Consider the following 288,358-nt stretch of genomic DNA (forward strand, 5'->3'; position numbering starts at 1 on the left):
ACCCCCTTTCCCCTTACTTTCTTGTAGGGCAAGATAGATTTCTATACCCCATTGCCTGTATATCTTATTTCCCAGTTGCATGAAAAAACAACTTTTTTTTGAGCACTTGTTTTTAGAACTTGAGTTCCAAATTCTCTCCCTTCTTCCCACCCTACCCACCCTCCCTAAGAAGGCCAGAAATTCAACATAGGCCACACATGTATCATTATGCAAAACACTTCCATAATAGTCATGTTGTGAAAGACTAACTATATTTCCTTCCATCCTATCCTGTCTCACTTTATTCAATATTATCCTTGACCCTGTCCCTTTTCAAAAATGTTTGCTTTTGATTACCTCCTCCCCCTATCTGCCCTCCCTTCTATCATTCTCCTTCTCTTATCCCCTTCCCCCCTACTTTCCTGTAGGGTAAGATTCCCAATTGAATGTGTATGTTATTCCCTCCTTAAGTTAAATCCAATGAGAGCAAGATTCACTCATTCCCTTTCACCTGCCCCCTCTTCCCTTCCAATAGAACTGCTTTTTCTTGCCACTTTTATGTGAGATAATTTACCCCATTCTATTTTTCCCTTTATCCTTCTCCCAATATATTCCTCTTTCACCCCTTAATTTTATTATTTTTTAAAAATATTATCCCTTCATATTCAACTCACCCTGTGCCCTCTGTCTATATATATGTATATTCCCTTCAACTACCCTAATACTGAGAAAGGTCTCATGAGTTATAAATATCATCTTTCCATGTAGGAATGTAAACAAAATGGTTCAACTTTAGTAAGTCCCTTATGATTTCTCTTTCCTGTTTACTTTTTCATGCTTCTCTTGATTCTTGTATTTGAAAGTCAAATTTTCTCTTTAGCTCTGGTCTTTTCATTGATAAAGCTTGAAAGTCCTCTATTTTATTGAAAATCCATATTTTGCCTTGGAGCATTATACTCAGTTTTGATGGGTAGGTGATTCTTGGTTTTAATCCTAGCTCCTTTGACCTCCGGAATGTCATATTCCAAGCCCTTTGATCCCTTAATGTAGAAACTGCTAGATTTTGTGTTATTCTGATTATGTTTCCACAATATTCAAATTGTTTCTTTCTGGCTGCTTGCAGTATTTTCTCCTTCACCTGGGAACTCTGGAATTTGGCGACAATATTCCTAGGAGTTTTCTTTTGGGGATCTTTTTCAAGAGGTGATTGGCAGATTCTTTCAATTTCTATTTTACCCTCTGGCTCTAGAATATCAGGGCAATTTTCCTTAATAATTTCTTGAAAGATGATATCTAGGCTCTTTTTTGATCATGGCTTTCAGGTTGTCCAATAATTTTAAAATTATCTCTCCTGGATCTACTCTCCAGGTCAGTGGTTTTTCCAATGAGATATTTCACATTGTCTTCCTTTTTTCATTCTTTTGTTTCTGTTTTATAATTTCTTGATTTCTCATAAAGTCACTAGCTTCCACTTGCTCCATTATAATCTTTAAGGCATTATAATCTTCAGTGGTCTTTTGGACCTCCTTTTCCATTTGGCTAATTCTGCTTTTTAAGGCATTCTTCTCCTCATTGGCTTTTTGGAGCTCTTTTGCCATTTGGGTTAGTCTATCTTTTAAGGTGTTATTTTCTTCAGGGTTTTTTTTTGAGTCTCCTTTATCAAGTCATTGACTTGTTTTTCATGGTTCTCTTGCATCACTCTCATTTCTCTTCCCAATTTTTCCTCTACTTCTCTTACTTGCTTTTCCAGATCCTTTTTGAGCTCTTCCATGGCCTGAGCCCAATTCATATTTTTCTTGGAGGCTTTTGATGTAGGCTCTTTGACTTTGTTGACTTCTTCTGGCTGTATATTTTGATCTTCTTTGTTACCAAAAAAAAAGAATCTATAGTCTGAGTCTGCCTGTTCATGTTCCCAGCCAACTACTTGACCCTTGAGCTTTCTGTCAGGGTATGACTGCTTATAGAGTAGAGAATGCTTTGTCCCAAGCTTTAGGGGCTGCACTGCTGTTTTCAGAGCTATTTCTACGCAGCAAGCTTCTGCTGGAGCTCTGGAAGCAGCCTCAGGAGCTCCCTGCTGCTGCTGTACCACCTCCACCACCCCTGGGGCTGGATCCACACTCCTCTCCCCCAGATCCAGCAGTTTTCCCACTGACGTGCTTAGTTGTCTTTGGCGTTTGTGGGTTGAGAAGTCTGGTAACTGCCCACAGCTCAGTGATTCAGGGGCCTGAGGAATGCTCCCCCTGGTGCAGCCCACTCTGGCCTGTGCTCCACTCCCAACACTGTGCGATAGACCCTTCCCAGCCACCATCCAGTCCGTCTTGGGCTGGAGTCTTGTTTCTCTCTGTTATTTCATGGGTTCTGCAGCTCTAGAATTTGTTCAGAGCCATTTTTACAGGTGTTTAGAGGGATTTGGGGGAGAGCCTAAGCTCTCCTCCAAACAGTCCCTGTTTTCCAGCTGCCATCTTGGCTCCACCCCCTGCAGCAGTCCTTATTCTTAAGGAGCTTACATTCTATCAGGGGAGAGAACAGAATCACATTAATTTGGTTGACAAAATGGGCAGCACTTTACATGTACATATATAAAAATAAATATATATATATATATATATATATAAAAGAAATGCAAGGTAGTTATACAAGGTAGTTAGGGAGGGAAAGGCACCAGCAGTTGGGGGATCAGAAAAGCTTGTGCTTGAATTGAGTCTTGAAAGAAGGGAGGGGTTCTATGAGCCACTGCAAGGAGAAGGGTAATTTCAGGCATGATGGAGGATTGGTGCAAGAGACAGAGCACTGAATGTGAGGAAGAGAGAGAAGGCCAGTTCAGCTGTACTGTACAGTTTAGAAAGGAGATTAAATGCCTAAGAGGATGTAAATATGGGTTGGGGACAGGTTGTGAAGAGCTTTAAATGCCAGAATTTAGAGGTAACAGGAACCACTGGAGTTTATTGAGTTGGGAAATGATATGATCAGACCTGGGTTTTAGGAAGTCCATTTTGCAAGCTATGTGGTGGGAGGATTGAAGCTGGGATAGACTTGAAGCAGGGAAACCAATTAGGAGCTACTGTAACAGCCCAAGGAAGAGGGGATCATGGGCTTGGCTTGTATGGGGGTGATATCATGTGCGAGTGAAGAGGAGACAGGTATGAGAGATGTTGTTGAGGTAGAAACTACAAAAATTGGCCATGGGTTGGACGGAGGGAGGGTGAGGAAGATTGAAGAGTGAAGGACAGCCCAGGGTTTATGGACACGAGAAATTAGAAGGATGGTAGGTTAGGGAAGCTTGGAAGAGGGGATGGTGGCAGGGGGAGGGAACAATGAGGTCAATTTTGGACATGTTGAGGTGGAGATATCTCTGTGACATCCAGTTTGAAATGTTCAATAGGCAGGCGGTGCTGCATGATTGGAACCAGGAGAGAGACTAGAATGACACATATTGATCTTTGAGTCATCTGAATAGAGATCTTCAAACCCATGAGAGCTAATGAGGAGAAAGATACAGAGAGAGAGAGAGACAGACAGACAGACACAGATACAGACAGAGACAAGGAGAGAGAAAGAGAGGGAGGAGAGAGAAAGAACAAAGGGGGCCCAGCACAAAACCTTGGAAAATTCCCCTAGTGAGGTATCCTTCCTTACTGAGAGGGAGACCCAGAAGCACCAGCTCCATGTATGTATAAGAGGTGGAGAGGAACAGGGTGGTATATGTGTGTGTGTGTGTGTGTGTGTATGCATGCATATATACATATATACATATATATATATATATATATATATATATATATATATATATATATATATATATATATACATATATACATATATATATATACACATTCACACACACGTATGGATCTAGGAAACACGAACTTCTGGGCCAAGGGCACTGGTCCAGGACCACAGGGCCGGAGAAGATGGAGGTAGAAGGAATTAATCCTAACATCCCCTTCCTTCTCACAGAGAGGCCTCCTCAGGTGGGAGGCTGTGAAGCCAGAGAGAGCCGGGAAAGGCCACTGGGCTTATGAATCCCAGCACCTGGGTTTGTCACACTTGCTGCCCGTGTGACCTTCCTCTTTTAGGGTCTCAGTTCCCTCATTTGTAAAATGAGGGGGTTGAACTAGATGATCTCTAAGGTTTCTTAGTCTCTTCAGAGGCAGCTGGTGGTGCAGGGGACGGAACCCTCGATTTGGAGTCAGGAAGACTTGAGTTCAAATGTAGCCTCAGACACTAGCTACGTGGTCTGGCCAAGTCATTTAACCTCCTTTTGCCTTCGTTTGCTCAGCTGTAAAATGGGGATAATGATAGCATGTACCTCATGAGGTTGAGGTAATATTTGTAAAAAGTATTCACACAGTGCTTTGCACATAGTAGGTGCTATACAAACTTGTATTCCCTGTTCCCCTTTCTTCTGGTTCTCATGTTCTAGATCCTATGACTGGCCTAAGATCACACAGTGAATTTGTGTAACTTTACAAAGCCCTGGGACGGATGACTTACATTTCTAAGTTAATAATTCTAGCAGTGGTTTATTTTCTTTAACTTAAATGGTATTTAACATCTTTCCAAGCCCTTTTCAGGGAAAAATAAAGCATACCTTCTTCAGGGCAGCTAAAGGGAAGGCAGACTCCTGGGCCAGGTAAGAGTGGTTCCAGAGAAAAGAATAATATGGAAAAGGCTGAACCTCAAGGACATCGGGAGGGTGTGCCTGGCCTTGTGTCTCAGGGACTGCAGTGAGGGCTGGTCCCCAACACACACACACACACACACACACACACACGTGTTTCCCCCCCCTCTCCCTCTCCCTCCCTCCCCTCCCTCTCTCTCTGTCTCTGTCTCTCTCCCTCTGCCTCCCTCTCTCTCCCTTCATTGTTGGAAGGACATCTAGCCCACGGGTTGATGGACAGATTTCATGGGACCTGTGAACTTAGCTGGGGAAAAAACTACATCTTTATTTTCGCTAACCACCTACTGAAATTTTGCATTTCCTTCGATTATTTGCAAACATCATTCTGAGAAGGGGTCTGTAGGTTTCACCAGAATGCCAAAGGGGTCCATGTCACACAAAAAGATTAAGACCCTCTGCTCTAATGGGCAGCTAGGTAGCACAGTGGGTAGAGCACCAGCCCTGAGGTCAGGAGGAACTGAGTTCAAATCTAGCCTCAGATACTTCCTAGCTGTATGACCCTGGGCAAGTCACTTAACCCCAATTGCCTCCCCACCCCCAAGTAAAAGAACCTCTGCTCTAGTCCAACCTCATCATCATCTTAAAAATAAGAAAAGTGAGGCCCAGGGAATGAAAGAGATGAAGAATCTAGCTCAGGGTCTGATAATAATTCATAGTAACTAGCATTTTAAGGTTTACAAAGTGCTTTACAAATACTATCTCATTTGATCCTACTAATGAGTGGGACAACTCACTTCTTATGTTTCTCCTACACAAAATCCTTTACTCCAGCCAGGACAATGTCCTCAAAGCTCCCCACAACATTCCAGGCTTATTCTGACTCCCACGCCTTTTCTTACTCTGTTCCTCGTTCTCCCCTAACCCTAATCTTTACTATCAAGGCTTCACTGAAATACTGCTTCCCCAGTAATCTCCTCAACCCAGGGATCCCTCCCTCTTTTAAGATCCAAATGCCCTCCCTAAAAATACTTATAGCAGCTCTTTTTGTGGTAGTAAAGAATCAGAAATTGAGGGGATGCCCATCAATCAGGGAACGGCTGAACAAGTTGTAGCATACGAATGTAACGGAATACTATTGTGTTACAAGAAATGAGGAGCAGGTGGACTTCAGAAAAACCTGGAAAGACTGACATGAACTGACGCTGAGTGAAGTGAGCAGAACCAGGAGAACGCTGTACACAGTAACAGTCACGGTGTGCAATGACTGACTTTAGACTTAGCTCTTCTCAGCAATGCAATGATCTAAGACAATTGCAAAAGACTCATGATGCTATACACATCCAGAGAAAGAACTGTGGAGTCTGAATGCAGATCAAAGCATACTATTCTCTCTTTTTTTTTTGTTTTTGTCTTTCTTGTGGCTATTGCCTATGGTTCTGATTCTTCTTCACAACATGACTAGTATGGAAATATGTTTAATATGAATACATAAATAGAGCCTATATCACATTGCACACCATCTTGGGGAGGGGAGGAGGGAGGGAGGGAGGAGGAAAAATTTAGAACTCAAAAACTTTTAAAAGTAAATGTTGAAAACTAAAATAAGTAAGTAAAAAGGCGGCAAAATCAAGTGCCCTCACCATACCAACAATCTCACACATCAATTTATCCTTTATTGTGCTGTCAGACGTGAGTCTTTTCTTTGTAGCCAGATTGGGAGCCGCTGGGGGGAGGGCTTGTGTCACCTTCTCTGTGCAGACTCCGCCAAGGTGGCCTGAACTCTGTATATGGCAGGGGATTCTATAACAACTTATGGAGGAGAAAGTTGATGATTTGGAGGGAGAGGAGGGAAGGGGCTGGGGCTTGGGCCAAGCAGTGGCAATAGATTTCCTTGTAAAGAGATCTGCCCATGTCTGAAGCCTCCCCTACTATCCTGGCTCTTGGACCACAACCTGGGTCTGGACCAAGAGCAGGAGAGAACAGTGCCCCCAAACAGCTGTGATAAGTTTAATTTATTGATGATTCAAAGGTTTTCACACATACTTGTGTCTGTGGGGTCCATCGTGGGCAATCACGGGAAGTAGGAGACTAAGACCCTGGATCCAGAGCCCAGCTCCTGGACCCTGTACTTCAAGGAAAAAAGCACTGGACATTTTAGGTATTAAAAAAAATTCTTTAAAAAAAGGGGGCGTCTGTTTTGCTGTCCGTGTCAGGGCTGGTGCTGGGGCTCATATGTGAGGTGGGGTGAAGATGAACAGGGCCAGGAAGCAGCATGGAATTCCTTAGCCAAAGACACTCTTGGGGGGTCCAGACTTGGGCTTCTCGAAGACAGTCTCTCCTCCTGTCCGACTTCGGCTGAACACAGATGGGGCGGTTGAACCAGCTTCCTCTTTAGGAAGAAGAGAGTGGGAAAGAAGTGAGTAAGGGGGTCCCTAACAGATCCCCAAGCACTCAGGGAGCCAGGCCTGGCTGGTTGTTCCAAGTGGGAAGAGACTCCAAGGGCAGGGAACGATCTTCCCTCTTCCTCGATCCTTGGACACGCTTTCTATTGGCTCCTCCCCACTTTCTCCCAGCACTGACCGACTCCCTCCCTTCCAGGGTTCTTGACGTGTGTACACACCTTCACACACGGAAGCTTACCACATTCTCGCATGACCTGGTAGGTCTTGGATTTGATCTCTTGGTTCTTAGTGAGAGTAGCTCGGGCTCCCTTCAGGTCCTCTTCCTTCATGGGAGGTCGTTTCTTTTTGATGGGGGCTTCCTAAGAATGCCAAAAGGAAAGAAAACTGAATCTTACATTATGTCAGACATAATGACTTCCTCAGACACCAGAGTTAGTTCTTTGGGAATTCCTTTTAAATGAAGCAAGAGGCTACACACAGATACTTGGATTCATAAAACCTGTCTTATATTTGATTTTTTGTTAGCCTGAATATTTGCATTTGATCAAAATAGTTGAATCTGAGCAAAAAAAAAAAAAAAGACAAGCATTTATTAATCCCCTACTATGTGCCAGGCACTGTGCTAAGTAAATTTTATTTGATCCTCACAATAACTCTAGGAGGTAGGTGCTATTACTACCCTCGTTTTACAGTTGGAGAAATTATGGCAAACAGAGAGTAAGTGACTTGTCCCGGGTCACACAGCTAATAAGTATCTAAGGTCAAATTTGAACTCAGGTCTCTGCCTCTCCCTCTCTCTGATTCCAGGCCCAATGTTCTTTACCTTTATGCCTCTAGGCAAAATAAGCCATTTTCTAATGTGCCCAAGGAAAGCCCTAGATGAGAACGAAATGAACTATACAGAGTGTTATGATTAAGAAGCCTACAAGATTGAAACCAGTCCATTGGAGTGCAGAGATTTAGTTAGGAGTCATGGGTTACATTTACGTCAGCTCTTTTTTACAGTGACCTTCATGAGGGTAGGGTCTTTATGTACTTCTCGTGTCTCTCCCAAGACTGGGAGTGCCCAGAGGCAAGTCCCCTGCTTCCCCCAGACTCGGAGCTCCTTAGATCACAGCACAAAATTGTTTTCCCCTCTTCTTCCTCTAAAGCCTAAGAGCACTCTGAAGGCAGGGTCCATATATTCTATTCTTTTGGGTTTTTTTTTCCACGTCACTCTACTCTGTATACATTGTGTTTGTATCTAGTTATTTGGGGGGCAGCTGGGTGAATAGAGTGCCTGAGTTCAAATCTGGCCTCAGACCCTTACTAGCTGCATGACCCCTGGGCACTTAACTCATCTAAACTCATCTAAAAAAAAAAAGTCACTTAACTCATCTAAACTCATCTAAAAAAAAAAAGGCTAGATAAGGAAATGGCAAACCACTCCAGTATCTTGGTCAAGAAAACCCCAAAGAGACTGACTGAACCACAACCACCATCTAATTATTTACAAGTTGTCCCCCTCATTAGAATGTGTGCTCCTTTAGGGGAGAGACTGTTTTTGCCTTGCTAAGCGGTTCCATGGGTAAAGCACCTGACTTGGAGTCAGGAAGACCCGAGTTCAAATTTTGCCCACGACATTTATAAGCTGTGTGACCCCAGACAAGGCATTTAACCTTCTCAGCCTGTTTTATCTGTAAGATGGGGATAATAACAGTATCTCCTCACTGGGCAGTTGTGAACATCAAATGAAATAACATGGAAAGTGCTTTGCAAACTTCAAAATGTTACACAGTACTAGTTAGCAGTATCATTGGATTACCAGGCACCTAATAAATGTTTGTTTCTGGTTTTGCTTTTTCTTAAAATTCAGTTTTATTTTATTTTCAGATCTGAGTTCTCTCCCTCCCAACTCCGCCTTTCCCCAGCCCCCACAAGAAAGAAAAACAAAACCTCTGGTACAAACTATCTGTATAGTCAAACAAAACAAATACCCAAATTGGTCATGGCCAAAAAAAAAAAAAAAAGAAAACTCTTCTCAATCTGCACTATGAATCCATCCCCCCTCTCTCTGTAGGCATGTTAACACCTTTCTTCATGAGTCCTTTGGAATTGTGATGGATCATGGATGCTGATCAGAATTCCTGAGGTTTTCAAAGTTGTCCAAAGGTTTCTCTAAAACCATCCCTCTCATCCATTTTTTAAAGCACAATGATACTCCATCACACTTACATGCCACTACTTATCCGGCCATTCTCCGATTGACGAACGCCCCCTAAGTTGCCACCACGAAAAGCTGCTGTAATTTCGTAATTTTGAAAAGAGATTCTTTTCCTCTTTCTTTGATCTCCTTAGTATAAATCTCCTTAGTGGTCTCACTGTCAAAAGGGATGCACAGTTTGATATCTTTGGGGGCATAGTTACAAAATTGTTTTCTAGAATGGTTGGAACAGTTGACAATTCTGCCAATGGTGCGTCGCTAACGTATGTTTTCCCATAGCCCCTCCTGCATTTGTCATTTTCACGTTGTGTCAGCTTTGCCAGTCTGATGAGTCAGAGCTGTTTTAGCTTAATAATTAGATTTAATTTCAATTATTTCATTATTTATTTAATTCTCATTAATTAGTTAATAAAATATTCAATAATAACTAGATTTCTCTAATTATTAGTGTTAAGGATATTTTTCACATGGCTATCGATAGCTCAGATTTCTTCCTCTGAAAACTGCTTATTTATATCATGTGGCCATTTATTAATTGGGGAATAATGCTTCTAATAAGTGCTTGTTGATTGAACACAGGGACTCAGGACCCAGAGACCTGTTGACTGGTAGATTAAAGGAGGCCAAGAATCTTCCTGTTCCAAGAGGCTAGAATTCCCTAGCCAGGCCTGCTTGGGCATGTGGCTGGAGGGGGCTCCTGGGCCAACTCTCATTCAGTAAGCCAGCCAGATGGTGTAGGTGTCTAACCCAATGGGTCTGATATAGAGCTCCTGAGTGCCTGTTTCCAAACACCCCTCCTGCCTGTCTGGTTTGTCATAGAAGCCCAAGGACATTTTGTGAGCGACTTCATTGAGAGTCTGAGTCATGCTGATGTATGGTAAAGCCACCTTTTTCTGTCCTCAGAAGTTCTCTCCTCACCTGCATCTATCCCTAGGAGGGATGGGGTGTCTAGGCGGTCAAGGGTAACTCTGGACCTCCAGTGGCCAGGTTCTATGGCTAAGTGTTCAAGGGCTCTGGTCCCTGGTGTTGGGTAAGGGACCAGGGGCCAGTGACTCCCTAAAACTCCTGCCTTGGCTGCAGGTTCCAATCTCAATGGCTGGGCTGAACCTCTCTCTCCACGGGGCTGGTCCATTTGTCCCCAAGGCCCCCACCCTGGGCCCTTCTCCTCTCTTCTCCTCTGCTCCTCAGAAATAGTTGGTCCATATGGCGCCTGAGTGATGGTTGGCTTCCTAATTCAACACTGATAGAGTGTACAACAGGTACTTTTCACCAGAGAGCTGCTTACAGTATAAAGGATGAATATGACAGGTACATGACCAGTAGAAAAGCTAAGAGTGAGACGGGGGGAGATAAGAGATACATTCAAAGAGTGAGCAAAATTTGAGGGGGAATAGTTCATCAGGGGAGGGAAGGGGAGAGAATTAGGGAAGGCTCCTTGGAGGAGGTTGCACCTAAGATGGGTCTTGAAGAAAGAAAAGGATTTCAATGGGCAGAGATGAGAAAGTAGCATTGGGTTGCAGGGACAAAAGTGTCCTCCAAATGCAGGAAGTGGGTGGGGGCTGGATAAGATTATCCAGAAGTCAGGCATCCAGTTTTGCTGGAACCTGGAAAATGTGAAGGGGAGAGACATGAAATAAGGCTGAAGAGGTAGTCTGGAGCCAGACTCTGGAAGAACCCACACGCCTAGTGGAGAGATTTGCATTTGGTCCTGGAGGCAGTGAGTAGGAACATCCTGAAGCTTTTTGAACAAAGAGTAACATGACAAAGCATATGCTTTAGAAAGATTATTTTGACATGTGTGTGAAAGATGGATTAGAGTGGAGGTAAGACTGGGGGAAGTGAGACCAGGGAGAAGGGTGTAGCAATAGTTCAGGTAAGAGGTAATCATAGGAACATGGATTTAGAATTGGAAAGAACTTTTAAGATCACCTAGTCAACCCTGGGGCTGCTAGTTGGTGCAGTAGATGGGGCACTGGACCTGAGGTCAAATCCAGTCTCAGACACTTACTAGCAGGTGTGCCCTGGGCAAGTCACTTAACCCTATTTGCCTCAGTTTTGTCATCTGTAAAATGAACTGGAGAAGGAAATGTCAAATCGCTCCAGCATCTTTGCCAAGAAAACTCCAAATAGGGTCATGGAAGAGTCAGACATGACTGAAAAAATGACTGAACAACAGTCCAAGCCCGATTTTTAGATGAGACAGGGCCTGCACTTGGTAGAGCGGTGACCAGGACTTGTAAAGGCATTGAATGAAGGTTTGAGAAATTCCTACTCAAATTCAGAAGGTTCAAGCCATGACTGGGAATGGGCAGAAGTCGTTAATTAAGGCAAGCTGAGGCAGAAGACTCTAGGTTCTGCCCCCATTTTGACTGTAACTCTGAAATCATGTGTCTTAATATCTCTGGATTCGATGTATTCCAAGGTCCCTTCTGGCTCTCAATGTGAAGATCATTCTCCCTGAGGCTGGTTTTTTTTTTCTTTATACAATGAGGTTAGTCTCTATATGGTCTCTACAATCCATTTGAGCTCTGATTCTTTTCCTATGATCACAATCTGGGCTGGGCTCTTTCCCTTCTCTGTAGCTGGTTTGAGGTGGGCTGTATAGGGTGGCTGTCTTTCTTTCTCTCATTTGTATCCCCAGGTCTTAGCACAGTATCTGGTTAAGTGTACATCATTGGATGCTTAATAAAAAATCTTTTTTGTATTGTACTGGCTGGAATCTTTGCTTGTGTAGGGAAACCTGGAGATTTCAGGACTGATACCTGGGACTAGAGAAGGGTGGAGGAAAGAGGCATCTACTTCCTATTCGGAGAGGTAGGAGTGGATCCAGCTATATGGTGTGATGCTTCCCACCATATGCTCAGCTATCTCCCAGCCACAGAACAGAGACAGAGACAGAGAGACAGTAACTGTCCACAGTTACCCACTTATCCACCATCCGTCCATTCCCCACAATCTTACTATATTAGCTACAAATCCTGATCATTTAAGTACACGGACATACAGGGAGGGAGGATTCAGGTAAGGCTGAGGGGAAGGAGGACCAAATCTCTCCCCTTATATACATATGAACATACTCAGATACACCAGTACACAGCTACACACACTAGTTCCCCAACCCACAAAAACAACCAAGTTTTCCCAGCAGTCTTGCGTTCTTTCACTTTCCAGCCAGCTGTTCACACCTTCCCTCCCAGCAGACTTCACATTTTTTACCACTTATTCCCCCCACCCTTCTCCCACAGCCTCAGGAAAGGAAATATTTCCTTATTGGAGGCAGTGGATGGCTGTGGTCAACTTTGGGTCTTTGCCTACCTGGGACATTGCTGGAAGTTGGATATGTGTGGGCACCAGCAGCAAAGCAGTCTGGCTCTCTCCTCTTGGACTGAGAGCTGTGTTAAGTGTCCTTGTTTACAGTGATCTAAGCAGAGCTGGGCTCATGGGGGCTTATATAGCCAGCCCATCCCTGTGAAGTCACTTTCCTGGCCCGGCTCCCCCCGTGAGTCAAGTCCACACAGGCTGCTTGGGTCCCGAGTTTATTCTTAGAGATGACTGGGGGTCTGGCCAGCTAGGACCCCGACGCCTTGATGAGAAGCAACAGCTGGGGGGGACCCCAGTCCCTGCGGAGCAAGATGTTTTATTTATAGCTGAGGCTTAGGCTCCTGAGATGTTTGTCTGTAGATGTGAAAGTTTTTGTGTGTGTTGCGTGTGTGTGTGTAGGAAAGGGAAGAAACCCCGAGGAGCTGAATACCATGGTTTGTGTGTGTTGCGTGTGTGTGTGGCGTGTGTGTGTAGGAAAGGGAAGAAACCCCGAGGAGCTGAATACCATGGTTTTTCTTCCCCACCCATTGTAGCCCAGTTTCCTCTGAGGAAAAAAAAAATACAAATTTCAAAGCACTTTCTCCATGGTTGGGGGGATGGGGACTCAGAGGAGGGATTGACGGCCAATCTATCTTGGGGTCCTGTATTCTCTGACTTTCCAGCCACCTGTTGGAGAAGGCAAGATACTCAGAGAAGTGGATGATGGCTTTTCTATTTGGGTCTCTAATGATCATCCTCACCCACAATTACCAAATTACCAAGCACACCTTAGGTTCTAGTTCTGGCTTTGCCACCAATCATGAGCCTTTAGGATTAGCAGTGACCCTCTGAGGCAGGGTGTGGACTGTCTCCCAATCTCTAGAATTACCCACATCCTTCCTACCCTTCAGGGCCCTTATCAAACCCTATCTCAGCCTCCAGGACGTCGTCTCTGGATATTCCAGCCCATGTTAATCTCTTGCCTTCCTTTGTACCACACATTTAAAGAGTGCTGAACTGGGAAGCTAACTTACTATTGGGATTGCTCACAAACTTCCTTAATTTGTGGTCATTAATAGTGAGCTCTCGATTAGTAGGTCTTCAAGCAGGGTGCACCCCACATCAGGAATTTAGAGTGAGGTATGGGGGAGACTGTGACGATTGCTGAGGTCCCTTGCAGCTTGGAGAATCTACTTTGAAATTTATCCATGAAGAATGGGTATGATAGAAATTCCGAAAAGATGGCATTAAATCCAAGGGACAGTTCTCTTAGATATAGCTTTGACACACCACCAATTTAACTTCTTTTCACCCAGCCCCTCCCTAGTCTACCCAGGGCCAATTGAGGTTCCAGGCTGAAGAAACTCCGTCCAAGTTCAAGGATCTTACATATTGTTGTGTAGGGCTGGGGTGCTGGCCCACTTGGGTTTAAGACTGTTTTCTATTTCTAGCAGCTCTTTGTGGTGGCAAAGAAGTTGAAATTGAGGGGATACTCATCAACTGGGAAATGGCTGAACAAGATGTGGTACATGAATGTAATAGAATACTATTGTGCTCTAAGAAACGACGAGCAGGCAGATTTCAGAGAAACCTGGAAAGACTTGCATGAACTGATGCTGAATGAAGTGAGCAGAACCAGGAGAACATCGTACACAGTAACAGTATTGTTTGATGACTGACTTCGTTAGACTTAGCTCTTCCGAGCAATGCAATAATCTAAAACAATTCTAAAAGACTCACGATGGAAAATGCCATCCCCATCCAGAGAAAGAACTGTGGAGTCTGAATGCCGATCGAAGCAGACCACTTTGTTTTTTGTTGTTTTTTCTTTCTCATGGTCATCCCCTTTTGTTCTGATTCTTCTTTTCCAACATGACTAATGTGGAAATATGTTTAATATGATCACACGTGTATAGCCTATATCAGATTGCATGCTGTCTTGGGGGGGGGGGAATATTTAGAACTTGGAATCTTAAAAAGGCAAATGTTGAAAACTAAAAATAAAATAAAGATTGAATGTTTTCTCCAGAGGGTAAGAGGACATTCCACGGTGCCTTGGAGAAAGCCTCTGTGGCACTGTTCTCCCCTCCCCCACCCCCAGGCTCGAGCCCAAGGGCAAGAGTTTGCGGGGTAACTTTGGGCAGGTGATTAATTCTTGACTGTAATATGAAACTGACACTCAGTCCATCCCACTTGGCAAAGGGTGGCTCCTGTCTTTTCCATCTACGTAGGAATACTTCCATGGGGTTTCAGAGATGGCTTCTCTTAGCATTCCTTTGCTTCCTAACTCGTTAATGTAATCCATTCCTTGGAAGAGCCAATTCTTCAGCTCCATAAAAGAGAGCTGATATAAGAGACAATGACATCCTTTCCCTTCTCTCCTAGTGCCATGAGTTTTCTGGGAATCTCCCATCAGCCCCTTAGGCTCCCTTTGCTGACTGTGCAGTTGGTCCTTGACTCAGCCAGAAACATAACTGGGAGTCAGTCCCTCTTCAGGCCTGTTTCTCCTCTCTGTATAAGGAAGGGCCTGGATTAGGCATTTTCTGGGATCCCCTTCTGGCTCTGACATTCAATGCCTTCTGCCATACCTGCAGTTGAACCCTAACAAGAACACACAATGAAAATCTTTTTTAAAAAATTGGTAATAAGGTGTCAAACTTTATTGTAAACCATTATACAATGTAAGTACATTATCTTCCCTTACACTTAAAAAAATTTGCTTTTTTTTTTTTTTTAAAATGTAACACCAGTGATTGGACAATACCATTGAATGCAGCAGTATTCTATGGCGGTTTTTTTTGCTCACACAAAGGTCCAACCCCTAATTTACTCATCAAAAGAAAGCTCAAATAAAACCTCTTGAGAACCCAAGCTTCAGATAACAATAACCCCAAACCAAATGAGACAAAACTCAACCTATTCTCCCATTAAGAACTAGGTCCCACACCAAAGGACAACAATCCCTTTGGAAAAGCGACAGTCGCTACATTCTGTACAACCAGATGATTCCGTTTTTCTGCTGGGAATGCTTGGAAACTTTCCTAAAGAAATTTCCCCTAGTCCGTAGTACAGTTGGGCCACTCCACCCTTCAGTTTATTCTGCTGCCAAAAAAAAAAAAAGCCCCATGGATGGCAGGTTAGTGAAGCACAGTGGTGGGCATCGCTGGTGGCCACGTTCTCTGGAAGCTCCCAAACGGAGCCTTCTGAGGCCTGGCTGCGAGCCGTGCCTGGGGCTAGTGCCAGCAAACAGCACCGGTTTGCACTGTCTGGGAGAAGCTTTGCTTCTAAGACTTTCTTATTTTTCCCTGAAGAAAAAGGCAAGATACGTCGACATTAACACATGACAATCCAGTGGAGAAATAGGATGGGGAATGTGGTTTGGTTGACCTTTGAAGCTTCCTCAGTGAAGCTCAGCCACAGATGGCCCTTTCTACACAAGGCTTTGTAGACAGATCGATGCTACCTACTTTCACATCTCACCAAATGAATGTTAGTCTTGTCCCCTTGTTTGTGACAAATATATCATAGTTACCAGGATCACTTGGAGCAATACTCTCTAAATCCAATTTTTATGCAAGGGACTGACCACCATTCAAACTTGGACAATGGACCAGCTACTAACAAGAATTCAGTCGGCATTACTTTGCTCCTTAAAAAGTCCAACTACCATGATGGGTAATGCTTCCCTCACGTTATCTATGAGAATGGGGAAGAGCACCACTGTAGCTAATAGCTATACCATATGCAGTATCTTATACAGCATGCTTCCAGAGAACTCATTCTATTAAAGAAAGGACATCCTGGATAGAAGGAAGCCCTGGCCATTGTCTTCCAGTGTCTTCTTGGGATACTGCATTGAAAGCTGGAGGCTACCTGTTTAAAGTATGGTCAAAAAATGGTGGAGTCATGCTGGACAAACCAATCACCTTTCAAGGAAACACTATATCCTATCCTCAGAGATCAGGGAACCCACATTCCCAAATAGTCTTTGGCTTGCAAGGCCTTACAATATCACCCTGTTAGTCAGCTACAGGACTGTAATCCAGAGATCTCAAAGCACTTATTAAAAAACATTTCAGAGAAAAAAACATACCACATTCTCACCACCTCTTCCCTCCTTTTCCCTAGAATACCACTGCTCAAACTGAGCTTTGGATCATCTGAGGTCTGTGTTAACACATATTTTAACACATGTTACATGATTAAGGCTTTTAAAAATAGGGAACAGACGTATAGACTTAGCTCAAGGTTAAAACAAAGCTCAGAATCAGACACCCTGTGTGCTCTGAATCCAAAGGGACAGAGTGAACAAAGTAGGTATGTGTGCTGTTCAAACTACCAGGTAAGAGGGTCAGGGAAAAGGGTATTAAGAGAGGCCATGTGTCACTCTCCTATAGGTAGGAAAATCAGTTCCAGTCTCCCTAAATCCTGGTGCCTGTGAATACAGAGTCTCTTTTCTGGGTTTCAGAGATAACTACTCAGATATAAACACTGGAACTCACTTCCCCAAAAGCTGTTTTCTCTCCTCTCCTGGGAGAAGCTGCCTGTATAGCCATGGGGGGAGAAGGGGAGTAGAATAAGGGAAGGAATAAAGGGCAGGATTCTCCTTCACTTTCAGCCCTTTGCAACCAAGCTCTCAGATGGAACAGATTACACAGGAACAATGAACCACTTCTTATTGCAAAGAGGATGTGTAAACGCACAGTTACAGGTCAGTGGCTCCACTCAGTTCTCTGGGTCAGGGTTGGGAACAAGTCCCTTGCTGGGTGCTTGGCAGACAAGGCCTAGCAGTACACCTGGGAAATCTCCATCAAGGTTTGCTTGTTACCCATAGGTCAACAAACAGGAATGTCAGAATAGCAAGAGAATGTGAGAGTAAACATTCAATATTCTCTGAGGTCCCTGTGGGAGCCCAAGCAGCAGTCTATTGAACACACCACAATTCAGACCTAATATGTCTAAGTAAAACATTTAAACATGCCTTTTAAAAAGCTCCGAGTTGTTTGTCATTCGTGAATCTGTCTGGCTTAAGGCTTGGAACAGCTGCTATCCGGAGAGCAGAGTAGTCATTCCGCTATTTCTTCCTACTGTGTCACTTGGGTGTCTCAGCTGTGACAAATGCCTCTGCTACTTCTCCCTGCCTGAGGCTCCACACAGGGTAAAAAAGGTTCTGCAAATTGGTCTGTTATTTAAGAAATGAGTCCAAGTGCCTGAAGCCTGGCTAAGCACATGAGTCTGCCCTGTGAAAATGGTAAAAGCAAACCTGGAAGCTCCTATCTGCAGATCCAAAGATGCCTGGGACTTCATCTCACCTCTGAATCAAAAGAATCAAAGAGCATAGGGAAGAGAAGGTCACCTGGGAGGGAGGAGCTTAGGAAGAGAATGATCAGGGTATGCAAAATAGGTGGCAAACATGGGATCCAGGAAAGCATCAAGGGAGGTTAGCAATGTGGGACCCCCAGGCCAGCTCTGCAGCCTGAGAAGAGATCTGGGTTTAAACTTCAGTCAGGTTTGTATTTGGGGAGAATGAAGGAAGAATTCGAAGGGAGGAAGATTTGAGAACAATGGGAAACGTGGATTGGGAATGTCGATTCCCACAGGGACTTAGTCCCTCATTTTTACTGTAAGGTGCTTGTCGCCTAAATCTACAGAGAAAGTGTGGGAACTTTGGCCAGACAGAACAGTGATCCCATTGCTTGGGGTTGACATGTAGCATGTACAGGATCTGGTGATTACAGCTGAGAATTGGCTCCTTTCGTTATCCTTCCGCCTAACTGCAAAGTCATGAAATAATTAAATTATTCTGAAGCAAATCTTTTGACCTTTCTCCCCCACCTAAATGTTACTTGAAAGGTAAACAGACCATCTCTTTTTTTTGGTGGTGGTTAAAAAAAGAATCCTTAAATAGAACAGTATGAAAATATAACTTAAATTATAAAAGTCAAATAGGATAGAGAAGACTTTAAAAAAAAAATCTACATTCTGCCTATCAATCCCATAGGTACCTTAAAGGAAACAAACACGGAGACTTAAAGACATCAACATGGTTAAGGCTCATAACCACAAAACGATCCTGGGTTCTAGGTATTAATTGTTGCAAAAGCCACTTTTTAGTAAGAAAACACACTGGCTCCAACTTGATCAGTCTGGATTACTTTTTCCTCCAAAAGTGACGCATCCTGTCATTCCCCATGGAACTGAAAGGAGGCAGCTGCAGAGAGAGAGAGAGAGAGAGAGAGAGAGAGAGAGAGAGAGAGAGAGAGTGTGTGTGTGTGTGTGTGTGCGTGTGTGTGAGAGAGAGAGAGAGAGAGAGAGAGAGAGTGTGTGTGTGTGTGTGTGTGTGTGTGTGTGTGTATGCGGTGCAAGCACACACACGGATGCTCATCCTCTTCGGCAGCTCTGTCGAGTCAGACAAAGACCGGTGTAGTTTTGGTCCCTGACAACACTGGATATGCCGGATGGATGGAGAAAACCCAAACCCAACCTCCGTTGCATATTCGGTCAGTATCTGTAGTGCAACTGAATTGTAACCTTCGCTGCCACGGCCTCTTCAGGGCACTCGTTCCTTTCACAGGTGTCAGAGAAGGCAGGAAAGGGTAGAAGGAAGGGCAGAGATGAGGAGGAGGGAGGGAAAAGGTCAAGTGACACTGCAGAATGAAAACCCGACAATCCAGGAATGACCGTGGCCCCCAGACCCGCCGGGCCCCAGGCCAGGAAGTGTGTCATACGGGCAGCCCGAATCGGTGTTTCTTTTTTTTCACAGGCTTCAAGGTGGTCAGTCTTCGGAGGTCCTCCTCTGCATCTGACTCTTCCATCTCATCATCAGCAGACATCAGAATCTGGATTGGAAATGGAAAGGCATGGCCACTGAGTCACAGGATCAAGCCTGGGGTGGCAGGGTTTTGGCTCTCTCTACCCACCCCATGTCTCTGACTGCCCAAAGAGGGTGCAGGATCGAGCCTCCAGCCCTATACCCAAGAGCACACATGACCAGCCACAACATTCTCACTAGGCTGGCATCACGTGACCTAGATTCAAATCCTGACTCTTCTACTTAACTACTCGCCTGAGAGACCTTGGACCTGTGGCCTCAGTTTCTTCATCTGTACTAAAACAAGGGGAGTTGGGCTATGGTCTGAACCCACCCTTTCTAACTCAGCCTGAAAAAAAAAAACCCAACTAGACAAGCACTGGGACAACTCCTACTGAACGTCACTCTGGCAAGCAGACCCAGCCTCGAATTCCAGGCACTCCTCTGAGCCCGAGAACCACAAACTCACCCTGCAGTGTAACGACCTAAAACAGCCGGACGGGGACCCAGGGGATGTGAAGAATCTCTTGGGGTTTGTGCGGCAGACTGACCAAGAGAGGCAGTTAGCCCAGCGGGCAGTAACCCGGATGGAGGCTCAAGCCCCCTGATGACAGGCCATAACTCTATGCTTTTAGTACCCAATGCCAGGAACAGCTGCAGATCTTTTTGCATTGACCAAGGGTTCCTTACTGAGGAAGCCACAGGCCCAGACCACTCCTCAGATAAAAAGTGACCCATATCAAAGGCAGGGTGCCACAGAAATAAATCTTTATGTAGGCAAACCGCAGGCGTGGGCCCTCCACCCTCAAATACAGGCAAGCCCCTGGGATTCAGCCATCTCTACTGGAATCCCATTGATTCCTAGGCAGAGCAGGGTGACCTGGAGCCCAGGGACAACCCGTTTATGCGTAGGATTCAGGGGGGTCCACAAAGCAGGGTGTGACCTGCCACTCTCCCTGCACTCTTGGGAAAGTCACCTGAGGGTCAAGAGCCCAGAAACCCAGCTGGCTTGGAGAATGTACCAAAGCAAGGCAAAGTAAAGGAGGAGTTTGTGGGAGTCTGCTGGAGTGCTGACCGAATTCTACTGTTCTGAACGTGTGAGCCAAGTTATGGGGCTATACAGGACCAACATACAACCCTGCTCCCCAAGCCCATTCACTTGGACTCGGCAGTGTACTCACTGCTAGGATGAGGAGGTGCCTTGAGAGTCTCTAGAGGATTTAATCGCACCATTCCCGAGCTGGGGGACGATGCAAAGAATAAGCACATTTATTCCTAAATACCAGACAAGTCCTTGCTGGATTCTTCAGAAGAGATCAGTCCCTTTCCTGTCCATCTTAATTAGTAAGGTGCCAGGGTCGCTAAGCCTGCAGCTGAATGGCTGGGGATGGTCTTGTGTTTCAGGCAATGCTGCTTACTCAACAAGTAACTCTCATGGTTTAGCACTTACTGGGAATGTGTGTGAAAAAAAGAGAGGATGTGCCAGCCTAGCCCTAGCAAGTCCTGGAGCAACAACGTTGGACTTTTATGAACGATTAAAAATGCTACTTACTTCAGACTCTGACTCTTCATGGGAGGCAGCCCGCCTGTATCGGACTTTGCTTCCATTTCTTGAGTCCAAGCTGGCTTCTTTTTCTTCTAGCTTGGCTTTCGTCTTTCCCTTTTTCATAAGGAAATTATCCACAACCCAAAACATTAATGCCTGCAGGAGGATGAAGGGAAACGTAATGATTTGGCATGTTAGCCACTTGGAAACATGACATTCTCAACCCACTTCTTTACCCTGTCAAGTTTTTGTAAGAGATTATTTAGAACAATACAGGAGACCTTGAGAGTCCAGTCCTTTTCATTTAAACACATGAGAAAACGGAGGCAGAAATGACAAGATCAGAGATTTAGAGCTGGAAGTGACCCCAGATCTACTCCAACCCCCTCATTTTACAGATGAGGAAATGGAGGCCCAGAGAGGCTGAGTGACCTGCCCATGGTTACACAGCCAATAAATGGCAGAGGCAGTATCTGAATTCAGGGTCTCTCGTTCTAAACCCAGAACTCTTTGAAGTGACTTGCTCCAGGTCACAAAGGTAACGACAGAGCCAAGACCAGAACTCATGACCTTTGACTCCCAGTCCACAGTTTCCACTACTACCATCACACATCCTTGGCCTCTCCTCCCCATTTCTGGCAACTATGTCCTAATTTAGTCTTCTGTTCATTCTAGATGCTTTCTGTGCTTCTTTTGCTAATTTCTAACTCTTGTCCACGTTTGGTACTTCAATTTCTTTCTCAAATAGAGAATTTTGGTGATGGTTTAGGTGAAATCTCAAAAAGATAGACCAACAAGAAGAGATCCTAATAGGAGAAAGGAATCTCAAGAATATTCCGCTAGAAGCCTGTGCTACAAATTGAAGACTTTGGGTCAACACTGTATAAAACTGCCTGTGGCCTAGAGATTCTCAGGGCACCTCATCACCCTAGCAGTGACTAGACTGCTAAATCCAAGTGAATTATCCAAAGAAAGGCCACTGACACAGCTCCATTCCCTACATTTACCCTCTGGGGAGTGGGTGGCAGTGATAGAAAGGTTACTCCAGCTCTTGCATGACAAGCATCCAGAGGCCCATTTAGACTTTAAGGGGTGGTACAGTGAATACACAACAAGTCACAAGAAAAAGCACTGGAGAGCTATGAGGAGGACACTATCCACGTGACTCAAACTTTCAACCCAGAATCTTTTAGGTAGCAGAGAAAAATGAGGAAAAAAGCTGTCCATACTAACATTGACGAAGAAAGGGACTATCAGCATGACGATGGCCAGTTCCAGCTGAGGGTTCTCAATGGGATTCAAAAGAGCTACCTGTGAAGAGAAGAGGGTCCAGTTTAGTCAGCAGAAAGTCTGAGGTGTGAAAGGGAGAAGGCAGCTAAACACGCCCCTGGACCTGCTAGCTTTCTCCCCAGTCATACCCTTAGTGACTGATGGGTGAGCAGGAGAGTTGGCTTTTTGGAGCCAGGGCCCATGTTTCTAGTTAGCTTTGTGAAGAGACAAGAAAATCAGACCAGGAGCATTACAAATGGGCTACCAGTGACCTTTCTGGCAGCTTAGCTCAGGCTGGTAAAGGAGAAGCAGTTGTGTTGGACACAGCATGGGAGGGAGTTACATGGGTCCTTCTTCAGAGGCCATCATCTAGATTCATGTAAGGTTGGTTGGTGGTTCTCCTTTTTACAGGCTTAGTTGACCTCTTTTCAATGACTGCCCCAATAGGCCAGCCTGAAGGATGTGCCAGAAGGTCTACAACATGCTGCCATGATGCAATGAAGGCCAAGAACTAAACCACCATTCTCACTGGCACATGGGGAAGTAATGCTGACACTAGATGCTCAGCTAGATTAGAGTACTGGGCACATATCCCAAGAAAGAAGCCATGCAGCTAGGCAGGACTAGGCTCCTATCTACTGCAAGTCACAGGATGGGGACAGTGGATGAAATGGTAGGTTTAGGCATTGAATACCAAACCAGTCAAGCTACTTGGAAAATAGTACACATCACTAGACCAAGAGCCTTTAAAAAATCTAGAAGGAAGCACTTCAGTAAAACTGAGTTAACACCTCCCCTAAAAGGACTTCTCCTGATGCTATCAGGCATTGAGAGGGGCGTGCCCAGCCTAGGGATCTGAGTCCACTGTTGGGTCTGACTGAATCTGGGGATACATCTAAGGAGCTCAGAAGTCTGAACCACAGAGATGGTGAAGCCAGAGCTGCAGCAAGGGTAGCGCTCGGTAGCTTATCTTGTTCGCAGACACATTTCCCTTGGCCAACAGTGCTCTCAGGGAACCACCTGAGGCAGGAAGAAAGATGCAAACCTTTTTCCACTGAGGTATTAGGAGGACGATGATGATGATGGTTTTCTCAAACATCATGATCACGATGTACAGAGCACACTGCCCAACCCAGGCACCACACTGCAGTGGGTCTCCTGAAAATACAATGGCAGATACTAAATACACACAAAGGGCACTCCCCCAAGAACATGGAGGAGTGCCCAAGCAAAACCAACTCCCAGTTCATCTCCTCTTCCTTCCCCCACACTCACTTCTCTCTCCTTTGCCCTCTGCTCCCAGCGCACTGCCTCCTTGGTAAAATCCTACACAGTACAAGAGTCCCATGTGAGAGATTTCAATGTGACTTAATGAAATAGCAACATCTATTGGGAACAATAGATCCTAGTGCTTCATATATGAAGGGCCAGAGATGTCCTAATCTGGAGCCTAAGTTGGCTTTCTCCTTTTGTCTTTCCTGGAGGGGTTTCCAAGGTATTTCTGGTTGGCACTCCAGAACAGTAGATTTGTTGTCCTTGGCTGCACATTAATAAATAGCCTGGCATCAGAAGCTGTATTAAATAAGATTATCTTTTTCACCCACTGTTAACTGTTTCAAGCCACATTCAATCCGAACATCTGTAACTAACTTACTCTTTCTGAATCCTGAAAGAAACTATCAGACCCTAGGTAATACTCTGTCCTACACCCTGGGCCTTTGGCCAGAAATCAGTTCCCCTCACCTCCCAGGCTTAGACTTGGCTCCTTAGCAGAGGCCCCAAGTAAAAGGTAGTTAACTAGAAGGGAGGATTGAGAGGGAGAAGAGAAAAACTCTCAAGGCAAGGTGGAAGACAGAAAATATATCAATTTAGCCCTGGACCTTCAAGGAGGGAGGGAAGGGAAGAAGGGAGGGATTTATTAAGTGCCTACTTATGTGCCAGGCACTGAGTTAATTGCTTTACAAACATTATCTCAGAGGAACTAGACCATACTGAGGCCCTATTCACTGAATTAAATGCCTCCTAAGTAGATGAATTCCAGAAGACCAGTAACTATTGGGAATATCAACCCAGATCCTAAGTTACAAATAGAGGAAACAGGCTATTTGCAGTGCTCAGAATCCCCAAGAGAACAGATGGCAGGCACTTTGCCCAGCTGTCTTTGGGGCACTGGTACTGTCAGGCCTAGCAGAGCTGGCCTTGTAGCCAGTACCTGATCTGTGCTCTGGGCAGCTTAGTCCTAGAGGCAGGAGCCTCAGAGAGTATTCAGACAGCCTAAGCAAGATTCCACTTGAAAAGCAACAGAAACAGACAACTTGCTCTGGGGACCAGGCTTTGAGAACGAAAACTTGGCTATAACAAGAAAATGACAGTTTGATTACATGATTCCACTATTTATAAAGCAGCCTCTTTGTGGACATTTGAGCAATAGGCCCCCATCCCTGCTAGATGGAACGTGCCAAGGGTACAGAGCAGAAATACAAGTGAATGCCTTTAGATAGCTGTAATGGCTAAGAGACCAGGACCATTCCCTTTTCTGGAAAGCCTTAAAAGAATCTGAACATTTGATGTGTTCAAACTCAGTAATTTTCCATCCTTAAGTTTTCTGTCTACTTTAATAAAAAGGACAACAGACATTTGGGCCTAAAACAATTACAAGGGTATAATGCCTGCCAGGGTTTTTTTTAAACAGACTTTAGTAATCTTTATATGATCCTTGGCCCATTTTAGAAAAAGTCCAGGAAACTATTAATCAAAGGAGCTTGTTCAAAGTCACAAAGCAAGACTCCTGAGACTCAGGCACACAGAGCTATGAGGAAAGCTTCCTGAACCCTGATAGGTGTGTTTTTAATCCATAGCCAAGTACAAAAATTCATTTCAACCAAAAGAAAAAACAAATCTTACTTGCTTAAAGTTTCTGCCCTCCATTATCTATTTCCAAATAGCTGACTGTGGTAGAAATGAATTCCCTGGCTTCATAACAGAAATACCCACAAGATGGCCAAGCCACAGTCTTTTAGGATACTTTAAGGACACTACCTGTCACAATGAGGCAAAACCTGTAAACCAGAGGGACCTCTGAGTGAACACTTCTTGACTCTGATTCCACTGAAGTGGTGTAGGGATCCAGAAAACCAAGCTTTCTATTATCTTCAGATAACACTGCAGACAATGCCCATTTATTTACATCAGACCATCTTAGACCCAGCAGGCAAACCTATTTTCTTCTCAGTTTTGGGATAGTAAATACAGAAGGGCATGCAATGGAAAGAGTACTGGGCAGGGAGTCAGAAGACTTGAGCTTAAGCCTTGGGTCTCTCATGTGCTGTGTGGCCTTAGGTAGCAAGAGTTCCCATCTATCACACTCTGTGAGGCAGGTACAACCTGTTCCTATCACCATTTTGCAGGTGGGGAGATGGAATCTCAGAGACACTGTGCCTTGGAGCAGGGTGATACAGAGAACATGTATGTTCTGCAGTAGAATCTGATCCCAGGTCCTCCTCCCTTCAAGTCCAGGGCTCTACGAACACTACCATACTCTCCAGTGACCGCCTCAGCTTTCTCATCTGTAAAATACCTGGCCTTTGGCTATTATGAAAGCAGCTTTTGTAAACTTGATCAGAAATTACTGCTGCTGCTATTGCCAATGATGGTGATAAAACCATAAGCTTCCAAAGAGCAGGCAAGGGACGACCCTTAGGTGAGCTACGGGAGTAGCAACTAGCCTCAGAGAATCAGGGGGGTCAGGATGGAGATGTTGGCAGACCTGGCCAATCTGGGGTGGGGGTGGGGGGGCAAAACCAGGGGCCAGGACTAAGTCTACCCTCTGGGAAGAATGAATGTCCTGGGCCCTGAAATGATGGGTGTAATGACCCTTATTCACCAACTCACTCACTTCCCTTTCAAATGGTGTAACAGAGTCAATGACAATTAGATGCCCAAGGCTCTTCTACCAGCAATGTCTAATCACAAAGACTTCCCTGACTGCCTCAGCCCAGAGACCTCTCATTTGGATCTTTTACAGGCCCCACAATAGCCTGCATTTGAAGCCTACTGAACACCCAGCCTAGTACTGCCAGTTATCCTTTTATTCATACATTTCCCTATCTAATCAGATGCAAATACATCAAAGGCAGAGACATTTTTCATAAATGATCCTACCAACAAAGTTGTAAACATTCACATACTTGACAATTTTCAAACCCTGCTGCACATGTAGTCTCTCATCCTGTGCTGAGAGCTGCCCCATGAGGCAGGACTCCTTTTTCCTATTCTACAAGTGAGGAGATAAGCGAGGCTGCATGACCCAAGAGCACACAATAACTAAGCATTCGAAGCAGGGCTTTTATCCAGTTCTTTACTCATGGTCTACAGCTCTTACTCACAAATCTAAATCTTCCAGCTCCAAATTCTATGATCAGGTTGTCTCTAATTTCTACCCCTTACGGCCCTAAGCATGGCACCTTCACAAAGTAGGCACTCATGTTTACTGACTGACTAGCTGAGAGAGCATAGGGTTTGTTTGGGCTACATGCCCACATCCCACTACCAAAAAAAGAGCCCCCCCCCTTCCAGAAGTTTTTTTAACAACTGCATGTCTTAGCAGCATCCCTATTATCTAGTAAGAATAAATTAATAGGCCAGTCTTGGCTCTAGCTATGTTGGAAAAGAACAGCCAGCTAGTTATATAATCTCAACTGGAATACAATGAACACAGTGAGCAGCACTTGGAAACCTGCTCTGTAACCCTGAGGGAGAATAACTTATGTATATGCAGGTGAGGAAGCAAGAGGGAGCTGGGGGCAGGAGCCAACCTGTGATCAGCTGAGGGCCTGTCTGAAGGTACTGCACCTAGGACAAGACCTTGCATCTACATAGGGCTTTAGAAAGGGCATCTACATAGAGTTTACAGAGCGCTTTCAAATCCATTATCTCACGGGATCCTCAACGCTCCATGAGGGAGGCAAAATAGGGAGTACCCATTTTACAGGGAAAAACGAAGCTCAGAAAGATGACTGAACCATTCTGAGATCAAATTACTAGTAAGTAATGGAGCCAGGACTTGAATCCAGGCTTTCTGACTTCCACTGCTCTTCTTACCATACCACACTGCTGCTCTTGTCCTGAGGGTCTTGGCACAAGGAAGATTGAAAGAGTAGATTTGGAGGGTTTGCCTTTCCTGACAGACAAAGCAGGTCAGACATCCCTACCCTACCCTGCCAGCCTCAATCAGTGCCTGCCTCCCCATTGAGATGCGAGACTCAAATAAGACCAGGGTCTCCGACTAGCCAAAGTACCAGTATTGGAATAGCAGAGAGAAAGCTTGGCTGAACAGTGAAGCGCTCAGGCTCCCAGCTCCAGCCAAGATCACAAGAGTCATCTTTGTCTTGAATGCACTGGCTTCCTGGAGTTTGGGGCTCTTGACAAAGGTTGTCTAACCAAGGAGTTTCAAAGGGATCATGTACAAATAACCAGTCTTTCTCTTGAGTGAAGGAAGAACAGAATAAAAAGAGAAAGGACAAATAACGAAGCACAGCATTTGCTCTGCTTCTCTGGACTGAGGCAGGACACAAATTTAATTTATTTTGACTCAGGCCATGGTCACAAGAGAAAAGGCCTATGGGGAGATGGGTCACTGGTGTCATTTTCCCAAACCTTTTTAAAAAGCAAACTTTCTTTTTTTTCAAGGACATAAAAGGACTGGCAAACAGGCCATTAGAGTACAACTTTTTACATAAGAGAAAATCTGAAGCCAAAGAGGAAGGAGGAGTCTGGGGCAGGGGAGGGCTGGGGGGGTGGTTCATTCTGGTTGCAGAAAGGGCAGGTTTATCACAGTGACCAAGGGGCAGGTTTATCACAGTGACCAAGGACACCTTGGCTTTCCTAACTGGACCCATTCCAGGATTCTCAATCCTACTTGGAAAAGAATAGGAAAGAGACAGGAGGGAATGCTAACAAACTAGGCACGAGGTAGGTTTCAAAAAGATCGATAGGCTAAACCCTATTAACATTAAACCTATTAAAATGAAATATAAAGGATAAACTGGAAGCACTTTGCTTGTGTTCATAAAAAGATGGGGGAGATGTGACTAATTAATAGTTTTTGTATGAACATGACCCGGCAGTTTTCGTGGACTTCAAGCTCCATGAGAACAAGTCTGGGCAGCAAAGTAAACTGATCCAAACTTCTCCACACCTGGAGTGCCATCCCTCCTCCCTTCTGCCTGTTCTAACCCGGAAGTCCCCTGAAGGTTCAGCTCAGGTGCCCCTTCCTTCAAGAGCCTTTCCTGATTTCCCCAGTTGTTGGTACACCCTGCCCACCCAAATCACTCTCTCTACATCCAGTATTTAATTCTCAGTGACCATGTTTTGTGTGGTTCCCCTTCTCCCAGAGGCCAGGAATTACCTCACTTTGGCATCTGTATCCACAGTGCCCAGCTCAATAAAGGCTTATGATTGACTGACTAAGGAGGTTAAAATACTGCTGTACTCAGTTTAGTTCTAGACACCACATTTTAGGAAGAGCATTGGTAAGACAGTAACCAGGATGGGAGGAGCCTTGAGTTCATGCTAAATGAAGATTAAGTGAAGGAAATGGTGATATTTAGCCTGGAGAAGAGGAAAATTAAGGCTTGATATAAGGAAAACTTCCTAACAATTAGTTATCCAAGGGACTCAGCTGCCTTAAGAAGTGGTGAGTCATTCACTCCCCATTCTCTCTATCCCCACTGGAATCTTCCAAGCAAAGATCAGATGAGCACTTGCTGGGGATGCGGCAGAGACTGCTGTTTGGGTATAAGATGGACTGAGATCCTTTCCAACTCCGAAATTATGTTACTTAAGGTAATCCGTTCAAACCTCTTGTGGAGTGGGCTAGGGCTAGCCTATCTGTTGGCTCTTGAGAGAAATGTGGAAACCATTTAAAATGATCCTGAATTGCCAGGGGTATAGATACTCTGGGTCTTGGTTTGCATATAGTAACAAGCCTAAAGTTCCTCTCCTCCTACCAATTCTATCATGTAAATTCACTTAGAGCCTGTAAGCTAGGAGACCCCAGTGGCTCTGTGGCAACCTAGAATAGATGTGAATGGTTCACCTGGAGATCTTGCGGAAGAGGAGAAGAGGAAGCAACAAGAGGGAGAAAACACAAACTACAGCCTATTCGCTCATCAACCCCATAAATATAGGTAAAATGTATTTAGGTGTATAATGCAAATAAATCAATTTCCACATGAAGTTTGACCTTCAGTCCCATATTCATTCTGATCATCAAACAGAAAAATGTTCTGTGTGAGGGATGCACTGAACTTAAAAAAATAAAAAAGGTTTCCTCTATTCAAGCAACTGATATCTGCAAAGCAAAAATAGCAGGACTATAGTCACCAATAAATATCTTTACTGAATTCACTTAAGGGGGAACTGAGAGACTACCTGGCATAGCAGAGTGAAGGCTAGACAAGGAGGCAGGAAGCAGCCGTCCTATTTCCAGATCAGCTGTATTTCCAAATTAGCTATGTTATTTTGATAAAATCAGTACATCACCGGCCCAAAGGCAGGGGGGGCTGGACTCCATTTTTCAGATCTGAGTCTGCATCTGGGCTTCTCACCACAGAGAAGCCGTCTTCAAGGGGAACAGCAGGAATAGTATTTCTGTTTGCAAACATTTCAAGTAGATGACTCATAAAGCATCGAGCAATGGGACTAAGAAAGTACGTTCTCTCAGCTCTGCTAACAGGCGATACATAATTCCAGCTTCTAGAAATACACAAACAATTCTGAGCTGAGACTTACGGATCAGCTTTTAAAAAAGACGTACACATGTATTCTGGAGGAAAATGCCACTGCCTTTTGAGTCCCTAGCTGGCCAAAGCAGGCTTGGGCTTTGGGCCTAGAGCCACAAGGCTGTCTGAACAGGACGCTGATGAGGAACAGGCAAAGAGGACTTAGAAATCTTGCTGCATACCTCTTTTGTTAGCTAGTGTACTTCCTCTAGAAAACACTTCATTAGTTCAGCTCTTCCTGATAAGGAGAGCTTTCCCGTAATGTAAACAGAAGGAAAGGCCCCATTTTCTAGCAGGAGACAAATTCTCCTGTGCCTGGCAGGAAAAACTGCTCAGGCTGTGCCAGCTGAGGGCAGCAAAGATGCCTTACAATGAGGCACCTCTACCTCTACACTCTCTGACGAATTTGCTCCTTACACAGAGTTACTATGAACGAAAAACTAAAATCCACCCCATTCTTGCTCAGTACCAACTAACTTTATACATCAGCCTCTATCTGCTTTTATGGTTTTTGAGTATCTCTACAGCACTTTGTATCTCCCTAATGACTCTTTTCATAATCTACCTAATATAATTATAATCAACATTCACTCAAACATTGAGTACTTACTGTGTGCAAAGCAATGTACTTCGCTCTAAGAGAGATAGAAACTTCAGGTAAGCTATGGTCTCTACCTTCAAACAGCCTACTAGTTGGGGAGAAAGACACAAAGGGACAGCTATGCTACACAATATTACATAAGTGCACTGGAAAGATGGAAAATAAAGTGCCTGGAAAACCAGAATCATGGAAGGGATAGCATTTGAAGTGGGCTTTAAAAGACAGGGAGGAATATAACAGCCAAACAGGGAGCGAGGAAGACATTTTGGTGATAAGGCACAGTGGAGAAGGGAAAGGTTATAGCAATGCCAGCTTGCAGGGGACCCTAGCTGCCAGGAGAGCTGGAACTTCTGAGTAACCACAGACAATTTTTGAGCAGAGACATCGCATACCCAGATTTACAGAGAAGAAAGCTTATTCCAGCAGCAGAGGGGAAAAGAGCGCAGGCAGGAAGACTCGTTAGGAGACTGGCAACAGTCGAGGTCAGTGACGGCGAGAACCTGTGCGATGAGGGCGGTGTCAGCGGGAAGAGGAAGGAAAGGACAAATGTGAGTGGTGTTGATGAGGTTCAATCAACAACTCTGACCTAATTACTTGCGGGAGGGAAGAGGTAAGTGGAAGAGAACCAAAATTTTGAACACAGCAGGTAAACGGTAGTGTTCCAGACAGACAACAAGGAAGGTGAAAGGAAGAACAGGTCTAGCACAGAAATTAAGATCTTGGTTTTAGACACATTCAATCTGAGATACAGGAGGATATCCTGATGTGAATGTCCTGGAGACAGTCAGAGAGACAGATGTGACACTCAAAAGCGACAGAGTAAGGCTGGAGATAAAGATTTGGAATAGCAGACAAGTCTGACAGCAGAAGCCACGGCAGAAAATGAGCATTCTGAGGAACAGTCACACTAAGGGCTTAGGAAGAAAGGAAGAAGCCAGTAATGAAGAAGATAAGAAAACAGAAAAGGAAGAGTGAGAACCATGGAAGAATCAGGAGAATGAGATATCTCTAAAACCAAGCAAGAAAAAAGGGCCTAGTAGGCATGTCAAAAGCTGCAGAAGGCCAAAGGATGCAGCCTACAAAAAGAATGTGAGACTGGGTGACTGGGCAGAGGCAACAGGTGGTCTCTGAGAGAACAGCTGCAGGTGAATGGTGTAGACACAAGTCAGATCACAAAGTACTGAGAAATCAGGGAGTGAGGGAGTGGTAGTAAAAGGTTTAGACTACATTTTCCAGGAAGATCAGCAGTAAAGGGGAGCCAGAGATGGAACAGTACTGTCCAGAAACATGCCCATGTCTCCCTCATCCTCAAAACACTCTTCCATGATCCACCATCCCTGCTAGCTGTCATCCCATACTTCTTTTCTCCCTTTTGGGGCTAAATACTTAAAGAAGGTTGTCTGCAAATGATGCCTCCATTTCCTTTCTACTCATTCTCAATTCTGCAGTCTGGCTTCTGATCTTTGGATTTTATTCTCTCCAAAGTTACTAATAATCTTTTAATTGCCAAATCTAATGACCTTTCTCAATTTTCATTCTTCTTGACCTTCGCAATCTCTGACATTGTTACCCCCCTCCCCACCCCGCTTTTCTCTTAAGTTTTCATGACACTATTCTCTCCTAGTCCTCTTGCTGTGTAACCTTTCCCTGTTTGGCTATTCCTCCTCAGTTTCCTTTGCTGGATCTTCATCTAGGTCAAACATATTACTATGAGGTCACCAAAGGCTCTGTCCTGGGCCCTCTTCTCTTCTCCCTCTACACTGTTTCATTTAGAGATTTAACTATCATCTCTATGCAGATTTACTTATCTAAGCCTAACCTCAAGTTTCATATCTCCAATACACTACTGGCTGCCTATCAGGCAAACCAGATGGCCTGTAGGCCTCATAAGTTCTCATTATCTTTCCCCCAAATTCTCCTCTCTTCCAAACCTCCTGTTTCTGTTGAGGGCCCCAGTCACTAGGATTCACGGCCTAGGTATCACCCTCGACTCCTTACTCTCTCTCACCCTTTGCAGCCAATCAACTGCCATAATCTGTCATTTCTGCTTTAGGGACATTTCTCATAACTGAGAACTGTCTTGTGCAGGCCCTCATAACTTCATGCTGGGATAATGGCAAATGGTTTCCGTGGCTCAAGTATCTCCCCACTCCAGTCCATTCTCTACTGAGCTATGGAATAATCTTCCTAAAGTGTAAGTCTGACCATGTCATAGCCCCCTCCCCCCATTCAATAAACTCTGGGGTCTCCCTTTTGCCTCCACGATCAAATATAAACCTCTCTGTTTGGCTTTTAAAGCCCTCCATAACCTAACCTCTTTCTATCTTTCCAGTCTTCTGACATCTTACACCCTGTCTCTCCTGCCCCACCCCCCACCCCAAAATACAACAGTGACAATGAACTCCTTGTTATTCTTCACACACAACACTCCATAGCCTGATTCTGGATATTCTTGCCAGTAGTCCCCCATGCCTAGAACTCTCTCCTCATCTCCCCCTCCTGGCTTCCTTCAAGCCTCAGCTAAAGTCCCACCTTCTGCAAGAAGTCTTTCTTGATCCTCTTTAATGCTCACGCCTTCCCTCTGTTGCTTACCTCCAATTTATCCTGTGTAGATCTTGTCTATTCATAACTGTTTGCATACTGTCTTCCCCATTAGACTATGAGCTCCTTGAGAGAAGGGAATGGCTTTTGCTGTCCTTTGTATGGCTAGCACTTAGCAAAAGGCTTGGCACACAAAGGGAAGAGGTTAAAAGCTACTTGACTGATTGATAATAGTTGGGAAGGATAGAAGGGTCAAGGTAAAGGTTTTTTAAGGAATGGGAAAAACTAAAAATGTTCGTAGATAAATGAGAAGGAACCAGTGCAAAGAAAGGGAATGGAGGCAAATAAGATGACTGCCGGAAACATCAAGGAATGGAATCCAGAGCACAGGGCGAGAGATCACCTTTAATGAGTCAGGAGGCTGTTTCCTCTATGATCAGAGAGAAAGAAAGAAGGCGTAAGGAGTGCTGAGACCTTCTATGGACTGAAGGGAACCCAAAGAAAACTAACCCAAAAAATAAAATCTAGCTTGACTTTAGAGTTCACCAATGAGGATAGAAACAGCCCCACTATTCTTTACCCTGATCAGATCGCATCTGGAATAGTGTTTTCTGTTCCAGGTGCCACATTTTCAGAAGGACACTGACAAACTGGAGCATATTCAGAATGGTGAGTGGAGTAGAGACCGTTCCACTGAAAGGACTGGCTGAAAAAACTGGCTACTTACAGTACAAGATGTTGGAGGGTATTTAGTGCCATAATTCGTTCCCAGCATACAACTCTGCATTTGTGCTACTGTGCAGCTGAGAAAATCACATCACCATTCTGGCTGCAAGTGGGAACTCACTGTTACATGGCGAAATGTTTATTTTTCCTTAACTGACTCTATCCGTTCACCTTAGCAGCTATTCTAAAACTTTTTTCCTCAAGGGCCTAATGCTTCCCCTGCCTGCCCTTCAGTGGGCATGCTTGGTTCTTACGTTCTACTTTATTAAGAAAATTCAAGATTATCCATTAAAGGTTCTTTTCCTCTGCTAGTCTGAATTTCAAAACTCTTCTACATCTTCACCCATCTTCTCCTCCTTTACTCCCATTTCTGAAGAAGAGGTGGCCCTTCTCTTTGCCAAGACCACACCCACTACCTGTGCCCTCAGCTCCTTCCCCTCCAGCAATCTGCCCCTCCATTTCTACTCTTTTCCTCTTCAATCTTTTTCTCCCTATCTATTGGCTCTTCCAGGTCTACCCTACCCTTAAAAATTTTCTAATTGACCCTCCCATCCCCTCAAAAAATCCCTCTAAATCTTTTCTTCTTTTTACTGTCACTTAATACCTCCCAATCTCCCATTCACATATGACTGCTTCCCGCCCCCCCCCCCCCCCACTTCATTGAAACTGCTCTTTCCAAAGCTACTAATGATTCAGAACTAATTGGCTCTCCAGACTCAAAGAGTAGCTATGAATGGCTGAATGTTAATGCAGCAGGAGGTCCCCAGCAGAGTACTTCAATCAATAAACATTTATTAAGTGCCTACTATATGCCAGTTTTGTGCTTGTCCCTGTGCTGTTTAACATACCATGCTCATCAAATTTGCAAATGAGACAAAGTTAGCAGGTACTTGACTGTCAGGATCCAAAATATCCTGACAGGCTAGAGTGCTGAATCTTTTAAGATCAAAAATCATTGAAGATAAAGGTAAAAATCTTATTTTTATGCACAAAAAATCAATCTCACAAGTACAAGATGGGGAAGGCATGGTTAGACAGCTGTTTGTCTGAAAAAGATCTGGGGGTTTTAGTGGACTGCAAGCTCAAGAAGTCAACACTGTGTTGCAGCAGCTTCCCAAAATCTAGTAACAATTGTGGGCTGCATTAGATCAGCACAGTTCTCAAGAATAAGGAGGTCCTAGTTTCCCTTTGTACTGTGCCCTTCATCTGGAGTATTTTGTCTAGTTCTGGACCCGACAGTTTAAGGACGACATTAATAAGTTGGACAGTATCCAGAGGAAGGATGGTGAAGTTTATGTCATGCAAGGGTCAACTGAAGAAATTGGTCAAGTTTTTTAAAGCCTAAAGAAAATAAGATTTAAAGTGGTGGAAGGGTGAGAAACAGAAGATATAATAGCTGGTTTTGCTGCCCTGTGGAGAAATGATTAGTTTGCTCTCCTGGGCCCAAAAGAGCAGAGTCAGAAGAAATGGGTAGAAGTTGCCAAGAGACAAATTTAGACTTAATGCCAGCAAATACTTCCTAATAATCAGAGATATGCAGAAGTCGAATTTGCTGCTTTGAGCAAAACTGAGTTCCCTGTCCTTGGAGGTCTCTCAGCAGAGGCTGGATGACCACTTGTCAAGCATAATCACAGAAAAGGTTTTTTTTGTATAGGGGTTGACCTCCATGCATTTTGAGGTCCATTCTAACTCTGAAATTCTGCAATTTACAGCTAAATCCAGCAGTACAGTCCTCTGTCTCCTTGACCTCTATTTACAGCTTTTGATGCTAATGACTACAGCCTCCTCTGGAACACTCTCAGCTTCCAGGGTCCTCATTTCTTCTTTGCTATCCTTCTCAGTGTACTTTGCTGGATCATCATTTAACTCCTGTCCCTTAGGGCTCTCTTCTTACACATCATCTTTTCCTTGGTGTTGCTATATGCTCCCATGGGTCTAAGCATTTATATCTTCTGCCCTAATATTCTCTTGAACTCACGACGAAGAAGAAGGAAGAGAAGGAGAAAGGGGAAGGGGAAGGGGAGGGGAAGCAGCTAGCCTGTAGGTAGCGCTTTAAGATTTGCTAAATGATTTACATGTTACCTCATGTGATCCTCACAGCCCCCTGTGAGAGAGGTTCTATAATTGTTCCCATCTTATAGACGATGAAACTGAGGCTGAAAACAGGTGAAGTGATTGGGCCTTCCTGACTCTAAGTCCAGGATTCCATCTACTGACCCACTTAGCTGCCTCATGATCAAGTACCCGCTAGACATCTCAAAAACAGCATCTTCCCCCTCAGACCCATTTGTCTCCCAAACTTCTAACCCATCTTCCACAAAGCTGCTAAAATGATCTTCCTAAGACAAAGGTCTGACCATGGCACTTAACCCCCAGAAAACCTTCAACAGTGGCTCTTTGTTACCTACGGGATGAAATACACACTCTTTAGTTTGGCAGTCAAGGCCTTCCAGTCTGAGTCCAACCTACATTTCCAGTCTCATTTCACATTATTTGCCTTTACAAACTCTTCTTTCCAGCCAAAACAGACTATCTATTCCTTGAACTCAACTCTCCCCCTTTTTGTGCATTTATAGAAGCCAGAACCACTCCATCGCTACCCCCCATACCTAGAGTGAACTCTCTCCTCCTCTCAGCATCCTTCTTTTTCCCCAGTTCAGACACCAATTCCATGAAGACTTCCCTGATCCACCCCTCCTATTTTCCTCACGTACGTGTCTATTTGTAGACATATGTGGTATAAATTTCCCATTAGTATATAAGCTCCTTGTGGGAAGATTTCCTGCTTCGTCCTAGTACCTGTTGCCCCAAGCACAGGGTGTGGCAAAGAGGAGGTACTGAACTGAAAAGGAGAAGACGTGATCATTGCACACAAGGATGGGTGGAACTGTGGAGAACGGGTTTGTCTGCCCCGATCTCCTCATCTCTTTATAGCTGTTAAAGCACAACCCTGACACTCTCCTACTCAGTAAGCTCCAATGGCTCCCTATTGCCTCTAGGATCAAACATAAACCCTCCATAACCTGGATTCTGTTCATAAATGACATTCCACCTCTCCACCGGTGCCTTTACACAGGCTGTCCCTTGCACCTAGAATGCCCTCCCTCCTCACCTTTGCTTCTTAGAATCAGTCACTTCCCTCAGGGCCACTTTCTGCAGGAGACCTTTTCCCATTGTTCCAGACACTAGTGCTTCCCCCATGACAGCAGCTTGTGTTTCCTGGGTATATCTTTTTTATACAGAGGCAAGAAGACCTAGTTCAGTTCTATTTCTGACACACACCTGACTGTGATTCTGGGCAGGTTATCTCACCTCTAAGCACTCCTAGGTAGCTTTCTAAGCCTTGCAGAAGAATTGACAACCTGCATTAGAAGGAAGTAATTTCCTCCTACACCAGTGAGATCACAGATCTGGAATCTGTGGCCTCCCTCCTTAAATTTCTGTATATACTTGTATGTTATTTTCCTTGATAGACTGTAAGCTGCTTGAGGGCAGGAATGCTTCCATCTGTGTCCTCTTATCCCTAGTAGATATCCCAGGGTCTGCCACAGAGTAGGTGCCTAATAAATGCTTGCTGATTAATTAGCTGGTCACTCATCCTAAGGGAAAACTTCCAGCAACGAGAGGTGTCCAAAAAGGAGTGTTGTTCCATGAGGTGAAAGGTTCTCCCTCAGGATGCAGCTTGATCATTACCATGTGTTCAGGATGCTACAGAGGAGGTTCTGGTTTAGGTCTAAACTGAACTAGATGACCTCTGAGGCCCCTTCCTAGCTGAGATTCTGTGGATTTGAGGGAACTAACACTGGAGACTGTTATTCAGTATGGGAGCTAGGGATGTAATTGGGAAGAAGAGAAGAAAATAAAACATCTGGAATAGTTGCTATAGGAAATAGCTTTTTTTTTTTAAATGATAATGGCAGCATAAAAGACTGGCAAAAAACGTGGAGAATCTAACAGAGGTTATGCAAGGACCCTTCCCACTCTAAGTCTATAATGCACTGATCCTGTGCACCGTGACTGGTATGGTCAGAGGACAGAACAAAGCCAACCCTCCTGGTGTAAATCCTCACTGGACCCTGGCCTCCTTAGCACTGCTCTAACTAAGCGAGCTGACCAACCTCACATCATCGGTACAGAGAGAATTCTGCCATCTGTTGATGTCACCTAAACCTGACAGAAATTTGTGCACAGATGACAACCTAAACCATGGGGGAAACGGAGGAATGGGAAGAGTTCCAGCCCTGCTTCCAATGATGTGACCGGGTAAGTCTCTTCATTTCTCTACTTTTTCATTTGGCCTGAGTCCCTCCCTGAGGCATGAGGATTCTGCAGGGATCTAACGATCTTCTTCTTTTCTAACACTAGAGTATCCCATACAGAGAGCAGTTCATAGCCCATACTCCACAAACCTGCCGTATAAATGGCTCACTGAGCTACTAATATTCCACAAGAACTACACTTTGCTAGCTTGGAGGGAGAAGAATCAAGCCAGGTATTATCTGTATCACATGCTAAACTATACCAATGAGTTTTTTCTCTCTTCTCTGAAGTGCCATTTGGTCTTGCTAATTAGCAAAGGGCTAGGAAGTGAACTCATTCCAGTCAGTCTCCTTGCCAGAGTACAGTAGCAGAAGGTTTGTGTATGTGTGTGTGTTTTACCATATTCGCCAAATCGAAGGGACTCCCATTGTTGCCACTCCACCAGAACACTGACGGCTCGCACACCCGCATAGATTAGCAGCATCCCCAGGGTGGCATCGAGGAGGAAGTTGATAAGATACCTAAAGGAAAAGGTACACATAGACATGGTGAGGAAAAGCAGAAGCATCAGCTTCCCTAGCCTCAGAAAAAGGGAGCCTCATTTACAGGGACATCATGCTTCCAGAAAGTGGTATACCACAGAGCAGTGATGGCCAATTTAAATATACTGCCTTGAAGAAAGGCAGATAGTTAAAGCACCACTGTGGGCTAAGTTTGGGGTATTTGTAAGATGTTATACAATTTTCGTAAGGCATTATGTATTATGTAAAGATAACCCAGCAGTATATCCAAATTAGTCCCCAACAAGTACAGTAGGATTCTTCAATTTATGAAAGGATTCACTTACGTCCCCTTCCTTTAAATATGCTTACCCTGGTGAACTGAGGTACTGGTTTACAAGTCATTAAGTACAATTAATACCTGCTGGATTGAATTAGATTGGGAGGAAGGGCAGAGAAAGGATAAAAGTAATTAATAAAGCTAAAGCTGAATGACTGTACCCAAACAAGAAGTGATTCAATAGAAATTTAAAACTATCTAGAAATGAGGACAGAAATTAATGGGAAAAAGGATTTGATTTACTAATATTAATTCATTCAACCCATATTTACTGAGCAATGTCTGTGTACAAGGTACCATACTAACTTTACAGGAAGGTGATGATAGGAACCACACAAAACAACGTATGTCCATAGTCCCTATCCTAAAGTCTAGGAGGAGAATATCATGGTAAAGATAAGTATCACATCTTCAATTTGATCTTTTTCATTCTGTTTTGGTCCGGCTGCCATCATACTGACCATGAATTCTAATTCTGTCCTTCTGAAATCTCAAGAGAACAATCTGGCTTGCCTTCTCCCTTTCTCCAACTCTGTCATCCCCTGAGGCCCTCTCTGACGGGGATAAAGGCTACAACCGGAGGCAGTGCTCCACCTGCTGGAAACACCCTCATAAAGCAGACATATGCTCTCTGCATATCTTTGGGGGCTTTTTAAATGGACAGTCAGAGAAGTATTTCCATTGTGGCACGAGGAGTGAAGAGATCCAGGGTCTTCTACTAGCTCTGCCATTAACTAGCTAGGTGACTCAGCACCTAGGACTCCATTCACTGGTAACAGATTTAAAGATGGAATGGACTTATAGGCCTCATCTAAACTCTTAGTTTTAAAGACAAGGAACCTGAGGCCTGGAGAGGTTGACTTGCTCGAGGTCACACAGATATTGAGGGGAAGGGCCAGTGGCCTTGGAGTCTGCCCTGCCTGTAACACACATTAGTGCCCCAGGTAATGCTCTCAAGATAAATTATACAGGAGCTGCTGATGTGCATCTGTGGGGGGGTGTTCCTACTTGTGGAATTCCCCAGGCCAATAAAACTGCAGTTCTGGGCTCCTGTCCCTGCCCAAAGAAAATGCTCATTCAATTCTGCATTTTTAAATACTTACTACATGCAAAGCACCAACTGATTTTCTATGGTGCCCTAACAGATACAACACTGTGATTTTGTGAAGAAAAGCAGCACCCTGAAAGCCCTGACCTGGGAAAGCTGGCAATGCACATTTAACATAAGTACATCCATTTCTCCTATTGGGCAGCACAGGTGGGAAGTTGTCCTACATTCATTAACAGGCAGAAGAAGCAGGTGGGCTCCTCAAACTCATTTAGGCATAAATCACTCTAGCTGCAACTCACCATCTCTAGAAAGCCCACAGGGGTGGCCCTATCTGCCTGGATTCTTCAGGTGTCTAAGGACAGGGAACCTCCTTATGACTAGATGACCTAAGATTTTTCCAGCACTAACAGCACTAGGCCTATGATCTGATCATTCCCAGGCCGAAATTCCTAAACCCTTAGAGCTTTAAACTGACTTCATTCATCCTGCCCAACATTTCTTTCCATAAAAAGGCTGACTCAGCTTGTTCTAGTCTACGTCAGTTCCATCACAAGTAAAGGTTAACAAAGGACACATCAATAAACAAACTTTCATTCAACGCCTCCTGTGTCGGCCACTATATTTGGCATTAGGAATACAAGGGAAAAAAATGAAATAGTCCCTGCCTTCAAGAAGATTACATGCAATCAAGGGAACCAACAGGGGTGTGTGTGCACGTACGTACATGCATACACACACACACACACACACACACACACAAACCACATAAAAGGTCACTGGAGGGGGCAACAATAGGAGCTGGGAGGCTCAGGAAGAACTGCATGTAAGAGGTGACATGTGATCTGAGCTTCCACAGAAAAGGAATGCAAGGAGGGAAGGGAGGAAATAGATGCTTTGCCCCCCTACTTGTCTTTGCCCTGAAAAATCACAAGAGGTCACTCTTGGATCACAGATGAAAAGAACTACCAGCTTGTTTTCATCATCATAACCTGGAATCAAAGAATACCAAAACCTAAAAGGACCACTGGAGATTATCTAGACCACAATGCTTGTTTTACAGATGAGGGGGTTGGGTGCCAGGGAGCGAATGACTTGCCCAAGGTCATAAAACTAATGGTAGGGCCAAGATCAGAACTCAGTTTTGTTTCTCAGTGTTTCTCAAACTGCACTGCGAGGAGCCCCGAAACAGGCCAAATTATTCTTTTTTTTTTAAATGAACATTATGTCATTTGTTAACTGGCATTAAGAACAATAATTTGAGGATTTTACTACAAGGGTTCAGCCAAAGCTTTGTGTAAACTGAAGGATTCTACCACTGTGGGAAGTTTGAGAAGCACTGCATTATATCATACAACCTCCCTCATGAGTTTGTAAACTAGCAGCAATGCCCACCCTGAACTTCAGCTACAGGATGTATTATTTCTCTACAGAATTTCAAGGCTGGGAGGAGTCTGAGAGGTAAGTTAGTCCAACCCACTAACTGATACAAGAATCTCCAGCAAATGGTGTTTCAACAACCAGGCTAGCAGCTGCTGTGGGGGTGTAAAACCACCAACAACCAGCACACAGAACACTGCAAGCCCAGGTTCTTTCAATCTGCTTTACTAAGGAAAGCAATGTTAAGGGGTTAACAATCTTACTTTAATCCAGCATACAAATATCACTCACCTAGTTCAGGGGAAAAAGCCAGCACCCTGAACTTCAGAGCAAATACAAACAAATTACAAACATCAACAGATAGACCTTGATTGATTCAAATCTCAACGCATAGTTACCAGAGTTTAACAAAGTCCGAACATCCGGGTTTACAAGCTGGAGGGCTCTTAACTACAGCTGCCCAGAGTCTCCACATCAACGTTCCTCCAAAAGTGAGAGCCCCAAGCAAAAAGCTCTGTTCTCTCTTTTTATACACTCTTTAGCCGTCATCAAACGTCATCTGAGTGATCAGAACTCAGGCTCCTACTATTGGCTCTGGTCTTAGTAACTCCCCTTAGGACCCTGAGGGCTTCACACCCACATAGGCTTAGCACCTAGTAGCTAGGGGTTTTGGGCCTACTTGGGAGTGAAGATATAATCAGACCTCCCTTCATTGGCCCCACCTGGAACCCCACCTTAGTTACCAATGCAAATGATCATATAAACTCTACCCGAAGTCCTCCAGTGACAGAGAAGTCTACGTCTCTTATTTGAGCCTGCTTCAGAAGTTTCTTGCAACAAATTACAGATCTCTCCTAAAATAACAATGGTACCTGACATATGCATTGCATTTAAACATTATTTAAGTAGGTATACATCTGTTCTCTTGCAGTTCCTGTAACATTCCTGTGTAGCAGGAAGGGTAGGGTCAGGCCTTATTATCCCACTTTACAGCTAAAGAAACTGAGGCCCAAGAGAGCAAGGAATCTCTCCAAAATCACAGAGAATCAAAGTTTCTTGATCCTTAAGACATGGCTTCCTCTGTGATGTACAAGGTACTTCTGGCCATCTCAGCATTACAGTGATGGGGTGACGGGACCCGGACCCCTAGAAGGAAAAGACCATGTCTTTGAAAGCAACTCAGTCCCTGAACTTTCCTATACATTTCAGCAGCCCAGATCACTGGTGACTCTGCCCAAGGCATCTGGCCCAGCCCAGCCCACCCAGATCACCTACTTAGCCTACTTGATAGTCCTCTCACCATTGCACCTGGCCCACCCCAAGACTACTTACCACTTCTTAATCCCATCCAGATCCTTTCTGTCCTGCCAATGGCGTCCTGCCCCTGACATGTCGGGGTTCTCAGCAACCCCAAACCGCATGAACAGGACCATCCATGTACTTTTGGCCTCTATGAGCTAAAGAGGTGAGATCTACCCAAACATATGAGGATGTGATCACTTTGCCTGCTTTAACCAAATCAATAAACTGTAAGACTACACTGAGGATTCTCCCCCATCAATTTGCCAGGGAGATGTCATATCTCAAGAGAGGCAACAGGGTGCCTACAAAAGGCCCATCCCCTGCTGCAGTCTATGCAGCACCTGAACTCTCCCACACGGGCCGGCAACTGTTCCAGTTCTAAAGACCACAGGGAATAAGGATGAGTTTGGCAATGATAACATCAACAACAACTGGCATTTATGCAGCACTTCTGACTTGTTACATTAAATGTAAAGTGCTTTATAAATGTTATCTCATTTGATCTTAACAGCATCTACTGGGCAACAACCCTGTGAAGTAGGGGCTATTATTAACCCCATCCTACAGAAGAGAAAACCAAGACAGAGATGAAGCCCAGGGTCACTTAGGTAACGATAGGCAGGATTAGAATTTAGGTCTTCCTGACTCCAAGTCGGGTGTTCAGTCCACTATGCCATCTAGCTGCCGGATGAGCTAATACAAGTAAAATACTTTTAAAACCTCAAAATGATGCATGAATGAGGAGCAGAGTCCTACTCCAGTTCTAATCTCATGAGAATTGGGCTTCAGAGGGGAAAAGAGATTATCCCGTAGGAGGGGTGGTCTATTAACATGTCAAAAGCTTCAAAGAGAACAAGAGTAAGGCCAGGTGATTTGATGACTGCTGTGTCCACACTTAGTGACCCTGTGGACCATATCACACCAATACTATCCAAGGGGTTTTCTTAGTAAAGATACTGGAGTGGTTTGCCATTTCCTTCTCCAGAAGATTACAGCAAACAGAGGTTAAGTGACTTGACCAGGGTCACACAGCTAATGTGTCTGAGGCCCAATTTGAATTTCAAGTCTTCCTGACTCCAGGCCCAGCTCACTATCCACTGAGTGACCTAGCTGCTTCTTAGGATTTGATAACTATGTGAAAAATCACCATTAGGATGTTGCTTCTGCATAGTGCTCAACAGTGTGTAAGAGCTTACCTGGCAGTTAGAAAGTCCCACCCTCCCCCAAACAACAATAGGGAGGCCTCACTTAATACTGGGACTAGCCTGGTTAAAGACTGGGTGAAACTGGCTTTGCAATCCAGCATGTCCACTTACAGCTATAGGGAACTATGATCAAATAAGGTAAAAAGAAAATAAGGGGAGGGGGCTCTGAAATGTGGGGAATGGGAGATGTAAGCAGGGGTGGAAACTCAAAGTGAGTGGTTTAGGCATTCCAGATATGCTGTAAACCCTGCAGTACCCAGCCAATGGGGAACAGGAGAGGGAAATTTGAATAAGGAACAGGGAATAAAAAGCTGCATATGTATTTGTCTTAAATAGGTATGCCCACTTGTGGGTCACCCACTCTTGCAAGAACATCAATAAAAATCTTTCCTGGATTCACCATGGGCCACAGAGTTCTTGGTAAGACACTTGTTTCTTACAACTAGGTGGCTGCAAATATTTGAGAGAACAATTTGAGCAAAATGGTAGGGATGGAAGCCAAAACTACAATGAGCTGAAGAAAAACTAGGTAGTGGAAAAGTGGAGACAGTGGTATAAACAGCTTTTCAATAAACAGCTTTTCAAGTGGAGAGAGAAGGGACCTTAAATTAGTCCCTCATCACTCCTACCATAATAGCCTCCTAATTGATCTTCCAGCCTCACACGTCCTCCACAGAGCTGCCAAAATAATCTTCTTCAAACCTAGTCTAAGCTAGCACAGTTCCTTATTGCCATTAAGATGAAAAAAAAAAATACAACCTCCTCAGCTTGGCATTCAAAGCCCTGAACACTCCATTTACCTTTCTAAATTTATCTGACACTTCTCCCTTTCACACCCTCTAGATTCCAGCCAGAATGCCTCTTAGCTATTGCTTTAATTTGTCATTCTACTCCCTGCCTTTCCCCAGGCAGGTCCCAAGCCTAGAAGCTTCCCCAAAAGGTTCAAATTATCTACTCATCTACTTATCCCTAGCAAGTCTAGGTGAAATGTAAATTCTTTTAGGGCAAAGGCTGGGTGTTTTGGTCCTGGTATTTCTAGTTTCCAAGCACAACAGGTGTTTAATTAGTGCTAGGTGAACTGAACTGGAATAGAGAGAGGCTGAACAGGGATGGCTGATTGCTTGGGCTGGACTTACACAACAGAACAATAAACTCCCAGCTCCTGACAACAGTATATAGACTAAATTTCAGTTGAATTTGCAACAGTTGGAGAAGTAGTTGGTCACCTGTTTTAGGAGTGCTCTACCAGAACTCTAGGCTCCTCATTAAGTGACAGAGGCACAGGATAAGCTTCACACAGAGTATAAGATATGGATAACTAAGAACCTATTGGCAAATGATCAGTTTTGTGACACTACATATGTTTCCTCCACACTTGAACTTTACATTGTATACCCCGAGTGAAGGTCTCCTACAAACCATGGCCACTCTGATCCAAGCCCTAAAGCCTCTCATCCCTACTACTGCAACTGCCTCCCTCTTGTGCAAGCCATAAATTCTGCTCTAGTAATTCTCATTTCTCTTCTGAATCATTCAGGAACACGATGTCAGAGTTCCATGTTCTCTTCACATTCCATAGGGGCCTCTTCTTTCTTCCTCTATCAAGTACCAGATCATTTTCCTTTGTTTTGCAGTATTTATTCAGAGATGCCTGACCTTGGTTTCCTTGGGGGCTGGATCCTCAAGCAGCTTAGTCTCTTCCCACCATGGATGATTCATAACTCACTGGCTCAGTTCTGTGTATCTGTCTGTCTCTCTCCTATCCTGGTGTTCTGTCTTCTCCCTCCATTTCTTAGCTCTCCGGCCCAGTACTGGCAGGCAGTTTAGACCTGTGCAATGCTGGTGCTACAGGGCTGTGGCCCCCTGCAGGCTGTTACTCCTGAAGGGCTGCAAACTTCCAAAGCAAAGAGCTGGGGCTTCCATGGCACTGGAAAGAGAGACCAGGGATGGGGGGGGGGGGCAGTTTCTGTTGTAAGCCTGTGTTGGGTCCTCAAGTGTGCTAAGGCAGCCTTGCTGCTGGTAGTGTGGGAAGTAGGGAGAGGTACTGGGAGAGCTCAGTATCAGTGAGCATCAGGTCATGGGTTCTGTTTTGTTCTTTAATCCTTCTAGAACATGGAAATAGCTGAAATTGCTTTATCTTTGGCCTACAATTTCTGTTCTGGAGAGGTCTGAGAGTGTGGGGATCGTCCTTCATCTTGTTACTCACATGACTCGAAAGCCTGCCACAGCCTCCTAAATGGCCTTCTAGTCTCTTTCCTCTCTCATCCATCACCGACACAACTACCAAACCGATGTTCTTTAAGTGCAGGTCTAATAACCACGTCATTCCTTTGCACTGGAACCTTCAGCACAATGGCATCTGTTTGGCATTCAAAGCCCTGCAGAGCCGGGCCTTAGCTTTTATCCCTCATATGCCATAGGCCTCCTTGTCATTTCCTGTTACCACATCCCAGCTCCCAAGTCTACGCCTCTACTTCCATTCTGCTCCTCACATATGGAATGCTCTTCCTCCTCACCTCTACCTCTGGGGATGTTAAGTTCCCTTCAAAGCTCAGCTCAAGGGCCCATGCTTTCAATTGGCCTTTTCTGATTCCAGCAGCATTTTCAGGTTCCTTCTCAGTCCCTCACTCCACCCCATTCCCCCAAGCGAATCACTGTTTTGTTTTTGTACACATCTTGTATTCACTTATCCGTAAATATGCTGCATTCTCCTACTAAAATGTAAGCTCCTTCAGAGCAACCATTCACTTTCAAATTTGTATTCCTAGAACTTAGTACATAGTAAATGCTTAAATCAATGCATGTTAATTGATCTAACGGGCAGAGAGATACTACAGGTAAGAATTAGAGAAAAATGGATGAAAAGCTCTCCAAACTGAAGGAGGTCTAAGAGGAAGAACAGAGGCCCATCATTTGCCTGTAAGAAGCCCAAATTCTTACGCCTCCTCGGAATGTAATAGATGGAGGCCAAGAGTATGGGCAAGGGAACGTTAGGCAATGTTATGTCAAACACAGAGTACTTACAGTGAACAAGGGTCCTCTTCAGTAAGGTCTGATAAATAGACATTTGCAAAGTGGATGAACAACATTCCTATGGCTTGTTTTGAAGTGTCTAGAAACCTGTACAGAAAAAGAGAGAGCAATCAAAAGGAATGACTGAAAGAACCGGGATACTTTCATCTCCCAAAGACAAGCACAGTATCAGGGAATTACTGGATGTAAGGAAAACTGAGAGATGCAACAAGTCTATAAGCCCACACTGGAGAAATATTCTCACTAGGGTGGTCAAAATGTATGGTTAGCATTTTGCCAGCTTCAGATACCATCAACAACATGACATTTCACAGGCCCACAATTACTACCAGTCACTAAAATTAAAAATAATTTTTGCTCTTCCATCTGATTCATTCATAATTTTTATCTACTTGCTTCATACTGAAGTCCAAGAAACCTCGTTTTAAAGATTGATCATTCGAGACTGGTCGGTAAGGTCTGATTTGGTGCAAGACTGAAACGTGCACAACATCAACAATCTGAGTTGCTGCCATTTAAAGAATGAGTGAGTGATAGAAGACCAACAGTTTGCCAGACCTTTCTACTGGGCTTGAAGGAAGTGTTGCTCTGTGCACAACACAGGTGAGGCTAAAAGGCACAGTGGAGGATCTCAGTTTTTTCCCACAGATCTCTGACTATAGGCTGGACCCTGCTGGTGTCTGTGACTGCCCCTTTACCTCCCAAGCTTGTGTGCCCACTGCTGTGGTTTCCAATGGCCTCCAGCTGTGCCACATCTTACACTGACAAAGGAGATGGATGAGAAGTGAAGACTGGAGCACAGAATGTTAAAGTTGTGACACATGTGAGAGAAAGAGACTGTCTTTCTTGGCGTACCCACAGTCTCAGTCGCTACTGGGCCTCTTTGCTGCCATGTTTCCTGAGAGGTGATTTTTAGTAATAAAAATGGCCAAGACAGTATATAAGATATTCTAACAGAGAATTCACAGGGAATAGCAAAGAAATGAACATTGGTGAAGTACATGGTGCTAATTCTCTAAAGAACTTGACAAAGGAATGTCTTGCAGGGATTCTGTCAGAGAATTTTACCCGTGTGGAGACTGGCTGCTTTATTGGTGGCAGGGCAGAAGTGATTTCAAAGGTCATCTCCAGAAGAATTGCCGCTTTCCTTTTAAGTGGCTCTGGGCAGCTTTCTTTCAGAAGCACAACCACTGCACCCCCAAGAAAAAATGCTGCAGCATTATTGGCCAGCCTCTGACTTAGATAACATTGAAGACTAAAAGGACCAAGAGCCAAAGCGTGGTATTAATATAAATTTGGAATGACAGACTTGATCTCTAAATTACAACTATTACATATTCAAGTTCACAGACTGTATCATAAGTGGATTCTAACTCATTAGCCTATCAAACTCTGAGAAGTCATCAAAAGAAGAGCCTGCAGGAGGAAATCAATGAATTTCTATTATCTTGTCTTCAAAAACTGGAAAGCAGAGGGATGGTGCAATAAGAAAAGAGATTTTTTTAAAATGCCAAGAAAAAGGCTCTCTTTTATCTTTCATATTCCCCTGATGTCTGACTCTATAAAAGGCTTCCAGGTATTTTATGTTCCATGTTAGTGGTAACTCTTCTTTCTTCACAAAATGAGCAGCTCACACACATAAAAGCATTCTAAAGCCATTAATACTTAAAACTTACCATATCCTCCATGGACGCCGTTCATGCTTTGGTTCTCTGAAGCGTTTGACTGAAAGAAAGGTAAAGACGGTCACTGTGGATTCCCCAAGAAACAAGATAAAGATGGGTGATTAGCACACTAAGTGTATTCACAAGACTGAATTAAAGTCTTTATAGTGAACAAGTGTCAAGATAAGAAATATCCAACAAAAAGTATACATGCTCTGTATGTCTACTACTCTAATGGAGCTATAACTTCTGACAATACTTTAAGAATGTGCAATTTTGAGGCAGAGCCAAGATGGCAGAGTAGCAGGAAGCAATACAGTAAGCTTCCTTCAACAGATTTAGAAAATTTGTCTAGGCCAGTTCAGCATAAGGAGAAAGACAGGGAGGTCTGTGGTCACTGGCAAAAAGGACTGGACAAAAGCAGATTGTATTTGGAGCACTCTGGTGCCCAGGGAGAGGTTATGCAACAGGGCAAGAAAAGATACCAGACTAGTACTGGGACACCTCCAGACTAACGCTGATCTAGAGATGCTCCATCATGCCATAGGGAAAGGTGCCTACTGGTAGCTTTGCTTCCTACAGCTCCAGGTCACAATGCCAAGTCGGATTGAGAAGGGGACCTGCACAGAGGAGTGGCATTCTCAAGTGGGAAGGACCTGGGTGGGACACTGAGAAAAGAGGAAGTTTAGAAGCCAGCACCTGCAGCAGGGTGGCTCACATTCCAGGTGCTGAGCAGGGTCTCATTTAAAGCATCCAGGTCAGCCTGCAGAGCAATAATCAAGGCAGAAATCCCAGACCAAGGGGGGGGGGGGCCTACAATTTTGCCACTCTGAACCAAGAGAGCTTTCCAGTTAGCATACAGGGTTATCTGTTCAATAGTAGACTGAAGCAGTCTACTATTGAACAGATCTAAACCCAGGCCTGAAACTTGCAGAGCTCAGACAGGGGAGGCAGCAGTGGATCAGACCACCCTGGGAACACTGAAAGATGCTGAAAAAATCCCAACTTTGTCTCTGAGATGCTAGAATAACACAGCACTCAATACTCCCCAAAAAGCAACAACAGAATTAGCCCAGACTTTCCTCTAGCAGTATGGAGGCCCAACCCTAACGTTAAATCTGAAGTCAGGAAGTTGGCTGAAAGAGTGTGTGTGTGTGGGAACTCTGCCATAATGGATTATTATGGTGACTGGGATTATCAAGATACAAAAGAAGAATAAAATAATGACAAAACATCTACAAGCAATGCCTCAGACAAAAACATAGCTTGGGCACACACTTGAGTAGGACTTCTGGAAGAGATGAAGCAAAGAGTTGAAAAAAATTTTTTAAATGGTTTTACAACTGGAATGAGAATATGAGGAAAAAACTGAAAAAGAAATGAGAGCTATGGAAGAAAGAATCAGACAGGGATTTAACAGCTTGACATAAGAGGTTCAAAATCTTGTCTAAGCAACAAACTCTCTGAGCATTAGAATGGGCTAATGACTCCAATGAGGTAACAAGAAACGTTAAAACAAAGTCAAAAGGCGGAGAAAAAAATAGAAGAAAATGTAAAGTATCTCATAGCAAAAACAAATGACATAGAAAACAAGTCAATGAGAAAAAAATTTTAGAATCACTGGACAATCTGAATGCCCTGACCAAAAAAAAAAAAAGATCCTAGACATCATATTTTAAGAAATCTCAAAAGAAAACTGCTCAGATCTCTTAGAACCAGAGGGCAAAGTGGAAACAGAACCCATCAGTCACTTCCTGGAAGAAACCCCCAAAAGGAAACTCCAAGGAACATTCCAGGTCAAAGAAAAAAAAATTTAAGGAACCACAGTCAAGATTACCCACAATTTAGCAGCCATCAATATAAAGGACTGAAGAACTTGGAATCCAATTTTTCAGAAGGCAAAGCATACAGACTTAACAGTTAAGAATAACTTACCTAGCAAAAACTGAGTTAATAATGCTAGAGATGGGAAAAGTGGATCTGTAATAAAATCTAGAACTTCTAAGTATTCCTGATGAAAAGACCAGAGCTGTCCAGAAACTGAAGTTCAAACACAGGAGTGAAGAGAGACATAAAAAGGTAAACATGAATGGACAATGATAAAGGATCAAACAAGGATAAATATAGATGAGACACATGTCCCCTCTGATCCCTATCATCATCAGGGTTTACAGAGAGTATCTAATTGGACATGGCCTAGGAGTGGTTCTGCTGTGGCTTGATGATATTAAGAAAATAATGGAAAGAGAGAAAAGGGGCAGGGGGAGTTGTAGGGGAAGGGAGAGGAAGATTAGGGGAAATTATCTCACATAATGAGGGTGCACAAGACATCTCCACCAACAAGGGCGGGGAGTAAAGAGGAGTGGCTGGCACATGAACCTCACTCTCTCCTGAACTGGTCAAAAGGACTTTTTCCCCTGTAGCATTATTCTCAGTTTTGCTGGGTAAGTTTTTCTTGGCTATAAACTCATCTCTTTTGCCATCTGGAATACCGTATTCCAAGTTCTCTGCTCCCTCACAGCAGCAGCTGCAAAATAGCAGGCAGGCAGGCACGCGCGTGCACACACACACACACTCACAAACACGCTCTCCCTCTCTTACTCTCTCTCTCCCTCTGGTATAAAAATACAGTTTACTCAACAGAGAAATAGATGGTAAAGAAAAAAAGGGAGGAAGGGGAATTCTAATGTCGGTAGTTTAAGGGAGGGAGTTAGCATAATAAATGCTAAGGATGTAAAAAAATATTTATAGCTCTTTTAGAGGGGGCAAAGGATGAGAATTTGAGGGGGGGGGTGCCCATAAATTGGAGAACAGATGAACAAGTTATGGTTTGTAAATGTGATGGAATACTATCATGCTAAACTCTTATTAGCATAATGACCAACTAAGACTCCAAAGGACCAATGATGAAATGTGCTACCCACATCTTGATAGAAGTGAAAGATTCAGAATGCAGAATGAATTTTTTTTTGCACATGGTAAATGTGGAAGTTTGGTTTGCATGGCTATACATGTAATGGGTTTTGTTTTCCTTGTGTTCTCAATTGGCAAGGGGGTGGAGTGAGAAGGTGGATCTTGGCTGGTTGAAACAAACTTTAAAATAAATTTTTACAAAGAATACAGAACTCTAAATCAAAAAACGAATGTAAAAAAAAGAAAATTGAAAAAAAAAATTTAACTCAAAAAGAATGTGCGATTTTGCAATGCAGTGTCCCCTCGATCACTATAGAATGCAAACCCCCTATAACTCAAATAGTACTTAAAGAGTTGCTGTGGTAAAAAAATTAATCATCCTTTGGCCAACCTTGTAGTGAGCCTCTCTAAACTTAACTAGGTTGATCCTTAGGCATAGACATTATAGTCTGTTGCTGAACTCAAACCTGGAGGCTTTCCAGTTTGTGGGACCTTCCAGAACTTACATCTAGCTAATATAATCTTGAGAGAGATGTCACCCTTCCATGATGAAGCATCAGAATAACACTTCAACTGAAGAACTTTCCATAATATGGGAAACCAATACCTCCCTTTTCCTTAAGGCAAGGCATACAATGTAATAAAAGCTAAATAAAACCTAAGGCTAGTAGAGCAAATAATAGCTCACACTTATATAGTGCTTTAAGGATAACAACCTTGTAAATTAGGTGATCTAAACAGTTTTATTCCTATTTTACAGATGGGGAACCATTCAGAGTGATTTGCCTAGGGGCAAAAAGCCACCAAGCGCTAGAGTTTAGGTTCAAATCTAGTTCTTCTGACATTATTTTATACCGCACAGAAGACCAACTTCTAACTTCTGAATGTCTTCCAAAGACAAGTATCTCTGTATTAGCCCAGAAGAGGTGGCAGAAACATACAACTCAACAGCAAAAAATCTAAACGCAGCTCACAAGGAGCCATCAATGGGTCCTTGCAAGGGGAAGTCAGAGCATTAGGCCTTTACTGTGGCAGATCAGACTACAGAAAAGAAAATAGAGGGTTTTTGTAGTTGTTGTACTCACTTTGCCAGCCACCAGGCAAAATATTTCTTCATTAGATTCCATTAATGTAAATATCATGAGTGCTGCTTCCCCACACACAAATAAAGTAGTGGGAAAAAGATACCAACAAAAGTCTATAGAAGATGTGCGCTCCTATCTGTAACAACTAAGAAACACAAGTTCTGCTTTGCCTGCCACTCCCTCGTGGCGAGCAGGCAACCGGGGAAGAGCCAGCGCCACCTCAACCATAAGGCTGCCCAACATCCTGCTCACAGGTCCACCAGGGGTCAGAAAGACCACACTAGGTGAAGAACTTGCATCAAGAACAGGATTGACATACATTAATGTGGGCAGTTCTATGATGGCTTTGATGAAGAATATGAAAGCCCCATTTTGGATGGAGACAGAGTAGTTGATGAGTTAGAAAATAAAATGAAAGAAGGTTAAGTTACTGTGATTACCACGGCTGTGACTTCTTCCCTGAAGGATGGTTTCATATAGTTTTGTGCTTCAAACTGATAATTCTATATCCTATCTAAGACTTGAAAAGGGGGGATACAGTGTAAAGAAACTGCAAGACAATACTGAGTGAAATTTTCCAAATTCTTTATGAAGCAGCCATGGAATAGTACACTGGCTGCCCAGCAACGTGCCAGAAGAACTAGAGAATAATTTAGATCAGATAATGAAATGGATTGAGCAGTGAATAAAAGATAATAACTGAACCTTTAGAGCCAAGGATGGAGTTTCTTTTTTTTTTTAAATGGGTATATATACTTTGGGGGGGGGGGGCAAGGCAATTGGAGTTAAGTGACTTTCCCAAGGTCACGCAGCTAATAAGTGTCAAGTGTCTGAGGCTGGATTTGAACTCAGGTCCTCCTGACTCCAGGGCAGGTGCTCTATTTACTACACCACCTAGCTGCCCCAAGGATGGATTTTCAAGGTTTTCCACATGATGGTTAAAGATTTTCTTGATGATCTCTCCTTCCCCATGCAGGAGAAATTAAGACAACACAGACCAAATTTTACTATCCAGGACTATGTTGTAGAAGTAGCACATAGACAATATATAAAGTTAAATTACGACTATATTTAATTTTTTTTTTCTCCATGAGAAAACTGAAAACCCCCAAATACAATGAACAAGATATTAAGGACTTTTTAAGTTTAAGAATATTCAGCATTCTCATCTATTTTGGTTAACTCCTAAAGAATAAGCAAATTTGAGAAAATAGGTAGAAATCTTTAATACTTGACATGAAAAAGAAAATGAAGGCTAGGAAGAAATGCTGACTTATAACTAAAAGAGTCTAAGGATAAAGCTATAAACATTACAGTAAGTGTTGAAAAAAAAAGAAAGGAACACAACTTCTGGCAGATTCATGAGCTGCTAATCATGGTGCAGAAGGAAGAGAGGAACATGGTTGGAAGAAAGCAGCTTCCAGAGCCAATGCTAGCTACTTCTCAACAAAGAACTAACCTGCTGGGTTGCGACAATTTTTTGATGGTGAAATAAAGGAAAAAAGCGTAATCCTAAAACGACCTCTTAACTGCCAGTGCATTAATAAAAGTAGATACTGTGCTAAGGACCAGGGATACAAAGAAAGGACAAAACACAGTCCCCCGCCATCAAGAAGCTCACATTCTAAAGGTGGAGACCCCATGCAAAAATTACGTTCATACAAGCTGTACATATTGCAGATGGAAAGTAAGTTGAGAGGGAAGGCACTGAGAGGGACAACAAGAAAGGTTCTCTTAAGAAGTGGGATTTGAGCTAAGTCTTGAAGGAAGCAAGGTAAGCCAGGAGGGGAAGGAAAGCATTCCAGGAATGGGAGACAGCCAAGGGAAGAGACAGAGTCCAGTGACGAAGTACCATGCTCCAGAAACAGAAGAAAAGCCATGGTCATTGGATTTAGAGTTCATGGATAGAAATAAAGACTGGAGTGGTAGGATGGGGCCAGGTTGTGAAAGGCTTTAAGAGCCAAAGAGAGGATTTTGTATATTTGATCATGGAGCTAAAGTTTACTGAGCAGGAGTGGCATGGTCATGTGCTTTCAGGAGATTAAGTTAGCTGAGTGAAGGAGGATGGACTGGAGTAGGAAGGAGACTTGAGGCAGGAAGACTAACCAGCAGACTACTGCAATAGATAAGGTGAGAGATGATTAGGGCCTCCACTAGGGTAGTGGCTATGTGAGAGGGAGGGAAGGAGATGTAGAAATAACAAGACTTGACAAAAGAATGGATATGCAGCGCAAGCTTAAGTGAGGAGTAGAGAATAATACCTAGGTTGCAAACCTGGGTCACTGGGAAGATGTTAATAACAGAGAAGTTAGGAAGAGGAGAGGAAAAGAGAATGAGTTTGGTTTTGGACATGCTGAGGGTGTTTACTGGACATTCAATTTGAAATGTTCAATAGGAAAGAGATCAGGGCTGGATAAATGGATCTCAGAATCATTTACATAGAGATGATAATTAAATCCATGGGAGCTGATGAAATGATCAAGCAAGATGGCAAAAAGTTTGAAGAAAGGGCCCTTGGGGGAGAAGATACTGTGGTTCGTGGTCTTGAGGAAGAAGATCCAGCAAAGGAGGTTGAGAAGCAGTCAGACATGTAGGAGAACAGTGAGCAAAAGAGTCAAAGATTACAGAGAATCAAGAAAGGGAGAAGAGGAAGAGGAAACACAGTTTCTGGACAGCATTCTTAGGCTGACAGACAGCTAGTGGAGATTTGGATCAAATGAGGGTTTCTTAAGGATAAGGGAGTCATGAGCATGCTTGTAGGCAGCAGGGAAGTAGCCAGTGACAGGAAGAGAATGAAGATTACTGAGAAAGTAGTGAGGAGAGAGGGGCGATCTGGTGGAGATGGGATGGAAGTGGATCAAGGGAGCCTATAGAAGGGTTTGTCTTGGCAAGGAAAAGAGCCACCCTCTTCATATGAGATAGGATCTGAAAGGTTAGGTGACTTGCTCATGGTCACACAGCAACTAAATACTGAAGGAAGGATCTGAATTCAGGTTTTTCTAAGATTTATTATGAATAATACTTATGAGCTACCAGCACTGCATCAATGGGAAGAAGCTACCCTTTCAAAAAGTTTTCAAATATAGAAAACAATCTATCTCCTTACGATCTCTTCCAACTCTAAAATTCTCTTATTTTATGACTAGATGACCACCCTAACTTAAATCTAAGTCGTTCTGTCAGCAGAGCAAAGGTCATTCTCCTTTGCAGAGAAAAAAGAAGCAAAATCAGAATAGGGTAGCTCTTTCTTTCTGTCTCTATTTGTTTCATCAGATATCACTGATTTGGTCATGGAGAAAGCCCTCACTTTTACCTCACCCCCAATACTGCTTAAAAACCCTTTTTGTTGGCCTTAGCTTCTCACTAGTCTCATTTGGAACATTAACATCCGTGACACTGTTTCTAGAACTGTGCCATGCTCTTCTACTTCTCCTCTTTTATCTAGAATTGCTTAGATCTCTACATTTTTTAAAATCTAAGTTTGTTAGTGAGTTCCCTGTACATCCCCATCAGAAGATGTCTCCTCAGGCAAATCATTCCCCTTTGTTTCTTACTCCCTGCAATTGTTGCCCTCTGTATTTTCAGGATTTCATTCTGAGCATCTCCCATCCTTCCTGAGCTGACTTCCTCCTGTAGTATTTTTAGTGTATGAGATCCTACCTAACTTTCCTTTGAACTAGTTTGCCATGATGTCCACCAACTGTCCTTCCTGCAAGAGTTCCCAAGAAACTAGGGGCTGCTTCACAAAGCTACTTCCTAATTTTCAGTAAGGCACTTATGCTTGGACAAAGGTCTGGGGACAGATGGACTACATATGCGCTATGTTGTTTTGTTTGGGGTCACAAGTTACCAGGATTTTTAAGAAACATCTAACAAACAAGCTTCTCTAGTAGCTACCTTTTGATCTGGCAAAACAGCTGCTAAAAAATTAATGCTCCCCCCTCTACAGCTGTTCATGGACTTAGGATGGGGAAAAAAAAATTACATCTTTATTTTCACTAACCTCTAACTGAAATTTAGCATTTTCTTCAACCGTGATTTAAAAAAACAAAACAAAACAAACCATTATTCTGAGAGGGGGTCCCAAGACTTCATCAGACTGCCTAGGGGTTCCATGTCACAAAAACGGTTAAGAACTCTTGATCTAAATGATCCTTTGGGTCCTTCCAGCTCTGATATTGGAGGATTCTAATCTGACCTCTACCTCTCTCAGTTCGTAGGCAATAGTTTCACTGGGTAAATAATGTAGCTAAAGTCAGTCTAATCATTCAGCAAGCCTTCCTTTCAAATATAGGGCAAATCTACCTGCTCAACCTGAAGGCTACTGACCCGAACTGAAGGTATTGCTGCAGGCTCCAAAACGTTCTGCCATCCACCTGACCCAGAACCTCTCAGGAAGCTTTTGACATTTGCCAAAGGTGCCCAACCAAAGCTGGGAGGCTTGTCAGGAAGCTAAGACCTGCCCCCCACGCCGTTCCCTACCTCCCACCCCCACTCTCCATCCTCAATTCAAAGGCCACTTTCCCCAGTGATTTAGGAGAAACAAGAGAGAGGAGCTACATCCTCTTCCACCTTTTCAGTAAAGGATCAATATCATGCTATTCATGCAAAGGGGGCTATAGATGATGAGAAATACCACAAATGCACAAGGAGTGCACCTGGCAACGCTTGTTAGTTCTGTAAAAAGCTGCAGTTCTGGCTAATCCTATGCTAGCCAAATGAATGCTGTATTAGTTTGGTACTCATTTGCCCAACTAAAACAACTTCCCTCCACAGCTGGCAGACCAGCATTTGCTTCCAGTCTCACTCAGCCAAGGAGATTAAATGAGTAGTTGTAGATGTCTACTTCACAGGACTGTCATGAGGTAAATTCTCTGTAAACCCAAATTTCTAAAGAAATGTGAGCTATTATAATTATGTGGCAGGCAATTCAAGCACTTAATTCTGTGTCAGGCTGAACACAGTAATACTCCCACATGATGTACTTTGCACTGATGTTGGAACTTCAAGAAACACCTAATAAGCTTTTCCAGAAGCTCCCTTTCAATTTGTCAAAACATCTGCTAAAAAATTAATGCTTTATTACCTCCTCTGCTTTTGGCAGGAAAAAAACAGCTTCATCAGAAGACGGAACAAGAAGGATTCATCACTAGTAAAGTAGGCCTCTGTGTCAGGTTGGTGACCTATTTCCTAAACTCTTCACCTATTTCTTCCTTCCACCCAGGTAGTCTGTCTCCAATAACAGCAATCACTTTTGTTTTTACTTCTATTAACTTTCACCCAAATATTCTCCCCTTGGGTTTCTGGATTTCCTGATGAGTAAACTTTCTTAATATACTATGCTAATAATACCAATACATATATAACACATAATGATACATAATACCAATGCCATCCACCCCATTGCACCCCAGCCCCTTTATCTTGTTTCTTTTGTATATGTTATACCCTTCCAGAGCCATGCTCTAGTCATGGTTTTATCCCACCAAGTGTCAGTGATACTTAGGAGGTTAAATTTGTCTCCCTGTGTTAGAATCTCTAGTTTCTCTTGTTTGTTGTCTTAAACTTTGGGCACTTGAGCATAGACATCTGAGACCATGGTCTTTACTACTGAATCCTCTCTTGGATTGTCTCCTGTAAACTTCTGTCTCACAACTGCTTTTCAGCTTCCCTTTTTTAAAGCCTTTTCCTCTTAGGCAATCCTGAGAATCAGGAGAGTTCTTTCTTCAAGTGCCCTTTTCCCCCCGACAGAGGATTATGCTCTCCCTGATTTTGTTAATGAAGAAAGTGAGGTCCAGAAAGGAGAAACAACTTGCTCCAAGTCACCCCAGTGGAGAAAAGAGCTGGGATAGGAACCTCATTCCATACCACTTTGACATTCTGTGATTAGGCTCAGGGAAGACAGCAGTTCACTGCTATGACAGGCCTGTGAAGAGATAAATGACCTTGCTGTGTGGAATGTGGTGAAGAGAGGTTGTATGCAAGATGGTTTTAACTTTTTCAGTAAAGTAGAGGGGAAGTCCTCTTCTGAGGGGGCTGAAGAAGGAAGTTTTATGAAGGACTTGAGGAGAAAAGACAAGGTTTGGAATACATGCTATGGAAAGTATCAAAGAAAGTCAACCAGAGAAGAATGAAGGAATAGCTGTAAGAGAAGCCAAGAAGACAGATGGTAGGCACAGGGTTTGGCAAGGTAGTGAGGTAGGTGGCAGTGCACAGAACTCTGGACCTGGAGTCACAAAGACCTAGGTTCCTATCTGGCCTCAGACTCTTTTAACTGGCTATGACCCTGGTTGAGCAAGCCACCTCTTGTGTGCCTTAATTTCCTCATCTGTAAAGTAGGGATAATAATAGTACCTACCACGTAGGGTTGTTGGGGAATAAAGTGAAATCCTATTTGTAAAGCACTCTGCAAACTTTAAAGTGCTAGCTATTTTTCCAGTCCTGGCTCTAACTAAAACTTCTTGTTGCTGTTGTTGGATTGTTCAGTCATGTCCAACTCTTCATGACCCCATGGACCATAACACACTAGTACTATCCATGGTGTGGGGTTTTCTTGGCAAAAATATTGGAGTGCTTTGCCATTTCCTTCTCCAGCAGATCAAGGCAAACAGGGCTAAGTGACCTGCCCAAGGTTACACAGCCAGTTAAGTGTCTGAAGCCACATTCGAACCCAGATCTTCTTGACTCCAGGCCAAGCCTTCTATCTACTGAGCCACCTAGCTGCCTAACTAAAATTTGCGGGGGTGGGGCATTGGGCCTCAGGCTTACTCCACCTGCCAATAAAATGAGGGAGTTGGACTAGATGATCCCTAAAATCCCTTCTAGCTCTATGACAGAGAAGTGCCTTCTCTACTAGCATGAAAACCTGGCTTTTCCAACAGAAAGAGCACTAAATCTCAAAGGATCAAAGATTTAAAGCTACAAGAAATCTTAGAAATCATCTAGTTTCCTTTCCCCCAAGAGGGCACCAAGGTGAAGAAGGAAGCCGTTCTCCCATGCCCCCAAGACAGAAGCCAAGCCCAAAGCCTTGAAGGCCAAGAAGGCGGTACTGAAGGGTGTCCACAGCCACAAAAGGAAGGGGATCCCAACATCCTCCACCTTCTAGCGACCCAAGACAGTAAGACTATCCCAACTACCTTCAGAAAAGTGCCCCTCAGAGAAACAAGCTTGATCACTATGCCATCATTAAGTTTCCCTTGACCACTGAGTCTGCTGTGAAGACGACTGAGGACAACAACACCCTAGTCTTCATTGTGGTCGTCAAGGCAACAGCAAGCATCAGATCAAGCAGGGGGTAAAGAAGCTGTATGACACCAACATGGCCAAGGTCCACACGCTGATCCGGCCTGATGGAGAGAAGGCCTATGTTCGACTTGCTCCAGACTATGATGCTTCAGATGTTGCCAACAAAATTGGAATCATGTAAACTGTGTCCAGCTATCCCACTCCACCTACAATAAAGTTTTCCAGTTAAAAAAAAAAAATTTAAATGAAAAAAAAAATAAAAAAAATTAAATTTAAATAAAAAAAAAAAAAAAGAAATCATCTAGTTTAACCCCTTCATCTTACAGATGAGGAAACTAAAGACCAGAGAAGCTAAGTGACTTGCACGAGGTCATGTGTCAGAGCTAGGATTCGAACCCAAGTTCTGACTCAAGATCTAGTACTCTTTCCATTGTATGACAACGGGTTCCAACTTAGCCCAGAAGAGCTTCAGATCGAAAGACCTAGCAAAAACCAGAAATTCAATTCAATAGGTATTTATTAAATACTTACTACAAGGATACAAAAACAAAATTTTAAAAGCTCCTACCCTCAAGGAAGCTGCATTCTACTGGGGGAATACAACAGGAAACATAAGTATTTACAAGTGATATGTGAATTATTTGAAATGAAGTAAAATAATAAAATTTATTGGCATTCAACAAACCTTGCAACTTTTTACATCTTTTATTAAAAATGTTATTTTTAACATGCAGCACGTAAGCCGTTCATTTCTGAATTTCTGTTCTGTGTATTTTAAAAACTTTTAATGAGCTTCTTTTTCTTTTTGGCTAAATCATTATTTATTTATTTAGTGTTTTTAGTTTTCTGCATTAATTTTCACAAGAGTCTGAATTACAAATTTTCTCCCCATTTCTACCCTCCCCCCCACTCCAAGATGGCATACATTCTGATTGCCCCGTTCCCCAGTCAACCCTTCCTTCTGTCACCCCACTCCCCCCCATTCCCTTTTACCTTACTTTCTTGTAGGGCAAGATAAGATTTCTATTCCCCATTGCCTGTATATCTTATTTCCTAGTTGCATGCAAAAAACTTTTTTTTTTTTAACATCAGCTTTTAAAACCTTGAGTTCCAAATTCTCTCCCCTCTTCCCTCCCCACCAACCTTCCCTATGAAGGCAAGCAATTCAACATAGGCCGCATGTGTATCATTATGCAAAACCCTTCCACAATACTCATGTTGTGAAAGACTAGCTATATTTTGCTCCTTCCTATCCTATCCCCCTTTACTGAATTTTCTCCCTTGACCCTGTCTCTTTTCAAGTGTTTGCCTTTGATTACCTCCTCTCCCTATCTGCCTCCCTTCTGTCATCCTCCCTTTTTTATCTCCTTCTTTCCTGTGGGGTAAGATACTCAATTGAGTATGTATGCTATTCCCTCCACAGGTCAAATCCAATGACAGCAAGATTCACTCATTCTCCCTCACCTGCCCCCTCTTCCCTTCCAACAGAACTGCTTTTTCTTGCCACTTTTATGCGAAATAATTTATCCCATTCTATCTCTCCCTTTCTCCCTCTCTCAATATACTCCTCTCTCATCCCTTATTTGCATTTTATTTTTTTAGATATCATCCCTTCATATTCAACTCATCCTGTGTCTCATGAATTATACACATCATCCTTCCATGTAGGAATGTAAATAAAACAGTTCAACTTTAGCAAGTCCCTTATGATTTCTCTTTCTTGTTTACCCTTTCATGCTTCTCTTGATTCTTGTGTTTGAAAGGCAAATTTTCTATTCAGCTCTGGTCTTTTCACTGAGAAAGCTTGAAAGTCCTCTATTTTGTTGAAAATCCATATTTTGCCTTGGAGCATGATACTCAGTTTTGCTGGGTAGGTGATTCTTGGTTTTAATCTTAGCTCCACTGACCTCCGGAATATCCTATTCCAAGCCCTTCAATCCCTTAATGTAGAAACTGCTAGACCTTGTGTTATTCTGATTATGTTTCCACAATATTCAAATTGTTTCTTTCTGGCTGCTTGCAGTATTTTCTCCTTGACCTGCGAACTCTGAAATTTGGTGACAATATTCCCAGGAGTTTTCTTTTTGGGATCTTTTTCAGGAGGCAATCGGTGGATTCTTTCAATTTCTATTTTGCCCGGTGGCTCTAGAATATCAGGGCAGTTCTCCTTGATAATTTCTTGAAAGATGATATCTAGGCACTTTTTTTGATCATGGCTTTCAGGTAGTCCAATAATTTTTAAATTATCTTTCCTGGATCTATTTTCCAGGTCAGTGGTTTTTCCAATGAGATATTTCACATTGTCTTCCATTTTTTCATTCCTTTGGCTCTGTTTCATAATACCTTGATTTCTCATCAAGTCACTAGCTTCCACTTGCTGCAATCTAATTTTTAAGGTAGTATTTTCTTCAGTGGTCTTTTGGACCTCCTTTTCCATTTGGCTAATTCTGCCTTTCAAGGCATGCTTCTCCACACTGGCTTTTTGGAGCTCTTTTGCCATTTGAGTTAGTCTATTTTTTAAGGTGTTATTTTCTTTAGTATTTTTTTGGGTCTCCTTTAGCAAGTCATTGACTTGTTTTTCATGGTTTTCTCACATCACTCTCATTTCTCTTCCCAACTCTTCCTCTACTTCTCTAACTTGCTTTTCTAAATCCTTTTTGATCTCTTCCATGGCCTGAGACCAGTTCATGTTTTTCTTGGAAGCTTTTGATGTAGGCTCTTTGACTTGGTTGACTTCTTCTGGCTGTATGTTTTGGTCTTCTTTGTCACCAAAGAAAGATTCCAAAGTCTGAGTCTGAATCTGAGTCCCTTTTCGCTGCCTGGCCATGTTCCCAGCCAACTACTTGACCCTTGAGTTTTTCAGCAGGGTATGACTGCTTGTAGAGTACAGAGTACTTTGTCCCAAGCTTGAAGGGCTGCGCTGTTGTTTTTAGAGCTATTTCTGCATAGCCAGCTCTGCCACACCAAGCGCTCCTCCTCCCCCAAGAACCGCCAACCCGGACCTGACTCAGACCTCAGCAGGGTCTGCACTCCTGCTCTGATCCGCCACTTAATTCCTCCCACCAGATGTGCCTGGGGCCAAAACCAACTGCAGCTGTAGTTCTGTAGCTGCATCACCTCCGCTGCCCCCGGTGGCCGAACTACAAACTCCTTTCACTCTGTCCCCGCAGTTTTTCCCCGCTAACTTTCTCTGCTGTCTTTGGTGTTTGTGGGTTGAGAAGTCTGGTAATTGCCAGAGCTCAATGATTCAGGGCACTAGGGCCTGTCCCGCCTGGCTCCTGGTCTGGTTGGTCCAGGTGCAGCCTGCACTGGGCTCTGCTCCGCTCCCAGTACAGCGGGATAGACCCTTCCCAGTGACCATCCAGGCTGTCCTGGGCTGCAGCCCTGCTTCCCTCTGGTATTCTGTGGGTTCTGCAGTTCTAGAATTTGTTCAGAGCCATTTTTATAGGTGTTAGGAGGGTCCTGGGGGAGAGCTCACAAGTCCCTGCTTTCCAGCCGCCATCTTGGCTCTGCCTCCCTCCCTCCCCCACTGTTCAGAATTCTTAATCCTTCCAAAGTTGCTTTTCTTTACAATGCTCTTGTCCTTGTGAGAAATATTCACTTCATTCTGCTTTAGTTCCCACTACCCAGGAATCTGCAATTGTCCTGTCATTTGTTAGAGCGCAACAATATTCTATCACATTTATATGCCACAATTTGTTCAGCCATTCCTCAATTGATAGGCACCCCAGCCCTGAGATTCTAGTTCTTTTGCTTTTTTTTCCCCTTTTAGTCTCCTGCACATAAAGATAAATTTGTTTTGCTTATGATCATTCCCTTCATTTTCCCTTTTCACCCCGGCTCTCTTTAGCCCCTGTATATCTCTGTTGGGTTGGATGATTTTTCCCCACCCTTTCCCTCTGCCTACTCTTCTCACACATTCCAGTCATGAGAAATAACAAGTTTTAACCCCTTCTTCTCTTCTACACCACTGTATTCCTTTTATCCTCTCTTCTCTTTTCCCTCTTCAAACCCTCGGAGTAGAACCAATCTACCCCCTGGGTTGTCTGCTTTTCTTATCTAATTAATACTCTTTGAAGACATTTAGGTTCTGAAGGGATACTTTTTTCTTCTCCCCCTATTCAAATGTCAGGACTACATTATTATTATCACCCCTTCCAACTACTCCAGTAAATTTACCTTTTCAGGTTTCCTTTAATTTTTATGTTTGCATTTTAAAGTTCCTACTCAGCTGTGGTTCTTCAATCAGAAATACTTGAAAGTTCTCTACCCCACTAAAGACCCATTTTTTTCCTCTGTAGGATTATACTCAACTTTGAAGGACAAGTTATTCTTGGTTGTAAGCCTTTACCTTTTGCCTTTTATAATATTGCATAACAAGATCACTTATTTATAACAGAAGTTAGCAAGTCTTTTATCATCTTGACTGTGGCTCCTTGGTACCTGAATTCTCATTCTCATTCTCTCTCTCTCTCTCTCTCTCTTTTGATGTTTTAAGTATTTTTTCTATGATGTGGGAGTTCTGGATTTTAGCTATAACATCACTGGGACTTTTCCTTTGGTGGACTCCATCTTCACTTTGCTTTCTTATTAAAATAGATCTGAACAGTTTTCATTTATGATTTCTTGAAATGTATTTAGACTTTTTTTTTAATCATGATTTCCAAGGAATCTGATGATCCTTAAATTCTCTCTCCTTGAACTATTTTCCAAATCAGTTATTTCTGATTATTAGATATCTTACATTTTCTTCTACTTTTTCTTCAATCTTTTGGCTTCATTTTAATATTTCTTCCTGTCTAATAGGGTCATTGATTTCTATTTACTCTATTTCTAATTTTCAGAGAGTTTTTTGCATAAGGTTTGCCACTTTGTCTTCCAAACTACTTATTCTCCTTTCAATTCTTTCTTCCAGAGCTTTGATTTAAAAAAAATTTTTTTAATCTCTTGCTTCATTTCTTCTAGGAATTCACATAGAAAATTCATTTTTTTAATCTCAACTTTGAGTCTTTGCTTGCACTTGCTATGGAATTACTTTCTCCTTCTTTGGAGAGGATCATTACAGTGGCAATAACTTTCTACATTAGCAATTGCTTTATTTGGTTTCCTTTTCTCTCTAGCCTTATTTCCTGAATTAGGATTTTGAGCCAAGGCCAGTTTCCACCTCCTGCTGCACTTTTGGGTGGGATGGCTGGCACTCCTTGGTCTCACCCTGGGTCACCTGAGTTCTTGTACTGATCCCCGCCCCCGTTCCCAAAGTCAGATTCCCCATGACCTTTGAAGCTCTTAATGATGGCTCTTCAGAGCCCTCTGTGGCTTCTTAGGACAGGATGTTAGGACTGGAACACTGGGGTGCCCCCAGTAGGAACTAACTAAAAGTGGAGAAAACAGCTTAGTCTAGTTTCACATGGTCAAAGGCAGATGTTCTAAGTCAGTCTAGTATCAGTAGAAATAAACACAGAAATACCCAAACACAAATGACCATTGCTATCACAATATGAACAAAAGTACTGTTTGTCAAGTAATTTGCACATGATTGTACATTATTACCTGAAGCAGAAAATAACAAGCATGGTAGATCAAGACATCCTGCCCTGAAGTCAACAACAATCTCCTAGAAGTCATCTCTCCCCTTCCCTCCAAGAATTGTAAAGTTTTGCTTGGAGGGGGCAGGTAAAGGCATTTAAACTTATACCAGTGTAGAAAAGAGAACAGTTACTGATAGAAAATCTGGAAGCAGGATCAGCAGTATATGAGTTATTCTGCAACAAAGGCTCAGAGACCAAATGCCATGTTTGTTTGTTTTTTATGTTAACAATGGCTGCATCTTCCCTGTATATATAACATCTCTCCCTCCTGATGAACTCTGTAAGTTAAATTCAACGTGAGTAAAAGGCCCAGGAGCTTGTTCAAAATGATCAATGCTACTTCCTTGTGTGCAGGAAGACTGCCTCTGGCACCTTCTAAATGGGATTTCCACAGCATTTCCTCAAGCATCAGTAACCAGCCCTACTGGATTCCAATCTCACTATTAAATGATTTTTGATTTACCCATTCCCTCTACCAAGTCAACAGTGTCACAGTCACCAGGAAGTTAACAACAATGCAGGCCAAGAACAGCAGGAACTCACATAGAAGGAAAACAAAGAAAAAAACCCCACACTTTTCTCCACTGACTCAGTCTTGACCAGACCTCTTTATTCACATAACTTGTTCCTTTCCTCCAAATCTCTAATCACCTGGGGAAAAATAAAGCCCCAAGGCAGAATCAATTACATCCAACAGTTTCCAGAACTCAAATGAGGAAACCATTCACATAATTACCTGATATTTTCTGCCCAACCAAAGTCCACCTGACCTACTGAGGCCCAGCAGGAGTCCAAAAATGCAGGTTTCCTATGACAATGCAATGCTAACATAACCTAATTATTACCACCATGACGTCTTAGTATTTTTCATTCTTAGAGAATAAGATTAGATCTGGAAGAAATCTTAAAGTGATCAAGTTTCTCTCATTTTACAGATGGATAAACTGAGATGCTGAGAGGTCAAGGGCCTTGCCTAAGGGCATACGTCAAGTTAGGAACAAGCTTGGACTCAAGCCCCAGGTCTCCTGGCCCCTGTTGGAAGATCTGGTATTCTTTCTGCTTCAGGATGGCTTTTCAAAGCACTTTAACATCAATTATCTCATGAGAGCTTCACAACAACCCTGTAAAACAGATAGGGCAAGATTATTCCCATTTTAGAGGTGAGGAAGTAACAGGTCACGTAACCTGTTAGCAGCAAATCCTAATTGGTGTTCTTTCCTTTTAATGTTTTATTGATGCCTTCTGATTTCCAGGTACCCTTTTTAACCACATCATATTGGTTTTTTCATTAAAACAGACCAGATCTTAGCACCAGTATGGCATTAAGTTGTCATTTAGCATATCCCACAACAAACATTTATTAAGTGACTAGCATGTGAAGACCACTATGGTACACATGCCAGGACTCCATTTGTAAAATGAGATGCTTGACAATCTATAAAGTTTCTTCCAGATGTTATTTATTCTCTTCTAGGGAAGAAGCACAACCTACATGTATGGTGGTAACAATTATAATATTATGTTAGCATGTGACTCTCCTAAAGATCTTACATTCTTGGACTCCTGCTGGAGTCCCTTTTCTCAAAGAACTCAGAGTCTAATAGAGGGAAAAGACTCAATATAGGTAATGAGTATACATATTACATGTTAAATGCATTAAGTTTTCAAAACAGGAGATCTGAAGAGAAAGGATTCAAGGGGATGAGAGGTAGGAGGGAATCAAGACTTCACAGATGAGACAATTTTGAGAAGGCTTTAAAGGAATTCATCAAGCAATGGAACAGTCTAACAGACCAAATGAGAGCACTACTGGGTATGTTGAACAGCCCTCCAATCCCCATGGCTAAGTAAACGAGTTGTTCTGGGCACACACTGTTCTTTGCGGAGCACAGTTCTTACCTGTCCAGATCTCATTCTTGGAAGCATCGTGTGTCACTGGAAAACGATTTTACCAGCAATATGATCCTCCCTCAACACCCTTCCTCCTTAAACCCTGCCCTGTTCCCCACTTTCCCACTGCTGCTGAGGGCTCCACTCTCTTCCCAGTCACCAAGGTTCACATCCCTAGTGTCATCCTCAACGTCTCACTCTCACTTTCCCCACACATCCAACCTGTTGTCAAATCTTGGCCTTTTTACCTTTAAATCATCTCTCTTATGTATTCTTCTGTCTTCTCACAGTCACCACCACACTTTTTACTGGACTACTCCAATAACCTTCTAATTAGTCCCCCTACCTCAAGTTTTTCCTCACTCCAATCCATTTTCCACTCAGCTACCAAAGTGATGATCCTCCCAGAGTTCAGGGACGACAGTGTCACACCCCTCCCCTACTTATTTTTTAAACTTCAATGGTTCTTTCTTATTTCTAGGATCAAATATAAAATACTGTGTTTGCCACTCTTTAAAACCTAGCTGCAGTCTTCTTTCTCATCTTCATACACTTGACTCCCCTCCATATACTCCATGACCCAGTTACACTGGGGAACACTTGCTTTTTCTCCTTTCTGACACTAGATCTTCATATTCCATGCATTAATAGTGGCTATCCTTCATGCCTGGAATGGTCTCCCTTAGCACAGTACCTGGCACACAGTAAGTGCTAAATAAATGCTTGTTTCCTTTCTTCTTCCATCCTTCCCTCCAACTCCTAGCAGCTTCCCTGGCTTCCTTCAAGACCCAGCTCAAGTCCCACATTCTATAGGAAGCCTTCCCAATCACACCCCAGTCACACTCCACCCATCTCTCCTTACCGCTAGTCCTTCCCTGTAAGATTACCTTCTATTTATACTGTATATATCTTGTATGCAGTTAACTGCATGTTGTCTCTCCCATTAGAATGTGAGCTCCTTGAAACCAAGGACCATTTTTGTTCTTCTTTGTATTGCCAGCACTTAGCACACAGTAAGGGCTTAATAAATGTTTGCTAACTGACTGACCGTGTGAGGTACTAGGGATGCAACAACAAACAGCGAACACGCCTGACTTCAAGAAGCTGACATTCTACTGAATATGTAAACAAATAAACATAATATGTGAGGGAATTTGAAGAGCGAGAGACCACATACTACTGAGAGGATGACGGGTGGTTTTATGGAACATGCGACATCTCAGAGCCTTGAATTCAATTTTCAGCTCAATTTAAGAAACATTTCTAAAGCACCTACTATGTGCCTGGCACTGTGCTAAGCTCTGTCCTCGAGGAGCTTACCATCTAACAAGGAAGACAACAAGCAAAAGGAAATGAAAGAGTTGACGGAAGGGACATACCTGGGGGAAGCTGGCATGGGGGCATAATGTTCCCTGGGATGGAAACCAAGCAGAGGAGATGGTGGAAAAGTGGAGACCTCTATAAAGGAGGGCACTGCCCCTCCCTGCAGCCTGCCAATAAAAAGGGGAGGCACCTGAAGGACTCAAGAAGGAGCTGAGTATCAAGGAGTATCAAAGGATAAATCAAGCTGCATGGTGAAGAGATTTTGGGTGCTCAACTCATCCTGGGGAAGGTGTGATGTTCCCTGTAGTGGAAAACAAGCAGAGCCTTCCCTGAAGAAAGACAAGGACACTGAGAGGCAAAGAGAGATTGCATTCCAAGCCATGGAGGCCATGGAGGGAGTGGCTTCAAATGAAAAAGGGAAGTTTGGAGGAGAGCTAACCTGGGCGTAGTGATGAAGATAAATCAGTCCTCTTTTCACTATAGTGAGTTGGAGATGCCTACGAGATAGCTAGACAAAGATGTCTAGCAAGTAGGAGAGTACGTGAAAGTGGAGTTCAGGTAAGAGATCAGGGTTGGATACTTTAAATGAAGTTATCTGGATGGATGGACAGAATATGAATTTAACAAGTACCTACTACGTGCCAGGCACTGTGCTAAGCACTTTACAAATATTACCTCATTCGATCCTCATGCCATTTTTATCCCCGCTTTACAGTTGAGGAAACTGAGGCAGAGAAGATTAAGTGACTTGCCTGGGGTCACACAGCTAGTCTGAAAATCTGATAGAATTCAGTTCGGTTGTATCCACTATGCCACCTACCTGCCTCTGTAGAGATGACATATTAATTCATGGGGGAACAGATGAAATCACCAAGGGATAGAATGTAGAGAGAAGAGAGTCTTGGAGGACATCCATGCAGGGGGAAGAAGAAAAGGAGCTGTATGAGGATTCAGCAAAGACTTGGGAAGAACAGTCAGATTGGCAGGAGATAAAGTAGGAGAGAGTAGGACACTTCCAAGGGAAGACCCAGCACCAGGAGGAGTGAACGTGAGTATAACTTATGACACATGGATGACCTGAAAATCTGCTGTTTCAGAAACTCGTCAGTGACAATACTACCAAATAAGACTCATGTTTTTGTTGTTTTTAATACATGCACATTAAAATCTGCTTCATGCACCCCACAGCAACCTCTCCATTTCTGCACAAGTGAAGGCGTGACAAACTTACCTCAAACAAGTTACTTTTTCTAACACTTTAGCACCAGGAGAACACAGGAGAAAGATTCCAGTAACAGTGTAAGGCAAGGATCTAGTATGGGGAAATAGAAAGAACACTGTACCAGGAGTATGGACAACTGGGGTCTAGATACCCCAGGCAGGAGTCCCAGGTGTACCCACTACCTGAATGAACTTGGGCAAGTCCCTTCCTCATTTATAAAATAACAGGGGATATAAATCCCTTTCAGATCTCAAACTTTTAAAGTATTATCACCTGAACCACAGTACCCTTGATTAAATCCTTGTGAGCAATGAGAGAAGCCAGATCACCCTCACCCCCTCCAAAAAAGTGCTCATAACTTGTAAACAGAAAACTGTCTTGATATGACAAAATGTGCTGATGAGGTTTCTTTAAAGGTCAGGAAAGACCTACTTTAAGTGTTGCTGTAAAGTCACCTATGACTTGGAACAGCAGGAGCTAAAAATAGGTGAGGAGAGAGAATAATCTGGACTTCGGGAGAAAGACAGGACAGGATGACCAAGTAGGGGGGTGGGGAGAACTCCGGTCTGAAACATGAAACTCACCAGACTATGCCAACCCCAGCCAACTCTAGTCATAACCTCTACTGGCACTCAGCCGGGTTCTGCTGCTCCTGGCATATCTCATTAATTCACAGTTCACAGAATGGTCATTTGGGAGACCACAAGTACCACAAATAGGGCTCTATGTGCAAAAAGTTAGAAATAATGGTGTAAATTTGGGCTTATGTATATGATGATTACATAATTTAGGTTGTTTGAATGCTCCTTAGCCAACAAAATATTCTAATCCCCAAACAGTCAGTACGCATTTATTAAGCTCCCACCAGGTGCCAGGCATTATACTGGGAACACAAAGACAAAACTGATACAGTCCCTGTCCTCAAATCCTGGGGGACTTGTGTGGTCATTTCAGTTGTGTCTGACTGTGACCCCATCTGGGGTTTTCTTGGAAGAGATCCTGGAGTGGCTTGTCACTTGCTTTTCCAACTCACTGTAAAGATGAGGAAAGTGAAGCAAACAGGGCTAAGTGACTTGCCCAGGGTCACTCAGCTAATAAATGTCTGAAGCCAGATTTGAACTCCAGGCCCAATGCTCTCTCCACTGTGCCACCCAGCTGCCCTATGGTGAAGGGGGGTGGGCATGCATGTCCAGACAGAAGCACCTCTACACTGGCCCTCCACATTCCCTCTCCCCCAGATGGCCGACTCAACCTGGAATGATTCACTGAGCAGAGCTGAGACTCGGCTGAGGATTGAAGGCTGAGTGCCTCAACTCTGACTGACCACTCCCTTACACTGACTCCCCCCTAGTACAGGAGTAATCGAACCGACATTACCGCTGCTAACATCAATCACGTGATAATCTACTGCCCTACCTCATAGGGCTGTTGTGAGGGTTAAATCAGATAATATTTGTAGAGCACTTGGCACCGTGCCCCGCTCAATAAATGCTTGTTCCATTCTCCGACTCCCAACTAAGAATCCTTGTGATTCTGGGAGGATGGATGCCCCGGCCCAAGCTCCACTCCTCTGCCACTACTGCCAACTCCCAAGTCACACCCACCCTTCCTGTGAGCCTATCCTGCTCTACCGTACTATTCCACTGTTCCCTTAGAACTATCATATACATTACATATGCCATGCACACACTATATATTGTACATTATATATGCCATGTATGTAATATATTCCATATATACGTATTATGAATGTAATAACATATATATGGTACATGTATGGAGAAGCAAGGGGGGAGGTAAAACAAGTAAATAAATATATATACACATATTTTAGAGACTCTCTCTATAATCTATACATTCAAACTTCTTTAATAGCACTCCACAGAAATACAAATAATTCACAGTAATGAAGAAAATTATTCTGGCCTACTCATTTAACCTGTAATGGTGTGATAAGTTAACAGTTCATTGGAGACATGGCAAACACCTAAAAGTGTTCATCTGCATATCATTAATTAGTCCATATTTTGAGTTTCCCTCTAATTTTGAAAAGGTCCATTTTCCCCCTCATCATCTTTTATCCTAAGCTAAAGAAATTTTAGGAGAAATGCTGCAGAATAGGCAAAACTTTTCAAGTTAATAAATGGCCCATGATACTTATGAAGGTGAGTTCCTGTAGGATCCTTTGGGGAATTCCAAAGGGCGGTAATTCGACTGGTAGGGATACTGATGTCGGCAAGGGATAATCCTTTTTGAACAAAGCTCGGCACAGATCTGTATTAAGGTACTTTGTAGCTGTTTCTCAACCCAGAGCTCCTCAAAGCCTAACTGAAGCTACTTCTCTCCTCTAAATTTATCAATGAGGTATCTTAGCTTCAATTCCCAAACTTCTCCCAGAAAGATGTCACAGAAATGGAGCTGGCAGAAGAAATAAAATCTTCAGTATTTTAATTTTCACATCAGAAACACTGTCATCAGCCTCTGGCCACTAACCTAGACTATAAGCTGTGTGAAAGCAGAGTCATATGAACTTGATCAATTTCTGCTGAAAGATGGGAACTAGCACTCTGAAGCCAATAAGTGGTAGGTATGAATGGGATCCTCCTCCCAACAGATACTATTAACATGCTACCATCCTGATTCAGTCATCACAGGCTTATCTATACTCTTTATGTTCAAAGGAGTAGGGCAATTTGGAGAAGGGTGAACCAGAACACACTGGCACATTTTGTTGACAGTAGGAGATAAGAGCAAGAAGCGTGCTCGGTGCTCAAACCTGAATTCCCAAAAAAGATGCTGTTTTTACTGTCTGATTCCAACAGAATTACACCAAGGAAATACATTTTTTCTTCACCATTTGGGAAACTAACAGACTTTGTGTGGTACTGCAATTCTAGCAGCTAAATGGAGAAACCTACTGAAACACCTGCCATCCCCTTTCCCAGCAGAGTGGTTTGTGAAATGAAATCTACAACATGAAATACGAATTGAAGAGTTTGCCTCTAAACACCAAAAAGTAATTTTCTAAATACTTCAGCCCAGTATGCAGGCTCTACATGAGGTAAAGGAGGAAAAAAAAAGCTTAAATTTCCTCTGCATTCTTGGGTCCTGCAGTACAAACACTCAGCAAGCCAAAGTGCACATTCTCTAAACTTCTCTTTGACTGGCAGCTGAGTTCTAGGTCATGGCCTTGGTCCCAGCAGGGGTGGGGAACCTGTAGCCTCGAGGCCATGTGTGGCCCTCTAGGTCCTATGCTGTGGCCTTTTGACTGAGTCCAAGTTTTACAGAACAAATCCTTTTATTAAGGGGATTTGTTCTGTGACGTTTGGATTCAGTCAAAGGGCCGCATTTGAGGACCCTCTTAGAGGGCCACCTGTGACCTCGAGGCCAGGGTGAGATGACTGTACTCTGGATCACCTCTTTAAGTCCTCGCAGGTCCTCCCACCCCCCCACTTATTCTACATTCTGTTCCTCAGTGCAGTCTGCTCTTCTGAATGTATTAAAGGGCAGATCTTCAATTCTGAAAAGCACTAACTTGCAAAAATTAAGTTGAAGGACCAAATCTGCAGATCTCCCCAAAGGCACAGGGCTTCCCCAGGAAGAAGATAGGTAAAGTGTATGAGCATAGTAACTGCCTCAGGCAGCTCCATTCATCCATACCACAAAAGCTCTCAGCCAATGGGCTAGAAACCTCAGAGTTATTTCTCGGCAGTCCTGTGTGACAGAATTTCACAGCACAACCGCTGAAGGTCATCAATTAAGTATAAAGACAAGTCCTGTAATAGGGCAACAACAACACAAGAAATGAAACCATCTCATTCATTAAAAATATGGAAACAGCAGGCGCAATGAGAAGGTACTTTCTGGGTAGATAAAGACTGTGCCTTATTCAGAAGGCTATGACTATGGTAATAACCTTAAAGTTTAATCAGAATGTCCATGGATTCATCACATAGGACAAAGAACAATAAAAGCACAATAAAGAAAAGCTACAACCTAAGAGAGGGGGAACCTTAGGCAGGAATTCCTCCTACCTAAGCAAGTATGCATTCTAGTAGGCTGTAAACTTTAAGAGGGCAGAGCGCTGTGGGGTTCAAATAGGTCTACATGATTCAAAATGGGGAGAGTTTTTCAAATTCTACCTCTGTGTGACCTTGAGCGAATCACTTAGCTTCCCTGGGCCTCCCTTTCCTCGTCCCTTCCAGCTCTAAAGTTATAATCCTGTGAATGAATAAACGAATAAATAAAGCATTTATTGTGTTTTCTGTTCCAGGCAGGGCAGTTAGATGGCGCAATGGACAGAGTGCCAGGCCTGGAAGAATCTTCTGAGTTCAGATCTAGCCTCAGCCACTTAGTAGCTATGTAACCCTGAGCAAGACACTTAATTTGCCTCAGTTTCTTCATCTATAAATGAACTGGAGAAGGAAAGAGCAAACCATTCCAGTATCTTTGCCAAAAAAAAACCCAAATGGGGTCCCGAAGAGTAAGACACGACTAATAACTGTGCCAAGCACTGAGGATACAAGCAAAAGCAAAGACAGTCTGCTCTCCAGAACTTCCATTCTAATAGGGGGAGGCTGCACATCTAAGGAGATCTAAGGGGTTACACAGAGGGTTATTTTGGTCTGGAAAGTTACAGAGGTGGTGAATAGTCATAAGGGAGCACACTACCACACCTTTTCCAATGGCAATACTGATTTGACTGTAGTTCCAGAACTGGAAGATAGGGTTTGGGTTGGCCCACATTGTGGAAATAGAATGGGAATAAAAGAAAAACCATGACTAGGACTACCTGAAATAGTGAGCCACATGAAACACTCTTCCCATCAGCAGAGGACCCAGGGAGGAAGGTCTGGAGATTGATCTCTATTGTAAACAGATCTCTGCTACATATACCCTTAAAGTTGACTAAGAACAGGTAACTCATGTCCAGGAAGCTCCTTGGAAATCACTGCCATCTTGAAGTGGAAGGATGAGAAATCAATCAAGTCTTGATTCTGATTCTTTTACTGCCTACAATGCAACTTCAAGAGGCAGCATCATAAATATTAACAGTGTCTACACAGCACTTTTGCAAAGCACTTTACATGTATGATCTCATGTCTCCTAGGTCATGAACCCCATAATGACATAAAGTTCCCCATTCTATAAAGGAAACTGAGATTCACAGAGGTTAAATGACTAGTCCATGGTCAACCAGAGTTTGAAGCCAGATATACCATGAGGTCTCTAGCAGAACAGACCAGATCATTGCCGAACTTAAAAATCAGGGAAACCTGGGTGTCAATTCTGCCTCTAACACTGATCAGCTGTGTAGGGGGTGCGGGTGGGTGGGAGGGCGTAAAGTCACATAACCTCTCCGAGCTTCATCTCCCTCATCTAGTACCCACCTCACCATTCTCTGTAAAGCTTCAATGAGATAACAGCTATAGAGCCCTTTGCAATCTTTACAATAAATACACATCAGCTATTTATGTTACTAACAGTCAGTTGATCTTGCCTCATTCTTCCACATTCTCCTTACTCAAAAGACCTGGAATATTTTTCATTGGTGGAACTAAACTACAGGTTCCCCTTTCTGAGAGCAGATTCACAAGACTTTAAACCCTAGAACATAGTAGACATACTGTGAAACCACAAACTTTTCAACCAAAATGGCCATTTAGGAGAATTCAAAAACACTAGCTAAATGCAATGGCCTTTCAGCTTTGCAAAAAATTTTCATAACTAAGTCGAGACCCCTCTAGCACATAAAATAGAAACACATGACCCAAAAGACAACAAAAAGAAAAACCCTCATGAGAAAAATCACCTAAAATGAAGGAGGAAGAGGAAGTTCCAATACGATTAATAAATACTATGGGGCAAAAGGACCAAGGAGAGGACGCTTAAGTAAAAAAAAAAAAAAATCAGCAGGAACCCCAGAAGTGAAATTGGTTCTACTCTAAGAATTCTCAGAGTAGTTTTATTTTTGTCGTATTCCCAACATACAGCACAGTGGAACATAGTGCTTAATAAATATTTACTGATTAATAAACTCCTTTCACTGCAACTAAGGTCTCCCTTCTGGGACTCTGGGCTGTGACAGGTATGCTTTTACCTTCTCTTGCCTATCCCCCAGCCAGACCACCCACCTCCCAGCCATCTCTAAACTATGCTGCCTGTACTCCTCCCAAGGTAACTGACTCCTGCCCCAAGGACCCTGGCCTCTAACAGGTGAACTTTCACCTTCTGTTGCCTGGAACCAGCAGCATCTCCAATGATCGTTCCCCACCCCTCCTAGTGCAGACAACCTGAACTACATGTGCAGTCTTCCCCTATTAAAATATAAGGTCCTTGAAGGTAGGGACTATCTTGGTTTTGTATTTGTATTCTCAGTGCTTAGCACATAGTAAGCACTTAAAAATGCTTTTTCAAGCTAAAGTCCTTAACAGGTCTCAGTTTGACTGAGGCAAAGCCCATTCAGTGATTAAGGCTTAATAAGAAATGAAGGAAAGAATGGTATCTTTTAAAAAAAAAAACAGATCTGGGAGGGAAAGATTCTTAAGGATTCTGGCCAAAATAGAAATAATTGCTATTTACATTCATTCCGAGCCAATCAGAGCCCAAACAATGACCAAGTAGGGCTTGGCCTGGGACCTATTATTGGCCAATCAATGACAGCCCGAGTGATTTGGGGTTAAGGCTGTTCCTTAGGAGGAAAGGAGAAAGAAAAAGTTTCAGAAATCAAAATTTTACATTCCCTTTGGGCAGGTAAGGGTGTGATACCCTAAGTGGATGAAGGAGGGAAAGGAAGGAAATGGATAGAAAAGGTAAAGTGATAGAAAAAGGAAGTGTGTCAATGAATCTTAAAAAAAAAAAAAAGAGCACAAAAGGGAGTTTAGAAGGGGGTAGTGGTGTAACTACCATGTTAAATATGAATTATATAAAAAAAATTAACAAGCTGTATGTAGTAGAAAAAAAGGAAACTGTACATTGTATACGCAATTAAGGAGGGCTTTTAGCACTTATTCAATGAATTGACCTTGAAGAGTTTGGCATTTATCTCCTTGATTAAATTAGGTAACTAAGGTGGGGCTCCAGGTGGGGCCCATGAAGGGAGGTCTGATTATATCCTCAAGACCAAGTAGGTCAAAAACCCCTATCTATTAGGTGCTAAGTGATGTGGGTGTGAAGACCTCAAGGTCCCAGGAGGAGGTGCTAACTCCAGAGCCAATGGTAAGAGCTTAAGTTCTGGTCGCTCAGATGACGTTTGATGACAGCTAAAGAGTGCATAAAAAAAGAGAAGACAGAGCTATTTGTTTAGGGTTCTCACTCTTGGTGGTGTGCTGATGTGGAGACTCTGGGCAGCTGTAGCCAAAAGCCCTCCAGCTGAACTCAGATGTTGATGCTTTTTGGTAACTATGAATTGTATTTGGTCTGTTTGTAATTTGTGTGTATTTGTTCTGAAGTTCAGGGTGCTGGCTTTCTCCCCTGAACTAGGTGAATGATATTTGTATGTTGGTATCACAAAAGTAAAATTGTTAACCCCTTAATGTTGCTTTCCTTAGTTAAGCAAATGAAAAGAACCTGGGCCTGCAGCATTCTGTGAGCTGGTTGTTGTCGGTTTTACACCCCCACAGCAGCTGCTAGCTGGACTGTTGCAACATACATATTAGAAAATCAGTTTCATATACTATCCTTTTTTGTTATTCTTTGTATATTGAAATGTTTGTGTTTGTTAATGTTTAAGTTCCTAATAAAAACGGAAATTTATTTAAAAAAAAGACTCTCCCAGTAAGCCTGGTAAATTGCAAACCTAAGTGTCTGGAAGGTAGGAATCCTTAAAGGGAGGGACTGTGTCCATTTTTTTAAATCTTTGTATTCCTAGCACCTGTATCAATGCCTTAATATATACCAGATCCCTTCTCCTCCTAAAACCAAGCAAGTCCTAGAATTTGGAAGGGGGGGGCCATAAATGATGGGGGTGGGGTGGAAGGTTCAGAATGTTGCCTAAGAATTCTCTGCTCTCGACAGATTTCATAATAAACTGGAAAGACTTACATGATCTGATGCTGAGTGAGGGAAGCAGAACCAGGAGAACATTACACAATTGCAAATACACAGTATCTGTGACGACTAACTTTGACAGACTTGGCTCTTCTCAGTCATGCAAGGTTCTAAGACAGCTCCAAAGGACTCATGATGGAAAAAGCTGTCCAAGAATTACTCTGTAATTACTCTGTAAATCTCTGTAAAAGAATTACAGAGTCTGAATGCAGATTGAGGCAAACTATTTGCTCTCTTTTTTTTTCCATTTTCCTTCTTTTTTGGTTTTGCTTCTTCTTTCTTATGATTCATTCCATTGGTTATAATTTTTCTTTACAACTTGACTATTGTGTAAATGCGTTTAATATGAAGGTATATTTAGAACCTATATCAGATTATGTGCCATCTTGCCAGGGGTGGGGAGGGGGAAGAAGAGGGGGAGAAAATTTGGAACTCAAAAACTTGTGGAACTGAGTACTGTAAACTAAAAATAAAAAACAAACAAAAAAAGAATTCTCTGCTCTCTCACAGCAATAGAGACTGGTCTCAGGTCTGAATTATATGGACCGGAAAGGCTGCCCTTCTAGTCTGGGCTCAGCTACCCATGAAAGTGCTACCTCTCCCTAGGCTGTTGTTCTTTCTGCCTTGCCTGATCCATGCACACCTTACTGTTCTGGCCTGCTTTCCCACCTGGATTGGGTAGACCCTTGTTCAAATTTTCTGGTTGTTTGTTTGACTGTTCAAGGTCACAGAACTGGACAGAGTTCCTGCTCCTAACCCTCTGAAACCTATAACATGTTCTCTTTACATGAGCCGTTTCAGTAAAGTCAAATCTAAAACAAACCAAGAGTCCCTTTGAAGTTCAGTCTTTACAGATAAACACTTTGGGTCATAAGTAGGCCTGACAAAGGAGTCCAAAAGGCATTTAAAAAGGAACAAAAGGCAATATTAGAAGATTTATAGTCTTGTAACCTGGGTTCAAGTCCAAACTGCCAATTAGTAGCTGTGTAACCTTTGGCAAGTCACAGCTCCCAGTACTTTGCTTTCCTCATCTGCAAAATGAATGTAATATCCTCAGAACTTTCCTCAGAATGTTATGATAAACCTCAAAGGGCAGAGACAGGAATTGGACCTGTGATTTCATCAGTATAGGGAACTTCTTGTCAACTCGAAAGACAACTCTAACCTAGGATCTAATGTGATCATGAAAAGCACTGTTTAAGTCATAAAGGGTTATAAAACATGTTTCTTAAATGCTAGCTCAAAAGGGCCATATGAATTCAAGTTATTACTATCAATTAGTCTGTGAGCTCCTTGAACACAAGGCTTGCATCTATTGTATCTTTGTACAGCCAGCATCAAGCACTGTTCCTTGCACACTTAATAAAAATTTGCTGAAATCCCTAAGAACTCACTGGTCCGCTCAAGTCTCCCTCTCCTCCATCCTTTTCAACTGGAAGCCACTCTATTCATAATTACATTTCCTTCACTGCAACACAAGCACCCGACAGGACTGTCAGTATCAGCAAAGTTTACAAAAACAGTTAAGGTCATGCTAAGAAATATCAGGATAGTAACCAAACAAAACATCGAGGCTCTAGTTCCTTTAACTAGAAACTGGCGGCCAGTCAATGTGGAGGCAAGGATGAGAGTGTTGTGGGGAATTCCTCCATGAACACAACCTTGAAGAAGTCTACGGGTAGTCCAAGCTCTGGAGTCAGTCACATCTGGCTAAATCGGCACAAATCGCTGCTGTGGAAACAAGTGGATATTTGTCCAGCAAGAGAAACAATAAAGCAAGTTCTAAGTGGAGAGGAAAGGAAGGGGATGAACACACAAGGAAGGGTACTTACTGCCCAGTCTTTATAAGTCTTGCAAAAAGCAGAAAGTAGCCTAGATTAGGACCCTAAAGACAAAGAATTGGAAACTCCCACCACTGGATGAGAGGTTGTATTAGATGATCTCCAATGTCAGTTCAGGTCTGACCCACTGGGGTCCAATGTAACAAACAGGGAAAGCAAAAATTCCAGCAGCCAGGCTGCTGAAACAAAGACCTTACTAAACAAAGAAATACTAGCTAAGCATTCCCCAATAGATAAGTGGTCAAAGAATATAAACAAATAGTTATCCAAAGAACTGCGAAGTATTCACAACCACAGGACAGAATGCTCTAAATCATTAATACTAAAAGAAAGGCAACTCAAAACAACCCCATGGTTTCACTTCATATCCTACAAATTGGCAAAGAAGATGAAAAATGTCAATAATCAATGTTAGAGAGATTGTGGAATGATAAGCACATTAATACGTTGTTGGTGGAGCTGTAAAATGGTACAACCATTCTGGAAAGAAACTGGAAATTAAGCAAAATAAGTGGCTAAATTATTTTACCCTTTGAACCAGAAATTTCATTACTGGGCTAATACCCTAATGAAGCCCCCCAAAATATCAATATGTTTATAGTAGCACTTTTTGCTAAGCAAAGAATTGGAAACAAAGTAGGTGCCCATCGACTGAGGAATGGTTAAACTGTGGTACATGAATGTAATGGAGTTTTATTATTGTGCTACTAGAAATGATGTGTGTGATGAATACAGAGAAGCACAGAGAGATCTGCATGAACTGATGCAGAATGAAATAAGCAGAGCCAAGCAAACAATATTCATAGTAACCACAACAACGTAAATGGAAAGAACCACCACATACCAAAAAGTCAAAAGTGAATGTAGCAAAATTACAAAGATCTGGGACAGCTGGGTGGCGCAGTGAGTAGAGCACCTGCCCTGGAGTCAGCAGGACCTGAGTTCAAATGTGCCCTCAGGGACTTGACACACTAGCTTGTGTCACCTCGGGCAAGTCACTTAACTCTAACTTCCTTGCCTTGCCCCCTCAAAAGAAAATTATAAAGATCAAGTGGGAATTGAATAAATGAATATGAGAAAGCCGCATTCTAACCCAATCCTTGGTGGAGGTGGGAAATTCACAGGTGTTACATATTGTAGGTATTTTCCGGACTTTTTCAATGCACTGATGGTTGTGCTGAATTTTTTTTTCTCTTTATCTTTTTTTTTTTCCGTCTTTAAAAAATACTATTAGTTACAAGAGATAGCTACCTGGAAGGGATAATGAAGAAAGCTAGGATAATTCCCCACCACCCGCCATAAAACTTACAAAATGAGGGTGGTAAAAAGAAAAACATGGGGGGTGGGGAGTGAAAATACAATCTGTGGCTCCAGTGACTAGCACTACCCTTTCCATTCTCCCTCCCCACCTTGGCCAGCACAGAGGTCTCCATTTCACCAATTAAATCATTTTGGGGGAATGATGCTTCCTCAGAGTCGCCAAGTGCACCCTAAGAAGGATCCCTAACAACCCTACTTCCCCTCCAAACCCAATCAGAAAGCTACTGAAGTACTAACTTCTGGCACCTTTAATGACAGCCCCCCCCCCCGCCCCCGCAAAAAAAAAAAAAAGGAAACTGCCACACACCAGTCAAAAGGAAAGAACAAAAATAAAACTCTAAACCCCCCCCCCTCCCCCACCCTGCCAAAGGCAAAACTGATGACTAAGCAAAGTTTCCAGCTTTCCAGGAAGAACATCTGCTATTTCCCTGTTTTCCTCCAGGCTTTCTCAAGGTAGGCTCCTCCATGACTTAGGAAACATGGTTTCAAGGGTCCCCTGCCCTCGCCTTCCCCTCAGCCTGAGGAGAAGGAAAGGCGGAGGAAAGAAGCCAAAGTAAGGGTGGGAGAGGTGGTGGGAAGGCCTGAAATTGAGTTAGCAAAGTTAGAGACAGGGAGAAGGGGAGGAGCCTTAAAGAGTGGATGGGCATTCGGGCAGAAAGACACAAAGTTGTCACATTCCTGGGAATCCAGGGAATAATGATCGCGGGGGGGGGGGGGGGGGGAGGTGGTCTGTGCGAAGAAGGGGGGGGCTGTGTTAATGGATAGAGTAAAAGGCCCAGGACGGAGCAGGACTGCAATATGCCACCACAATGGCATATTGATCCGGGAGATGAAAGGTCCTGGTAGCTGGGGTCTGGAGAGCCTCATGGGGGACCCCAGTGCAGAGAATCAAGTTGTGGCACGCGATTGTAAGAACGGTGAGAACGATCCCAAGGAATCTAGACCTCAGGGATACAGGAAATGAGGAGGATGCCGGAGGTCAACGGGGGGCGTCCCGGTTCAGGGCTCGCGGAGAGGATGGGGGGGCCTCAGGGATGCGGGGTCCGCGCCTGGGCGAGGTCAGTGCTGACCACCGTTTGGGGGCTCCCGCACCGCGAGGGACACTCTCGGGGGTCTTCAGCAGTGCCGCCCCAGGGGCGTGGCGGCCGCGCTCCTTCGTCTGTGGGGTCCCTGCCGAGGGGGGAGGTGGCGGCGCGGGGTCCCTGGCCCCGCCCGCCGTCACTCACGCATTAAGGTGCTGAAGGCCACGACTCCGAGCAGCCCCTGCAGGAAGATGCCGAAGCTGTCCATGAAGGCGCCGTTCTCGCAGCCCCGCTCGCCGGCCCCGGCCGAGGCCGTGGGGGGCGGCCCAGCCGTCAGCCCGCGGCTCGCGTTGCCGGCGGGGCCCTGCATGGCGGGACTGGCCGGAGGAAGGGACGGGCGCCCCGGCCCGGCCCAAGCCGGCCCGGCTTCCGCTCCCCGAGCCGCAGCCAGCTCGGAGCCCCCCGAGCCCCGGGAGCCGGCCACCTCAGCCCGGCCGCTCGGCTCGGCTCCGCTGCGTGCTGCGCGTCACCGCCGACGTCTGAGATCACCGGCCCCTGATTGGAGCAATCGCGCCCAGGGGGCGGTGCCCGGCCGCCTCCTCCGAGCAGTGGGAGGGCGGCTTCGGGGCGGGGCTGGGGGCGGGGCCTGGAGCCCGGGCGCTCTGGGCGGGGTGGACGCAGCCAGGTGTGAACTGAGCCAGCTCGAGGCTGCGGGATGCGGGATGCGGGATGCAGGATGCAGGATGCAGGATGCTAGATGTTAGGGGCAGAAGCACCGGGCCCAGAGTGTCAGCTAAGCGTCTCTTCCACACTGCCTTTTTTTTTCCTTGGGGGGGAAGGGCGTACTTTCATGTCGGAAGGATTTTTTAAGCACTAAACATAATTTCTATTTAAACTGTGTTGAAAACATTTCGAGGTTAAAAGTTCAAAGGCTCTTATAAGGCTATAGAGGTCAAATTTAGGTTTCCACTCCCACTGTAGTGAACCATGAAAAAAGAAAGACAAGTCAGCACTTGTCGATTTCTCCACCCTCAAGGTCTCTTCTCCTTCCTCTTGCCTAACAAACCGGTCTTTGGTCAAAAAAAGCACCCAATCCTTCAAACTGTCTTCAATTCCGCTCAGTCTATTACTCTCCCTACCCCAGCCCCTTCACTTTAGCACCAAAGGCTTCGTTACCCCTTCCGTTGTCTTTTTGCCATACCAGCCCTGTAAATCTCTTCCAGCCAGTAACTTTGTAGCTATGTGGCACATGGACAGATCCCATCAGCCTACTTGGCTCATGCAAGCTTTCCATGTGGTGGGATACCAAACTTGCTTGCTTCAGTAAGAATACTGCTAACGTTTAAGAAAAGTGCCCTGGTTCGACTGGAGCAGGCTTAAAGATGGCATTCAAAAGGGCTTATCAGTCTCAGACACTAGACCTCTTTCGAGTCAATCTCTTTTTGGAGAATCTTGATGACTCTTGCTCACTCTAGCTGGTGGATCATGCAGTAAGATTAAAGGCCTTCTCTCCTCTGACACCATGTGGCCCCTGGGAAACAGGCCTCCATCCCCAGACTTCTGCATTGGTTATTTTCCATTCTGCATTGAAAAAGTGTCATCTCCCTGACTTTCAGAGTTTGAAAGGTCCAGAGGGCACCCAGTCTTCCAGAGTCTAACTTCCAAGATAGGTGGTGTGGTCAGCCTAGCATCAGTGTTTTGAGAAGGAGTGACCTTTGGGGACCCCAGTGCAGCAGTGGCTGAGACTAGGACTCACCTAGAAGCAAAGCCACCTTTGGATATAAACTTGGTGGGACCAATCACTGCTTTGTAGGAACTGAGCTAGGTGCCTTAAGTGTAACAGGGGTATGACACGTGCAGAGTGCCTTCCAGGGTATCTCCTCTCACGGAGACTTTGGGTAGCCTCCTTCTCCAAGAGATGAGAGGAGATGGAATGGAAGCACCTTGGAGAATCTATGAAGTATGAGTTGACATTATGTAAATGGTTCCAATATGCTAACTACATGTTTAGGAGGAGGCAAAACTGGGGGTATTTTCAAAAAGCTTCTAGATACTCTGCATCACTCTCTTTGTTTTTTTTTCTGGGTGGATTTCATCAATTCCTTCACATGCAGTGATAGGCAGTGTTATAAAAGAGAGGAACCTTGGTGCCTTCTTCTTATTGGGGCCTCATAGGCCCAAGAAATAAGCCTCAGTCCTTAGCCTCTGCTTTGTTTCAGACGTTCTGGAATTTCTGATATTGTGAGTTGTGAAAGGTCAGGAGACTAAGCATCTGGAACTCCTAATCTCTAGGTTTTGCAATTAGTTTATCATTGATGACCCCACCAATTCTGAGTTATGACAAGGACTCATCCCACAGAGACTGAATTTGGATGTGAGTTCAGTGGGACCAATGCTATATAGGAATTGAGCTATTCTTATTTCCCCAGAGACTTAAGGTGGTGTAGAGAAGTTGTACTCCCAAGGATTAAGTGGAAATGACTGTTCTTCCTATTACTTCATATAAATGTCCCTTTATAAAAACTAATTGATGTTAGGTAGTTAAATGGAACTGGGGCCTAGTGACTGGCATCTAAGAGATGGGAGAACACATTTGGCAGGGCTCTAGCCATGGCAGTAGAGAAGATATCCCCCCACCCTTCAAGTTTACTCCCTGGCCGCTGAGGGGCAAATGTGGCCAACCTAGTTCTGGAGGAGGGAGTCAGAGCATACTTGCTGCATGGGAAGTATCGTTATCTTTGTGGTGGGCACAATTAAATGTTAGCTGAATCTGACTGAGGATCCAATATAGGAACACACTGTAGTTTTTAGAAGGCATGAGAGCTGCATTTGTTCTATAGCAAATACCATCTCCAAGGAAATAGGACCCTTGTCCCATGTCAAGAATAGGCACTATGAATAAATTGTATAGAAATGAAATTTACTCTTCATAAGCTTTACTGGTGGGTAGGAATGTTAACCAAATCATATCTTAAAGATTTGATGAAAGCAATAATCTGCTCTCAGTTATATGATAAAATTTGCACATATCCACAATGATAAACAAATTCAAAAATTAACATGCGATAGCTGTTTATCTCAGAAAAGAGATTTTGGGTTAATTTAATTACTGTTTTTGAGACAGAATGTAGTAGAAAGAGAGCCTGGTTTGCAATCAGAGGACCTGGACTAGATTTTTGGCTCCTCTACTTATATCTATGTGACCTTAGGCAGGCGAGTCACTTAAATTCTCTGGACATCAGATTCCTTCTCTATAAAACAACATCTAGGGTTCCTTTCCAGTTCTAAGTTAATGATTATGTGAAGGATTTTAACAGGGCATCAAAGGCTAAACTAGCTTTCCTGATCCATAGAAAATTTCACAGGAAGAAATGGCCTGAAATTAAGGCAATAGAAAGTCTAGTTAGATATTATTAGACCAAAAGGTATTTTAAGATCCAAAGAGGATCCAGCACTGAAACCTGCAGAAAAATCTGGCAAAGTGCTGACTAGTGCAGAGCACTTCTCCTAAGGCCAAGTTTGTATCCATGAGCTGCTTTAGAGACCAGTGGAGCTGTGGCTCTTGCCTCCAGGGCTCAATTATGCTGAGAAACTGGGCTTGTACTTTCTCTTATATGGCACTTAGGTGAAAAAAAAATATTAGGACCAGAACTGAAAAGTGTCACTGGTCAGAAATATAGGAAATCACCCCTGAAGAGCTGCTCCACTTAGTGGTATCAAGAAGTAGTCTACTGCCCTGCTCAAGAGACTCTGAGAAACCCTACTAGAAAGCTTTAAAAGAAAAAGAAAAGATTAATCTAGATATAAGTGTTTCTTGCTATCCAAATCAGCACAAAATGAAACCACAACTTGTTTGTTTTTTTTTAATTTTTTTTACAATCACTTAAAACTGTCATACCACAAACTTATTTACATTCTTATTTACAAGGAAACAAGCAAAATACCCATCTAAAATAGTTTTTAAAATCCTTTGAAGTCACTACACCTACCAAACATGATGGACATTATTTTCAATAGGCATATTTGTTTGTGCATATTTCTCCTTAAGTAGTATTTTACCCTTGATGCATAACGCTTGAAATTAAGGAAAAAACAGCAAGCAGGAAGATCACAACACAGTATGCATTTCATTTTGTTCCAAACAAGCAGCTAATAAAAAAGGCAAAATACAGGAAACAAAGTGCATCAGTTCCAATGAGTTAGTATATGAAAGAGGCCTAAACATGGTGCTGGTACCAACCAGGAGTCCCTACCTGGCAGACCTCTGATTGTCTACATAGAGATATTCAACTAAAAAGGAGAAAAGGGGAAAAAGAAGAGGGAGGAAAACTCAAAACCTCAAGATACCTTCCTTAAAGGTTTCTTGCAAAGTGGAACTAAGTAACTGACAATACAACCAGCTTATTGTTTTTGCCTGAGTATCATAACCTATCAAAGTCAGCTGCTTCTTATATTAGGTTGTTCCAGAATTCAAACCACCACCCCATTCAAGTGTCCCAGCCTTTTCCACTCTCACTCTGCCAAGGTTAGAGAGCAGGTACCTACATACGAACGTAACATATGGTAGCCATATGGAAACACTATGACCCTGGTGCAAAAACTTCTTTCAGATGGGGGGCCTTATGCTATGCCAGTTTCACCTATTGCCTCCAAAGTTGATTGAAGTGAGACCCCTTACCTCCAATGGAGGCTTCAGGGTCAGCACCTCACTGCTGGTGTCGGAGACCCACCTGACAAGGTCCTGGCTTATTTCCTTTTGAATAGCAGTCCTTTTCGATAGGTCACAGCACTGAGACAGACTGAACCATGTCTCTTAAACCAGAAAAGGAATATAGGATGGGAATTAAAGGCCCACTTTTCCATTCTCCCACTTCAATTTCTGGTTTGCTGGCTGTAAAAATAGAAGATTCTTCAGACATTGCAATAAAGAACCTTGTAATCTTCAGTGCATCCAACACCCACCCTCTACTCTTTTACCCCTAAGGCTGCCTTCAAAAACAAGGCTATCTGTATGGTTTGGGGAAAGTTCTGAAGGGAGCACCCAAAAAGGTGGGCTTGGAATAGGATACAATTGGACTTGTCTTTGAGCATACAGTTTAGAACTCTTCAGCTGGAAATTCAAGTCCCCATGTGGCTTATCTGGAGAAATTCAAGTTTCCAAAGTACTCACAGTCTCATGCAAAGGGTAAGATGGACAAAAGTTCATTAGTAAAGTGTTTTTAATAGTGGAAAAAGTCAAGAATAAGTAATATTTGCATGGAAAGGACTGAATTTTTTTTTTGGCTTTATGGTAGGCTTACTTTCTACAATGGTTTTGAGGCAGCCCTCCACATACTGTAATGACCCAGAACCAACCAGTTCAGCTTCATAGAAGGGGCACTGATTCCCACCAATACTGACGGTATCCCCTTCTCATCAGCTTCATAAGGCCAATGAGTCTCCTACTGATAATACAGAAAAGTGTTAAATTACTTTTTAAAACTGAAACTAAACAAACATTCCCTACAAACACATGCTTAGAGACCAAGTCCTGTATTCGCTTCTGCCATGGACTTAGCTCCTGGCTTTTCTCTCAAAACATTAATGAGAATAGGAATAACTCAATTCTCCCAACATCTTAATCATAAGAAAAGTCTTTGGTGAACACGCCAGATAAATAAAAGCCTCTTTAATAGTTTATCCCAGTGCCCCCATTTGTGTCACAACCCACATGCTCCTAAAACTCCCTGATGTTCTCTGTACATTCCTCCCAAAAAACTTTTACCTTCCTTTTAGGGACATGGTTCTAAGATCTGACCCCAATAGAGCAATTCCAATCGTTCTGAGCCTATTTCAAATCCCAGATCACCTGCTGAACTGGTACCAAGTAGAAAGTTAGGTTGAATCAAGTTCTGAAGAAGCTATGGTCCAATGTTCCCTATCTCACAGTGAGTTCAATTTTAATTCCTGGAAAAAGAGGCACAAAAAAGCCAAGTTTGATATCTGGCTTACTAGTGGAATAATTAAGTATTCATATCTCTGCCAGAAGGCTGGTAGATATAATGTGCCCTGTCCTCAGAATATACTGCAAAATAAGCAAGGATAATATGAAAACTAGAGTCCTACTGTGGTTTGTCTGGATGGCTCCACTACCTAAAGCCCTAACCACAATTCCCCAGAACCCACAGTATATGTAGTTTAAATGATTTACCTAACACCACAACCAAGCAGAAACAAGTTATTAATCACCCTGTTAAATTTTGAGGGACCTAGAGGAAAACTACAGCATATTAGTATATTTCTAAAGTTGTCAATACATGATGAGCACACAGTTATGGAAGACTTATCCTGTTAGACTAAAGTAAACAAAGAGTACTACCTGGAAATGAAATCTAGGCAAATATGATTATTCTACAATGAATTCTCTTTGAATACAGCAACCGAAGACAATTTTCCCCAAGAAATGAAGAGCACATATGTCTATATCTAGCATAGAAATATTTTATGCAATCAAGAAGAATCATCCCTTTTGAAAATTCAAAGTCGATCGTTTCTTTCTCTTAGACGGGGGTGGATAGTGGGAAAGGTGGCAAGAGATGCTAAGAATCACATGGCTCCAGACTGTCTACAAACATTAATTTAACAGTTGGTACTCGTCTCTGTCAAACTACCAACAGGCTGGAATACTAGAGGAAGTTAACCATGTACATACTGGCATTTTTTGTTATAAATGAAATGAGAAGACAAAGAAGCTACAGCTAAATAAATGGAAGGACAACTTGCATATTTTCCTCAGCAAGATGAATAACGGAGTTGGCAGAGTTGGTTTCATAGTTTTTCCAAAGGCAACATCATTGTATCAAAGGATACTTGGTTATCTTGCCTTGCAGTCCTTGTAATGAATGTAAGCAAACAGACCAGGAAAATAACTGAAGCTTACACAATATCTTACATTGTAGAGGATGGATAGGAAAAACTCTTGATAAAACTAACAAAATTTTCAAAATTAAGTCAACATATATCCCCATACTTGGTGACTTCAACATGAAAACAAGTGTAGGAGAAGAAGACAAAAATCATGTTGGTAAATATAGTTTGAGATCAAGAAATCAAAGAAGTTCAAGGACTGCTGGCTCCCCAGAAGCTATGTGACTCTAAGACACTCAGAAGATTCTGGATATGGTAAGCACTTAACCACAATGTGAAAAATAAAAATGACTACACTTTAATAATTTTATTATGGAAAAGACTAATTGCTGATCCGATAGCCATCTCAGCTGGTTAAAGCAAAGGCTAAAGAAGAAAAGAGCTGGGTAGTTTTAAGAGGAACAACATGGTGATATGAAGAGAGAGTGAGAGGCAGAGAAGCCTGCATTCAAGTCCTCACTCCATCACTTCATCCCTAGTAAAATGAGCAAGTCAACTTCTCTGGGTCTCTGTTTCCTTAACTAAATCTAGGAAAGTAAGTATCAAATTAAAAGCAAGTCTATGAATGAATATAAGATACTCCTTGAAACCTGATCTGTTGAAACAAGTTACTAATTTCAAAAAATGAAAAATAAACTGACAAAAAGGCATTGTCATGATTTTTAAGAAAAATTTAAATGATACAAAGCAGTCACTAGAGTGAATAGGCCAAAAGATCCCAGAAAATGCCGCAGCAACAAACACTTAATCTTCTTGCCAAGGGTAGAGAAATGGTAGCCAAGGACACCATTGGTTTAGTGTATAAGCTTATTTGCTGAAAAGGATGATGGAAGATTAAGAGCATTATCACTTTACAAAATAACACAAAAGCAATTGTGGGTAAAAATGATTTGGCTGAGAATATGAAGTGAGACCAAGCAGAGCTAGGTCATCCTGAGAACATCTGCAGACAAAACTGGATTGTGGTTGGGGATGACAACAGACATGAAATAGGATGCACTGGCCAACACCTTTATCATACTGGTTTCCTTAATCATTTGTATGAATTTAACTACCATACATGTACTTGGCCATTTCAATACCCAAAATACTACATAAAGAAGTGGTGACAGCACTTAAGATGAATTTGGGGAAAAATGGCTGATCTGACAAAATGCATATAGAAGAAATCTGTGCTCAAGGTGGTCATTGTCAAGGCACTCCATTTTCAAGCTATTTCAAAAAGGAAAATATTCTGAAAGAATAGAAAAGACCACAGATGGTGTGATTGAGAAGATTTCCACAACTGTTAACCCATATACCCATTTTCGAAGTTCTATAACATCTTTAGGAGAATGGCCTGCATAATTGTCAAAGGTATCCTCAATGAAAACATGAAAAAGAAACGAGCAGGCTTTCCTAAGTCTTACTATAGCAAGAATCAATGTATCTACTGTTTATTATTTTTTTAAAAAGCATCTGACTCAGCAGAACAAACTATATCCTTGAAGGCTCTCTTCTAAGAAGGCTATCTCCCACATGTACATTAGAAACATATTAGACTAACATTAACTTTAAAGATAACTTTCTTAAGCAATCTGTTGAGTACTAAAATCAAGGATCCCTAGTGTCTGTGACCTATTGCCTGGCACATAGTAGGTGTTTAATAAATGCTTATTGATTGATCAAGTAAGGTATAAAAAAGGGACTAATATGGTCACCCAAAGTGTTCTCTAGTATAACGAAAAATATATGCATTTCAAACATAGACAGTGAGGTTTTCCAAATGCTCTTATTCACAGACAACATTGTATCAACTGCATCAAGCCCTAACATACTAAAAAACAAAAACTAAACAAAAACACCACCTCCTCAGATCACAGCAATGAAAAGGAGAGAGGTCTAACCTTATATAGAATAAAAATAAAATGGATGAAAAATTTTGTATTTCCCAGGCTGTGATATGTAATGTGCAACTCATTTATGCTGATTCATGTATATACTGGCATAGCTGCTGCAAGTGAATGATGAGCTAGGCTGAGAATGGAGTTTAGGCTGAATCAAATCTGGAAAATCCTGTAGTACTTTCAACAATCCCAAACTACCAGGCTACACACAATGGAACAGCATGATCTTGAATGACTCTAAGTTGTAGGTAACCCACGGGGCAACAGAAATATGAATTATGGGTGTAAAGAAACTGTTTCGTGTTCACAATGATAACATGCCCACAAGAAGTGGGGATCCCAATGACATTTTGGAGGTCATGTTAGCCAGAAAAGGAGGTGGATCAGCTGTCTAGCAAAACAACAGATGGACAGCCTGGGAATTACATTAGTAACCCTGAGACAGTGAAGAACCAAAAGAAGACCTCCCTCAGGCTGGATGACTCCTCCGTAGAACATCTATGAAAAAACTTCAATAAGAATCACCAGGGAACTGGTGTGATTGGAGGAGGAAATACCCAGAGAGAAGAGAATGGATATCAAATACTAAGGTTTAGTTAATGCTCCCAGCTCACATCATCATAGTCTTCTAACCTTTCCAACAAAACAAAGTAAGGTTACTGCTTTAATTACTTACACTAATACAAAGGTGAAATGTATATTTTAAAGGACACAACAACATACCAAACATTCCCAAACTATTGCTTCCACATGGGATTTCCAGGTAGTTTTTTTCTTGAGTTTAACTCTGCATCTTTAACACAGTTGCTGAAGGAATTCTATTTATTGAGGGAGTAATGCAATAGAAGTTTGGTAGAAAATTCCCAGGCATGAATGCTTCAGTCTTAAGTCATGCTCTCCTTCCAAGAAAATGGCCCTGAGATTTTACTTAGTTTATATAGTACAAATATTGAGAGCATGTTAAAATATTGTGGGATTGGGTAGAAGGACGGAAATATGAGCAGTGAAAGGAGCCTTAGACTGAGAAGGCAAAACACCCAGGCCCCTCTTTCAGGTTATATTATTGACCAGCTTGTTTAATTTTGTAAAGTCACCACCTTCTTGGGGCTTCAATTTTCCCCAAACATAAAACTGGAGAGTTGTACTAGATTTATCCCTTAGGTCCCCTTTTTAAGTTCCAGAATTATATGGTTCCTTTGGAAGTAAAAATAGATTTTTGAGGAAAGTAACATCTCAATTGTGGTATTTAGTGAAAGGGATATTTAATTTTCCTAATTAAGATGGGAAATATATGAATCCAAACTCCCAATTATAAAATTCTAATACTATTTGGGGGTGAGAGGAATTTTCCTTAACCTTCCCAGAACTATCAATTGAATTGATTCCACTACTGGGTAGTTAGGATCAGAAGAAAATTTTATTAATCAAGATACCAAAAAGTGACCTTTCTAGTTAATGCAAAATAGCACACATTTCCCCCCACTCCTTCACCAGACCAATCTTTATACTGAAATATGCAATTATCTTTACTCATTATGCTATAATTTACTTACATTAAAACTTTTTAATATGAGAGACCTCCAACACAGTGCTACTTTGATGCCTTGTCGTGGAGGTGACCCAAAGTTCTGGAAATCTGTCCCAGTGAAACACATGGTTAATTATCCACACTGGAAAAACTGAGTTGATGAAGAATGTCTACTCTGTAGAGTATGACATGTACTTGGTTGCAACCAGTCTGTAGCATTGTCTTATCATTAGCACACATATCTTGGACAAATATTGTGCGTAGATAGTGGTCTGGGGCACAAATCAAAGAGGAAGATAGTAAGTTGGACTGCCTTTAGGAAAGTGTTCAGTACTTTTTGGGACCTTATTATCCTTCCTTGCCCAGTAGAATGCTTCCAGTGGTGCTGAATGAGTCCTAGTGATGGAGTTCCACAGGTCCAGAAGAATTAAAGTTGAGGGTCACCAAAGGGTAAGAAAGGACTTCAAGGTAGTGATGGACAAGTTGCAAAGCATTCATTTTTACCAACCAAAAATTACACAAAAGAGGTGGTATAAAGGATGACATCAGAAAGATGTTTGCCTAGAGAGATGATGTCCAGAACAAAGTATAATGATAGTCAGCCCCCACTGATATAGGTGCAGTTTTGGGAGAACCAGAGGAAGTTCCTAGCACTTTGAATGGACCTTCTGTGCAGAATTTACAGGAAGGACACAGACAAAGAGTTCTGAAAGATCCAAGGACATGAGTACCTGCATTACCAAAAGGAGTACTTACCCTGATGAACTCACTGGTCCACTGAAGTATCCAAGTAGCAAGAGAACCATCTAGAAGCTACTGAATGTTGACCAAAATAAACAGATGCCTTATTTACTTAGACATACTTATTGAATACCTCCTCAAAATGCACTGTAATAACTGGTGCTTATTGTCATTTGGCTATAGGTTCTAATTTAAGGGAGTTCACTTACTATTTAATGGTACAGAGGATCCAGACCTTATAAGCTCTGTTGTCTGTACCTGCAATGAGAATTCCTAATCAATAAGTTAGTAGGTGTGGGGAAATCTAAAGTAGAATATGAAGAAGAGGGATGGTCTGAATATAATATATTGGTGACTGGGGATAATCCAGTAAGATTTTCATCAAAATTCATAATTTACAGGGGGTGAGCGCACACTTCTTTTTTCCCTATCCACAATGAAATCAAGAAATCTCAGCTGGACAGTTCTGCTGAAGCCTCCCAACAGCATAATTGTGGAAAGCAAATTCACTTGGATTTTCAATTTAACTTAAAGCAGGCCCATAAATACTAAAAAGATGGTATAAATTTTAAAAGAGCTATAGATTGGTTCTACCAGGATCATCTTAATGTGGATGACATGCTATCCTGAGATTCCCCTGCAGTTAAATCAGAGTAGTTTAAAAACTGTGCAGAGGTCCAAAAATTCTCTGACTTTTCAACTTCTTTTTGGATTTTTAAACCACCTCCACAGAATGAGGATTTTCAACTTGTGCTCCAGGTTCCTGAATAAAACTAATGTTTTAACTACTTGGCTTAATTAGAAGTACTAACTACTTGGTAGGGCTGGGAATGGAGCAAAAGGAGGCTTGCCTGTTTGTCAAATGAATGTTAGCTAGATGAAGAAAGGAACCTTGAGACAAGACAGAATGGGGAAGCCACTGTAGGAGAAAAGAATAATAAAATCCTTGAGAAGCTCAAGAGAAACCTATTCAATTAAATTACTAACAAACCTTTGATATGCCACTTAACTAGCTGACCAGTGCCAAAAATGGAAGAGATCTCTGTAAAGTATGACATGAGAATTTTGGGTTTAGGTCAGTCAGGAACTGTTATAAGTTGCCACACGTTTTTTCACTATAGTTTTTTAAATGTCTTTCTGCAACTTTCGTCTTACATAATTCCTTATTGTTATGGTGACAGCAAAACAAGCATCACAGGAAAAAAATCCCACCCAGAACTGTTAACTACAATTGTCAACAGAGTTAGTAACAAAAAGAAATCCCCAGGAAAAGCTTTTTAAATGGGCTAAAATGGAACTATACACATATAAAGCCCTGGTTCCACAAAACATTCCCCAATGAGCTGCTTTTAGTTTTAAAAAGCTTAAAAAGAAAATTGTAAATGGAGCACTGGTCTTCCTTAAGGTGTAGCCTTATATCAGTGCCAAGTTAAAGCCATGTTCTCTTTTCCCAAGAAAAGGAAACAGGGAACATGTCAACCTACCATGGAAAAGAACAAAAAGAAAAGGAGGAACAGAAAAAGTATTTTCCAGCAGCTTAGGATATTACTCTTAGTTCTTAGTCCACACCACCTGAATTTGTGAAACACTTATTCTCCTCACAGGAGTCTCTTTTCCCACAATCTTTTATTTAAAAAAAAATTGTAATCTGATGAACAAAGGACTACCACAATTCCATTGGCAGGGTAGACACTTAGTGTGCATTGTTTTACTTCAATGTGTGTGGTCTTCCTTCCCTGAAAGTGCAAAATCACAGCAAGCAGACATATGGAGGTCACCAAAGTTAGCATGCCATCTCAGAGAGGGACCAATGGCTCACTGCATTTGTGCTTCAAAGGTCCAGTTCACCTTGGCCATCCTTCTCAGTTAGCAAACTGCTGATAAAAGGCAAACTTGATCCTTTCTATATGATGGCAAAGCTTGATAGCAGGGCCCAACTTCAAGTCCATGCACTCTTGAACAGTGGGAAGGGTAAGGAGTAGTAGGGCCTGCCCATCAATTTCCTGTCAAAGGATAAAAAGAAGAGTTTTCTATTAATTGTACGTAGTGGTTCATTCATCATGAACTCCATTTATACTGACTGGTCCACTGAGTCTTACCCTTTTCAGGTTTTACTGAACAAAGAGAGTAGTATTTTCTTATCCTCTTTTTCTTCTTTAAGGAAAAATGGTTACTAAAAATTTTTTATTCAGAACCTATTAACATTGTGAATTCCTCAACAATGTCTCCAGACTGACTTCTCTCTTGCTTTCAGGCATTCAACAAATAAAGTTAAGTTATTAATGGTAGCACTCCAAAAGGAATTGATTATACATTTTTCTAACTAACCCTAAAAGAGTGTTGAACTTCAGTATTTTTTTGCTCTACAAAGAAAACAGAAAACTCATGAAGCACTCTGAGGATATCAAAGAAATATTTTATGGGATGATATATAAATCTCTTTCAAACTCCCCAAATTATTAAAACAAAATCCTTCCATTTTTATACTTACTAAGAACAATAGAATTATTTTTGCTGTTTAAAGTTTTCCTTAAAACTGATCATCAGTGACTAGACAGCACTGTAGGGCCTCAGATACATGCTCATATATGTTTTGCGTATGTGTGTGCATGTGTATACATACACACAAATGTATATGTATGCACTCACACAATCCCAAAACTCTTAGTGTAATTTTGAATCAATAAACCTAAATCAGCACTAAAATTTTTAAGATACCCTGAATACACTTTACAGTCACTCCTTTAAAACAAACAGAACTCAGTCTTTAGATCTTGTATTCATCACTGCTAGGACATTAATAATTACTTAGCAAACTTTCTTGTTCAATCCTTTCAGTCATGTCCAACTCTTCATGACCCCATTTGGGGTTTTCTTGGCAAAGATTTCTTTTCCTTCTCCAGCTTATTTTACAGAGGAGGAAACTGAGGCAAACAGGGTAAAGTGACTTGCCCAGGATCATACAACTAGTAAGTGTCTGAGGCCAGATTTGAACTCAGGAAAATGAGTCTTCCTAACTCCAGATCCAGCACTCTATCCACTGAATCACCTAGCTGCCTTTTACTTAGCAAACATTATGCTGTAACAATGAAAGAAATGGACTATATCATCTCCATTACTTGAAGGCAATTAGATGGTGCAGTGGATAGAGTACTAGGCCCAGAGTCAGAAGGACTTCAGTTCAAATCCAGACACTTACTAGCTATGTGACCTTGGGCAATCGCTTAATCACTGCTTTCCTCAGTTTCCTCATCTACAAAATGGGGATTATAACCGCACCTACATCTAAGGGTTGTTGTAAGGATAAAATAGTAACTGTAAAGTACTTAGCACAGTGCCTGGCACATAGTAAATGCTACAGAAATGCTTATTCCCTGCTCTAACTTGGAAAAATTAATATGAAACTCTTGTTATTTTTTTAGTCCTGAAAAAAAAACTTGCTTTCAAACATTTGTGGATGAATTGTTGCAAGTGACTAAATATGTCTAAAGCTTTTCCCTTATAAGATACATTAATAAAAATGCAAAACATCCATAGTACCTGATCCAGGAATATTCTTGCTAATGGAGCACAGTCTGTAGATTTGATGAACCGCACAACATCAGCCACACTCCACTCCAGTGGGTTACTGTCTAGCTGCAGTTTTTCAGCAACTTCAATCTTCAATTCCTTCATTCCCACCAAATAAAAGCAAATTTTACAGTATCGTAAATTCTGGCCATCACATTTAAACAATGTCTACATACTTTTTTGTCAATGCCAAGCAATGAAGTCTATATTTAAAATGGGTTTAGAACAGACTCCTCCTGAAAATGAACTGAGTGCCCTGGGCACTGTAGGTACTCAATACATGTTTGTGGTGTTATTCAGGATGATGATCATAGAAAATAAAAGGGAAGATTTAATTTCAATGAGGGACTAAGAAAAACATTTGAACCATTTAAAGAAAAAGGCAACACAGTTATTTTTAAACCCTCTTCACAGTGGTGTACTCAAATGAGATAAACAGTATTTCCAACAAAAGAAAAACTTTAAATTAAAAATCAAGAGATAAAAAGACCCCAATCTATTGTATCTATTTTGTATATCATACATCTGGCTAGATGTATCTGGCTATACTGAAAACTCTTGCAGGCAGTTAACATTTTTCCCTTTGTCTTTGGAACTCTAGTACCTAGCTTAATGCCTGGCACACTGTACGTGTTTAATAAATGCTTATTGGTTGATTGATCATTTCTATTAATATGGATCATTTTGAAATGACTTTAAATATAAAAGGAAGAGAGTTAATTACTTCTGTTTTGATGCCATCTTTTCACTAAAAGCCCTAAGGGTAGAGATCTTATCAGAAGTATCTCAAACTTCCCAAAAGGTAGAACACTATTTTGTATTTCCAAGGCACTTAATAAGTGGTTGTTGGAAAAAAAAAATCTATATACTTTCTAGAATCTACAAAATCTATATTATTTCTAGTATTTCAACAAAATTGCTTTATTAAAGTCAAGTGTCTGATTTTAAAAACGGGGACAAACCTAAAATTATTTATCATAAAAAAATAAAGAACATTTTTCTAAATCACTAATAAGCTTAACAAGGAAGTGGCACTTTTTCTTTTAAATGGAAGCCCAGCAGTCACAGTGTTCTAGGAACTCTTTCCTGCATATTTAATCCTCACAAAAATTTTTGGGCAAGTAATTGTTGCACTGCGAATGCATTTTTAAAGGGAATTCCTCAAAACTCAAGTACATACAGAGAAAGAAGACAGCCTCATCTGATATGTTTGTTTCTGTAAAAGTTCAATTCACACAAAAATCCTAGGGCAAAGGAGAAAAAAAATTGTTAAATAGGTACCTTTGGTGAAGGAGGTTTATTCTCATCATCAGAGAAAGAAAAAGTGCGAAGTTTTCTTTTTCTCTTGTCTCGATCCTGAGCCAATGAATGAGACAATTCACTTTGGGTAGGAGAGGAAGAGCATGATTTCTTTTCTGACACTTCTGATTCTTCCTGCAGCTCATCTGGCTGTTCAGAGGCACTATCTTCACTTAGAGATTCTTCATCTACTTCATCCTGATCATCATCATCTTCACACCCACTGCCCTACAGCACAAAAAACAAGGTATCACCCACAACTTACCAAAAACACTGGTTTTTGCAATATAAAATCATTTCTTATTAGCCAGAGTCAAATTATCAAGGTTTAAAAAATCTCCTTCCTTTTGAAACTGGCATGAAGTAATGTTTGTTGAAGGGAGAGCCACTGGGAAACAGAAACAAGCTTCAGTTTGTTCCCCTCCAAGATCCCTCCGCATACCTGGGGAGAGCCTGCTGGTGTGTTATCAACAGATGCTGAGGAGCGCTTCTTCTTATGGACAAAGAAGTTCTTTCTCCTCTTCCGTCTCTTGTTTGTTTTCTTCATGACGCACTCTAAGTTACTATGCCCACCGGGTGGCCGCCCAATTCTTTTATTTTTCTTCTTTCCATAATAGTGTGCTGGAGGAACATAACCAAAAAAGAGAGAGAGACTGACTTTTTTTTTTATCACACTTTTCTGTATGACTGTGGTACTTCAAGACTACTATTTTCAAATGTCAGCAGAGTTGGTGGTGCTAAGGAGGTCAGATGCTAAGCAAAAAGAAAAGTCAATATATGATGTCAGTCTATCAACAGACACTTATTAAGTGCTTACTAAGTGAGAGGCCAAAGTTTATAACCTGGGTGACTAGAAGGGTGATTGTGCTCTTGACAGAAATAAAGAATAAAAGTGTTATATAAAGTGAGTTCTTAGCATTAACACAGTTATCTGAACTTAAAAATAAAGTTTCAATACAATATGTACTGCAATACAAATTTGTTAAGCTCCTCTAACTTCATTGTCACCTTGATAGTCAGAGCCCTCAGACTTCAAAAATCATATTGTTTTGCAATTCTCTAATGAATTTATTATGTGATGTTATGTATCATAGTTATTTGGGTTTGTTGTCTTATCAAGTCCCACTAGAATAAACTCCATGAGATCAGGCACAAGGTTTATTTATCTGTATGATCTCCCTTCCTTCACAATTTGAATCCAATTTAGACTGATTATCTTGGCATGAATATTAGCATGAAATCACACCCTAGTCAGGAAAGATAAAAATTATCTAAAATTTTTTTATTTCAAATTTTGGAGGGTTGGGTTTTTTGTAAAATATCCACAAAAACTATGTTATAGGGGTTTAATTTATATTTTTAACTTGAAGGCATTATCATGAAAATGACTAATTTTTAGCAAAATAGTATTAAAAATAATGCATTTGTATAACATTTTTTGAAAGTGTCACCATACGAAACTAATTCCAACATATAAAAATAAGAGCCATTCCTCCAATTGATAGTGAAAAGGTAGTTTTCAGTGGAAGAAATTTAATCTATTAGTAGTCATACAAAAACTGGTCTAACAATTCTGAGATGCCACTTTACACACCTATCAGACTGACAAAGTTGACAAATAAATGACAAATGCTGGAGGATCTGTGGGAAAACAGGTATATTAATGCACTGTAAACTGGACCAGCAATTCTGGAAAGCAATTTGGAACTATGCCCCAAAAGCTATTAAACTATGCAAACTAACCCAGCAATACCATACTAGACCTATACTCTAAAAAGATCAAAGAAAAAAGGAAAAATACCTATATGTATTAAAATATTTATAGCCACTCTTTTTGTGGTGGCAAGTAACAAGGAACTACTGAACAAGTTATAACATATAAATGTGATGAATACTATTGTACTTTTAGAAATGATGAAGGGAATGGTTTCAGAAAAACCTTGGAAGATTTGTATGAACTAATGCTAAATGAAATGATCAGAACTAGAAGAACATATACAGTAACAATATTATAAAGACAAATAATTTTGAAAGACTTAAAACTCTGATCAACATGACTAACCACAATTCCAGAGGACTCATGATGAAACATACTACCCACCTCATGACAGAGGTGATGGTCTCACAGTGTAGAATGAGACATTTTTTTGGACATGGACAATGTAAGAATCAGTTTTGCTTAGCTATACATATTTGTAACAAGGGTTTTATTTTTCTTTCTTTTTCCATGCTGCTGGGGAGGAAAGAAGTGAGAGGGAGAAGAGGGGAAATTTTTGCTGGAAAATGTCACCATGCTTTACACATTCCATCTGAATGTCCAGCTTAAGCACCTTCTTGAATCCAAGCCTGGAGACTTAATCCACTCAACTTTGGAATTACTGCCTGGTGCTATGCTATTCAGACAGGTGAGTCAGCAAATCCTGAAGCACAGGGCCTACCACATCTGGCTGGCTCCAGACCCCAGACTATACTGCTTCTAGTCAACTCCTTGCCATCCCCTGGCACTGAGTAAACCCTCTCTAACCTTTTATACCCTTTGCTCTGGGTAAACTAATAAAATCAATACTACTATTGTCAACTGACTCCCCTCATCATCCCTGTTCCCTCCCAAACCAAAAAAACACCCTTCCCTTACCCACCTCTCCCACACAATCTCCTCCTACTAGGATGTAACATCCTTGAGGCCTCTGCATTTGTATCTCAGTGAATGGCGCATATTAAGTGCTTAATAAATACTTCTAATTCATTCATTCATCCATCCATTCATTCTAACATAACGACAATATCTTGCTATTTGCACACATCAAACATATCTCCAAAATATCAGTGATTAACCTAGAGATGGTACACCTAGTGGCTTCACCAGTATCTGCTTCAATCAGCCTTCATAATAAAAATGACAATCTGCTGAAAAAATTATCAAAGGAAATCACTTGTTTAAAATATTTACTACTTTAACTCTTATTTGTAAAGAATATGTAACAAGAATGCCATCATGGTAGGAGAAAAAATAAAACTGAGTATTCCTGACTTCTGATTTAAGTTAATTTCACCCAAATTAACATCAGAAGAAATTCTCCCACTAAAGGCTGCATTAATTTAGATGATGCCATTCACTAGAATTACATTTTTGAAAAGAAATAAGACTCAATTTGAGTGGTTCCCAAGGTTTTTAAGATGTGTGCTCATGTACCCTAAGGGCTAGACAATATAAATGTAACCACATATGAGATATTTTGCCTACACATGTCATATCTGCACAGTAGTCCATAAGCTCATTATGAGCAGAAACTGAACCACTTTTCATTTTTGTATCTCCAGATCCTAGCACAACATTTTACTAGGCATTTAAATATAGTTTATTGAAATTAATTAAGAGATCATTTGACCTTATAAACAAAGAATTCAGAAAGCTAATTTTATGAATTAAAAGTGCCTAACAGACAATTTCTCAGCCTAAGATAAAGTCTTTTTTTCTAGTAATTCGGCCAAGGGGTACTGGTTCTGTCATACTGCTTTTAAGCATCATGAATCAGAGATAAAAAAAATTAGGATTTTGTGTAAGGGTCACAGGGGCCTTGACAAAACTATTTTGCCATTATAGTCTATTTACTTTAACCTTTTCTTTAGTTTCAAAAATGTGATAAGCATGAAAAGAAACAGGATGTAGAACAGGGGATGATATCCACTCCAGAGGCAAAAGCAATTTAGTGTAGAGTTAGACAATTACATATTGTATTAGATCCTACATAAATGTTTTTAAATGTCACTGTCTCATAGACAAAGGACTCTGGGTATCAGCCACTAGTTGCCAATATTGAAAAGATGACTTACTGTATTTGGTCTTTGTCAGTACAGAACAGTTCTCAGAACACTTGTCCAGAACCATCTGAGGACCAAAGAGATTAGGACAGCATTCCAATTTTATACAGGTTTTCCGGCAGAAATCGGTCACCCGATCAGCTGTTCTCACTATCTCAACTGTAGCACGATAGCTTTTTCCTTTGTATCTGTCATTGGAGGAATTCAGATGGCAAAGTTATTTCACTAGTCCAAATCAAACAGAGGAAAAGTCTTACTGCACCTAATGAGCCTGTTTCTTAAAATACGCTTCATGTTCTGCATACTTTATAAGTAAGGAATTTTCTTCAATGACATTCAGTTTGAAAAGGATTGCTTTTATATATTATACTAATAAAATACTGCATAAAGAAGCAAAATTTCTTGCTAAAAAATGGGAACAAGCAAAGGTTTTGTCTTCTAGCCCTTAAGTTCTTCAAGTTTAAATGCTTCTAAAAACAAGTTTGCTATATTATAGTTTTAAAAATTAATATGTCACTTATTACAGGGCAGTAATATTATTCTATGACATTTATATACCACAATAAATTTAGATAGTCCTCAAATGATGGACATTTACTTTGGTCTCTAGTTCTTTGTTTACAGGAAAGGTGCTGTTAATACTTTATGTAAACAAGATCATTTATTCTGTTCTCCTCATGGTATATGCCCTAGCAATGGAATCTCTGAGTCAAAAGGCATGAACATTTTATTTCTTTCTTTAGTAAAATCCCAAACTGATTTTCAGAATGGTTGGACCAATTTATAGTTGCACCAGCAGTCTATTACTGTGTCTCCATTTCTTCAGCCTCTCCAAGACTAGTTCTATCTTTTGTCATCTTTGCTAATCTCCTTTGAGTAAAATAAAACTTCAGTTTTCTTTTAACTTCCATATCTCCTATTACTAGCTATTTGTAGCATTCTTTCATTTAGTTAATAGTTTACAATTCAGTTTAATGTTACAGTTAAAATGGTATTTCTAGGTATATAACTTTGGTCCTCCAGATTTCAGAATCACATTCTAGATAATCCTAGAAGTTCCTGCAGCAATAAATATGCATTCAACTACAAAAAAAAGAGATGTACAAAGGAGGTAACATACTTGGCTTTTAGAGTTTCCCCATGTCCATGCCACACAGAATCTTCATCTAGCTGAAGCTCCCGAAGAACACGGCTTGGTTTGTAGGCTGCATTGATCAGCAATGTGAGAACCTAACAGCCATTTTTTTTTAAGAGGCAGAAAGTATAACAGGGACAATAGGAAGAAAAAAAAGAGAGATTAGACTATTGGTAATATCAGCCTGATTTATACCATTAAGGCATGTCAGCAGATTAATTCCATTCAACTGAATTAGTATCAAAACGCCTGAGAGTCAAATATTCATGATAGTGGTAATACTACATAGGACAGCAGTAGCTGCCAGGAGAGTCAAATCAAACAGCAAATGCAACCTGGCTAAAAATTTCAAAACTTGGTTGTCAGAAAACAGTGTACCACTAACTTGAAATTCCTCTAGGAGATGTAAAATTTTTTATGATGTCACCTAGGCAGATCCCATAAAGTCCCAAGAATTCTAAATTTATCTCATATTTCACTATTCCATTCTCTTATCAGAGCCCATAAAACAGCGAAAAAGTGAACTCCTGTATTAAAAACTGTTCTATATCATCCTTTCTCTATGAGTACAAATATGAAGTATGTAGCCTTCTATGTGGGAGAGACTAAGTAACTTTTGCTAAGAATTAAAAGTCAGTGGATAATGTTGAACAATGGTCTTTTTTTGGAAGTAAACTAAGTGATTGTGGAACAGATTTCACATATATCCAGCATCTATAGTGCCAAAGAAATTTCTATCTCACGAGGCATGTCATTCCATGACTAGATAGCTCTTGTTAGAAAGTTCTTAATTAAACTGGCTAAAATGTGCTTGTCTGCAGTTTCCATCAATTAATTCTGTTCTCTGAGGCGATGGAGTAAATCTAATTAGTTTTCCACACAACAGCCCTTCAAGTATCCAGTCACACTATGCAACCCTGCCCCCAGCCCACACCAATTCTCTCTTTTCAGGAAACCCTCTTCACTTCCTTCGCCAAAATCCAGGGGTGTGCTGGATTCTATAGGGGTGAGACCACTCTTAAATTCTCAGTGTGAGCTTTTACACTTCAGAAATCAGTGATCACTATTACTTATGGCTGATATACTGTTTTATTTGATTTTCTAGCCTTAAGAAAGTAATGGGGAAAATGTTAATCATGCTAAGCTTAAAAGTGTACCTACACATACTTTTTTCCCCCTAGAGAGTGTGTTTGTTAAACATTTACCAGAACACTCCTGTACTGCTCCATAAACACTGCCTGAGTTCAGTAGAAGTCACAGGGAATGTAGCTATCACCAGACTGGAGGCATGGTGACTTAGGCTGATGATAATGATGATGATGATGATGATAACAACTGGTGTTTTTATAGGATTTTAAAGGGTTGTGAAGTACTTTACCCATCCATTATCTCATTTAAGCCTCACTCCTATCCAAAACTACATATGGTTTGGTTTCATAATAAACCTGATTGCCTTCTTGTTCATATTCTATAGCTTAACATCCTTAAAAAAATAGCATCCAGATATTAATATTCCTAATGTGGTCTGAATGAATAAAAAGAATTTACAAATTTAAAAAGCATTTATTAAGTGGTTGCTATTTCCAGGCACTGAACAATATACAGTACAGCAGGACTGTTATGTCTAATAACCTGTAAACTCTCCTGGTGTTAATGTGATCCAAAATGCATTAGTTCTTTTGGTAGCTACTACATATCATACCACTGGTATAATACACTGATTCTATAATTAACTAAGATATCTAAGTCCTTTTCATGTGAACTATTTTCAAGCCAAGTTTCTTCTAAATTGTGTACTTGTAAAGTTCATTTTTGAACCTAAATTTTTTCTAGCTATATAAAATACTTTTTTTGATAATTTTATTGGTATGGCATTGAAAAAGTAAATTTAGGGAGAATTGTCATTTTTATTATATCGGTTTGGCCTAGCCATGATGACCTATCCATTCTTAAGGATTATTTTTTGCTTTACAATTAATTATGGTTGATAAAAGATGCATCTGATATTTCTGCTTTTCTGCATCTCTTTATGAGGTTCTTATGCCTTAACATATGGTCAATTTTTGTGAAGGTGTCATGCACAACTGAGAAATAGGTATACCCCTTTCAGTATTCTCCAGAGGTCTACTATAACTAACTACTGAAATATTATTCAGGTCCTTCATTTTAAAAAGTTATTTGGTTATATTTATTTAATTCTGAGAAATGGTAAACTGAGGTTCCCCCACTCTTATAATTTTACTGTTGGTAGTTTTTCCTTCAAGAATTTAGATGCTATGCTATTTGGTGAAGATATATATACTACTAATATTAATTCCTTATCTCTGGTACCTAAATTTTGGGTACATCATATTAAAATTTTTTGCACAAAAAACCCAATGCAACCAAGATTAGAATGAAAGCAGGAAACTGGGGAAAAAAATTTACAGCAAGTTTCTCTGATAAAGACCTCAATTCTCAAATATATAGAGAAGTCAAATTTATAAGAATATAAGTCATTCCCCAATTGATAAATGGTCAAAGAATATGAACAGGCAGTTTTCTGAAGAATGTATCAAAGCTATCTATAGTCATATGAAAAAATGTTCTAAATCACTACTGATAAGAGAAATGCAGAAAACACTCTGAGGTACCACCTCAAAATGACACATGTTGGAGGTGATATGGGAAAAACTGGGACACTAAAGCACTGTTGGTGGATTTGTGAACTGATCCAGCCATTCTGGAGAATAATTTGGAACTATGCCCAAAGCACTATAAAAATGTGCATACCCTTTGACCCAGCAATACCACTACTAGGTCTGTATTCCAAAGAGATTTTTTAAAAGGGGGTGAGAGTGGGAGGAGAAACTTATTTGTACAAAATATTTATAGCTGCTGTTTTCATAGTGGCAAAGAATTGGAAACTGAGTGTATGACCACAATTGGGGAGTGGCTGAACAAGTTGTGATATATGATTGTAAGGGAATATTATTGTTCTATAAGAAATGATAAGCAGGTGGATTTCAGAAAAACCTGTAAAGACTTATATGAACTGATATAAAGTGAAGGAAGTAGAACCAGGAGAACATTGTTCACAGTAACAGCAATATTGTACAAGGAGCAACTATGAATGACTGCTATTCTCAGCAATACAATGATCTAAGGCAATTTCAAAGGACTCATGATGAAAAATGCTATCCACCTACAAAGAAAGAATTGATGGAATCTGAATGTAGATCAAAGCATGCTGTTTTTTTTCACTTTCTATGTTTTTTTCCATTGGACTTTTTTCCCTCTGGGTCTGTGTCTTTTACAACATGACTAATATGGAAATATGTTTTACATGATTGAACATGCATAACCTACATCAAACTGTTTACCCTCTTAGGGAGGGAGGAGGTAGGAAACAGAATTTGGAACTCAAAAAAAATTTTTAAGTGAATGTTAAAAATTGTCTTCACATGCAATTGGGGAAAAAATAAAATATTATTTTTTTTAAAAAATTAGAAACCTAACAAATTAAAAAACAAAATAGGAATCCTGAAAATCAAAGGAGACTAACAAAATTGAAAGCAAAAGGTAAAAAGAAAAAGACTCAATTGAATTAACGTATAAAAGAAGAACATAGTGTTCTTGTAAAAAACAACATTGACAACAATAAAAAGGATAAGTCATTGGCTAACTTGATTAAAAGAAGAACAAATTACCAGCATCAAAAATAGAAAAGGTAAATTGACAACCAATGAAGAATAGAACAAGTATTAGGAGATATTTTGCCCAACTATATGACAATAAAACTAGTGATTTCAATGAAATGAATATTTACAAGAATATCAGTTGCCCAATAGCAGAATAGGAAATAGAAGACTTAAATAAGCCTATTTTAGAAAAAGAAATTGAACATATAATAAATGAACTCCCAAAGAAAAATCCACAGAACCAGATGGATTTACAAGTGAATTCTATCAAACAAAAGACAAATTGATTCCAATAATACATAAACTGTTGAAAAAATAGGGGAAGAGAGGCCCTACAAAATTCTTTTATAATACAATGATGGTGTCAATACCTAAGCCAGGAGAGCTGAAATAGAGAAAGAAAACTATAGGTTAATATTCCTAATGAATATTGATGCAAAAATTTTATATAAAATATTAACAAGCAAACTATAGTATCATGAAGATTATGAACTATGACCAGGCTGGGTTTATTTCAGGAAAAAAGAAAACTATAAACATAACTGACCATATTAGTAACAAAAAACATATTATTATATCAAGACAGAAAGATAATGCCCATTCCTGATAAAAACACTAGAAAACATAGGAATAAGTAGCAGCATTTTCCTTAAAATGGTAAGCAGTAACTGTTAAAACCAAGAGCCAACATTATCTGTGACAGGGATAAGCTAGAGGCCTTTCCAATAACATCAAAGGTAAAGCAAGGCTGTCTGTTATCGCCATTAGTAATTAATATAGTGTTATATGCTAGCTATAATAGCAAGACAAGAAAAAATTGAGGAAGTAATCACAGGCAAAAGAAAACAAGATCATCACTTTTGTGGATGCTATGATGGGTTCCTAAAAACTAAGTGAAACAATTAACAATTTCAACAGTTATAGGATATAAAATAAACTCACACAAGTCATCAGCATTTCTCTATATTACCAACAAAATCCAGCAGAAAGACACAGAAAAAGAAATTCCATTTAAAGTAACTACAGAGAATATAAAATACTTGAGAATCTACCTAACAAGACACACACAGAAACTATATGAACACAATTCCAAAACACTCTTTAGTGAGTCAGTCACATTCATTAAGTTCTTACTAAGTGCCAGGCATGGGGGATACAAAAAGAGGCAAAAGACCCAGGGTTGTTGTGGGCGGTGATAAGACAAAGGAGTAAAGAATTCAAGGGTAGCAAATAGTTGAACTGTCAGGCACAGGGTCAAGACTGTGAAGTGAGGCAAGAGATCCCACAGCAGGGAGGATGGATGGGGAGAACAGGAAAGCCTGGAAGGACAGGAAGTCATGGTGAGTTGGAAGACAAGATCTGAGGGAGGTTGTGGTATAATACCTAGAACAGTGGACTAGGAGGGAGGAAGACTTGGGTTCCAATTCTGCCTCAGACATTTACTGGTCATATGGCCCTAAGCAAGTTACATGAGCTTTCTGGGCCTTGGTTTCTTCATCTGTAAAATCAGGGGGTTTGATTCAATACGAGGTCTTCTAGATCTAAATGTAGATCCTATGTTTACAAGGTATGAAACAGGAAAGACTGAAGGACAGGTTCTTGTGTCCGAAGAAAAGGAAGTCAGAATTCTGGATCATGGAGATGGAAAGTGACAGTTATCAGATTAAGGCCATCACTGTAGGAGTATGGCAGAATTAAAAAGGAGTTCATGGGAACTGAGAAAGTCAGTGGAATGGGAGACCAGGCTGTCCTAGGGACCATCAACCTGTATGGTAACATCCTCAAGTATAAAGACAGAGGCTGTAGTGAAGAAGGTAGACTATGAGTCACATACTGAACTCCTTGAAAAAAGGGAGAGAATGATCTGGAAATCAATAGAAGACTATAACAAGAATTTGGAGTAAGAGATAGAGATGCATAGAGTACAGATCATAAGGAGAGAGCCTGCTGAATGATGGTAGCAAAGGGATTATTTGGGAGTAAGGAGCAAACCAACTCTGACTCTTGGAATACCCAGTATTAGAGAGGGTGGCCAGGGATGCAGTGCTTCTTGGAAAAGAACCAAGTTTCCATTCAATCTAGAAGATGGGGAGAACATAAAGAGATCTAGAATAACAAAGAGTTTGTTAGCACGAAACTGAGGATTACAGAGGTTATCATGGAATTAGAGGGAAGAGGATGGTAACAAGTATTATAGATGTGTAAGATGAAAGTCTTGGATAGGGAGGAAAGACTGGAGAGGGAGAGAATTTTCAACAGGTAGTAGCTCTGAAGCAAAGGGACAAGACGATAAGGAAATAGGAATTTTCCCATCATAGGCTTTATAAATCAAGGCTTTGATATTGTTCATTTATCAGTTACAATTCTAACTGCTCTACCATACTGCCCACACTTCTTTATTTTGTATACGATGTTAAGAGAGGCTTGGGCAAACGTCTTGCTTAAATAAAAATGTGCTATATAGTGGTATGCTAGAGCCAGCTCAAAACAGCTTGAGAGAAGCAACTGTTAAATTTTCAGTGTGAGAGCATTTACATCTAGGAAATAAGCAAATGCTACAAATAGAGCTTGATTTGATTTGCTGATTGTCTAGACTTAAAGCAATGGATAAAATGTTAATAATGCAGATTAAACTTAAAAGTGTGCCATACTTAGTCCCTCTCCCTCCCAGAGAGCCAGTTGTTAAACATTTATCAGCACACCACTGTCTGTATCAATAATAATTCTTGATCTATTGATTCAGTACACCTATCAGAAAAAGCCAGTGCGTTGTCATTAGCTTGACAAAATTTTTTCTTAATGCCACCAAACAATAACAGCCTCAAACTATCTGCTTAATAATCCATTCAATAAACTAGAAATCAAACTTTATGAACTAAATGTATTATAGTGTGATTATTCTCATTACAGAGAACATGGGGTTGGTTTCAAAAGTTAACATTTAAAATAGTATAATTTATGTTTAACTTGTCAGGAATGCAGATATTAAACTTTGAAAATTAATTTCACTTTATAATTACATAATGCTACAAAATAAACACCCCCAAGATAAGAAGAACTTGTCTAAGATGGTGTTTAGTGCAGCTTTTACACCAAGTCATTTAGCTAAGAAACTTGATTCCTTAACTTGTGATAATCATTTAAGATCATTTGAACTCCAATTCAGGCCAAAGCCTAAATTAATCAACCAGAAGAAGCACCTTGTCCTAACAGACATGCCTTTCTTTGTTCTCTGAGTAAATCCAGAATGCCTCTTCCTGTGTCAACAACTACAAGGCCAGATGAAGCTGACCAAGAGCATTCCTCTGTGTATGGCCATTAAGGATGAAGCGCCTTAACCCAAGACACTATTTTGAATAATGGGAATTTTCTTATCCTAGTATTTTATGGAAATATACAATGTTATGTTATGTTATTGATAGAAGAAACACAGATATCCTGGATTGTAATTTCAATTGACATTTTGTCAACTCTCTTGTCTTATTTTATTTACAACTTATTCAATTAAGAAAATTCCTTTCTCATGCTATGGTTAAATACACATGGAGATCATAAATCTGAGGGAGACAGACATCCTGAGTTGGGATTGCTCTAAAACATGTATAAAACTTCTCATCCTTTTTAATCAGTCAGTCAAAAATTAAAGCTCTGACTCCACGTGCACATTTGCTAGCTTAAGGAATAAGTAACATGAATTTATATACCACTTAGCCTGTTTGCTTTTTTTAACCAAACTTCCAGGTCAACAGTTGCTACATCCAATCCTGAACCAAAACCCACTTAACCTCAGAGACAGAGTATACAATGCACTGGAGGACTAAGCATCCAAAAACTAATAGAGCACTAGTTAGCAATGCTGAGGAAAGGAAAAATGCTGTATATATTCTATAAAACTCTTGACATAGTAGAAATCAGTGATGCTGAGCTGTAATTCCCTGATTTCCCTTCCAGGCATTAGGAGTCTGATATTTTAATTTTTGAAGGAACAGTTATACAAGCACCATTTGGAACTAACCTGTAAGAGTGATATGAAATCCCTAAGTCTGTATATGCCAAGACCTAGATCCTTAAGGGCTCTTCTGACCCTCCCCCCTTTTTTTGGTTGTTGTTTCTGGTTTGTTTGTTTTTTTTTGGGGGGGGGGGTGTAGTGTGAACAGAGGTGAGAGAGGAAGGAGAGAGAGAAAGCCAGGTTCTGCCTCCCTCTCCCAGGGCAGAGTAGTAGCCTCCCAAAGGTCTAGGGACCTTCCTTACCTCTTTAAGAACCAGAACACAGTTTCCTGGTCCTACACACTGAGGCAGTTCAGCAATTCTTCCTTTGTTGAGATAAGGCCCTGAGAAGCAACGGTGGTTGAAGTAGATCTTTGGACAGAAGTATTTTCCATTAATTGTGACTGGAAAATGAAAAAAAGTAAATATAGTTAAGCCTTCCACACCACAACTTTCCTACTGTGGTTTTGATATTCAATTAAATGGGAATTTGGGGGAAGTTTTGCTAAAGTTGCAGATAACATTGCAGAGGCCAACATAACACAGAAAAAGTTTAGAAACTCAGAAATGCATAACATATATACATAGTATTGTATAATATCAACATATTTTATCTTTTAATATCATAATAATTCAGACTTCTTTTCTGGTACAAAGGGAGGGCCAAAAAATTGTACATGGATTTTCCAGACTGTTGGGGGGTAGGGCACAAACCACACCCTTAATCCCACTCCCTCATGTGGAAGGGATACTTGTATTCAAATATGTGGTTACTTCTCATCCCAAGAAAACCCAAATAAAGCAAATTACATACACAGAACTCTCTACACATAATAATAGCCAGCATTTATAAAGCACTTTAAGGTTTGCAAAGTTCTTTACAAATATCATCTCATTTTATCCTCAAAACAACACTGGGAGACAGGTGTTATTAATATTATTGCCATTTAAAGACAAGGAAACTGAGGTAGACAGGTTAAGTGACTTGTCCAGGGTTACCCAGCTAATAAGTGTCTGAAGTTGGATATGAACTCAGCTCTTCCTGACTTCAGGCCAGACACGCTACCCACTATAATACTTAGTTTGAGCCCAAGAGAGTAGCAAGGCCATGGTAATGTTCATGGTAATGTTTTAAGGGTATTTTTATAGGCAAAGTTCATTATAAAAGTTGAGGTTCAATTAAGGGGACCATGGATCAAAAGAGGATGAAGGAAGAACAGGGAATTATTCCTACTTACGCTTCAGTACCTTTGATCTTGATTAAAATTATGGGATCACGTACTACAATATATATTTTATATAAAACACATATTCATAAGGACTCAAAACAAATATTTGCTGGGTTCAGTATGAATTTGTTCCTAATATTAGAAAGTGTCTCTACCACAAATAAAGATGGATTAGGGTTGAAGACTTATCTATAAAAATACAGGCGATTTTTAACAGTAAAAGTAGATTAGTTCTACATGAGTTAATTTCTTTAAATTAACCACTACAATTATTGGGATGTTGTTTTATGCCTTTATTCAAAAACTTACTGTTAGTTATATTATACATTCTAATCAGACTATATTTTTAAATCTCAATGAATATCTTAACTGTGACAGACAAGGCTTAGTTTTAATGGTTTATAGCTTTCTGACAAATGGATCCCATTATATTAGTCAAGTCATCACAATTAAGTCAAACATTAATGTGCCAGGAACTGTGCTAAGTGTTAATTAGTATAGGTTATCTGAATACATAAGAAATTCAAACACAGGGTGAAAACCTTCAGGAATTAGAGAATCTCAGAGACAGAACACCCCTAAGAGGCCATGGAAGCCAGTTTATAGTTGAGCAGGAATCTCCTCTCCAACAAACCAAGTACGTCATCCTATGCTTTCTGTGGTGGTTGTTCTGGTTCTTTTAGTCCACATTTAGTATCATTTCCTGAGGCAGCTCATTCTTGTGAAAGGTAGAGGTTAGGATATCAAGCCTAAGCAGGGCTCTCTGCAATGCCAATCCACTGTTCCCGGCTAAGCCTCTAGAGTTTAGAAGGCCAATTTGGCCCAGTCTCCATATGATAGCCTTTTGAATACCTGAAGACAGTTATCTTGTCTCTGACCCTTGACCGATATCCCACTTGGGCCTTTTTTTTATTAGATTTTTTATTTTTAGTTTACAATACTTAGTTTTATATATTCCTGAGTTTCAAATTATCTTCCCTTCCCTACCCTCTCTCCTTCCCCCCAAGATGGCATGTAGTCTGATACAGATTCTATATAAACCTTCGCATTAAACTTATTTACACAATAGTCAAGTTGTAAAGAATTATGAGCTCAGGAATGAATCATGAGAGAGAAGAAACAAAACCAAAAAGGAAGAGAAAAAAAAGGGAGCAAATAGTTTGCTTCAATCTGCATTCAGACTCCACAGTTCTTTCTCTGGATGTAGATCGCTCTCTCCATCATGAGTCCTTTGGAGTTCTCTTTGAGCCTTGTATTGCTGAGGAGAGCCAAGTCTGTCAAAGTTAGTCATCACAGAATGAGTATGTCTGTGGTTGTGTACAATGTTCTCCTGGTTCTGCTCCTCTCACTCAGCATCGGTTCATGTAGGTCCTTCCAGGTTATTATGAAGTCCGTATCTTCCCCATTTCTTAGAGCACAATAGTATTCCACTACATTCATATACCACAACTTGTTCAGCTATTCCCCAATTGATGGGCATCCCCTTGATTTCCAATTCTTTGCCTCCACAAAAAGAACAGCTATAAATATTTTTATACATATGGGTCCCTTTCCCACTTGTATGATCCCTTTGGGATATAGCCCTAGGAGTGGTATTGCTGGGTCAAAGAGTATATGCACATTTTTATAGACTTTTGGGCATAGTTCCGAATTTCTGGATCTGTTCACAACTCCACCAACAATGTATTAATGTTCCAATTTTCCCACATCCTCTCCAGCATTTATCATTTTCCTGTTTTGTCAGGTTAGCCAATCTGACAAGAGAGATGTGGTACCTAAGAGTTGTTTTCATTTGCATTTCTCTAATCAATAGTGATTCAGAGTATTGTTTGGTATGCCTATAGATATCTTTAATTTCTTCCTCTGAAAACCGCCTGTTCATATCCTGTGACCATTTCTCAATTGGGGAATGACTTGTATTCCTATAAATCTGGCTCAGTTCCCTGTATATATTAGATATGAGGTGTTTAACAGAGACACTGGTTATAAAGATTTTCTCCCAATTTTCTGCTTCCCTCCTAGTCTTTGTTGCATTGGCTTTATTTATACAAAAACGCTTCAGTTTAACATAATCAAAATTACCCATTTTGCATTTTGTAATGCTCTCTATCTCTTGTTGGGTCATGAATTCTTCCCTTTCCCATAGATCTGATAGGTAAACTATTCTATGCTCTCCCAATCTGCTTATAGGATCAGCCTTTATTTCTAAATCATGAACCCATTTTGGCTTTATTTTGATATATGGTATAAGATACTGGTCTATGTCCAGTTTCTGCCATACTATTTTCTAATTTTCCCAGCAGCTTTTGTGGAATAGTGAATTCTTAACCCAGAAGCTGGATTCTTTGGGTTTATCAAAGAGTAGATTGCTGTAGTCGTTGACTTCTGCATCTCATGTACCTAACCTATTACACTGATCTACCACTCTGTTTCTTAGCTAGTACAAGGTAGTTTTTAGGACTGCTGCTTTATAGTACAGTTTGATATCTGGTATGACTAGGCCACCTTCCCTAACATTCCTTTTCATTAATTCTCTCAATATTCTGGGCCTTTTGTTGTTCCAGATGAATTTTGTTATTATTATTTTATCCAGCTTTGTAAAATAATTTTTTGGTAGTTCAATTGGTAGGGCATTGAACAACTAAATTAATTTAGGTAAAATTGTCATTTTTATTATATTAGCTTGGCCTAACCACAAGCAACTGATATTTTTCCATTTATTTAGATCTGACTTTATTTGTGTGAGAAGTGTTTCATAATTACGTTCATATAGGCTCTGGGTTTGTCTTGGAAGGTAGACTCCCAAATATTTTATAGTGTCTACAGCAACTTTAAATTGAATTTCTCTATCTCTTGCTGTTGGGCTTTGTTAGTACTATATAGGAATTCAAAGGATTTATATGGATTTATTTATATCCTGCAACTTTACTAAAGCTTTTTATTATTTCAAGTAGTTTTTTAATTGATTCTCTAGGATTCTCTAAATAAATCATCATGTCAACTGCAAAAAGTGATAATTTAGTTTCTTCTTTGTCTATTCTAACTCCTTCGATTTCTTTTTCTTCTCTTAATGCTAAAGCTAACATTTCTAGTACCAAATTGAATAATAGGTGTGATAATGGACATCCTTGTTTCACCCTGGATCTTATTGGGAATGCTACTAGCTTATCCCCATTACATATGCTTGCTGATGGTTTTAATCAAATTGACCAAAAGTTTATCAATTTTATTGGTTTTTTCATAAAACCAGCTCTTAGTTTGATTTATTAGTTAAATAGTTTTCTTGATTTCAGTTTTATTAATCTCTCCTTTGATTTTCAGTATTTCTAATTTGGTATCTAATTGGAGATTTTCAATTTGTTCTTTTTCTAGCTTTTTCAGTTGCATGCCCAATTCAGTGATCTCCTTTTTCTCTATTTTAATCATGTAAGCATTTAGAGATATAAAACTTCCCCTGAGAACTGCTTTTGCTGCATCCCATAAGTTTTGGTATGTTGTCTCATTTATTGTCATTCTCTTGAATGAAGTTATTAATTGTTTCTATGATTTGTTCTTTGGCCCACTCCTTATTTAGGATTAGATTATTTAGTTTCCAGTTAATTTTTATTTTATCTTTCTATAGTACTCTTTTACAAATAATTTTTATTGCATCATGATCTGAGAAGGATGCATTGACTATTTCTCCCTTTCTGGATTGTGAGGTTTTTATGCCCTAGTACATGGTCAGTTTTTGAATATGTGCCATGTACTGCTGAGAAAGAAATATATTCCTTTTTATCTCCATTCAGTTTTCTCCAGAGATCTGTCATATCTACCTTTTCTGAAATTCTATTCACCTCCTTAACTTCTTTCTTGTTTATTTTGAGGTTAGATTTATCAAATTCAGAGAGGGGGAGGTTGAAGTCCCCCACTAGTATGGTTTTGCTGTCTATTTCTTACTGTAACTCCCTTAACTTCTCCTCTAAGAATGTGCATGCTATACCACTTGGTGCATATATGTTAAATAATGATATTGCTTCATTGTTTATGGTGCCTTTTAGCAGGATATAGTGTCCTTCCTTATCTCTTTTAATTAGATTTATCTTTGCTTTTGCTTTGTCTGAGATTAGCATTGCTACTCCTGCTTTTTTCACTTTAGCTGTAGCACAACATATTCTACTCAAGCCTTTTACTTTTACTCTGTATATATCCCCGTTTCAAATTTGTTTCTTGTAAACATATTGTAGGATTATGGTTTGTAATCCATTCTGCTATCCACCTCCGTTTTATGGGAGAGTTCATCTCATTCACATTCACAGTTATGATTACAAGCTGTATCTTTTTCTCCATCCTATCCCCCACCCCGTTTATGTTTTTATTTCTCCCTTCTCCCCTCCACTCCTCAAAAGTTTTGCTTTTGACTACCGCCTTCCTCAATTTACCCTCCCTCTTGATTCCCCTCCCTCATCTTACCCTTTTCCCCTTGCTACTTCTTCCCTCCCTTCTGACCACCACCCCCCTTTTCTTTCCCCTTTCTCCTTCTACTGCCTGTAGGACAAGTTTGATTTCTATACTTCTTAGAGTATCTTATACTCTTCTTGAACCAAATCCAATGAGAGTAAAGCTCATATACTACTCTTCTCCCTCCCTTCTTTCCCTCTACTATGTTCTTGTGCCTCTTCGTGTGATGTAATGTACCCTTTCTACTACCTCCTTACCTCTTCTCCCAGAACCGTCCCTTTACATCTCTTATGTTTTTTTTATCATTTTATCAGTTATTTTATACTGACATCCACAGTCTATGTGTATCCCTTTCAATTGTCATAATAACTGTAATATTCTCAAGATTGACATATAGATAATATACATGAAACATATATAAAACAATATAATCCCATATAAGAAATTAAACAATTTGCCCTTATTGATTAACAAGGTTTGTGGAGGTTTTTTTCCCCCTGTTTACGTTTTTATGCCTCTCCTGAGTTTTGTATTTGAAGATCAAATCTTCCATTGAGCTCTGGCCTTTTCATCAGGAAGATCTGGAATTCCCTTATTTCGCTGAATGTCCATCTCCTTGCCTGAAAAATTATGCTCAATTTTGCTACATAGTTAATCCTTGGTTGCAGTCCAAGCTCCTTTGCCTTTCAGAATATCATATTCTAATTTCTCCTGTCATTTAATGTAGAAGCTGAAAGATCCTGCATGATCCTGACTGTAGTTCCATGATATTTGAATTGTTTCTTTCTAGCTGCTTGCAGTATTTTTTCCTTGACCTGATAGTTCTGGAATTTGGCTATATTTCTTGGAGTTTTCAATTTAGTATCTCTTTCAGGGGGTGATCCATGGATTCTTTCGATGACTATTTTCCCCCTCTGGTTCTAGGAGCTCTGGGCAGTTATCTTTGATAATTTCTTGGACGATACTGTCCAGGCCCTTTTTTCATAGTGGCTTTCCGCTAGACCAATAATTCTGAAATTGTCTCTCCTGGATCTATTTTACAGGTCGGTTGTTTTCCCAGCTATTTCACATTTTCTTCTATCTTTTCATTCTGTTTTTACTTCTTGATGCCTCATAGAGTCAATAGCTACCTTTTTCTCAATTCTAATTTTTAATGAATTGCTGTCTTCATTTTGCTTTTGAGTCTCCTTTTCCAAATGGTTGATTTTACCTTTCAGGGTGTCATTTTCTCTAATTAGATTCTGAATCTCCTTAGCCATTTTGCCAATTTTATTTTTTAAAAATCTGTTCTCATCAGTGATTTTTTTTCCATTTTTTCTTTTACCTCCCTAATTTGGTTTTTAAAATCCTCCTTTAGCTCTTCCAGGAATGCTTTTTGGGTTTGAGACCAGTTCACATTTCCTTTTGAGGTATCAGATGTGAGTATAGTGTCAATGTTGTCTTCTTCCAAATTGGTATTTTGATCTTCCCTGTCTCCATAAAAAGAATCAATGGTCCTAGGTTTTTTCGTGTTCTTCTTCATGTTGGTTAGCTTTTTCCTGGCTTTAAAGTGGATTTCTGCTTTTGGGGCTAAGGGAGCTCTGTCCCAGGTTTCTTGTTCTGGGAACTGTGAACGTAGTTACTGGCTTTGTGTGCTATGGCCTCCTATTTCCTGAGGTGTGGGGGAGGGGTTGTCTAGCTGACAGAAGTCTCCTCTTCCCCGGGGCTGCTCTCCAGCACAGTTGGTCCCAGCCATGGTCTGTGCTGATATCTGCCACTTCCCCTGGCTGTGCAAAGGCACATCTGGGTTCCTAGTGTTGACCCTTGCTGGCTCTACCCTTCTGGGACTCAGGAACTCCTGCTGTTTGACTACTGAAGCCCCACTTCTGGCTCCTCTATTCCAGGGTTTTCCCCAAGGTATTCTCTGGGTCAGGGAGGGAGGGATGAGAGCCATTTACCTGGCCATTATGACTCCTGGAAGTTCAAGAAGGCCAGTTTCAAACCTTTGGGCTCCAAGCCTCAGGAGCACACATCTTGCAGCCGCAGGCTCTGCGCAACTGACTCTGTCTCTTCGACAGACTCCCGTCCTGTGCTGGGAGGCCTGGGGATCTCCGGCGGTTTCATGCACCCAGCTTTCTCCCAGCCTGGATCACGGTCAGGTTTCCGCAGCTGCTTCTGCTTTGGTGTTGTCTGGTGCAGCACCGGTGCCAGGTACTCTCCCAGCCTACGGCTCTGTCCTGTCGACCTTGCAGACTCTCCTGGCTTAGAAATTTGGCCCACTCAGTCTACTAGTGGCTTCTAACTCTCTCAAATCTCCTCAGATTCACTTTTTTAGAGGTTATCTGACAGAACTTGTGAGAGAGCTCTGGTAAGAAGCTGTTTTTACATGGCCATCTTGGCTCCACCCCTGGGGTCTTCCTTTCTCTTCTTGAGGCCTAACATCCCCAATGCTTCAAATATTCTTATAGCAAGATTCAAGACCCTTCCCGATTCCAGGAACCTTTCCCTCTAGCTTGTCAATGTACTTCCTACAATGTGTTGCCTGGAATTGAACACAGCAATCTACATATGTTCTGACCAGGGCAGAGTATACAATAGGATTATCAGCTTCCTCATTCTGGACACTTTATATAACTTAGAATCAAATTCATGTTTTTGGTTCCCATGTTGCACTGCTGATTTCTATTAGTCACTGCTGTTACCTTTTCATATTGACACTACTGTCTCACATGCCCTCCCATCACAACTTATGAAGCTGATTTGATCATTGGTATTCTAAACACATTGATCCCCACTAAATGTCATCTTATTAGACTGAATTCAATGTTTCAGTTTGTCAGAATCTTCTGGATCTTGACTTTTATCTGGTGTGTTAGCTGTCCTTCCAGCTTTGTGTCATCTGCAAATCTGGCAAGCTTTTATTCCACAGAAGATTCTGGGGTATTCCATCAGAGACACCGATCCAAGTTATTATCAACCAACTACTGACTACTCTTTCCCATCAGTTCTCTAGAGCTAGGTATTCTCTGGGCAGCACAGCTTTCTATATATCCACTTTATTGCGTTGCATGAATCTACTGAAGCAACACCCTTGAATCCTATTATTTGGAAAATATCAAAGTTTAATAACTTCATCCAACAAATCATACAAATTAAATTTCACCAATGAGAATATGAAGTTTTATTCTAAGCAGATTTCATTCACTTAGCACCTAGCACAAAACTTTTCCTTCCTATTGATAATGGCAACTATTGCTGCTAAAAAAAAATAAAGCCACTATAACAACATCACCAAGTATCAGATAATTTAAAAGTAAATTCATTTTTATAAAAAAAATCAACAGAAACTCTTGATTAAGGAAACATGAGTGCACAAATCAATTAATATTATTTTAGCCTCAAAAAAAAAAACTTCATCATGTTTTTCAAATTCACTCTAGTTAAGAGTATTGCCTTACCTTTTAAAAGGTCAAGTATGATGACATGATATGAAGAGTATCAGTTAATACCTTTGTGCTGAACCCAAATCAGCCTAACAGTTATACTCTTATGGCCAATAACAAACCACAAAATCTGTATCCTCGGTCCTATACCAAGGATATGGGGTAAGGCATTATCTAAGTGAAAATATAAACTAAACTAGGGATGATCATGAGGAGAGCTGAAGTACATTTGTGGTTTGACGCCTTTAAGAAATCAATGAAACTAATTCCCATTTTCTACAAAGACCTGGTCTAGGGATTGGAAAAACAAAGGTTGCCCAAGGTCTTACCTGAGTCTGGAGGATTTGGCTCCTGGTTCTTCAGATTTTCATGGACCATCCTTGAAGGTATGATTCTGAGGTAAGAAAACAAAGAAAAACCAGCTTTCTATGGTTGTTGTTTTCTGGTCCTTTTAGAGTGAATGAAGAGTCTTCAAGATAAGGAACGATCTGTAACTCCATGCAGTTAAAATTAATAAGAGAATTAAGGTACTGGATGGCTACATCTATAAAAGTCAAAAATGCCTGTGAATGATTTTTTTTTAAATGCATGGTTACAAAAATAGAAGAATAGGGCCTGGCAGGTTGATGAACAATCTGAATAAAGTCTTGTGATTGGTATGCATTTTTAAAGTAATTTTCATTTTCAATGAAGGAGTAATATATGTTATCAGACTTTTTGGCTTTTAAAAAACAAAGAAAATCTGAAGAAGCAAACCATAAGGAGCATCCTTTTTTTTTTTTTTTGCAATGGCTACATTGCTTAGAGATGTTTAAATTTAGAAAAAATTAATAAAGATAATACTGCTATGATTTCCACAGTAATTACTGTGCCCATGGCAAGCCTGAATAACTTCTCTTTTCTGAACATGTTCTCACTATAGATTTGGTTTAATCTTGATAACCAAATCAAGAAGATCAATGTTCTCATTACTATTCAATTTATCTATAGAGTAATGTGCCATAATCATAGTGATAATGAAAGCTAGAATTTATCTAGTGCTTTAATATTTGCAATATGCTTCACCAATATCATCTCATTTTATCCTCACAACAACCCTGGGAGGTAGATTTTTATTATCTTTGTTTTATAGGTGAAGAAACTGAGGCAGAAGGTTAAGTAACCTACCCAACCTGGAATTAAGAATACCCAAGTGTAAATCTGGCCTCAGACACTTCCTAGCTGTGTGACCCTGGGCAGGTCACTTAACATCTGTTTGCCTCAGGTTCCTCAATTGTAAAATGGAGGTAATAACATCACCCACCTCCCATGGTGGTTGTTAGGATAAAATGCGATCATATTTGGAAAGCACTAGTACAGTGCTTAGTGCACAGTAAGCACTACATAAATGTTAGGTTCCAAAACCTAACACCTTGTCCAATCACCTATAACCTTGCCAAACCCCAGCCTTGAATTACTCCCACCATCTGCCTCCATTGTTCCTATTTATGTGCCTCTGAACAGAGCTAGAAAAAAATCATGAAACTGTGTTGCCTGGGTTGATTAAAAATTTGTTACATAATCTTAGCTGGGCCCTCACTGCAGCAAGGCAATCCTTGTGAATTCCCTAGTGGATTCACTATCCCATTCACCACAGCAACTGCACCAAACCTTTTAATCCCTCCTTGACTCTTCCACAGCACCTTCTCCCCTTGCCCCTTCACCTAAGGGCCTGACAAAATACTTGACCAAAACATTGAGGGTATTTGCTGAGAGATTACACCCAGTATTACCCCCACTCTCTCTTTAATCTTCAGTCTCTTCCTGTCTACTGGCTCCCTCCTTGATGTATACAAACCCATCCTTTAAAAAAAAAAACAACTTACTTGATCCAACTATCTCTGATAGCAACTGTCCTATATCTCTCCTCTGCTTCTTACTAAAACTCTGCAAAACAATCTACACTCTATCTCCACTTCCCCTCCTCACTTGATTCTAAACCCTCTGCATTCTAGCTTACAACCTCATCATTCAACTGAAACTCCCCTCTCCAAAGTTATCTCTCAATTGCCCAATCCAACAGCTTTTTCTCAGTATTCATCTTTCTTAAACTCAGTAGAACCTGAAACTGTTTATGTACATCTTCTACTAGATATGTACTCCTCTCAATTTTGGTGACACTGCTCTTTCTTGGTTCTCTCCCATCTGAACATTCCTTCTTAGTTTCCTCTGTTGGATCTTTACCCATTTTACACCCACTAATAGTTGGTGTCCACCAAATCTCAGACTGGATCCTCTCTTCTTCCTCTATACCATCTTGCCTGGTGATATCATCAGCTCCAAGAAGGTTTTAATTATCATTTCTATCTGCAGATGACTCTCAGATCTATATATTCAGCCCTAAACTCTCTCTTGAATTCCAGTCTCATGTCACCAACTACCTTTTGGACATACTGAGCTATACATCCATCAACATATCAAATTCAACAGGCCTAAAACAGAACTCACTAGCTTTCCCTCTCAAACACTCTTTTCTTTCCAACCTCCCTATTACTATTGAGGGTATTACAATCGTCATATTACCCAGGCTTACAACCTCCATATGATCCTCAATTCTTTCACTCCCACCCCACATATCCAATTTGTTGGCAAGTCTTGTCATTTCTATCTTCACAATAGCTCCTGAATATGAACACTTCCTTTTCCTCATACAACTGCCCCTCTTGATATAGGACTTCACCTTATACCTAGACTACTGCAACAGCCTGCTGGTTGATCTCTCTGCCTCAAAGCTCTCTCTGCTATAATCTGTCCTCAGTTTGACTGCCAAAACAATTTTCTAAAACCACAAATCTGACCATGTCACACCGCCCACTCATTAAATGCTAGTAACTCCTTATTACCTTAAGAATCAAATATGAACTCCCTCATTTGGTACTGAAAGTCCTTCACAACCAGAAGTTCTCCTACCTTGTTCATCTTTTTATGTTACTCTTCTCCATCCATTTTAGGATCCAGATATACTGGCCTACTTCTAGTTTCTTTAACATTGACGTTGCATTTTCCTTCTCCATGCTTTTTCACATGCTTTTTCCAATATGCCCTGAGAATTTTCTCCTTCCTCACCTCCACCTCCTGGTTTTCTTGGCTTCCTCCTTTAAGAAGCATTCTACTCCCATCCCTTGCTGGAGGTCTTTCCAGTACTCTCTGCTTCCCTATGTCTTGTCTCTGAGAGATTTGCATGTTCACTTCCCCATTAGAATGTGAGCTGAGAACATGGACTATTTTTTTTTTTAATTTCCTTTGTATCACCAGCACTTACATACAGTGAGTGCTCAATAAATGCTTCCTAACTGGCTGACTACATCTCTTCCAGAAAGGACAGAGTTGACCTGCTGGTAATCATTCCTTTATGCTCTGTTATTCCTACTAGACAGGCACAGAACTCTTTTGTCTCTGGTGGTGACTTAGGGGGTGGTCTTTTCTCTAATTATTACCCTTTCCTCTCTAGTCAATGATTTTTCTCTAGTCATTGCCCCTTCTTCTCTTGGAGATTTGATCATCAACACCTACTTAAAACAATTAGCTCACTTTTTAGCTCAGAGGCAATATAATGACCCATTAGGTACCTAGAGTCCCTTCTTCTGTTTTTTTTTATGGATTTTATATTGGCTAAAAACTTAGAAGTACGATTTCAATAGCTCTGAGCCCCCAGTCAGGAAAATATCTAATATTCAAGCAAAAGTTTAGTTCTCTAACCTGATTAAAGCTTATGTTTATCTCTAGGTCATGGTTGGCCTCTTTATTTTTGAGGCCTTGAATCTTTTTCATTCTGTCAAACATATCCCTGGAATGATACTTCCCATTCTTTACTAGCAAAACCTAGCATGCTACCAATTCCCACCTCCATTTTTCTACAAATATATCAAAATTATAATTCAATATTGGGGCTACATGAACTATTTAAGGGAAACTTATTACATTTTTGTTTTCCACTTCTCTTTTTAAGAAAGGATGTACTTTCAGGATAAGATGATAATCTGTCATATACTGAAATAAAGTTTTGTGTTTACAAATCATTTATATTTGAGAAAAGATGATAGAAGGTATATCTCCTCTGAAATGATTTCTTTTTCCATAAAGTGAAAGTCCAAATGGTAATTGCCAGGAATACTATGGTGTTACTTACTGTTTTTCTGGTTGAACCACTGCAACTTTCCTCTGCTTATTCACTACAGAAAAAAAAATGCATATAAATGTCATCTAATACCATAAGAAAAATAAAGAAAAAAGTGATAAATATGTTGTTTGTATCAAACATATTAAACACATAATGTGAGCCAAATTTCCTTTTATCCAACTTTGTAATATAGGAAACCAATTACTGAGTAAAACAAAGTAAGGTTTATATAACTAAATATTAAACACACGTTTTCCAAGTTTTTAGGCAAGGAAGAAGAGAAAAAACGTTGTACTGCAGCTCAATCATCTGCTACAAGTTTTTGGAGCAGGAGTTTACCAAAGTAAAAGTGGAACGGCATTCAAGGGCATTTTGTAGATTTTTTTTAAAAGGAAACAGGGATAAAACACTGCACTTTAACCTGGTACCTCTAAACTGAAAGAGATTCTTACTCATTTGTGAGACAACTCTAGGTCCCAGCAATCTGTATAACGGAGATTGTAGGCACTCCCTGTCCTTCCTAACCACTGAAATGGTAGCAGTACATGGACATAGTTTGAAAAGCAGCTTAAGAAGTTATTGAAAGATGACAGGTATTTTGCAAAATATACAGAGAAGGAACTTCGTACTAAGAAGAGTTAATCAAGCCTGCAACAGAAAGAAGCAGCAATTTCTAAAATAAATTATGCTGGTATCAATTTGCCTATCACAGTTGGTACAGTGAAAAGAGCACTAAAATAGGAGTCAGAGGACCTGGGTTTGAATTTTAGTTCCACCAAGTAATCTTTGTAGAATTAAGCAAATTACTTAATCTTTCTGAGCCTCAGCAGATTCTAAGACTTAGTTGAGCAATCTGCTCAGAAGAGGCACTGCATGAGAACTCCATGAGGAAAGAAAGGAGATCCAAGTCTTACAATAGTACAAGAAGCGTACGTTGCGTGGGCTACATGTTTCCTCACATACGCCTCACTACCACTATGTTCTAAATTTGTGCCAATTCTTCCTGCGGTCACTGTACTTGTGGAAGAGTGTGGCCCAGGCTTATGAGAGAATTGTTTTGGAGCTATTGTTCTTACTACGTCATTTTTAATAAATGCCTTTAAGTTAATTGTGTCCACTAGCCAATCAGCAATAGGAAGGATGTCTGTTGATGGGGGATCATGTGCCATAGTTGGGAGTGTCCACCTGCTGAGTATCTGACTCTGCAAATGCTCACTCATCAAATGAGTATCCCAACAGGGGGAGATACTGCACGGAAAGGGGACATTCAGATTGGCAGAAGAACCAAGAAACAGCGCAGCCACAAAAGCCAAGACAGGCAAGAACGAGTATCAGGGAGGAAGGAAACGAGAGAAACGACATCAAGGAAGGTAAGAACTGAGGAAAAGTCCTCAGAGAACTTCTCTCTCTCCTTCTGGATCCTCACACCACTTTGGGATTCACGGTAACAGTCCAGGAAAGAGGCGACGAAGATCTGACCTTGAGCGGTGGCTGTGTGAGTCGACAGAACAGGTCAAGAGAAGGGATGTTATGGAAACAGGAACACTAAGATTTGGTAACTGGTTAGATGTGTGGAATTACGTGTTCAGGATAACAATGAGTTTGTTAACCTGGAAGACTAGAAATAATAACGTTAGCCAGCATTTACATGGCGCCTTAAAAACATTACCTCATTTAATCTTCACAAAAACCCTCTAAAACAAATCATACTGTTTTCCTCATTTTACAGATGGGGAAAGTGAGGCCATTAAGTAGCTTGCCTAGCGCTACACAGCAATTAAGTGTCTGAGGCATGATTTGAACTCAGGTCTTTTTTTTTTAAACTCCAAATCCAGCATTCTATCCACTAAGCCAAGAAAAATGGTGGAACCTTTGACAGAAATAGGAAAGCCTGATAAAGGGTAGGACTTAAAGGGAAATATGAATTCTGCTTTGGACATGTTAAGTTTGAGGTGTCTTTAGGACAACCAGTTTGAAATGTCCAATGGGCAGTTGGTGATGAGCTCAGGAAAGAGATTAGGGTTTAATATATAAATCCGTAAATAATCTGCAAGGCAATCATGAGAGGTGTTAGACTCATCAAGAAAAAGTGTAGAAAAAGAAGGTCCAAAAGAACACTTTGGCACACACTGACAAGGGGCATGATATAATGTTGTGCCAGCAAAGCAGTAATCAGATAGGTAGGAAAATCAGGAGAAAATAATTTTCACAAAAACTCATAGAAGAAAGAGTATCTCAGAGGTGAAAGTGTGTCCGTGGTGTCAACTACAGCAGAGGTCAAGAATGGTGAAAAGTGAGAAAAGACCATCACACTTGGCAATTAAGTTTTAGTTGAGTTACACACTAAGATGATAGTTTTCAAAGGCTCAAGCAAGTAGAGTAAAAATATCAATACCTCCCAAACTAACTTAGAGTTTTAACATAACACCAACTGAAATATCAGCATGCTATATTACGTAAAGGACTCCACAAAGCCTTACTTGGATGCCTAACTGTGGGGCGGAAGTGACCTCATATCCTCAAAAACTATGCCAGTAAAATACAAACTAACACCGCATCTACACCGTGATAGAAAAACTTCCACTGTTCTCCCTGTTTGTTTGTTTTCCAAGAACCTACTGGCCGAGCACAGAGAAGGCTGGCTATCTGGTCATGAATTTTTTATCAGCCATGGCAACCCAGGAAATAGAGAAAAATAAAAAATGAACTTTATCCTGCGTGACCCCTGCTTGTTCTTCTGCAGCGATGGTAGCACAATGGCAGAAAAGGGGGCACAGAATGCTAAGAATTGCTCAGTTTAAAAATTTTTTTTTTAATCAACAAATTCTCAGTGCAAGGAAGGTCCTGTGGGAGGTATTTGGCAAGAGTACAAAGATGTACAAGACAGAGTCTTTAGTCTCAAGGAGTTTACATTCTTTATAGAGAGACAAGCAGGGTCTATTTAAAGGAAGGTGAGACCAAAGGGAGGGAGAAGAGGGTTCAGAAAGGCTTCTTGGGGAAGGATAGCCTCAATCTAGACTCCAAAGAATGGGCAAAATGTAGAGATGGAAGGGAAGAGGGAACAACAAGAGCAAAAGCATTAAGGACAGAGTGTATAAAGAATGTTTGGAGGAGATGATTCAACAGGTTTGGCTAGAGAAGAGACTTCATGGAAAGGAGTACTGCATAATAGCACTTGAAAGGTGGATTGGGTTCAGGTTACGAAAAATCTTGAATGCAATCCTGAGGAGTTTGCATTTTGCTCTATGGTCATGGGGAACTGGAAGTTTTACAGAACTGAGGTTAGGAATGAGGGAAAGAGACAAACCATTGGTTCCTGACATTGTGGAGATGAGGGAATGGGACAATTCATATCACCATGGAGACAAGAGACATTTATTTTTCTTCCTTGAGTGAATCATACAGCTTTCAGATCATCAATAAACTTTAATTAACTATTGATGGCCAAAATAAACAAGTGGTGTAAATTAATCTGTAGAGGAGCTGAATCTTATCAATCTTGATATTTTTTCTATAAATGAAACCAGAAGAAAAAAGGATATCTCACACATACTCCTTGGAAAGGCATAGGCACTCCTATGAGATTCAGTTTGTTTCCCTGCCGTTCTTATTTGTTGTCTAAACTTTGGGCATTTGTGTCTAGATATGTGAGGGCAGGCATTTTACTAATGACTTTTCTTGGATCTGGTCTATGAACTACTAGTTGTCCTATTTCTTTGTAGCTATTCTCTATGCTATTTGACTTGGGAGATGATGACGATGATGATGATAATAATTGCTAACATTTATGTACAGCACTTACTATGTGCCAGGCACTGTATTAACCACTTTACAATTGTTATTTGATCCTCACAACAACTCTAGGAGGTAGGTGCCATCATTTTTCAGATAAAGAAACTGAGGCACATATAGGTCACAGAGCGTTAGTAAGTGTCTAAGGCTGGATGTGAACTCAGGTCTTCCTGACTCCAGGTCCAGAACTCTTTCTACTGTATTATCTCGTTCTCTCATTTGCATACATAGTTTTCTTTCCCTCCCATGCTTTTTAGCAGTTGGTGGGTCTCCACACTGTTAGAAACATTCAGAGAACTAGGACAATATGCACAAAACATCACAAAACTTAATATTCCAGATATTTCACTGTAAACTATTCCCAAAATAAATTTTTTAAAAAATTATTATTTCATTTTTTGGTATCACCAGTGCCTAGCATTTACCAATGACTTAAATGCTGATTGGTTGACAATATGTACAAACATATTCATAAACGAATTATTACTGCTGCTCTGTGTTGTTTGTTTGTTTGTTTATTCCAGATCTGTAACTTCACTGGTGTAGGGAGGTTCTAGTGAGGAAATTCTCACTATGAATGTAAATTATTGACTTCTTTAAATTTATAGTCTTAAAGAGTTGCCTAGTGCACTGAGAGATTAAGTGAGAGATTAAGAGATTCAGGGTCATCCAGCCAAGAACATTTCAGAAGTGAGACTTGAATCCAAGTCTTCCTGACTTCAAGGCCACCTTTCTTTTCTATTCCTTTATGTCACCGGAGGAAAATCACTTAACCTGTTAGCTCTGGGATTCAGTTTACTAAAATATAAAATGAGAGGACAGTACTACATATGGTTTTCAAGGTCTCTTCCAACTCCAAATCTAACAGCCTGTGAAATTACAGTTCATTAATGTGATGAAATAGTATAGGATCATGAAAACTAAGTGGAAAACAGATATTGCAACATGATATGGAACAAAGTTAATAGAACCAGAAAAATACACACACACACACACACACACACACACACACACACACACACACACAATAGCAATTATAAAAAAGAAAAAAGGACAGAAAATAGGGGCAAAAGTAGCAAAATTTTGAGAGGACCTTAAAAGGAGCACAGAACAAAAGCATTTTGCTTGTTGTGTTATTTTGTTTGGTTTTGTAGAGTGAAAGGTTAATGTTATCCAATTTGCCCCATACTATATATTTGTTTTTATTGTTAGTTGTTAAGTATATAATAAAAATTATTATCCTTTTAAAAAGGAAAAAATGTTAGAGTACACAAGATAATTTTCACAGGAACTTGGCTACAATATTATGATATAAATGAAATGGAATTCAAATTAATAGAACTTGTTATATAATCTTAATTTCAAAAGCAATTCTACAAAACCAAGTATAATCTATATTCTCTTTGCATTAGCACTGGATATATTTTGGCACTTTTCTTTGAAGAACTTAAAAGTACAATATCTATCAATGTAAGTTTAATGGGAAGGAAGGATTTGGCTATCAACAGCTGTTCGGGTACATGAAAGGCTTCATACATCCAGAGGTAGGGTAAATTCCTCCTTCCCCCAAAAGTGTCATAGTGATAGCTAGGAGAAGGAACCATAATCCTGGGAACAATATCTTTTAGGCAATTAAAATGAGGTGTCTATAGCTACCAAGGGGCATAAGATAAGATGAGTTATTTTATCACAGGCAAGTAGCAGATGAGATGTATTTGTAATATTTCGTATCTTGCCTTCCAGTTTCATCCCACAAATTCATTAAAATTAAACTTCATTTCCAGGCCTTAAAGACTAGTTGAGCACATTATGACTAAAATAAAAGCTTTGATAGTGGACAAATTTTTAGTAGAAATTCTGCTACTTAAAAAAATTTCATTAGTGAATAAACTTGGAGGCTTTAGAGCTAAAAGCGTCCTTAGAAACATCTTACCAGCTCCATCATCTTACAGATGAGAAAATTTAGACAAAAAAGTTAAGAATCTTACCCTAGTAATAAGTAGCTGAACCCCAGGAGAGATATCTATTGTACTATGCTGACTGACACAAAAGCTTCGTTTTCTTCCCTGTAAATTTCACTACTATATAATAATGATACATTCCTAATGTTCCAGCTGGAACAATAATGTACTTCATGAGTCACATTAAGCTAATTTAGGTTTTATTTTTACCTTCCTAATTCCAATCTTTTGTGACATAATAACTAAACACATGATGGGGGCAAACATGAGATTAGAATTCTAGAGTTTATGCATCATGTCAGAAATTCTAACATGTGATGATATGCTAATAGGACTCAACATAATTGGAAGCATTTTCATACCATGCAGCCCCATGGTCCTCAAACCCAGTCATACCTACTGCTCGACGAGGAGATCGGAGTTGGTATCCATTGGTTTCACACCAACTCACAGGGAAGATATTCATGGATTCCACACTTACAATGCATTCAGGTACTGGCTTTTTAGAGCCTAATAAAAATTTTTAAAAGTTAGCCTGTTAGTGTACTTCTAAATTCTATTTATAGTACTATTCTGCATCAATGATGACATCAATAGAATATAAGTTCTTTGAGGGAAGACTGTGTCATTTAATATATTTGCATCTGGATCAAATATTTTGTTTACTTAGGTTACTTCAAAACAAAATTCTCCATTTTCCACATCCATAAAATAAAGCATGCACAACGTACCTGAGCACTCTAGTAGCGCAGTCCAATGTGGACTAAAGGTGACCATTGGTCACAGATGAGAAAACGTACTGAAAATCTATTTAACAATATTTAGATTTGGGGTGGCTAGGTGGTGCAGTGAGTAGAGCACCAGCCCTGGAGTCAGGAGGACCTGAGTTCAAATCTGGCCTCAGACACTTGACACATTTACTAGCTGGGTGACCTTGGGGGCAAGTCACTTAACCCCAATTACCCTGCCTTCCTCCCTCCAAAAAAAACAAACAAAAAACCCCAATAATTAGATTAGTAGCTAACATTCACATAATGCTTTATGGTGCAAAAAACATTTTACATATGTCATCTCATTTTATCAACACAGAACCCTGGGAGGGAGGTGCTGTTATCCCCATTTTACAGACGAGGAAACTGAAGCTGGAGGTAAGAGACTAGCTTGGGGTCCCATCACTAGAAAGTATCTGAGACAGGAGATGAGCTCAACTCTTTCTTACTCCAGGCCTGGTATTCTCTCCACTGCACCAAGTATTCAAAAGATGAGCACCAGAAAGAAGAATCTACCTCTTGAAAATAAGAGGACAACAAAAAAGCAAAGACAATCAGCCCACTCTTGGATACTATTAGTTGTCCCTATACAGGGGGACCCCTAGCAAAAGCCAAAGAAACTCCTCTATTTAAAAACTCTAACTCAATTCATAGTTAATTGTATTGAAGTAGAACATAATGTAAATCATTTAAACAGTATTAAATATTTAAAAAGAAATTCTAGGCAGTTCTAACATTTACCTAGAATACTACTATGAAACTGGAGAGTAGCAACACATTTCCAAAGCTTAACTAATTCTATGGTATTCTGGACCTCTCTCCCACCTTACTTCTGCCTCCTGGCTTCCCTGGCCTACTTCAAGCATCGGGTAAAGTCCCACCTTCTGCAAAGCCTTTCCCATCCTTCTTCACTTAACATCCCCTCTCTGAGATGATTTCCAATTTATCCTGTCTATATCCTATTTGTCCACAGTTGTTTGCATGCTGTCTTCCCCAGCAGAATGTGAGCTCCTTGAGGACAGAGGCCAGCTTTTTCCTTTTCTTGTATCCACAGAGCTTAGGACAGTGCCTGGCACATGGCAGGCACTGGATAAATGCTTGCTGACTTATTGACTTGGCAGAAAGATAGGAAACATGAAAGTGACAAAAATAACTGTAATCCCTATTCCTAGCACAGTTTTCCACCTATGAAGCTTTCTTGGCAGCAGACACTTCTAATACTATAAGGTATTAAGTGTATAAATGTACAATATCTTCTTTCCATCACTTTTTATTTCAAAAGCAAAAAAAAAACCTTACTAGTTAGGACAAATTAAAATCTGATATCTAGAATAAACATAGTTCCCAATAGTCATTCTTATGTAATCTTGTCACCCCCAGAGAGCTATTATCTGATATTCAGAATTTCCCTTTCAAATGATAGGGAACTTTGTATTGAAACATCTAGTTCCCAAACATTTGGAAAACAAAAACTGGCAATTAAAAGTTCTGCTTTAAAGTCTCAGTTTCACAATTAGCGATTATGTGAGTCTGAACAAGTTTCTTCATCCTCTTCTTAATGATTTGATTTGTCTGGTACACAAAGATGAACTGAACTAGCTACATCTTTTTTTAAAATCAAGAAAAAAGAGACCTTGCTCACAGCAAAATTCAAGAGCTCTCCAGGATGGTACGTACCCTCCAACTGGAGCCACAGGTATGAACCTTTAACTGCAGTAATAGTAGCAACACATACTTCTTCAGGGTCAGTAGGATTCACTGCCTCAAGCTTCATGTTCTCCTTAAAGCCATGGTCTGAAATTGGCTAAAAGAGAATACAAATCAAAATTCCATTGCAGTGAGATAAAATGCACTTACCCCATTTTCTAAGTATTATCTCCTAATCACCAGATTGCTAAGAATACACATTTTAATTAAAAATAATGCAATGTCATATCCCCCATTAGACTGTGAGCTCTTCCAGGACAGGGACTATGTTTTGCCTTTCTTTGTATCCTCAGTGCTTAGCATACTGCCAGAACATGTAGGCATTTAATAAGTGCTTACTGTTGATTTCTTTTTAAAAGGCAAGCTAAAAATGCCTGTCTTTTTTGTTGTTGTTGTTGCTGTTCCTTTGGCACATCTAACCATAAGTTTTATCTCCTCTATTTCTATCAATATTTTAAAGTCATCCAGAAACCCAATTCCATAGTTTTAGTGTATATACACACATGAAAAGATGTACATTTTACATGGCAGTTTTCTCCTATTTAGCTTTATCACTTTTCCAGGTTGAACTTAAACTTCTCCCAAAAATCAATGACACCCCAATTTGTGATGTTAAAAAATAAAGTTGGTTAGATAAAAATAAACCATTTAAACTCAACAGCAAGTGCATTTTTCTCTAATCCAGTGTAACTGCTGAAATGTGTAACACACTCAGAGTCCAAGTAGACACAATTCACTCTGGAGTAACTTTAACAGTAAATGAGATGAAAATTGATATAAGAACAATGACTCTACAAACAGAAAAATGCTTACCAAAGGTGGGGGGCGGAGCCAAGATGGAGGCTGGAAAGCAGGGACTAGCGTGAGCTCCCCGCCAAGTTCCTCCAAAAACCTATAAAAAATGGCTCTGAACCAATTCTAGAACTGCAGAACCCACAAAACAGCAGAGGGAAGCAGGGATCCAGGCCAGGACAGCCTGGATGGTCTCTGGGTGGGGTCTATCCCACACGGAGCTGGGAGTGGAGCAGAGCAGAGCCCAGTGTGAGCTGCTCGGACCAACCAGACCAGGAGCCGGGCAGAGCGGGCCCTGGCACCCTGAATCAGTGAGCTGTGACAGTTGCCAGACTTCTCAACCCACAAACACCAAAGACAACAGAGAAGGTTAGTGGGAAAAGCTGCTGGGGACAGGGGGATACAGTTTGTGTTCAGCCACCACCCCGGGGGCAATGGAGGTGGGGCAGCTACAGAACTACAGGTGCAGTTGCTTCCAGCCCCAGGCCCACCTGATGGGAGGAATTAAGTGGCAGATCACAGCAGGAGTGCACAGCCTGCTAAAGATCTGAGTCCAGTCCGGGATAGCGGTTCTTGGGGAAAGAGGAGTGCTGGTGTGGCAGAGCTGGCTGTAATAGCTCTGAAATCAACAGCGCATCCCGCCCAAGCTTGGAACATAGTACTCTTTACTCTACAAGCAGTCATACCCTGCTGAAAAACTCAAGGGTCAAGTTAGTTGGGTGGGAACATGGCCAGGCAGTGAAAACGCACCCAACTTCAGTCTCAGACTTTGGAATCTTTCTTTGGTGACAAAGAAGACCAAAACGTACAGCCAGAAGAAGTCAACAAAGTCAAAGAGCCTACAACAAAAACCTCCAAGAAAAACATGAACTGGTCTCAGGCCATGGAAGAGCTCAAAAAGGATTTGGAAAAGCAAGTTAGAGAAGTAGAGGAAAAACTGGGAAGAGAAATGAGAAAGATGCAAGAAAACCATGAAAAACAAGTCAATGACTTGCTAAAGGAGACCCAAAAATATACTGAAAAATATACTGAAGAAAACAACACCTTAAAAAATAGACTAACTCAAATGGCAAAAGAGCTCCAAAAAGCCAATGAGGAGAAGAATGCCTTGAAAGGTAGAATTAGCCAAATGGAAAAGGAGGTCCAAAACACCACTGAAGAAAATACTACCTTAAAAATGAGATTGGAACAAGTGGAAGCTAGTGACTTGATGAGAAATCAAGATATTATAAAACAGAACAAAAGGAATGAAAAAGTAGAAGACAATGTGAAATATCTCACTGGAAAAACCACTGACCTGGAAAATAGATCCAGGAGAGATAATTTAAAAATTATTGGACTACCTGAAAACCAAGATCAAAAAAAGAGCCTAGATATCATCTTTCAAGAAATTATCAAGGAGAACTGCCCTGATACTCTAGAGCCACAGGGCAAAATAGAAATTGAAAGAATCTACTGATCACCTCTTCAAATAGATCCCCAAAAGAAATCTCCTAGGAATATTGTCACCAAATTCCAGAGCTCCCAGATCAAGGAGAAAATACTGCAAGCAGCCAGAAAGAAACAATTTGAGTATTGTGCAAATACAGTCGGAATAATACAAGATCTAGCAGCTTCTACATTAAGAGATCAAAGGGCTTGGAATACGATATTCCGGAGGTCAATGGAGTTGGATTAAAACCAAGAATCACCTACCCAGCAAAACTGAGTATCATGCTCCAAGGCAAAATATGGATTTTCAATAAAATAGAGGGCTTTCAAGCTTTCTCAGTGAAAAGACCAGAGCTGAATAGAAAATCTGACTTTCAAACACAAGAATCAAGAGAAACATGAAAAGGTAATCAAGAAAAAGAACAAGAAAAAGAAATCGCAAGAGACTTACTAAAGTTGAACTGTTTTGTTTATATTCCTACATGGAAAGATGATGTGTTTGATTCATGAGACCTCAGTATTAGGGTAGCTGAAGGGAATATGCATACACACACACACACACACACACACACACGTGTGTGTGTGTGTGTGTGTATATATATGTAAATGTGTGTGTATGTATGTATATATGTATGTGTGTGTATATATATATATATATATAGAGAGAGAGAGAGAGAGAGAGAGAGCGAGCACAGGGTCAGTTGAAAATGAAGGGATGATATCTAAAAGAAATAAAATCAAATTAAGAGATGAGAGAGGAATATATTAAGAGAGGGAGAAAGGGAGAGATAGAATGGGGTAAATTATCTCACATGAAAGTGGCAGGAAAAAGCAGTTCTGTAGGAAGAAAAGAGAAGGCAAGTGAGGGGGAATGAGTGAACCTTGCTCTCATCAGATCTGACCTGAGGAGGGAATACCACACACTCAATTGGGTATCTTACCCCACAGGAAAGAAGGAGGAAGAAGATAAAAAAGGGGGGATGATAGAAGGGAAGGCAGATGGGGGAGGAGGTAATCAAAAACACTTTCGAAAAGGGACAGGGTCAAGGGAGAAAACTGGATAAAGGGGATAGGTTAGGAAGGAGCAAAATATAGTTAGTCTTTCACAACATGAGTACTGTGGAAGGGTTATACATAATGATACACATGTGGCCTATGTTGAATTGCTTGACTTCTTAGGGAGGGTGGGTGGGAAGGGAAGAGGGGAGAGAATTTGGAACTAAAAGTTTGAAAAACAGATGTTCAAAACCAAAAAAAAAAAAAAGTTTTTGCATGCAACTAGGAAATAAGATACACAGGCAATGGGGCATAGAAATTTATCTTGGCCTGCAAGAAAGGAAGGGAAAAGGAGATGGGAGGGGATGGGGTGACAGAAGGGAGGGCTGACTGGAACAGGGCAACCAGAATATATGCCATCTTGGAGTGGGGAGGAGGGTAGAAATGAGGAGAAAATTTGTAATTCAAACTCTTGTGAAAATCAATGCTAAAAACTAAATATATTAAATAAATTAAATTTTTAAAAAAATGCTTACCAAAGGAAAGCAACTTTGTGGAGCAGCTTCAGCACCACACTGTTTGAGGTAATCTGCCCAGTCAAAATCCTGATTTGGGTAGCCTTAAAAACAACAACAACAAATATAAATAAAAATATTTACATATATACATATGTATTTATATGTGTACACACACACTTAGAAATATCTAAGTACTTTAGCATACCTCAAACTACAGTGAGTCTTATTTAACCAAATCCAGCTTTCATTCTCCAAAAGCCTTACATACAGACATACCCCCTGTACTTCTAGTTCAATTTACTGATTAAAAAGTATTCTAAGGTATGAAAAACTACAGAGATACCTACTTCACAGTTTCAAACTTTAATTCACATTTGTAGGTGTATTTAACAAAGTATACATATACCTCTGTATGCTAGTCTACATGTTTCTATAGGATTCTGAATTGGAAATATAACTCATCGTGTATATTTGCAGATTTTTGTTTTATTTTATTTTAGAGGAAAAAAACTAACTTAAATTAAAAATGTTATTAAGAGATCTGGATTTGAATCCTGGCTCTGAGATCTACTAGCTATATAAGTTCAGACAAGTCACATAAACTTTCAAAGCCTTGGTTTTCTTGTCTCTAAAATGGAGATAGTAACCTTTATATTATAGACATCACGGGACAGCTCTGAAGAAGGTGCTTTTAAGTTTTAAGGCTCCAGCAGCACTTTTGAGGGAGGCAAAGACCTGGAAACAAAGTAGCCGCCCCTAGGTCGGGAGAGGGCTAAATATTTTGTGATACAAGAATGTCAGGGAAAATTATTACTTTGCTGTGAGCAGCCACAGACATGAAGAGTTCAGAGAAGCATGGGAAGGAAGTCTGAAAACAGGAGAACCAGGAAAACAACATAAACAATGTAAATGGAGAAATACAATAAAACAAAAGGGAAAATTGTATAATTATAATGACTAAGAAGCTTGGTCCTGGAGAAGAAGGGAAGAAACGCATCTCTCCCCTCCCCCTCAGTGCCTAAGTTCATGGGCACAGAATATTGTACATGCCATCAGACAGCTGATGTGCTGCTTGGTTTTGTTGAACTGCTTTTTTGGGTTTTTCTCAGCTAGACTGTTAGGTTGGAGGGAAAGATATATTCAGAAATGAACATTATATGTATGTGTATAAAATGTTGACTTCTGAAAATATATTTATTTCTATATTTCATTTATTTATGTAGTTATGTTATATTTAGTCCTGAATACACACAGAGCACACGCTCCATTATCACAGTATTATTAAAATGAAAATCTCTATATAAAATGAACTTTGATAGGTTATATCATGAAATTATAATTTTAAATTTGTCATAGTGGAATAGCCGGTCCAAAAATATGTTCTAGTGATTACACTTCGCTTTAAAGGTGAAATGAAAATAAGTACTTCATAAGTCCCAAGAGCTGCTTTTATTCTCTACAGAACCAAAACATCTTCCTTGATGATGGTGTGTGGGATGGATTTTACGAATCCAAAAAAATTAAAAACAGAGGCATCTCAAGGTGAAAGTAGAAAGGAAAATTTATTACGATCCTGCAGGAAAGGGCAACCCAGACATCGAAAGGACTGGGGGTCCTCTCAGTGTCAGAGCGCGCTGGACACAGAAAATTGGGGTGTTTATATAGGTCCCTAACTGCAATTCCCCCTTCCAACCTCCTTCCTCTCAGCTTGCAGACGTAAGCTTTGAGGGTACAATCTGGACGCGATAAATCTATCCCAGGGACAATGGCAAGGAACAAACAGTATGGTTATTTTTGACAAGCAGGTGATGAACATGAACTTCCCACCATTCTTATTTCATTCTACTATCAACCTCAAGGTAGTAAATCTGTCTTAATAACAATGACAATGACGATTGAACAAACAGTTCAGTTATCGGTAACAGGCAGGAATTAGTTGTTGGTTACCTCATCTTCACATCTGTGGCTACGAGGGATATCCCCAGCACCCTTACATCTTGTCTCCCATCATTCATACCTGACTGGTCTTGCACGTCTACATTGCACCTGGCTTTCCGGCTTTTCATTCATTTTTCTGCTGAGCTGAGGGTCACTTATCCTGGGGTCAATGCACAGGGGGTGAGCATTCTGTGTCCTATCCTTACTTTCAGAGGATTTTATGGTTGCTGACTTATTCACCTCAACCCTTCTTTCTTTCAGGCCTCTCGCCATTAGGTAAATACACAGGATGCGAGCATCCTGTGTCCTGTTCTCAACTTCGGGGGCCTTACGGTCACTAGCTAAGCTTGTGGAGGGGAAAACATCTAAGTAGAGAAATGGCTTTACATAAAGGAAAATATCTAAGCAGAGAAATGGGACTCACTATCCTACTTATTTCTATTTATCTAATTTGTTCCCTTTTATGAGAGGTCTTCACTCGTCCCACACAATGGTGCCTCTTGGCTTGACTGGTTGCCCATCTACTTGGTACTAAGATCATAAGCACCAAATAGAAGAGCTACTCCTTTCCCACTCACTGTGACGTATAATCCTTCATCCCTGAGATAAGAGGCATCTTCACATTCTATGAGGACAATGGTCAATATCTTGCCTCTAATTGTGGGAATGACCCAAAGCTCTGCTTCAGGCCCTCTTTTCTCCTCTCTCTAAAATCTCCCTTTTGAATATCTCATCCATTCCCATAGGTTCAATCACCATTTCTACAAGATGAATTCCAAGTCTATATAGTCAGCCCTCCTAAATGGCAGCACCACACCACCAAATGCCCATTCGACATTTCCATGGCATCTCAAACTCAGCATGGCCTAAACAGAACACATTAACTTTTCCCACAAACCTTCCTTACTTATCTCTACTGAGTACAGCTGCCATCCTTCCAGTCTCCTAAATTTGCAATCTAGAAATCTCCCTTAACTCTGTAGTCTCATACTCTCCCATTACATATCCAAATCTAATGTTTGTTGCCAAATCTGGTAGGTTCTACTTCCAAAACATCTCTTGCATCTTTCCCTTTCTCTTTATTCACCTTGCCAACACTCACAGGCTCTCATCACTTTGTGCATGGACTACTGCAACAGACTCATCACTGGTGTCTCTGCCTTCAGTCTTTCCCTTCTCCAATCTATCATCCACACAGCTTCCAAATTATCATTAAAATACTGGTCTAATCGTGTGATTCCCTGGCTTGAGATGCTCCAGAGGTAACCCAGTGTCATTATGGACAAACAGAAATTTCTGTTTGCATTTAAAGACCCTCACAATTTGTCTCCAGCCTACCTTTCTAGAGTTATTTCAAATTACTCTCCGTCACAATCTCTTCAAGTCCTGCCAAACTAGGATGCTTGCTGTTCCTCATACATGTCATTTTGCTCCCATCTTTGTTTCCTGCCACATGTCGCACCTCGTGCCTGAAATGTAAAACTCCCTTCTAACGTGAAGCCTTTCCTTTTTTCCTCAAACTGCTATCACCTTCCCTCGAAAATTTAACTTATGTGTATTTGCTTGATATATATTTGTTACCTACTTATATGTGTATGCTCTGTTTTCCCCAGTAGAATGTAAGCTTTTGCCCTTGTCTCTCCAGCCTGGCACATAGGAGCTTAACAAATAGTTGCTGAATGACAGATGATGTTCAATGAATTAAGAACAGCAGAAAATGAACCTTCCAATTCAACTTTATGGCCTTTTTAATAAATTGGGTGCCAATGATCATCCAATGCGCTACTTTTCTTCAACTACTCAATATTTCCTTACTGCTTATTTGGAGCTACACCAACTAATTTTTTAAACACATATCAAAGGGAGCAGAAAATAAGGAATGGCAAGAGGGAAATAAGGATCCTGAAAAATACTCCATGACAATAAATCTTGTTTAAAGAATAAGATCAAAGCCCACTAAGTTCAACTAGAAAGATACATACCAGGAGGAGGGCTGAGATGTAAACCATTCTTCAAACTCCAATGTACTGGGAAAATGCCAGCACTATTAACATGACACACAAAGGATCGTCTTGTGGGATTCTCTGGTCGCAAATCATCGATTTCCACCAAAAAATATTTCTCATTGAACACCTGTAAGTTTAATCAACAGATATTAAGTTCAAACGTTAAATGGTTTCTACATATGACTTCCAAGGACAAGTATCTTAAACAATTATGGCTAATTCCACGTTTACCAACCATAAAGACACAGGAACATGGTCTCAATATACTATGTATAACTGTAATCCTCAGGGATTGAAAGGACACTTTCACTTAAGGAAATTAATTGGGTTTTATCTGACCAAACCCTTTTCTAAGATAGGACGCTTAAAAAAATCTTAGAAGCCTCAAAATAGTTCCTGCAACTCTGTGGTACCTCAGGGATATAAATAATCCAATTCAGCAAACATTCATATAGTACATCAACATGAACAGAATAAAAGAGTCTCAAAGCTGGAAGGAATCTCAGAGATTACCTAGTCCAATGATACACCTGAACTCTTGAGGGGGGAAGGCAAGGCAATTGGGGTTAAGTGACTTGCCCAAGGTCACACAGCTAATACGTGTGTCAAGTGTCTTTCAAACAGTGCTCACACAGCATGGTCTCCAATGCCCTCACCATACTCCAATTTGTCAATGTTCTGATTAAAATGTGACACTCAGAAAAATAAACATTATATTTTATATTCCAGATGCAGTCTATCTAGAATAGAATACAAAATGATTATCACCTACCTCATTCTTAATCTACAATGCTATTCCATGACCCTATCCCTTTGATTTATTTTGCTATTTTGGAATGTCATTATTCTTTTCTAAAGCTAGATTCCAATCATAGATGCCATCCCACCAGGTCTCAGTAAAATAGCCAAATTTCTTTAAGATCTCTAATTTCTTCGTTTTTACCCAGATGGTGTGTATTTGTATATAGATCATCTATGGTTACATGATTGATACTGTCTCTATTCTTGAATATAATCTCTGTAAACTGTTGGTCTTCTCTACTGATATTCTTCCTGTGACATACTTGCTTCTCTGTGGTATCTAGCTTGGCAGATGTAAGTGGACAGCTTTCTTTCTCTCTTTCCATTTTCTGCATAAAGCCCTTTCATTAAGATTCACAGACTCTCAACAAATACCTATTCTACCCACCCATCCTTGTTAAGTGTACAATGTCCCTATCCATGAGCCTATCATGCCTACATTTTAGTCTCAAAAATCCAAATCTCATTCTAAGATATCATATTCTCCTATTATATACCGCTCTCTTCCAAAGTAACTACCTCCAATTAGAAGCTGTAAGGAAATACTCCCTGGGCCCCCAAGTTGTTTAGGTTCTTTCCCAAGACTTCGTCATGTTTAGCAATGGTTTCCGAGTTCCTTTCTATACTGTCATTCAACCTCGTGTGTATAACTAATAGTTACCTGGTTTCACTAATTTAGTCTGATTAGTTTCATCAGGCGTTCTACCACATTCTGGATGTGTCCCTGCAACATATGGCTACCTCCTCAGCAGAGAATCACCAACCAAAAAACCACAACTCATTTCTTCTTCTGACTAGTAATGGATACTCTCTACATCATCATTCTTTAGCACAAAAGAATTTCTAGTACCTACGTCTAAAGCTTTACACCTAACTACAGTTGCAAATGTTCAGTGGTCTTGACCTTGGGCAAGTCACTTAACCCCAATTGCCCGGCCTCCCAGCCGCCAAAAAAAAAAAAATGTTCAGTGGTCCTTCTTTCCTAAATTCACAGTATCACCACTTAAACCCTCAAAAATACTTTTAACAAAGGTTAGGATTCCTCTTTCTCTTTTGAGATTTTTTTTCCATTTTCTCTGTAAAGTATTTCTTCCATTAAAAAAAAAAAAGAAAAAACCCATGATTCTTCCTGATAATCTGGAGAAGAGAAAGGTGTTCCTCCAGTCTCTTGACGTGAAACTGGCACAGCACAGTTTAAAAAACAAAACAAAACAAAACAGAAAAACAGAAAGAGCACATGTTTGGGAGTGAGAACCTAGAGTCAGAAATCCTAGATCTACAAACTCAGTACCTGTGTGAACTTGGGCTTTACCTCCTTGATACTGTTTTTTCATTTATAAAATTAGGAGATTAAACTATACAACCTTTAAAATCCCTTCTCGCTCTGAATCTATAATCTTTTAATAGGACGAACCTGAACTTTGTGCAAATCCACATGCAACCTGGCACATGCAGAAACACAACAGCGACAAGAACAGGAGCAGAGATTGGACCTGTGATTTCAGTGGTATAAGGAACTCCTGAATGAGGAAACTCTGCCCATAGCAGTTGGCATCTTCTATGAAACTCAGTCTTAGAAAATTACCTAGAAGCATTGGGAGGGCAAGTGACTTACCCAAGGGCACACAGCCAATACACATCAGAGGCAGGTCTTGAACTCAGGTCTCCCTGAGCCAGACGGTGGACCTCCATCCATTACCTTTCAGAAACAACAACAGCCACGACAACAGCCACAATGGTAATAAAATGAGATAATGTGGCAAAAGGCTGTGCCAACATTACTGTCCTCACTTTTTGGATAGACAGAAATGGCAAGGTTATGTAATCTGTCTATGTTTACACATCTAGGAAGTGCAAACGCAGGATGTGAGCGTAGGTCTTCTGCTCCAAATCCACTGTTCTTTCCACTAAACACAGCATACCCTGAGAAAGCTCCCACAAAACTCTTCCTCCTTCCATACTCTCCATGCCAAGTGGGAGCAAAAATCTCACTTTCTGCTTAGTCTCCTTTTATAGAATCTGTACGTTTTCTCCTATACAACACACTCTTGCTTGGCTGCTTTTAATCCATAAGTAGCAATTCCTGCAAAATCTTTAATGCAAACAGATGCTGCCCTCAGTTGTAGTGTGACAAGATCTTCAAAGTTTAATTCCTGGCCATTTTTTGCCTCTGTGCTACAACTTCAGATACTTCTGCCTCTCTCTGACCATCTCAAGGCTTCTGGACCGATACATCTGCCTACTGTGTAAAATGGGGGTGGGAGTACAAGAGGGTGTTGTCTGTGACTAGGTGTCATTATACTATAAAATTTGTTTGAGCTTGCTGATTTCCAGGAATTCTGTACTCCACCTGCATTAAACATTATACTTAACACATCAGGCCTGATACAATTAAATAAAATTAAAGTCATCTTTTTTTTCCTACACCATGGAGTCCTAAAACCTCTGAAAAGAAAAGTGCATTTCCTACAATAAAAAACTTTGAATGATCTGCTACCAGTCTCTTGAGCTACCACCTCTGACAAAAAGAGAGGTAAAAACATAAAGCTCTTTTTTACCTTCACAACTGTAGCAGGAGAAATAGCAAAAGGGGCCAAGGGGTCTAGCGCTTCCAATTTCATGCTTACAGAGAATGTGTGATGACCAATTACCGGTTTATCCTGAAATGAAAACACCATGTTGAAATAAGGACTACAGATGCTAAAATCTCCTCACTTGTTTTTTAAGTGTCTGATGGCTTCAATATTAACTTTTGGATCATCCCAGGTCAAATAATTTATGCTAGTTAATTCAATCTTCTAACAGAAATCAGGTTATCTAATCCACTACCCTTCTTTCCCAAGGAACAATTCAAAAGATTAACCCTGAAAAATCAGTATTTTGAAGACATTCATGCAATATATTATATTACATTAATAAGGAAAATTTGAAGGAGGGAAAGAAGAGATGGGGAATAATGAAGCTAACATTTAATATATACCTTAACCTATATCTACTTAGCTAAGGATATAGTTATAAAAAAAGCTAAAAGATGAAATTAAACTACTAAAGATGTATTGAAGTCACATAGATGAATGAAAATTAAAACCACTATGAGAAGAAATAATATTATTTTTCAAAACTTCTTTTACACAGATACACACCTCCCACCACCTGCTGCTCCCACTGCTATTTAGTATTTTGTCGATAGGACAGTATCTTTAAAGTTTTTCTTTTTTACCTTAAATAAGTCAGAGGGTATCACTGATTCTTCTTCTTCCTCTTTAATTCTGGTTAAGATGTCCCGCCATTCTGCCTCACTTTTCAAATGCCTGATGGCTTGAGCAAAAAATAAAGTGGAAGCACAATGAATGACATGGGAAAAAAAACATTCAAATGCCACAAATGAGGAATTAACTTCTACTAATAAGTGAGAATATAAAGCAATCCCTAAAAACTGAAACCTATTCCCAAGATGCACTTAAGGAACTTGTCACTAATTTTCAATATCTCGACTAATAATCCTACTACTGGCTGAAGAGTTACGGCTAAGTACAGAATTTAAAATAAGCAGCTGAATGTACTTGGACAATGAGTACATCACTCCAGTAGCAAAAGAAGCCTTAATATAGTGTAACTTTAAACATAATAGTAACTGAAACTCTCATTTAAAAATATGAGTTTTGACAAGACTTGCCACTCCATGAATCGTACTTATTTGAATCCCACACTTATATATTTTACTTCAGTTTGGTGGTCTAAAATTGGTACTACAAATTACAAATGGCAAGGGACTTAGAAATAATAAAACTGGAAGAAAAATTTAAGATATAAAATCATAAACTTTACATTTTTACAGCCATATAAACTTTGATGACATCTTTACATATACTGAAGCGAGCTTCCACAACATATGGGAACATGATAAATGACTAGTCTCTTCAACATAATCTACTGAAAGAAAATGTCTTCTTAAAAGTTGTTCTTCACCTGTTGGAGGCTGAAGATCATATCCCTGCTGAGATGCCCAACCAATTTGATGAAGGAATGGATCCAGATAAAATAACCACTGTTCAAACATCTGATCAGAATTCTCCAGACCTTCATAGTGCAACTTCAATCTTCCCCCAATATTATCTGCTACATTAACAATCCAAGTGCTTAAAGAATCCTGGAAATTTTGACATTCCAGTCTTGAGCCTGGTGCAATGAGATCCAAAGGATTCTTCCCTTTATGAAGCTGCATGCAAAAAAGGGGACACAAAATTAATAAACACACAAATCTGGGTTAAAAATGTTAAATATCTAGTATAAACTAAGTCTTTGACTTTAAAACAAGTTTTAAAATTGCTTGTATTCATTCAGTAACAAGAGACTCAGAACAAGACATCTAGTATTTTATGTAGAGCCTCTAAGGAGAACCTGTGAAAAGACACAGACAACAATCTCAGAAAATAAGACACAGCTGGTTTGCAATCTACGCTATCCACAGAAATAGAGGAAATGAAAGGTTTAAGTAAATCTTAAATATTACTGATCAAAATCCTAAATGTTCTTTTACATGTTTGTTGCTATGTACAAGGTGATTTTATGCTGGTATAGACAACTAATCAAACTAAAAACCAAATTAAAAAAATTCCAAGAGAACTCTCTGCATGTTATATTATTTGGTTTCATTCAGGAAGGTAGTTAAACCACTCAAAAAGCAAGTCTGCCTGTCTCCTTAGTTATTTGTTATGAATCCATTAAGGGCAGGAGATTCTTTTCAAAATTTATGATTTAATCTCTCCTTAAAAACCTATAGTATATTTATTTTCTGAGTAGGTATTACTATTTCCACTTAAGACTACCTACGGAGGCAGCTAGGTGGCACAGTGAGTAGAGTACCGGTCCTGGGGTCAGAAGGACCTGAGTTCAAATTCGGCCTTGACACACTTACTAGCTCTGGGACCTTGGACAAGTCACTTAACCCCAATTGCTCTGCCACCCCTTCAAAAAAAAAAGACTACCTACCACACTTTGCATGGATAGTAAGTAAGATAGGAGGAATAAGAAGTCACAAAGGAAAAATCAATGCTTTAAAGCAAAATGCTCTGAAAATGGCAATAAAGTAAGCCATACAACCCAGAAGGATGGCCTGGACTAAATAACGAATATCCTCTTTCTTATAAAAAGAACTATTGTCACAGACAATAAAAAAAGGGGGAGGGGGAGGGATTACACATGAAAAATAACCCATCAATGCCTATCTCCATGTGTGCCTGGACAATAAGAGTAGGGATTGGACCTGTAATTTCGCTGGTATAAGAAAGTCCTAAAAAAGGAAAACTCCCCCTCCCAATGTACTTTCTCTGAAACTGTTAGTCTTAGAATTGCCTAGGACATGAGAGGTAGGCACTTACCCAGTGTTAACATCTACCTGCTATGTTTCCGAGGCCCCGACATCAAAATCACTTCTGCTACATTTTTTAATATGAGATTGGATAAATCACTTTCCTTGATGGGTCTCAGTTTCCTTCTTTGTAAAACGAAGGAGATAAACTACACAACTGTTTTGGTAAGTCTAAAAGCACCCAGAGAGGCAACTTGGCACAGCTGACAGCAACTTGCTGAAAGTTAGAAAGAGCTGGGTTCAAGTCTTGCTTCCGTTTCATACTATCAGTGATCCTTGGCAAATCACTTAACTTCAGTACCTCCAAGCAACTCTCTAAGACTATGAATCGCAGGGCAGGTGCCTGCCAACCTGCAATGGTAGTGGGAGCATCTTCATCCAAACACCTTTATGCCAATGAAATCACAGGTACAGTCACTCTATCCACCCCCCAAAAAATTAAATAAGTATCTTTATACAAAAATTTTAACAGAAAATATCACTATAGTTTCAAATAAGTTTTTCCACACTGCTTCCAACACTCACGCCCTCTAGCAGGTTAGAAGGAGCACTACATGCTCCCTTCAAAGTCTCCCGTAGGAACTCATTGCAGTCAGAAATCTTGTCCTTGATACCTAAATCGGAAAATAAATGGATAATAATTATCCCTTTTGTCAAAAATAAACCACCTCTAAACTTCTTTAAATTCTTAAATAACATTTCAAAGACTATTATTTCATTTAAAGATCTACTAAGAGATGTGCAAGGGTGGAGAACCTGTGGCCTCAAAGCCACATGTGGCTCTCTAGATCCTCAAGTGTGTCCCTTTGACTGAACTCAAGTTCACAGTTTTGGATTCAGTCAAAGAGCCACACTTGAGGACCTAGAGGGAGGGCCACATGTTGCCTCAAGGCCGCAGGTTCCCCATCCCTGGATTAGGGCATCTATTTTTCCTTGCTGACCTCAGCAAAGACTGAATTCAATTCCTCATTTGTATACATGGAAATAATATAAGTTTAATGAAGACTGCATACATCATGAAGTGCAAAGTTGGTCAATTCCCACCTTATAGCCAAACTACCTAAGGAATCAATCAATCAACATATATTAAGTGCCTACTGCATGTCAGGTACTATGGTTGTACAAAAAGAGGCAAAAGACAGTCCCTGTCCTCAAGGAGCTCACAATGTATTCGGGGAGACAACAAACAAACATATATAAAACAAGCTATATACGGGAAAAGCAGAAAGCCACTAGAATTAAGAGGAGTTGGAAAAGGCTTCCTGAAAAAGATGGGATTTTAGTTGAGAAGCCAGGAAAGGCAAAAGGTAGAACTGAGGCAGAACAGAGTTCCAGGCTAGGAGGATGACTAGAGAAAATACCCAGAACCAACATACGGAGTGTCTTGTCTGTGGAACAGCAAGGATGGCAGTGTTACTGGATCAAAAACAATGTGGTAGGGAGTAAGGTGTAAGAAAACAAGAAAGATGCCAGGTTATGAAGGGGTTCTGAATGCCAAATAGAGCGATGTGAATTTAATCCTGGAGGCAAAAGGGAATCAATGGAGGTTACTGAGTACAAGAATGACATGATAGAACCTGTGCTTTAGGAAAATCATTTTGGTGGCTGAATGGACAGCGGATTGGAGAGTGGGAAGAGCGATGAAGAGCGGTGGGAATGTCAGAGGAGAGAAGGAGGCATATTTAAGAGATGTTGCAGAGACTGTGACAACAGATCGGACATGGGGGATGGGTGAATGGGAAGGGAGATTGTGAGGTATCAAGGATAACTCGGTAGTGAGCCTGAGGGGAACTAGGAGAATAGTGTTACTCTCTGCAGTAATAAGGGGAATGGGGGGGGGCAGAGGAGAGGGGAGTATTGAAGAAAGGGCAAAGAGTTCTGATTGGACATGTTGAATTTAACATGTCTCAAAAGCAGTTAGAGATATGAGACTGGAGGTCAGCAGAGAGGGATAGGATACATAGATTTAAGAATCATCAAAAAGAAATGATGAGCAGGATGCTTCCAGAATAACCTGGACTTACATGAACTGATGCAAAGTGAAGTAAGTAGATCCAGGAAACCACTGTACACAGTAACAGTAACATTATACAATGCTCAACTATGAGTGACTTACATTGTCAGGCATACAAAAATGCAAGACAATTCTGAAGGACCTATGATGAAAAAAGCTATCTATCTCCAGAGGAAGAACTGATAGAATCTGAATGTAGATCAAAACACACTTTTTTTTTAAACTTTATTTTTCTTGGGGGTTTTTTTGGTCTTTATTTTCTTTTACAATATGACTAATACGGAAATATGTTTTACATGCTTGCCTTTTCAATTGAAGGCTGAGGGACCGAAGAGTAGAAGAGAATTTGGAGCTCAAAATTGTTTTTAAAAAAGTTACAAATTGGTCTTACCTATTATTAAAAAAATAAAATAGTAAAACTTTTTTTTTAAAGTGGAAGGTTTGAGGAGGGATAAAAAGTTTTGGTAGAGCCACTATGGGGAGCACGATAGTACTAAGTATAAAAGGACTGCTTAGCAGCATTTATAACACAATCGAGATTGTGAAACATCAACTTGAAGCAGACTCAGTCATAACAATTGTGTCATTTTCTCCACCTCCAGCACACACGTAGGAGCAAAGGTAGCAAATGGTAGCAGTGATCCAAGGCTGACGCTTGGTGGGGCACAAATGGCAATATGATAAGGGGGCTTGGGATTCAAGAGAAAGCCATGTAGATTTGAATTGGTTCACAAAGGGGTCAAGATGGGGCAAAAAAGGGAGAAAGTGGCTAGTGCCTGAGAGATGGCCTAGGAGAGAACTGAGAGAAATGTTGGAACTTGGTGACCATCAAGATGCAAAAGATGAAATAGGGAAAACTAAATCCTCTAGAATATAGCAAGAACTCAGTATTTATTGAACATACTCAGTCAAAAGAATGATAATGCCCTAAATTTTAAAGTTAAGTACTAGAACTATCTAATTCATCTTGTATTTATACTTCTAATTTTAATGTTGTATGCTTCAATTTCTTCCTCCAAGTGAAGTGGTGCTCCCATATTTACTTGCAAATAACACCATTTAGATTGGAATCACAGATCTAAAACTGGAAGAGATATTAGAAGACATCTATCCCAACCCCTTCACTTTACAGATAAGGAAGTGGTAGTGGGCATACATAAACATTACTATGTTTACACTGGGTAATCTCATCTATGCCAATAATACCCCAAAATCAGGAAGTAAAGAAAGAAGCTTTTGGGACACCTAAACAGATACATCACCAAGCTCATATGCTAAACATGAATTTTTCTTATAAGTATTTTCTTATAAGAGAACAGTTTGAGGTCTTCACTCAAAACCTACTATTCAATCTTATTATACAGTTTTAGCAAGATAAGCTATTTGGTTTAGAAAACATAAAAGCAGCAAATTAGATTAGAAGCATCAAATCATAAGGGAAGAAGGAACTAAGATATCATAGCCATGAAGGCTACAAGAATCACAAAACAAAACACATGAAGCCCCAAAGCATGGCTATAGAGGGTCATTAGGGTAGGGGCAAAGTGCCCCAGAGGCACTCACTACATTACTGAAGGATACAATTGATATTCAAAATTATGACCCTGAGAAAAGATTAAATTGCATTCAACACCCCCTATACGTAATAAAGCAAGGAAGAAGATAATACATTTTAGAAATATTTTCATTCAAAATGGTTTTTAAAAAGAAAATGTTGTGGTCTTTCAACATTCATTTATTTGGAAAACTTTTAACCAGACTTGAGGTTCTAGTGGTCCTTGATAGCCACAATTTTTGCTATAGTACTCTTCATCCTACAGGAAATTTTCTATTACCTTCAGGTACTTTGAGAATCTTCTTATTCTGCTCACACCAGCCGATGGGGTGTAAATCAGCTGTCCTGATGTCACACCAGAAATCTGCTTTTCGGTCCTCTCCATAGCCATCGTAACGCAACAAGAGTAACTGTCCACATGTAGTAATGATAGTAGCAACCCAGTAAGTTTCATGGTCAGATTTTACAGCAACCTCTAGTTTCATGCCAGGGGCAAATCCATTCTGAAGACTTGTGTCCACCTGAATGACAAAACTCAATAACCACCAGACCATCTATGGCATATAAAATATTCTTATGGACAATATTTCTTATTCAAAGAAAGTCTTTAGATATATAAGCCCTAAATAAAATTTTCTTTAATACAGAACAAAAATAAAAATTCTACCATTATGTAAGTAGACCAAAGCAAGAATGGCAATACTCTCAGAACAAAGAAATAAAATGGTTTACCCACAGAAGCATATGGTTACAGAACTCTTGTTTCTACTGAGGATGTAAATAGATCACTAAATTTTTATGGAGCTTGTGACTTTCTAGAAGTGTCTTGTATTACTCAACATGTGAAGGATTTGTGCCTCAGGTTCAGAGAACTTAAGACATTTGCCCATGGTTACTCAGCTAGTAAGCAGAGAGGAGGAATATAAAGCCATAATTCCCTAATACCAAGTCCAGTATACTCTCCACTACTCCATGTTACTTCTATCTCTTCATATTTAGATAAAAATATAGAAGAATCATAGTATGAATTCCCTACATAAGATTTGTAGAAGTAAAAAGAAATTTAGGAGTTATCTTCAAACCACTGAAAAGAAATTTCTTAAAAGTCCAATGTTGGCTAATTGTAAAGGTTTAAAAAGCAGAACCAAAATTATCTACTGATGAATTTCCAAAGACAGGTAATATGTATTCCATATGATTTGTACTATAAAGAAGTCAGGTACAAGAAGATATATTCCCTTCACACACCTGGATTAAGTTAATTCCAAATTCAGTTATGGAAAAGCAAAGCTCTCTATGGCCAATTTATCTTTCAAGAAAGAAACAGAAAGACTCAGTAATAAATTGTACCAGATAATGAAATCATTAAGGTAATTTGAACAAAATTGTAAGGTTCTGATTTTCTTAGCACATTACTCATTGGTTTTGAATTTAAGATTCTTCCAAAAATCAAATGTTAGCTAGAACTAGGTGAATACAGAGGAAGTCCTAATAGCTAGACAAACTGTTAAATTTTTTATTTTGTTCAATAAATTTTTAAAATTTATACCATAATTTGACTTCATCAAATATTGTTAGAAATGAATCATTAGCTGAGAAAAACCTTTCTGTCATATAGGTATTTCTCATGTGTTTGTAATGCATTTGAATATTCTATGTAAGCATATAAGAAAAAGACTATACTAAAAGCTTTTTATTTGCTTATTTCATGAGCCCAACTGGTTAAAATTAGTACAAATACAAATAGCCACTAGGGGGCTCTACTGTTTTATTAACTGATGAGACAAAAACATTAAAGATAATTAAAATCATATCTGCACTTGGAATATGAAATTTTAATCAGAAAATTCCAAAATGGATATGCATGAACCAGCTATAAAAATCAAAGAAGGGCAATTCTGCATGAAAATATATTTTTAAAAAAGATTTCAGTCTGTAAAAATAAAGACTAAAAGATGATATAATAAAAACTTATAAAAACATGGTACAGACAATATAGTCACTGCTTTGTTCATCAAATCCCAGCATATCAGAAAAAAACACTATTAGCCCCTTCCTATAAGAGAATGTTTGTTGTTTTTTAAAAAAATAGAACTTATTACTTTAAGAAGATATTAAGGATGAACAGACTAATAAAAGGATCTATGGATTCTTACCCTTTTTGTTTCATGCATCCACCTGGCAGTCTGGTAAATGAGGTCTAATAACCCCCTCTCAGCATAATGTTTTAAAATGTATAAATTAAAATAGGATTATAAAACAATTATATTAAAATAGCTATCATATTTTTAAAAACAAGTTTGCAGACCTCAAGTTTACAACTCTTGGGTTAGACATATTCATGAGTAATTAATCTAAGTTATACAGATATATGCCTAAACATCTGAGGTTAATGTCATGTGATTCTCCTTTAATGATACATTTAACAGGCAAATGGCCATAAGAACCATTGGTATGACTAAACATGATAGCTATAATGTTCTTACTGTAATAAGAGCAATCAAATGTCTCCTATTAATGAGAGAAAGGACAATGAACTGTCTGACTGTTGGAAACTGGTTCCCTACCATCTCCCCATCATTGCCACCTGAAGGGTTGCTGTCCCCAGGGAAGAGAATAAAAGAAACACTAGCCCAAGATCCAACAAGGACTCCTGAGAAAGGGTTGGAGTAGTGGAAACAGATACACGCTCAAGAGTCAGAGGACCTCAGTACAAATCCCAGCTTGGAAGCTCAAAAGCTGAGTGACATCAAGCAAGCCACTTTACCCCTCCTGGCTTCAATAACTCGTCTGCAAAATGAGGGAGATAAAGCAGATGATCTCTAAAGTCTAAGCTTGCTCTAAGTCCTGTGATACTGTGGCACGCTATAAACTTGATCATTTCAAACGAATATATAAGAATGTTACAATTTTGTTCATTTTATCCATAGGCTTCTGAACAGAATGCTACAGGGATTTTAACATACGTAAAAGGTTACTGAGTCAATTAACTAACCTGACAAGAATTAGGGCACAGATTAACAACTACCTGAAAAGATTATTATAGCCATTTTTAATAAAGTACGCACACTTAGAGAGTTTATCCTGCTCTAACTTACAGAAATTTCAATTCTTCTAAAGACTTATACATGAATTCAAGGGGAAAAGGACAGAAAGAAAAAATCAAGAAAATAAAGAGATGACTTACATGCTTAAAAGACCCATGCGGAGCTGCTATGGATCCTGTATCTTCTAGATATTCATCCCAGTTAAATTCCACTTCCTCCACACCAGATCCAGCATCTAGAATGCAGCAATAAGGTGAAGTTCTCATTTTCTGTTAATCAACAAGCATTTAGTAAGCATACCTGCTATGTACCAGGCATTATGCTAAGCAGTGGCAATACAAAGAAAGAACAGTCCCTGATCTTAAGAATCTCACAGTCTACAGGTGAAGACATCATGCAAACAACTATGTACAAACAATATATACACAAGATAAACTGAAGAGCATCTTGGAGGGAAGGCACTAATACGAAAGAGGACTGAAAAAGGCTTCTTGCAGAAAACAGAACTTTAACAGAGACTGGAAAGAAGCCAGAAAGTAGAGATGAATGAGGAGAGAATTTCAGACATGAGTACCCATAAAAATGTGCAGAGCTGGTGTTTCAGAAAACAAGGAGACCAGTTTCACTGGATAGCAGGGTACATGAAGAGGAGTAAAGTATAAGAAGACTGGGAAGTTGGGAAGGGGCCAGCTTATGAGGGGCTTTAAATGCCAAAAAAAAAATGGTTTGATATCTAATCCTAAAGATAATAGGGAGTCACTTGAGTTGATCAAGTAAGTAGATGACAAGGTCAGATCTGCATTGAAAAAAAAAAAGATCACTGATGGCTGAGAGAAGGATAGATTGGAGTGGGGAGAGCCTTGAGGGAAGAAGACCAACCAGTAGGCTATTACAATAGTCCAAGTGTGAGGTGATGAGAACCTTCACCATGGTAGTGGTGGCTATCACAGGAGAAAAGAGGCTGTATACAAGATATGTTAGGAAAGTAAACAACAGGACTTGGCATTTAGTTAAATGTGGGGGGGGGGGGGGGAATGTCACAACTCACAGCTCACTGTGAGTGACGAGTAGAGAATAACACCTAGGCCACAAGTCTAGGTGAATGGAAGGATAGTGACACTCTACACAGAAACAGGAAAGTCAGGAAGAGGAATGGGTGGAAGGGATAAGAAAAGGACTTTTAAGTGGAAGTAATGGAGTTACTTTCATTTCCTATTTGCAATAGCCTCTCTTTAAGTCTCCCCACTTCCATTCTCTCCCTCTCCCTATCTATCCTTTATACTACCGACAGAATAATCTTAAACATATATCCAGGTGTGTCTCTCATCTACTCAAAAACTTTCAGCAGCCCCCTACTGACAATGATTTAAATTCAAGCCTTTCCACAATCTGTTGCTACCCTGCCATTTTTAGCCTTGTTTTATACTCCTCCCATCACTGGATTCTACTCTCTATCCAAACTGGACTATTTCCTGCCCCCATGAATGAGCAATGCTCTCTCCTCACCCCACCCCCACCACTATGCTTTCAATTCTAATGTCATCAACATGCTCCTTACTCAAGCCATGGATGCCACCTCCTTCAGTCTCCTCTTCCCTTTGGTTGAAGGGGTTGGGAGGGTGGAATGGAATACTAATTTTCCAAAGCCTTCCTTTATGGAAGGCAGAAATTGGACTTCCAGCTCATTTCACTTTCCATTTGCAGCTATGAATGGTTTCAATGAGTACTCCCCAATGTCTGTCATCCCCACACCCCCACTTTTCAACTTCCTTTTCTGTGTTGTCGTCTCCCATTAAATTGTAGGATCCTTGAGGGAAGGTACAATCTTCCTTTTTCATGTTTATATCCCTGTGTTTACCACAGTCCTTGACACACAATAGGAGTTTAATATTTATTGAACTGATCACAACATTTCCTATGCATAAAATGCCTTCCCTTCCCCTTCATTTCTTATTTATTTTTAAGGCAAGCTGGCAAAAGTTTATTGTTCCACTTTACAGCAGGCAAGAGTTCTTAGGGAAACTGCAATCTATAAGGGGACACAATTATATCTTATACAGGGCATTTTGGAGGAAACATGTCAAGTGTCTTGATTAGTTGTTTTGGGGTGGGATTAGGGAGTGGTTAAGGAGTGGTTAAGGAGTGACTAGGTTTTTTGTGAGATTTTTCTATTTTTAGTTTACAGCACTTGGTTCTACATAAGGTTTTCTTCCCTCCCCCCATCAAGATAGCATGGAATCCGATACATCTTCTATGTATAACACACTAGTCAAGTTGTGAAGAAGAATTATGACCAATGGAATGAATCAAGAGAAAGAGGAAACAGAACCAAAAAAAAAAAAAACCCAAAACAAAAACAAAAGAGAAAAACAAGGGGAAAAAAAGGCAAGCATAAAGTGTGCCTCAATCTGCATTCAGATTCCACAGTTCTTTCTCTAGATGTAGATAGCATTCTCCATAGTGAGTCCTTTGGAGTTGTCTTTGCACCTTGTATTGCTGAGAAGAGCAGAGTCTGTCAGGATTAGTCGTCATAGAATCCATATATCTGTGGTTGTGTATAATGTTCTCCTGGTTCTGCTCCTCTCACTCAGCATTGTATCATGTAGGTTTTTCCAGGTTGTTATAAAGTCCATATCATCCCCATTTCTTATAGCACAGTTGTATTCCATTACTTTCATATACCACAACTCGTTCAGCCATTCCCCAATTGATGGGCATCTCCCTGATTTCCAATTCTTTGCTATTACAAAAATTGCCGCTATAAATATTTTTGTACATATGGGTCCTTTTCCCACTTGTGTTATCTCTTTGGGATACAGCCCTATAAGTGGTATTGCTGTGTCAAAGGGTATGAACATTTTTATAACTCTTTGGGCATAGTTCCAAATTGCTCTCCAGAATGGCTGGATCAGTTCAGCACTCCACCAGCAATGCATCAATCTTCCAATTTTCCCACATCCTCTCCAACATTTACCATTTTCCTGTTTTGTCACGTTAGCCAATCTGACAGGAGAGATGTGGTACCTAAGAGTTGTTTTTATTTGCACTTCTCTAATCAGCAGTGATTTAGAGCATTTTTTCATATGCCTATAGATCTCTTTAATTTCTTCCTCTGAAAACTGCCTGTTCATGTCCTTTGACCATTTCTCAATTGGGGAATGACTTGTATTCCTATAAATTTGGCTCAGTTCCCTGTATATTTTAGAGATGAGGCCTCTATCAGAGACACTGGTTGTAAAGATTTTCTCCCAATTTTCTGCTTCCCTCCTAATCCTTTGTTGCATTGGCTTTTTTTATACAAAAACATTTCAATTTAACATAATCAAATTATCCATTTTGCACTTTGTAATGCTCTCTATCTCTTGTTGTGTCATGAATTCTTTTCTTTTCCATAAATTTGATAGGTAAACTATTCCTTGCTCTCCCAAACTGCTTATAGTATCAGCCTTTATTCCTAAATCACGAACCCATTTTTACTTTATTTTTGGTATATGGTGTAAGATATTGGTCTATGCCCAGTTTCTGCCCTACCATTTTCCAATTTTCCCAGCAGTTTTTGTGAACTAGTGATTCTTAGCCCAGAAGTTGGATTCTTGGGGTTTATCAAAGAGTAGATTGCTATAGTCGTTGACTTCTCCATCCTCCCCTTCATCTCATGTTAATTTCCAACTTATCTTTTAAATATCTAGCAAATAACGCTTCCTCTAGGAAGCCTTCCCTGATCACACTGGTCAGTTGTTATGTTCCTCTTCACACCTTAGACTGAATTTTGTTCTTTAACTAACACAGTTATATAGAGATATATAGATGTAGATATACAGATACACACACATATACGTATACAGATATATATATATGTAAAATGGAATAAATATTATGTCATATAAATATATGTGCACTGGTATCTTATTCCTGCCCCATCTGCATTATAGTTCAAGTTCAGGAACTATCAGCTAAACTTTTTGGCAGTGCCTATTACAGTGCACATATACAAGAACCAGAGCTTGAAGGGACCTCCTACTTTATCTAGTTCAATTCTTCCATTTAATAGATGGGAAAACTGAGAGCCACAGAAGTTGTGACTTTCCTAAGGTTACACAGGTAGTAGATGAGAGAGATACCATTAAAACTTGGTACTTTTTGCTATGGCACCTACGTGGCACAGTAGACAAGAGTGTCAGGCTGGAGTCAGGAAGACTTGAGTTCCAATCCAACCTCAGACATTTCCTAGCTGAGTGACCTTGGACAACTTACTTCACCTCTACTGGCCTCAGTTTCCTCTTAGGTAATAACATCATCTACTTCCTAAGGTTGTTGTGAGGATTAAATGAGATAACAGTTGTAAACAAAATAACTAAAGATGCCTAATATAGTTCCTGGCATATAGTAAGCACTATATAAATGTTACCTATATTATTACTATTATTATTTTTATATCATCCAATGTCATTCCCCTGTACCATGCAATTTCTCTGATGTATTTAAAACTAGACTCTATTTATAAGAATTCAATTTGTATGAAAATTTTCAGAAATACATCTTTAGCACAAAAGACAGTATACCAGTAATGATAAACCTATGATTCCTTGAGTTCCACTCATTCCATTTCCAACTATTTTGATCAACCTCAGTTTGAACCGAGAGAAACTACTGGCTGAATTCTATTAAGTGATTGATTTGATTGAAATAAGACCTAACAAATCATTTCAGATTTCTTTCACATCCTAACTCCCATTTTGAATTTAAAATTATAGTATAACATCTCAATTTAGCCAAAGTGGGTATTTTATAGTGAGGTATCTCTGATAACTTTCTGGAAAGAATACCGGATTTGGAGTCAAAGAAGTCCTGGCTTTGGCACTTTCTACCTGTGCAACCTTGGGCAAGTCCTTTAAGCTACCTATACCTCAATGTGCTTAACTGTAAAATGAGGAAGTCAGACTCGATGACAACTGAGGTGCCTTTTGCCTCGAATATCATCCTGTAATTACATATAATTATACTATATTAAAATATCAAGACCACAGGGTCCCGTTAAATTAAGTACACAAACAAAACAACCAAGTTCAATTTTAAAAACACATAGAAAAGACAGTAGATGAATACACTAGCGTAGCTTGTTCTTTATAAAATTAACAATGAATCCCAAGGAAAATAAAGAGTACATTTTTAACTATACAGAGGATAAAAGGAGAATCACAATCAATACACTCTCATTCCACTGCAGTTACCAGCAGGGGCGGTCACACACTTGATCTCCTCTATCTCCACTATGTGTTTCATGCTGCATATTACATTATTCTGAAAAGAAGCCTATGGGTATCACCAGACTGCCAAAGGGATTCATAATGAAAAATAGGTAAGAATGTTTGGACTAGGATCATAAAGAACTCCTGTCTTCACCCCATTGTCCCTGCTGACCTCCACCCCTGGAATACTCTAACCCCATTGAACACCACTAATTTATGAATGCACTGAATTTTCCCAATTAGAATGTCAGCCCCTGAAGGGAAAAAGAGTCTCACTTTTTATATTTGGCATATAGTAGGTGCTTAGTAAATGTCTGCTGATTGCTTGACCGAGAAGTGATAATGGATGGAGAAAGCACTGAACAGCATCATTCTTAGTTTGATCCTTTTTGTCTTAGCCAAGGAACATGGCCTTTGGATCAGCAAGTACAAAATAAAAATGGTTAGTAGTGAACTGAAATAAGGCGATGAGGGGCCAAGATGGCAGCTGAAAAGCAGGGACTTGGGTGAGCTCCCAATCAGGTCCCTCCAAAAAACTATAAAAAATGGCTCTGCAAAAATTCTAGAACTGCAGAACCCACAAAATAGCAGAGGGAAGCAGGAATCTAGCTCAGGACAGCCTGGATGGTCGCTGGATGAGGTCTATTGTGCATGGACCAGAGGGGAGTGGAACTCAGCGTGGTTGGTGGCAGGACCAACCAGACCAGCAGCAGGCTGGAACAGGCCCTAGCACCCTGAATCAGTGAGCTGTGGCAGTTACCAGACTTCTTAACCCACAAACACAAAAGACAACAGAGAAGGTTAGCGGGAAAAGCTGCGGGGGGACAGAGTTCAAGGTTCGGCCACTGCCCCAGGAGCAGTGGGGGAGGTGCAGCTACAGAACTACAGGTGCAGTTGCTTCTGGCTCCAGGCCCACATGGTGGGAGGAATTAAGTGGTGGATCAGAGCAGCAGTGCACAGCCTGCTTAAGATTTGCGTCAGGTCTGGGTTGGTGGTTCTTGAGGAAGGAGCGCTGGTGTGGAAGAGCTGGCTGTATAGAAATAGCTCTGAAATCAACAGCACATTCCCTCAAGCTTGGAACAAAGTACCCTTTGCTCTACAAGCAGTCATACCCTGACAAAAAACTCAAGGGTCAAGTACGTTGGCTGGGAACATGGCCAGGCAGCAAAAACACACTCAGATTCAGTCTCAGACTTTGGAATCTTTCTTTGGTGACAAAGAAGACCAAAACATACAGCCAGAAGAAGTCAACAAAGTCAAAGAGTCTACATCAAAAGCCTCCAAGAAAAACATGAACTGGTCTCAGGCCATGGAAGAGCTCAAAAAGGATTTGGAAAAGCAAGTTAGAGGAGTAGAGGAAAAATTGGGAAGAGAAATGAGAAGGATGCGAGAAAACCATGAAAAACAAGTCAATGACTTGCTAAAGGAGACCCAAAAAAATACTGAAAAATATATTGAAGAAAACAACACTTTAAAAAATAGACTAACTCAAATGGCAAAAGAGATCCAAAAAGCCAATGAAGAGAAGAATGCCTTGAAAGGCAGAATTAGCCAAATGGAAAAGGAGGTCCAAAACACCACTGAAGAAAATACTACCTTAAAAATGAGATTGGAACAAGTGGAAGCTAGTGACTTGATGAGAAATCAAGATATTATAAAACAGAACAAAAGGAATGAAAAAGTGGAACACAATGTGAAATATCTCATTGGAAAAACCACTGACCTGGAAAATAGACCCAAGAGAGATTATTTAAAAATTATTGGACTACCTGAAAGCCATGATCAAAAAAAGAGCCTAGATATCATCTTTTAAGAAATTATCAAGGAGAACTGCCCTGATATTCTAGAGCCACAGGGCAAAGTAGAAATTGAAAGAATCCACAGATCACCTCCTCAAATAGATCCCAAAAAGAAAACTCCTAGGAACATGTCACCAAATTCCAGAGCTCCCAGATCAAGGAGAAAATACTGCAAGCAGCCAGAAATAAACAATTTGAGTATTGTGGATAAACAATCAGGATAACACAGGATCTGGCAGCTTCCATATTAAGGGACCAAAGGGCTTAGAATACAATATTCCGGAGGTCAATGGAGCTAGGATTAAAACCAAGAATCACCTACCCAGCAAAACTGAGTATCATGCTCCAAGGCAAAATATGCACTTTCAATAAAATAGAGGACTTTCAAGCTTCCTCAGTGAAAAGACCAGAGCTGAATAGAAAATATGACTTTCAAACACAAGAATCAAGAGAAGCATGAAAAGGTAAACAAGAAAGAGAAATCATTAGGGACTTACTAAAGTTGAACTGTTTTGTTTACTTTCCTACATGGAAAGATGACATGTATGATTCATGAGACCTCAATATCATAGTAGCTGAAAGGAATATGCATATAGATAGATAGATAGATAGATAGATAGATAGATAGATAGATATGTGTGTATACATATATATACATATGTGTGTGTCTATGTATGTATATATGTAGGTGTGTATATATATACATATGTATATACGTATACACACACATATACACACACACATACACACACACACACATAGAGGGCACAGGGTGAGTTGAATATGAAGGGATGATATTTAAAAAAATAAAATCAAATTAAGGGATAAGAGAGGAATATATTGAGAGAGGGAGAAAGGGAGAGATAGAATGGGGTAAATTATCTCGCATAAAAGTGGCAAGAAAAAGCGGTTCTCTAGGAAGGGAAGAGGGGGCAGGTGAGGAGGAATGAGTAAATCTTGCTCTCATCAGATCTGACCTGAGGAGGGAATACCATATACACTCAATTGGGTATCTTACCCCACAGGAAAGAAAGAGGAAGAAGATAAAAAAGGGGGGACGATAGAAGGGAGGGCAGGTGGGGGGAGGAGGTAATCAAAAACAAACACTTTCGAAAAGGGACAGGGTCAAGAGAGAAAATTCAATAAAGGGGGATAGGTTAGGAAGGAGCAAAACAAAGTTAATCTTTCACAACATGAGTATAGTGGAAGGGTTTTACATAATGATATGCATGTGGCCTATGTTGAATTGCTTGCCTTCTTAGGGAAGGTGGGTGGGGAGGGAAGAGGGGAGAGAATTTGGAACTCAAAGTTTTAAAAACAGATGTTCAAAAACAACAACAAAGAAAAATGTTTTTGCATGCAACTAGGAAATAAGATACACAGGAAATGGGGCCTAGAAATTTATCTTGCCCTATAAGAGAAGAAGGGAAAGGAGAATGGGAGGGGAGTGGGGTGACAGATGGGAGGGCTGACTGGGGAATGGTGCAACCAGAATATATGCCATCTTGGAGTGGGTGGGAGGGTAGAAATGGGGAGAAAATTTGTAATTCAAACTCTTGTGAGAATCAATGCTGAAAACTAAATATATTAAATAAATTAAATAAAAAAATTCAAAAAAAATAAGGAGATGAGGGTAGGTCAACTATTTATCACATAAAGGCTTGGCAGAAATGATGGCTAATTGGACAGCAGTGGTCTTTCAAAGATGACAAGCAGTATATGAGGCCTGAAGGACAAATGATATTTGAAACAAAAAGCAGTGAAGCCATCATACTTTTGCCTGGACTCCAAATTTTGAGAAAATCCTAGAATGTATAATTAATAGTATGGTGTGTGAGCATTTAGAAAAGGAATCAGTGATCCCTAAAGCACAATATGGCTTCATGAAGACTAGCTCATTGGAGGGGGCATTAGCCTGGTTGGGGACATTAGCCTGGTAGATATGGGGAACGTAGTAGAAGTAGTTTACATAAATGTGAATAAAATTCATGACAATTCAATTCAATAAACACATATTAAGTATCTGCTATATGTACAGCACTATATTAACCAATGAGAATACAAAGAACAAAAATGAAAGTCATAATATTCCTGGCTCTCAAGAAGTTTATATGTTAGTTGGGAATAAAACATGTAAAGAGATAAATCTAAGATTAATAGGAAGTACACTAAATACTAAGGAGTAAATGTGTGTGTGTGTGTGTGTGTGTGTGTGTATCTTTAATTTAAAAAAAAAAACCAAGGGCATCAGTAAATAATTTAGGTAGGAGTCAAAACCTAAGCTGGGACTAGAAGAAAGTCAGGAGATTCTAAGAGGTAGAAATAAGAGGAAGAAGAATACTCTAGGCACAGAAATCTATGAGAGGAGTTCAGAAACAGCAATAAGGGCAGCAACATAGTGTGTATACACAAGGGAGTAACTGTTAAACAATTCTAGAAATATAGGCAGTCTGTAAAATTCACTCCATTTTATGGCCCTTTCTCAATCCCCACCAAGATGATAGTTTGAGAGTATATACCTGACTCCAGCTTTTGGACAGTCTAATCAAGGGTTCTTTACCTGGGGTACATAAGCTTGGGGAGTTTTTTTGTTGTTTTTTTTTTAGATTTTCCTAACTTTATTTCAATAAAATTGGTTTCCTTTGTAATCTTATGTATTTCCTTTATGCATTTTAAAACATTCTTCTAAGAAGTGGCAAATCACACAAAAAAGTTTAAGAACCCATGGTCTACTTCTATCGCAGTATCTTCATTTTAAAGTGGCAAGCTTATTGGAGTAAGACTCAAAAGACCTAGACTTAAAAGCTGTGTGATTTGGGATAAATCATTTAACATTCTGAGGTCTCATTTTCTTGGTCTGTAAAATGGGAACAATGGCTCCTTCAAGAACTGTTACACTTGTACCCTCTGACTGGAGGGCAGAGCCATGGGTTCCAAGAACTCCACCAAAGGAGGGGACCCACAACAGTCTTCTCCCAATTTTGTACCAGCTACATTACTTTTGAACTTCTTTGGACTTCTTCATAATGTTGACACCCAGACAGGTTCTCCTTGTCTGTTAGTATGTGACCCTTCTTCATCCATCCCCCTCTCTTCCCCATCCCCAAGTCCCCTGGCTTTTCTGCTTTATGTGCAGTCTTCACAAATTAGATAGTAAGCCCCTTGAAGACAGACACTATCTTTTTATTTGTATCCTCACTGCTTAGCACAGTACTCAGCACTCAGTAGGCACTTGATAAATGTATACTGGTTATTTCAAGAATCAAATAAGAGAAGAGTTGTGAAAATGGTGACTTTCTGGATTTTATCACTTAAATATTACATATCATAATTACTGGCATCTATTTCACACTGTATCAAACTAAGTAAGTTCCCTGCAAAGTATAGCTTTAGCCACATCAAACAAATAATGCAGGCAACATCTGGTGCATTAATATTTTAAGATATACCACATTATAGTGGTAGCTGACAGAGTATGCAGCTGTCATTTTTGCTGAACAATTTTTCTTTATCACAATGGGCTGAGGAATTCTTATGTTCCAAGAGATGAGAGGCGGCAAAATCAGGAAACAATTGCCATCTTTTAAAAAGGCATAAATAAGGTTTGTTTTGAAAATACAGTATAAAACAACCGAAAAACATGTGATACCTCTTTATTATAAATATCTCTTATGTTATCAACATTACCTGAAGTTCATTATAAAGAGGTCTAAGTACACAGTACAGCAATTTCTAGGACTAGCTGGAAAGTTCTCTATCTTCAAGATCCAAAACTAAAACTGGCAGGATATTTGAAATGTCCTTGTAATTTTAAACCCCTCAAGAAAACCAATGAGTTCTACACATTTCCCCACACCATCTCCCAGCTATTCTTTCCTTACTTTTCTGCAAAGTAGGTTTTATTAACTGCAGGGATTTTATAGATTGGCCTCATACTAATCTATTATCTACAGAGGTACTGCTGAAATTAGTCCTACCCAATTTTTAATTATACCTAATTAAATATTTGGAAACTCGCTATTTGCATAATTCAAGAAACTCCGAGTTACAGTGTTATCATTAGAGTATCTCAAAGCTGGAACTCTATACATTTAATTAGAAAGGGATCCAATGAAAGAGAATCCTAGATTGTGAGCGCATTAAAAAACGCCTCTATTCTACCTTCCTATTTTCAGGGGGATGGACATACTTCAACTATACTAAGGCAATCCCTGATAAATGAAAATATATTTCAAAAAGTCACCAGCTTTTAAAATACCTAGTAATTTATCTCCAACTGTCTTAATTTTTAGTAGGTTTGTAGGCTCAATGCCTTATAAATTGTTTTTACCAAAAAGTAGATGTATCAATAGTTAAACAATAAATATGCATTCTAAGGCAAGTCCTCTTGTCTTAAAGTAGCTGCTATTTACTTCTTTCTCATGATTCATTCCATTGGTCAAAATTCTTCTCCACGACTTGACTAGAGCATAAATTAATTCAATGCGAAGTTATACATGACAGTTATATGAGACTTCATGCCGTCTTGGGGAGGGAGGGGGGAAGGAGGGGAGAAAAACTGGAACTCAAAACTATGTAGAACTGTGTGTGGTAAACTAAAAATAAATAAAACACCTTTAAAAAAAATGTGCATACCCTTTGACCCAGCAATACCACTTCTAGGGGGAAAGGGACCTGTATGTACAAAAATATTTATAGCAGTACTTTTGGTGGTAGCAAAGAATTGGAAATCAAGGAGATGTCCATCAATTGGGGAATGGTTAAATAAGTTGTGGTATAATGGAATACTATTGTGCTATAAGAAATGGGGAAGATACAGACTTTATAATAACCTGGAAAGAACTACATGATACGATGCTGAGTGAGAGGAGCAGAACCAGGAGAACATTGTACACAACCACAGACATATCAATTCTACGATGACTGACTGACAGACTTGGCTCTTCTCAGCAATATAAGGTTCAAAGACAGCCCCAAATGTCTCATGATGGAAAGAGCTATCTACATCCAGAAAAAGAACTATGGAGTCTGAATGCAGATTGTAGGAAACTATCTGCTCTCTTTTTTTCCCTCTATATCTTTTTGTTTTTGGTTTTGTTTCTTCTTTCTCATTATTCACTCCATTGATCATGGTTCTTCTTTACAACTTGACTATTGTGTAAATATGTTCAATGAGAAGGTATATGTAGAGCATATATCAGATTCCATACCGTCTTGGGGGGAGCGGGGAGGGGAAGGAGGGGAAGAAAATTTGGAACTCAAAAGCCTGTGGAATTGAGTGTTGTAAACTAAAAATTAAAAAAAAAAATTCTAAAAAAAAAAAAAAAGTAGCTGCTATTTAGAGGGTTATGAAATGTTTTTGGATGCCATGAGAGGCCTGAAATAGAAGCGAGAAGACCTGGGTTCTAAGCTTAGATCAGAAGCATTAACTTGCTCTGTAAGACTACTCTGCCTCAGTTACAAAGTATTATTACCAACTACCCATTATTACTGTTTCTAAAAACTGCAAGTACTATCCCTACAGAAACATGTTGTCTATAATGAAACTGAATAAACACATTAACATACAGTTGGAGGGGGAAAAAGGTTCATTTCACAATTGGTTTAACTCATCTGATAGTTGAAAAAAATAGGCTAAAAAAAAACTACTCTTGTCATGAACATCTGGACAAAAAGCAAAATCTTTAAATCTTTGAATTTCATGTTCAAGTGAGTAAGATACATTCGAAATCCATTTCTACTGAATACAATAAAAAACAAAGTATATTTCATATGAAAATACAGGTCTCCGCAACATGCTTCCCCTAAGATAACTGCAACTTCTCATTCATTTATTAAGCATTTATTAAACACCTATAATGGAACAGGTGCAGAAATTAAACCATTCCTGCTCACATTCTATTGGGAGGAACAATATGTACACAGAAAATTAAATACAAAATACATACAAATCAATTTCCAGAGGGAAAACATTGGCAAACAAGAGGATCAAGCTCTGCTTCTTCAAGGAGGTAACACTTGAGCTGAGCTTTGAAGAAAGATTAAAAAGTAGTGGGTGATGAGAGAAGACTGTATTCAAAGGATGGGGATCAGCCTGTGCAAAGGCACAAAGAACAGCAAGGAGATCAGTGTGACTGGAACACAGAATGCAATAAAGTGATTAATATGTAATAAGCCTAGAAATGTAGGCTGGAGTCAGAAAGTTAAAGGCTTTAAAAGTCAAACAGAAGAGTTTGTTTTTTAACCTAGAGGCATTGGGAATTTCTTTATCAGGAAAGCAACACGACCAAACTGGGGTTTTAGGAATATCACTCTGGCATCTTGGTAGAGAATGAATTGGAGAGGGGAGAGAGACTGTAGTAGAAAGGGAGTGGGAGAAAAAAGGTGGTTTAGATGCATCAGGAAAGAAGAAGTTTGGAACAGATGGTAAAAGAAGGTGATAGAAAATCACTCTTAATCTTCACTCTCAAATTCTCTGCAGCATTAACAGAAACACAGTTGATCACTCTCTCCTCCCTGATACTCTCTTCTCTCCAGATTTTCAGGAAACCATTCTTTCCTGTTCTGTTCCTATCCATCTGAATACTCCTTGTCAGTTTCCTTTGATGGTTTCTCTTCCAGGTCATGCCTTCTAGCCATCAGTGTCCTGCAGGGTTTTGCCCCAGTTCTCCCTCTACACTATTTCACTGGGTGATCTAAACTCCCATGGATTTAATTACCAACTCTGTGATGATGATTCTCAAATCTATCTATCCTGCCCTAGTCTACCTCCAATTCTGCATCTCCAATTGTCTTTCAGACATCTACAAATGGATATCCAGTATATATCTTAAACTCAGCAAGTCAAAGAGGACTTTATCTTTCCCGCTAAATGCACCCCTTCTCCTATCATAATAGAGAGCACCACCATTCTCTCACTCCCTCAGGCTCTCAACCAAGGTGTCAGCATGCACTCTTCTCTATCTCTCCCTCCATATCCACTCTTGTCAATCTGCCCTTTACTGCCCTCTCAAATATGACCCTTTCTCTTCTGACACTGGAGTAGGCCCTCATCACCTCATGCCTGGAGCATGCAAGAGCAAGCTGCTGGTGAGTTTGCCCAAATCAACTCCAATCAACTCTCCATTCAGCAACCAAAGTGAGACAAACTGCGTCTGATCATGCCACCCTTCCCCTCACACCTTACTCAAAAAACTCCAGTGGCTTCCTATTGCCTCCAGGATACAATACAAAATGCTCTGTCTGACATTCAAAGCCTTTCATAACCTAGCCCCCTCCTACCTTTCTAGTCTTCTTATACCTTACTCCCTGACACATACTCTTCAATCCAGTAAGACTGGCCTTCTGGCGGTACACCACAAACAAGACACTACATCTCTCAGCCATGGGTATTTTCTCTGGCTGTTGCCCATTCTTGCAACACTCTCCTTCCTCAACTCCATTTGACTTCCCTGTCTTAAGTCCCAATCAAAATCCCGTTTTTTTACAGGAAGCCTTTTCTAATCCCTCTTAACTCTAGTGCTTTCTCTCTGTTAACTACTTCGTTTATCCTTTACATAGCTCACTTTGTATATTGTTAGTTTTAGCCTCCATTAGACTGTGAGCTCCTTGAGGACAGGCACTGTCTTTTGCCTCTTTTTGTATCCTCAGCATTTAACACAGTGCCTGGCACATAGTAGGAGCCTGATAAATATATGCAATGGTTGGTTTAATGAACTATATCAGGGAAGGAGTGGCATGCAGCAACGAAAGCATACTTAACTTCACATAACACCTATAGTAGCCCCAGTCAGCACATTGTATGACTTCTCATTGGTGATATATAGCACAAAACAGAAGTAATGAAGGTAAATGGGGTGGGAGTGATTCAAGGATGAAATCTGGAAAGCCACAGACAATAAGGCAAGGAAGATACAAGGATAAAGAACATTATAAAGCTGAACTAGTTAACTAAAAGTCACGACTTTGAAGGCAAACGGTGAGGCCAGAACATGAATGATGGCACAAGAAAGAAGGGAGAGAGAAAAAAGTAACTTGGAGATTAAAGCAGACAACAGGTTTAGGATGGGTAAAATATAGTGAGAGATTGAAGACAGGAGGTTATGGTCAGACAAGGAATTTCAGTTATCAATAATGGAGGTGCAAGACTTGTGGGTGATGAGATTAAATGTTTGTAACTGCAGAAATGACAATAAACTCATGGAAAGCGAGAAAACTGAATTATAACTCAATTATAAGAGTAAGGGATGGAGAAGAAAGAAACACCAAACTCCATGAGAAAAGAGAAAGATTGACTTGGGGGTGAGAGAGAAGAGCCACCAGGACTTAAATATGGCATTATATTTGAATGAAATGACTCTTAATGAAGGAAAAGGTACTAAGTGATGGTTGTAGTCAAGAAAGTGTAGAAGTGGAGGAGCAAGAAGCATGCCTATGCTGAGATGGAATGAAGGGGTATATCATGGAAATTAAGTAGAATAAGGAACTGAGAGGTTAGAGTATCCAAGAAAACATCACTATGAGTCTTGAAATACCCTAGCGTGAGGGCAGGAGTTGGGGAAGACTGTGAACCAGACACTGAATCCACTGAGGAAGGAATAACTGGACTTACTGTCACTAGCTGAAAGACGACAAAAAACAGGCATTCTAACTAACTGGTTTAACTATATCATGGAAGACTCATAACTAAAACCAACATTAAAAACCTGTTAAAGAGTCTCATAACCACTTCAGACTGATTTGAAAAGTACTGGAGTTTAATTGGCAGAGCTAATTCAATTCAAACCCAGGTCTCTTGACTTCAATTGAAGGGCTCTTTCCACTACACGCTGATTTGTATTATTTTTTATAGAGCAAAAAGGGAAAATATGGTAAAATGACACACTTGCTATAGGCTAACTTGCTCTTATGCCCAAAAGATTTTCTTTTCCCAGAGGAAAAACAAATATGATGCCTATAAAGTTTAACTTATTTCCATTACATAGCTGTTTCCATTGTACAGGTTTATTTTGCCATTTGCCTTAAAATTACTAAGAATTAAAAGCATAGTTCTACCATACTGTTCTGACTCTTTTTAACAACTTCACCACGTTGTACTATAATCATATGCCAAAAGAAAGGGAGGAAAATTACACTGCACTATCTAGGCTCTACCTGATCATAAATGTTACCAAGAGAAAGCACTTTAATAGAATATTGATACTAATACCTGTGTCAAGCTGCTGTTCTCCGTTCATTTCCACAGCACCCAGACTATCTCCCTCAGACACAGGGACAGAAATTGTAAGACGCAGTCACCATCTGATGCTAATCGTCAACCCTCTAGCTTCTGGTCAGCAGATATCCATTTAAGTGAGAATGCTGAAAAACAAAAAGATTTAAACAAGGTGACATCCCAAATCTGCTTTATCAGATACCAACGAAAAAGCATTTAATAAGCTCCTACTACGCACCAAGAAATTCTAGGTATTGGGAATACAAAGATAAAAATGAAACAGACCCTTCTCTTCAGGGAGCTTACATTCTACTGTAAGAGATCACAAACACAATATACACACATATATACACACACACATTATATATACACATATCTATACATATCCATTCACATGTATTAAGCTTTAATTGCTTAAAATTACATGGAGACTTTTGAAACACCATATATATATACATACACACATATATGCATGTGTGCATATATACATACTAGTGTATATACAGAATATGTAAAAAATAAATCTGAGTTAGTGAGCAAGGGCAAAAGCAGTGGGGGGGGGGGGGGGGGGGTTGGGGTGAGATAAGAAAGAGCATCCTGTAGACAATGGTATCAGAACTACATGATGAGATGGGAAATTCAATATGGTGGTTGGACAGAGTATGTTCTAAGCATGAGGGGCAGCCAATGCAAAGGCACAGAGATAGAGCCAAAACATACCACAGGTTACCAAGGTTAGAAGGACAGGATATAAACAGGTTTTTTTTGTATCATCTAGGGGTGGGGGCCCCTCAGGGCAATTGGGGTTAAGTGACTTGCCCAAGGTCACACAGCTAGTACATGTGTCAAGTGTCTGAGGCCGGATTTGAGCTCAGGTCCTCCTGACTCCAGGGCCAGTGCTCTACTCACTGCGCCACCTAGCTGCCCCTTATAAACAGTTTTAAAACAGAAATCTCGGTGAGAGATGATGAGGGCCTAGGTTAAGCAGGTGGCTGAGTAGGGAGAAGGGGTCAGACACAAGCAGGGATGTGCTGGTGCTAGCTCATACTGGCTCTCAACAGCCAATTATTAAATTTCCAGTATGAGCATTTACTTTTGGAAATCCATATACTGTGCTGTCTAAACTTAAAGTGATGGGGGAAATATTAATCACATGGATTAAACTGTAAAGGATATTGTGCATACTGGGGTGGCGGGCAGTGACGAAGGTTGTTAAATACTTATTCACACATTCTTGGATAGAGACTGTGGCATTATAAACTCCCAAGATCTGGAATGCATATGCAGTATGAAGAAGAATGGGGAGTTGAGGATAACACCAAGATGATGAATGTCTAAGATTCAAAAGATGGTGCTGCCCTTGACAGAAATAGGGAAGCTCAATGTAGAGGGGAGAATCTGGAAAATCTGGAATGATTCCATTTGGGGTATGTTAAGTTTAAGATGTCTCTGGTATGTTCAATTTGAAATGTCCAATATGAAATCTGTGATTGGGGAATGGAGCTCCACAGAGAAATTTAGGCTGGAGAGGCAGATCTGTGAGCCATCTGCAGAAAAGTGATAATCAAACCCCTGGGTACTGAGTTCATAGTGTACTGCTAGAGAAGAAGGCCTAAGACAGATCCTTCTTTGGGTACACCCACAGTTATAGGGTAATATGGACTATCATTTCATTCTCACTTAAAATTAAAAAAACCAAGCAAAGTACAGTTGTTTAAAACACATCTTTTCTTCAGGGAGACTTTTGTTACCAGGATCTGTTGGATCTCAGTTTTGAACAAACTTTTCTATCAGATTACTAAGTAGGAGACCTCTCCCCCTAAAGCAGCTATAAAGAATATGGGGGGGGGGAGGCAGAGCCAAGATGGCAGCTCGAAAGCAGGGACTTGTTTAATCTCTCCACCAGGTCCCTCCAGACACCTGTAAAAAAGGCTTTGAACAAAGCCTAGAGCTGCAGAACCCACGAAAAAGCAGAGCAAAGCAGGGCTCCAGCCCAGGAAAGACTGGATGGTTGCTGGGAAGGGTCTATCACATGGAGCTGTGAGCAGAGCAGAGCACAGCCCAGCATAGCCTGTGCCAGGACCAACCAGACCAGGAGCTGGGCGGAACGGGTGGTAGAGCCCTGAATCATTGAGCTATGGCAGTTACCAGACCTCTCAACCCACAAACGCCAAAGACAACAGAGAAGGTTAGTGGAAAAACTGCTGGAAAGGAGTGAAAGGAGTGAGAGGTAGGCCCTAGCCCCAGGGGCGTGGAAGTGGTGCAGCTCTGAGGCTCTGAACATGGCCAGACAGCGAAAATGGACTCAGATTCAGACTCACACTTTGGAATCTTTCTTTGGTGACAAAGAAGACCAAAACGTACAGCCAGAAGAAGTCAAAGAGCCTACATCAAAAGCCTCCAAGAAAAACATGAACTGGTCTCAGGCCATGGAAGAGCTCAAAAAGGATTTGGAAAAGCAAGTTAGAGAAGCAGAGGAAAAATTGGGAAGAGAAATGAGAAGGATACAAGAAAACCATGAAAAACAAGTCAATGACTTGCTAAAGGAGACTCAAAAATATACTGAAGAAAATAACACCTTAAAAAATAGACTTTTTAGAATTCTTGGGACTTTATGGGATCTGCCTAGGTGACATCATAAAAAATTTTACATCTCCTAGAGGAATTTCAGGTTAGTGTTTTCTGACAACCAAGTTTTGAAATTTTTAGCCAGGTTGCATTTGCTGTTTGATTTGACTCTCCTGAGCTACTGCTGTCCTATGTAGTATTACCACTATCATGAATATTTGACTCTCAGGCGTTTTGATACTTACTAATTCAGTTGAATGGAATTAATCTGCTGACATGCCTTAATGGTATAAATCAGGCTGATATTACCAATAGTCTAATCTCTCTTTTTTTTCTTCCTATTGTCCGTTATACTTTCTGCCTCTTAAAAAAAATGGCTGTCATTAACACATAATTCTAACAAGGTGGTGGTCTTGTTTCAAGGTCACAACTGATTCAAATGAGCAATTCAGGAGAGGTTCTATTATAGGTAGGAACTCTGACAACAGCAAGAAATCACTACTTACTGATATGGCAAAGAACAGAGGAAAAAGGCCAAGAAAAAAAAAAAAAGAACAAGAACTGAATAAGCAGAGGATCTCATAGGTGCACAATTCTACAGACCTCAACAACTCCTGAGGAGCAGTATAACAGTCAAAGTGCCTAAGAACAATGCAATGTCTACCCTGGCAGACAACTAACCTTGGTGGAAGATGGATGATGATCCAACAAGGGAGAGACAGAAGCAGTGGCCAGACAGTAAGCAAAGGACTGAAAACAGAGGAAGGAAGGAAGGAAGGACGGAAGGAAGGAAGGAAGGAAGGAAGGAAGGAAGGAAGGAAGGAAGGAAGGAAGGAAGGAAGGAAGGAACGAAGGAAGGAAGGAAGGAAGGAACGAAGGAAGGAACGAAGGAAGGGTGAGGACTCAGAAAATGCCACTGGATTTAGCAGTTAAGACATCACCAGTAACTTCTGAGAGAAAGTTTCATTGGAGAATTAGGCTAGATTATAGGGTGCTGAAAAGTAGGGGGTTGTAAAGGAAGAACAAGAAGCAAATAGTCCTAAAAACAATTTTTCTAGAAGTTTCATAATGAAAAAGAAAAAAAAATATAGGATTAAACTTGAGAGGGTAGGAAAGTCTTTGTTGTTGTTTTAAGGATGAAGGGAGATGTGGGCTTGTTTGTGGACAGTGAAGAAAAAGCCAGTGGACAGGAAGACAGCAAAGGAGAAAAAAAAGTATACAAGTAGAGGATGTTTAAACCTTGGAAAAGTCAGTCAGACAGTCAACAAATATTTATTAAATGTTTAGTATGCGCCAGGTACTCTGCTAAGAGAAAGGTAAAGGAATAGTAAAGGGTCACCTCATCCGCTACGACTAGAATAAAGGAAGAGAGGCTTGGTGAGTGGTAGAATGGTTTTGATTGCTTTGGATAACTTTTTTATTCTGAATTTAAAACTCGTCCTTCCCCCCCCCCCAAAAAAAGCCCAACCATATTTCCATGTACAAAATAGACTATTATATGTGAAATAACAAATCACTATTTATTAAAACAGCTTTCTTGGTGGAAACATTTTGAAGTCCAGAGCTGGGAGATGAGAGAAGTCATTATGCATGATCTAGATTTTCTCAGCCAAGTAGGAAGCAAGGTTAAGTAGAGAGAGGGCAGAAATGGTATCAGTGGCTTAAGAATATAGGAAGTTTGGGATAGCTTCTTTGTGGACTTTGAAAGAGATGAATAAGAAGGATTATAATGTAGCCCAACTGAGGCTAGATAATATGAATTTTAAAAAGATCCAGTCTTTATCTTTTCAGTATTCTGTCAATCTTACACTGCATCATCCTCTCCATTGGCCTAGTCTTTTCCCTTTTCTTGAGCTGCTGAAAACATAAAGAATCAAGGAAGTCAAGGGTGGAAGATAGTGTCTTGTTAAATCAACTAATGATAGAGTTGAGACAGTGAAGGGCAGAAATGACACCAGAATGACAGAACAGAGATGAAGACCTGGGAGAAAAGAGGAGGATGAAGATAAAGAATAGGTTTAGGACAAATGAATAGACAGAGAGGAACAGAATGACAGAAGACTGTTAACAGAAAGGAGAATTTCAGAGTTCAAAATCTTGGAAAAATTTTGGATGATAGTGAGGTCTAATATGTAATCACAACCTGTGGGTAACTAAAGATAAAGATAGGGGAACTGAGAATGCTAATGACCTAGGATGGCAGAAAGTTCAAAGGATAAAAGCTTGAAGAAATGTAAATGTTTTGGTTTTTTGTTTTTTTTTTTTTTTTTTTTGGTTAGGTTCGGGGAGACCTAAGCATCATTGTGAATATTAATAATAAGGACAGGAAGTAGGAATACATAATGAACTCATGAAGTTAAGTTTCATATAGCAAGGCTAACCTTTCAATTTATTTCGCATGTAGCCTTGATAGTTTATCAACACAGATGCACAATAATTGATTTTGATACGTTTTGAAAAGCAGGTAGAGGGGCAATCGGGATGGGCCTGGAATCAGAAAGAGCTGACTTTAAATCTAATCTTAGGACACTTACTAGCTGCATGATCCTAAGCAAGTTACTTAGCACAGTGCCAAGCACACAGTAAGTGCTAAACAAATGTTAAGCTATAATAGCTATTATTTACTAAATAAATGCAAACATAATTACTCACAGGACCTACTGGGGTAATGTGGACATATTTTCTAAAGAATTTTGTTTCTTCCCTAATGGAGCTTCTAGGCTAAAACAAATTCCCACACTAGGCAGTAGAGATTCAGGTTTTACAAGGCTTAAATCTGAGATTATAACATTTTTCAAGTTCACACTATCACCTAGACTGCAAGCAACAAAAGATTGGTTCATTATCTTAATAGAACCAAGAAGTAAACTGATGAAGCCATTCAGTTGTGAAACATCTGGTAGATCTGTCTCTTTATTGCCAGACTGCTCTGTCCTTTTATGCAATGGAAAAAACAGTAAAATATCCAGATCTGGTTTATGGAAACTTAATTCACTTTTATTTGTACCCTTTTATCAGTTCATATAAAGCAGTTTTATTGTCTTCCTTCATTTCACACTGACTTATCAGTTCATTTTGATATTTCCTTTTAGAGTCCAAAAAAATGTTGTTTTATTTCTTTGATGAAATTCTTCTAAAATAATATTGACTTGTCCAGGAATTGTTACTTAAATGGATCCGTTTTACTTTCACAACTTATTATAGATACTGTCAAATAGATAAATCCCTAAATTTATTTTGTTATTTGAAAATAATAAACAACTTTGATTTTAAAGAAAGGGATGAAGGAAGTATAAAGATGAATTGTGGTAACATGGATACTTAAAGACTACTCCACAGAGCCAAACACCTTAAACAATACTAGTGAGAGGAAAACAAACAACCTAAATGGACAAGTCAAATTTTAATATTCAAGCAGAGAATCCACAAAATAAACCCAATACATAATAAACAAGTTGAGCAAATGTTCTCTCTTAGCTTTGGAGGCTATGTTTTATTGAGTATTCTTTTTTTATTTATTTAGCTGTATTTTTTTTAACAATATGATAAATTTAACAGTTTTAAAACTGGCTGGCTTGTTTGTGACTATCTCTAGACTTCCTTTTGTTCTCATCTGTGCATTAAAAAAACTACAATGATAGCCTTCTTTCTTTTCTGCTTTTTTTTTTTGCTCATCACTAACACTACTTCTAACCCCTTTAATAACTTCCCCTCCCTCAAAAAAAAAAATCCTACATAGAACTTTAAAAAAAATCATGTATTAAGGAGATCTAAGTTGCAAAGCTAGTTAGTATTTTTATCCCAGCAACAAAGCAAAAAAGAACCTGCAAAAAATGAGGAGAGGGTGGAATGAGACTTCAAATACAATAACATGGTAATGGGAGAAAAAGAAAGCTCAATTTTTCTATTCTAGAAACCCTAACCTTCTTGGGGGACAGGGGGAAAAAAGTAATGTCCAAGTAAACAGCATATAAATGGGAAAACAGAATTCATAAGAACCTAGATGGGAACAGAAACAAGGAGAACAAAATAAATGAATACATCTTCAGAAAAAGCACAATAAGAGAATCTTAAGTTAAGAGATTAGATAGAATTTGGGGACAAAGGAGAGGATTTTTGAATCATACTCTTTTCTGGGAAGGAAAACGAAAGGGTCAAAAGACAGGAGAAATAAAGAGAACAAGAAAGGAACTAGTTAAACAAATCAAAGAACTTGTGATAGGGGAGTGAAAATAAAAGCCTATGTGAATCAACTAGAATTGAATTAATACAGGCAAAACAAATTTCAGGGGACAACATGACTATCTAAAGAGGTAAAAATCAGTATGAAGGAAATACATGGAAGCAATTACAAAATTTAAAAGTATTATCTTTAATATCGATAGATTAAGTAACCCAATAAAATGAAAAATAATAGCAGAACACGTAAGAAACCAAAACCAAATAAAATGCTACACACTAGAAAAACATCTTAAAAAGACACATAAAGAATGAAAATGAAAAGCAAGAAACAAAGTTTATCATCAGGTAATTCAAAGAACATAAATTATAAAAATACTTGAAGACAAGGCAAAAAAAAATTCACAATGTCAAGAGAGATAAACTTTATTTGTTTAAAGGCAAGACAGGCAATGAAACAATATCATTATTGACCATATATGCACCAAATAACATTGTAGTTAAATTCATAAGGGAAAAGCTAACTGAATTTTAGGACATATAATATTATGGGAAATTTTAATGTTCCTCTCTCAGAGTTAGATAAATCTTCCAAAATAAACAAAAAGGAAAATAAAGAGTTCAGCAAACTAAGACATGGCATATTCATTATGAAAACAATAAAGATATATACATACTTTTTTCCCGTTAGTATACCTTTTGTAAAAGATCATAAACTAGGGCTCAGAAAAAATGAATAATAAATGTAAAAAACAGAAATATTAAACTTAAATATTAAACATGATGCTTTATGGATTACAGCATAATTAAAATGATTACAGGGAACACAAGCTATATGTACATAAATGTGTATATATGGGAACTATATAATATGAATAAAAAGTGACTCAGGAAAAAAAATCATAGAAACAATTAGTAACTGAAAAAAGAAAATAACAATTACACAACATATCAGAATTTGGGTGGATGAAGTTAAAGCAGTGCTCAAAGAAAAAAAAGTCTAAAAAAAAGCCTCATCAGCAATAAAAGATAAACAATCTGAATATGCAACTAAAAACTGGAAAATCAACAAACCCAAAAGAAATAACAGAAATCTTAAAAATTAAGAGGAACAAATAAAATAGAAAACAAAAATTTTAAACAACAAACAATAAAATTAAGAGCTGGGATTCTATAAATGACAGAACTTCACTAAACCTTTAGCAAATCTGATCCCTAAGAAAAAGGCAGGAAAATGAATTGCTAAATAAGGTTAATTTACAACAGAGAGGAAATCAGCATAATTGCATGACAAAATTATTAGACAAAATTCAGCACTAGCAAAACAGAATTTTAAAGAAGTGATGATTTCCTACAAAAATGAGAAATAAAGTTAACAAAACAAGGAATAAAGTTCTTAAATAATTCAGCTTTAAAAAGTGAAATTAAGTAAGCCAAAAAAAAAAAAAAACTACTGAAGAGGAAAAGGTGAGGGCAATCCCTCCGTTAAGATGGATCTGCAAATGAATTGTTTATTGTTTGTTTGGTTTTGGAGGCGGGAAGGCAAGGCAATTGGGGTTAAGTGACTTGCCCAAGGACACACAGCTAGTAAGCATATGGAGCATCTGAGGTTGGATTTGAATTTGAACTCAGGTCCTCCTGACTCCAGGGCTGGTGCTCTACTCACTGCGCCACCTAGCTGCCCCAAATGAATTACGTTTAAAGAACAATCAATATGTATGCTAGCATGCTACAAAAAGCATTCTCAGTAACTGAGAAGAAAAGCACGCTTGCCAAAATCCTTTGTGAAAGACAAATGTGATCGTAATACCTAAAAAAGGAAGGAATAAAAGCAACACAAGAATCTCAGACCAAAACAAATACTGAAAAGTGATGTAAAAATTGGAAATAAAATCCTAGCCAGAAGACAATAGAAATAAGTCGTGTTTTTTTTTAAATTACATTGACCAAAATAGATTTATATGAGGAAATACAAGGATGGATCAACATCAAGAAAAGAATTAGCAAAATCATTTTTAAAACAAAAATAACAAAAAACAAATAATTATGCAGAAAAGGGCTTTGACAAAAAAAAAGCACTCATTTATGCTACAAACCACAAAAATACAGGCATGTAAAAGCACTTTTTAATGTGATTTTTAAAAAGTATCTCCTAAAAAATAAAAGTTGGCATTTGGTATGGAGCTTTATTAGAAGCTATCCCAATAAATACAAGCCTTAGCAAAAAAAAAAAAGTCATCTGTCCTCACTCTTTTTTTTATAAATTTATTTTTTTATTTTTAGTTTACAACACTCAGTTCCACAAGTTTTGGGGTTCCAAATTTTCTCCCCAACTCTCTCCTCCCCGCCCCAAAGACAACATGTAATCCTATGTAGGTTCTACATGCACTCACACTGAACTTATTTACATAATAGTCCAGTTGTAAAGAAAAAGTATAACTAATGTAATGAATCACGAGAAAGGAGAAACGAAACCAAAAAAGAACAGGGAAAAAAAGAGAGAGAGAAAATTGCCTCAATCTGCATTCACATTCCATAATTCTTTCTCTGGATGTGCATAGCTTTTTTCATCATGAGTCTTTTGGAGCTGTCTTTGAACCTTGTATTGATGAGAGGAGTCAAGTCTATCAAAGTTAGTCCTTACAAATATCATGTGTCTGTAATTGTGTATAATGATCTCCTGGTTCTGCTCCCCTCACTCAGCATCAGTTCATATAAGTCTTTCCAGGTTATAATGAAGTCCATCTGCTCTTCATTTCTTATTGCACGATAGTATTCCATTACATTCATATACCACAATTTGTTTAGCCATTCTCCAACAGATGGGCATCTCCTTGATTTCCAATTCCTTGCCACCACAAAAAGCTGCTATAAATTTTTGTACATACTCGTCCATTTGCCACTTGTGTGATCTCTTTGGGATACAGCCCTAGAAGCGGTATTGCTGGGTCAAAGGGTATGAACATTTTTATAGCCCTTTGGGCATAGTTCCAAATTGCCCTCCAAAATGGCTGGATCTGTTCACAACTCCACCAACAATGTATTAATGTTCCAATTTTGCCACATCCTCTTCAGCATTTATCATTTTCCTGTTTTGTCATTTTTAGCCAACCTGACAGGAGAGATGTGGTACCTAAGAGTTGCTTTGATTTACATTTCTCTAATCAATAGTGATTCAGAGCATTGTTTGGTATGCCTATAGATATCTTTAATTTCTTCCTCTGAAAACTGCCTGTTCATATCCTGTGACCATTTCTCAATTGGGGAATGACTTGTAGTCCTATAAATTTGGCTCAGTTTCCTGTATATATTAGATATGAGGTGTTTAACAGAGACACTGGTTATAAAGATTTTCTCCCAGTTTTCTGCTTCCCTCCTAATCTTTGTTGCATTGGCTTTGTTTATACAAAACCTTTTCAGTTTAACATAATCAAAATTACCCATTTTGCATTTTGTAATGTTCTCTATCTCTTGTTGGTTCATGAATTCTTCCCTTCTCCACAAATCTGATAGGTAAACTATTCCTTGCTCTCCCAAACTCCTTATAGTATCAGCCTTTATTTCCAAATCATGAACCCATTTTGACTTTACTTTGGTATATGGTGTAAGATATTGGTCTATGCCTAGTGTAAAATATTGGTCTATGATAGTTTGATTGGTATGGTGCTGAATAAGTAAATTAATTTAGGTAAAATTATCATTTTTATTATATTAGCTCAGCCTAACCACAAGCAACTGAGTTTTTCCATTTATTTAGATCTGACTTTATTTGTTTGAAAAGTGTTTTGTAATTGTGTTCATATAGGTCCTGGGTTTGTCTTGGCAGGTAGACCCCCAAATATTTTCTAGGGTCCATAGTAATTTTAAATGGAATTTCTCTATCTCTTGCTGTTGGGCTTTGTTAGTACTATACAGGAATTCAAAGGATTTATGTGAGTTTATTTTATATCCTGCAACTTTGCTAAAGTTATTTATTATTTCAAGTAGTTTTTTACAATTTTACTTAAATTAATTTACTTATTCAGTGCTATACCAATCAAACTACCAAAAAATTATTTTACAGAGCAGGATAAAATAATAACAAAATTCATCTAGAAGAACAAAAAGTCCAGAATATCAAAGAATTAATGAAAAGAAATGCTAGGGAAGGTGGCCTAGTCATACCAGATATCAAACTGTACTATAAAGCAGCAGTCCTCAAAACTACCTGGTACTGGCTAAGAAACAGAGTGGTAGATCAGTGGAAGAGGTTTGGTACACAACACCCAGAAGTCACTGACTATAGCAATCTATTCTTTGATAAACCCTAAGAATCCAGCTTGTAGGTTAAGAATTCATTATTTCACAAAAACTGCTGGGAAAATTGGAAAATAGTATGGCAGAAACTGGACATAGACCAGTATCTTATACCATATACCAAAATAAAGTCAAAATGGGTACATGATTTAGAAATAAAGGCTGATACTATAAACAATTTGGAAAAGCAAGGAATAGTTTACCTGTCATATTTATGGGAAAGGGAAGAATTCATGATCCAACAAGAGATAGAGAGCATTACAAAATGCAAAATGGGTAATTTTGATTATGTTAAACTGAAAAGGTTTTGTATAAACAAAGCCAATGCAACAAAGATTAGGAGGGAAGCAGAAAACTGGGAGAAAATCTTTACAACCAGTGTCTCTGTTAAACATCTCATATCTAATATGTACAGGAAACTGAGCCAAATTTATAGGAATACAAGTCATTCCCCAATTGAGAAATGGTCACAGGATATGAACAGGCAGTTTTCAGAGGAAGAAATTAAAGATATCTATAGGCATACCAAACAATGCTCTGAATCACTATTGATTAGAGAAATGTAAATCAAAGCAACTCTTAGGTACCACATCTCTCCTGTCAGGTTGGCTAAAATGACAAAACAGGAAAATGTTAAATGCTGAAGAGGACGTGGGAAAATTGGAACATTAATACATTGTTGGTGGAGTTGTGAACAGATCCAGCCATTTTGGAGGGCAATTTGGAACTATGCCCAAAGGGCTATAAAAATGTTCATACCCTTTGACCCAGCAATACCACTCCTAGGGCTATATCCCAAAGAGATCACACAAGTGGGAAAGGGACCTGTATGTACAAAAATATTTACAGCAGTTCTTTTTGTGGTGGCAAAGAATTGGAAATCAAGGGGATGCCCATCAATTGGGGAATGGCTGACAAGTTGTGGTATATGAATGTAGTGGAATACTATTGTACTATAAGAAATGGGGAAGATATAGACTTCATGATAACCTGGAAAGACCTACATGATATGATGCTCAGTGGGAGGAGGAGAACTAGGAGAACATTATACACAACCACAGACATATTGATTCTGTGACGACAAACTTTGATAGACTTGGCTCTCCTCAGCAATACAAGGCTCAAAGACAGCTCCAAAGGACTCATGATGGAGAGAGCTATCTACATCCGGAGAAAGAACTGTGGAGTCTGAATGAAGACTGAGGCAAACTAATTGCTCTCTTTTCTTTTTTTCTTCTATTCTTTTTTGGTTTTCGTTTCTTCTCTCTCATGATTCATTCCATTGATTGTAATTCTTCTTTGCAAAATGACTATTGTGTAAATAAGCTTAATGTGAAGGTTTATGTAGAATCTATATTGGACTGCATGCCGTTTTGGGGGGGAGGGACGAGGGGAGGGAAGGGAAGAAAATTTGAAACTCAAGAACATGTAGAACTAAGTGTTATAAACTAAAAATAAAAAATCTAATTAAAAAAAAGTACTATATTTCCCCATATATAAGACACACCCTTTTTCGAAAAATTTGAGGTCTAAAAACTGGGTGTGTCTTCTACAATGCTTGTAGTTTTTTTACTTGCATTTCCTGCTTTTTCCGCGCTTGTTGTCTTTGGGCTCATTGTTTCACATTTGTTACCGGTATGTTAGGTTACATGTGGTTACGTTTTGCCACGTTTGCCATGTTCTGCCCAGAAATGCCTCAGAAAAGATTTTCGTACAGTGCTGAATTCAAGTTAAAAGTGATCCAGTTTGCAAAAGATGATGGAAATCGTGCTGCTGAACGGTAAGTTTGGTCCTCCTCCAAATGAGAAAACAATCCGAGACTGGCTACGGGAAGAAGAAACCCTACTGAAAAAGCCATGGCAGAAGAAGGCCATAAGAGGCAAGTCAGCAGAATGGCCTGATTGAGAGAGGAAATTGAAGATATAGATTGAAGAGCAAAGGGCAATTGGAATTCCTGTGTCCACAAAGATGGTTCAGCATGAGGCAAGAAAAACTACAGATGAAAAAGACGTTACTGATTTTGATGCTTCAGGTTCATGAAATGGATTGGACTAGGCATGCATACAGGCACTAGACTTGCCCAAAAGATGCCTGAAAGCTATGAGCAGATGAATAAAACTTGAGCTCAATAACTTTATGTAATACATTTTTTTTCAAATTTCAGGCCCCAAATTAAGGTGCATCTTATACATGGGGAAATGCTGTTGTTTTTTACTTGATTGTCTAGGATTTTCTAAGTAAATCATCATAGTATCTGCAAAGAATGATAACTTAGTTTCTTCTTTGCCTATTCTAATTCCTTCAATTTCTTTTTCTGCTCTTATTGCTAAAGCTAACATTCCTAGTACCAAATTGAATAATAGGGGTGATAATGGACATCTTGTTTCACCCCGGATCTTATTAGGAATACATCTACCTTATCCCTCTTATGTATAATGCTTGCTGATGGTTTTAGGTAGATGCTACTCACAAATTTTAAGGAAGGCTCCATTTATTTTTATGCTTTTTAATAGGAATGGCTGTTGTATTTTGTCAAATAGTTTTTCTGCAACTACTGAGATAATCATATGGTTTCTGCTAGTTTTGTTGTTTATATGATCAATTATGCTGACATTTTTCCTACTATTGAACCAGCCTTGCATTCCTGGAATAAATCCTACCTGGTCATAGTGTATTATTCTCTTGATAGGTTGCTGCAATATTTTTGCCAATATTTTATTTAAAATTTTTGCATCAATATTAATTAGGGAAATTGGTCTATAATTTTCTTTCTCTGTTTTGACTCTTCCTGGTTTAGGTATTAATACCATATTTGTTTCATAACAAGAATTTGGTAGGACTCCTCTCCACCTATTTTCCCAAATAGTCAATAAAGTATGAGAATTAATTGTTCTTTAAATGTTTGATAGAATTCACATGTAAAATCATCTGGCACTGGAGATTTTGCCTAGGGAGTTCATTGATAGCTTGCTCAATTTCTATTTCTGAGACAGAGAGAGAAATAATACCACAGACACACCTGGAGAAACCTGTGAGGTACTTGTATGAACTGATGCAATGTGTAGCAGAACCAAGATAACAATTTATACAACTGTAATTATAGTATGGCAGTGCAGTGATCAACCATGATTCTAGAGGAATTATGATGAAGCATACTTCCCACCTCTTAATATCAAAGAGACAGCTTAGGGGTGAAAATGAGATACATTTTCAGATAGCCAATTTGTACATTTGTTTTGCTTGACTATGCTTATTAATTACAGGGGAGGGTCTAAATCTTTTTAGGGAGGGATATTTGAGAGGCAGTGAGGTGCTAGTGACAGCAATACAAAAAAGGGGAAAAGAATGACAAAAGTATCAAAGAATTTAAAACAATAAAAGAAGAGAACAGAAGCGGTTCAGAGGGAAACAGACAAATGTGATACCTTAGGAACTACCTTGCTGAATATATTTCTATTCTTTAAAAGCTGCATGTAATGGAGATTCATAGTTTCATGTTCAATACTCTCATTTTCTTTGTATATGGAAATGCTCATTTGTCAAATTCAAAATAAAAAATTATTTTAAAAATTCAAGGGATAGTGATAACATAGAAGATCATCTAGAGGTTGAGAACTACTTTGGAAGAGGGCTGCTTCAACCTTTGACTCAATCATTAATTTTGCAGAAAGATTGTTATGAAGGTAATTTAATTGCATGTCCTTCTATCCACTTTTATGAGTAAATATTTTAAGTAAATGAACACCTTGAAAGGTTAAATTTCAATTATCAGGATAATTTAGCATTCGAGATACTTCATTCCTTTAGAGTGCCAGATGAATGAGGTATTAATATAGTTTTGTTATATTTCTATATCATATGATCTTAACTGAATTTGTGTTTAATCTGTCTTCAATATCCCACAATTAAATATGTGAAAAGGAACATGACTGAGGAAGAGGGTAAATGTGTTATCTTGGTTTCTTTCCTTTATGAAAAAAAAGTTTCTTGTGTGAACTAATGCAAAGTGAAGTAAGTAGCAACAGGAAAACAATACATACAGTCCCCACAAAAATATAAATGGAAAGAACAATAAAATATGACTCAATTTATGCAACAGATGAAAAAAATTTACTTTCCTCCTCAATTCTTTGAAGACATAGGGGAGTATGGGTGTAAAATGATTCATATGCTATCAGACATCATCAATGTGTTGGCTTTTTGTTTTTATCTTTGTTACAAGTGAAGCCTTGCTGAGGGAAGGGCATATATCAAGGGAAAACTTTACTAAAAGTTTTAAAAGGTTCCAGTTTAATTTCTTGGTTACTGATAAGTACTTTTTCAACTAAGCTATAAGATTTTTTATTTGGAGCACTATCACTTGACTTAGGGCCCTGAGCTCCTTAGGGATATTTGTTTTTAAAACAAATGGGTATAAAATAAAAGTGGGACTCCCTGAGATACATGTAAAGAGGGAGCACTTTCCAGACATGTGAGAGCCAATGCAAAGGTACCGAGCAGGAACATTACAGAATATGTGTGGAGAGCTGATCAAAGAGAGGGTGTGATGAGATCATCTCAGAGTTCAGGAGTGTGAACAATGGCCAATGATCTTAGACAATATAGATGTTCTTACTGCTCTCTGACACAAACCTGGGTGACGCTATTTTCCATTTGTAAAAATGGAAGCCCTTGACAGTTGTATCAAAATCTTTGAACAGCTAGCTAAGATCTTAAGTACTCAATTACAGTGTTTTGGCCTGCTACTGACAGGTATTAACATAAAGAACATGCCAACATTACTTTTTTGTGTAGTGTCCTGCTTCACTGTCTACAGGGATTTTGGAAATTTTCTTCATAGCAGTTAATCCTCTGTAAGTTTTCTATTTTATATATTCAACCAACAAATATTAATTTTTTGAATACGTAACCTATGTAAAAGATTTTTAGGCATTTGTTTCCAGTAATATTATGAAAATTATCAACATAACAGACTTTATTAATAAAAATGACAAAAATCACATGATTATGTCAATAGAAAAGCTTTTGACACAAAGCTTTTTGGCACAAAAAGCTTTTGACAATATGTAACACCCATTCCTATTAAAACCACTAGAAAACCTAGGAATAAATGGAACATTCTGTAATACAATAGTATTTATCTAAAACCAAGAGTCAGCTTTATTTGCAATGAAACAACTCAAGAGTTTTTTTCCACAAAATCAGGGGTAAAGCAAGAATTCCCATTATAACTATTTGATATAGCATTCTGAATGCTAGCTACAGTAAGTAAGACACGAAAATGAAGTTGAGGAAATACACATAGGCAAAGAAGAAACAAAATTTTCACTTTTTGCTGAAGACATAATGATTTGCTTAGCAACACCAAAAGTAAATTTAAAATTAATTAAAACGATGATTAATTTCAGCAAATGTGCATAATATAAAATAAATCCATCTTGCCATCCAGGAACATTAGCTTCAACCTAAGAACAGCTATGCACCATACATGTAGTCCTAGGTGCTAGGGACACAAATACTAAATCACAACATTTCCTACCCCAAGGAGATTACATTCTACTAGAGGAAAACAACATGAACAGATATAAGATACACAAAAATACAAAATTAGTATAAAATGGAAAAAAAGGGGTGACCTAGTGGCAAGGAAGAATCAAAATAAGTCTTGTGGAGAAGGTGGCACTTGAGCTGACATTTATAGGAAGCTAGGGATTCTACAAGGAGACTATGAAGGGGAAATATATTCTCAGTATTGAGAGGAGGAGGAAATGAAAAGTAGCCTGCATAAAAGCACAGAATTCATTATACCCCTCCCAACATACCCCTTTTTCCAAACTTCCTTATTACTAGTGAGAGTGCCATAATCCTACCAGTAACCCAGGCTTGCAAATTATGCATTTTCCTCAGTTCATTCATCACTCTTACTCTCTCCTATATATGTCCAATCACTTGCTAAATCTTAATCATTTCTATCTCCATATTTCTAGCATATGTCCATTCTTTTCATTTATATAGCCACCACCCTAATTCAGGCCTTCATCACCTTGCACCATCAGTTTCCCAGTTTCAAAGTCTCCCCCTATTCCAATGTATCCTCCACATGGCTTCCAAAGTAATTTTCCTAAAGATCATATCTGACCTTGTCATTCCCTACTCAAAAAACTCCAGTGGCTCCATGTTACCACTAGGATCAAATATAAATTCCTCTGTTTAGCACTTATAGCTTTCACAATCTATCCCCTTCTCATCTTTTCAGTCTTCTTATATTACTACCCTCAAATGTCCTCCATGATATGGCAGTACTTAGATGTTAGCTGTTCCTAATACCCTGTTTTCCATACCACTGCACTGGCTAACTCCCCCATTCCTGAAGTGCTCACCCTCATCACCTCTACCCCTCTTAACACTCCCTGCCTTCCTTCAAGACTCAGTTCAAGAACCACCCTCTCTACAATAGGCCTTTCCCGGTCACCCAAGTTACTAGTGCCTTCCCTTCAAGGGTTACCTTGTATCTACTATGTATTATCTTATGCCTATCTATCTATATATATATATACACTATATACTATCTATACATATGTACATGTTACACTGCTGAATGTCCCCATCAAAATATAAACTCTTTGAGGACCAGGACTGTTTATAATTTTCTTTGTATCCAGTTCCTAGCACACAGTAAGACTTCCACAATGCTTGCTGCTTGTTTATTGTTTGGCCATGATCGTGTAGCGTTTAGTACTCTGCGTTGTGATCCTAGTTTTGCTGAATAAATCTAAAGACAAGATACAGCCAAGGAAATTTGTATTTTGTCCTAGAGGAAACTGGTAGCCATTTAAAGGGCAGGAAAGGGAGAAAATGAATTACAGTTCATTGAAAAAAATTTACATTTAAAAAATAGATTGGGAGAGTCATTTAACAAAATATCTGGTTCTGTTTTTTGGCTTCCAGGGACTGCACCAAAATACCACTACTTGCTATACATACTTGTGTCAACAACCCGGCTGGCAGCTTCTGTGGGGGTATAAGATTCACCCACAGCCAACACCCAGAAAGCTGCCAACAGCACAGGTTCTTTTGATCTGCTTAATTAAGGAAAGCAAGGTGAAGGGGTTGACAAGCTTACTTTTAATTCAAATATCATTCAGTTAGTTCAGGGGAAAAAAACCAGCACCCTGAACTTCAAAACAAAATGCAAATTACAGACATCAATAGACTTTGTCTGATTCAAGTCCCAACAGATAGTTACCACAGTTCAACAAAGTTTCAACATCCGGATTTACAAGCTGGAGGGCTCCTTAGCTACAGCTGCCCAGAGTCTCCTCATCAACACCATCTCCAGAGCCCCGCACCAATAGCTCTGTCCTCCCTTCTTATAGGGCTTTAGACATCATCAGACATCATCTGAATCACCAGAGCTCAGGCTCTGGTGATTGGTTCTTGAGTTGGCCCCTCCCCTTAGGACCCTGGGATGTTCACATCCACATGGATTACATTAACACCTAATGGGGTTTGGGCCTGGGGCTTAGCACCTAGTGAAGCTCACTGAGATAAATTGAGTCACTCAAAGAAAACAAAGACAATTCTGGTTACAATACTATATCAATCACCTACCATATTCTAAGCACTACACATTTGAATTCAAGGACCCTTTGAAATAATAACCCTTGGCCCACAGGTTGGGAACCACCGGACAACAGTGCAACTGTTCCACTCTGTCTCAAGCCATAACTATCATCAACCTCCTACTCCTTCAAACACTAAGATGATTTCACCTGACTAGAAAGATTGAAGACCTCTAGAACTCCCTGAATTCCAAATCTCTCCATAACCTCATCTATTGTCAACTCCTTACCTCTACTCTCAACGAAAGATAGTCCTCCTTTTTGCAAAGGTCATGCAGCCCTTGATGCTATTCTTATAGTTTCCTCCAAGATCTGGCTCCATCAAAAATCCCAACCCTCTCTTCTATGTCTAAAGGGTACATGTCTAAAGCCTATAACCCAAGTCATCCGTGCTAAAGTATTCCTTTGTCCCTACCGTCATCCTCAAGTTATCTTCTCTTTCTGGTCCCCTTAGTGACATATTTCTATAATAGCAGCCTAGAATAATATTCCAGACTCATTTTCTTACCACCCACTTTCCTTTTTATCATACATAATTGTGTACCTGTCTTTTCCCTGTTAGGCTACAAGTTTCTTAATAAAACCACCTAGTATTTTTTAAATCCCTTACACCCATGAATGAGGAGTAGCTTCAGTCACTTGATAAATGTCTGCTGAATTGAACCTTGACAAATTAAACTTACAAATAAGTCAAAGAGAATGGGAAAGAAGTAGGTAGGAGCAAGGTGGCTAAAGCATGTTATCAATAGTTTGTATCCAAGAAGACAATGCACATAAGATATTAAGAACATATATGGCCAAAAAGAAATTATGTAGGTCATGTATTAAAAGCGAAAGACAAAAAACTTGAAAGCCCACATGGTATATGCTGGTACCCTATAGACAGATAACAAACTAAAGAAAGGCCTCCAGTGTTTTATATATTTCCTCTACTGAGGGATTTATGGAAAAATATGTAGAAAAATCATGCTGGAAGAGAAGTCATGCACAAGTAATGATATGCACTGATAGCAGGTATAATTCATACCAATGAAATAATGAACCTACCAAATTACCAAATTAATGAAGCTTTACTGCAGTTCCAAATTAGCTGAATTTTAAACCTTTATATTTAATGCAACTCTCTAATCTAGAACCCATAAATGAACAATATCCCTTAAAGAAAACTAGCTTCAAAATTGTCTTAAATCATCTTTTATTCTCTCCAATTTTCATCTGGTCCTAGCAATTCTAACACTTTATAATAGCAGAAATTTCACATTAAATCTAAATTATGGTAAGAGCCCATTAAATCCTTGAATTGAATATTTTCTAGCATAGACCTTGCTGTTATATTGCAAAACATGCTAACTTCAAATTAACTTTCTTGGTGTATTAGCTATAATAAAGTGAATATCTCAACTAAATCACACCTAGGTAATTTGAGGGAACTACAAGTATGAAACTAAAAAATCAACCTCTTTTACTAGGCAATATTTTAAGTAAATTCTTGGCACACAATTGGGTGCTAGCATACTGAGTTTTCATTTTCTTTAACTTGTATAATTTAACTGTACAATTTTAAAAACTGGTTCTTTGGCAACTTTAAGCTTGTTATATAATACACCTAGAGCATATGTGTATGCACTATAGCATGCTCAACATATAAGATTATTTTAAAAGTTAAGTTCATTCAATATTGGACATTTTCTGGCATAAGAATGAAGATTGGAAAAATCTAGATCTTTGAAAGTATAGAAAATAATAAAAATGAGAAATCTTATATAACTATATTGCTAGTAGTTTATTTTCCAAAGAAATGGTACTAAAACCACAATTTAAAAAGAACACATATGTATCTAAAATAACTTCCACTTGTTTATGTAATAAGGATAGGGGCCACGAGAGCAGCCATCTGGGCCCCTTCACTCTAGGGTTTTTAGTGTCTTCTTAAAGGCCTCTCTGAGCTGTGAAGAAATTAGAAGTCATCAATTCTAATTCTCCCATTTTACAAGATGTGAAAACTGAGAACTGAGAGGAAAAAAAACATGAAATGTAAAGTGTCAGAAACCATCGAGTCCAAACAGGGCCCGAAAAAGAGGCCCCTCCAAAGCATTCCTGACAAATGGTAATCAGTCTTTGCTTGAGGACCAGAAAAACCAGAGAGGTTGTGTAACTTACCTAAAGTCACATAGGCTGTAAGTAAGTAGCAATGTCCTCTGACCCACCCACCTATCCTCCAACTTCAAATTCTTTCCATCTAAGAAGCCTCTTTTGTTTATTTCCAGTTTGCAACATATTTTGAGGATGGGCTGCTAAAATATTGACAAGTAACCAAGTCATACCCGAAAAAACTGAAAGCCATTTGGGAAAAAAATATTATGATAAAATGTTAATACTAAAAAAACACAATATCTGAATACAAATATGGGAAAGCCTAAAGCAAATAATTGGATCACTAATCCACAAATGAATTATAGGAAGAATAAATAAAAATCTTACAAGATTAAAAAGGCACAACAAGGTTATGATCTGCACCACTGAAAGGAGTGTCCACATCAGTAAGATCAACTAATCAATCCAAAGACTCACTTCAGTACTGGAATCTATGAATAGCTTGCAAACCAGTTGTAGTTTTTTTGTTTTGTTTTTTTTTACAGGTAGCACAGCTTAAAAGTATAAGATCAGATATCAAACTGAAAAATCAGTCAATTTCTTTCAATCTCTCCCCTTTAATACACCTCCACATACTGTATGGCAAGATAACATTCAATTTTCTTTATTACCTGAAACTAGTGGACTAGGGAAACTGAACATATGATGGGAATTGGAAAAGCAAATGGAATGTGAAGGGAGTGTTTATTCCCAGTCTCAAAAAGGCTCGGCAGACTATAGACCAGGGGTGGGGAACCTGCGGCCTCAAGACCACATGGTGCCCTCTAGGTCCTCAAGTGAGGACCTTTGACTGAATCCAAACTTCACGGAAGAAATTCTTTTATTAAAGGGACAGTCTTTAGTATAGACCATCTTACAGGTAGGAAAAGTGAGACTCAAAAGACATTAAGAAAAATGCCCACTGTTATAAAGGAACACGGTATCAGAGGCAAAATTCAAATCCAGGTCTTTCTGACTCCAAATCCAGAACTCCCTCCAATACACCACACTTTGTTTCCTCACAGTGCAAGCATTATCAACATGGGCTAGAGTAATCTGGGAAGCTTCATGGAGGAGATAGGGCTTAAGCTAGACTTTGAAGGAAAGGTGGAAGAGTGTGTTAAAAGGTTTGGGATGTGGAGATGGAATGAACAAAGACTCATAAGAAACACAGCCCATCTGATGGGCAGTAAGGAAAATACCTTAAACAGTAAGCAGTACGTAGTGAAAAAGAATTAACTCCAACATCAGCATCTGAAAACACATCTGATTAACAAATTAGGAGATTTAAAAAGTCACTGACCCTTTACAAGGGATAAGAGTTTTTCAGTCTTTCCTTTCTACCTGCTTCCCTTACACTCCCAAATGGAGAGCCACCATTATAAACTTACAGAATTCAATGAAAAAGCAAAAGAGCAAGTCAATCCTGAAACCAACAGGTCCTCTCATTTGATCCATTTAAATGACAGCAATACAGCTTATTAGAAGACACCATGGAGAGCACAGAAAAGGAAACAGGAACAACACTAATAGAACAGGAATTACCCCACCAAAAAAAATTGGGCAGCAGTTGACACCTGAAAACCTTAAGATCACACCTTACTAAGGCAAGGAATGACACTTCTAAAGCAGGAAGAGGAAAGGCAGGGAAGGAATACAGTCAAGGATTCTCATCTGAGAGCCTCAGACATAATCTTCAGGCCATGGCAAGAAAAAAGATGAAGAAGGTCCACAAAGATAATGGCAAGAGGCTGCACCTAATAAGTGCTCACTAGCATACTGTTACACCAAATTTTCAAAAATTTGTTCTACTGCATCTGTCTCCCCTCCTTTCATCAGGGCAGCCTTGGCAAACTGAAGATCAGGTGTCTTATAGAAAGAGAAGAAACTAGCTGTGCCAGAAGTTCCCTACCTTTAAGATCACAGGCAGAGATGTACTAATCCATAGCTAGGCCTATTTCTGGCATTGGAAAGCTATAGGCAAAAATGATTCCAGGCATAGAGGGTTTCAGAAAAGAACAAAGTGAGGTACGAAGCAAGTGGAGCACCTGTAAGATAGAACTAGCATATAGCCAGAAAGTTCAGACCCAAGAGACCAGATTTTTCCAGTCTCTGCCACTCCTCTACAGCAAAATCACTAGAAAGAACAATTTCTTAAAATAATAAAATTCAACACCACTCCACCTTTCATACATGTGTTATTGAGATTTATTAAGAATAATTATGTTTTAAAATAGGTCTATGCCTACGCCAATACCTATACGGGTCTATATCTATACTATTAACCAATAACATTCAAGAATCTCTTGAGAAAATTTAAACTACAAAGAAGAGCTGTTTTCAAATGTGTGGAAGAGGTATTAAGTTGGCTCAGTAAGCAAAACTGAGTTTGTCTTGCAATCTACAGTGGGTTAGTAATTTCTGTTCAACCTAATCACAAATTTCCTTTACTCTTCTATTAGAAATTATAATTATGATGACTAGATAGAAGCATTAAATGAACTGATGCAAAACAAAGTAAGTAGAACCAGGAGAAAAAGGTACATAATGACTACAAAAATGTAAACAAAAATAACAATAACAATCAAAACATACTGCTGTGAAATTATCATGACAAAGCTTGAACCCAAAGATGAGATGTCAAAGCACTTCCCTCCCATCTTTGCAGCATTAGGGGACTAATCTTTTCCTCTCTCACTCCTTCATCTACTAGCTCTAACTGAAATTTGGCTTCCTCCAGCGACATAGCCTCCCTAGCCATTCTTTCCAGTACCTGTTGGTGCCTTCACTCATTCATTCCCCTCTGCTCACTGGCTGAGGCAGGAGTTAGATTACTCCTTGCTCCCCATTGCCACTTCCAGGTTTTCCCCCTACCTTTACCATTCAGAAACCTCTCTTGCTCTGAAGTTCATGCTAATCATATCTACTACCCAATCAAAATTTTGGTAGCTATTTTCTATAAAATCCCCAGGGTTACTCTCCTTCCTTCCTCAGTAAGTTTGGTACATGGCTCACAATTTTTATATCCTCAAATCTTGCCCTCATACTGGAAGACTTAACATACTACCTACCACTGCTAGGTCTATATCCCAAAGACATTCAAAAACGGGAAAAGTACCTATCTGTACAAAAATATTTATAGCAGCTCTTTTTGTGATGCCTAAGAACTGGAAATTGAAGGGATGATCATCAATTAGGGAATGGCTAAACAAGTTGTGGTATATGATTGTAATGCAATATTTTTGTGCTATAAGAAATGACAAGCAGGATGATTTCAGAAAAACTTGGAAAGACTTACATGAATTGATGCATAGGGAAGTGAACAGAACCAGGAGAACATTACACACAGTAAGAGCAATACTATGCAATGAAGAACTGTGAATGACTTAGCTATTCTCAGCAATACAATGATCCAAGACAATCCCAAAGGACTAAAGATGAAGCATTCTATTCACCTTCTGAGAAACAAGTGAAATTGTTTGAAGCATGCTATTTTCACTTTCTTTCATTCTTTTTTCTTGTATTCGAGTCTTCTTATACAAAATGACCAATATGGAAATGTTTCATATAATTGCACATGCATAACCTATATCTGATTGCTTACCATCTCAAGAAGGGGAAAAGAGGGAGGGATAGAATTTGGAACTCAAAGCTTTAAATAAAAATGTTAAACAACTGGAAAAAAAAATTACCTCTCCCTCAAATATCCTAACCACTCAGTTCCTCAACCTGTCACTTTCCAAGAGCAACCTCTTCCTCATCTGAGCCACTCACAAAGATGGTCGTACCTTTGATCTTGCATTACTACAAATAATACCACCTTTAGGTATAAGAATTACAAAAATCCTCATAACCAATCATAATTTATTAGCTTTTTACTTATTCCTCTGCCTTCCCTTACCAAACCCAACTCTTCCTATACCCTTCAATTCTCTCCCAGGCCATCTCCCCATTCTCTCCTTGTACCCCTATCCCAACTGCTTGGTGAATCAATTCAACCCTATGTTGCCTTCCTCTCTTGAATCCCTACCCTCTTATCATACCACCAGTTTTGGCCCTGCCATCTCTAAGCCTTGGATCACTCCCACTAGTCACTGCCTTTACTTTTACACACATGCTATGGTACAAAGGGAGGGAAAAAAATCATGCAACCATTCTGCCAGGGTCCACTACAAACTTATGTTAGTCAACCTCAACTGGGCCCTCAATGCTGATAGGCAACCTTATTATACCTCCCTTATCAATTCACTACCAAATGCTCCATAGTGGCTCTTCTAAACCTTTTCACCCCTCCTCAAGCTTCCCATAGCTTCCCTCCTCCCAACCTGTCAGCTGAGACCCTTGCCTCATTTTACCAAAAAATAAAAATTGAGGCCATTTGCTGTAAGCTTCCTCCTCTCCCCTCTTTCTCATCTCCTATCATTCTGATGTTTTATATCACTATCTCTTCTTTTACCCCATCTCATATGACAAAGTGGCCTTATTCCTTCTCAAGGCTGACCTCTCCACTTGTTCAAGTGATCCCTCTCCATCACTTCTCCTTCAAGGGACTGTTCCCTATGTCATACATATTCTATCACTTATATTAATCTCCCCTCTCTATTGGCTCATTCCCTACTTCCTGTAAAGATGCCCCTGTCTCCCCTATCCTAAAAAAAAAACCATTTGATCCTTCTATTCATGCTGAACTATTTATTGTCCAGGGCTCCTCATTCTTATATAAAATTATTTGTTTGTATATATGTACATGAAAATATGTGTCTGAATATACACACATATAGGCAACAAAGGACAATGAAGAATAAGTGAAATTTATAACCAAGATTTTAGATTTTTTTTAAAAAATGGGTGGGATTTATCAGGAAATACCTGTGTGAAAACAAAATGCAAAATCAGTAAGATAAAGCTGCCTATAATACAATTCTTCTGTTAAATGGCAGACCAGTCTGACACCTCACATACTTCAACAACCAAGTTTAAACATTCAGCAACAAAGAAGGCTAGAAAACGAGGCAGATCAGTACTTTTAAAGGGGTCATAATGAAAGAAAACCTTTAAATCAGAAAAGCTCGACATCAAGCAGAATGAAACCAAATGTGTGGGTACCAGAAATATACTAGAGAACTTTTCACAGGCTAAAAAGACTTAGAATGTTAAGCAACAAATGCAAACTGCCCCACCCCTCAAAAGCGCTCTAAACTGATTCTGAAAGTGTTCTGAATCAAATTAATACATTTAGTGGACCTGTGCTTTCATCAAATACAAAACTCCCTCCAATGATACAGATCAGCAACTCATCTGTAATTTTAATCTTAGAGAACTGGCTAGGGGAATTGAGATGAAGTAATGTCCTAGAGTCAAACAGAGACAAACTGAATCCAAATCACAGGATCAGGTGAAAGAGTCATCTGTTCTAAGCTCCTTATTTTACAGATGAAGAAACTAAGGCTCAGAGAAGTTAAGGACTCGGTGCAGGGTAACACAAGTAGTGTTTGTACTGAGGTCTTACTCCCAAACCAGTGATTACCATTGCATCATGTTGTCTCTCTCCAAAGCCAGCAACTAGACATTACCTAATTTTATGTATCTCTCAAGATTTTCAAATATATGTTTACTTGTTGTAAGAACCTACCCTTTCCTGCAAAAAAAAAAAAAAAAGCCTTGAAAAAAATTCTTGAAAACCCTCTGATATATTGAATACCTGCATGAAGACAAAGAGAGAAGAACTCAAAGGTCTAACTGAGAAAAAATACTGAATAAACCTCCCAAGTTTTTTATTCTCACAGTTCAAGCACACACCTCCTACCTCACCTCTGAAAAATCTAGTTGTCTTGGAATGTGATATTATGACTACATATTCTCTGGCCTGTGAATCTTTGAGTAAAAACTGAAAACAGCATAAAAACAATTATGGTTCATTAAAAGCAGATGAGGATGAAAACCTCAAATGAAGCTAAGCACAAAATAAAATGGAGCTCCTGATGCTCCAGATAATTGAGCACTTTGTACGAGATCACTGAGCAAATCTGCAGGAGAGAAAGTAACACAACTTAGACCCAATTTTTTTTTTTTGCTGAGCCCAACTACTTGTAAACAATGAACAAGTATAATAATTTATTGTCCAGAGAAGAAAAATCAGAAACCTGACCTCACCAGAGCCTACCTGGTGCCAAGAGGAGGTAGGAAAATCTATCACCACAGGGACTGGAGTCTTTCCTCTCCAGCCTCCACCTCCATCCATCCCTCCCCCCATCTTCTAACCAGAACTGATTCACCACTGGAGAGCTAACTACTAGAATAGCTTATCATCTTTCCTGCCACTCCCTCCAAGATCCTCCAGTGACTTGCCCTTAGAACTCCAGCACTGTCATATGACTTAGTGATGTGACCAAAGGACCCCCTGGGTCTTTCCATCAATACAGCAATTGAACTTTCTTTTATTGTCTCCCCCTAATTAGAATGTGAGCTCCTTGAGAGCAGGAACCCCCTTAATTTTTCTATTTATACCCCAGCACTAAGCATGGTGCTTGGCACATAGTAAGGGCTTAATAAATGCTCATTCATTCATTTAGAATGAGGTAAAGGTCAGCTAAAACATCATTTCAGCATGGCCATATCCATCCAATGAAGTTTAATCAGAAGATGAATTGCCAATTTCTTCAAAGTATTTTCCAGGTATTCTTCACACATTTCAATTTGAGAAAGTTTAGCATCCTTTACAAATAGCTAATATGAAGTCAACCAGAAAAAAAAGTTTCTGTGTATAAATAAGCAAGCAAATTAACTACTACATGAAATAACATGACAAATATGTTTCAGGAGTGATTCCAAACCATTCTGGAGTAGAAATAACACTGCTGCTTGATTTCCATGCAGGAAGTAAATCAGTCTCACTTCCAGAAAGCATCAGGTAGCATGTGTTTGTGCATGTGTGTGTGGTGGGGGGGGGGGGGGGGGGGGTTGTTGGCCTATTGAAGGAGGACTAACACTCCTGAGCCCTTTTCGGAGCAGCTAATCAAACTCTGGTGTCTGCCTGGCACTCAACTCTCACCTGTGGCTCTAAGAAGCTGTTGCATGACAGAGAGGTAAACTGTCTCAGCAAATGGGCTAACACAGGTTGAGGGTAACCTATGGACTTCAAACCCATTGGTGAATTGGTGGAGTGTCTAACCCAAATGTGTGAACACTTTCCCTGACAGAATGTGTTTGTTTCAAAGGCCATGAAAGTGGATGGAGCAGGTGCTGTGGAGAACTTCCAAAATCATCCACTGCATCCTGGCCCATTGCCAGTCATCTTGATTTTTGTCTTGCTATTGGACTTCAATGACTCTTGGTAAAGAAAGTGAAGCTGGCTACTTTGTGCAATTCTGCCTCACTTAAATCCAATTGATGCATGAGTCAAGATATCATCTGTGATGTCACTGATTCTCTTCAAAGACAAAGGATAAACAACAAAATATATGTGCACCAATGCACACATATATATAAATATACACATATCACTAAATTTAAAATAATTTGTTTTGAAATTTTCATACCATTGCTATAGCCCTACAAAGATCTAAGACTAGTTGTGTTCAAAGTCAACTGAAAAAAAAAACCTTGAGAACTTCTAGAAACAAAAATCTCCTACCAGTACCCCATGAGAGTACTAATAAAGAAATAAAAGGTCTTGGATATGGTAACTAATACGAAGAGATCCCCTGTAAAGTAATAACTTTTGTCCTATCATTGTAATTCTCCAAATAATTCCTTCTTTGCCTTCTCAAATTCTCCTTAAGTTTAGAGGCTTCCTAAACACTAGAAAGAAGGTTGGTTTCATGAGTCAAAGGAATTGGGTTTAAAACCCACCTCTGACATACTAATTGTGTGACCTCGAGCAAGGGAGTTAACCTCCTGAACCCTCAGTTTACTCATCTGCAAAATGAAGCAGGCCTAGACTAGATAACCCTTGAACCATCTTCCCAAATCTCCAGCTATAGATCCTAAGAAGAGGGATTCTATGAGGCTGATTTTATTGGTTTCAAAACTTAAGGTGCACATGATTTTTTAAGTAAATTTTTAAAAACTATTAAAATTAAGCTATGAAACCAATAAGACATTTTGGGAGTTAAAGCTTCCTGAAATGAAATAACCACATACAGAAAAAAGGTCAGAAAAGCAGACAACTTTTAAAAACACAAGCTGAGATCACCATTTTGGTTAGATAAAATATCAATTTCAAAAGCATGTAACTCAATGAATGGACAACTTCCACAATCACCCAAAATTAGGATGGCTTCCTCATTAGGGAAACTGCAGAAAGGTAGGCCAACAGGTGAAACTGGCTGAAATACTAAATCATTCCATATGGCAAAGAAAGATACCTGCTATTTAATATTAAAAGGTTACAGAAGCAAGTACAATGCGAAAAAAAAAATCTTGATGTCTTTCAAAATAAGTACTTCCAAAAAAAGCTAATCTTATTGATCCACATAAATGTATTTTTAACACAGGTATTATAATTATATATGATCATCAAGAACACTCATGATATAGGAAAAGACTAAACTTATATAGTAATGAGATATAATCTCTATACATATGGTTGTCAAAAGCTCAGCTGAATGGGTTATGGCTTTATTGATCTTATAAATATAGGTTTCCCGCCACTTTGTAATTTTGCATTTACTTCTGCACACTCAAACTGACTACAGTACTCCACAGATATTAAGTGTCCTGAAAACAGATATTTAAGTTTCAGATAAAGAACATCTTAGCTTCCAATTTTTCATCACCATCACAGTGTGTTAAGGTATGCAAAATGCTTGCTTCACAACATTTCAAAAACATCTGTAGCGAAAGCAGCATAATCCATATTTTATAGAAGAAACTGAGACTATGACAGGTTAAGAGACTTGTCTGATACATGGTTACTAAGTGTTAATTAAATGGGCTCACAGATTTAGGGTTTAAAAGGATATTGGACGACCATTGTCTGTCTGGTTCAACTTTCATTTCATAGACGAAGAGACAGTGGTCCAGAGACGTTAAATGATTTGTTTATCATATATGTAATCTCTGACTCCAAATCTAGAACTCTAAAACTCTAAAATTCCCAGTCCCCTTCAGTAAGGAAAAAATTCAATTTCTCATTTCCTCTATCAAAATTATGACTTCCCATATCATTTAGTGTGACTTTAATAAAAAGAAAATGTAATACAACAAAATTTGTCCTTTTCCAGGATAAGAATTTGCCTACTTAAGTAGTCAGTAAAATGTGAACCATGTATCAAATTCTCATAACATACTTCTACTTCACATTTTATTACTTCAAAATAGTAAAATATTTTTTACAAATCCCCAAACATTTTATTATTAGTAACAACCTCTCAACTACTATAATATTTTATTTCACAAGTTAACAGCACCAATGACTGATTCCAATCAATGACCCAGTTACGTATGGCTCTTTCAGAGTAAATTAAATTTTACAGAACTCATACACAAAATTTTTTTCATTCTTTCCAAGTTCATACAATTTATTGTTGTTTTTCAAATCTGGCTACTTACTCTGAGGTGATTATTTAAGAGTTATTAGATGAGTCAGCTCAATTTGTTGGAGTATAGTACTCATCAGGCAAAGATTGCCAGGAGAGTAAAGGCATTCCCCAAGTAAGGCATCATTTTTCTCTGAACAACAGAATGACATGCTGAAGAAGGGAATAAGGTATAAATGGAACAAAAGAAAAATTGGTCCATTAGCTACTTAATAAAAAAAAAAAACTCTCACAACAAATGCCCTAACAGATTGTTGAGTTTTGATTTTTCTACAAACCTTTAGCTTTTTTGTAAACAGATCATAAGTTTACATTAAAGTTCACTTCTCTACTACAGATAACTGGTATAGGGAGCACACCAACAAGTGTAGAGCTGTACAGGAACACACAACAAATTGCTAGGCCTCTATCTCTAATATTCGAATAAATTTTAATATTTTATTATTCAGCACCAAAAGAGCGCATCTTCATTTACAAAAAAGCATTATATGTTAAACTGTAAATCTTTATTACATATAGCATGCTTTTTAAAAAGGATTTAATAAATTCAACATTGTACTTCCAAAGTTGTACTGTTAGTTTCCCCAAGAAATTCTGTGTTCTTTTGTGTATTTATCAAGATATTAAATAACACCCCCCCCAATTGCTTTTCCTGTTTGTTTGGTTTTTTAGGGAAAAGGGACAACACTATCCTTAGACCCCTTTCCTTCCCAAATATCCCTCCTTAACAAATAAAAAAGGAAAAACACAATTATTTCAACAATTAACTATAATCAAGCAAATATGTCCACCTGGGGGGTGTAGCCAAGATGGCAGCTGGAAAGCAGGGACTTGCTTAAGCTCTCCCCCAAATCTCTCCAAACACCTCTAAAAAATGGCTCTGAACAAATTCTAGAGCTACAAAACCACGAAGTGGCAGAAGGAAGCAGGTCTCCAGCCCAGGAAAGCCTGATGGTCACTAGGAAGGGTCTATCACACGGTGCTGGGAGCAGAGCACAGCCCCTTGTGGGCTGCGCCAAGACCAACCAGACCAGGAGTCAGTTGGAGCAGGCCTGAGGGCCATGAATCATTGAGCTGTGGCAGTTACCAGACTTCTCAAACAACAAATGCCAAAGACCACAGAGCAGGTTAGTGGGAAAACTACTGGATCAAGGTGAGAGCTGTCTGGTTCCATCCCTGGGGGTGACAGAGGTGGCATGGTGGTGGTGGTGGCAGCAGCAGGAAGCTCCTGAGGCTGCTTCCAGAGCTCCAGCATCAGCTGCTGCTGGAGTCCCTGGCTCACACGGTGGGAGGAACCAAACAGCAGACAAGAATGGGAGTGCAGGGACTGCTTTGCCCTGCTTCGATTTGGTCACAGTCCTAGCTGGTGGTTTGTGGGGGAGGAAGAGCGCTGCTGCAGCACCACAGCTGGCAGTGACGGTGGAGTAGTAGTAGCTCTGAAAACAGCATCGCAGCCCCTAAAGCTTGGGACAAAGTACTCTCAACTCTACAAGCAGTCATACTCCTACAAAAAGCTCAAGGGTCAAGCAGCTGATTGGGAACAAGAACAGAGAGCGAAAAGTGGCGCAAACTATTGAATCTTTTTTTGGTGACAAAGAAGATCAAAACATACAGCCAGAAGAAGTCAACAAAGTCAAAGAGCCTACATCAAAAGTCTCCAAAAAATATGAATTGGTCTCAGGTCATGGAAAAGCTCAAAAAAGATTTGGAAAAGCAAGTAAGAGAAGTACAGGAAAAATTGGGATGAGAAATGAGAGTGATGCAAGAAAACCATGAAAAACAAGTCAACAACTTGCTAAAGGAGACCCAAAAAAATACTGAAGAAAATAACACCTTAAAAAATAGACTAACTCAAATGGCAAAAGAGCTCCAAAAAGCCAAAGAGAAGAAGAATGCCTTGAAAGGCAGAATGAGCCAAATGGAAAAGGAGGTCCAAAACACCACTAAAGAAAATACTACCTTAAAAATTAGATTGCAGCAAGTGGAAGCTAGTGACTTTATGAGAAATCAAGATATTATAAAACAGAACCAAAGGAATGAAAAAATGGAAGACGATGTGAAATATCTCACTGGATAAACCACTGACCTGGAGAACAGATCCAGGAGAGATAATTTAAAAATTATTGGACTACCTGAATGCCATGATCACAAAAAAAGCCTATCCCCAATTCAGAAATGGTCAAAGGATATGAACAGGCAGTTTTCAGAGGAAGAAATTAAAGAGATCTATAAGTATATGAAAAAATGCTCTAAATCACTACTGATTAGAAAAATGCAAATCAAAACTACTCTTAGGTACCACATCTCTCCTGTCAGATTGGCTAAAATGACAAAACAGGAAAATGATAAATGATGGAGAAGATGTAGGAAAATTGGAATAATGTTACACTGCTGGTGGAGTTGTGAACTGATCCAGCCATTCTGGAGGGCAATTTGGAACTAAGCCCAAAGGGCTATAAAAATGTTCATACCCTTTGACCCAGCAATACCACTTCTAGGGCTGTATCCCAAAGAGATCATATAAGTGGGAAAAGGACTCGTATGTACAAAAATATTTATAGCAGCTCTTTTTGTAGTAGCAAAGAATCGGAAATCAAGGGGATGCTCATCAACTGGGGAATGGCTAAACGAGTTGTGGTATATGAATGTAATGGAATACTATTTTGCTATAAGAAATGGGGAAGATACAGACTTCGTAAGAACCTGGAAAAACCTACATGATATAATGCTGAGTGAGTGGAGCAGAACTAGGAGAACATTACGCACAACCACAGATATATAGATTCTGTGATGACTAACTTTGATAGACTTTGCTCTTCTGAGCAATACAAGGTTCAAAGACAACTCCAAAGGGCTCATGAGGGAGAGAGCTAACTACATCCAGAGAAAGAACTATGGAGTGTGAATGCAGATTGAGGCACACTGTTTGCTCTCTTTTTTTTTCTTTTGGTTTCTTTTTTTTCCCCTCTCTTTTGCTTTTATTTTTGGTTTTGTTTCTTCTTTCTCATGATTCATTCCACTGGTAATAATTCTTCTTTACAACTTAACTATTGTGTAAATAAGTTCAATGCAAAGTTATACGTAGAAGATATATCGGATTCCATGGCATCCTGGGGAAGGGGGCGGGGGGAGGAGGGGGAAGAAAATCTGGAATTCAGGTTCATGCGGAACTGAATGTTATAAACTGAAAATAAAAAATCTTAATTAAAAAAGAGCCTAGATATCATCTTTCAAGAAATTATCAAGGAAAACTGCCCTAATATTCTAGAACCAGAGGGTAAAACAGAAATTGAAAGAATCCACCAATTGCCTCTTGAAAAAGATCCCAAAAAGAAAAGTCCTGGGAATATTGTATCCAAAGTCCAGAGTTCCCAGGTCAAGGAGAAAATATTGCAAGCAGCCAGAAACAATCAATTTGAGTATTGTGGAAACACAATCAGGATAGCACAAGATCTTGCAGCTTCTACATTAAGGGACTGAAGGGCTTGGCACAGGATATTCCAGAGGTCAAAGGAACTATGATTAAAACCAAGAATCACCCACCCAGCAAAACTGGGTATAATGCTCCAAGGCAAAATATGGATTTTCAATAAAATAGAGGACTTTCAAGCTTTCTTGATGAAAAAACCAGAGCTGAATAGAAAACTTGACTTTCAAACACAAGAATCAAAAGAAGCATGAAGAGGTAAACAGGAAGGAGAAATCATAAGGGACTTACTAAAGTTGAAGTGTTTTATTTCCTACATGGAAAGATTGTGTGTGTAATTCATGAGAACTTTCTCAGTATTAGGGTAGGTGAAGGGAGTATAAATATATATAGACAGAGGCCACAGGGTGAGTTGAATATGAAGGGATGATATCTAAAAAAAGTAAAATAAAATTAAGGGGTGAGAGAGGAATATATTGAGAGAGGGAGAAAAGGAGAGATAGAATGGGGTAAATTATCTCACATGAAAGTGGCAAGAAAAAGCAGTTCCTGTTGGAAGGGAAGAGGGAGCAGGTGAAGGGGACTGAGTGAATCTTGCTCTTATCGGATTTGACTTGAGGAGAGAATAATATACACACTTAATTGGGTATCTTACCCCACAGGAAAGTATGGGGAATGGGATAAAAAAGGGGGGATGACAGAAGGGAGGGCAGATAGGGGGAGGAGGTAATCAAAAGAAAATACTTTTGAAAAGGGACAGGGTCAAGGGAGAAAACTGAATAAAGGGGGACAGAATAGGATGGAGGGAAATATAGCTAGTCTTTCACAACATGAGTACTGTGGAAGTGTTTTGCATAATGATACATGTGTGGCCTATGTTGAATTGCTTGCCTTTTTAGGGAGGGTGGATAGGAAGGGAAGAGGGGAGAGAATTTGGAACTCAAAGTTTTAAAAGCAGATGTTCAAAAAAAAAAAGTTGTTTTCGCATGCAACTGGGAAATAAGATATACAGGCAATGGGGCACAGAAATCTATCCAGCCCTACAAGAAAGTAAGGGGAAAGGGGATGGCGGGGAGGGAATGGGTTGACAAAAGGGAGGGCTGATTGGGGAATGGGGCAATCAGAACATATGCCTCTTGTCTAAAGGTGGGTAACATGCTTCATCAGCAATCCTCTGGAGTTGTGATTACTTACTGCATTACTCATCATTCATAAGATTTTCAAAGTTGTATACCATTAAAAGGGGGTAGTATAAATTGTTCTGATTCTGTTCACTTCATTCCATAACAATGCATATGAGTCCTCTGAAGTTTCTCCAAATCTCTCCTCTTTTGTTATTTCTCATTATACAATAATATGCCATTGCATTCATATATTTTAATTTTTTCAGACACTCCCCAACTGATGGACACACCACTTTGTTCTCCAGATCTTTGCTCTTACAAAGAGAACTGATATATTTTTGTACATATGAGTCTTTTCCCTTTTTCTTTGAGCTCTTGGGGTATAAGCCTAGTAGTGGTATTGCTGAGTCAAAGAGAAGGAATAGTTTAGTGACTTTTTGGGCATATTTCCGAATTGTTGGACTGATTCATAGCTCCAACCAACAACATAGCAATATGCCTTTTTTCCTGCAGTGCCACCAACAGTTGTCATTTTTCTTTTTTTAGCATCTTTACCATTGATAGAAAAGAAGTGGACTTGCAAGTTGCTTTTATTTTAACTTCTTTAATTACTAGTGATTTAGAGGACTTCTTCACCTGGCCATTGATTGCTTGGATTTCTTCCTTTGAGAATTGTGTAATGGTATTATTCAAACATTTATATTTTGAGGAATAGCTGTCATTCTTATGCATTTTAATCAGTTTCTTATATATCTTGGATATCAGACCTTTTTTCAGAGGAACTTGATACAAAGCTGTTCATCTAACCTTGTTAAAGTGAAACTCTAGGGTAAATCTATACTGCGCACTGCTGGGTGCCACCTTCATGATGGGAGTTTAAAGGACTTTTTAATCTTAACCTAAACAGTAGGCAGGCCTAGGAAAGTTCCTTTCAGTCAATAAACATTCATTATGTGTCTACTATATGACAGGCACTGTGCATACAAAAAAAAAAAAGCAGGCTGCCCTCAAGGAGTTCATAACCTAATAGGGAAGACAAGCAAATAAATATGTACAAACAAGCCATAAACACGCACATGCACACGCACACACACACATATATAACATATGTATGTAAAAATGGGAATTAATTAAGAGAGAAGGCACTAAAATAAAGAGGAGTTAGGAAAGAATTCCTTACTGAAACAGAAGCAAAAACAGTTCCCCAAAAGGGAAGGAAAAAAAAAGACAACCTAAAAGACATAGCCAGTTAGATTATTGGCTGTGGTTTTGGGGCTTACTCACAAAAGAGCACTCTCCTGAAGGGAAAGCAGATATAACTGAATGGAGAACCACCAAATGTCAGCATAGTAAAAGCAGCCCAGAAAATAACATCACAGGCCAGCAAGCTGATACCAACACCTGAATGTAGAGACAGGATCAACATAGGTAAAGTGTTTAAGTGAGGACACAACCTTAGAAACATGAGTTGTCCAGGTTAAGTATATTCCCCACAAGTTCATGTTCCCTCTCCCACAAGTACTACAGGAATGTATATGGAAACAGTTTCCTTGATTTACCTTGATATTGTGTTTTAATGTCTTTGTTTCATGATTATGAAAAGTGCCATCTCATAAAGCAAAAGAATGTAAAATCAATTTAAGGAAAGTCTGGCAAGAGACCCAATTCAGCAGAGTCAATCCAAGGACACAAAAGGATGAAAAGTGTATAGGAGGCCAACAAACAAAAAAAAATGGAAAAGCTATGCAAAGATTTTTTTAACAAACTGTTTTCACCATCAAAGACAATAGAGCTACTTGGAACTCACATATCACAATGTTCCACAGGCTGATAGAGAAGACAGAAATGGAACTAAAGCGAACAAAGATGGGAAAAGGAGACTAATTAGACCAAATACAGATAAAGAGATACACATAGTGGAGGTGGCACAATTATGAAGGCATTGAGGGATCAATTCACAAGGGAAGTCAAAGAAGGGAAGATACCAAAGGAATGGTGAAAAAAGGTCAGATCTTAATAATACTTTTTTTAAAGGCTAGTAAGAGAACATTAACTGCCAATTTTAAATTACTGTTTCCCCATTTATACAAAATTTTAATGAGATTCATAGCCACATGCACTGAGTGAATCCTCAATGAGGCTATTAACAAGGAACAGGCAGACCTTTAGTGCAGTATTTCATAATGCACCACATCCTTATGATTATGCAAAATACTGAAAGATATAGAATACACAAAATAACAACGTTCTTATTGTGTTCTTATGAAGAAGAATTTGATTTAGTAGACCTAAATACTACATTTAAACTCTCATCCAACAAGGTATCCCTCATTCATATACCAAAAATCATTCTGGATTCCTTGAAAACTATTACCAGAAATACCCTTCCTCAATAACATCATATGAGGAATTAAGTAGGAAGTCATATGCTGACAAGAAGTGTTCACTACTGTGACAGAAAATATCCCACACCAAATGCAAGAAAAAAAGATAATTCTGTGGCTGATGAGGTTCTCCAAATGCTTTTGTTGCAGGTAGACATCATGCTAGTTACAGCAAGCCCTAGAATACCATCAAGTCTTCTAGAAGAGATCTATAACCACTTAAAAGAGGTTAGGTTGATCATACATACAGAAAGGGACGAGGGGATGAACAAAGTCTACTGCTCAATTTATGATACACATTTGAATGGAGAACCTATAAAGCTTGTACAACTGTGTTTGTGTGTCTGAATATGAGGCAAACAAAAATGGACAACTAGTAATTAATCCAAATTAATCCAAAAAAGTGGCCTTAGATTACCTTTAGGAAAATTGTAAAACTCCTTCAGTGAAACCAAACTTTCTCTTAAAAACAAAGGCCCACCTTATTAATACCAATATTCTACTGGTGTTATTATATGCCTGAAAAATATATAATACAACACACTCCAAAAAAACAAAAACAAGTCTCACACAGGGGAGATGTGAGATCTCACAAGGGGATGTGAATGGTCAATGTAAGAAGAGTGCAATTTATGAGGAACTTGAAAGAACAAAAGTAATAGATGTCATGAGGGGATGTGCAATAGGAAAATATGGTCATGTTAAGAATGAGGGATTACGGGTAGAGAGAGAAACCAAGTGCTCCTGATATACTCATGATGTCAAGACAAAGTCCTCTGACATACTAGGTGGGATCCCTACGGCGAACTTATGGGAGAGCATGGACAAGAATTCACGACTGGTAGATATAGAGGGTTTGCAATTTGGATGACTAGAGATAAACTCCAAATGGATAAGCTCACACATCCATCTGAGAACTGTTTTAATTTGACGTTTTTGGCTTTGATTACTAATGTGTACTATAGTGTGGTATGACTAAAGAAAAACATCAGTGGGGACTCATGCATTATACTTTTGACCATACACTGACACAAAGCATATTCTGACCCGGGTTAAGTTTTCAGAGCTTCATTTCTGATGAATTATACTCACGTAACTTTATATAAAATATCACCAACACATTTCTGAAACTATAATCATGGGCTAAACCAAATAATGTTCAGAATTTTGTAAATAAAAAATTCATATGGCTTTCACTGTGGTTTTAAATTCAGTGCCTTGTGAAGTTAAGCTATCAAATAAAAAGTCTGAAGTCCATAACATGACAAAAAAAGAAAATGATAAATGTTGGATAAGATGTGGAAAACTGCAACACTAAAGCACTGTTGGCAGAGTAGCGAACTGATCCAACCATTCTGGAGAGCAATATGCCCAAAGGGCTATAAAAATTTCATACCCTTTAACCCAGCAATATTACTTCCAGGTCTATATTCCAAAGAGATCATACAAATGGGAAAAGGACCCACATGTACAAAAATATTTATAGCAGCTCTTTTTGTGGTAGCAAAGAATCGGAAATTAAGGGGATGCCCATCAATCGGGAAATGGCTGAACAAGTTTCGGTATGTGAATGTAATGGAATACTATTGCGCTCTAAGAAATGATGAGCAGGCAGATTTCAGAAAAACCTGGAAAGATTTACATGAACTGATGCTGAGTGAAGTGAGAAGAACCAGGAGAACATTGTACACAGTAACAGCAACATTGTGTGATGACTAACTCTGATAGACTTAGCTCTTCTCAGTAATGCAAGAATCTAAGAGAACTCCAAAAGACTCATGATGGAAAATCCACATCCAGAAAAAGAACCATGGAGTCTGAATGCAGATCAAAGCGTATTATTTGCTCTTTTTTATGTGTTGCTTTGTTTCTTCTTTCTCATGGTTCCTCCCATTGGTTCTAATTCTTTACAAAATGACTAATGTGAAAACATGTTTAATATGAATATATGTGTAGAGCCTATATCAGAATGCATGCCATCTTGGAGCAGAGAGAGGGAAGGAAGAGGGAGAAAATTTAGAACTCAAAATCTTGTGGAAGTAAAAATTCAAAACTAAAAATTAATTTTTTAAAAGAATAAAAGAAATTTTTTAAAAGTCTGATGCCTAAATAATGCCCCACCTAGGCTAACTTTTAACATCTTGAAAATAAGCTTCAAAAAATCAATCAAGCCACTCGACCCTACAGGACTGTTCTCCATTAAGTCTTTATATTCTATCCCATCTTTGCTATCTAATTGATCCCTCTAGCATCACTGCTTCAAACTCTCCTTGCCTCTTGGCTGCTTTCCTATTGCCTTCAAACATGCCCATTTCCATCCCCATCCCTCAAAAAACCCTCATTTGATCCATCCATTCCTACTAGCTATCATCCCATCTCTCTCCTCCCTTTTGTGGCTCAACTCCTTGAAAAGGCCCTCTACAACAGGTGTCTCCACTTTCTTTCTTCTCTCTTCTTCACTCTCTATAGTCTGACTTCAACCTCATTGTTCAACCAAAACTGTTCTCTACAAAGATATTAATGACCTCTCCATTGCCAAATTTAATGGTCTTTTCTCAATTCTCATCCTTCTTGGCTTCTCTGCAGCCTCTGACAATGTCAACCACTCTTTTCTTGATATTCTCCTCTTTGGGTTTTCATGGTACTACTCTCTCTTGATTTTTCTCCTACATATCTAACCACTCCTTCTCAGTCTCTTTTGATGGATCTTTATCCAGGATACTCCCATTAACTATGGATGTCCCTCATGGCTCAGTTATGGGTCCCCTTCTCTTCTCTTTCTATACTATTTCACTTCTAGTAGTAAATAGCTTGCATTGTTTTTTAGCACTTCGTAGTTCACAAAACACATTCTCACAACTGTCCAGTAATTATCTCCATTTTAAGGCTAGGAAAAAGTAAAAGTCAGAAATGTTAAGTGACTTGTCCACGGCAATATCAACAATAGTAAGAATATTAATAAGCAAATATTTATGTGGCACTTTAAGGTTTATAAAGCACTTTACAAATATCTCATTTTATCCTCACAACAACCCTGGAAGGTAGGTGCTATTATTGCCCCCATTTAACAGAAGAAAAAACTAAGGGAAATGGTGTTAAGTAATTTGCCTAGGGTCATGGAACTAGTAAGTGTCTGTGTTTGAATTGGAACTCAAGTCTTCCTGATTCTAGTTCTAGCACTCTATCCACTACGGCACCTAGCTAACTATTATGTGACAGGCACTGGGTTAGACACTAGGGATAAATAAACTGGTGGAAGAATACATTAGTGATTTAAATGTGTCTAAGGGTATAGATTTATTAGGATAAATGGATCTCCGAAAGCATTAACACAGAGATTGACTGGCTAATCAATTACTTATTATTAAAAACTATTTATTTTGGAGACAATTGCTACCTTGGTTGCAATTAACACAATCCTAAAACTATTAAGGTCTTATGACTCAGAATCTGGGACTACTTCACTGTACTGTATTTCCTACTACATACTTACATAAAGAACAAGTGGTTTATTCTTCTTAAATTTAATTCAATACTTAGTTATTGGAAAAAGGCAAAAATTTCAAGGTTAATTAAGATCAATAGATTTTTTTTTTAAATCTGGATCTCTGATTTCATTTCTCCCTGGAAGGAAACTGCCTCCACCAGTGGAGAACCAGGAGAACATTGTACATAGTAACAGCAATATTGTACAATGAACAACTGTGAATGACTTAGCTATTATCAGCAATATAATGATCCAAAACGACTCCAGAGGACTGCAAATGAAAAATGGGGGGGGGGGGGGAGGGGAAGAAGGGGAAGACATTCTAAATATTAATAATTTCTGTACCTTCAAATTAATTCAGAGTTAATATTTGTTAGCATCTCTCTTTTCTCTACTACCCTTTCAATTCTTCAAATGAAGACTATTTTGCCCTCTTGTTAGTTTTATTCTCCTCAATAAAGAATTTGTATGTAGCCTACTACTATGAAAGTTACTGTTATAACATTGTTTAAAACAAATGCTTAGAGATTAGAACAATTCTCTCATTAGGCAAGGCTCCAAACTGTGGTCTCAACAATGGGAAAATAAAATATTTTGAGGATTCAACACAGTTAACTTCACCTTCTCTGTTTTTTTTTAACTGTTACGTGCCAATCCTATTAAACATAATCAAGTGACACTAAAGCCACACTTATAAATAAAAGCTTAAAAAAAGATAGCCAGTAGTTATGTGCTCATCAGAAAATGCTATGCTGGGACAAGATAAAGTCAATATTGCAATTTGCTCTTATAAAACAATATTTCAACATGTAGTCTGTGCCCACAAAGGAGGCCTTTGAGAAGAGCTAAGTATAGCACTTTCATACAGCTCTCCAAACAGAACGGCTTTTTCATAAGCCATTATGGGGGAAAGAAGAGGGAGGGGAGATAGAGAACCCTCTCAACCTGCTAATTAGCTGGAACTCTAGTATTTGTCTGCCAATTCAACCGGGAAATAGTACAAAGGGGGGAAAAATAACTACTGAAAATACTTGAAAATACATTCAATGAAACAAGTGACAAAAAAAGTACAACATTCAAGAACCTAAAGCTTTCTAAACAGCCATTTCTTACCTCTTTCTCCTTTCCCTGCCAAACTGTTTCTTTAGAATGTGAAGTCTTCTTTAAAATGTGAGTTACTACAAAAGTTAGATACAAACTATTACGTATCCATAAACTTTAATATTATAAAGTAGGTAATATTATTTCCAAAATAGGACATTTCTTCATTTTCAAATGTGACAGATTAAGTATAAAGTATAGTTGGCATAGGAAATAGATTTTGCTTTCATTGAAGCAGCTACTCATTTTTAACACAGGAGCTAAATTACTCTAGCAAAACCAGAAACCATTATGAAAAGAAAGTATATAGCAAATACGCGATTTTTTCAAAGCTATAAGTATTTCTCCTTTACAGATACAAATACCACTTGTTTATTTTTGAATTTACGTAGGTGTTTAAACTATCTTAAAATGATCAATTAAATCTTGCAGCATCTCTATCAAGTTGTTAAGGGAAAAGGATCACCATCAATTTGTAATAAGAAATTCAGACATGATCTGGATGTTTTCTATAAGTGCTCCAGGATAAAATTTTACAATCTCAGAGCAAGAAGGAATCTCAGAGGTCATTCCTAAACAGGAATCACAAGTAAGTAACCAGTTTTTGCCACTAAAGACCTAAATTTTCTTAATAGATAAATGGTCAAAAATATGAAAAGACAATTCTCAAAAGAAAAGCTATCAGTAACCATATGCAAAAATGTTCCAAAATTTTAATAAGACAAATTCAAATTAAACCTACTCTGAGGTTTCCCCTTACCAGAACACTGGTAAAGGTGACCAAAAAAAAGAAAATGACATTTGTTGGTGGAGCTGTGAGACAATAGGCACAGTAATACAACACTGATGGAGCTGTGAACCTGTCCAGTGATTCTGGAAAGTAATTTGGAACCATGTCAAAAAAGTCACTGAACTCTTGGCCTAGTAGTACTGCTATGAGGAATATACTCTAGAGAGATTAAAAATGGAGGAAAGGACCCATATATACATAAATATTCATAACAACCCTTTTGTTGTAACAAAGAACTGGAAGGAAACTAAGGGAGTGCCCCTCAATTAGGGAATGGATAAACAAAATAGGATATATGAATGTAATGGATTATTACTGCATCATAAATAATGGTAAGAGAAACAGATTCAGAGAAAACTGGGAGGAACTGATGCAGACTGAAATGAGCAGAATAAGGAGAACAATTTAGACAATTACTATAATAAATAAAAGAAAGTAACTGTGAAAAATTTAAAACACCTATGAACAGCAACGACTCCAGAAGCCTAGTGATGAATCATACTTGCCACCCCCGCAGCTCCATTTAGTGGAGACGAGGTAGACTGGAACATCAAAGTGAAAAAATGCATTTTCAATCACTGCCAATGTGATTAACTTTGCTTGACTGTATTTATTTAGTGGGGAGAGAAAAAAAGTGGAGGAATAGTGATAATGATACTAAAGAGAAAGAATGTCACATCAATGAAATATTTTTAAAATACACAGAGCAGAGCAAAAGGAAGTTTAGAAAGGGGAAGAGAAAAGTAAGGCAGTAATGGAACTACTGTGATTAAAAACAACAACCTGTATTTAATAGAGATTCACAGTGCTATTCTTTTTCTGCTATTCTTTGTATAAATGTTCACGTGATTGAGATTATCAAGTTTATAATAATGCTGTTAACAATCATTAACACATTAACAAGGAATTTACCCAAAGATCTACAGCACAATGCTGTGTAAATAGCACTGGACTGGGAGTCAAGAGACTTCAACTGGAATTCCATGTGAATTTGTGCTAGGTGTTTTTCCTTTCTGGCTTCTAGCTTCCTTGTCTCTAAAATGAATGAGAAGGGATTGGTCTAGATTAGCAGTTCTTAAAGTATGGTCCAGGGACCCCAAAGAGCCTTTTAGGGAATCCACAAGAACAAAACTATTTTGAAAATACTAATAATATTAGGGCATTTAAATTTCTAATATGGTAAGTGGATAGAGTCTCTATCCTTTGTTGATGTTCGGTCATTTCAGTCGTGTCCGATTTTTCATGACCCCACTTGGCATTTTCTTGGCAAAGATACTGGAATGGTTTGACATTTCCTTCTCCAGCTCATTTTACAGATGAGGAAATTGAGGCAAACAGGATTAAGTGACTTGTCCAGAGTCACAGAGATAATAAGTGTCTGAGACTGGATTTGAACTCCGGTATTCCTGACTTCAAGTTCAGCACTCTATCCACTGTGCCACCTAGCTGCCATTCTATTTTTGGATAGCATTCAAAACTGAAATCTATCTCACACTTCTTTAATATAACCTATTTGTTTATAATGCATTATCCATCTTTCCGTTGCCTTTGGGTTACTTTTAATCTTAATTCTTCTGAGATTATGGTGCTTCATGATTCAGTCATACAACATCACTAGAAGCATTTGACATTAAACAGATTGGTCTTTATAAAAGTGGTAATTTAGGATTCCTTCAAAGGGTGGTACGATTAGTTCTGTCTCTTCTCAGTTTTTATTGATTATCGATGACATTCTCTGAGTCTGAATTTCATAAATTTATATGAGGAATAAAGCCTAAATATATTGCAAGAACCCACCTTCAGTCCACCCACCCCCAAAAAAGGCACAGAATAGCAATTCCCAGCAAGAAGGCTCTCTGAAACAATTTGGAACTATGCCCAAAGGGCTATAAAAATGTGCATACCCTTTGGCCCAGCAATGCCACTTCTAGGGCTGTATCCCAAAGAGATCATATAAGTGGGAAAAGGACTCGTATGTACAAAAATATTTATAGCAGCTTTTTTGTAGTGGCAAAGAATTGGAAATCAAGGGGATGCCCATCAATTGGGGAATGGCTAAACAAGTTGTGGTATATGAATGGAATGGCATATTATTGTGCTATAAGAAATGAGGAGCAGATGGACTTCATAATAACCTGGAAAGTCTTACAAATTCTGATGCTGAGTGAGGGGAGCAGAACCAGGAGATCATTACATATGATTACAGACACGCAGTATCTGTGATGACTTTGACAGACTTGGCCCTTCTCAGCCATGCAAGGTTCTAAGGCAGCTCCAAAGGACTCATGATGGAAAAGGATATGCACATCCAGAGGAAGAATTAAGGAATCTAAATGCAGATGGAGGCAAACTATTTGCTCTCTTTTTTGTTTGTTTTGTTTCTTCTTTCTCACAGCTCATTCCATTGGTTATAATTCTTCTTTACAACATGACTGTTGTGAAAATTAATTTAATGTGAAAGTATATGTAGAACTTATATCGGATTACATGCCATGGGGTGTGGGGGGTGGGATTTGGAATTCAAAAGCTTGTGGAATTGAATGTTGTAAACTAAAAAAATTTTTTTAATTTTTTAAAAAGAAGGCAGCTCTCTGCGTTTACTTAAACTAATAGGCAGAGCTATGGTGGTACATCTGAAAATATGCTAGCATTAGCATCCAAGGACTTGGGTTCCAATACTGAATATGTTCCAATATTAGATATGCTATTTCTATCCTTGTGACTTTGGGCAGGTCACTTAACCTCTTTGGGTCTGAGTTCCCTTACATGTAAAATGGGCAGCAGAGCCAAAATGGTGGAGCAAAGTGAGCATTTCTGCTGTACTCTCCCAATCCAACCCTCTAAACAACTTTTTAAAAACATGTCAAAATGCCGAAGTACTTATGCTGAAAAATGCTATCCACCTCCAGAGAAAGAACTGATGGTGTCTGAATGTAGATTGAAGCACACTTTTTTTTTTACTTCATTATTCTTGGGGGGGTTTTTTTGGTCTGCATTTGCAGTATGGCTAATACATTTGGGGTCAATGGTTGCGGCAGAATCCAAAGAACCTGAGATATAAAGCGACCATTCCTGAGTTCAAGTCCCTTGAATGTACAGACCCTCATGCAACAGTGATTATGACAAACGAATGGAGTACGCTACTGTGCTAGACAATATTCCAGTCACTTCGTGGAAGACATCTGCAATGTAAACCTCTACAGCCAATGCAAACCTCTGTCACCTGAGTGACAAGTACTACCTCAATATGAATTTATAGTCCCATAAGAGAACAGTGAATGTCAGCCCTCACTGGAACAAACTCCAGCTTATTCAGAGTACGGCAAAACACAGCAGACAGCAAGCTGCAGTTCAACTACTAGATAACCTAACAATCCATGTCCCATGTGTGGAAGCTTACAGAAAGATAGAAGCAAATGGTAGCAGGGTCCATTTCCTGTGGATGACTGACTGGAGAAGTAGCTACATGATGAAAGTTCGTAAGAAATAAAATGGGCCAAGATTAAAGTTCTGTTCCCTAGAGAACACCCTACTGTTTAGAGAATGGCAGACGCTGAAGCTACATAACGGAGTACTGCCCTGAACTGTAACTGATCCCACAAAGAGAACTAGGAAGTGGTTGGAGCTACTTCAGGCATTTCCCTCTACTACAATAAAAGCATTATATGATTATTTGAGACACTTGGACCAAAAAGGACATAAAAGTGTTAGCTAAGCATCCTAGCATTTGGCACAGTGCTTGGTACATAGTAGGCACTTAATAAATGCTACTATTTGTAATTGCCCAAGATGGCAACAAATGTCTATTATAATCATAAGTGTATTCAAAGCCAAATGCAACCAACTAAAACTATATTCTTAGAGAATATAAACACCAGAAAGCATGGGAAGCCTATGAACAGCATCCTATCACCTAACCCTAACACAAGCATACTGGTTAGGAACCAGGAACCAGAAAACTTGCAGTTGCTAAGCTAGGGGAGAAATATTCCTCAGAATATAGATTCCCTGCCAGAATTCATTCCAATCTAGTTTCTACGCAGAAAGTTTGAGAGAAAACTATTACCCAAGGAGATGTGTGCTTTGGCAAGGATGAAATAATCTTACCACCTACTCACCTTGCTCGGTAAGATGGGCTATACTCCAAATGCCTGGAATATACTGATTCTATATCCGCCACGTGTTTTTAAAGATAATGTATTATTTTTCTTTTCCAAGTAACAACGATTTTTAATAAACGTATTTATTTTTAGTTTTCAACATTCACTTCCATAAGCTTTTGAGTTCCAAATTTTCTCCCGATCTCTCCCCTCTCCCCACCCCAAGATGGCATGTAAATTGATACAGGCTCAACATATACGTTCGTATTAAACCTATTTTCACATTAGTCATACAAGTAACAATTATTTTAAAAAATTAATCTGTCCCTCACGTTACCCAGTCCCCACCGAGCAAATTAATAAAAACAAAAAACATATCCCTCAATACATTTCTACATAGCCCTATCAAATAAATTCCCATATTAGCTCTGTCCAAAAATGTATGTCCCTTTTTGCATTTTAAAGTTTATCACCTCTTTATCAGTAGTAAGTAACATGCTTGATCTTCATTCTTTTTGACTCAAGTTATCACTGCATTGATCAGAGTTTTAAAGTCTTTCACAGTTGTTTTTCTCTGTAATGTTACCACTGACAGTTGTCCTGGTTCAGCTCCTTTTATTCTATATCAGTTTATATCGATCATCCTAGTTGCCTCTGAAATTGTCCATGTCATTATGTCCTGTGGCACAACATTATTCCATGTATTTAGACATTCCCTAACAGAAGGACATCCCCTTAGTGTCCAATTTTGGGCTCTACCTCTACCTCTTAGTTCCCTTCAAAGCTCTGCTCAGACACCACCTTTTGCATGATGACTTTCCTGATCCTTCCCCCTGGCTGTTAGTGCCAACTCTTCTCAATAAGCATTTACTTATTTTGTAAGTATTTCGTATATACTTATTTATATATGTGCTGCTCTCCAGCAAAAAACAAGAACTATTTCATTTTTGTCCCTGTAGACTAAGCACCTAACACAGTATTTGACATAAAGTAGGTGTTCAATTAATGTTTGGCTGGTCTAGCACACAGCAGGCACTTATTAAATGTTTCCTGATTGACTGACTAATGTGCAATACTACTGGTATCATGAAATTCTAACAAGGACTGATTAACTGCATGTGTACTATAATGTGTAGCTTAGATGTGACTGTTATATACTCAATAATAATGCTAATAGCATATGTTCACAGATATCTAAAAGTATATCCCACGTGATTCGTGGAAAATACTAATTTTTCACTGCAGGGAAATGTGACCCTACCAGAACTCCTACAGTTTTTTTTAATTTCATTTCCATTTCATTCCATTTACTTCATTTCATTTCCGTTTCCTTTCAGACACAGAGAGCAGATACTAGAAAGTGACAAGGTCTAAAGAGTGACACAAGGATTTTCAGAGGTGAAGAAGGGAAAAGAAGCACAGTGGTATAGATAGAACTGACCAGCCTATAACCTCCAGCCATGTGCTAAGAAACCTTAAGTATAAACTATAAGCAGACATGGATGGTAAATAAAACGAGATAAGCCAAGGGACAAGACAATTTAGGAGGCAATGAATGTAGTGGCAGAAACCCTGACAGCATCTGAGATGGATCTAAGGCTTCTAGCAAGCTAATTCCAATTAGATAAACCTCCTCGCTATTTGAAAATACTTCAAGAGTAGTTGTAGTTGTAGTTACACTACAACAAAACTCAGGAAGAAGCAGTAGAAAGAAAAATCCCATTCAAACAAAATACAAAATGAATAAACAGCTGAGAATTAACACTAGAAAGACAGGTGTGACAAACGATGCAATTTTTTAAAAATACTTGAAACAGTTTAGGTATTTCTACTTCATACTTCATGACTTTTCCTCTATTTTTGCGAACAAGATTCCTTAACATTCTAAAGACTTTTCAAATAATGAAAGAAATAAAAATGTGGTTCTATCTGTTAGGATCAAATGCATCAAGTGATACATATGCTTACACACTTTATTGTTTTTGTTGTAAATAAGAGGAAATGCTACTACATTTATGTCTATTGGGTCATTTCTTTACCCATATTGGTCTTTTCCCCTTGAGGAATCAGTGCAATCCATCAAATGTCTATAAATGTCTCTGTGAATAATGTATTTAAAGAGTGAAATGAAATTTTATTTTTGTATGTAAGTTTTTACTATTTACTAATTTTTTTTCAGATTTTCACAATGTATAGCTTAGTTGTCATAAAAATACAGCTATCCTTACTGCAAAAATGTCCAAGAGATTGTGATGAACAGATTTTACAAGTGGTAAATACTTCAGGCTCATCCAATGAACTCTCAGATACTGAATTCAATGACATACATGCTACACAATTGCAATATATGAAACAGAGAAAGGGTAATCTTATGTTTCCAGAAATAGTCTTAATTCAACATGAGGAAGACTACTAATGTAATTAACCATGCTTATTAAATAAATAATTAAAGACATGAATAATCAGTAGGTGTAGAAAAGGCTTTACCTCAACACATTTCTATTAAAAACTATTAAAGTATTAAAAACTGTGGAAATCATAGGAATAAATAGACCTTTTCTTAAAATATTTAGTAGTATATGTCTAATCCAAGGATAAACATTATATGTAATGGAAGAAAATTAAAGGTCTTTCTAGTAATAACAGGGCTAAAGCAAGAAAGCCCATTATCACCGCTAACATAGTGCTAGAAATGCTAGCTAGAGCAAAAAGACAAGAAAAGTAAGTTCAGGGAATAATAACAATTATCATTGTTATTATTATAGAAGAGAACACTTATATAGCATTTGCATGTGCCAGGCACTATGCCATGTGCTTTACAATTATTATCTCATCTGATTCTCACAACCACCTTAGGAGTTAGGTACTATTATTATCCCCATTTTACAGTTGAGGAAACTAAGGCAAGCAGAGCATCACAAAACTAGAAACTATTTGAGGTCATATCTGAACTCAGGTCTTCCTGACTCCAGGATTCTCCACTGTTTCACTTAGCAGCCTCACCTGTGAAGGGGACCTGCATCAAGGCGAAGTGTTCTCAGGGAGGCCCAAAATAATATGAGGAGGAAGTTCAGAAAGAAGCAACAGCAGTGTGGTTTAGACCCCCAGGAGCAAAGTGGGGTATCAGTTCCAGCATCTAAGGCCAGCCTACAGAGGAATAACCAGGGCAGGAATCCCAGACTATAAGGAAACCCAGATTTCTGAAAATGAAGCAAAACTTTCTAGCAAGCTAAAAAGGCTGAGTCCAGTAGCATTCTGCTGCTATTCAGACCCAAAGCCAGGTCAGGAATTTGAAGAACTCAGATCAGTGGGGCAGGAATCAGACTTTGCCCAAGATCAGACCACTCTGGGACACTGAAAGCTGGAGACTGTACTTGAAATGTTGAAATAACACAACAATAAAGCAGCAGCAGGACCAGCACAGACATTCCCTCCAGAAGCGCAACAGAGTATAATCTTACAATCAGTCAGAAAATGGCTGGAAGAATGAGCAAACAAACAAACAAGAATGCCACCATAAGGACCTATTATGGTGTCAGGAGACCTCAATACAAAATCCCAAGAGAATGACTATATAAGCAAAATCTATAAGCAAAACCTCAAACAGAATCATAGCTTGGGCACAAACTCAACTAGAATATGAAGCAAGTGTTTTTAAAAGTTTTAACATGTCTAAATAAATGAAATGAGGGAACTTTGTGGGGGAGTGGGGGACAGGACTAGAAAAGAAACGAGAGCTATGTAAGAAAGAAATGGCAAGAGAATTAACAGTTTGACACAAGAGCCCAAGCATCAAACTCTTAAAAATTAGGATAAACCAAAGAGAAGCCAATGACTCCAAGAGACAACAAAAAAATATTAAAATGTCAAAAGACTGAAAAAAATTGAGAAAATTGAAGGTATGTCATAGCAAAAAACAAGTGACCTGGAAAACAAATCAAGAAGAAAAAACTGAAGAATCAATGTACTATCTGAATACCGTAACAAAAAAACAAAGAAAGGAGCCTAGATATCTTTGTTAATGAAATCCTAAAAGAAAGCTACCTGTATCTCTCAAAACCAGAGGACAAAGTGGAAACAGAAAGAATTCACTGGTTACCTCCTGCAAAAAAACCCCAAAACAAAAACTCCCAGGAACATTACAGCCAAAATCCAGAGTTTCCAGGTCAAAGAAAAAATATTACGAGTAGCCAGAAAGAAAGAATTCAAGTACCAAGGAACTACATTAATACACAATTGAGCAGATACCACTATAAAGGACTGGAGACCTTGAAATACAATATTCCAGAAAGCAAAGAATATGGGCTTATAGCCAAGAATAACTTACCCGGCAAAACTGAGTATAATGCTACAGGAGGGAAAAGGAACATTTACTGAAACAGTCCATAAACATGTATTAAGCGTCTGCTATGTGCCAGGCACGGTGCTAAGCACTAGGGATAACAAAAAGAAGCAAAAGATAGTCTTTTGCCTTGCCTTCAAGGAGCTTACAATCTATTGAGGGAAATAATGTGTAAACAATTATGCAAAAACAAGCTATATACAGTATAAATAGGAAATCATTAACAGAGGGAAGGTACTAGAATTAGGAGGGTCTAGACTTCCTGTTGAAGGTAAGATTTTGGTTGGAACTTGAAGGAAGCCAGCGAAGTCGGGGAGGAGGGAAAGCATCTGAGTCATCAGGAACGGCTGAGAGCCAAGAGAGTCTTGTTAGAGGAGGCAAGGCGGCCAATGTCACTAGATCAAAGAGTACAAGGCGGGACGTGTGGGGCTATAAGGTATAAAAAGACTGGAAAGAAAGAGAGGGGTAGCTAGGTTATGAACAGAGGATTTTGTATTTGATTCTGGAGGTAATAGGGAGCCACCGGAGTTTATCAAGCGGAGGGGCGACCTGGTCAGACCTGCCCTTTAGGAAAAGGGAAGGTGTTTGCCTTGGCAAGAAGGGTCACCGCATCATGCGAGGCAAGAATGAAGGAGGCAGTAGTGGCAGAAGGAATACGGATGACATGAGATTAGGAGAGAAGAGGGAGCCCTCAGAGAATGGCCTCAGTTTTTCCAACAAAATGAGGCAATGTTCTCAGCTGAGAAGGTAGGGGGTAGGGATAGCCATGGAAGGTTTGAAGAGGAAAAAAATAAGTCTGGCAGAACTGGTCAGATGAGTGGGATAGTGAGTGAGTTAGAGAGGTGTAGAAGGATTGCCTAGTAGCAGTGAAAGCTCAACTGAGGTTATATAACATAAATTTGTAGTGAATCCAAGAGAATGGTTGCATGACTTTCTCCACCTTCAATCAGCAACATATGAGGATGAGTGAAGGCAACAGATGATGGGAATAATCTAATGCTGAAGTTTGGCAGGGCACAACAATCAGCAATATGATAAGAGATCAAGGAATTCAAGAGAAGAGGGCAGTATAGAGCTAAACTGGTTCACCAAGAGGTCCAGATGGGGGAAGGAAGAGAATATGGCTAGTACAGGGGTAATGACCTGGGAAAGAACTAAGCCGTCAAGGGATTAGAGGTCATGGTATGGACAAAGAGCAGGGTTTAGTATTATAAGGCAGAAGAAGTAGAAAACCAATAGACTGTGAACAGGTAAGGGAATTTCAGAGTTCATGGACAAAATAGTGGCGCATTTGTGGATGATGGCAAGATCAGAGATATGACCACCTTTGTATATGGCTTAGCGTGGAAGAGTAGGTTATGGGAAATGAGCAGGCCGAAGAACTTGGGAAGCCAGGGTATTTGAGTATCAATATGTATGCTTAAGTCTCCTAGTATGCAGGTAGTAGTTGGGGAGGAGAAAGACTGTGAGCCAAGTACTAAAATCACTGAGGAAGGAAGGGGAGTGTCCTGGTGGTAATATGTCCTGGTAGACAATAACTACTAGGATTTTGATTGGGTATATATGGATATCAAAGGAAGAGAGGTTACAGAACAACAGTATAGTCATAGAACCTGGAAATGGGCAAAAGGAATATTCCAATTCCTCCACCTCAACCAGTGATTCAAGGGGAACAAGTGAAAGTGTAGCCAGTGCTGGAAAGGGTGACAAGGGAGGTACTGTCATCAGGAGCGAGCCAAGTCTCAGTGAGAGGCAGAAGATGGATGGAGTGGAAAAGGAAGATTTAAGATAAAAGCAAGTTTGCTGCCTATAGAGCAAGCATTCCAGAAGGCACAGTAGAAGGGGTAGGCAGTGTTTACCCGAGACATGAGGCACAGAAGGATTTGAATAGGGATAGGAATAAAGAATTAGATCACTGGATGATAGGGAATGGGGTCTAGATGACCTACAGGGGTTCAGAATCACTAGGATGTAGAGGGCACAACCAGGTGAGATTTTGTTAATTATTAAGTGAAAAACTTAGAGAGATTTCCAAAGACGATAGATGTATGATCTAAGGTTGGAGTCCTTTCAAAGTCGTGGGCAGTTCAGGCAAATGGGCAAGAACCTGCAGCAGAAGGAATGATGATACTCTCCCCTTCCCCAAGACAAGAGACCAGGCTGGAAACGTGATGGAATGGCACCCACTCTCCACACCTCAGCAATAGGACACTAGAAAGTAGGAATGGGGTTTGTCCTCTTCCCAGAGGAGGCTGGAGATTAAGCAGGAGCTACATGGGAGTATAATAATAAGGGACCCATCTCTCCACTTCATCCTCCCACAGGAAGATGGATATCAGGCAAGAGACTAGGGGTGGGGGAGAGAGGGTCACAGGGGAGCTAGGGGCACAGGGCAGCAAGATTAAAGGCACAGTAGAAGACTCCTGCCTCTCTTGTTCCTTCTGGAGACTGAAGATCAGGCTAGATTTGTAAGCAGAAAAAAATGAAAGGGAGCTACCTCTGCTCTGCTCTCTCCTATTAAGAGACTGTAGATGACGGCAAAAGATGCCTGTGCTGCAAGATGCAAGGTGTTCTACCTCTCCTTTTCCATCCAGAGGCTGGAAGTCTCTTGCAACACAGGAGTCACATGCAGTATGATGGAAGGTATACAACAAGAAAGAAGAATGCCCACCCCACCCCCCGGTCCCCCGCAAGCATTCCCGATGAAAGGCCCACAACTGTATAGAAACTATAAAGTTCAAACACAGGAATAAAGAGAAACACAAAAAAACAAACATGAATCAACAATGGTAAGAGACTAAACAAAGATAAACTGCTTATATTTAATTATGGGGAGATGATACATGTGTATTCTCTGAACTCTATCATCATCAAGGTTCATAGATGGAGTCTAATTTAGACAGTGCCTGGTGAAGATTCTGTTATGTCCTGATGATCTTAAGAGAATGGAAAGAGATAGGAAGAGGAATATACTGGGGAAAGAGAGGGAGAAAGATTAGGGAAAATTATCTCATAATCAGAGTGCACGTACCTGTCTATACAAACAAGAAAGAACAGGTAGTGTGAGCAGCTGACATTTCCACCTCATCTGAACTAGTGGGGGCCATTGCCAGTTGTCCTGACCTCTGTTTTGCCACCGCACTCCAACGACTCTGGAGGACAGAGTGAAGCTGATGACTTTGTACAGCCCTGCCTCACAAATCTATTCACTTGCAAGCCAAGACATCACCCCCATGATGTCATTGGTCCTCTTTGAGAAAGAAGGACAAACAACAACAACCTGAACTGGTTAAAGGAAAGAAGACTATATAATACATACAGAGAACTGAATACAGAAATACATATCACTCAACAGGAACTAGAAGGAAAAGTGAGAAGGGCTGGAAGGGGGAATCAAAGGAAGGGAGTGATCAGTCCTAAGCAAAATAAATCCTAAGGAACTACAAACATATTTATAGCTCTTTTTGAGGTGCCAAAGAATGGCATCTGAAAGGATGCTCACAAATTGGGAATGGATAAACAAATATAGTAATGGTATATAATTGTGACAGAATATTATTGTGCAATAAGAAATAATGAATGATTATCCTGAATGGGAAAAAAGGACATTTGACGAACTGAAAGACTTTCAGGTATTTGTGAAAAAAGACCAGAACTCAATGGAAATTTTGATATAAAAGATCCAGAAGAAATATTTAAAAAATTTAAAACTAACTATAATTATGAGAGACTCATTAAGGTTAAACTATTTACTTCTTTTTTATGAAAATGCTATCAGTATTCTTAAAAGTATCATCATTACTAGGTTAGTTTGAAGGAAAGGTTGGGGCTGATCTGTATATGATGGAGTGATTCTTAAAAAAATTTGGGTATGAAAAGGTAAAACAACCTGGAGATATCATTTTACACCTATCAGATTGGCTAAAATGATTGAAAGGGAAAGTAACACGTGATGAAGGGAATATGGAAAAACTGGAACACTAATTAATTGTTGGTGGAATTGTGAACTAATCCAACCATTCTGGAGAGCAATCTGGAATTATGCCCAAAGAATTATTAAGCTGCCTATTATACCCTTTGACCCAGCAATATCACTACTGGGTCTATTTCCAAAAATGATTAGGGAAAAAGGAAAAGGACCTGTATGTTTTAAAATATAGCAGCTCTCTTTGTGGTGGCAAAGAGTGGGAAACTGCAGGGATGCCCATCAGTTTGGGAATGGCTAAACAAGTTCTGGTAAAACATCTTGGAAAAAAAATAGACTTGCATAAAATAATGAAGAGAGAAATGAGCAGATCCAAGAGAACACTGTATACAGTAACTGCAATATTATTTTAAGAACTTCGAGCATCTAAGTCATTTTGATTATTAAAAACACCCAAATTAGCTACAAAGGATATATAAAGGAAGAAGCTATCTGCACCCAGAGAAAGAACTGATAAATAGACATTATATATTGAATGATTTTACATATATAGACATATTTGTGTCTAATGTCAGCCATCTCTAGAACAAGGGAGAGGGAGGAAAAAATTAATTTATATGACAACTTTACTATATATTTAAAAGGAATTGCAAGTTATAAGAGATTTGCAGTTTCATGTGCAATCACCTTTTTTATTGTACTATGTTATCAAAATGCTGTTTTATTCCACAAATTAAAAATAAAATAAATGTTTAAAAAGAAAAAGAATAAAGGAGATGGTGTCAGAGAAGCATGCCAAGATTTGTGTGATCTGGTGCAGAGCGAAGTGAATAGAACCAGGAGAACAATCTATATAATAATATGTCAGAGTGAGCAACTTGGAAAGAATTAGGAACTCTTATCAGTATAATGAATGTCCCTCCTGGATCACTGCCTTATAGTGGCTGAGAGCTTATATATCTCAATGAAGCTGTAGGCTATGCCATGGAGGGTCACCCAAGACAGAAATGTCATAGTAGAGAGTTATGACAAAAGGTAATCCACTGAAGAAGGAAATGGCAAACCATTTCAGTATATTTGCCAAGAAAATAGTATGGCCATTACTGAAGACTTCAGGAGATAGTGGTGGACAGAAAGGCCTGGCATGCTATGGTCCACGGAGTCACAGAGTCAGACACAACTGAACGACATCAGTGTGATGAACAAACATAATTCCAGAACACTAAAGATGGAACATGCTACCCACCTCCTGAATAGGTAGAAGATTCAGACTGCAGACTGAGATAAGGGTTTTTTTTGGAGATGACTGATTTGGAAATTTGTGTTGCCTGACCAGACATGTTTGTAACAGGTTTGTTTTTCTTTAGTTCTCAACTGAGAAGGTGGATATTTGGTAATTGAAAATATAACTTTAAAAGAAAAATAAACAGTTTAGAGCAAATAAGAAATAAATTATTTTTCACATCTAGAGATAGGAGGAGAGTTCACAAAAAAACAAGTGACAGAGAAGACACAAAAGCCAAAATGGACAATTTTGTTTAAATAAAATGTAAAAGTGTTTGCACAAACAAATCTAATGTAGTAAAAAATAGAAGAAAACAGGTAACTGGGGGGAAAATCTTTACTGCAAGAGTAAAAAAAAAGTCTCTTTTTAAAAAGTCTCATTTACAAGGAACTGATCCATGTTTATGAGACTAAGCCATTTCCCAACAAATAAATGGTTAAAGAATATTAACAGGAAGTTTTCAAAGGGTGTCCCAAAAGTTTTAGTTCAATTTAAAGCTTTCATAAATTCAGAAGTTTAAATACTACAAATTTACAAAAAAAAAAAAAACACCAGCATTTAGAAGCAAAATTATTTAAATTTCTTTGGCATTTATTTGATTTTGTGAAATTGAATACATAAAAAATCTCCTAATTTTAATTTTAACAAGACCAGATACCCTGCTATTATACATCGACTGCATGACAATTTCTGGATGATACTTTCTCAGACTAGAGGGTCAACAGAAGTGAGCCAATCCATGACCAATTAATATTTGTCCAATTATTCAGATCTTCTGCTATATAAAGAATGTTTTGTAAATGTTCATATAGTTCCATGTATGTCTTATCAAGTAGACTCCCAACTGTTTTATATAATCTATAGTTATTTTAAATGAATTTTCTCGAAAGAAACAATTTGAATATTGTGGAAACACAATCAAGATAACACAAGATCTAGCAGTTTCTATACTAAGGGATCGAAGGGCTTGGAATAGGATATTCCAGAGGTCAAAGGAGCTAGGATTAAAACCAAGAATCATCTACCCAGAAAAAACTGAGTATAATTTTCCAAGGCAAAATATGGATTTTCAATAAAATAGAGAACTTTCAAGCTTTTTCAATGAAAAGACCAGAGCTGAATAGAAAATCTGACTTTCAAACACAAGAATCAAGAGAAGCATTAAAAGGCAAACAAGCAAGAGAAATCATAAGGGACTTACTAAAGTTGTTTACATTCCTACATGGAAAGATGATGTGTGCAATTTATGAGAACTTTCCAGCATTAAGGTAGTAGAAGGGAATATATATATCTACATAGACAGAGGGCACAGGGTGAGTTGAATATGAAGGGATGATATCTAAAAAAATAAAATTAAGGGGTGAGAGGAATATATTGAGAGAGGGAGAAAGTTAGAGATAGAATGGGGTGAATTATCTCACATAAAAGTGGCAAGAAAAAGCAGTTCACTGGAAAGGAAGGGGGGCAGGTAAGGGGAATGAGTGAATCTTGCTCTCATCAGATTTGATTTGAGGAGGGAATAACATACACACTCAATTTGAAAATTCAGGGTCACCTTCACATCACCACGAGGACTTCAGTAGAGGTTATCAATCAACAAACATTTAATTAAGCAACTACAATGTGCTAAGCATTGTGCAAGGTGCTAAACGTACAAAAACAAAAAATAACAGTCACTGCCCCCAAGAAACTTAAATTCTTTGGGAGGAAATAGCACATACAAATAAACTGAGCTTGAGTTCAACTTCTGGGAAAATCCTAGAATAAGCATTAAAAAGATGGTTGGTAAATATAAAGAAAAAGAAGCATTGATTACAAAAATACAGCATGACTTCTTCAAGAAGAAGTCCATACCAAATTAGCTTCCTTTCCTTTTTTGAGTTATTTAATTGACAAATCAGAGGCAGGAGGAAAATACAGTTTATCTGGATTATAGGAAAGCATTTGATAAAGTATCTCATATGATTTTTATAGAGAAGATAAAGATATGACTAGATAACACTACAATTAGATGGATTCAGAACTGGTTGGATAGCCAGGCTCAAAGAGTAGTTGTTAATGGTTCGATGTCTCTGAGTACCAGCCAGTGTACTGGCTTGGCCTCAAGTTTTTCAAAAGCTGCCTTAAGGACAGGGTCAGCTTTTGGTAGAAGCCACACTCCAATTCTAACTCCACCTCCAACTCACTTCACACCACTTCCTCCTATACCTCCTGACCAGGGTCCCAGATGCCCTGCACCATACCTCCTCCTCATAAGTCACCACACAGTACTACCTTCCATGATACTGGCTTCAAGAGAAAACCCTGAATCAACTAATCATCGGCCTTCGTCAACAGAACTTTCCCCATCCACTGATACTCTGCCTGGAATCGATATTAAATAGCACACTCATATCCCTTTTTAACCTCCTTATCCCAGTGGCACTACTTCCCTGCAGAAGAACAAATTCTTTTCCCCTACACCAGATATCAGTGCCTTTTTCCTTGTCCACCTCAACCCTACTACCCCAATTCTCTACTCCAGATCTGATACTGTGTCCTCTGGAACCTATGTCCATAATTAACAAATTTCCTTTTATCTTAACCTTTTCCGTGTCTCACTCCTTCTGACATCACTGAGACATCAGACTCTCCTGATGCACTGCTTTCATAGCTACTCTCTCCAACATTGGCTACACTTTCTCCCATACTCCCTAGTCACTAGTCATAGAATACTCTTTGCTTTCTACTGCTTTTTCACACTCTCCAACTACCAACATCACTCAGCAACTTCTCCTCCTTTAAGGTCCCCCAATCTAGATACTGATGGCCATTATCTACTGAACTCCAGGTCCTTTTCCTTCCTTTCCAAGTCAGTTCAGTACCTGGCTTAATGTCTCCTAACATCCCAAATCTTGTTCTCATACAAGGGGACTTAAACATACATATTGATGTTCCCTTAAACACTCTTAATTTCCTAGTTTTTCAATCTTCTTAACTCTACTGACGTACTCCTCCACTACATAAAGATATGATCATACCTTTGATCATGCTATCATTCAAAAATGTTCTATTTCTATGAACTCCAAAACTCCTTTAACTAATTATAATCTTTTTTCCTTCTATCTTTCATTATGCCTTTCAGCTCTTAACCCCATTCTTCATCCTTACCAAGTTCTCCCCTCTACTCCTCATTACTTTCCCAAACTATCATGCTTGCATTAACTACATTCCCCCCCTTTGCCCATCTTAATCCACTGATGAAGCAGTTGTTCTGGTGAAACTATTCTTGAAACCTTTACCCCGTTGTCCTATTATCTCCATTATTATACCCACCCACCTCATTAGATCCTATTTACATATTGCTAAATTGAGTAGAAGTCACAAAACAGTGGTGACTGGGTACACTTCAAATTGTTACCTACTCTCAACAGGGCCCTCACTACAATAAGGCATCCTTTTATTCTTCTAATTATTCTCTACCCCACTCACCAAAGCAGCTATTTCATTCTCTACTACTCAAGTCTCCTGCAGCATGTCTTCCCCTTCATCCTCTCAGCTGAAGACTATGCTTCACACTTCAAAAATAAATTAAAGCCATATAACAGCTTCATCTTTTCTTCTCATTTCACATCCCTCTAACATCATTCTCCACTGTCTCCTCTTTCACACTGCTCTCTGATAAAGAGGTGGCCCTTCTTGCCAAGGCCAACCCCTCAAACTGCAATCCTCTCCTATTTTCTCTAGCAGATTGCTCCCACCACCGTCTCCATTCTGTCTATTTCCTTCCAGCTGCATACAAACATGCCAGTGGCTTCCCATACTGAAAAAATCCTCACTTGATCCTACTATCTCTGCTGGTTCACACCCTCTTTCCTCTACCTCCTTGAGAAAGACATCTATATTTGTTGCCTGTATTTCCTTTCCTCTAACTCTCTCATGAAACTTCTGCAATTTTGCTTCTGATCTCATCATTCAGTTGAAACTGCCCTCTCCAAAATTATCAATGATCTCTTAACTAACATAGATAGTGTCCTTTTCTCAATCCTCATCCTTCGTGACCTTGCTGCAATATCTAACACCACTGACCCCCTTCTCCTGTATACATTCTCTTCTCTAGGTTTTTGCGGAAACTGCTCTATCCTAAAGCAGTGGACAGAGTGCTGGAGCTGCAATCAAGGAGATTTAAGTTCAAATCTGGCTTCAAACACTTAATAATTGTGTGACACTGCACAAACTGTTTAATCTGTCTGCCTCAGTTTCCTCATCTGTAAAATGGGGGAAATAATACCTACCTCCTAAAGTTATTGTGAGGATAAAATAAGGTATTTGTAAAGTACTTTGCCAACCTTAAAGTATGATATAAATGTTACTTGCTATTATCATTATTATTATTAATTATTGTCTAGCTGACCACTCCTCAGTCTTCTTTGCTTCTTCATCCATATCACATGTGTTAACCTCTGGTGTCACCCAAGGTTCTAACAAATTCTCTTCTCTTCTCCTACTATGCTATATCAATTGATGATCTCATCAGCTCCCACAAACTCAATCATCCTATCTATGCTGAAGATCCCCAGATCTGTATAACCAGCCCTAACTTCTCCTCTGAGCTAACTCAGAGGAGCCACTCACTTTCTGCTAAAATTTTCTGTCTATAGCTTTTGTTGAAGAATTTCAGGTAATACAAATACTTTGTAGTAAATTTTTTCCTCCAAATTAAAGGATTCTAAATAAAAATGTCCCATTAATTCAAGAAAAAATTCATCTAAATGATTGTTTTTAATGGGAAATTAAGGAATTCTGAATTTGAAAAACCTCTAATACATTCAACAAAAACTTAAGTACCACTACATGCGAGGGCTTTCTATGAGATGGAAAAAATAAAAAGTTATTAGTTCCTGTCCAGAGAAAGAATATAAAAAGTCAAGCTCCTCTAAAATGTATTATACCTATTAACTAATTTTCTGCCTATAACTTCTATTCCAAGGTTAATGCCAAATCAAATGAGCCTTCTTTCCTTCCTACCAAGTGCATACTTTTCTCTTCTTGTTCAGGGCTATTCTGGACTAGGCATAATACCTTTAGTTTCCTAGATCGAAAAGAAGTTAAGGATGGCTAAAACATTAAGATTACAAAAGATCTAGGGAATATATAGAAACAAGTGAGAACCCATCTTCCAGACTGCTGAGAATCATTGTTATTCTCTGTTGCGGTTGCTCTGCTACATCTAGAGATTTCTTTTTTCAATCAAGAATTTTAACCTCTCCCCTAAAAAACAAATTACTACTGCTGGTGGAGTTGTGAACTGATCCAGCCATTCTAGAGAGCAATCTGGAACTGTGCACAAAGGGCTATAAAAATGTTCATACCCTTTGACCCAGCAATACCACCTCTAGGGTTGTATCCCAAAGAGATCACACAAATGGGAAAAGGACCCATATGTACAAAAATATTTAGAGCAGCTCTTTTAGTAGTAGCAAAGAATTGGAAATTAAGGGGATTCCCATCAATTGGGGAATGACTAAACAAGTTGTGGTATATGAAGGTAATGGAATACTGTTGTGCTATAAGAAATGGGGATGATACGGACTTCATAATAACCTGGAAAAACCTACACGATATAATGCTGAGTGAGCGGAGCAGAACCAGGAGAACATTATACACAACCACAGATGTATGGATTCTGTGATGACTAACCCTGATAGACTTTGCTTTTCTCAGCAATACAAGGTGCAAAGAGAACTCCAAAGGACTCATGATGGAGAATGCTATCTACATCCAGAGAAAGAACTATGGAGTCTGAATGTAGATTGAGATACACCTTACGCTCACCTTTTTTTTTTCTCTTTTGTTTTTGGGTTGTTTTCTTTTTTTAATTCTGTTTCTTCTTTCTCATGATTCATTCCATTGGTCATAATTCTTCTTTACAACTTGACTATTGTGTAAATAAGTTCAATGAGAAGTTATACATAGAAGATATATCGGATTCCATGCCGTCTTGGGGAGGGAGGGGGTGAGGGGTGGGAAGAAAATCTGGAACTCAAAATTATGTAGAACCGAGTGTTATAAACTAAAAATAAAAAATCTCAACAAAGAAAAAAAAGAGGATACCCAGGGGGGAAAAAAAAGTTGCTTAGATCAATAAGAGGTTAAGTGACTTGCTCAGGGTCACACTGACAGTGTGAGTCAGAGATACGTCTTGCAAGCTTCAAGGCTAGCTTTCTATCCACCATACTGTGCCTCCTTTTGGAGTTTATTCAACAACATATGCAAGGAGATCTTTAAACATGAGTCACAGCAATTATGCATAGGGAAATTAAGTTCCAAATGTATTTTTTAAAGAACATGTATGCTTTGTTTGTTAAATATTGAAAATCTGTGGAACCCAGCATGGTAATTTGATGGTTCAAAAAGTGCATTATTCACTTCTCCAAAATGAATTTTGTATAGTTTCTTAATGGTGAAAATATACAAATAACTATATGTCATTCTTAGAAACAATGAAATGCTGTCCTGCTGCAAACTTGCCCCATAATCTTTCTGTGTCATTTCCAATATCAGTCTTTCATTAGCTTTCAAAATTAAAAGTGATAGGATATAAAAAAATAAAAAATAAAAATAAAAACAAACTACTACCATTATTAATATAGAGAACAAATCATCTAAAATAAAAAAAAACAACCCTTGAGGTCATATTCAAGGGTTACATGTACATAGTCAAAACTACTCCTAAATCAGATCAAATGATGGGACAAAATAAGGCCATTTAATATCTGAAAAGCTGGCCAGAAATGCCCTGAAGACACTAGCATTTATTCAAGTAAGCTTGCCAAGTAATTTCATAAAGGCTGGACAAATAATCAGTTATTAATTTACTTCATAACCCCACCTTTCATAATTTTTTTTTTAATGAGAAGGCAGGGTAATTGAGGTTAAGTGACTTGCCCAAGGTCACATTGCTAGTAAGTGTGTCAAGTGTCTGAGGCCAGATTTGAACTCAGGTCCTCCTGACTCCAGGGCCAGTGCTCTACTCACTGCGCTACCTAGCTACCCGCCCCATCTTTCAAAACACACACACACACACACACACACACACACTTTCCTGAATCATTTCTTGATTCTTATTCCAGGCTGCTTTGTTGTTTCTTTGAAGGAATCACCAATTGGTTCCTTTAAACTGGAAAACAACACAAATGTAGGCTGCTAACACTTAGCACCAGATCACTGGGGTACCATTCTTAATTAAGAACATAGAAATGTTTTAATTCAGTAATAAAATAATTTATATTTACATAGCACTGTAACGAATGCAAAGTGCTTGGTGTGCGTGCGTGTGTGTGTGTGTGTATACATATATATATATAAAATCTCATTTATCCTAGTAATTCCGTGAAGTAAATAATAGTGTTATTAATATCTCTATTTTAAGGATAAGGATACTAAGGCTGACAAAATGGAAGCACTGAGCAGTTTCAGTTAAGTTGGTCTGAAGCAGGATTCAAATCCAAGTTTTCCTGACTCCAAAAACAACACTCATTCACCATACTGCACTACAAGATACATTATTAAAGCATATACAATAATCAAATATTTATAAGGGATATGGTATGTACAAGACATTTGGCTGGAAACAAAAATATATTTCATCGATTCTGCTTCTCAAGCAGCTTACTAGCTAATAGGAGAAAGATAAATACACAAGTTACGAAAAAAAAGAGTTAGAAGGCAGATAAAGACATGGGCATAAAACAGGGGTCTATGCAAAGTATTATGACAAATCTGAGAACAGAGAAGTATTTCAACAGAGGGACTGGAGGCCACAGAAAGGGGAATCCATTCGGTAAAGAGAAGGCAAAGGATCAAAGGCATAGTAAAAGAAGAGAGCAGGCTAGGGATTTGAGAGATAAAGAGTAGTCCAATTAGACTGGAATATAGAGTACATCAAGCAGAGAAGAGAATGAAATAAAGCTGGAAATGTAGGTAGAAACCAGATTATAGAGGGTGTTGAATAGCAGGCAACATGAACCCACTGAAGGTTTCTGAATAGAGAATCTGATGTGACAGTAATTGTTTTTGGTCCAAAACTATGAACTCATTCAGGGGTGGGGAACTGAATTGGTTAAAGGGTAGATCTTGAAGACCTAGAGGGCCACATATGGCCTCGAGGCTGCAAGTTCTCCACCCCTGTAATAGGGGGATTCCTTGTATGGAAAGTAATCCTAACAATGCTGGTCTACAACTTTTAATGTCAGAAAATTGCTAGGGGGGCAGAGCCAAGATGGCAGCTGGAAAGCTTAAGCTCCCCCCGAGGTCCCTCCAAACACCTATAAAAATGGCTCTGAACAAATTCTAGAGCTGCAGAACCCAGAATCCACAAAATAGCAAACGGAAGCAGGGCACCAGGCCAGGACAGTCTGGATAGTCACTTGGAAGGGTCTATAGCAGGGAGCTGTGATCAGAGCAGAGCACAGCACAGGTCACGCCACAACCAACCGGACCGGGAGCCGGGCTGAACAGGCAAAGCACCCTGGATCAGTGAGCTGTGGCAGTTACCAGACTTCTCAACCCACAAAAGCCAAAGACAACAGGGAAGGTTAGTGGGAAAAGCTGCTGGGACAGAGTGAAAGGAGTTCAAGTTCGCTCACCACCCCAGCAGGTCCAGGGAGGTGGTGCAGCTCTGAGGCTGCTTCCAGAGCTACAGCTGCAGTTGCTTCCAGTCCCAGGCCCACCTGGTGGGAGGAATTAAGTGGCAGATTAGAGTGGGAGTGCAAAGCCTGCTTTGCCCTATCTGGATCTGGGTTGCAATCCTGGTTGGCAGTTCTTGGGGGAGAAGGAGCGCTGGTGTGGCAGAGCTTGCTGTGTGGAATTACCTCTGAACACAGCAGTGCAGTCCCTAAAGTTTGGAACAAAGTACTCTCTACTCTACAAGCAGTCATACCCCCACAAAAGCTCAAGGGTCAAGTAGTTGGCTGGGAACATGGCCAGGCAGTGAAAACGGACTGAGATTCAGACTCAGACTTTGGAATCTTTCTTTGGTGACAAAGAAGACCAAAACATACAGCCAGAAGAAGTCAACAAAGTCAAAGAGCCTACATCAAAAGCCTCCAATAAAAATATGAATTGGTCTCAGGCCATGAAAAAACTTAAAAAGGATTTGGAAAAGCAAGTAAGAGAGGTAGAGGAAAAATTGGGAAGAGAAATGAGAGTGATACGAGAAAACCATGAAAAACAAGTCAATGACTTGCTAATGGAGACCCAAAAAAATACTGAAGAAAATAACACTTTAAAAATAGACTAACTCAAATGGCAAAAGAGCTCCAGAAAGCCAATGAGGAAAAGAATGCCTTGAAAGGCAGAATTAGCCAAATGGAAAAAGAGGTCCAAAAGACCACTGAAGAAAATACTTCCTTAAAAATTATATTGGAGCAAGTGGAAGCTAGTGACTTTATGAGAAATCAAGATATTATATAACAGAACTAAAGGAATGAAAAAGTAGAAGACAATGTGAAATATCTCATTGGAAAAACCACTGACCTGGAAAATAGATCCAGAAGAGATAATTTAAAAATTATTAGACTACCTGAAGGCCATGATCAAAAAATGAGCCTAGATATCATCTTTCAAGAAATCATCAAGGAAAACTGCCCTGATATTCTAGAGCCAGAGGGAAAAACAGAAATTGAAAGAATCCACCCATTGCCTCCTGAAAAAGATCCCAAAAAGAAAACTCCTATGAATATTGTTGCCAAATTCCAGAGCTACCAGATCAAGGAGAAAATACTGCAAGCAGCCAGAAAGAAACAATTTGAGTACTGTGGAAACACAATCAAGATAACAGAAGATCTAACAGGGTTTAGAATATGATATTCTGGAGATCAATGGAGCTAGGATTAAAACCAAGAATCACCTACCCATCAAAATTGAGTATAATGCTCCAAGGCAAAATATGAACTTTCAATAAAATAGAGGACTTTCAAACTTTCTCAGTGAAAAGACCAGAGCTAAATAGAAAATTTGACTTTCAAACACAAGAATCAAGAGAAGCATGAAAAGGTAAACAAGAAAGGGAAATCATAAGGGACTTAATAAAGTTGAACTGTTTTGTTTACATTCCTACATGGAAAGATGATGTATGTAATTCATGAGACCTCAGTATTAGGGTAGCTGAACGGAATATACATATACATATACATATACATATACATATACATATACATATACATATACATATACATATACATATACATATACATATACACAGATAGAGGGTACAGGGTGAGTTGAATATGAAGGAATGATATCTAAAAAATAAAATCAAATTAAGGGATGAGAGAGAAATATATTGAGAAGGAGAAAGGGAGAGATAGAATGGAGTAAATTATCTCACATAAAAGTGGCAAGAAAAAGCAGTTCTGTAGGAAGTGAAGAGGGGGCAGGTGAGGGGGAATGAGTGAATCTTTCTCTCTTCGGATCTGACCTGAGGAGGGAATAACATACACACTCAAATGGGTATCTTACCCCACAGGAAAGAAGGCGGAAGAAGATATAAAAGGGGGGACGATAGAAGGGAGGGCAGATTGGGAAGGAGGTAATCAAAAGAAAACACTTTTGAAAAGGGGCAGGGTCAAGGGAGAAAACTGAATAAAGGGGGACTGGATAGGAGGGAGCAAAATATAGTTAGTCTTTCACAACATGAGTATTGTGGAAGGGTTTTACATAATGATACACATGTGACCTACGTTGAATGGCTTGCCTTCTAGGGAGGGTAGGTGGGGAGGGAAGAGGGGAGAGAATTTGGAACTCAAAGTTTTAAAAGCGGATGCTCAAAAAAGAGTTGGTTTTGCATGTAACTAGGAAATAATATATACAGGCAATGGAGCATAGAAATCTATCTTGCCCTACAAGAAAGTAAGGGAAAAGGGGATGGGGGCAGGGAGTGCAGTGACAGAAGGGAGGGCTGACTGGGGCACAGGGCAATCAGATTATATGCCATCTTGGAGGGGGGGAGGGTAGAAATGGGGAGAAAATTTGTAATTCAAAATCTTGTGGAAATCAATGCTGAAAACCAAAAATATTAAATAAATAATTAGAAAATTGCTAGGGTACCTAAAAATAAAAGTGACTTGCCCAGGGTCACACAAACAACATCTATTAAATAGGACTCCATGTTTCCTCTCTTCTAAGAAGAGAGACAAAGGAGAAAAGCAAAAAGGAAAAAGAAAGAATTAAGAAAGCAAGAATGGAGAAGAAAAGAATACAAAGAAGTTATACGAAATGTGTGAAAGGCCTTGATTCCATGTCATATAAGGGATCAACTGGAGGAAGTATGGATATTTAGCATGATGGAGAAAAGGCTCAGAGATAACATGACAGCTGTCTTCAAGTATCTAAAGGGCTGTCATGTGGAAAATGGATTAAACTAATTTATCTGGTCCCAGAAGACAGAACAATGATCAAAGGGTAGAAAGAGACAAAATTAGGCTTGATGTCAGTAAAATCTTTCCAACAATTAAAGCTGTTCAAAAGTAGAATGGGATGCCTCAAGAGGTGACTGGCTCCTCCTCCTTGGAGGCATTCAAGCTGAGGTTGGAAGATGTGTTAGATACGTTATAGTGGGTATTCCTTTCCTTTACAGATTGAACTAGATGGCCACTGAGATCCCTTCTAACCCTCAAATTCTAAGACATCATCACCTACCCAGACTTCTTCCACCCTTATAACAAAGAATGGAAAAGAGGTAAAAAAAAAAAAAAAACATTCGGAAAAACCAATCAACAAGAATTTATCACGTCTAATGTGTGCCAGGAACTGTACTGTGTTGTTTTTCATTATGTATACATTGCTATAATCATTGTGTATAATGCTTTCCCAGCTTTGCTTACTAATTTATTTTGCAACAGTTTATATAAATCTTTCCATCCCTCTCCGTATCCTTCCTATTCATCATTTCTTAAGGTGAAGTGACATTTCATCATATTCAACTACCACAACTGGTTCAGTTATTCCCCAATCAAATGGTATCTACTATGTTGCTAACTCTTTGCTACAACAAAAAAGTGCTGCTAAAAAGCACTTGTATATTTTGGTGTATGTTAGAACTTTCTGTCTTGCCTTGATCTCCTTGAAGTATATAAGTCTAGCAGTGAAATCTCTGGGTCAAAGAGTACAGATATTTAAGCTACATTAGATGTTCCTTTGAAATGTTCTGTAATTGTATTTATATGTCTTAAGTATGCCTCAGTGGACTGACTCGCTGATATTTCACGCATCCTATAGTTCACAGGAAAACAGGATCATAGATGTGGAACTGGAAAATACCTAAGAGACAATCTGATCTAAAGACCTGATTTTTCAGATGGGGAAACTAAGGCCCAAGGAGATTAACTAACTTGTCCAAGGTCTGAGCTCCTCTAATTCCAGGGACTCTTCCCACTGTCTAGTTACTTTGAATAACATTTCCCTTCCTCTTATCTTCTCCTGGATTTTTTTATTGTACATGGAAATGCTGTTCATTTTGTGCATTTTATATCCTGCTACATTACTGAATCAATTGTCTCAATATAAGATTACTTTCCATAAACATGTTTTTGCCAAATGATAGCAATAGCTGTTATTTATGTGGCCCTTTTAAGGTTTGTACAGATCTTTATGCACATTATCTCATTTTATCACCACAATAGAGATAGGTACTACTACTATCTCAGTTTTACAACTGAGGAAACTGAGGCTAACAGTAGTTATATCATTTACCCATGATCATGAGCTATTAAATGGTAGGTACAGAATTTGAACCCAGGTCTCTTCTGACTACAAGTCCATCACTCTTTTACTAAGTCACACCTAACAGTAACATGAAAGGCAGATTGGAAAGGGAATAAACAAAACAAAGGACCCCCCAAAAAAACTATTTAGGAAGACAGTATAATACTGCAAACAAGAAGGGACAAAAGCTGAAACTACGATGACAGCAGTGAAAGAAAGAGGGGCAGTCATGTGAGAGACTATTCAGGTAGTAATACTCATAATGGGCAACTATGCAGGAGATAAAATTTAAAGATTACCTCAAGGCTACAAGCCTGGGTGACTGAGAAGGAATTTTGTCATTAACAGAAAGAGAAAGTTAAGGAAAGAGAGATTTTGAAAGAGAAATGAAAATTTTTGGTTTTGACATGTTGAGTTAGGTGCTTTGATCAAAGGACACTGCACATGGAGGTACTCAGCGGATAGTTAGAAAAAAAGGACTTAACTCTTAGGAAAAAGTAGAGGTAAAAATATGTGTGAGTCTTTGCATAAAATTAAGTGGAGTCACAGGAATGGAGGAAATCACCAAGAGAGAAAATGTAGCAAGATGACATGGAAAGCTAGAACCTTGGGTAGTGCCCATGTTTAAGGGATAAAAAGTGAATGAGGAGTCATCAGAAAGAAGAACCAGTCAGAAAGGCAGGACAAGAATCATGAGAATGCTGTGGACTAGAAACTATGGAAGGAAAGAGTATAACAAGGAGTAGGTGGTCAATGTCAAATACCACAGAAAGGTCACAGAAACGAAAACTGAAACAAAGTCCAAAGGACTTAACTATCATTTTTCAGAAACTTGGTTCTATATTATTATTGCATCCACTTTATTTTAGAACTTAATTTTTATTTTAAAATACTACTCATTGAAAACTATAAAATAATAATAACAGCATGTAAACAGCACTCTAAGGTCTCCAAAGCGTTTTATATAGGTTAGTTCATTTGATCCTCACAGAAGCCCTGGGAGACAGATACTTTTTAACATCACCATTTTGCAGATGAGTTAACTGAAGCACAGAAAGAAAAGGGATTTGCCCAGGGTCAGTGTCCTTAGAAGGATTTACAGTCAGGTCTTCCTGACTCTAGGGGATAACTAGGTGGCTCAGAGGATAGAGTGGCAGCCTGGATTCAAAAGATTCATCTTCCTGAGTTCAAATCCAGCCTAAGACACTCAGGAGCTTTATGACTCTGGGCAAGTCACTTAACCGTATTTGCCTGAGTTTCCTCATGTGTAAAATAAGCTAGAGAAAGAAATAGGCAAACCACTCCAGTATCTTTGTCAAGAAAAACCCAAACGGGGCCACGAAGAGTTGGACATGACTGAAATGTCCAAACATAACAACTTCCTAACTGTAGGTTATGTATGTTACCATTCCACCACATAACAGTAGTCAAAACCCAGACCTTACTTTTAACAATAGAGTATCAAATTTCTTGTATTCCACAAAATGACTTTATAATTTACCTAATTTTACCAAAATCCTTGAATTGTCAATTTTTCAAATAATTCTAATATAACAAGCTGGTAATTAGTAGCATTAATTACTTACAGGAAAGCAATTTCTTAACATAAATAATAAGAATACAATTACTTAAGTATAGTTTTAACTATTGAATTCTTCAAAAACTCATGGAAGCCCCAATTCTGTGAAGCAAAGCAGATCCTTTCCTTAGAAAGTTATCAAAAACAGAAGAGATCAGCTGACAGCAGGTGACACATATAAGAACTCTTACCACCAACAGTTCGTCCTGAAAAGCCCAATTCAACTCCTTCAAAAGGCTCTTGGGTACCACACCTGCTCTACCTTACAAATTGTACAATTATTGTTAAAGATATCCTTCATCTCTAAGTTAACACAAGATGTTAAGTCCCCAAAACAGAACCGTCCCAAGGACGAGTCCTTACATTTAACAGCAGCGTTTAGCTTTCTTAGTATAGTGAGCCAGAAAATAAACACACACACTTCGCTATGACATTTAGAAGTTGTGAAACTAAGGGACTCCAAGTAACTTGATTTCTCTTTTATCTAAAGTTGGAGGGTCTTTCTATCATCCATCCTTAGCAGTAAGCCTTTTTTTTAATGCAAGTGATTATTAACACAACCAGTGAACATATAGAACTTTTTTAAAAATAAAGTGTTATGGATATCTTTTGTTCCCATATAACCTGAATTTCTCTCAAAAGCCTTCCCTTCACTGCCTCCCAGGAAGTGATTCAAAAAACATTTTTAAAGGAAAAAAATGAATAAAATATAGCAATACATAGAAAAAGTCTGAAAATATAAGCAATATTACATACCCAGGGACCTCTGCAACAAGTGGGAAGAGATGTCTTCTCTTATCTGTTGCTTGGGGCAATACCAGTTTTTTGCAATTCTGCAACATTTACTTTTCATTTTGGGGTTTTTTTTTCCTTCCATTTTCACTGTTGTACTCATTGTGTAGGTTGTTATCTTGGTTCTACTTACTTTATATCAGTTCACATAAATCTTTCCATGTGGGAAGGTAGGCATACTAATGCATTGTTGGTAGATGTGTCAATCAGTACAACCATTTTGGAAAGCAAATTAAAATCATACTAATAAGGTGACTAAAAAAAATCTCTGGGGGCAGCTAGGTAGCGCAGTGAGTAGGGCACCAGCCTTGGAGTCAGGAGAACCTGAGTTCAAATCCGGCCTCAGACACTTGACACACTTACTAGCTGTGTGACCTTGGGCAAGTCACTTAACCCCAACTGCCCTGCCTTCCCCCCTCCAAAAAGAAATCTATGCCCTCTAACCCAGAGATTCTACTTCTAGGATATACCTCATTTGATAAGAAGAAAGATCACATATATACCAAGATATTTATGGTGGAATTTTTTGTAGTAGGAAAAAACTGGAAACAAACTAGATGTCTACCAATTGGGGAATGGTTAATAAAGTATTGTATATGAATATATTGGAATATTACTATGCTATATGAAATTATGAATATAATGAATACAGAGAACCTAAGATTGTCTAATATATTTAATATTTAAAGAGACAAAAAGAAGAAAATTTCAAGCACTATAAACCAACTCTCATCTCTAAGATATACCAAATTTGCAAATAATACCAAACAGCCAGAAGAATTGTTAACTCACTTACTACAATGTACACTTACTACAATGAAATTGTTAACTATAGACCTTTGCTGTGAGAATAAAGAAATGGCCTCTCACAAAGGAATTTCAAGAGTTTCATAATCTATTCTTGCAAGATTTATTCAAAAACAAGTTAATTAAAATGATGGTGTCAAGAGATAGATCTACCCTCCTGATCTTACCTACATTTTGTCAAGTTTTTACTGTTTAAATGTGACTTGCCTTAAGAAAACCCAATATCCCCAAATGCAAACTGAAAGGACTAGGTTAATAAGCAATGATTTGCTTTACAAAGGAAACTTAGCAGTTGTGTTTTTTAATAGATTTCCTAGTGCATATTTTAATTACTTATTTCAATATAATAATAGCTAATATTTATATAGTGCTTACTCTGAATCAGGAACTATACTAAGCACTTTACAAGGATTATCTCTTTTTGATTCTCACAACAATCCTGACAGGTAAGTGCTATTATTATCCCCATTTTGAATAAGAGGAAACCGAGGCAAACAGAGGTTAAGTGACTTGCCCAGGGCCACGTAGCTAGTGTCTAAGCCCAAATTTGAACTTAGGATTTCCTGATTTCAGGCCCAGTGCTCTATCCATAGCACCACCTAACTGCCTTGATTTCATGGGTGTAAACACTGTTTCCAACTATGAGAATCCCTCAGTTCTATCTTGCAGACTGTCTTCAACAAGCCTGTAGCTTCAAAAAAAATTTTTTTTAACTAAGATCACTCAAAAAGGAGTGGAAAAAGGGAAAAAGTATTTTTAAAAGCTTATTTGAAACAAGGAAGCATGACCATGAAGTGGAAATAATAGGGAATTTGGAGTCATGGTACTTGGGTTCAAGTGTGAGCTGTGCGCTTAATAGCTATGTAATCTTCAGCAAGTTATTTACCTACTCTAGGCCTGTTCCCATATGCCAAATGATAGAGCTGGACTAGATGACCTCTGAGGTTCCTTCCAGCTCTAAATCTCTGCTCTTATATACTTAACAAATCATAAAAAATTATCCAAACTTGATTTGGCCTGGATAGCAGTAAAGTGATTTGCAGGAAAAAAAAGGTTCATTACAGTCACTGTAAACCAAATTTATCCCTCAGATCTTTTTTAAAAAATCTGTTCTGAATTTAGTAAACATCAACAAAAACATTCAAATACACAAAAATAACCACATTATAATTTGTTTTGTCCCTTGTTTTTTAAACAGGGTGATGATAGCTCCCAGTGAAATAGTTTAAACACTAAACAAAGTGAAAGCAGCAGTATTCAGAAGAGAAAAATAATTTCGAAATATCCACAACCATAAAGTTTTTAATAGCTACAAATTTTAAAATGCAATTACTCAAGTATATTCCAGTACCCTGGGTGTTGTTTTTGTGGTTAAACTAGTTCTATAGGAATGAAAAGGGTGATATCAGTGAATTTCAGTGAATTCAAAATTTCCTAACTATTAATGCTTTGAAATAATTTTTATTTAAACTCAAAGCAACGTGCCATAACTTCACGAGACACTAGTTTTTACCTGACACATGACTATACAAACACAATGACACTTTATAGTAATAGCCATCAGCTTAACTGTTTTAAATTGATTCAAAGACCTTTTTAAGCTACACATGATACTACAGGACATAAGCAGCTAAATGTTGAGTTATGTGCAAAGCATCATGCTAAATACTGGGCAATCCAGACAAACATAACATGTGGTTCTCAGAAAACGAGTTACAGAAACAGACCTATCATTTAGCAAGGTGGCATTTCTCAGTTATCTCATGTCTGAGTTCTTTAATAAATTTCACAAAGAATAATTTTCATCTATTACAAAAAAGAAAGACTAGACAAGAAGCAACACATGCAAAGTCATGCTTTAAGACTACATGAATAATCAAGTACCACAGTTTAACAGAACCAAGTTTAAAATCTCATCTCTGTATGCGTATGCACATGAGAGGGAGACAGACTAACTGTGCTCACAAGGAATTTACCTTCTACTGGAGGGAACATGCACACAAGTAAGAATATACAAAGTGCACATAAATTTACAAGGTAATTTTATAAGAAAGGCATTAGCAGGTGGAGGGATCAAGGAAGGCCTTATACAAGTTGGTTTGATATGTGCTCTGTAGGACACTAGAGATTCTAAAAGAGGAAGGATGGGGTACATTCCAGTATTGAGAAATAAAGACAGAGAGGTATGTGTGCATGTACATATGAATGTATGCAAAAGCATGCAGAAGATAGTTAGAGTGCTAAGTGTAAAGAACTGCAAGACCAGTTTAGTAATGTTTTAATAAACCTGGAACGGTAGTTTGCACCAACATTGTGAAGGCCTCTAACTACTAAAAAGAGAACTTGTATTTGATCCTAGAGGCAATGGTTTCTTGAAAAGGGGGATGACATGATCAAACCTGTGCTTTAGCACTATCACTTTGGCAGCTCTGGGCAGAGCTCAGTGCCTCACACACAACTGGTACTTAATTAATTGATTTGCAGTAGGGATTAGAGAGAAGAGAAACTGGAGGCAGGGAGAATAGTCAGTAAGCTGTTGTAGTAGTCCAGCTGAGAGGTGGCAAAGGCCTCAACTATGCAAACCTATCCTCTTCCCAACTTTCATATATCTGTCAATGGCACTACAACTCTCCCAGGCTTGAAACCTTAATCATCTTGATTCTTTCCTCTCCCTCTCACAACCCCTCATCTAATCAGTTTATAAGTTTTTGGATTCTATTCCACCATTTCTCATTTTTCTTTCCTGTTCACAGGAAAGAAATTTCCTGCCATCAGCCTAATTCAGGTCTTCAGTACCTCTCACCTGAACTACCGTAACAGTCTAACGGGTTCCTGTTTCATTCTCTCCTCTAAAATCTATCCCTTGTAAAGCTGTTAAAATAATCTTCCTAATGCTAAAATCTTACCATATTGTTCCCCTAAATAAATACATTAGGTCCCTACTGCCTTGGGTCAAGTACAAATTCCTTAAGCTAGTATTTACAGCCCTCCAAAATTTGGCTCTGAGCAACCTTATGATATTATTTCATATTACTTGTCCTTCATGCACTCTGAAGGAACTCAGCATGCTAGCTCCAACTTCCAAAAAAGCATTTCCCCCATGCCTTGAATGCACTCCCTCATCATGCTGTCAGAAATCTCCCTCCCTTCAAAATTCAGTTCAGATGCTACCTGTCCTGTGTGAAGTCTTTCCTGAGTGGCCCTGAAAGTCTTCCCTGCTTTCTCAAACTTTCCTAGACAATACTGTTCCCTCCTTTACTCCTAATATACTCTACCTTAGCACCAAAGTTATTTGTGCACATGTATCCCTTCACTTCCATCCTTAGTAGGCTTTTAGCTTCACGAGAGAAGAGACTACATAGTTTGGCATCTTTTTTCCGTCTTCACCTCAATTTGTAGCCTTCCAAAAATATTAACAAGTTTCAATGTTAAATTCTCTAGCCAAATGAAACTGACTAGTGAATATGCATGCATGAAAGTCTTCTTGATTTATTTCTAGAGGATCTTCTTTTCTATCTCTATTTAGCAAACCTGTTTCAGTGTGTGAATAGTAAGTAAACAACTCCTAGCTATTCATTCCTTTATATAAAACCCATTACATTCTGTGCAGGTGGAAGAATGTTAAGACATGTTAATATTAACTATGAAGAGCAAAAATGTTAAATTGGTTAAAGGAACTTGGAATATTTAGCTTAGAGAAAGGGAGGAGGCCGTGCTGCTCTCAAGTACTTTACCAGGTACCACCTGGAAGAGGCCTTGTTTGTTGTGCTTGTTCCCAAAAGGCAAAACTAGAAGCAATAGGGAAAAGTTTCAAGAAATTTTATGTAAAATCTAATGAAAAACACCCACAACTACTTGTTCAGGATGTTCTAAGAAGAATACCTTCAGGTATGGGTCATACTATATGACTGCTATAGTCCCTTTTATAGTATCAGCAAGTCTATTAAATTGATTAGTGACATACAGAGGAATAAGAACAAGAGTTAACTGGAGAAAATGCAGTGTAAGAGGTTAAAAGCTAAAAAGGGAAATGAATATACTTCTAAACTCCCTAATATTTTCTGCCTTCCCCCAATTCCCAAGGTATGCAGTGGAAATCTTCTCCCACTGCTAGTTCCATCAACAAGAATTCTGTTCATCATGGTATCATAGATTTAGAGCTGGAAGAAACCTTAGAGGTTGATCCTGTAATCCAACGTCATCATTTTACAGATGAGGCTTCTAACTCACCCAAGGATACACAAGTACTAATGGGCAGAGCCAAGATTTAAACCCACATTCTCCAAATCCAGCTCTTTACCCTATACCACATTTATCTCTTCCTCAGAGTCTCCCACAGTACTATGCATACAGTAGGTACAAGGTAATTACTGAATGATTCACGGAGTTATAATGATTAACAGTTCCTTTTCTAGGGTTGTAACAATACCTTCATAACCATCATCTTACAAACATTGGTTAGGGGTTTTTTCCCCCTAAATTCACTGCCTTATAGTGGCCCATACTAAAGATAAACTGACTATTCTCTTCCCACTCATACAGCTTTACAAGATTTTTGTGTAATGTATTTCCCATTGGTTTGGCATTTCATTAGCCAGGGCAAAATAATTACCTGAAAATTTATAAATTCTACTATGAACCCTTCCCTAAGTATTCACTAAAACTGGGTTCATTCAGCATTTGTCTCTGGAGAACCCCACTCTTTAAACTTCTCCACTTAGAGAAATCCTTATACTTTGTTTCTTTAACTCACAGGGATGAGTTTCTACCTATAATAAAAAATTTATGTATTTATAAACACATTTTTTAATTGTTTAAGTCTTTTTGGGAAATCTTGATTTTTCAGGCTCACCTCATAAGAAAGATCCCCTTAATTAAACTTTTGCTATTTCTCCTATTAAATGCCCTTAGTCTGAAAAGTACTCTCATTATATCTAACAATTACATAATAAAATGTGTATCGAGGAAAGAGAACTAGACTTACAGACAGGATACCTAGGTTAAACTCCTACCTCAAATGCTTGCTAACTATGTGACCACAGATAGAGTTTTGAGGTTGAGAAAAGTGTATCTAAGAGGAAAAAGGGAGAGGAACTTAATATTTCTCATGACTGAGGTTTGTGAGAAGAATATACAAACATGGAGGATAGGATGAGAACAATGGGAATCAGACAAACCTCACTCTTATGTGAAATTTACAAAGAAGTACTGAACATATATATATATGCACAATTTAGTGAAGAAATATATCAAACTTAACAGGGAAACAAGTGAAGACATGAAGGATAAAACCACAGAGAAAATAGTCACAAGCAAAAGAAACTTCCTAATCCTGGAAGGAGTATTAAAAGGTGGGAGAAAAAGGAATGAAAAATAAAGAAACAGAATTTGAGTGGGTACTTTAGATTGCATCTTAGATAATTCAGAACAGCTGAACAAACTGTGGTATATTAAGGGTTCTTAATTGTTTGGGGATCATGGTGGACTCCTCTGGCAGTCTGGTGAAGCCTATGGATCCCATCTCAGAATAATGTTTTTAAATATATAAAATAAAATACATAAGATTACAAAGAAAATCAATTAAAATGAAACAATGATTAAAAAAATTTTTAAGTCACAGATTCCAACTTAAGAACCCCTACAGTATATGGACAGAATGAAATATTACTGACCTTTAAGAAATGACAAAAAGAAATTATTTCAGTGAATATTGAGTAATATGAACCGATGCAGCGAACTGAGCAGAACCAGGAGAATTAATTAATACAAGAATGGAAGCGACTTTTCCAAAGGACTAAAGATGGAAAATGCCATCCACAACCAGATAAAGAACTATGGAGTGGGAATGCAGAAAGAAACAGACTATTTTCTCTTTTGTTTTGTTTTCTTTCTCATGGTTTCTCCCATTCATTATAATTCTTCTATGCAACATGACTAATGTGAAAATGTTTTAATAGAAATGTATATGTAAAGCCTGTATCAGATTGCATGCCATCTTGGCGAGGGAGAGAGAGGGAGAAAATTTAAAACTTATGGAAATGAATGTTGAAAACTGGAAATAAATTAAATATTAAATAAAGGAATGGAAATGTAAAGAAAAACAACTTTGACAGACTTAAGAACTATTGATCGGTGCAACAACCAACAATGTCTCCAAAGGTCCTTGGGGGAGCATGTTACTCACTCACCTCCTGACAAAGAGATGAAGAGGGGTAAAGAGGCAATACTTAGCAACAGTGATGGCAAAAAAAAACAAAAGCCACTGTAATTTTTTTTTAAGTACAGATCAGAATATAAAGAAGCTCAGAAGAAAACATAGACCAGCAGGGCAACATTGAAAGTACTGTATAAAACTTATTATATACTTTTTTAAGCAAAGCATTATGAAATATTCACAGCTGTACACAGAATCTTCTTTTTCTGTTCTTCTGTGGGTTCCAAACTTAAAGAAAAAAAATCTGAAGACCTATCTGTGACAGAGAAGTCAAAGATAATACCCAGTTCAACTTACCTTACAATTGCTAACAAATGGAAATTTAAATTAAGTGAGATGATAACCTAGTTGGCTAAAAGTATCTTCAATGAAAAACATCATCTCCGTACTGGTAAGCCCAAAGGACAATCAGAGCTGATTAGGTCCTGGAAGATAAATTATCTCTTTCGTCTTTTATATCCAGACCTACAAAATGGCACATGGTAGCATAAATTCTATGAAATTCTGTGTTCAGGATCTCCAGTGCCTATTAATCTAAAAACCATTCTCATGAACACCACCCCTCCCAAAAAAAAATTAAGAGGGCAAAGGATTAGTGGAGCAATGTAGAAAGAAGAAAAATATATTTTTCCTCAACATAAATTAGACAATTTCTATTTTTCTTTCCTAGAACTAGGATGAATCATGGCTAAAATCAAGAAGGGATTTCTAATAAGCATACTGAAAGCAAACTAACATAACCATCATAATCAGAATCTCTATACTTTTAGAATTCATCATAATTTTGCAATAGGAAATTCCAGGTCCCCAAAAATAAAAGCTTCTCAGCAGCATTAAACTTAATAAAACGGCTGTCAGCAGTAAAAGGAAAAAGCATTTTCATGGAATTCCTTGCTATAAAAATGCACTTAACTATGAACAACCAAATATGCAGGCTGATGTTCTAACTGCTTAGCATATCATTTTAAAACTAAATTCTCCTTTATAACACAAGGGAAAAAAAATCAAAATATCCTATTAAGAAACTACATAAGCCAACGCTGGTTAAATTTTATGGAAATCCTACAAACCAATGCAAAATAAAATTCTCAAATCTCTATGAAAGCCATTTTTTCATATGCACACCTTCACACTTATGTGTCATTCTTAGAAATGAACACATAAACCCAATGCAAAAGATCATACTAATGCATGAAAAATGTATGTTGTACATTTATAACTTAAGGAAAAGCCTAAGATAAAATATTAGCATTTCAAACAATAACATCAGTCCTTTTGAGTCAGCTTACTACCTAGAAGAAAGATATTTGCTGCTATTTGACCATTATTGTTCAATCTATCAAAAGTACAATGATATATGAGAGTATACCCTAAGGAACCCATCAAAAAAAAACTCTCAAAATTCCAGTTTCTGAAATAAAAGATTTTATTTCCATGGAAACAGTAAAATCTGTAAGAAAATGTTGTCTTTTTTTTAATTACATCAGTGTTACAAGTTTGACACCTACTCCTTTGGTCTTTTGAGAAATCATAGTTTGTATTCCACTGTACTGAAGATTAGAGTTAGCTTTATATGAGTATATGGCCCATTGAACCAGGAGGAAAGGCCTAATGGAATGAACACACCAGTATCTGTAATTGCTGCTATTTTTAGCCTAAGGAAGAAAAGATTTGGGTACAGAAGAGAATGAAAATTGTTTAAGTATTTGAAATGTTGTCAAGTGTTTGATAAACCCAAAGATCCATGGTTTAAGGACAAGAACTCACTATTTGACAAAAGCTGCTGGGAAAACTGGAAAACAGCATTGGCAGAAACTAGGTACAGACCAACATCTCATATTGTATACCAAGATGAAGTCAAAATAGGTACATGATTTAGACATAAAGAATGATATCACAAGCAAATTAGGAGAACGTGGAATAGTTTACCTGTCATATCTATGGATAAGTGAAGAATTTATGACCAAACAAGAAACAGAGCATTACCAGATATAAAATAAATGATTTTGATTATATTCAATTAAAAAGGACAAACAAAACCAATGCAGCAAAGATTAGAAGGAAAGCAAAAAGCTAGGTGGAAAATTTTTCAGCAAGTTTCTCTGATAAAGTCTTCATTTTTCAAATATATAGAGAACTGAGTCAAACTTATAAGAATACAAGTCATTTCCCAAATAATAAATGGTCAAAGGATATGAACAGGCAGTTTTTAGACAAAGAAATCAGAGCTACCTGTAATCAGATGAAAAAAAATGCTCTAAATCACTACTGATTAGAAAAATGCAAATTAAAACAACTCTGAAGTAGCACCTCATACCTATCATATTGGCTAATATGACAGAAAAGGAAAATGATAAATGTTGGAGGGCATGAGGAAACTGAAACACCTTATATTTCAAGAAATCATAAAAGAAAACTACCCAAATCTCTTAGAACCAGAAAGCAAAGTGGAACAGAAAGAATCCACTGGTTACATCCTGAAAGAAATCCCAAAATAGAAACTCCCAGGAACATCATAGCCAAAATCCAGACCTTCTAGGTCAAAGAAAAAATACTGCAAGCAGGTGGAAAGAAACAATTCAAGTACTGAGGAGCCACAGTCAGGATCATATGTTTTAGTAGCTACCACTATAAAGAGGCAGAGAATTTGGAATACAATATTCCAAAAGGCAAAGGACATGGGCTTATAGCCAACAATAACTTATCCAGTAAAATTGAGTATAATTCCTTAAAGAGTGGGACTGGGGAGGGAATAATCTTCAATGAAATAAGGCACTCCTCATGAAAAAATGAGAGCTGTGTCGAACCTTTGAAGTCCAAACACAAGAGTGAAGAAAAATACAGAAAGGTAAATATTAATGAATAATGATAAGGGACTAAACAAAGATAAACTGCATACATTCAAATATAGGGAGATAATACATACATATCCCCTCTTAACCCTATCTTCACTAAGGGTCACAGAAGAATTTCAATTAGATAGAAAGCCTGGAAGTAGATCGGTTATGTCTTGATTTTAAAAGAAAAATGGAAATGGAAAGGAAGAGAAATAGAGGAGAAAAAGGAAAGAAAGGCTAAGGAAAAATGTCTCACATAACCAGAATGCCCAAGGGGCAGGGGAAGCAGCTGATACTTCAACCTCAATCTCAACTGAACTAGCCAATTGAGGGAAGAATACATTTAGACACACAGCTACAGAAATATATTTCACTCAACAGGGAAACAGGGCAGAAAGGGAAGAAAAGAGAAGGGGAAATTAATGGAAGGGTGGATTAAGGGTAGGGTTAGTCCTAAGCAAAACAAACTGTAAAGATGTAAAAAAAAGTTATAGTTCTTTTTGTAGTGGCAAAGAAATGGAAACTGAGGGGATATTCATGAATTGGAAAACTGCCAAACAAGTTATGGAAATAAATACAGAACACTATTGTGCTGTAAAAAATGATGAAGGGGGTGTTTTCAGAGAAACCTGAGAAAACTTTCATGAACTGATGCAGAGCAGAACCAGGAGAATAATTTATACAAAAGATAACAATAATGTAAAGTCAAACACCTTTGATAGGGAAAATGAGCAACCAAAACTCCTAAAGCCTAATGACAATCTACTCCTCACAGAGGAAAAAGTGCAATTTTTTTTTAACATGGTCAATGTACAAATTTGTTTTGCTTGACTAAATATTTATGTTTATAATAAGAGTTTCGTTTTTGTTTCTTTTCTCAATTGGTGGGGCAAAGGGATAGAAAGGAGAAAAGGTATTTTTTTCTACTTAGAAAAAATAAAATTTAATTTTAAAAAATGGTGGTGATGTAGGTGTCTTTGTAGTGAAAGAATCAGTTGTCGTCTCCTCCATCGCACTGTGAGCTCCTTGAGGGTAGGGATTGACTGTCTTTTACCTTTCTTTGTATCCCCAGCACTTAGCTCAGTGCCTGGCATACAGCAGGTGCTTAATGTTTACTGACTGACTCACTGATAAATAAGGAAAGACTGAAGACTGAAGAATGAGGATGATAGTAGAGCTAATCTACTCAAAAAGATGGGATAAAATGGGATCAAGGATACATGTAAAATGTGCATGATTCTCCACATGTATAATTGGTACCACAATGCTTGCTTTCTCAGTGGACAGGGAAAAGTTATGAGGGAAATAATTTAGAACTCAAAATTTTTCAAAAATGGACACTAAAAGTAAAAAATTGGTTCTCAGGAAACAACTAAATAAATAAATCGATGATAAGAAGGATGCATGTAAAATGGATGGTCTTAAAGAAAAGGGAAATCTCATCATCAGAGACTTAAATGAAGTGGGAAATGGAAGATGATGCCAAATGAATGTAAGATGAGGGGGAGGGCTTGTCAGATAAGCCAGAGGAGAAGAAGAGCTTTCCATAAATGACTTCAATTACTGCTGAAATGAGAATATCAGCTAAGTGAGAGAGGAAGGGGTGCTGTGGAGGTGCTGTGGAAGGTTTGAGGAGAATAAAGGTCCTGAAGAGCCACTATGGAGAGTGAGATCAAGAATCAACTAACAAGAAGAATAACACATGACACTTTTAGGTTTGCAAAGCACTTTACATAAATTATCTCATCTGATTCTCAAAACAACTCTATGAGGGAGAAATAAAAAGTTGCATAGTTGCAGTGAGGACCCAGTTGAAATCAGGTAACAAATTTATTGTGGACTCATTCCAGCACTAGTACAAGACTTCCATCAGCTCCAATCAAGAGAATGGGAGCAGGAAAAGAGGAAGTGAATTATAGAAATAAGCCGTGGTTGGGATTTGTCTACATATGAATAGCAAGACGAAGGGGCAAGGGATTGAAGAGTAGAGAATAGTATGGAGTTGAAACGATTCATTAAGGAGTCAAGATTAGGAAGAGAGGAGGACTGTACACAGAGGAGAGGTGATGTCCTGGAAAAGTACTGAGAAATAGAGAAATTGCGGGCCTCAGGATAAATAGTTAATGTCCTAGGATATTGAGTTTGTCAAGGACAGAAATTGAAACCAACTTTGTATAATGAACAAAAAGCCCAATGATAACTTCAATAATTCATGTAAACACCAGCACTTTTATGCTAGCAAAAGTCAGTGATTTTGTTGCTGGCACATATGCATAATAATGGCAAGAATAAGAAACTGAGGAGGGCTAATAGCCTGCTCCAACAAATCTTTTATTCTTGCCCCAAGGCTCCTTTGCATGTCAATCAGTAAGTATCATGGGACTGAGGTAAGTCTGTTACAGCTGCCACACAGTTCCCAGCTGCCCCACAGTTCCAGTGGGGGTTTTGTTGGATGGAGACCTTGAAATGGATTTTAGGGACAAAGAATGACAATCAGAAATTTAACAAAAATGATGATCAAGAATTTAACCAGAGTGAGGAAGAATTTTCTAACTCTAAATCAGAACTAAGAACTTCAAGCCTACACCAAGAAAAAAAGCCTTCTGAGACTGGGGCATTCTGCCAGCTTTTGTTAGCTGCCTGTCAGTGTGTGGGAGCTCAGAGACCTCAGCTACGAATATTTAGTGCATACTAAAAAGTGGAAGGGGGAAGAGCCTTGCCAGAAAGAGGCTTACTAGCCACTACACCAAAACACAGCACAGCAGAAAAGGACATGAGTCTGAAGAGGCTAAAACATAGTGTATGGCAGAGAGCAGTTTGGCTCTCAGTTAAGACCACAGGAAATCCCTAGTGGAAAGATACAGGCAATGAAGAATAAAGACTGGATCTCCAGTGGAGAGCAGAACAATGACACCACCTGAGACATCAGAAGGAGTTTCACAATGTAAGAATCATCCTTGGCCACTTGTGTACCCTGGCCTCATGGGTTCCAGTTTGTATCTGTCTATATACATGTTCCCTACTTGTGGACCCTAATAAACATTCCCTGATCAGACATGCTGTGCCTATCTATGTTCTCCTCCAATGGTGGTATGGCAATCTGTGGGAGAAGTATCCCACATATGAATGGGGACATCTTATCTTGTCACTCAATCTGCTATGCTGTTTGAAAGAAAAGTAAAGTTTTGTCCTTTGCTTTTTACTAAAGTTATCTTCCAGTTGTCTAATAAAATACACATATAAGTCACTCATGAGGTATAACTATAAATGGGATATTTTTAATGAAAGTTCTACATGTGATGACTCCAGGTGCTGCAAGAGTGAAAGAGGTGAAAGGGGCCTCAATTAAGAACCCATGCACTATTTTAATGCCCTAGCACTACAGGAATTCACTGAAGATTTTTAAGATGTTTCCTCTCCTAGGCAGTGGCTAGACAGCAAGGTTTTCTGATATAATATTTTCAGACCAGACCAGTTGTTTTACCATAACTGTTATAATCTTCTGTGTCAAGCAAAGTATCGAAGTGCTGCTGCATGTTGCTACTGTAATTATAACTGGAGCTAAAACACCACCATGGCTAAGTAATAACCAGAATGTTGCTATGTTCTAGTGGGAGTTGAATCCTAACAAAGACTGTTAATTTCAGATGTATCCATTAAAAACAACGAATGGATTTTATGTGATATGGCCAACATAAAGAAAGGTTAGGTACTAGACCTCAAAATGAGGTCAGAACAATGACTATACAATGCCAACTGACTACTGTAAGGAGACATTTCAACATCCCCAAAGAGATAAAGATTAAAGAAATTACCTAGAAATTAAATACTACACTACCTTCTAATAAGAATGAGAACCTTGGGGAGTAGGGAATGAGGGAGAACACTTAAAACCTTATGGAAAGTAAAGAATTCCATAATGTTAAAGTTAACACCTGCTGGAGGAGAAGAGGAGAATCAAAATCTGTATTAGTGGCAACTGCTGGAGCCAAAAAGTAGATTATAAAGCCATCATCAGAAATACAAGGTATTTACTAAGCAGAACTAGAAGTCTTCTGGAAAAACATCCATGCTCTTCTGAGAAGGATCTATATGAGTACTGAATATGACAGGAGGTACAATAGCAGCGATATAATGAAATGGAGGAAACTAGTGGAAGGCTTCAGGAGACCCACATTTGATGTCATCTGAATGCTGAAAACACAAAATACTGAGGTCACAGTACTGAAGTATTTGGAGAGACTGGATATAGGGAAGCAGAGTACACTTGAAGCCTTGCTTTATTTCTGTAACAATCATAACACCTTCAAAGCCTAACCTATCAGGGAAATTCGGGGGGGGGGGGGGGGGGGAGATTCCAAGGGGAAGGGAGTAACTGCCAGGATGATTATAACAGGGATTCTATGTACCCTGCGACTGCTATAGTAGTTGTGAAGGCCTAGCAGGAACACTAAAACACTAGCCAACTGGGCTCTGGCAATACCACTGATAGTGCTAACAAGCTAGCCAGTATGATAAAACCAATCCTATGAATCTAAAAAATAAATGAAGCATCAATGGGTTGGAGGCTGTGCCTATTCCAATCTTTGATGATGATCACATTCTCTCCTGGGCCCCAGAAACAAGTTGGACCCAATGACTTCTAAGATCCTTTCCAGCTCAAAATCACTATTTCTATTCTAAATGACAAAAAACTTGATAAGACTAGTATGGACTGATGCAGGGTAAAGTGATGACAATTTATAAAATGACTACAACCGTGTAAATAAAAACTTTTTATTAATTTTTTTGAAGACAGGATAATGAGAGTAGAGAGGAAGAATCTGTGAAAGTAATGCCAAAACAAGAAGGAAAAGAGAATTAATGGAGGATCTTTTTAAAATGCACAACTTCAGAGGTGATATTCAATCAGGATAGCTTTAAAACTAATATATTAAATTTATCATACTGTTTTTTTGGAGGGGGAAGGCAGGGCAATTGGGGTTAAGTGACTTGCCCAAGGTCACACAGCTAATAAATGTGTCAAGTGTCTGAAGCCAAATTTGAACTCAGATCCTCCTGACTCCAGGGCTGGTGCTCTACTTACTGTGCCACCTAGCTGCCCCATCATACTTTTTTAAATAACAAAAGTGTAGATAAATAAAGATATATGGTTTCAAATACAATCCTCTTCTGCTGTGCTTCTTTATATCAGGAAATGTTCATGTTTCTTGGTGTTTGTCAAGTTCAGAACAATTTCTTCATAATCTGAAGAGTAAAAAGTTGAAGACTCCTATGGTTACTTAATGACAACTACAGAAATTATTACTAACTAGAGAACAGAAATAGTACCAGTATCTCAAATGATTGTGAAAAAGAAGACAGGCATACTCAGACTGAAATTCCTAAAAGCCCAGTTTTTTAGTTTGATGGCACGAATCTACCTATCAGGGCAATTATATTAAAAAAGTATCATTCGAAAAACCTAGTACATACTATAACCATCATAAACACATCCTCTGATAGTATGACAGAAAGTATAAAAACATTCAGGATCCACACACAACAGTTTATGTGGCAGCCACTGCTACAGTAAGAACTACAGACAAATAGGTAGTTACCAAAAAATTCACATAAGGGACAGGCATCAAACACCACTATGGCAGAAGAGAATTGAAAAGGCTCCTGAAGATGTATTTAAAAAAAAAAAAAGATATCTGATACCCTCTACTAGTTCTATACTCCAAGGAGAACAAAGAAAAAAAAAAGGGAGGTAAAAAAGAAAAGAAGGAAAAGATCTATATGTACCAAAATATTTATAGCAGCTCTCTCTGTAGTAGCAAAGACTAGAAACTAAGGAAACATCTGTCAACTGGGAAATGAGTGAATACAGTATAATATATGAATATAATGGAATATTATTTTGCTATAGAAATGAAGCAGACTGTTTCAGAGAAATCTGGTATGAGTTAATGCAAAGTCAAGTAAGCAGAACCAAAATAATTTATATTATAACAACATGTAAAAAGAAACAACTCTGAAAAACTTAAAACTGAAGAACTTAAGAACCAATAATCAATCCATTATTCCAAAGGATCAATGATGAAGAAAATGCTACCCACACTTCCTGCAGAGAAGTGATTAAGTGAATATGAAAGAATAAGATACATATCTTTGGATGTAACCAATGTGGGAATTTTTTTTTTGCTTGACTATGCATATTTGCTAAAAAGGTGGTTTTTTTTCTTCCAAGGGAATAAAAGGGAAAGAAAACACAATTTAAAATTTTTCATTTAATTAAAATTTTTAAATTTTAAAATTATATTTCTCACACAATAGAAAATGCGAATATCATATTGCCCAATTAAAGGCAATTAAAAACAAGCATGCAGAAAGGAATACAGAAAACAAAAGCACGTCAGAAATTCTTGATTTCCTTAATCAGCAACTGAAAGCAAAGTTGAAAGGTTAATACTATATGATAAATGGAAGTAATATACAGAACAAGGACATTTGATGTCAATCAACTTTACTATAGAAGTTTAACACGTAAAGAAATCAGAAACAAGAAATAATCACAAAATCAAAAGCATTTATTAAACATCTTCTATGTGCCAGAGATTGTGCTATGTTCTGGAGATACAAGTACAAAGACTATAACAATGCCTATTCTCAATATGTTTATATTCCAATGGGTGAGACAAGTATGTGTGTGTGTGTGTGTGTGTGTGTGTGTGTACATATATATATATGTACACACACACACACACACAAATACAAAGTTAATAAATAAAATAAATACAACGTAATTAAAGAGAAGAGAAGTTTAGGAAAGAGACATTATTGGTTGGAGTGAGCAGGAAAAGCTTCATGCAAAAATAAAATGTAATTTTTAAGTTTCATCTTAAAGGAAGAGGAACTCTGAGGCAGAAATAAGGAGTACATTCCAGGCATGTGGGATGGACAGTGCAAAAGCACCTTGACAGGAGATAGTGTCAAATTTAAGAAGAAAGAAAGAAAGTTGGTTTTGTTAGAAGATGGAGCACAGAAAATGAAATAATATCCAACTGAAAAGATAGGTTGTGGTCAGGTAGTATAAGGCTTTAAAAGTTAAACAGAGGAGTTTATATTTTAGCCTAGACCAATGGAGTTGACTGAGTTGTGGATTCACATGGCCAGATACGCACTTAAGAAAATTACTTTGACACCCCATGTTAACTAGGAAATTACAATTAGATTAAATGATACAGGACTGAAGCTCAGTAAAGACTGGGGCTAGATATACAGATTTTGGGCTGGATATATAAATCTTCAAGTCATCAACACAGAAATGATACTTTAATGGAAGGCGATAAAGTTACCTAGAGAATGCAGAGGGAAAAGAGAAGGGGGCCCAGAAGAGAACCTTGGGAAACATCCACAATTATGGGGCATGATAGACGATACAGCAAAGGAGACTAAGAAAAAATGATCAGACACGTACACAGAAAACCAGGAGAGGGTAGCATCCCAGAAACCCAAAGTCAATGGCGTTAAATGCAACAGACAGATCAGAAAGTACTACAATTGAGAAAAGACTATCAGAATTTTCAATTAAAGAGATCAGTGGTAAAACTGAAGAGTGTACTTTCATGTAAGTGAAGAGATCAGAAGCTAGACTGAAAAGGATAGAAGACAATGTAAAACACAAAGAAGTGGAGGTAGCAAATATAGACAATTTGTTTCAAGGAGTTGGAGAAAGAAAGGAAAGATATAAGATGGCAAGATCTAGTGAAAGTTTTTTAAGGATGGGGAAAACACAAGCATGTTTGAATGTAGGACAGAGAGAACAGTTACATAGAGGCTTAAGATTAGAGAGAAAATGAGGTGATTAAGAATGCAATCTGCTGGAGAAATCAGGAGGGGATGAAATCCAGTGCACATGGAGAAGGTCTGGCATTGACAAAAAGATAAGGAAAAGGGAAAAAGGTGAGAGATGATGTCAAAGGGTTTTGATAGGAAGAAAACAAGAGCATGTAAAATTTCTGGTCTATATGGTTGCAACAGTCTAATACAAAAAAAAAAAAAAACACTAAGTGGACCAAACAAGAAACATAAAGCTTGTGCACCATTAATGTGATGAACAATGGAACAATTACATCAACATTTATTAATCACTTATTATGCTGCCTATGCTAATAGCTGGGAATAAAAATACAAGCAGAAAGAAAGATAGTCCAAGTCCTCAAGGAGCTTATAATCTAATAAAGGAAGACAACACATAAAAAGGAAGTGCTAAGAGGGTTAGGGAGAAGTTACTCACATGGTGGAGAAGTCCAGAGGGTCAAGAGCAAAGCCAAGGACAGAATGAAGGAATGAGCATGGCTTACTTGGGCACTTCCTCAAAATAGAGATTCTAGGAGGAACTCACCAAACAGAAGAAAAGGCCACAGGCACAGGAGTAGCATGAGAAGGCTGCAGAGGTAGTGGCACCTTCCAGAGTGAAGAAACTAAAGCACAGAGGAGAAATCCAGAGAGTCAGAAGAGGAGTCATAAAAGAAGTCAAGCAACAAGCATTTATTAAAAATCTACTATGTGCCAGAAACTATAGTAAGTCCTGAGAATACAAAGACAAAAACACAGTCTCTTACCCTCAAAGAGCTCACATTCTAATGGAGACAACACGCAAACAACGATGAACATACTATCTTGTATACAGTATATGTGCGAAGTATACAGTATATGTGAGGAGTAATCTCAGAGAGAACTACTAGTAAGTAGGGTAAAACCAGGAAAGGACTCTTGCAAAAGATGGGATGTGATCTGAGTCTTAGTCCAGAAAAACCAAGATGCAGAGTTAAGGAAACAGAGCATTTCAAGTACAGTAGACAGCCAGTGAAAAGGTACTACCAGCACTGGAAAATGAAGTGACATGTACATGGGACGACAAAGAAGACCAGTACTGTAAACTACATGGAGGAGAGTAAATTGTAAGAAGACTGGAAAGATAGGAAGAAGTCAGGTTGTTAAATGCCAAACAGAGAATTTTATATCTGATCCTGAAGGTAACAGGGAACCACTAAAGTTTAATGTGGGAGGGCAAAGGGGGGAGTCGGGGATCGAGTGACATGGCCATACTTTAGGAAGATAACATTGGTAATTAAGTGGAGGACAGACTAGAATAGCAACAGACTTGAGGCAGAGAAACCAACCAGAAGGGTACTGCAACAGAATAGGTATGAGTTGATGAGAGCCTGTACTAGGGCAGTGTCAGTGTGATTGAAGAGAAAGTGAAAACCAGATAAGATCCATAATTATTGACTCAAATGCTTCAGAGAAGCACATAAAGAATTGCTAGCAAAACATTTTACCAGCTTGTTCTCAAATGCAAGGCTGATCCTACTTTTCTTAATAAAAGGCATCTATTACCAAAAAATAAGAATAGTAATTCTATAATACAGGTTGATTATATTTTTATATATACCCTATACAATTAATTGACAGCTTGCATCACTAACAAAAATGCCTACAAACACAATAAAACAACATATTGGCTGGGGCATGCCAAAAAGTCCTAGAGGTATAAGTCCCAGAGGTATAAAGAGCAACTTATTATAGATTCAGTAATTACTGGACAAGCTGCTCTAAAGCACCATAAGAATTATACAGACTCTAAACCCTGTTGATTATTGAAGAGCCTTTTATTTAGTTCTGCACTCATGGCCTGGTCACATACTGCAAACATATAAAACAGACCTAAGCACAGTGAGGAAGTTAGTGGGGCTTTTTTGCCTTTACTTGAGAAATTGTTCTCTATTTAAAACAGTACAATTCATATGAAACGTGGTATTTTTCAGGACAATAAGTCCATCATGTTTGTGCCTTTTTAAAAAATCCATTATCATCTCTACTAAACAGAATTACATATGGTTTCTAAATTAAAGAGGAAGCCAAACTAAAACATCTTGTTATTTGATATACATGAATGGCATCAAGCTATGTGGTGCCACCAAACAACACATTAAGTAGTTTCTTCAATGTATGGAATTTTTCTCCAATGACATCAGCCTGATCTCATTTGTACTCAACAAGTCAACAAGTATTTATTAAAAACCTACTTTGTGCCAGGCACCATGCAATGTATATACAAAATAAACTGGGGTAAAATTTTTAATGTATGTCAAAAAAAAAAAGACTGAAGGCTCTAAACCTGAATTTGGAGGTCACACTGCAACAATAGATAAAGGCAACATAGAAAATACCTTGGTCTCCTCCAGGCAAGACACTTCACAAGATATCCAAGATATCAAAGAGAAGGCTGTGTAACTGAATACACTAGAGACTTGCTGGCATCTGAAATCAAAGCTGAGTGCAAAGAATATGCTTAAAGCAATTAACAGCTATGCAATACCAGTCTTAATGTATGCTTTCAAGAATGAAAAATAAACCATAACATAATTGGAAAGTATCCTAACAAAAATCAATACAATATTAGCAAAACAAATGGCCCATCAGTCCAAGGCAGCCATAGAAAAATTAACATTTCTTCAACAAAAAAAAAAGAGGAAGAGGATTAATTTTGGAGCATATTATCAACAGGTCAAAAACCTGCAGAAACACGTTTTGGTGTAATAAGCAAAAGTGGTCTACCTCTTGATAGTCTATGAAATAAGAACTAAGAATGGAATCAAAAGACCTTCCATGGGCAACATCCACATAAAACTTGGCCAACAATATTTCAACAATGAAGCATCAAATGGCTGAATTTTCCAAGGTGTGTGTGTGTGTGTGTGTGTGTGTGTGTGTGTGTGAGTGAGAGAGAGAGAGAGAGAGAGAGAGAGAAAGAGAGAGAGAAAGAGAAGAGGGTATTACAAAAAAGGCCAGCTGGAGTTTAGGTCTAATATTGTAACATGCTTGTAGGTCATTCAACACTCAATAAAGGAGATTTACTTTGCCATAGCATAGAAACGATACTCAATAATGATATAGCACATCCACCCCCAACAGGAAACCTATCTGTGTTCTGTAGTTAGCAGGGAAGCGTGTGGTGACTTGCCACTTTTCTATCAAGTCTGAAAGGCCTGAACTCCACAGGTCTTTTTATACCCTTGAATGAGCAAGAAGTTATGCCAACCTTCCCTCAGCCAATTAAATCTCATGGATAATTTCAATACCTTTTAAAGAGAAACTAGCTTAACCTACATTGGGTAGGATTTTGGGAAAAGCTAGTCCAACCCCGAAGGCCAGTAACTGTGACAAATTATACTGCTCCTACCTTAGAGGTTTATGATGGAATTTAGTACAAGGTCATTGACACTAGAAATTACATAAGGAGTTCAGACGTAGTAATCAATGTATACTATGCAAGGAAATGGTAGAAATCATGCACCACAACACTGCTAGCAAGACCTGACCTGGTGGCTAGAACTGCAAATTGAGTTCACCATCTTTCATGGATTTAAAGATTGCAAATCCCCATATTACAAAGGCAGATCTCAAAATATCCTGAAGAACTCAAACCATTAAACCATACTGGAACTAGACCATTATCACCTACCAAAGTGCTACACAAAATCACCTGGAAGTTGATGCATAAAACACTTAAAAACAATATTTCTAATACATATAACCATACCAAATACACACAAACTCCAAGCTACATGGGAAAAAAAGTTTTAGAGACTCTGCAGAGGAAACCGAAATCACATGAGAACATATTGTCCCTGAATGGTTTGAGTGAGCCTACAGGGGATAAACTTATAATCTAATAATTTTATTCAACTACAGAAGCAGATTTTTTTAAATCTACCACCTTATCCAACAGACTATAAAATATGAAATATATAATAATGACAGGAAGACATAGGGCCAAAATGGTGGAAAAGTAGCAGGAAAAAGCACAGCAAGCTCCCCTCGACAAAATTCCTTCAAACATGTACAAAAATGCACCGGACTAAGTCCTGATCAATAAATCCAAGAAAATGTCAAAGGGAGTCATTTTTTCAGCCTATGTTGCTATAGGGAGATAGAGATGTGGACAATGGGAACAGGGTATGGCCAGGAATGGGTCCCAGAAAGCATTCCAGGGCTCAGGGATTGAAACAAGACCAAGGCTCTGCACCAGGGGCAAGATGAAATCCCAGACCCATGCCAAGACACTGCAACCTCATGCAAGGTGCAGGAATAGGTGCCAAATAGCAACTTTGTTACCCACTATCCAGTTCTAGGTCACAGGTCCAGGGCCAAATGAGAAAGGGATCTGCACCTAGAGGTGATTTTCCAGGGTAAGAAGTGGTCCCAAACCCTAGCCTGTGTACTGAACAAGGAACAGTTTTAGAAACAAACAGTAGCTGCATGGCTCTGACCCCAAGAGCTGAGCAGAGTCAGAAATCCAACCTCTAGCCAAGTCTGAAACCTGCAGAGGAATAATCAGAGTAGGAATCCTAGACCAAAGGGAAACCTAGTAGTTCTGTGACTCAGAACCTGAAGAGTCCGCTAAAAGTGGCCAGGTCTACCAGCAGTCTACTGAAACTCCAAAGGTGACATAAGTCCACATGCCTGTTGTTCAAACCCACATCAGGAACTTGCAGAGCTCAGACCAAATGGGGAAGCAATAAGACTTGCCCTGGATCAGATCTCTTTGGGAATACTGAAAGCTGATAGGTACCTAGCCTGAGTCGTACCTGAGATCCTGGGAAAACACAATGCAGTAGTACAGCCTAGACATTTTTTCCAAAAGTGCACAGTCTGGCTCTAATATCAAATCCAAAGTCACAATGTAGTCTGGAAGAGTGGGAAAACAAAAAAAGAATGCCACCATAAAAAAGAAATTATTGTGGTGACAGGGACACTCAAGCCACAAAAGTAGAAGAGAATAACTCCAGAAGCAGTAAGGAATAAAACCACAGAAGAGATGCTTGTCCAAGGACCATTTCCATATGATCTCCACGGAAAAAGATGAGAATGAAATGATAACTAACATTTATACAGTACTTTGAGGTTTGCAAACATTTTATATGCATAATCCTATTTGATACTCAAAATAAGGGGGGTATGGAGGAGGGGAAGTGCTATTATTATCCCCATTTTACAGATTAAGAAAGGTTAAAAGACTTGCTCAGGGTTACGCAGCTAATAATGGCCAGAGGCAGCATTCAAACGTCTACCTCTCTGTCTCCAAGTTCAGAGCTCCATCCATTACTCCAAGCTACTTCTCCATAGTATCTTTTAACACAGGGTAAAGAAGTCTTCTGTCTTTGTATGACACACGTATTGCAGGAGCTGGTGGCCAAAGGGGCCGTGGATAAGACAAAGAATAGCATCAGACTTGTTCAAGGAAGTCAGTGAAAGACTCAGACCAGAGAGTCTACCTGCCAACAGAGAGCAGGAAATACAGTTTCCCAAATATACAGAATTGGTTCAGCTTGTGAATGGTTTCAAAGCAAGGAGAACAGTCAAGAGGAGAAGAGGAAAACCAGGCTTAACTGGCTCTTCACCTATAGACTACTGAAACAAAACAAGAAACTACACTGGACTAAAAGACTCCATCACAGAAGCACTAGGCCAGATGGAACAGAGCACAGTAGTGAGCGCTTCTCAACTATGGTTTTGAGTAGGTGTCATCCCACAGAATGTCCTGCATATAGAGGAGCTTTCTGGCTGCCCATGTGTGAGAGAAGCCCCTCCATATTTTTAATTTCAAAACATCTGCAATGTCATCGAGGTGAAGTAATATCTTCACTAGAGTCGATAGAATCCCATTAAGTAGATGACCTTCATGAGCTGCTACATCCCAAAAATGTCATCATTTGGCAGTCAACTTTCTGGTGATAACTCTCTTGTGCTTGATGGTCTACTGCCAGATCACTGCGCTCTGAGGCTTTTCAGGTTGGTAGGATCTGCTAAAGCTAAACTAAGCTGGCACAGCCTTTGAGAACTCAGAATCACCCCAACATTGTGATGAAGCATAGGATTTGAGGGATGGGCAGTGTGTCCAGTATCACCTATACATTTAATAATTAAACTATGTTAAGTTGCTTTGTTATCCACCTATCTTACTAAGGGAAAGATACTTCTATTAATGTTAAGGCAGGACAAGAGAGATGCTAGCTAAAAAGGGGACAGTGAAAAAAGGGATCTTTGTAAAAAACTGCAAGAACAACTCGGTTTGGGGCCAAGAAATCATAAAAGGCTCAGGAATGTTATTATTGGTGACAATAACCAAAACAGTAACTCACTAACATTTAACAACAGTGTGGCCCCTGGGGCAATCACAGCTAGAGGGACAAAATGTAATTCTTTAGGTGGCATAATTCAGAGCATATTCTGGGATCTAATCAAACAGAGGTTTACTGTACCAACAGAAATGAGATGAAACAAATGTAAGGGCCTTGAGTATGACCCTAGTAACAGACCATAAGGAAGAGGTAAGGGAGAGAATAGGCATTTATTAGGTACCTACTATGTGCCAGGAACTTTGGTAAGCACTTTACAAATATTATCTCATTTGACCTGTGCTATTATTATCCCCATTATTATCCCCATTTTATAGTTGAAGAAACTGAGGTAGACAAGTTAAATCACTTACCAAAGGTTACACAGCCAGTATTTGAAGTCAAAATTTGAATTCAGGTCTTCCCAAGTCCAAGCCTAGCTAATAATACTAACAATAACAATAATAATAATAATAATTGCAGCTAGTATTTATATAACTAACACCTGCCATGTGCCAGGAATTATGCTGAGTGCTTTACAAATATTATCTGATTTGATCGTCACAACCCTGGGAGATAGGTGCTATTCTCATCCCCATATTAAAGATGGAGAAACTGAGACAAAGAGGTTGAGCAACTTGACCAGGGTCACAAACCTACTAAGTGTCTGAGACTAGATTTGAATTCAGGTCTTTCCTGACTCCAGGCCTAGCATTCTATCCCACCATCCAATTGCTTGAGGGGTAAAGGCTTAATCACAACAGAAGATTTAATTTGATCTAATCAAAACTCTACTATTGCATGTTTATTGCTATATTCAACTTCTTATAAATTTTGTGGACTAGGACATGAATGAATTTATGTTAAATTAGAATTTAGTTCTTAGTTATCTATATCGCTTTTCATGGAAACATAGAATATTAGAGCTGGAAGGAATCTTGGAAAAAATCTAAACCAGTCCATTCATTTTGCAGGTTGTGAAACTGAGGCCCAGAAAAGGAAAGTGATTTGCCTAACATCATCCAAGTAGTTAATTAATTCTCTAAGATTATAGTTTCATTAGACTTTCTTTTTTCTCTTTATACCAGGCATTCTTACAACCAGGGGTTTGTGAATTTGTCTTTTTTATATATTTTAATAATTGTATTTCAATGTCATTGGTTTCCCTTACAATGTTATGTATTTTATTTGATGCATGTAAAAATATTTTTGCCCATGAGGCAAAAAAGGGTAACATCTCTGCTGTATGCTCTCTCAATGACTATATCAGCTCCTACGGGTTCTACTGTAATCTCTTATACAGATTACTCCGATATTTACATATCCAGACCTCTCTTAAATTCTAGTCCCACATGATCAATTGCCTGCTATACCTCTACCTGACTATCCTATCCTTTTCAAACTCAACACGTCCCAAAACAAACTCCTTATGTTCCCCCAGTAAATTCTGTCCACTCCTCTAAACTTTCTTATTTTCCTCCAATCGTGCAGGTTCATAACCTACAGTCATTCTTGAGCTTTCTCCCTCTTCCTCACCTTCCATATCCTATCAGTTACCAAGTTTTGTCAATTCTATCCCCACAACTAGGCGACCAGGGGATAGAGCACAGGGCTGGGAATCAGGCAGACTCATCTTACTGAGTTCAAATCTGGCCTCAAACACTTACTAGCTATGTGACCCTGGGCAAGTCACTTAGCCTTGTGTGCCTTTGTTCCTCATCTGTAAAATGAGCTGGAGAAGGATATGGCAAACCGCTCCAGTATATCTGGCAAGAAAACCCCAAATGAGGTCACAAAGAGTCAGACACAACTAAACACAACAACCTCTACAACATTTTTTTTTGGAGGGGGAAAGGCAGGGCAATTGGGTTTAAGTGACTTGCCCAAGGTCACACAGCTAGTAAGTGTGTCGAGTGTCTGGGGCCACATTTGAACTCAAGTCCTCCTGACTCCAGGGCCAGTGCTCTACTCACTGTGCCACCTAGCTGCTCCTCTACAACATTTCTTGCATTCATTCTCTTTTTCTCTCCACTCACCCTACCAATGACCCTAGTTCAAGCCCTCATCCCTTCTTACCTGGACCCTTGCATTGGCCTCCCACTTCTGATACTCCCTGAGTGATGACCTTAAGGAAGCCACTGAACTTTTCTGGGCCTCAGTTTCCTCAGTTGTAAAATGAAGTTGGCCTAGGTGACTTCTGACATCTCTTCCAGCTCTAGATCTGTGATCCTGCTAGCCCAATGATCCTCTCCTCACATTCTCCCTATTTTTCCACATGATCTTGGCACGAGGAAAGAGACCAGAAGAGAGACAAAACAAGAATTAAGCTACAAGCTGCCCCTGGCAGATGCATGTAAACTTTTCTAAAATTCTAAAGTGATCAGAGAAATCAGCAAAATAAAGAAAAATATTTTTTTACCAGGCTTACTTCACCAGCTGAAAGAACACCAAAAAAAATAACAATAATAATAATCCTGCTAGGCAAAAGATTCCAAGAAAACTAATTATTCACTAAAAAACAGTTCTGTAAGTTCAATAACAGAGACGAAATGTCCACAATTAAGTAGGCTGTTTCCCAGTTGCTTTGAATTTTAGATGTTTTAAAACTATATTCAGTATATGACTTTTAAAAAACAAGGAGCAAAACATCTTGAAAAGATTTCCATTCAAAATGGTCATAGCATTAATTAACTTTTCCCTGCATGTTACAAGTACCCTCACATACTTGATGTCTCATGACTATTTTTTGAGGTAAGTGATATAATATTATTAGGAACATATTATAGATGAGGAAACTGAGGCCCAGAAAAATTGAATGTTTTGTTCATGGTCTAATAACCTGAAATTTAGATCTTATTCCAATGTCAGGACTCTTTTCCCACTATGCCAAATGAGGTTTTTTACCTTAGTAGGAAGGTACAATGGCAACAAGCTCCTCATTTTCTTTATTTGTTTTCCAAGTTAACTGACGGAACCTAAAATGTACGTTAATTCTTGGCAAATATGCTTCCTAAAAGCACAATAATTTTAAATGATACATTTTTAATGATACTCTTCTAGCACAGACCAATTATTCTTTTGCATTCATCTTTTCTTCTCTCTATTCCGTGTATTTCTTCCAACCCAAGCCTATCTGATAAACACATCTTATTTTTTTGAGTAAAGTTTATTTGTAAAAGTGTCTGGGGCCTCAGATCACTTGTACGTTAACCAATGCTATTCCAAGTATCCTAGAAATGAATGAAACATTTTCTAATAATTTAGAATGGTTTCACAGTCTAGTTTTCTATTCAGGTGCTCATCAAAAATTTAAAGAACAATTTATTTTGGCAGTATGGAGCTCCCCCCAAAGTTACTGATTTAGTGTAATACTTAGTTTTAATATCAAATCCCAGTTTCCAAACAATTTTCAAGGATTCAGGCATATGCTCTTGTAGAAATAACAAAAATCACAAACAATCCCTTCCTGTTTTGATCAGGAACTTGTATAACATAATAACAAAACCTTAAATAACTGCATCATTTGCATTAAATTGGCCCTGAAATACAAAATCAAGTATTACATTTTATTCTATACCCTAAACTACTTACCAAGCTAAGAAAGCACGTATTTATCCTCAGGAAAATCTGTCCAGTGATAACTCATCGCTTATTATCCACATTTCTACTAAGACATAAAAAATTTTAATATAACAAAATTTTGTCTTAATAAAAATATTAAGAGGCTGAGTATGAAATAAACCAGTCTAGGGTAGAACAACTCAAATGTTTCAATGTTTTCAAGACCACTTACTTCGAATCACTTCTGTTTACTAATGTGCACGCGCACACACACACGCACACCTTCACCTGGAGAGAATGTCATATCTAACCAACATCATCACATTTTGTTATTTGTTTCTGTCTTGTTTTTAACTGCTTTTTCAGTAACTATAAAAATTCAGTTATCTTAGAAATTTCTATTTGTATTTAAAAAAAAAACAGATTAGCAGTGATAAACTGGATGTAAACAAAATAAATAAAGTCCAGAGGGTGGAATAAGATCAAAGAACTTAACAACCCTTACTCTAATAGCAACAATACTTTGTCATAATAATCTTACATACTATTTTCAAAGACATTTGCAAACTCTACCTTCAGATAGGTAGCCTGGGAAACACTGTAACGCTGACAGTTTTAAGAACTGAATGCATAATAAAGAAAGCTATTCTAGCTTCTTGACATTTAGTATCAACTCTCTAAGACCTGCATGGTAACACTAGTAAAAAGGTAACCTCCAAAGCATTTTGGTCAAAAATGGAAAACAAAGTAAGACTAATCCTTTCATCAAAGACACTAACTTTCTTGATCTGGCAACAGTATTATTCACAGTGAGACAAAAGGTTCAAAACTAATACACTATAATGTACTTCAAAATGTACTGTACTATTATACATAAATACAAGACAGAATAATTTAAAGGACCTTAACTATGGGGGGGGGGGGGGGAGAAGGTGGAAACGAACTCTAAAATTAACCTTACAGAAAAAATTGGTAATAAAATTCACACCTCTCATGCAATTATGAAAATGTGTCACACTGCTTAACTCTTTTAATCTTTTATTAAAATACTTCTTTGTATGTTTGGTCTAATACTTGATATTAGATATTAAACCTATAAATACTCACTGGTACTCACAGACTTTGTTTTCTATTAACAAAATTATAACAATGAAACCTGGTATTCTTTTATCTACCTAACAAGTTTACTGTGAGGAAAGTACTTTGCAAATATTGAAGTGCTATAAAAATGATGACCAGTAAATATCTAGTAAAATCTCAACTATTTAGAACCCTTGTAAAAGAGGTCATTCTTGATAATTCAGTTTCTCAAATGGCTAAGAGTTTACTATCCTCTTTAGAGATTAAAACTTTATTTTAACCCTTTTGGAAGGAAATCTCTCTAAAACGTGTCATATATTTCCATAACTTTTTAAAATAGATTAGTGAATAGGATTTTGCCTTTTCTTGATGATTCAGTAAGATTACTTGTCAATGAGGAAGTTATTTGTTCAGGTAAAGCTAAAACTGGATGTCTTCAAAGGTATATTCCAACTCTGAGATTCTATCATTACTATGCAAACATCAATTACTTTAATCTGTTGTGATACATTTTATATCAATTTACTGAGCTATCTGCCCTTACATTAAAATGGCCCAAGATAGCTGTCTTTCAAGCTGGCTACTTCTTGTAGTTTTTCTGTCTGCTCCTGGCTTCTTGGCTTCAGCTGTCAGCGTGTCTGCCCAGGGCAATCCTACTTCTAATTTACCACTATGGATTTGAAGATTCTTTAAGCTATATATAAAGTAACTTGAGGGCAGCTAGGGGCACAGTGGATTGAGTGCCAGACTGACAGTCAGGAAGATCTGAGTTGAAATGAAGCCTCAGTCACTTACTAGCTGTGTGACCCTAGGCAAGTCACTTAACCCTTTTGCCTTAGTTTCTAATCCGTAAAATGAACTGGAGAAGGAAATGGCAAACTACACTGATATCTTTACCAAGAAAACCCCTAATAGGGTCAAAAAGAGTCTGTCACGACTAAAACAACCGAACAAAAAAAAAAGTAAGGTTTAGTGAGGGCCAAAAGGATATATTTTTTTTAATCAATACATGGACTTTGTGACAAATATTTTAGATGATTAGGTGTCTGTTTTGCTCACTTCCCAGTTTCTGAGCTGTGCTCTCAATAGATGGGTTTGCTAGATAGCTGGCATACTGCTGTACTGATATTATTACTCCCAAAAAGATTATTTTAATGCTAATCCCATAGTAAAAATTTCAGTTTTAGCTTAACAGTAGAAAGAAGTCAAAATATTACAATCTCTGTTGTCTTTAATATACCACATTTTGTTTTTAAAAAGAGAAAAGGAGGCAGCTAGGTGGCACAGTAAGTAAAGCACCAGCCCTGGAGTCAGGAGGACTTGAGTTCAAATGTGACCTCAGACACTTGACTCGTATACTAGCTGTGTGACCTTGGGCAAGTCACTTAACCCCAATTGCCCTGCCCCCCCCCCAAAATAAAAGAGGGAGAGAAAAGACATATCATGAGATAATGACCAGTTCTCAAAATGTGGTCCAGGAATCCCTAGGGTCAAAATTATTTTCATAATAATTCTAATTTTTAATACAATAAATATCAATAAGGTCTTTTGGAGATGTCCCCAGTAATTAAGAGTGTAATGGGGTTTTGAGACCAGAAAGTTTGAGAACTACTGGCCTATAAGAAAACTGGCAAAATTTTGGAAGAAAAGCACTGGTCTAATCAGAGCAGTGTCACGAAAAATACACATGCAAAAATTAAATCAAAAATGAGCAGTAAAACAAATCCAAGAACTGGCTCAGCAGCAAAATATGTTGATACCTTAGTACCCCTTTAGAAATTGCTAAATTTCTCAGCTCTCTGTCTCATCCTGTCATTTCATGACTTCTGCCTTACTGGGATACACATACACTGACACACAGACACACACAGACATAGACGTATATCTCACTCAACAATACCCGCCACCAAACCACTGTCTTCTACTCATTAAAAGTTGCTACTCAATTCTCATATCAAGCAGGAAATCTTCCCTGGCCAAAAAATTTTTTAAATTTCTATTGTTTCATCAGCCCCAAAACATAAATGAAGCAAATGACCTTTCTTACAAACTAAGATGCAAAACTGAAACTGTAAAATATTAAAAAGTCATCAATGCCACCTTCCAATAAAACCTCCAGAGATCAATGAAAATCCCTTAAATGGGGGCAGCTAGGTGGCACAGTGAGTAGAGCACCGGCCCTGGAGTCAGGAGGACTTGAGTTCAAATCCAACCTCAGACACTTGACAGGTATACTAGCTGTGTGACCGTGGGCAAGTCACTTAACCTCAATTGCCCTGCCTTCCCCCCTCCAGGAAAAGAAAGAAAAAGAAAGAAAGAAAATCCCTTAAATAGTACCAAACACATTATGGTCACTCAACTATTAAATAGCTACTAACATCAAAATAACATTTTAAAAAATATTTACTGTAGGTACATAGCCCATGTTATTTAAAAAAAAAAAGTGTGACTTTTTTTAAAAGGTTGAAAGGTTGAATAAAATTATAAAAATAAACTCTGAACTAATCAGAAAACAGAGTGAAAATGAGATTCCATTACAGCCTAATCACATACCTCCAATACTGCAGTGACCAAGAGATTTTTAATAAAGCTTCAGTATGCAAACTTTTCTATCAGATACCCACACTCTATTCTTAGTCCCTATCCCTTCCCCCAATCTCTAATATTTTGGCCCTTCCAAATATAAACAACTTGACCACATAAAGTATATTCCAGGAAAGACAGGAAGAGAGGAACACTAGTGGAGGTGCATTAACCTCTCAATCCCCAAAGTGCAATTGTTCTAGGTCTCCCAGGCAACCATTAGCTTTTCCCTAATTTAACAAGTGTATGCATTTACTTTCAAGCATTTTTGTCTCACTCTTAGAAAACCCAGTTAAGCAACAAATGCTAATGAAATTAGAAATTACTGATGAAAATATCCTACTGTAGAAAAACCAAACTTTTTATAGATTCCCTGGCATTTTATTTTAATTCTCCCACTTAAATTACTATCATTACCCTCCACTCAAAAATAAATAACTCACCAGTGACCAGTTAAATGACACAGGGAAGTGTTAGGAAAACACAATAAAGCAAATAGTAATTACAAAATAAAAATGTTAATGATTACTCAGCGTCGAAAATCTCTCTTGATATAATACTCTTCTTTGCAGATTATTTCCCACGCATTGTTTACTTCTATGTAAATGAGATACTATACTACAGGAGCAAGTTCACATAAATCTGAACAGTTGAACTCTTCTATTTTCTGCTAAGTCAAATTATATCTCCATCTTCACCATCACAAGCTTGTTACCAACAAAGGATAATACACCCTACAAATGAGAAACAAGTATCCCCAGCATTTAACACAATAAACTGAAAGATGTGCACCTGATAAAAATGTGTTGAGTTAACAAGTGTTTAAAAAAACAACATAAGAGGACACATAAAAAATCAACAGTGTATGTGATTTCTTTCATTTCCCGTTTTACACACTTAGCTTGCTAAGTAGAACTTGAAGCCTATCGAACAATTCTTAAGTTAAAGAATCAGATAACACAAGCGTCAGGAAATCAATGACATAAAAAAGAATAAATGATCAATATTTAGTAAGTCATTAATCCTGGGTTACACGGTCAAGCTCTGAATTTTTGTATAGTTAAATTAAGAAAAATAATTCTCATGAGAAAACAGCAATTTCTATGATCTTTGCTTTTTCTCCTTTTTAAATTCTGGTAAAGCAAGTAAACAGTAGTTAATACAATACAGCAACCAACTTGTCTAAACCACTATCTTATACTCCTTTTTTAACCACTAACTTTGTAAGTCCATTTGTATTTGTACCTTTCTTAATGAGGCCTGAGTTTAGGAAGTGATTCAACTAATGAACTTAAATTTGTTTCTTTGGAGATCTCATGATTCATCTCATCAATTAAACTGTAATGTCTGCAAATACACACACAAACACAGATACCCTTTGGTTGAATTCCCAGTAACCGCAGGTTCACACCCTGACTATAAAGGAAAACTGACTCAAATTCAGTACCAAATATGACTAAAGAACAACCTGTACCACAACAGGTCATTATAGAAGTCACAATTTTCTAAGTTCTCTGTATATTAAAAACTATGAGGAAAATAATAAAACAAAGAACTATGAGGCCCAAATCTCCTTCTAACTCTAGACAATGCTATTTTAGTGAAGGTGAATATTTTTCATAAAGAAGTCTCATGAAATACTGGGTAAGACTAAATCCTTTAAGAAAGCAGAACTAGACTCAACAGAACTAGACCCAGAAGGGTAAATCACAGAGATGGTTACTGTCCCCATTGCTGGTTCCCTGTTCTTTCTACCACTTGCCACTCCTGTTCTGGAATTGTAAATGAAGCCCAGAGTTCACCTATGACTCAGATGATTCAACACAACATGGACATCGCTGGTTCTATATTTGCCATAGCAGTCTCATGGTGACTTATCTTTCAAACATTCACGATAGCTTATATGTTAGTAATTAACGATTTTTAGGCATTTTACTGTCTGTCCAGGAAAAGATGGGGCAGTTCTCTCAACCCCACCATGAAGCAAGCTATGATTTTTAATAGATCATTCTGTTCAATGGGGTAAGTCATATGTAACAGCTACCAGAATTTATATTAAGCCTTTTAAAATCTGTTGACAGTTACTTGGTTATCCAAAAATATCATCCCTTGGGACCATTAAGCAGCCACAGCATCTAGAGACACCTGTGGGACCATTAACACTTACTTTGTTAATAACGCTCTTTGTTTAACTCCCTGGTACATGTATTCTTTTTCTCCCCTACTACTGTCCTCCTTCCCTAGCTCATCCAATCTGCATGTGACCCTGTGGCTCCTTATTACTTGGACAGCTAACACTTCGTTCGATAGGTTCTTTTAGAGGACACATTTCTACCCAGACATAATTATTTTAGCTTGTTTAAGATGTTAAAAAACAAAACAAAACAAAAAATACCCTAGGTCCCCCGCTTCTCAGGATGCCCAGCCCTCTTTCATGACCTCCTTTCCAACCAATCAAAAATATGACTTGAAGAGCAACAGCCTCTAAAGAGTAATGGGGCCCTTTAGGCGAAAACGTAAACTATGCGGTGCACAAACCTGCTGGAGCTCGACGACGCCGGGAGGACGCGGAGGACAGGCGCTAGCTGTCACCCCCCAAACCGAGCCACCTTTTGGGGACGCCCGCTGCCCGGCTGCGCGGGAGGGCCGGCGGCAGCGTCGCCTCCAAGCCGAGAACAAGGGCTGGAGCTGATGTGACAATCCGGGAGACCGGGGGCTCTCGGCCGAGGTGCGGGGATTACCTTCAGGCCTTTCCCTGGCCGCCGCCGCCGCCGCCGCCGTCCAGCACCCAAGCGGTGCCGCCGCCGCCGCTCCTTGCGCCGTCCTCGCAGCCGGCACCGGCTCCGAGACCCCAGGCTCGGGCGGACCTCGGCCACTCGCCGGTGGGAAGCCGGCGGCTACACGCCACAAGCAGGGGGCCCCGGGCCGGAGAAGTCAGCGGAGCGCCGTGAGCGCGGTCAGGAGCAGGGGGTCTTCGTCTGCCTGCAACGCCCCGGGAGAGGAAGAGGAAGGTGGGGCAGAGCTCGGCGGGAGAGACGCAACTCTCCGCAGCGCAGGAGGGTGGGGGGACCCGGCGCGGGGTGCAAAGGTGCGGGGAGGGGAACTTGTGCCGCGGCCCTTTCTGGGAGGAGAGCGGCACCCCTACAGCCCAGGTCCCAGAAAGGAGCCCAGCGGCTGCTCCCCGACCATTCCAGGGCGCCCGGCACTTTTCTTTTCCCTCCGCCGCCCGCCCCGAGACCCCCCGGCGGAGGGCTGGGCCGCTAGGTGCTGCAGAAAGACCCGGCGGGGGGAGGGGGTTGGGGAGGGAGGCGCGGGCGGGAGAAAGAGGGCACGGGGGAGCGCCCGTCGCCTCACCGCCGCCACCACCGCCACGGCGGGGATCGGGGCCCGGGTCCGGCTTGGGCTTGGGCTCGGAGCGGCTGCTGGGGCCGCGCGCTGCCAGCATCCCGGGCCGGCGCGCGCGCGCGCGCTCTCGCGCGGCGCTCCCGTGCCCCCCCCTCCCCGGCGGGCTCCCTCCCCCCTCCCCACGCGCCGCGGTCTCCTCTCCCCAACGTTCCGGCCGCCCGTGCGCGCCTCCCCGCGCGCCACTCCGCCCGCTGGTTGGCGCCTCCGCCCGCGCTCCCGCCTCGCGCCCGCTCCCGCCCTTTGATTTTCCCTCAGCAAAGTTGAGGGGGCGGGGGGGAGGCTGGCCAGCGGCTCGGCCCCTTGCCGGTGGCCCCCGGTCCCCGGCGCTGCCCTCGGTGCGGGGCCCCCAGCGCCGCCGCCCCCCTCAGGCCGCCTCGGGAGCCGGCCCGGCGGGAAGGCCCAGCGGCGGCGGCCCCGCTCTTACCTGCCGGGAGTTGTTGGGTTTTTCTTTTTCTTTCTTCCTGCCTGCCTCCCCGCTCCAGGCCGGCTCGCGGCTCTCCTTCCTGCTGGGCGGGGAGGCGCGGAGCCGGGCGGGCGGCCGGGCCGGGCTGGGCTGCGCGGCGAGCGCGGCGCTGCTCTCCCCTCCCCGCCCCCCTCCCTCCACCCCGCGCTCCGGCGGTGGCGGCGGCAGCGGCGGCGGCGCTCCGCTCTCCGCCTCATTCCAATATGGCACGGCCGCACAGGGCGCATGCGCCCGCCGCCCCTCCGGCTCCCCCCACCCCACCCCCTGCGCCGGCTCCCCGATTCCAGCCGCCCTGGCCCCTAGCATCGTTAGCCCTTGGCCCCCTCGCGTGGGTGTCCGCCCCGGCCTCGGCCTTCCCCCCTGCCACGTGCGCTGGGGCCGGCTTTGCACCCCAAGACTGGAACTCGCCGCCCCTACGGACCGCCTCCCACCTCCCCAAGCATACTGGCCCGCAGTACGGGGGTGGGGGCACCTTGGGGCATAGAATGGACACGTGGTCCTCTTTTTATTTTCAATTATTTATTTTTGACGTGTTCGCATCTCCTGCCCCTAAGGAGCGGCCAACGAGCCACTCCAGGTGCGGATGCCACCGCGCCCGCTCCCCGAAACCCACCAGCTGGTCGGGACTCGCCCTTGCCCGGGCCGCCGGCAACGCGCTGCCCCGGAGGGCGCTGCACTCGGCACCCCTAGGAAGCCCTGGTCCACTAAGTGCCGGGACACCCCGCCGCCCGAGTTGGAGAAAGTTGGGCGGAGGGGCACCGACGGATGCCCGAGGCGAAGCTGACGGGAGTGGAGGCGGGGAGCTCCCCCGTGGGAGCCATCACCGTTCCCCGCCCCCTCCCCCCAGCGAATGACGAGTCAAACCCCAAGTAGAGACGGCGCGCCCAGCAGCCCGTTGCTCTTCCCGGCGGGCCCCGGGAGGCCGCGCATCCCCCCGGCCCGAGGGGAGAAAGCGCGGTTCCAGATGGTGGCAGGACGTGGGCTGCCGGGGCTGGAGCCCGACCGGCCGCAGTGGAGGCGCACGCGGGAGGCGCGCGGCTCCCTTCCTTCCCCGGAGGGGGTCGAGCTGACCCGGCAGGTCCCCCGGAATCCCCGCCCTCGCCGTCCCGAGCCCGAGCCGCCGGCAAAGAAAGCCGCTACTCCCACGAATCCGGCGGGGACCGCACCTCCCCGAGGGAGCCGAGCCGGGCGCGCTCGAAAGCTCCGGCTTGGCCGCGCGTCCCCAGGCCTGCCCGGTGCCCCCCCGCTCCCGCCAGGATGCCAGCCATCCTGCAGGCACGCCCAAGACCCGAGCCCCGCTTCTGGAAAGCAGTCACTGACGGGCCCGCTTGCGCGCCAAATTGGGCTTGCCCCGACCCAGTGTCAGGCCCGAGTGTTTACCGCCGGGAAGCTGGTCCGGACGCCGGTGCCGGGGTAGTGAGTGTCAGCTCCGGGCCGAGGGACTGCTGGCGCGAAGAGCCTGCGCTGCCGCCTCCCCACCGCTCCCCTCCCGCCGCTCCTCCGACTTCCCAACACCCCCTCGGGGAAGCCCGCTGACCAAGGCCGGGGGCAGGGGGGCAAAATCCAGCGACGAAGAGGGACCCCACACATTCCACTCCGCAGGCGAAGCCTGTGCTGTTACAGAAATGACGATCCAGCCTTCCGTAACAGGGAGAAAGGAGTCCGGTCCGAGGCAAAGCCTCTTGGAGTGTTTCAAGCCAGTTTGATTCCCGCAGCCCTGGGAGGGAAAGGTCCTACTCCTTTTAAACTTCTACGACCTGGTCACTCGCCTCCCTTTTTCAAATCACTGGAGCACTAAATTTACATCTGAGAGAACGAGCCCTTCGCTTCCTCTGAGTCTCAAGTGTGGTCTAAATGGGGCTCCCACCGCAGCTCTTCCCATTCCTTCACCTGTTGTCTCCGCAGCAATAAAGACCACTTAAGGGTCCAAATGGTAATGAGGACAGTAACTGCTTAAGAATCACAGAGTATTCGAGCAGGAACCAAAATCTTAACTGAGGCCCGGAGAGGCAAAGACTTGCCCAAAATCACATCCAACGACTGGAATCCAGGCCTTCTGACCCTCGGTCCCCATGCCGCTTCCACCCTGCCACTTAAGCACTGGATTTTGCCAGACCTGGAGCAAGTGTGATGACCAGCAAAACTGGTCTCAGAAGTAAATCAACAAACTATAAGGAACACTTCCCATGTGCCTAAGTCTGTGCTGAGCAGTGTAGGAAGTACAAAGAAGACTAAGTGAACTGATTAGACCTTACCTCCTGTTCCACAATTACACTTTCTTAGATACGCTTAAGACGCAACAGTGCCCTCTTGCTTGCTGGAATCCTTTTTGTCTAGGGTTGCCATTTTTCCCACAATACAGTGACCAAAATCCAGCCTGGGGAAAAAAAAAAAAGGAGGGGAAAGGACGTTCAGGAAGGAGGAGATTCAGCAATGTCATGTTGTTCCTGTATAACTGAGTCCAATCCCAGCTGGTCCTTGTGGCCTGGGAGATCTTCCCAGCAAATTTCAGTCATCTAGTTACTCTAGTCCATCTCCCTGCCTCCAAAAAAGACAAAAGCACCTAGGAACTAAATACTGCCTTGTACTTAATGATTTTCAGGGGAAGGAGTTCCAAATTCCCTTTTGTTTCTGCCTTTAAGGATCTAGAAAATTCTTTTTAGTTATCCTGAATTCTCACGATGGTTTAATTTTCTTCTACTCTTTTAGCCCTTAGAAGAGGTAGGAAATAACTGGGTTACTCATCTTCCATCTCTTGGCGGGAGAGGAGAGAGCAAAAACAAAACCCTAGTAACAAATATACTGAAGCAAAACAAATTTCCACATTGGCCTTGTCTAAAAATGTGCATCTAATTCTGTATATTTAGTCAATTACCTCTCTGTCAAAAGTTGGGTGGCATTTTTATTATCATTCTTCTGGAATCATGGCTAATCAGCTCTTTCAAAATTGTTTATTTTCAAAATACCATTTTTATAGCATGTATTGTTCTAGTTATGTTCACTTCGATTTGCATCAGTTCATACAAGTTTTCCCAGATTTCTCTGAAACTGTTTCTTTCATCATTTCCTGCATCATAATACATTACATTCGTATGCCATAATTTTCACTCATTCCCCAACTGATGGACGCAACATTAGTTTCTGCCAGTTCTTTACCCCTACAAAAACAACTGCTACAGATATATTTGTACATAAAGGTTCTTTTCCTCTTTCTTTCATCTCGTTGATGTATAGGCCTAGAATCAGTGGCCTAATAATATCAGTGAGTCAAGGAGTATACCCAATTTAGTATCTTTGGGGGCATGTTTCAAATTGCTTTCCAGAATTGCTGGACCAAAATTCAGAGCTCCACCAATAGTATATCAACATACCTGTTTTTCTACAGCCTATCCATTTTTTTATAATTTTTCTCCTTTGCCAATTTGATGAGTGTGAAGTGGAATCTCAGAGCTGCTTTTATTTGCATTCCTCTATTAGTCATTTGGAGTATTTTTCCCTATATGGCTAAAGATAACTTAGATTTCTTGAGAACCACCTATTAATATATTTTAATTGTTTACCAGTTAAGAAATGACTCTTCACAAGCTCCTGAATTTCTACCCAGCTCTAGGAAATACAAAAAAACCAGATTTCTTTCCTTCCAAACTATTGTTCAACATGTATCCTGCTTCTATCCAAATAACTAATAGTTAATGATCACATAGTACTCTGAGATTTGTGAAGCATTTTACATGTATCATCTCATTTGATTCTCACTAAAACCCTGTGAGGTAGTTACTGCTATTATCTTTATTTTACAGAGTAAGACCAAAAAAGGTAAATGACTTGTCCAGGGTCACTCAGCCTGTAATTGTCTAAGGCTAGATTTGAACTGAGATTTTCCTGACCCTGTAGCCACTCCTCTACTTGGCTGTCTCCAGAAGTGAAAATCAGCCCCAACCAATCCAGGCAGGAGTTTAGGCATCTTCCTAGATCCCTGTCGTTTTATTTTCCCTATGTTTGCACAAGTCGTCTTGCTTTCTTCAGACCAGTAAATGAATCACCATGTTCATTAGTTCCCTGTCAGTTTCCTGAGGCCAGAGACTAGATTGTTCTTCATTTTTGTTTCCCTAGCAGGAGTTCAGGTTGCATACTAGGTGATTAATAAATGTTCATTGAATTTAACCAACTTACATGCCGTAGCAGTTTATTATGAGTTGGCCACAAGAGCTTCCAGTAAGAATGCCAGAGGACTGAGCATAACCAGCTTTTAGCAAATACGGAGAAGGATGAATTTACAGTTAACTGCATAGAGTATATGACGCTTGTCCTCCTACCACAGCTGCACAATAACTGGTTAGCCATGCTTAAACTACAGGCCAGCCTCCCTCCTCAAAGAGAAGGGAGAAGGGGAAGAAGCTCAAGAAATGCCCTTCCACTCTCCTATGTCATCAAGGAGAATGAAGATTGAGCTTCATGACGAAAAGAGAAGAAGCAGGATCTGAAGAGGACGAGAAGAATCCTGACCTGTGCCAGGAAGTTGGAGGGCATGTGATTCAGCAGAGAAAGGAAAGAAAAATGGCAGAAGACTTAGAGCTAAGGGAGAGGTATGAAGTGAAGACAGCTCTTTATCATCCAAGAAATGATGTGGCTCTTAGGGCTCATCAGGGAAAACAATCAAAGCTTAAAGCTGAAACGGACCCTTAGAAGACATTGCGCCCAACCTACACACACACACACACACACACACGCACGCACGCACGCATGCACCAAGGGAGGTTAAGTGCCATGTTAACTCAGAGAAACCATTGGGAGTGAGATTTGAACCCAAGCATGTGGAGGACAATGTATCATTCAGTGAGAACGTGGTTTCCAAACTTTATGTAGCCTCACTCTTTTTTTTGTCTAACAACAGCAACCAAAAAAAATCATGATCCTACGTTGTCATCAATAGGAATGGATGAAATCACACTAAGAATGTGAATGTAGAGGGAAAAGAGGGTTTGAAATAGCCACTGTGGTGAATGGAACAGCTAGACAATTAGAAGTAAAAGAATTGCTATGCTATAAGCCCATTTGAGATTTTTTTGTTCAGTCATTTCAATCATGGCCTCCTCTTCATGACCCCATTTGGGGTTTTCTTGGTAAAGATACTGCAGTCGTTTGCCATTTCCTTCTCCAGCTCATTTTACAGACGAGGAAACGGAGGCAAACAAGGCTAAGTGGCTTGCCCAGGGTCACACAGGTATCTGAAGCCAGATTTGAACTCATGAAGATGAGTCTTTCTGATTCCAAGCCTAGGGCTCTGTCTGCTTTGCCACCTAGCTACCTGCCATTTGAGATTAGATGACATAAATTTTTAGTGTTCTCAGCACAATTGAAGACATCCTCCAATTCTATTCATTGGCTCTTGAGTAGGATCAAAGGAAGCAGGTAGTAGGAATAATCAAAAGAGTCTGGGGTGGGGTTTGGATATTCATGAATGGCAATAATACGAGTGAACAGGATGTGAGAGTAGAAGACAGTATAAAGTTGAATTGGTTCACTGGAGTCAAGATCTGGAACGGAGGAGACAGCACAGGGTTGAAGACCTTGGAAAGTACTGATGACGGAGGGATTAGATGTCTGAGTAAGGGTGAATAGCATTAGGAGGTGTAAAGCAGACAGAGATGGAATAACAGAAGATTATCAATCATATAGAAGGTGAGGCTTGAGCTCAGTCTTGAAAGAAATTAAGGATTCAAAGAGACAAAGGTGAGAAGGGATGGGGAATCACCAAGGCAAATACATGGAGACAGGAAATGGAAGAGCATGTATAAGCAACAGAAGTCCAATCAAATGTGTGGGGAACACAGTTCCCCAGTTGATGGGAATTGTGAAAGGCTTTGTAATTGCTTTTAGAAGCAATAGTGAGCCACTGGAGTTTATTGAGTAGGGGACTGACGTGATTATAAGATTAAAGATTTAGAGAAAGAGGGAACTTTGAGGTGATCTAGTCCAACCTTCTTTACTGTTGAGGAAACTGAAGTTCAGTGAGGTGTAGTGGCTTGCCCAAGGAAACATGGGTAATAACTGGCAGCCCCTGAATTTGAACCTAAGTACTCTGACTTCAAATCTGGTCCAGATATGTAAATAAATCCTTTAGTTCATCCACAAATAGTTCATCCCTTGTATACTCTAAGGGCAGGGACTATGTTTCATTTTCTCTTTGTATCCCCAGTATCCCCAGATTACAAAGTATCTTGTATACAGTGTATGCTTAATAAATGTTTGTTGGGTTATTGTTTTTAATTGTCACAAGTAATTTTGTTAGCTTGTTGTACTAGGGATGGAGCACACACTGCTTCCAGCTGATGATTTGTGTGGATCGGTGATGAAGGGACTTGGTGATTTCATATGACTCAGCAAAACTTAGGTGGTCCCTTGGTCCTCACTTAGCCCATGACAGTGAGACGGAGGTAGGGTGCTCTATCAAATAAAATGAGAGACAGTTTGTGGTTCTCTCTCTTCCATAGACATCCCAACCTGTGCCAAGTTATTTCTATCTCCCTTGAGGGATAGAGGAAGAGACTGCCCTTTTCAATCACAACGGCAACAAGCTGCTCCCATGTGGCAGCTGGGGGGTGGGGGGTGATCAACTGGGCGTACCTGAGACTAGGCCCCTGGTCGCCTCTCTTAATGTTCCTTCTCTGAGTGTAGATGACTGAACATCAATCTTGAGATGGATGTGTCCAAGCTTGGAGACAACCTTGGGAGTTCAAAACAGTCAGAGATCCTGGGTCCATTGGTCAGAGATGTCTGATAGCAGAAGTTTCTGCATTGAAGAGGATACTAAAGACAGGAGGAGAAGCTCAACCCCTGACCTAGCTTGTCAGAAGACATGGACCTGAAGAAAATTGTTTGAATAGTGCAGAGTGAAGGAAAAATGTAAAAAGTACCTATTCAGCAGTCCTGAAAAACATTTTGTTTTGTTTTATATATGGGTGGTTTTAAGTTTTAACTTCCTGGGAGAAAACAGTTATGATTTATAGTATCCTGTTTAAATTTTCCATGAATTCATGCTTCTGGATCTTTGTATTAAGCAATTCTTTTGTATGGGGGAAATAAATATCTATCCCACACTTGTATCATATCATAAATTGAGTACTTTTCTACTGCTTCCTTTGGAGAGACCCTCAACATGAGCCAAATCTAAGCTTTAAGCAGTTTTTTGGGGGGTCTAGGTGTTAAGAGCCAAGAGTGTGAGAAAAGGATGACTTTCTCATTAGGCGCCAGATTCCTCCAGAACTAGATTTCATCAATGCATGCATGGATCCAAAGCAGAGGTCGAGGACATAGCACTCCCAGTATGCTCCATATTTTCATTAGATAAAATTAAGAATTACAAAAAAGGTAATAACACACATCTTAGAAACACAATAAAATAACAATGATATGTTTTTCTTATGACATCCTTAACAACGTTCATATTTATAACATAAGAATAATCATCATTATATTAATGTGATAAGTGAGCTAGTTTTCCTGCTCAAAGTTTCTCAGAACATAGTCTCATTAATGATGATGCTACTTGTAATACTTTTTAGCTACTGATTGAGATTTATACTTTGCCTATATTTGATATAATAGCTACAGCAGAAAGCAGAATTTCACATGAATAAGAAGTTATAAAGAGTAGTGTTTATTCACCCATAGTGAAAACATAATAAATGACATTTTCTTCCTTTAGCTCAAACACATTTCAAAGTGCTTTGGTATAAAAAAGTCAGCATGTTTCCCAGTGCTTGGCACATAGAAAATGCTTAATAGATGCTCTATCTTTCTATCTATCTTCCCATCTACATCCCTAGCAACCTGTCCCATGTTGTCACGAAATTTTAAAAAGAACCTCCTTTTACTAGAAATAGTCGTAGCAAACTCAGCGGTCTTTCCTCTCCATCAATAACAGTACTTACGAGCCCCAATGATAAGAATAGTGTTGTGGTTTCTGAGTTTGGACACCTAACTTTGTTTCTGTATTTCTGCTAATTCCACCATTTTTATTATCTTTCTGCTAATATTAGGTGCTCCGGGGGATAGTCTCTTCAAACCAGTTATAGGTTTATCCATCACAAAAAGATGTTATTTCACTTTTTAAAAATAGACAATGAAAAAGGAATATAATTTAATTATGGAAATTTTTAATGATTATCTACAACTATTCTTGGAGTAATTCAATTTTATCTAAGTTCCAAGCTGGATTTTTTAAATCAACTTAAAAACATTGTACTTAGCAAAATCATAAACATTGGTAAATAGACCAGATACTGTGATACTTTCAATTTCCATGTAACTGCTTAATTTCAGGTTTACACACTTCGTGTTTAAATGAAGTAAACAATATGGCAATTCAACTCATCTATATCATGAGCCTATGTTGAAGACCAGATGTACCCAGTACTCCCAGAGTACTGTCCCAGATTGATCTTGTTTGCACATATATTAAATAGTCCCTGCACCATATTCGCTGACAGAGTGAATTCAGTTTTGTTGACTTGGATCTGAACTTTGTTTTCATTGAAAAAAAAATTATACGTTTCAGGAAGAGTTTAAGAAGTCCTGAAAATATCTAATAACTTAACACACCTCATAACACCTTCATCCCAGGGGGCAGAGCACATCCCATCATTTTGGCAGGGGGGAAATTACTGTAACAAGGTTTAGAAGAGAAAGAGACACATGGAGGTGGTTTGAGACTGAGGAGTACCAAAGTGGCCAGTTGTTGACTTGGAAATTAACAGTAGGGTATTCTCTGCTGTCTTCTCAAGGGATTTGTCAAGCTTAATGTCTACCGTCATTCTTCGTCTTTTGTTTTTGAAGAGGACCAAAGACATCACAAGGTGATGTTTTAAGTGAGGCAGAGTTCCAAGAAGTCATCAGCTTCACTCTTCACTTCCAGGCATTGAAGTCCAGTGGCAAGACAAAAATCAAGACAACTAGCAATGGTCTGGATGCAGGAGATGACTGACATCTTCGATGTCTAACCAAGCTCTAAGCACTTCAGCCACCTTCATGGTCATTGGAACAAATGACTCCAAGAGGGGGAAAAATTGTTCCACAGGGGGAAGTTTTTACATGATTGGGGTAGACATCCCCCAACACCAATAGATTTGAAGACTATCAATTACCCTCAATGTGGTTTAACCCATTTGCTGACACAGTTTTACCAGGGTATGGCCGCTGCACATGCTATAGTTTTTTGTATCCACAGGGGTGACAAGCGGACCCCAAAAGTGGAAGAGCAGTCCCAAAAGGGCTCAGCAAGCCATCAGACCAGAGGTGCTAGTCCTTCTTAAACAACCCATACACCACACTGACATACGCTGCCTGGCTCAGTGTATGCCAACCATACTCCGACATGAGAGGGTAAACTGTGGTCAGCATCCCAACTTCTGAGAGGGACAGGTGGTATTCAGCCATCCAAGACTGAACAATAACAGGTCTGTGATGCCCTTAGATATCTTGAGGCTATACTAATGACTTCTCCCCTCTGTTGGTGATATGTTTGGGCAAAATGGTTGGAAGAAACGTAAAAAGGATTGCCAAGGATCCCCAAATCCTAGGCAAGAAATGAAAAATATTAGGGACATAGGTGGTCTTATCTTTACTGCTGCTTATTGAAGGCAAAGACATCAGAAGAGAAAGGTATATTTGGAAAAAGAACAACTGGTTAAGAATATGGTATAAGAAGAGAACTTAGATTTCTGGATGATGGGTTAAAAAGTAGCACTGTTGAGCTCTTCACTAGGGATAGAGTAGATCTAGTGAGGATTAGTAGAAATGTTTTTTTTTAAACTTTAATCAAAAGGACTCCCAATTGAAAAGATAAACTTAAGAAAAACTACAATTGGAACTTGAAGAGTAGAAGTAGAAGTAGCCTTTAATATGACATGTTGAAGAAATAACATGTGCCTTACACGCTTAATAAATGCTTATAGAATTCGATCATGTTGTGAGGAACCAGAGAGGAAAATCATGGTAAGGAGCATTTGGGCAGAGACCGACAAAAGAAAAAACCAAAACAGTGTTGTCATCGGAGCATGCTATTTGTATAGCCAGTAGTGTCAAACTCAAGTAGAAACAGATCCCTGTTGTCCAGATAGTATTTAGATAACCACAAATTAATATCATCTGAGTTGTATTTTTATTTAATATAATTATTATATTTTTATTTATTTTGTCAAACACTTCTCAATTATATTTTAATTTGGTTCAGGCCACATTTGACAGTTTTGAGGGCTGCATGTGGCTTTGGGCTGAGAGTTTGACACCTCTGCATGTGGACTACCTACACAGAAGGAGTAAATAAATGAGGGATTCAGTAAATATAAGTCTGGCATGGTAGTATGATATAGTATTGACAGGAGATTCCAATTACCTGGCTCTCAGGAGAGCTCTTGCTCCCTCCAGCCAAGACAAAACAGATGACAATTTCTTGGCTTGACTTTATGTTAATTTCATCTTTCGGAAGGTTGAAGAAGATCTGATTCTGATCCACAGGAACTGACTACAGAAGTTGAAAGGACAAGAACTTTGGGGGGAAATGGCTACTCTAGTTTAAAATTTGTGATAGAGGAAAGCTGATGATCACTTAACATGGGCTCTAGAAAGAAGATTTCAAATGTGTTTAGAGAAAGTATAAGTAGGATTTCACAGATAAAAATTTTAAAGAGGAAGTTAGCCTCAAAGGGATAGGGGGCTCTCAAGAATGAAGTTCTGAAGACACAAAGAGAAATAATATTGATAAAGAGCAAAAATAAGAGTTATCTAAAGAGAGAGAAGTTTAGCACAAGAAACATCAAACAATTTAGCTTTTTTAAAAGAATATATGTAATTTTTATACCATAATAATTTCCTGATATACCTCCTCCTGCCCCCGCTTTGAATTTGCCCTTGTAACAAAAGAAAAATAGTTGAGAAAATCTGGCCTACAAAATAACCATTCTGAAAGCACATGCCTGTAATTCCCCCCACCTTTCCACCACGAGAAGGGATGTGTATTTATTTCATCATCTGTTCTCCCAGCCTGAAATGGTCATTGTTTCACAGTGTGAGTTCAGCTACCCTAAGCCTTGCTTTCATTAACGTGATTGTAAATGTAGTCATTTTTTACACAGTTCTCCAGGTCCTGATTGCTTCACTCTGAATCAGTTCATATGCCAACTTAGATTTTAAAAGACATGTGCAGAAGATGTCAGCCAGGACAGGTAATGGAGAATGCCTGTTAAAGGGCAGCATGGTTCTGTGACTATAGCAACAGCAGCTCTAAAGCTTAGAATGCTCTGAGACTGACAATGAGTGCTAAAGAGAGCAGAACAGGGTTTTGGTTTTTTGTTCATCTTTTTAGCTATATTGAGTGGGGAGTAATGGAGAATCAAAAAAAGGATAATGGATGACAACAAGAAGGCAGGACTCTGTAACTCTTAGGTTTTTTCCTGTTTCCTCTAGAGTAATCTTTGGGCTGAAAAGAACTCAACAAAAAATCGCTAATAGGGAACCAATATTCAAGATAAGTAAAGAGACAGATTGATTTTGATTAATTCAAGAGTCACCAGACAAATATGAACAACATCCCAGGGTAGACATCCTGGCAAATTTCTAGAGGGATAGCAAATGAACATCCAGAAAAAGAAGCAATAGAGAACAGGTCATAATAGACTAACTTCATGTCTTTTTTTAGATCAGGAGAATACTTAAAGAAAACTAGTTTGCCCAGTTTTCACCAAAACATCTGACAGTGACTCTTACACTGTGTTTGAAGGCAAGATGAAGAGCTATGGTCCTGATAACAATAGGTAGGTAGATCCAGAACTGGTCGAATGAATGGATCCAAAGAGCACAGTTATCCTTTCCACATTGTAACTTTCCCCATCACTATTTGATATATCACAGGTAGATATGAGAAATTAAATCAGATGACACAGAAAAACTCAGAAATACATAAATATATATTATCGTATAATATCAATCCACATTTTGCAATAAGGTACTATAAACACCCCTAAAAGCAAAAGAAAAAATTCAGAATTCTTTTCTGATATGAAGGGAGCACCAAAAAATTTTATGTGGATATTCCAGATCATGGGTGGCACATACCTCTAACTCCCATGATATGGAAGGGAAAACTATAACCATTAATGATTTGACATCAACTTGAAATGGTTCTCCTAGAGTGGCCCTAAGGATTTATCCTTGATCCTATGGATTCAGGAAGACAATATAAAAATAATTACATTTTTATCAACGTATAGCTGGTAAAGAGTTGGTCTCTGGGCCAGGGAAACCTAAGTTCAAATCCCACTTCTGACACATACTGGCTGTGTGGTCCTAAGGAGATCCCTTAAATTCACCATGCTCAAAGCAACTCTGAAACTGTAACTTGCAGAGAAGATACCCTCCTGAAATGGTAGAGAAAATTTCCTTGCCAAGGAGTTCCTTCTATCAATGAAATCACAGGCCCAGTCCCTATCTCTATGTATAACCCTATCAATGATGTGGAGAATGTCACATTCATTGGATTTGCAGATGCCACAAAGCCCAGAGGAATAGCTTACATGTTGGAAGACAAAATCCAAAAAATTTTTTGACAAGCTAGAATGCTGTGCCAAATCTAACAAAATGAATTGTAACAGGGATAAGTATCAAAAGTCCTATGTAAGAGAGTTGGAATGACATTCTCTTTAACAATGCTCTACCTATACTTGGTTCAAAAAATGAACTTCACAAGTATTAGATGGGAGAGGCATAAGTAGATACCAGCTAATCTGAAAATATCTGAAGGTTTTCAGGGAGTGTAAATGCAATATGATTCAATAGTATGATTTAGCAGCCCCCCCCCAAAAGCCTAATGCTATCTTGTTATATTAAGAGAGGCAATATGTGTCCTATATGTACAAAAATATTTATAGCAGCCTTTTTTATACTAAAGGCAAAGAAATAGAAACTAAAGGGTTACTATCAACTGGGAAATGATTGAAAAATTGTGATGAATGAATGTAATGGAATAGTATTATGCTGTAAGAAATGA

The 288,358-nt window shown here is 39.4% G+C and overlaps 2 protein-coding genes across 2 annotated transcripts; both read right to left on the reverse strand.

Moving 5' to 3' along the window:
* Positions 1-6,253: 6,253 nt before the first annotated feature.
* LOC118830987 (store-operated calcium entry regulator STIMATE) lies at positions 6,254-82,380 on the reverse strand. Its single transcript, XM_036738127.1, has 10 exons — positions 82,215-82,380; positions 48,525-48,573; positions 46,840-46,935; positions 38,440-38,561; positions 23,177-23,289; positions 22,096-22,173; positions 20,869-21,018; positions 19,234-19,344; positions 7,241-7,361; positions 6,254-6,989 (listed from the first exon to the last, which is right to left on the reverse strand). The coding sequence occupies exons 1-10, from the start codon at positions 82,378-82,380 to the stop codon at positions 6,883-6,885; spliced, it is 1,113 nt and encodes a 370-aa protein (XP_036594022.1). The 3' UTR covers positions 6,254-6,882.
* A 3,494-nt stretch (positions 82,381-85,874) lies between these two features.
* On the reverse strand, positions 85,875-168,921 carry SFMBT1 (Scm like with four mbt domains 1). Its single transcript, XM_036737436.1, has 20 exons — positions 168,770-168,921; positions 152,654-152,748; positions 149,747-149,987; positions 146,423-146,511; positions 144,496-144,745; positions 143,747-143,844; positions 143,085-143,186; positions 139,702-139,852; positions 135,800-135,882; positions 132,015-132,141; positions 129,964-130,077; positions 123,824-123,866; positions 119,985-120,049; positions 110,829-110,968; positions 102,883-102,992; positions 101,775-101,950; positions 98,383-98,561; positions 97,923-98,168; positions 96,612-96,740; positions 85,875-95,074 (listed from the first exon to the last, which is right to left on the reverse strand). Exons 1-20 carry the CDS (start codon positions 168,795-168,797, stop codon positions 94,934-94,936), a joined length of 2,607 nt encoding a protein of 868 aa, XP_036593331.1. The 5' UTR covers positions 168,798-168,921; the 3' UTR covers positions 85,875-94,933.
* Positions 168,922-288,358: the final 119,437 nt, after the last annotated feature.

Source organism: Trichosurus vulpecula, chromosome 9, assembly GCF_011100635.1.
Source record: "Trichosurus vulpecula isolate mTriVul1 chromosome 9, mTriVul1.pri, whole genome shotgun sequence".
Lineage (NCBI taxonomy): Eukaryota > Metazoa > Chordata > Mammalia > Diprotodontia > Phalangeridae > Trichosurus > Trichosurus vulpecula.

Coding starts and splice junctions, on each gene's coding strand:
- LOC118830987 (XM_036738127.1), bottom strand. CDS start 82,380: ATGCAGGGCCCCGCCGGCAACGCGAGCCGCGGGCTGACGGCTGGGCCG. Junction 23,290..38,439: donor CCTTCGATTTGGCGAATATG/GTAAAACACACA, acceptor TTGTATTTTCAG/GAGACCCACTGCAGTGTGGT. Junction 19,345..20,868: donor ATGAAGAGTCAGAGTCTGAA/GTAAGTAGCATT, acceptor TTTCCAATCCAG/ATTCTGATGTCTGCTGATGA.
- SFMBT1 (XM_036737436.1), bottom strand. CDS start 168,797: ATGAACGGAGAACAGCAGCTTGACACAG. Junction 152,749..168,769: donor AGAACAGCAGCTTGACACAG/GTATTAGTATCA, acceptor GCTGCATTCTAG/ATGCTGGATCTGGTGTGGAG. Junction 110,969..119,984: donor GCCAAATCCTCCAGACTCAG/GTAAGACCTTGG, acceptor TTCATTTTCCAG/TCACAATTAATGGAAAATAC.